The sequence below is a fragment of the Leuciscus leuciscus genome, assembly GCF_965113295.1.
Source record: "Leuciscus leuciscus genome assembly, chromosome: 22".
Taxonomy (NCBI): Eukaryota; Metazoa; Chordata; class Actinopteri; order Cypriniformes; family Leuciscidae; genus Leuciscus; species Leuciscus leuciscus.
Window position 1 is genome coordinate 16060954 of NC_138746.1, and position 281625 is coordinate 16342578.

The following is a 281625-nucleotide window of genomic DNA, read 5'->3' on the forward strand; positions in this document are numbered from 1 at the left end:
CTTTCTGTCCCTCCATTGAAAATGTATGGAGCGTGAGCAGTAAATAAAATTGCGCTGCATGCAAGGCAGCATGGGGAAACCCAGGCTAATTGGAAAGCAACATTTCTAAAATAACAAAATCTTTCAGCTACCCAGCCACACTGCTGCAACATGTGCATATGATAATAAATTTACAATTTATACTTAAATAGACAGTCAAATGTTGCAACTGTCCCCATTACAAGACGGTTTCAACAGTCCACAGGGGCAGTTGCAACAGTCATTAAAATGTAATTAAATCAATTTGAATTTTGATGTTAAAGAATTATCTTTTTTACTTGTGCACAGACAGGTTCTTCACTAGTTAAATTGGCTGTATGAAGACTTGTAAAAGGAAAAACATTTTCAAGTAACAGCCAGGTTTTGGTAAATTATTACAAAAGGCCTATTTGAAGTATACTATATATATACATCCTCTTACGACCTGGTGTACACATACGTGGACATCACATTTTTAGTTGTGTGCAGCATAATACTTATGGTGCGTTCAAGTCCTCCTGGGAATTTCGTACGTACGAGGTGGGAAGTCGTGTTGACGACGTGAGGTGCGTTCAAGTCAGTTTCGTCGGAGCAAGATGGTGGTGTACCTTCTTTTAATGAATAACACGAAAATATAGCAAGTTTTGTTAACTCTGCTTATAGAAAATGAAGAACAAAGAATGCGCATCGGGTGTGTTTTTCTTTTTATGTTTTTAATTAACTTATGAGGCCAATGTAAATTAACTGTACCATTATATAATTAGTTAATTGTTATATTACAAGTAGGCTATATCATATTTTGTGCAGAGAGCTTACTTTGTTATAAATGAAAAAGCCTTACAATGTCACTGCTAAACCTGTAAGTGATAGGCTATATTTTACTATCACTTTGCTCAACTACAGACGTTGCATTCATTGATTCCGCCATGCTTCTCACTGACACGCCCCCAACTCGTACAGATCGGGGCTTAAAGAAAATCCCGAGCTCCCCACTGGTATTTACGACATTGTGGTGGCGTTCATGTGCATTCAACTCGTAAATACGATCTATACGAGATGACTTGAACGCACCATTAATTCTGTGTAACTGGAACATGTTTTTCACAAACGCGGACACTTACACTGCCATCTGGTGGTGTCAGGAGAAAAAAAAACTTAACATAAATAATGTCAAGATGGCGGAGAACACAGGCGACGTGTCACGCAGCTACAGCAGACCAAAACGTCCACAAAGTAAAAAATCTAATAACATTTCATTGTTGATTCTCGTTAAGTTATGCATAATAGTGTTGTATGATTAAAATGGCATGCACATTTGACGAACTTTTGTAACAGTAAAGGTTTACTATGCTGCTAAATTTGATGTCCACATATGTGGACAATGGGACTTAGCATCGTTGAAACTGTATAAGAATGTTAGCAAAAAAATGAAAATTTGTACTTGCACTGAGCTTCGTGACGCACACAGGCTCACTCACTCGAGCGCACGCACACACACACACACACACACACACACACACACACACACACACACACACACACACACACACACACACACACACACACACACACACACACACACACACACTGTGTGTGGGCAACTCCAGAGTGGTAAAGAGTCCATCCTCTCTCCAGGAGTGTGGTTCCAGAGCCCAAGCCGTGCGTGGAGGTGATCCCGACTATCTCTAGTCGGTACCTCTCAACCTCACGCACAATCTCAGGCTCCTTCCCCACCAGCGAGGTGACATTTCATGTCCCTAGAGCTAGTTTCCGTGTCCAGGGATCAGGTCGTCGGGGCCCCCGCCTTCGACTGCCGCCCGATCCTCTAAGCACTTTGCATTGACTTAAAATTTAAATCACTCGCACCTGACGCGCTATTCGTGTCCGGTGTGAACGCACCATGTGTCCAAAGAACAGTGAGAAAGGGAACTTGGTCGAAAAGTAATGATTTTTATAATGTTTAAAGTGTTAAATCATTACACTTAGGGCACATTTACACGACAATGATTTCCTTACACAAAAGTTTTTCCTTTGCATTTTTTTGCATGTATTAAAAACGCTGTATTATGCTGCTAGGCCAGTAGTTGGCGATGTCATGTTTAAAAAAACAATACGTGCCTATAGGCTGAACATGTAATACGCATGTGCGTGGCGTCACCATTTTCACAAATTCTTGTCTTTGTACAATAACGTTTTCAAAAAACTCCACTTTGAAACCCATTTTCAGGAAGCCAAAATGCCGTTGTCATGTAAATAAACGGCAAAAACGCATAAATAGGTTAACGTTTTTAGTTGAAAACTCTGTCGTGTAAATGGCCCCTTAAACACCAGAAGAAAACGATGCCTTTATTCCAATTGGTAGCAATACAGGTGAGACTGAAAGTTCAAAGGTTCTCACCAAAAGCTTAATCTTCTCCTGTAGGTTAGAAAGTTCTGCTTCGTGTCTCTGCGTGAGGACTTTGGCTTCCTTCTCAGCCTTGACTTGTGCTTGGGAACGACTCTCCTCAGCCTGAGCTGCCTTCTCCCGCTCCTCTGCAAGCTGGTTCTGCAGCTCCTCTAGTGTCCTGAAATTAGATATGATTTGTAAATTAGGTACGATTTCCTCAAATAGACCAATTTCGAGCTGACGTCACAGTTACGTCACAACGTTAGCTGGACGCAAAACAAAGGGAAAACTGGAGGCGGCCAATACAAACCAGCACAGATTCGGCTAGAAGGACCACTGTCTTCACAAAAGGCAAAGGGGTTATTTAACCATAAATAAAAACCTTTGACCTCACAACTGTGAGGACAGTAAAGCCCAGGGAAGGGGTTTAGAAGGACCACTGTATTTCTAAAAAAACAGCTAGATCTGGTTTACTGGGGAGTGGAAAATAACAGAAGAAGAGACTTTGAAAGGGGGTATAAAAAGGCTGTCTGTTTTCTGTGTGATTTAGGTTTTTGCTCCTCTCACTGGGTAGCTGCGGTGATTTTGTGACCAAGCCTCTTTTAAAAGAATAAATATCTTTTAAAATACAATTTGAATCCTGATGTCTCTTATGCCGTGATGCTGTTTGTTTAATTATTGTTTTTGCCACAACAATTGGTGTCAGAAGTCGGGATCTCGCGGAAATCTCTTCTGGTCCTGAGACAGCGGATTTGACGAATTGATCATCTCAAAGCACCAGGCTTTGATCTTACCTCGAATATTGAGAGAGAAGAGCCAAACTGCTTTCAGGGCCAGGAGTGACTCGACTGAGATCAGAAAGAACCCGGTGGCAGTAAAAGCATCTCGAGTAAGAGACAGTAAAATTATTTTATTTTGTGTGGTGTAATTTGATATGACTGTGAGTGAACCATAGTGGCTGGAACTATCTCTTTGGTACGGGCAGAGAAGGTTTTCGAGGGGGAGATTGTAACCTGAGGAAGTCAAGTCAATTTTATGCCGAAAACTAACTCGTAAAAGTGGACGGAAGAGCCACACCTGATTAATACAGAGCATATTTGCTACCCATGCCGATTTGAGGTGACAAAATCGGATCTGTTGAAGACGTTTGACAGATTATTAGACGCGCGTCGAAGGAAAATCCAGGAGAGATAGAAATCAGCCAATATGGGGTCATCTCAAAGCAAGCTTGAAAAAAAAAAAAAAAAAATTTTATACACCGTTTTTTTCTGTAAAATGGGGAAAAATTACGGCCAGAAATGTATGCAAGAAATTGGGAAACGGATAATTGTTTAATAAAGGGGTTGTTGTAGTCGTGTTCAGCATGTGTGTAAAACGTACTCGGTTACTAACGTAACCTCGGTTCTCTCTAGAAGAGGGAACGAGTACTGCGTAAGATATCTTATGCTCGGGGAAAATCCTTTTTCCGCGAGATATTGAAGCCAAAAATTATCCTTAATTTTGTAATAATGCAAAACGCGTTGCGGCAGCATGCAGACATAGGCGAGGCAGCTCGCGCGCCTATTGGCTGCTCTGCGGCAACTGCAGCAGCCTATCGAGCGAGGCCTGGCGTGACGCCAGACCCAATCAGGGCACTTCACGCCCGCTGCGTCACGTCCCGCCGAAATGGGCGTGGTCTAGGCCTATAAATACCGCTCGCAGGCAGCTATTATCTGGTTTTTCATCATCGAAGCAACCAGAGCGTGTGCATGCACGGCAAGATACGCAGTACTCGTTCCCTCTTCTAGAGAGAACCGAGGTTACGTTAGTAACCGAGTACGTTCTCTTACGAGAGGTCTCTCGTACTGCGTAAGATATCTTACGCTAGGGGACCCAATGCAAAACGCCGTGCATGCTGAGATCTGACACCAAAGACCCAAGGGCGAAAGCCCGGGGTACATATAGTGCACAATCACCCAGGGAACTCACAGGGAGTCCGGGAAGAGGGAGGGGCGGAGCCGCACTCTTCCACATATGGCAGCGTCGCTTAGACGTGAATTTCATCATACAGACAGGGCGGGGTACGGCCTGAACTGATTGGGAAATGTGGGTCTTACACAGTTTGCCCAGGCACATCTCGTGCTGCTGCTTTTCACTGTCGATCATCGAGCTGTGCTCAGTAGACGCAGCATTCTGAGCTGATAGCATCAGGTCAGATAATACTGGTTAACTTAGACCGACAGCAGCCTGGCCTGCAGGGCGGGAACCTCTAGGTTGTAGAACCTTATAAATGTAGACGGGGAGGCCCAGCCTGCCGCCGTACAAATATCTTGCAAGGCAATCCCACTCGACCAGGCCCACGAAGAGGCCACGCCTCTCTTGGAGTGCGCTCTGACACCCAACGGGCACTGCATGCCCTTGGAGGCGTATGCCAGCGCTATAGCATCAACTATCCATCTGGATAGGCTCTGTTTCGACGCGGCTAGTCCCTTAGAACGCCCGCTAAAGAAACAAAGAGCTGCTACGTCTGTCTGAAAACAGACGAGCGAGACACAAAAGCTCGTAATACCCTGAATGGGCAAAGGAGGCCCGCGTCTCTTTCCTCATCAGGGACCGGTAGGGCTGACAGGGAGATAACCTGCGCCCTAAACGGTGTGTTGAGGGATTTAGGAACATAACCGTGCTTAGGTTTGAGTATAACTTTTGAGTCATTAGGCCCAAACTCCATGCACGTCGCGCTCACAGAGAGCGCGTGTAAGTCCCCTATGCGCTTCACTGAAGCGAGAGCCAGCAGAAACACAGTCTTGAAAGACAGATGTTTCAAATCAATTGACTGTAAAGGCTCGAATGGCGCACCTTTCATGGCTTCCAGAACCGTAGAAAGGTCCCATACGGGGACTGCGGGAGGTCTGGGAGGATTCAGTCTCTTAGCCCCTCTAAGGAAGCGGATGACTAAATCGTTCCTTCCTATTGACTGACCAAGCGTTGTTCCTGAGAACGCTGCTATAGCCGCCACATAAACTTTGAGCGTGGAGGGGCCCTGCCCTTGTCCAACAGCTCTTGTAGGAAGGAAAGCACCTCCGTCACTCCACAGTCTGTGGGTGACACGCCACGGGCTGTGCACCAGCCCGAAAACACTGACCATTTCGAGGAGTAGAGCCGTCTCGTAGACGGAGCTCTAGCCTGCGTGATCGTGTTTAATACTCCTTTAGGGAGTCCAACATGTACCCGTTGATGGCCCAGACATGAAGGGACCACAATTTCGGGTGAGGATGCCAGATCGAGCCGTGGGCCTGTGAGAGGAGGTCTCTCCTCACTGGTACTGGCCACAGGGCAGTACTTGCTAACTGCATCACGACTGGGAACCAAGGTTGGTTCTCCCAGAACGGTGCTACCAGCAATACTGAGCATCCTTCTTCCCTGATCCGCTCTATCACCTGAGGCAGGAGAGAGACGGGGGGAAAAGCATAGAGCGGGCGGCGGGGCCACACATGGGCCAGCGCGTCCCTGCTCTTGGAGAAAAATTCCGGACAGTGAGCGTTTTCTTGAGACGCGAACAGGTCTACTTCCGCTCTGCCGAATTTCTTCCACAGCAGTTGGACTGTCTGTGGGTGTAGAGACCATTCGCCTGCCGGAACATTATTCCTGGACAGTCTGTCTGGTCCTATATTCAGGAGCCCTGGCACGTGTGCTGCTCTGAGCGAGCGCAGGTTGCGCTGAGCCCATACCAGGAGGCGTTCTGCTAGCCTGTACAGGTTCCTGGACCTGAGGCCGCCCTGGCGATTTATGTAGGACACCACAGACATGTTGTCCGAACGGACCAGGACGTGGCGTCCTTTTATTTGGGGACAAAAACGCGTCAGCGCGTTGTTTACTGCCAGCATTTCGAGGCAGTTTATGTGCAGGAGCTTCTCCCGTTCCGACCACTGGCCGAAGAACGGTCTGCCCTCGAGCAGCGCTCCCCATCCCGAGGTGGACGCGTCCGTGGACACCACTTTCACCCTCGAGGAAGTCCCCAGGCTTACACCTGATTGGTACCAGTCGTTCGCTCTCCAAGGTTTCAGAGCTGTGACGCACTTCTGATTGTGTGACAGGCTGTGCTTGTGTGTAGAGATGGGCACTGGGCAGTGGGCATTCTTACTACACATGAAACACCATCGGCCGTGGCCGGGACACCAGAAAATACACTCTTTTGGGGATTTATCTGGGTAGCCGTGAAAACGGCATTTGTGTGCAGGCAAGCGGGTGACAGAACCGGCTTGTTGGCTGCAGAAAACACTGGAACAGTCACATTTGCTGGAACTGGACGAGCGAACAGCTTTGGTGTGAGTCCGGCCGCAGCGGGACTTGAACACCGTCGTTTTCCTAGATGTGCTAGGACGACTTCGGGGCCTCAGGCTTTACCGCAATCCTAGATCGCGGACCACGCACGGCGGGGCGGCGACCGGATGAGCGGGAGCGCGGTCTCGCGCTTCGGGCCTGACGGCGCTGCGAAGTGGCGGCAGTGGACGGTGGCTGGGGCTGTGAGCTCTGTGCAGACGGTTTCGCACGGCCTGCTGCAGAACTGGAGCGCTTCGGGAGGAAGTGCTTCATAGCCTGTGACGCTTTTTGTACCTCTGCGAATCTCTCCGCAAAATCCTTGACGGAGGATCCAAAGAGGCCCGTGGCGGAAAGCGGGGCGTCGAGGAACGCGGTGTGCTCGGACTCGGCCATTTCCGAGAGCGTCAGCCAGAGATGTCTCTCGGTCACAGTGAGAGAGGCCATATTCCGTCCAATGGCCTGCGCTGCAGACTTAGTAGCACGGAGAGCGAGGTCCGTGGCACTCCTTAAGTCCGGCACGCAGATCGCGTCAGGTCCTTCCTCATCCAGCTTACGGAGGAGATCGGCCTGGAAGATCTGAAGCGTAGCCATGGTGTGCAGCGCTGACGCAGCTTGCCCGGCGGCGGAGAAAGCGCGGCAGAGCAGGCTTGACGTCGTGCGGCAAGCTTTAGAGGGTAGGGCCAGCTTAGCGCGCCGTCCAGCGGAGGGCGGACATAAGTGGGCCGCTATCGCCTCTTCGACCGGCGGCAGCGAAAGGTATCCCCTGTTCTTGGCATCGTCAACTGCAGAGAATGCCAAAGAAACAGCAGGACGCACTCTAGCTGAATAGGGGGCGTTCCAGGACTTAGGGACTTCTTCGTGTAGCTCAGGAAGAAAAGGCGCTGGTCTGGACGCAGGCGAAGCGCGCTCCCCAGGCAGGAAAAAGCCATCCAGCCGGTTGTGAGCGGGCTGCTCGGGCGAAGACCACTCGAGGCCGAGGCTCGCCGCGGCCTGTGCGAGTACTCGCATGAGCTCCGTCTCGATGGACGCTCTCTTGCCTGACGATGTGCGGGCAGGGGGCGCGGGATCCTCAGAGCCCGCCCAATCCTCACTGCCTCACGCCAGGATAGAGCAGGAATCATCCTCTCCCAGCAGGGCTTCCTCGTCAGCGATGTCGACGGAAGCGGCGGCAGACGGCGGCCGCTGTCCGTCAGGAAGAGAGGCTGACGAAGCCGGGGAAGCAAGCGGGCGAACCGGCGAGCTTTGGCGGCTGGGGGAAGGTTCCGGGACCCGCTGGGCACGGCGCTTTTTACGGCGCGACACCGCGGCGGGCGGGGGAGCAGTCTCAGCGAAGAAGGCCAGGCGAGTCCTCAGAGTCGCCATAGTCATCAGCTCGCAGTGAGGGCAGCCGCCGTCAGCGAGCGCGAGAACTGCATGTTCCTCACCCAGGCAGGAAACGCAAACCACGTGGCGGTCTGCACGAGCCGCAGGAAGGCATCTTGAAAAAGACGCTAGCTCTTTTAGAATGTGTGTCGCAGCGGCGACACACACACACAAACAGAGTACAAAGTAGTGGTAAAGGATATGAGCGCCGGAAAGCGCAGCAGGAAGGCAGGAAGGCGGCGCGGCCAGCGACTTCAGTGACTCGTCCCGCTGAAGGTGCTCTCTCTCAGACGGCGTGGCTTCTTCTCCAGCTCCAGCGATGCGTGTGCTTCGCTTGAAGGATGAAAAATCAGATAATAGCTGCCTGCGAGCGGTATTTATAGGCCTAGACCATGGCCATTTCGGCGGGACGTGACGCAGCGGGCGCGAAGTGCCCTGATTGGGTCTGGCGTCACGCCAGGCCTCGCTCGATAGGCTGCTGCAGTTGCCGCAGAGCAGCCAATAGGCGCGCGAGCTGCCTCGCCTATGTCTGCATGCTGCCGCAACGCGTTTTGCAGTATTACAAAATTAAGGATAATTTTTGGCTTCAATATCTCGCGGAAAAAGGATTTTCCCCGAGCGTAAGATATCTTACGCAGTACGAGAGACCTCTCGTAAGAGAACTGTGAACAGACAGTAGTTTGTTGAACTGAAGAAGATAGAAGAAAACGAGCATTTAGGGAGCATTTAGGGAAAGATAGTAGGAAGATAGAATATTTTTCTTGATAGAATTTACAAACAGTGAATTGTTGGATGGAAAAGAAGCAGATAAAAGAGAACAGAGTCAATGCAGAAGAAACTGGCATGTAGGGAAAGATAGAATTCATGGAACTATTTATGAACGCCTGTTAAGGCAAATTAAGTTGAAATGGTATGAAAAGTTTGATCAAGCAGAATGGGGAAAATTCTATATTTTAGAGATAAAATAATGATTGAAATGACGATGTGAATACATTTTATTTTATTAATGTTATGAAAACAAGGGTATTTAAGAATATATTGCCATATTTTTGTAACAAGAGTTGAAGGTGCAAGCGGCTAGGATAGCTGTCTGTGTAATTTAGGGACTGAGATATGAGTAATATAATCTTGTGGTTTCTGTGAAACAGTAGAGATAAGTGGGACTGAGGAATAATTATAATATTAAGTTGAATCTGCAGACTAACCATTTGATAGAAGAATAAGCTTTCAAACCAGTGTTGATGAAATTGATGACACGTTAAATTTTTTATACTGTATGAAGAGTAACTGAACAGTCCTGATACAAATAGTGAGATAAAAGAGAGCAAATGCTGTAAGCAGCTCTACTCAGCTCTGCTTAGCTCTGAAGAGATTTGCAGATGATGTTTTGTAAAAATTTTATTGTGATTAGAAAGATAAACAATAACTTGACTGGCTCCCAAAAAAAAAAAAAAAAGCCAAAACGATACAAATTTGAAGAAAATTCTGTGTTAATATGGGTTAGAAAGTAGATCGATGTTAATATGATGAAATTAAAGATTTAATTTAAGAAAGAACAGCAAATAAAATGAAGAAAATTCTGTGTTAACATGGGTTAGAAAGTAGATTGATGTTAATATGATGAAATTAAAGATTTAATTTGAGAAAGAACAGGAAATAAAAATAGGGTCATAAGATTGAAGACTTAAGAAATTATTTTTAAAGAAAAGAATTATAGAAGTACTGGTTAATGTAAAATTAAAGATAAGACTAAATGAGTTGCAAAATATTTTAAAAGTACCTAAAAGGATGATTGTGTTTTGAATGAAACACTTTGATAAGGTTTTAGATGATATAGAGAGACAAATCTAACGAATGATTTATAATGATACATTTTTTTTTTAAAAAGCATCACAAGCAGAGAGTGCAGCCTCAAAATTTAGTGTGAATCCTAGAAGCAGATTGATAACTCCTAGAGAAAACATTGAAGTCAGGTATTAAATTATGGTAATTGAGAACCTGACAACTAAAATTGAGATGAAATTTGAAACGTTATTAAGAACTAGAATAATTATTATTCTTTCTTTAAGATAAAATAAGCAGAAGCAGTGTTACAGGATTAACAGTTGCTAAATGTAAAATATATGAGAAAGGCATTTGATTAAACAAAAAGCTTGTTCTTGACTATGAAAAGAACTAAGAGCTGATGTTTTGGGTTCAAATGATAAGCTTGTGATTTGGCTGAAACAGGTTTGCTTATCTGAATTTGGTGTGTGCTTGGCTGAACTGCCAGTGCAACAGAGACTTAATCTGAGTATGGGCAAAAGACAACAACAAAAAAAATTATGTTTGTATTGAAAACGTATGTAATTTATGGCAAAGATGCCTTAAGTTGGGCTAGAATTAAAAGTTTTCTGTTTTTGAAGATGCAAAGTCCTGAATGCCTCTGAACAGTCTGTCTCTCTCATTCAATGTCAGCTAGAAGCTGTAATCTGAGCCTGTGTCATAAGTGATAATAAGCTATTTATAGTAAAGCACAGTGTTTCAGTTGAAAACCATAGAAATGTTAAAATAAATCATGCTACAGGCAGTTCAGGTCTGATACATTTAGAGGGCAATTTGTAAAACTGAATTATTTTAAAGAAGTGATTAAATACTGATGTTATTAACCTCTCTCCCTGTGAACACTATTAGGTCCGAATGGCTCTGTGTGACTCTTGAATGTGCCTTTCCTAAGCTCCAGAGAGAAAAAAAAAAGAAAAACAAATTCAAAGATTCGGTGTTGGGAAAGAGCGGTAACCGGTGTTGCACGAGGTGGCAACTCAACGACGGGTAAGATCCTCTTTGGCCAAGCTGAGGGCAACCTAAGGCAGGGGGTCACCGCCGCCACTGGGCATCTCCAAAAGGGGGGTGTTTTAGGTGAGATGGGCATGAGTTGAACAGATGCCTGTGTATGGCCAGCGGCATCCAGATATCATTGAGGGGGGATGAAGCTGTGTTACGGCAGTCTGCCCCAGAAATGTAAGTTCCTCTATACCACTCACGAGAAACCGCGTTGATTGTATCGCTTGTTTTTCATCGTGACAAGCGTCTACAACTATGCCAGGGGACAACACCCTGAAGAAAAGAAAATTATAGCTTAAGAGCTGATCTGAATGGGCTTTCAAGAGCCAGCAGAGACCATTGAACTAATCTAATTATCTGTTGTGGAGACAGTAACAAAAACTTTTGTAATGTTAGTTTCCTGATGGGCAAGGAAAATGCAGAGATTGTGTTGATGTTGAACTAATGTGTCAGTTCTGACTCCTGTAGGTCATTAGACATGACAATGGACCATTATAAGACATGGTGGTGGCTGAAAGTCTGGATAACAAAGGAAAGGTCAAAGGTTAGTATAATGAATTACATTCTGTCTAAATTTCAGTCTTAGGAGGCTGTTGAAAAATATGATTTGTTTACAGAGAGGGAGACTGTTTGGGACAAATGGTATTGTGTCTGTCTTTCTGCTATCTGTAAGCTGAAGTAATGAATAATGAACCAAAACAACCCAGCTAAAGTCAAATGAGTAATGAACAAACATGCTTTGAAACGGGTTAAAGGGATACTCCACCGTTTTTTCATATTAAACTATGTTATTCCCTTAACTAAGACGAGTTGATACATACCTCTCTCATCTCAGTGCATGCACTTAATCGCTCTGACGCGCGGTGACACTCTGATAGTACTTAGCTTAGCCCAGTATATTCAATGGTATCTAACAGCAATGAATTTAGAAGTGACCAAACACAACAACGTTTTCCCTATTTAAAAACAGTTACACGAGTAGTTATACGACCAAGTAGGGTGACACAAAATAAAACGTGGCGCTTTTCTAAGCGGGTTAAAAAGGATAACTATAATGTATGGCGGAATAGCACTTTTGGGAGTACTTCGACTCGGCGCAGTAAAAAGTCACGCCTGATCCTCTTCCTCTCACTTCTGTCAATAGTGGGAAGAGGATCAGGCGTGACTTTTTACTGCTTTTGTTATTTGGACCCCACTGACTTTCATTGTGAATGATGAAAGAATATTCATTTTTGGATGAACTATAACTTTGAGTACTTTTATTTTCAGTTACTTTAGTGCTTTTGATGAAATATTTTTCTCATGAGATACTTTCACTAGTCATTTTCCATGGAGTTACTTACCAGCACACTAACTTCTTGCTCCAAAGTGCTCTTTTCCTGCAACAGGCCATTCAACTCTTGCTGTTTAAACTCTAGTTCTGAGTTCAACCCAATGTCCTAAAATAAGGTGTATAACCATAATGAAGGGAAATGATAGGGGACAAAACATGAGTAATGTTACACACAAAAACTCACAAAGACCAGTGCCAGTCATACAAAGTGGAACTTAAAAGTGACTATTATGGAAAATAAAATCTCAGAACACTGGTAATGTTAACATGATGTATTATGCACGAGGGCTGCACAGTTTTGGGATTTTTTTGTGATAACAATTGTGTTGCAAACCCCGGAGGATAATGAGCTGCTCACGTGTAAATTAACAAAGTGCTGCGCTTCACTCTGAAACACACAGCGCGTATATTTACTTCCTTAAATTGCGGTCTTTGCGATTTAATCACACTCAACCATATTTCAGTTTTATTTTGTTTAATCATGCAGCCCTATTATGCACAATGCACACATGAAATGATCAAACAGTAAAAATGAATGAATGTATCGCACTTTTTACTACAGGACCAAGCAAAACCTGGTGTATTGCTAACCATGGAACTTTTTTTTTGTCATTTGACAGTACTGATGTCCATTCTGACTCAATGCACCTTGAATGTGTGCAAACTGAAATTAAAATTTAAGAATTATGGCGGATGGAAATATTTCTGACAGCCCTAGTTTCCATGCAAAGATTGAATGTGTCAAACGATAGAGAATTTGCTCTATTATTTATCTGTTGTTATTCTTTATAGCAAAGTTGTTCACACATTAGCGCAATAAAGAGACGATGAATGAAAAGCGAATGAATGAGAAAATGGAGAGCAGGAATGTGCTTGATAGTAGCTAGCTAACCAGAATAATGTCTAGAAAACTAGCAAACCGTTTGGTTGTGAATTCCACCTCGCACCCTGACCCCGTGAATGGAAGGTGAGAAGAGAATGACTTATCAAATGTATCCAATAACTGACCCTTAACTATTAGACAAGGTTGACAGAGGCAGATCGATTCCAAAGATATGTGAAGAGATCGGCCCCCCGGTGGGATCGGGGTGTAAATGATTGTATATTATGTGATGTTTCACTAATACACAATTTATTTTATATCTCCTCATTCTGAACACCTTTACCTCAAGAACCACTGCTGCCAATCAAATTGTTTGTTAAATATTTGAGATTACTTTAAAAAATACTTTTATAATCCAGTACTAGGTTTTTCGCACAAGTACAAATAGTACAAATCTCTGGACTCCCCAGACCAATAATTATCAAAACATGTTGAACTTAAGTATTTGAACGGCTATAACAGGGCCGTTTAAATTGTGGTCATGACCAAGTACCCAAAAACCTATCATTCCTAAATAAAATCCCAAACAAAAATTAACTTAAACAAAAATAGTTTAGGTGAGAAGTTCAGTGGTCAAATTTTGAATTCCTGTAGTGTATAGTATAAATGGACATGAAGGCCTACCTTTTCTTCCTGAGATCTGGCTTTACTTTTTGCCTTTTCTATATTGGTCAGTAACCTCTTGGTTTCCTTGACTGTGCTGTGACTGCAGAGTCTGAAGGGCTTACTGATGACTCTAACTTGCTGCATGATGTATCTGTGTTTGATCTAAATGCAAATAATAAGAAAGTGTCTGATACTTGGTCAAAGAAATTAACTCACAAAAAATCCAAAGATGTTCTGTAGGCTACTTTGGCTCTCAAAAGAGCCGTTGGGGTGTATTTTAGCTGCTGCAAGACAAAAAAAGACACAAAAAAAATTTATTCAGAGACATTACTGTTCAAAATTACACATGTTTTTCATTAGATCATTTATAAGCATCATGGCAAATCAGAGATGTATGATGACTATTAGATTGATCACTTATGACAGTCAGATGTCAGTTAACAACACTATAAAAAAAACATAGAATAATTCTTTTCATTAAGTTATTAATTTTGTGTTGTGTAAATATGTACAATAACATCTGAAATGTATTTTGTTATAAGTAAAAAATTACAAGCAAAAACACAAAGTCAATGGAGACTGATAATTTCCCCCCGGTGTGGGCGTGGCCTAAATGCGCTCTGTCTCTAGAGTCTAGACGGAGCTCGCGCACTTGAACTTGAACTTTAGCTCACACTGGCAGTGAAACCAGTGAGAGAACCGCGCTTTCCTTCTGAGTGAAAATATTGTTAATAATAATTGTAAAATTTATCATTTTTACTTACACCTTGACGGCGTAATTCTAAAACCAAAGAGGTTTTCTCAATTTGACCAGTGAGCCTATTCTCCATTAGCGCAAATGCCCAAATGACGTCACACAGATATAACGACATTAACGGTTATTGGCGGGGCTGAAGTGTAGACGGTAGCAAAACCCGTTCTAATGTTCTAATGAACATTAGAGTTGGTAAAAGGTAGTCCATCAATTGATAATTCATTGGGTTTTATATGTGAAAGGGGCTGATATTATTATTATTATTAATGTGTTTGAAACCGCATAGCCGAAAAAAACCCACATTTTTCCCTCAGACTGCCTGTCCTTTTTTAATAATTCAAGATTTGATTTTTTTTTTTCTGTATACTTTTAATTGTCATTGATATTTTTATTTGAGTTATAAGTTTTAAACGTTATTTGAATAAAATAATTTAAAAAGTACTTTACCTCAGGAAACCTCTCAGTCAGGATTTCCACAGATGGAGTCGTCGTGCTGTGCACGTGATTGAGAGCCTAAGTCCCTCCCCTTCCGGTGGACCACCATGGGACCTTATTTCGGAAATGGTAGTCAATAGCATATAGATAGATAGATAGATAGATAGATAGATAGAATAGTCTATTATTAAATTAATAAAAATACAAAATTAATAAAAATACAAAAAGACCTTGAGATATGTTTGGTAATTTTGAATTGTTTCGTTCAAAGACATTTCAAGCTTTCTATAGATTCTCATGTCTGTGACTGTGAGGCATATGCTGAGTTTCAGTTAATTTAGAGATGCGCTCCAGTTCACGTGCAATGCAAGTGACCGCGCCGGCGCCTCCATGTCATGATTATATTGTCTGCTATATTTGCTTCTTATTTATTAAATCCAGGCAATTGGTTGATGAAAAATTTATTAAAATGAAGATACAATTTATACAAAACGAAATTCACTTTAAAGAAAGACTTCCTACAAAACAAAATTTAATGAGGTGGTCAAAATCATGTCTGACCCACTCCATGTCTTTCGATTGCGCATCCTATCTTACTCACGCTGTTCACTTTTCATAATCAACATAGATGGAATAAAAAATAACATTCTAATATTTTAACAAATATGAAACTAAATGCGCTTATTTAATGGCTAGGCTACAACACGTATAGTAGGCCTACAGACTCTCTATTTGTACAAACTGTTGCACATTCATTTAATTCTGAATTTTGCACACATTAGTTGAAAGGCATTTGTTTGTGCATAGTAAAACATTTCTGCAACATTTATTCACGGATTCAAGTTCACGGATAATTGTGCATGCATTTATTAATCATTATGATACTCAAATCATAATAAATATGGCTATAGCCTACAATGTACAAAAAATCAGATGAGCCCAGAATATGAACGCAACGTGTTTAATTACACGTTAAGCATTTTCCTCCCATAGAAAACCATTAGAATGCTTAATGACGCTTAATGCATAGGCTATTAGAATGGTCCCTTATTATGTCGCAATAACGAGTCATTATGTCGAAATAACGAGATATTATTTCGAGATAACAGATATTATGTCGAAATAACGACTTATTATGTCGAAATAACGAGATATTATGTCGAAATAGCAGATATATTGTGTTGAAATAACGACTTAATATCTCGAAATAACAAGATACATTTTTTTTTTCTTCTTCACCATGCGGTTCAGGGCTTCCATAGAATACAGCCTGAATATAATTGCTTCCAGAAATAATTTTTGGGGGTGCTATTGGGGTGCTTTGGTCTTTCTTGGGGGTCTTCACCTGCTAGCCCCATGGGGACGTTATTGAGTGCAGAAATCTGTGGAAATCATGCACCTTCCCATGCACACTCATCACAGAAAAGATTGGATTGGAAGAGAAATATCGCCATCTACTGGTAGTCAACTTTAGTTGTCAGCCGTATTGCCAGATTTTTAAAACAAGGCTAGTTTTGATATGATTTGGACTATTCATATCAGGAATCAAGAGCTAAATGAAAAAAAACAAAACATTTTGTACACTTTTTTTTTATCCTAAAAATATATGTAAATGAGGTGTAAAATTTTATGAAATGTGTCATTTAATGTTATCCAATCATTCTTCCTTATTCAGTGGGGGAGGAATTCATGCAGGTGGAGGACTGAGGACAATATACATTGACATTTTTATTTTTTTTCATGAAATCATTTGTATAAACGTCTGAAAAATATTTCATAATATTCAAAATATTTCATAATATTCAAAATATTAAATCGCCTGATCTGTTTTGCTGGTCAAGACGGTTTCCCATCCTTGTCTCTTTGCTGGTTTTAGAAGGCTTCAGTCACTTTTGAATAAGCTACGGTGGAAGATTAGCTTAAGCTATCTAAAACCACTGGTTTAAGTTTAACAGAGTTAAGAGTAGTGTAATTGATGTTTACATTTTGGGTCAGACTAGGAGACCAACTAAAAATCCCCCCCTTATCAGCAGTTTTAAATATTGTAAAAGAGGTAACATTTTGTGTCTTAAAAGTACGTCTGGGTAAAGTGTTTTATTTGTAATGCACAGACTGAAATGACATGGCCATCCAAAACATTTAAGCCAAAAATAAAAACAAGATCTCAAATCAAGGGTAAATGGGTTTAACTGTTGAATTTCTGGTCCCTTCAGCACTGCGCAAACCTGGACAGTTCCATCGACACACACAGCTGTTTAAATGGCCAGACAATCATTTTCTTATGTGCAAATGTCAAACCTGTTGAAAACATAACTAAATTAATGTTTTAATGCTCTCGAAAAATGTTTATTTTCATCTTAACTGTCACCACCAGAGGGAACATGATAGGCTGTTGAATGGGACAGTCCGCCGGGTAGGCTATATAATGACAAGCACACCCATTTTAGACTCCTTTAGTTGTGACGAAGATGAGTTACGGATCAGATCACTACATGTCCTCGTCCTATAGAAAGATGTTCGGGGAAAACCCTCGTTTTACCGGTTCCACCTCTAGAATGAGCGCCATGTCTTCCAGCGGATTCAGGTCTCACTCTTTATCCCGCAGCAGCGCCTCTCCCGCGGGCTACTACAAGAGATCGGGCCGGTCATCTTCCTTCTCACCGGTCCATTTCGACAGCGTGGATTTCTCTCAAACATCAGTGTTAAATAACGAGTTTAAAATCGTCAGAACCAATGAAAAGGAACAACTTCAGGGTCTCAATGACCGTTTCGCGATGTTCATCGAGAAAGTGCGCAATCTGGAGCAGCACAATAGAGTGCTGGAGACCGAGCTCGTGAGTCTGCGCCAGAGGCAGAACGAGCCGTCCAGACTCGCAGACCTCTATCAGCAGGAGATCCGCGATCTGCGAGCTCAGGTGGACGAGATAAACAATGAAAAATCACATATTATCATTGAACGAGATAGTATCGAGGAAGAACTGCAGAAACTTCGAGGGAAGTTTGAGGATGAGATGCGAGCGCGCGAGGAGGCAGAGCAGACCCTCAGATCCTACAAGAAAGATGTGGATGATGCCACCATGGTGCGCGTGGACCTGGAGAGAAAGGTCGAGTCCCTCTTGGACGAGATCAATTTTCTCAGGAAGGTGCATGATGAAGAGGTGGTGGAGTTGACTAATATGATCCAGGCAGCCCAGATATCGGTGGAAGTGGAGTTATCCAAGCCTGATCTGACCTCGGCCCTCAAAGAGATCCGTGGGCAGTATGAAACCCTCGCGTCGAAGAACCTTCAGTCTGCTGAGGAATGGTACAAATCAAAGTTTACCAGTCTCAATGAACAGGCCACTAGAACCAACGAGGCCATGAGAGCCACGAGAGAGGAGATCAACGACTACCGGCGACAACTACAGTCCAAAACCATTGAAATTGAAACCTTGCGCGGCACAAATGAATCTCTTGAACGGCAGATCCGCGAGATGGAAGATGCGCACAATGCCGAGGTCGCAGGTTATCAGGTAAAAATTACATTTCATATTGAAGTTGAGCATGTATGAATAAACATATAGAAATGAAAAACTATTTTCTATCTATCTATCTATCTATCTATCTATCTATCTATCTATCTATCTATCTATCTATCTATCTGTCTGTCTGTCTGTCTGTCTGTCTGTCTGTCTGTATCTAAATATCAGAATATCTAAGTATTCAAACAACAATGTATTATTCTTAAGGAGTCCCCTTTAAGTTGTATTTTTACTTATTTTACAATTAAATGTAACTCATATTTGAAAAAGTGAGTCATGTAGACTAACTCACTGGTTTCTGGAGGTTTGTTGACACAATTCACTTTTTTTTAAACACAATATTGAGATTTTACATGCATTTTTTATAAATATATAAGGGACAGTGTATGTTTTAGGTGTTTTGCTAAATTTTTACAGGTAATAACCCATTTGTCTTCACTAGTTCATTTAAACGGTCCTGCTGTGTGACACATAAAGGTTTAAAAATATAATCATGTAATTTAATCACCCAATTATTATGAGCTCATGAAAAATGTAAGGAGTTCATTAAAAATGTTGTTTAAAATAGTTTGAGTGGAATTATACCACATGACACGGCTGAAACTGCTTGAAATATCATGTCAACTACCCAGAGTTCTCTGTCCATGGTGCTGAACTAATCGCACACAAGAGGTGGCCGAGGTTAATTCCACTAAGAAGAGTCTCTTGATAAAGAGGATTTTGCAAGGGAGATTTCTGCAAGGTCATGCTCACTTGCTGACAGAAACCTGAAAGATATATTTAGTTAATACGCTGCAACATAAATAATCCAATACATTTTGACGTGAGGTTTTTCCCAGACATGATCTATGACCTTTCATCTCTTAAGAGTGAAAGAAGTGCCACTGTAAATCAGATTAGCGTCTCTGAACTTTGTGCCGAGATGGCCAGTCATTGTCAAGAGATAAAGGTTCACATCAGCTTTTAGAAGCAGGACGGTCTAATTTCGGTGCTGAGCTAAATTTAATACTCAACAGTGAGATGGTTATGTAAATGTGAAAAGTGCAAGATGGTTTCATGTAATGCATTTCCTTATGTTTTTGTAATTTTATCACAATATTTTTGTGATAATGCTAATATCGCTGTATGTATTTTTTTCAATTCCATTAACCAGGAAACAATTGGGCAGCTGGACACTGACCTTAGAAATACTAAGAGTGAAATGGCCCGTCACCTCAGAGAGTATCAGGACCTTCTGAATGTCAAGATGGCTTTAGACATTGAAATTGCCGCGTACAGGTAAAGCACCAATGATTCAGTGTTATTGCACATGGAAAGAACTGATGCATGAGAATGAAAATGAATAATAACTGACCAGTCTTTGTCATTGTCCTCATAGAAAGTTACTGGAGGGTGAAGAAACCCACTTCAGTTCTGGGGTGACTTTCTCCAGCACACCCAGCATCACTTATGGGTATCAGAGCCGCTCTGCTTTCACCTCAACCCGCAATCCCAAAAAAGAGAAAGAGGAGGAGGTACACGGCAAATCCAAGGCAGCAGCCAAGCGGGAGGAAAACACGGAGGAATCCGCTGTGATTAAGAAGGCAGAAAAGAGTGATGCTGTTGATGTTAACTCTAACTAGAATATTACGGTTGTTAAATCTAGCTTCCATAGCAATTTTCCCAGCAGTCTTTTGTGTGTTTGGCACAGCAATCACTGCTATTAGCTGAAAACTGCCACTTGTTGTTTATGGTAATTGGTAACACGTTTAAGAAATTGTTATGGTGATATAATGTTTCAAAAACCATCTCTACAGTATGTTGGTTTAATACTCCAGAACATAGGCCTCAAATATTTACTGTGTGTTTCTTAATTGTAGTTTCAGAGAGTATTTTAGTCCTTTTGATGATGTTTGAACTATTAAAATGAGCCTCAGTATGGAAGGATGGCCAAGATATAGCCAGCATTAACACTGATCAAATAATTATGGATAAATTCACAATTATTTATGAAAGGTTTGTTGGGAAGCACTATGGCATATTACAAATAAGGGACCAAACCACTTAATTAACTGTAACACATGCCTTAACTACAATAAAGTCAGTAATTAAAATGTTTGTTCAGTTATGTCTTTTCATTCATAAATCACTCTCAACACCACTGATCGTTCCTGTCCCATTGAATACTTTACAGCTTTTAATGGATATTTATTCTTAAAACTCACTAAAGACTCAGATTTAGCACATTTACCTGCAACTCTTTTACTTTAGGCATAGTGATCTTGATTATTATCAAGACTTTATGGTTTGAGCCTTTTTAAACAATGTTCTGTTAGAGCTACGCTACCAGTCATAAGTTTGGGGTCGGTAAGATGTATAGTCAAAGAAGTCTCTCATGTTCATCAAGGCTGCATTTATTTAATCAAAAATATAGTAAAAACAGTAATATTGTGAAATATTATTAGAACCAAAAATAACTGTTCTATTTTAATATATTTCAAAGTGTTTTTTATTCCTATGATGGCAAAGCTTATTTTCAGCATCATTACTCCAGTCTGTCACACGATCCTTCAGAAATCATTATTAACATGCTGATTTGCTGCTCAAGGAACATTTCTTATTATTATCAATGTTGAAAAAAGTACTAGCCTGTTCGATAGCAGAAAACTGATGTCCTATTAAAGGCTCATGGATTCTTTCTCTCTCCACACATAACAGTAAGAGAATTTAAAGAAATGACTATATCCTCCACACGACACGGCTACTGCTTTGCATAGTTCTGAAGGACTGTCAATCAATGAAAAATATGGCAGATGCCTTTCATGAATCATTGTCCATTTAAAAAAGTCAGTAAATCCACATTATAATCATGCACCAAGACAGCCCTGGATCTAAAATTCACACAAGTAAGGTAAAAAGAGATATAGGGATGACCTTTATCAGATCTTCAAATCATGGTTAATGTTATATTCCCACTTGTAAAACATTAAAAAGCGATATCAGATAAACAGTTTTTGGACCTGCAATCCAACACACAGAGGTTGAGTAATTGTACTTGAGTACACTTTTTGATTATCTGTTCTTTACTTGAGTATTATTTTTTCTGGAAACTTTTTACTTTAACTTCACTACATTTGAAAGACAAATATCGTACTTTTTACTCCATTACATTTCTGTCAAGGTCCTTGAGTAGAAAGTAGTAACATCAGTCAGGGGATGATTTTGGTTGCAGGGGTTGCATTTTGGTTGGAAATGAAAGTCGGTTTGACGTCAGAACCCGACTGATGTTGGTTTCTCGTCAACCCGATTTTCATTTTCAACCACAATACAACGTTTGTCCAACGTTGAAGATCAACGTCAATCTGATGTTGGATTCTAACATTAACCTGATTTTCATTTTCAACTTTGGGTTTGGTCTTCTAAATATGAATTTTGCCATTGTTTTTGAGCACACTAGCTTATAGATAACAGTAAGGCTAACGTATTCATACTAAAAGCCAAAGAACTTTAAATAGGGCACTATTTGAGGGAACAGCCATTTGGTGCCCGAAACCATTGTGGGCGTTATTAAGTGCACTTATTAAATCTGATATTGATCTTAATCTTTGATATTGATATTAGGGTAGGTAGGCAGGCATAGATTCAAAGGCAAAAGGTACTATAAGTATTACATCCAACAATAACAAAACAATGCATTGACATTTACTTTTTACTTTTGATACTTAAGTACTTTTAAAAACGAGTAGGCAACTTCTGTACTTTTCCTTATAAAAATCGGTCTTTACAGCTTTTACTTGTAACGGAGTAATATTTGACCAGTAGTATCTGTACTTTCACTCATGTAAGGAAGTTGTGTACTTTCTCCACCTCTGCCTATACACTACAGTGATAAATGATGTCTGAACCGAAATCCTGGAGGCTGTTTGAGGAGGTTCTCTTGGAAACCATTTTCTACAGGGTTAATGAGCACTGAGCAGCGTCTTTCACTCTTGCACCAAGCCTCTGACTCTCCAGAGTATTTTCTGATAATGGTTTTAACAAAGAATCTCATACAGGTGACTAGCATTACATGAGGCGAAAGATGATTCATAACATTTAGGCTAATGCTCTATTTTAAGTGTAAATAAGAGTCTAGCAACTTGAAATCAGCAGCACACAAAGAGCAAATTAGAATTGGTCAAAATATTTTGCAAAACTACAAAGAAGACAGAATGAAAATGAGTGCATAATAGTTGCATAGTATTTATATGCAACAAGTTCTTGTCTGGCCATGCACAGATTTACATTTAGTTGTGAAGCTGGTTTAAAAACAAAAAAAGACTTCAATTTTAATATTGCAAAATATGAAAAAACATATTTGGAATTTTTCCTCAAAGGCCATGTTATTACACAATATGGCAAAAAAAAATAAAGTACCAAAAAATTTCCATCAGATATTAACAAAGAAAAAAGAACAACTAGAAACACTTGAACACCCATAGAACAGTTGAGAAGAAAAAAGACAAACCAAATGAATATCTTAGTTCTTGCAAAGAAAGAAATACTTAGAAATCTAACAATTTAGGTATTGTTCCAGGTACTTCAGTACCAATTTACTTTAATGCACAACACATTTAACCACAAAATGACATGCAAAAACCAAGCAATTAAATTCATGTCAATACATTCTCTGAGGTGTAAAAGGTGTAAAAAATGACTTTGTTTCCCCTAGCAAACATAAAAGAGCATCTACAGAAGCCTTACAGCTGTGGAAATAAGTATTTGCTGGAAATAACTCATCAGTGCTAATGTTTCTTAATGCATTTGGCAGAGAGAATGCTGGCATATTCTTAATCTTTTTTGAGCAGAAGGCATCCAGGAAGACTCATTGAAAAGAATCATTGCATAAGATAACTCTTGTATGTTAAAATTCAGTTTAGCCCTTGAAATAAAAGTTACTATGCATTGTAGTTTTCACAGTAGTTGGTCTTTCTGTATCTTGCCTCTTTTCTAAGCAGGTAGAACGAGTCCGAAGTGCAGAACCAGCATCCCATCCTAAAAAGGGAGAATAAGAAATGCGTGTATTAAGGAATACAACGTATACAGCAATGTTTTGGGTCAGTAAGAAATTGCTATTTCTATTCCACAAGTGCGCATTAAATTGATCAAAAAAGCCAGTAAAGACATTTAGATAATTACAAAAGATTTCTAGGTTTAGAAAAAAATATTAAGCAGCACAACTTTGAAAACAACAATAATAAGAAGAAATATAAAATACAAGAAATGTTTCTTGAACATCAATTCAGCATATAGAGTGGTGCATGTGTGACATCACTTTGTAGGCCAAAATGTCGCTCAGTTTTGTCGAGGGAACCAGTGTGATGCTAACTGCCGATTGGCCTACAAAGTGACGTACCTGCACCACTCTGTTAAAAGTGATTTCTGAAGGATCATGTGACACTGAAGACTAGAGTAATGATGCTGAAAATTCAGCTTTGCCATCACAAGAATAAATTACATTTTTAAATATATTAAAATAGAAAGTAGGTATTTTAAATTTCAATTATAGATTTTAAAATATAAAAAAATTATACTGTATTTTTGATGAAACAATATTTATATCGATAACCGATTAACCACAATGAATGATCACAGATGTTATTAAAAAAAAAAAAAAAAATGTTGTGTAAAGTCCGTGACTGTTAATGACGCCTCTACAACACATACAGAACTAAGTAAGATAGCCAAACATTTTCAATTTCCTGTATCAAAAGACAGTGGGCCTCATTCACCAATATCTAACTTTAACTAAATTCAGAAATACATTACAGTAAAATACTATCGATGTAAACGAGTGTAGAATTAAATAAAATGCAGTAACCAATTATTTGGAGCAAACTGTCATCACTCATTTGTGTGTAAGAGTGCTCTTGAGTGTGCGTAAGAACAAATCCAAGATAAGAAAACATTAGTGAATGTCAGAATCTTCGTAAAAAGTGCATAAGTGGGGTTTGAGAACACATTTCTTCGTAAGAACGGTTGGTGAATGAGGCCCAATGTTCTGATTCTGGCAAAAAATACCTTTTTGAAAAGCAGTTTACTGTAAAATGCTATTCTGAGAGGCCGCAGCACTTGAAGCTGCTGGTAAGACTTTAATGTAATTCTGTGTGAAGAGCAAGACAGGAACTGTGTAAGGCGCCTGTAGTTCACACTTATTAACAGCTTACTTCAGGCTCAATCTCTCTAAAAACATCTTAGTGAAACCGCTACTGACTTGAGCAATTCCCAGTAGCCTATGTGCCTATTGTATGTCTAGGCTATATTTAGCCACATTTAATTTTATGCAGTGATGATAGGCAAAAAAAGGCAAAAATAGCATGAAAAGCAAAAATATGAAAAAGGTATATATATCACACACTCACCTGCAATGCATTTTGTCCCATGGTGTTACAAACTTCTCTCAAAGACTGGTATTGCTTAAGAAGATGATCTCCACACACAACATCAACCTGCCAAATAAAGCACAATGCAAATTGTGATCCAAGTATGTTTTTATTTTATTTTTAAATCCGTTATATCATTCGTCATGCAAATACTTTTAATCAAAACAATTTGGAAAAGTAACAGCACACCTCTCCTCAAAACATTGCATGATTTGATGTATCGATTCAGATTATAGCACAATACCAAAGTTTAATCTTGAGAGTTCACAACATATCACATATCACAAGTAAAATGAGCAATAGCAAAGACCACTAATAAAACTATTTAGAGGAGTGCTTTTTCAGTGACCCTAAAATGCCAGATGGAAATGAACTTCAATTCACCATATACAACACAGCATCAGTCTAATCCCAAAATGATTAGACAATTTCAAGAGTGTATGTGGAGCAGAGCATAGCAGGCTGTCCTGGAGCAAAGCACACAAACGCTTGTGTTTCCTCTTTCACCTCTATCCCTGTAGATGTCCCTGGCACTATGAGGTGTTCAACACCGGGCCAGATCAGACTTAGCCAGGAAAAAACCTTAAGCCAGTAATCCAGATACAACTGTTAGCCTCGCAACATGCAAGCAGCCTTTACAAACAACTGCTGCATGTGACCATGCACAGGAATATTGCAATTAATTTTTATTACCAAAATATAAAACTTGAACTTATCCCTTTTTCAGAACTGACTTAAAAGAAATGGAAAGCTTATTTTATAATAGCACAATAATTTGTCTATTAAAACTTGTGTATTATTTGATCTGTAAATGGTTTAAATCAACAGTTTTAATCATTTTTAGGGTGTTAGGGTTTATGGCATTACACTGTCATGGCAGCAGTTGTAGGAGAATATATCTTTACAATGCCCCAAATCAACTGTATACATACTATGAACAACTGACAGTGAAAATAGTGTGAATACAGAAGTAGATTCCTGACTGTGAATCTACTATGTAGGATACATTGTAAATCATACAATGAATTAAAATTAATTAACATGTATTTCCTATATGGGGTAAGGGTTTGCTTTAGGGTTAGTTGCCATCATTTCCTATTATTATCATAGTAAGTACATATAACTTATAACAAGGACACTGTAAAATAGTGTTAACGTTTAAATATATGGATCTCAAACTGGAGACAGCTCTGTCAGTCTGCAGAAGTGACAGCTGAAAAATGAAAACACGGCTCTAGATTTTCTTTTCAAACAGAAACACTGTTATTCACAACTGCAAGACACTAATTTCTATGCTTGACTGAGCTGTGGTTCTTTTCAAGGACTCAAATCCTTATCCAGAATTGGGATTAGAAGAAAAGTAATTAAACAGCAATGTGGCAGGATTGTTAAGTGTGACAGAGAGTCACTGAAGTGTTGAGAGTGAAAAGGAACATCCTAATAACAATTTCTTTAATCACACTTTCATAAAATGACCTATGGTAGTAACCCTAAAGACGGCAAGCAATCATTTTGCTGAATTTAGTTAGATAAGGAGACAAAAAAGAACATTTTTGCATTAAATGACTCAGCACATCTTTGCTTGGTGTGAAGGGTAGTGCCAGTCAGTATGAATTACTGAGCGACTGGCACAGCTGGGGGGGGATGTTCACCCCACATATCTTTCAGACCTCTGACATTGCAGACTGTCTGAGGCAGGATTTATTGCGTCTGGTTTAATGAAAAGAAAGCTGTTTAAGACCCTGATACAGAGTGTGGTTTATAATTAAAAATATGCATTGCGTTCAAAATCTGTGGGTGAGATTAAAGATAAAGGGAAAAAAATAGCTGTTCCACCTTGCAGTTTTGACTCAGCTCCATCTTCCTCCTGATAAAAAGCTCCACATGACGGACAGTGGCTTCCCCTGACACACGCACGTACTTCCTCTCAAGGGGCTTGAGGGTGAAAATATAATCATGACAAATTCAGCAAGACCTTCAACATAATTTCAGCTCAATTATATACAATGATCCATCTGTTTATATTTTATAAGAACAAATAATATTGCAATGTGTTGCCTGAATATAAGATGCATTATCTCATGTGGATACAGAAAAAACATGACCACAAAAAATCCCCGTGTTAAATGCCACTCTTATTAGAAGCAAAACAGAATTGAAATAAAACATTACCTTATAGTTCTCAACACCCTCTTCCGCTCTATAAAATCAAAGATATGCAAAAAACATGTTAGCTGAAACATTTGCAAATCACATTTGTGTAATAACATAAATAATAATTTATAAATAATACATCATAGAACATTTGCAATTGTGTAAAATCAGATCAAGAAAAAAGCACATGGCTTCTCAACCATGGGGTTAAGAATAACTATTTTTTTTACTGAAGATCATACGGAATATTCTGGAATCACAAAATTAATCCCTGTTAATTAATTTAATACATCAATATTCTCTGTTAAAAAAGAAACAACTGAAAACATGTAGCACTGGCATAATCATATCAGAAATACCAGAGAAAATATCTTAGCCAATATACTTGGAATATTGTGTTGGACAATAGAGGGCCTTGGAGTCAAAAAGGTTGAGAACTGCTGCTCTTTTGATTTTTAACAGTTTAGCTCCATCTAGTGAACATAACCTACATGGCATTCAGAACATTTTAAATTAAACATGTAATCAAACTTTACTCCATTTACTTTCTTAATCCATGCTGCTGGTTTTATTGCACGATTCATCGGTGCATGTTATTCCAAACACATATAATTTGTCTGTTATCTTTTATCAAAATGCAATTTCTTGCTCTTTCTCTTAAGTTATTGCACTTAGATGCACTGACTGAAAGCACTAGAAACAGAATAACATCACTTATATAAGCATAATCACAATCAACATTACTGACCCCACAAACTCCAACATCAGAGACACATCTAGCTCTGAGGGAATAGTAAAAACAGACTGAGGCAGCAAGTCTTTCTTCTGTCTATGATGCAGCTTCAATGGGTATGTAGATGGAGCTGCCACTAGGCAAAAAAAATGAGAAAAATTCATCATAAGAACATTCAAATCTTAATATTTCTCAGCATCTCAAACACTAAAATGTGTATATATATATATATATTCAAAGAATACACTAGTAAAGTGATTGCACTGAACAAACCTGGCTTAGGAATGTCAAGCCCTCTTCGTTTATAAAATTCACATATACGCGACCTTTCATCTTGAGAGGAAAAACACAAACAACTTATTTTCTGTAAAATGTTTCTCACATATATCTGGGATGACAAACTGGGCCAACAAATGTGTAGCAGAAGAGAGTTCAAAACTAACGTCACTAACCTCCTTCCAAATATGGAACCATCTTAAAAACAATGTCTTGTAATTGTCGGTCAGGTCTAAAAGAAAAAGGGATGAAATTTGACTCTGAGCTTGGCAACCATGTTAAAACATGACCAGTAATTAAACACTAAAGCACATACGAATCCCTGGGACATATGTGAGGCTATTATTGCTAATTAGACACAAGGGATTGTCCTCAATATAACAGCTAGACTAAAACTCTAGGGATAGACCAAAACTGGTAAACAACACTACGCCCTAAACACATAGATCACCAAGGATGAAACTGACAAGAAAAATAATAAAGAAAGAAATCAATGAAACTAAATTTACCTGATACTGTACAGTGGCTGTGTCTGGTGTACGACAATAGAGCAGTTAGGACACCTGTTGCTGTAGAAAAAGTGCTTGACAATACAGCTCTTACAAACTGTTAAGGAGGAAAAGGGTGAAAGTTAAAGGGATAGTTCACTCAAAAATGAAAATTGTGTCATCACTTACTCAACATTGACTTCCATAGTGAAAAAAAAAAAAAATTCCTATGGAAGTCAATGGGGTCCATCAACTGTTTGGTTACCGACATTCTTCAAAATATCTTCTTTTGTGTTCAACAGAACAGAGAAACCCATACAGGTTTAGAACAACACGAGGTTGAGTAAGTGATGACACAATTTTCATTTTTGAGGGAACTATCCCTTTAAATAAGCAGGCGTGTTGCAAAACATTGTTGTAGATCATGGATTATATAAACAAAAAAACTATTTGATACCACTACGTTACATTGGTGGGTCAGTTGCAGGAAATGTGAACTTACAAGTGTGAAGACACTCTGTGATGGTGGTGGCATCAATGAAAAATCCATTGCAGAGGGCACAGCGAATATAGGGATAAAATTCCCTAAGAGGCACGAAACGCTAAAAACAAAACACATACACACACATACATATACTTATAATATTTGTGTAAACTATTATCCTTGTTATATACACATTTAGATGTAAGAATGTACATTATAAATAAGTGTTTGTATATATATTTGTTCATATATGCAATTTAAACGCTTATTGTGAAAAAGTATAAGTACAAGTATTATTTACATACATGTAAATAAACATATTTATTAGTTGAGTAGTTCATATATGCAATAACAGCTTACACACAAGTGAAAGCACTTTTATAATAAAAACTCGACTAATTTGCTGCTTTAGTATTGTACCTCGTCATCAGGATGTTGTTCATTAGCTCCCTGGCTCTCGTCCTCTTCGCAGAGGGAAGCGTCTGTCTGAAAGCACCCACGCGTGGATCCCCCCTCCTCCTCCAATACAACTCCGTCCACAGTTCCGTCCATAGAGCACGCAAAGTGTGAAGCCCCTAAAACAACTGCTGGAGAACTACTACGAACGCCTGCCTGGTCTATCTTGAGAAGCTGAGTGACTTCATTCGAGATGAACCGCGAATGGTTAATTTCAGGTAGAAGTTTAGAAACACTTAAATTCACTTGTGCACCTTCACGGTGTGCGCGCAATACTCCAGTGACGTAGTTTAATGGGGCTAGAATAAAAGTCCCCAAAGGAAAGACTAAATAAATTGATCAATTAATAAATATAAAAATGTATAAATAAATAAACAAATATATAATAAATTATTACTAAAAAATATTATTATATTTCCCTTCATAGTTCGCTTATCTACTTCACACATCCAGACCAGAACAATATGTTTATGAGATTGAGGGTCACTGACAAAGTCTTTACAAAAGATTCATTAAGTTTACGGTTGTTGTGTTACAAAAAACTGACTTAATTTGAAAAGCTTGAACGAAATCTACTCTGTGTTTTAATGAACTGCATCAACACACAATATTATAAAATATAATAAAAATTATATTTTTCGTCGTTGTCAAAATCTTTCTCTTTTTTTACAGTCTATGCAAAATACACACACGACCAAGTGGACAATGGTAAAACTTTAGGTAGATCTCGCATTCGCATATGTAGACAACTTGTAGAATTTGTGCAGTTTGTGTTAAATTAAAAAATGTATCAGTCTGTTGAAATATTGACGAGGTTTAAAGAACGCCAAAGCATAACCCTTTCTTAAAACCTATATATTATTTAGTTGTCTATTTTTGTAATTTATTTCTTATATTTGCTATGTGTATTGTTTTGTTAAATAAAGCATTTATAAAATGACTTCTTTTCGAATAGGGTGTTTGAATGGAAGTTTTCTACCCTCTATCGGCACAAGAGAGTAATGACAGCAAAGATGGCGGCGCCTATGAACAACGTGGATGAAATTCGGGAGAGAGTAATATTGGGTGAATTTGGCATAAAAAATGTAAGTTATGCACTCTACGGGATTTGTATTTATTAATATACTATTCACTGTGTGTTCATGTCTATATAACGTTAGGTTGTTTCATTCTCAGTTTAAGTATGTATAATTTATAAAACGTTGCACATGTCATGTAGGTTTCTTCGTGCATAAACTGCAGTGTTTTTTTGTTTATTTTATTTATATGATCATGCTTAATAGCTTATATTTCTGTAAGCTACATATATAACTACTATTTACTGTATTTATAGGTCCATACTACAGATTATCCAGGAAATTACCCAGGTTACGATGACACATGGGACTTTGAAAAATTCAAAAAGGTGTGAATTGTATAGGCTTTCCTTTTATTATAATGAATATCGTGCTGAGTCGGGCGTTTAATACGTGATTGATGCAAAATGTGTATATTACTCTTCCAGAACTTCAGGATCGATATAGTTAATTCTGATGAAAACACGTTGGAGTTTGATATGATTGGAATTGACGCTGCCATCGCCAATGCTTTTCGCCGTATTTTACTTGCTGAGGTATGACCTTATTGTCTGCTTGTGTACATGTTGTATTACCATCATCATCATCATCTGTTCTTAAATCAGGAGGTGACAGTCATCATGTTCTTTGAACTGTAGTGTTTATTTTCTTCCTCATCCATTTGACTATTCAGGTCCCAACAATGGCCATTGAGAAAGTCTTCATTTACAATAACACATCGATAATTCAGGATGAGATTTTATCTCATAGGCTTGGTCTTGTGCCCATTAAAGCAGATCCTCGTCTTTTTGAGTACAGGAATGCGGGTAAGTTAATTCTGGAAGCACATGTTTAAGTGACAATTAATAAGATGATCTTGAGGAAAAGTCATTTTTGTAATGGTGCCACAAATGCCAAAACTGACTGAAGTTGTTAAAGACTGTTGATTATTCTTTGTTTTCTCATAATGTAATTGATGATAGTTTGACAGCGTGTATTGTGTTTATCAGAGGATCAGGAAGGCACAGAAATTGACACAATTCAACTTCAGCTGAAGGTAAAATGCTCAAGGAATCCTAGAGCCTCAAAAGACTCTTCAGATCATAAGGAGTTATATCTCAATCACATGGGTGAGTAAAATGAGGTTTACTTTTTTTTAATAAATTTTTTTTTAAATGACAAAATATATATATATTTTTTTTCTCCTGATGTTTACTTTTTAATATACATTTTGTTTTCCATGATTAATTATCCACCCTCTCTCTGGACCTTTTATTTTTTTGTGCCTTATAAAACTAATTTAAACTTGTATCTCATCTCTATGTTTGTTAAATGTGTTGTTCCAAACCCATATGACTTTAATTCTTCTGTGCAACACAATTTGAGGAAACATTTAAATTGTTGGTTAAAAAAAAAAGCAATTAAAACAGTCTGCACGTTTGCTCTGCTTATTTGTACTGTTGCACAGTTTGCAAATGTTTTATTTCTCACTATAACATAATAATAATTATCATTATGAATTACTTATTATATGAAGAATTATTTTTCCTATATAAAAATGTTAAACAGAAAGAAATATTATTGTAATATTGCACTGTAAACAATAATATAATATTTTATCAAATAATTTTTTTAGTACTGCTGTAAAATGACAATTCTGATATGAATGGTTGTCTTTATTTCTTCATTTTCAAAACTTAAACTATTTAGCTTCTCTTTTGTTGGCAACAGCTGGTTTGTAAGCATTTCTCATTACAAGTTTGGAAGATGGTTGTTGTCTTCCTGAATACATGTTATAAGTAACCCAGACTCAGAGCACACACAGAGATGAGTTTGTGTGGATCAGCATTTACCGAGAACCAAGCCGCTCTGAGATGCTGAAAACTCTGGATCATGACATCAGCTGCTTGCATGTACAGTAAATGAACACGTGTTACACACTGAAACATGCAGTTCATATATTTATTTAAATGAATCGCAGCAGTTGCAATTTGATAATCGCATCGCAGTAAAACATATTTCAATTTAATCTGTTTTAATTTACATTATAATTGTACAGCCCTACATGCAACACAAAAGATGTTAGGCTGAATGTTTATGTCACTGTCACCTTTACTTATTTGGAAAAAATTATGTAATGAAATTTAGATTTAGACTTTCAAACACAAACATTCTGCCTCACATCTCATTTTGTGTTCCAGGAAAAAGAGTCCTACAGTTTTGGAACAACAGAGTGTGTAAATAATGAGGGTTTCACAAAGATATTAATTCCCAACCATGACAAAACATTCTAGTTATCACTGCACTGTTTTACAACATGTCACTGAACACTTGTGTTTTGTTTCAGTCTACTCAGGTGACATAAAATGGCTCCCAGTTGGAAATCAGGCCGATGTATTTGCAGATGCCAAGATTGGTCCTGTGCATGGGGACATTCTCCTGGCACAACTCCGACCAGGGCAGGAACTTGATATAGTCATGCACTGTGTCAAAGGAATAGGTGAGTAATATAAGAGGCCAAGAAGATGTTTGATTTCCAGGGAGGCATATATATATTTTTCTTTAATAAAGTTTTAGTTATTATCTAACTCGATTGTCCAATCCCTAGTTTCCTGTATATTGTTTATGAATTGTGTGATTAACTGGAGAGATTTGTTGCACCTCACAGGCAAGGATCATGCCAAGTTTTCTCCTGTGGCCACCGCAAGCTACAGACTCCTTCCTGATATCACATTATTACAGACCATTGAGGGAGAACAAGCGGAGAGGTTAAAGCGCTGCTTCTCACCTGGAGTTATTGAGCTAGAGAATGTGAACGGTAGGACTATTTCATTATATTTACATTAAGTCTTGATATTTGGTGCTTTTGTTGTTGTATTATAATCCAATAATTATGCATTTCAGGAAGGAAGGTAGCTAAGGTTGTCAACAGTCGTTTGGACACATGCAGCAGAGAAGTTCTTCGGCATGATGACTTGAAGAACTTGGTGAAACTGGGCAGAGTGCGGGATCATTTCATATGTATGTTCGCAACTAAAAGTGTTGCATTAGGTTTGTTTTGTGGTTATTTACCAAAGGTATTGTCACATTTTCTTCTGTGTTTTCTTTTTAGTCTCAGTGGAGTCCACAGGGATCCTCCCTCCTGATGTCCTGGTTACTGAGGCCATTAATGTCCTCATCTCGAAGTGCCAGAAGTTTCTCACAGAGCTTGATACGACAGAAATGGACTAGATGGAATAAAATAAGTCTAGCCACAATCATCCTATAGCTTTGAATGAAATCGTGTGATTGGTTTGCTGGCATTGTACATACATTTTTAAGCTTTAGCTAAAACAAAAACCCTCCCTTAAGTGTGAATTCATACAAATTCCAGTTCTTTATTCAACTTAAGGTTGTAACATAACAGCATTCTGGAGATTTAAGTTTATATAAAAAAAAAAGCAGTTTCTTTTTAGTCAAGTTAATCTGTTTGGTTTGAGATGTCCAGATATAACTCAACATAATTCTGTAAATCACATATTTGACAATACATTTTGTGACATATTTATGTTTTTCCAATGTATATTAAACTTTTGTTTTTGAAAAAATGATATTTTCTCTCAATCTTTGTAGTCAACATCTTAAAGCACTTAGCCCCTATATTATATTATATTTCTGAATTACTGGAATTAGGGGTGGGCGATAAGGCAAAAATATCATATCACGATTCTTTTTCATGTTGATTTTACTATTTTGCAAGTGACTAAGCATTATAGCCTATTATAGCCTAATGTCTCTATTTTAAAAACAAAGCCTTACAAGGTAACAACATATAAAATAATAAAGAACATTTAGGCCAAAGTCGCGAAGATAAAAATCTTTGTGATTATTTTCTTTATTAGTAAAAGATAAGAACAAAGATGCACAACATAATATACAAATGAAAAAACAGTGTTTTATTTGTTCAGCTACAGTAGGTGTATTTAACAAGCATTCAAGAAAGAAATGAAATGAACAAATATAAAAATAAAACACTAAATAGACTTCACTTTATATATTATACATTGATACTTATTAAAGCTACTATTAAAGTTCTCAGAGCAGTGAGTGATTTTCTCTTTGTTTTTTGTTGTTTTATTAACAGTAAAGGGATAGTTCCCCCAAAAATGAAAATTATCATCATTTACATACACTGACACACCGACACGACACAAAACATGAATTTGACTTGGTTACATGAGACTCATACAATACAATGTGACAATATTATATTGTTTTCTTTTTTAATATATTTATATAATGTAATTTTTTTTTTTTATTCCAGTGATGGAATAGCGGCGCAGACACGGACAAATGTTTTACCGGCAAGGGTTTAAAGCATATGCAAATAATGAACTTTTGCAGTATCCCGTGAGTGTAACCCGACCTCTGTATTAACGTGATGTGAATGTACGTCGCAATGTACAGTATGTTGGGAAGGAGGAGCCAGAATACGGACACGACATGACAAAAAAACCTGTTTTCTATTTTGATATATTTATTAGGGATGCACCGATACCACTTTTTCCAGAACGAGTCCGATACCGATACTCCCATTTTTGGTACTCACCGATTGATACCGAAAACCAATACCTGTATTTTCACTGCATTTCTTATTTTTAAATGTATTAGAAGATAAACCAAAAGAATATAAATCATATTAGTTGGCTTAATTTATTCATCAAATATATATTTCCTCAGTTATTTTCATGCTTAATTAAGCCTGCTAAAATTCATTGTATGAGAGCTTCTGTTACTTTCACTGTTAATTTTTTTGCTCTGTCATATTTGATCTTTCATTTAATAGCACATCACATATTTAGAGCAGCTCCAGAAGGGCTCAGTGCTGAGGATTGGGTCAGTGGTACAAATGTTTAGACACCAGTGAAATATCAATTCTTTATTCCAATTCTGATTGCACGGACACCGGCACGGACACATGGGCACCGGCACCCACAGGACAAACCGGCACGGACGCTGGCACAGACACCGGCACTGACACGGACAAACCGGCACGGACACCGGCAATGACACGGACAAACCGTCATGGACACCGACACGGACAAACCGGCAGGGACACCGGCATGGACATGGACAAACTGGCACAGACACCAGCACCGGCACGGATACATCAGCACTGACACGGACAAACCGGCATGAACACATCGGCACGGTGGTTACATGAGACTCATACAATACGATACAGATGTGTACCGGCACGGACACCGGTACAGACACGGACAAACCGGCAGGGCACACAGGACACGGACACATCCGCACGGACAAACCAGCACGGACACCGGTACCAACACAGACACACCGGACACAACGGCATGGACACATGGACACCGACATGGACCCCGGCACGGACACATGGGCACTGACATGGACAAACCGGCACTGACATGGACAAACCGGCACGGACACCGGCAATGACACGGACAAAGCGGCACGGACACCAGCAATGATACGGACAAAACGGCACGAACACATGGACACCGGCACGGACACCGGCAATGACACGGACAAACCGGCACGGACACCGGCATGGACACCACCATCGGCACGGACACGAGCACCGGCACGGACACATCGGCACGGACACCGGTATGGACACCGGCATGGACACCACCATCGGCACGGACACAAGCACCGGCATGAACACATCGGCACGGACACCGGCACGGTGGTTACATGAGACTCAAACAATACGATACAGATGTGTACCGGCACGGACACCGGTACAGACACGGACAAACCGGCAGGGCACACAGGACACGGACACATCTGCACGGACAAACCAGCACGGACACCGGTACCAACACAGACACACCGGACACAACGGCACGGACACCGGCATGGACACATGGACACCGACATGGACCCCGGCACGGACACATGGGCACTGACCTGGACAAACCGGCACGGACACCGGTAATGACACGGACACCAGCAATGACACGGACAAAACGGCATGAACACATGGACACCGGCGCGGACACTGGCAATGACATGGACAAACCGGCACGGACACCGGTATGGACACCGGCATGGACACCACCATCGGCACGGACACAAGCACCGGCAAGGACACACCGGCACGGACACCGGAACGGACAATGGCACGGACACAGACAAACTGGCAGGGACACCGGCACGGACACACCGGCACGGACACCGGCACGGACAATGGCACGGACATGGACAAACCAGCACAGACACCAGCACGGAAATGGACTAACCGGCATGGACACATCGGCACGAACACATCTGGCACGGACAAAGACACAGCGGTTACACAAACAAAACTAGACAAGATACAATGGAAACATGAGGGTTAATTATACACCAAGACTTATGACTAACAAGAAACACCTGTAAACAAACAAGACAGTCAAACAATAAGAATATGACACAGAAGACTAGGGAAGCAAAATACATAATTTCATGATGGCAATGAAAATACATGACAAACTGGAAACATGACTATGAGAATTAACATGAGGCATCAACATGAAACAAAACCCCAAACTAAATGTGACAATATTATTACAAATTAAAATAATTGTTCCCTTATCGAGTCGGTCTCTCGACATTACGTATGGGGAAATCCATTTTCCTCGAATTATGAAGTCTGATTTGAATAACTCTTTTGCTTGCAAATAGCCAATGGCGACCCCGCCCTCACCTGATTGGCTGACAACCCCCAATATAGGTGACGGCGGGCGCCAAAACCCTCAGAATCTTTTTTCTTCACTCGAGTCTGGTTTCACCGTTGATGTACGCATTAGAGCGGAATATAGTAAGGAGTTTTCCCCTCTCGCGTTCCGGTGGATTATATCATCATGTCTCTTTGCCGCATGTGTGGTGGACCCATCGAATTCCCAGACGCACACGAGCAGTGTGTGCAATGCCTGGGTCGGGCCAACACCCACGCCATCCTCACGTGGCAGAGCCCTTAACTTACTCTGAGGCCAGTTACCGCCCTCCTAAAGAAGCGTGGGAAATGGTCTCGTTTGGATACGACAGTGACGACGCCATGTCTACCAGTGCCTCCGACCCGGGAGCGTGGTCCTAGTCCCCGTCTGAAGGCGCCCCCGCCTCGTTGGATGCAGAGCTTATGGCCATTCTCACGGAGGCTGTGGCGGATATGGAGCTGGAGTGGACAGCTCCCAAGGAGCTGCCGTCTAAGAGATGGATGGACGGTTCCTTCCTCGGCGCGGGCCGTCAGGCTGAAGCCCTGAGGAGACCCGCGCCCTTTTTCTCGGAGGGCCACGAGGAGCTCACCAGGTCATGGCGCTCCCCTTACTCAGCCCGAGCCCATGCACAAGGTACCCAGCTGCTCACGACAGTAGAAGGGGCGGAGAAATTGGGATACACGCGATTGCCTCCCGTCGAGGATGCCATCGCGGCCCATCTGGCGTCTTCTCCCGGCTGGAAGACCGCCCAACTGCCTTCTAGGCCATGTCGGGCTACTGCCCACATCGCCGAGAAAGCATACACTTCAGCTGGACATGCAGCATCTGCCCTCCACACGATGGCAATCCTGCAGGTTTTCCAAACACGACTCCTAGGGTCCCTGGATCAGGAAACTGCGCACGGCGGCGGATCTCGCCCTGGCGGCGTCTAAAAAGGTCGCCCAGGGAATCGGCCGCAATATGGGCAGTCTTGTGGCCCTGTATCGCCATCTGTGGCTGACGCTGTCAGGGATGCGCGATGCTGATAAGAGGCAGTTCCTGGACGCGCCGGTGAGCCATACGGGTCTTTTCGGTGTTGCGGTGGAGTCGCTATCTGACAAGTACGCCGAGACCGTCAAGCAATCTAAGATGATGCCTCATCTCCTGCCGAAACGGTCTCAAGCCCCCCCTGCAGTGAGGTCCAGGTCTTCGTCAGCGCAGCGCCCGGCGGGACACACCAGGCGCGCGTCCCCGAGCGCGGCAGAGCGTCGCGAGCCGGAGCCTCCCCTCCGCCAGAGGCAGTTCAGGAAGCCCCGCTTTGGTGCGAAGCCAGCCTCTAGCAGCAAAGGGCGCCCGGCGGGCAAGAAAGAGCAGCGTTCCTGATGTGCGTGTCGGGGGGAAGAGAGCGCGGGACGTGTTCGTCGGACCCGCTGCGAAGAGGGCGTGTTCCCGCCCAGAGTTCGGCGTGAATGTTTTGATTTTGAAACCGCTGTGTTCTGTTTCAATAAACAAAGTGCATTACATGTCTCAGCAAAAGAGCTTTCTTCCTCCCTACACTATTACCCGCGTCATAAGCGAAACCTCTCCCCCGGGGGACGTTTCGCAGAGCGGAAGCTCGGGGAAACCCGAGGAGGTGGCTATTTATGTCCCCGTGCGAAAAGCCGCGGACGAGTCACCTATCATTTATGTAGCGGTCAATGCTTCCCCGATGGCTGGCGCTCAGCCCCCGCCGCAGCATGCGTTAAAGCCCCCCTTATCGAGCCACCTGAGCGCGTGGTCGACGCTCCCGACGGCATCATATTGAGTGTTAAACACAATAAAACGCGGCTATACACTCCAATTCGCTCGCAGACCACCCCGCTTTGGCGGTGTGATTATGACAGAGGTGTCAGAACAGAGCGCCCCGCTACTTCGGGCAGAAATCTCCTCTCTCCTGGCCAAACAAGCAGTAGAGATAGTACCCGAAGAGCGGAGAAATTCCGGTTTCTACAGCCGTTATTTTCTAGTACCGAAGAAGGACGGAGGCATGCGGACTGGGCTTGTTGCACATGAGACCGCTTCAACACTGGTTACAGAGCCGAGTACAGCCGCGGGCGTGGAGAGCGGGAACGGAACGCCTTATTATAACGCGTTCATGTCTGGAGACTCTAGCGCCTTGGTTCGATTCGACCATGTTCGAGCAGGGTGCTGCTTTGGGCAGAGTGGTCAGACGCGTAGTGGTCACTACGGATGCGTCACTGTCAGGCTGGGGAGCCATCTGGAGATGGAAGCGGTTCATCTAGTGCTGCGGGGTTTCCTTCCGTTTGTGAAAGACCGTCATGTTCTCATCAGAACGGACAGCACGGCGGTGGTGGCGTACATCAGTCGCCAGGGAGGTTTACGTTCGCGATCCCTGCAGGGGCTAGCGAGACGGCTGCTATTATGGACGGACAGAGTACTCCTGTTGATTCGAGCAGTGCACGTGCCGGGCAGTTTGAATTGCGGCGCGGACATGCTGTCCAGGGATGGCATCGTGCACGGGGAGTGGAGGCTTCACCCACAGACGATAAACATGATCTGGAATCTGTTTGGCAAAACGGAGATCGACCTCTTTGCATCGCAGGAGAACGCTCACTGCCCGCTGTACTTTGCATTGACAACAGCCCCTCTGGAGGGAGACGCACTGTCGAGCCGCTGGCCGAAGGGACGGAAGTATGCTTTTCCTCCGATCAAGTTAATGCCGCTGGTGCTGCAAAAGATCAGAGAGGAGAGATGTGCGTTGATTTTGGTAGCGCCCAAATGGCCCAACCAGCCGTGGTTCCCGGAGCTGGTGAACATGTCGCGGTTTCCCCCGTGGCGGATACCACCGAGAAGAGACCTCCTATCTCAGGCGAAGAGCACCATATGGCACCCCAACCCGGAGCTATGGGACCTGCATGTGTGGCAGATCAGCGCGTAGTATCACAGCGAGTGCTGCAGACAATAGCCGAGGCTAGAGCCCCTTCGACGAGGCACTTATACGCTCTGAAGTGGAAAGTGTTTGCTAACTGGTGTGATGACAAAAAGGAGGACCCCAAGAATTGCGATATTTCCATTATTCTGACCTTCCTACAGGAACGTCTGGATGTTGGTAGCTCGCCATCTACACTGAAAGTCTACGTGGCTGCTATTGCCGTTTTTCGTGATGTGCTGGATGGCCATTCAGTGGGGAAACATCCTTTGATAACGAGTTTTCTCCGGGGAGCTAGGCGGCTTAATCCCCCCCGCCTTCGTCAGATGCCGGTCTAGGACCTGTCGTTAGTACTTAGTTCACTGTCCGACCCACCTTTTGAACCAGCTGAGTCTAGCGACATTAAAGTGCTCTCATTCAAGACGGCGCTACTGCTCGCGCTAGCCTGCGGGAAACGGGTGGGGGACTTGCATGCCCTGTCGGTAAACAGCGCATGTATGCAGTTTGGACCGGACGATTGCATGGTCAGACTTTTACCCAAGCGAGGCTATTCGCCTAAAGTGCTCTCAACGCTGTTCAGAGCTCAGGTGGTTACAATTCGAGCATTTTGCCCCGATGAGGACAGTGATTCAGTGTCTCAGAAGTGCGCTTTGTGCCCCGTGCGTGCCCTGCGTGCTTATGTGAACAGAACTAGCCATTTTCGAACTTCAGAGCAGCTCTTCGTCTGCTACGCGGGTGCCAAGAAAGGCGACGCGCTGTCGAAACAGAGGCTATCACACTGGATAGTGGAGGCTGTGCAACTGGCTTGTGCTTCCCGGGGAGCCGCTTGCCCTATAGGGGTGCACGCCCACTCCACGAGGAGTTTGGCGTCATCGTGGGCATGGGCGAAAGGCATGTCTATTCAGGACATTTGTTTTGCAGCAGGCTGGTCCTCTCGCAACACATTTGCGAGATTCTATAACTTGGATATTCCTTCCTTCGCACCACATGTACTGTCAGTGAAGGGAGAGGGAGCTGAGCTGTCATTGGACTAGACTACAGACACGCCCCGTCTGGCGCGCGCTCTAGCCATGGTTTCGACCAGGTCGTGTAGGCAGTGCGAGTTATTTGGCAATAGCTGCATTATGTTCACTATATCTATGTGTCACCTTATTATGCCCGCATTCATAAGCCGGCAGTGTATTCCTAAGCACCAATCACATTGCTGCAATCCCCCATTCACTTCAGTTCAGCGTTGCTTAACTAGGTGAGCGGGGCTACGTTGGTGCGGGCGCCGACTTGGCTCTGTGCCAATAGGTGTTCAACCAGGTCCGGTGCCTGAACCTGAGCTGTTGTGAGGTAGGGATTAGTGCTTGTGCTCTACTTGGGCTCGTTGCGAGCTGGGCTGAGCTTTTTCCCACACGGCGGGGGTTTTATTGTTCCCCATACGTAATGTCGAGAGACCGACTCGATAAGGGAATGTCTCTGGTTACTCACGTAACCGTAGTTCCCTGAGAGGAGGGAACGAGACATTACGTAACCTGCCGTGTGGAAAAACTTCCAGTCTCCTTACTCTCGTTCAGCTAAGATTCTGAGGGTTTTGGCGCCCGCCGTCACCTATATTGGGGGTTGTCAGCCAATCAGGTGAGGGCGGGGTCGCCATTGGCTATTTGCAAGCAAAAGAGTTATTCAAATCAGACTTCATAATTCGAGGAAAATGGATTTCCCCATACGTAATGTCTCGTTCCCTCCTCTCAGGGAACTACGGTTACGTGAGTAACCAGAGACGTTTTCTATTTTAATATATTTATATAATGTAAATTTTTTATTTATTCCTGTGATGGACAAATGACAAATGTTTAACCGGCAAGGCTTTAAAGCATATGCAAATAATGAACTTTTGTAAATTACAGTATCCCGTGAGTGTAACTCGACCTCTGCGTTAACGTGATGTGAATGTACGTCGCATTGTACAGTATGTTGGGAAGGAGGAGCCAGAACTGCAAATGATAGAATGCACTGTAGCACAATACTACGATATTTCTTCAAAAGCAGATCGTGGAGACATTTTAATCGTCCATGATCAAAAATCGTGATATTCCACCCCTAACTGTAATTCTGGTAAGCCTGTGAAGAGTTTCTTGAAATTGCGACTTTCTCGTTTAGGGTCATGAACATGCCTGTAAAATGCATAAATAATGTCCACGAATTAAGAATTCGTTCTCTCATTTTAGTAAATTGTGGCCATGGTCCCGCATGTATAATACAGTCTTTCTCATGTTTTTTTTTTGTTTGTTTTTTTAACGTGTGAGAAGTATTAATGTTAAAGGCTTGCTGTTTTTACCTTTTTTTGTTAATTTTTCATAGTATTTTTGTGTGTCTGAATTGTATTGAATCCAATTAGGGTCAGTTTAACCCACAATAACGCTTGTACCTAATTGTAAACCTAATAAAAAATAGATTTAAACTTGTTAATATTCATAAAACAGCAATACCGTTAAAGGAATAGTTCAGTTGATGGGCCAAATTGACTTCCATAGTAATTTTTTTTCCTACTATGGAAGTCAATGTGGATCATCAACTATTTGGTTACTGATTCTTCAAAATATCTTCTTTTGTGTTCAGCAGAAGAAAGAAATTCATACAGGTTTGGAACAACTTGAGGGTGAGTAAATGATGACAGAATTAAAAAAAAATTTGTGAACCATCCCTTTAAGCTAGCAGCAAAATGTGAGTGACCCGGCCATCACTCTTTGCATGCATTTAGATTTTTGTTTCCGTTTCTTTTGGAACATTCATCTTCATAGTTTCCACATGAAAAAAAAAAACTAAGTGTTTTCCAGTTTTATTTTGCCTGCCAGTTCTGCTCTCTATCAATGAAATCAAATTATGTATCTTGGTGAATGGTGATGGATGCAATCAAGTCAGTCTTCTGAGATGTCCTTAGATTAATTACACGTATACCTCTTGACACTGTTTAAACATCTAATGCCAGTAGGACTAAGTAATGCAGTACTATCGGGACGTTTTCCTTTTTATCGTGGCAGTGACCTGAATATTTGACTTTGTGTTCAGTTCAGTGAACTTACTTAGAGGTATTTATGTAGTACTTGCTTGGAAAGTTTCCATCTTGAAAATGCCTATATTTTATATACAGATCATCCCCAATAAATATGCAATGATTATTTGCCATCAGTGCTTCTAAAGTGCACATGCTGAGGTTCCTGTCTGCTTTGAGTTACATACAAACATGCTGACTGAATTACTAGAGCTAATGTCCAGCATATGCTGCTATTGCCAGAGGCAGATGTGTCTAAAGTAGCTTTGCATTTGCACTGTAGGGCATTGTTTGGCACAATGAGGGCTGGAGTCAGCACAATGAAAGCATTATGCGTGAAATCCTGTTTTTTCTTGCCAGATGATACAAACACCAGAGCACCTGATGAAGTTCCTTCAGATTTATGCATGATCCAGATACTTCACTTTGCATCTAATTACTTTTGTTGACCTCAATGGGAGAAGTTCTTTGCCATTTCCACGCATTAATTCTGCATTTTCCAGGTGGCCTTAGTCACATTTTGGCTTATTATTATGGGTGGGCACAACATCTGCAGTAGATCATTTTGAGCTGTATTTTACCAAACACCCGCCCACCCATAATGCTCAAGCAAATAGCTACATAATCGCACACAATGTGTACAGGACTGCTGAAATTGGGCCAGGTTGTCTTCGGAGACGGCGAGTCACAGAGGGAAGCGGCACAATAAGTGGGTCACCTTCCATTGTGCGGCTCGCATCATTAGAATGGTTCTGCTGAGACTGGTTGAGACTGGAGTCGTTTGGCACTCTCCGTTCCTCTCCATCTTGTCTCATTACTCAGCTTTGCTCTTGGCAAGCAGCGGACACCACTCGAAGCATAAAAAGACAGAAGAAAAATCTCATATCCTTGTTGGCCAGAGCTGTTGTTTATAAAACATACTGTATTTTTCTAAGCAAGCAAATTATGGTGAAAGGATCACCCAGTTCCTCGGCCCACTTGGTGGAATTTTCTTTAAAACAGTTTGACAGCTCATTAAGATAAGGCTTATTATATTTTTTGACTGTCTGGATATTACAATTTTTCCTAACTACTTCAGTTTTCCATTGCTAATAAAACAAATTGCTTTTGATTTCATGCTTATTATATATTTTGACTGTCTGGATATTACCATTTTTCCTAATTACTTCAGTTTTCCATTGCTAATAAAACAAATTGCTTTTGATTTCAACTTGGGTCAAATAATTGTACAAATGTCTCAGTCTTGACATGAATGGCAGTGGAAGTTTAATGCAAGAATATGGGCTGATTCTTGCCACATTAAAGAATGACGTAGCGATAATAGCCTGCTTAAACCGAGCTAAACTTGTTTGCTCATCTTCCACATTGGTCAGGCAGGTGTGTTAGTTGGTATCAGAGGGGCTCGCTTTGGGCACTTTTCACCCAACCTGAGCCAGAAAAGTGCCCAACATCTTTTTAAAATCAGTCAACAGACCAGGCTGGGGGACCAGCAAACCAGACATGGCTGGTTTAAGAAGTTTTTATTGGCTGTTTTTCACGTTTCAGCTGGTCAGGCAGGGAGACCACCAAGCTTAAATAAGCTAAAGGGTTGATGATCTGTTTAAACCAGCTAAGACCAACAAACCAGCTTAGATTTTTTTCCAGCACTAATGAATCTCTCATTTGGCAATACTGCAAAAAAAAAAAAAAAAAAAACTACCTCAACTAAGCTGGTTTGCCAGGCTTAGCTTGTTTAGGTTGGTCTCCCAGTCTGGTCAACCTGTTTTTCAGCAAGTCTCCCAGCCTGACTAGCTGAAAAGTGACCAAAACCCCTATAAACAAGTCCAACAGACCAGACTGGGAGTCCAGCAAACCAAATAAGACTGATTTTAGATATTTGTATTGCAAGAGACCAGCTGTCCATCTGATAAAAACAGCTTAGCCAGGCTGGGGACCAGTTTAAACCAGCTAAGACCAGCAAAAAAACTTTTGTAGTTTTGCAGTAGACTAATGAATATACCATCTGAAAATAAAATAAAAAACACTTAAACTATCCTGAGCTGGTTTAAGCTGGTCTCCTAGCCTCGTCAAGCTGCTCTTCAACCAGACTGAAGAGAGCCCAATACCCTTTTAAAACCAGTCAACAGATCAGCTTGACCAAGCTAGGAGGAGACCAGATTAGGCTGGTTTAAGATGTATTATAAGGGCCAGGTGACCAGCTGGCATCCATCTAAAATTAGCTTAGCCAGTCTGGAAGTCCAGTTTAAACCAGCAAAGACAAATAAACCACGTTTTTTTCAGCAAGCTAATACACATTTCTCATTTGACAATGCCATATAAACTATTCCCATTCAACATAATTAGGCAAACTCTTTGTTTCGTTTAATATACAGTCTGTAAGGATCTGTCCCCGAATGCTGATTAATGACCCATTTGGAGTGTTCTCAGATAATCTTTGCATTAAGCGACGTCCTTCCTCGTCGCAGGTCACAGGTGGCTGGGCTCCTGGGGCCCAGAACGAGTAGAGATAATTGAACACGAGGCGCCCGTCCGCCTGCCTACGTGCTCGCCGCCTGAGTGGAACGGTGTATTTCCAGTGAGTGAGAGACAGAATAATGCCGTGCCTTGTGTGCCCCGGCGAGCTATCACTGCTCTGCCGTTGCCATGGTGACAGTGCCCTCGCTGGGTACAGCGGGCTGGAGAAGTTGCTCTGGCTCTGCGTCATATTTATTCCAGTGGATCAGTGCGCTCTCTCCCGCCTCCTCCTTTTGCTCTCCTCTATGCTCTCTCTCTCTCTCTGTCCATGCTTTTTAGGGCTAATTGACCCAGCTCCAGATCATCAATACACAGAGCTTCGACTACCACAAACAGCACAGACCCCGAAGAGGTAAATTGTGATGAGGCAAACAATGTGGAACATTGTTAACTTGATTAGATTCATTTATTTTTTTTATTCAAGTGGTGATAAATTGACTTGTTTTGTTGTTGTTGTTGTTGTTCTTTTCATGCACTTAATTGAATCAGGAGTTGATTATAGATCCTTCCTCTCTGTTTGTTTCTCGACAGCGCGGCAGCACCAGGAACACCGCCGTAACTGCGAGGGAAGGTGAGTGAGTGTCAGCGCATGCAGGTAAACATCTAGGCTTCAACAATGGTGGTGTCAGAGGAAAGACAGAGGAGGGATCATCTTTGTTTTCAGCAGAGCCGCGAGTTGGAGTGTGAGAGCGTGTGACTGAGGACGAAGGAGAGAGAGGGAGGGAGGGAGGGAGACCTGATTGTGCAGTCTGTGGTGAAGAGCATCTCCCGAGGCTCAGCGCTTCAAAGCCAATCTGGGGCTCTGAAAACAAAAAGCCATTTCCTACAGCGGCGCAAGGAAACCCCTCAATGTGAGATTATTCTCCATGGAGTGGCTCTCTTTGTTCTTCGATCACTGCGTTTTGGACCGCAGCTCCTCTCGGCTGAGGAAAGTAAATCAAATGAGATCATCAGAGGAATTTTAAGAGTAAATAATTGCAGGAATTGCAGAACACATCTGATTTTGTATGTGATTGGCAGGTTGTTTGTGTCTGTGTGGGATGGAGAGTGTTGTCTCGGTGTCGGCATATTGATTTTGAGTGACAGGTGACATGTAATAACAGCGGTACGATGAAAGCAGAGCACTGTTCCCTAGATACGCTGGATGAGAGTCTGTGAAATCAAGAGGTTGCTGAGTGCTCGCTCGCTCGCTCCCCCCCCCCTCTGGAGTTGTCAGGCGGCTTTGACAGGGGACGTAAAGGACCAGTGGTGTGTGAGATTCGGTAGTTAGAAGCACAGCCCACTGGAGGGAGAGGCTTTGAGAAGGGAGAAGCAGGGCAGAGCGGGGGAGGCGTCGGGTCGATCGCGGGGCTGACACAGAGTGGGTGCCATGTGGACAGGGACCTCTGTCTGTCCTTTGGGACTATGAGAAAGCCAATGAGTCTCTGAAATCGGGAGGGTTGAAGATGTGAGCGTGCAGTTAGAGACAAAGACAAATGCTGAGCTTTTTTTAATTACAAAGTGATTAACTTCTAAATTGTAGTGTTTTCAGTGAGTGCTCTGTCAGTTTTAAACACGGGCTCCTTGAAGAAATTAGACACCTTAGCACACTCCCTGGGCTGTTTCTCCAATGTCCCAGTACCCCAGGTACGTTCTGAATTTTTAATCTGGAAAATGGTTCAGCCATTAACTGAACCATTTTCTTGCTGGTGTGAATAAATGACAGTTGCTACATTTATAAAACAAGGTATTTCTATGTTTTTGTTTTTTGACATGTACCATAGAAATACCATGCTATTCCTAAAAGTAATTTTGATTGTTGATATCATGCATTATGAATGCATAACCATTAACAAAATCATTCTGTTGTCAATAAGAGTAAATCATACTACTATATTTGCAGAAAAGGGTATTACTATGATTCTGGACATTGAATTACCATGGTATTCTTAGAAGTACCATGTAAATACCATGCTATAAAATGTAAGCATTAACAGTACCATTTGCCTAACAATTCTATCACTACTCTCACAGTTACAATACTTACAGAAAGTTACCATGTTTTGGACATTTATAATGGAAATACCAGGGTATTCTTAAAAGTATCTTGATGCACAAGGTATATATCACGGCACGCTATATGAATATGGTAACTATTAACAGTCCCATTTCTCCCAATAAATCACAGTTACTATATTTACTAAAAAGTTAGTTTAATGATTCTGGGCATAGAAATACCATGCTACTCTTAAATAGTAGAAGTACCACATTAATGCCATGCTATGTACATTTGCTCTATCTATCTATCTATCATAGATATCTTTACCCTAAATAAATAAAAAACACTAAAAACTACAATTGTTTAAATGCTTATTATGCATATTCAATTATTAGTTTTATATTAATATTTACTATACTAATATTACTTATATATTTACTAATAACATTTATATTTACATATATTGTATTAACCATACATGCATAATAATATTTATTATACAAATATTAACATTTGTTAGACGACGACAAAAGTAACTTAAATGAAAAAAATGGGAAATGAGCATGAACCACTAAATATTGACTGATACAGATAAAAAAAAAAAAGTACATTTATTATACATATTGGCTAATAACTGATATGATACTAATATATTGTGCATACCCCACAGTACTTTTCTGTGAAGGTATCAAAGAGAGAATAATGCATTGCAATGCATAGGTTACTAAAAGGCACAGAACATGCAGATGGGAGAAGGACAGCTGTATGATTAGAAGGGAGATCAGTCATGCAGCATATAGAGAGAGAGAGAGTGTGTGTGTGTGTGTGTGTGTGTGTTTCACTCTGGCAGGGGTGAGCTGTGCAGCAGACCCCTGGGAGCATCAGGAGGGCAGGCTGTACGTGTGCATGTGTGTGTTTATGCTGTGTGTCGTAGCTCCACTAGGCGGTAATGACTCCGTGCCTCTGGGCTCTGGCTGCCTCTGTTTATCTCCGTTAGCAGCACAAGGCAAAAATAGGCAATACACAGAGAGAAAAAAAGAACAGCATCACATGGCCAGTGTGCTCTAAAATGTGCCTCACAGGTCACTTTGACAATGTTGGCTCTCGCTTCCCCTCTCCCCCCCTCTCCCTCTCTGTTCCTCTCCTGTGTCACACACACTCTCTGTCTCTCTCACTCTCATATTTTCTCCCTCCCACAAGTATTGCAATTTGCATATTAATGAACCTGGGCGCAGTGTCGAGCAGGAGTGTAATTCCTACTTCCTGTTTCTCGCTGAGCTCTTGTTTCTACATTTTGATTTTTTTGTGCCCTCCTCCTACTGACTCCCCACCCCTTTCTGCCTGTTTCTCTTTCTCAGAAGAAGCCCATGCTAGCAGTGCGTGGACTGAACAACACCATTTCATTAAGAGCAGTGCCAAACATGTGAGAAGATGTCTGTTGGAGGTTGTGCTTGCCCAGGTAAGAGCTCTAATTTCATCTCTTTTGCATGGACGGCTTCAGGCAGGAGTTGCGAAACAACATGGGGTTTTTGGGAATGAAAGGGAAAGGACTATACCTGGAAGACTTCACATCTCTTATGCCCCAATGTGAAGCCACTTAGGTCATGTGTTGCAGTCTGCACTGTATGGCCTGTTTATTTGAATGTTAAAGGAGCATTACATAAATCAGCATTCCTGTACGCCGACATTTGTTTTAGAAGTTCATTTGTGTATTCTATTTGTGCATGCAATGACATGCATTAGTTTGTGCAAGAAATTTGTATGTGATCTCAGAGCAGAGACTTCCTGGACATTGCTGTGACTTGAATAGTCTCCCTGACTGGTGTGTATAGTTGTGCGGGGTGCTTTCCTTTCTCATATGACGTCAGCTTTCGCTCGCATCTTAAAGTGCTTTGCATAGAAAAGCAAGTTAACGCTTTTGATTGAGCAGGACATTGTGGCAGTTTAACCTTCTGACGGTTATGAAAAACATATTCTCTTTGTTTTTCCTTCATGAATCATGTTCTGAAAACATTTTAGGCATTGGTTTGTCATTTGTGCCGATGGCAGGGAATAATATATGGATTGTTTCTGTAAAGGAAAAAAAAACATCCAACACAAATTCATTCATCTGCATTGCAAAATTTTTTCACATGTTGAAGGGGTTTGAAATTGAAGGCATTGACTTTTTGGCAGCTGTTCTTACTTTGAGACAGTTGAATAGAGACATCTGTCTTAATTAATTTGGAAATGAGGAAATGCACAATTAGTCACAGGCATCAATCACTGTGTTTAAAAAAAAATAAAAGTTAAAAAATATAAGTCTTAATTTATATTTATATTAATTTGAATAAATACGTGTTGTTTTGTATTATTACTTATGTATTATGCATTACAATAGGGCTTTATATTTATTAATATTTATAAATATTATATTTCTGTATATTCTGTTTATTATGCATTACAATAAACTCTGTTAATTTATATATGTATGAATTCATTCATTCATATTTTAAAATATATGTTATATAATTTATATTCAATTTTTTTTAAATGTATGCATTTATATAGTTTGTGTGTGTTATATACATATCTGTATTTAAAAATCTTATATTTTTATATTTTCATATTTATGCATATATATATATATATATATATATATATATATATATATATATATATATATATATATATATATATATATATATATATAATTTATCTTTAACATTAATAATTTACATATTTTTATCCAAAGCAATGTAATTGCATTTAAAGTATACATTTGATGAGTTTAAATCGAACCCATGACTTTGGTGTTGCTAGATCCACACTCTGAGAAGATGGGACAGAATCTTCATAAAAATGTTTGCACCACTGGCCTTGGCTGAGAATCAAGTGATGCTCTTGGAGACATGGCTCCATGCTGGTGATCTAACAGCAAGTATCCTATAGGGAATCTCTAAACCAGATTCAACGGAACTGTGTGGTCCAATCAATGGCAACATGAAACTTCATGAGACTTGCTTAGTTTGACCATACACCTTGTGAAAAACCTTTAAGAGTGACACATTGATGATATAAAGCTGCTTTCCTCATTCTTTTGCCATCTTTAACCTTTTGGAATCTTAGCGTCTTAAGTCCAAAGGTTACCTGTGAATGAATGTGCGCAGCTTGTTTGAGTGTGGTCAAGCATGCTGGAAGCAGTGATGTAGCATATGTTGACTTTGCGGTGAAGCCCAGTGTGCGCCGTCACCTAAATAGAGAGAACACATTTAGACACATTAGACACAAGGCACCCTTGTTTCTGACCAAGTCTTTCTCTCTCACAAGTTATAGTCTCTGGATCACTTAAATACATTTTTAATAGGGTCCATATGTTCAGTCTATAGGAGTTTCAAATTCCAAGTACCAAACTTCATGTTCTTGAGATCTGTGGCATCATGGAAAGATAATCACAATTACAAGGAACATAGTGCTTGTCCTCTCCCTCACTGTGATAAAGATTAAAAACAGGGTGAATGGCATCAAGGCAAGTTTGGACCGGTGTGGGGATTGTTTCGGTGCCATAAACACAAGGCAAGCAGTTTCTTCAGACGCTCTCAAGTCAGATTTTTATCTCAGTGCAAGAGCCAACCACAAAAGCCTCTCTGGCAACCTCATTGATAAACAAGCCAAAATTTGGCACATAACATTTGTTTAAAATCAAGTCACAAGGGTACATTTTTACAAGCGTAGTCATGGAAATTTCCACAGACATGTGTCCTGTCTGATTGCTTTCCTTTTTTGTGAAGAGGGAGGCGGGAAAGAGGGTGAAGAGAAGAAAGAATGAGACGGGGCGAGACTGAAACGGAGGCTTGGAGCGCGAAAGACGGCTCTTTCTTGCTTTTGTGTGGGGTCCCACTGCGCCATTTCATAAAAGGCAGAGGAGCACCATAAAAGCCTGCTTGTGATGTTCACCTCAGTCAGAAACACGATGCAATCTGTGCTTACAGCGCACGTCCCTCCCCTCGACACAGGTTTCGTTTGAAGTCTGGTTTGTTTACATTCCTATGCTCGTGTGGGCTGCACGTACAGTGGGCTGCCGTGATCCTCCTGTCTGGATTTGCAGATATATTGCTGAGCACGGATTGCACGCTTTTAATGGCCTCTTTTATAGCTTTGTTTGAGCTAGATAACAACCCATACCGACGCTTTTAAATGTGAGCTACTAAGCTCCATCCAGCTGCTCTCTGCCACTCGACTCTCTACCTCTCACCTACAAGTACTCGATATCAGCATGTGTCCTGTTACCTCATGCAAAAAAGTCACATGGACCCCTGATTAGAAGGAAATGACTTTAAGCGAAGCTAAAACAGTCACAAAAGCGAGCCTGTTTCAAGTTGCACAACGGCAACATGGTTAGGGTGTGCCTGTCAAGTTAAGAAGCTGCGCTGATTTACCATCTCCCTGCTGGACTGGTGATGCCTGTGCAATGCATGGTGCGTTTAGCGTGCATTTGTGTGCGCGTGTGCAACATCTCCCCCTCTCTAGCCCGTGGCTCACAGATCAGTCTCATTACACAGTGCTAGAACAAAATGGCTTCCTGTGCAGAAAATCAGCTCCCCTCAACTTGTCAGCATTAGACGGGGATGTTAGAACTCGTTATGTCACGTGTCAACAATGGTGAGGAAATATTAGATGAGAACTGGCATTTGCCAGCTGCACAAATCCGCCACTGTAAGAATCAATGCGTTGTCTGAACAAAATGACACATGATTTTACCGACTGAATGAAGATTAATTAGTGACGCTTGGTAGGATAAGCATTACTTTTGCTATTGTACCTCTATTATTATTAAACTTTGGCATGTGAGTCACTGTTTGTGCTGTGGAAATGAATGATACCTTAAATTGTGCGGCTTTATGATGAGAGCTGTGCTGTTACTTTTCCAGGATTTTTTCAAACTGGGGTTCTTCTGGGGACCACGGTCCACACAAGGGTGCTGGGGATTCTGCACAACATTTGAAAGAAAATGTATTTATTTATTTTATAAATAAATAATTATATAAAACATTTTTTAACAATCTTTTTTCTTTTCTTTTTTTTTTTACACATTTACAGATTTTGAAATTATTTTAATTTTAGGGCAGTCAAAGTCAGCATATTAACGTAAGATATTTTTGGACATTTTGTTTTAAGGTGTCTCATTTTTGACCACATTCGAAGAATTTAACATCATTAATGTTTCATTATGCTGTCTAAAGAATTCACAATAATTGTATTCTATTGACAGCTTTAATTCTAAAATGCATACATGCCACTTTCAAGAATAGTTTGCAGGGTCCTTGTGTTGTTTCTCCGTAAAAACAGTCAGTAATTACATATGGAAATAATATCTTATACTCACCTATAAATGGGTGGGTCACAGTAACGGTATTTAAATTCGGTCGCAGCTACGTAATCACAACCGTACTGAAATGTGACATTGCTATTATGTTGGCAACTAGTTCAATGAACAAGGAGTTAATATTGAGTGACTCAGGCTACATTTCAAGGACAACACAGTTGGTTTATCTGCTTTTTCGCCGCCATTGAAAATACCATAGTTCCAAAGCCAGCAACAACATAGGTGGCGTTTCCTTCCTGAATGAATCAATGTTTTTGAGCGAATCGGTTGAGTGAATGAATCAATGAATCACTCATAAAAACACGTGGGCTGAATTCGAAAAGTACTCCCATCCTACTCGTATGTATGTTTTCCATATGAAAATATGATAGAAAAAGAGTAGAATTATTAAGGATGTGATTAGGCATCCGAATTCACCATAGTTTTGTTCTTGATTGAATGGTGATTCATTACAGACAGTCACTTGTCGCCACCTATTGGTTTAATTTAGTTGCAGTAAAAGTCATTGATATGTAAAAATGTAAAAAAAAATTGTTTTGTAATCACAATAAAGAGCAGTGCTGTAGTTGAGCCCAAATAATTATAGATAAGCAATTGTAAATATAAGAAACAAAATGTAAGAAGAAAAAAATCAGAACTGCGGCAATAAAAGGAAAAGTAAGCAAAGGCATCTGTATTTCATAGTGAAGAGGATCAGCTGTTTGCTTCTCTATGATTTCCAACTCAGTGGTTCCTGAGACCTCAATAAACTCCCATGACCTGTCCCTGAGGCTGCTGTTGCCAAGGGAAACACACTGAGTCGGAACCGGTCTGAACACAACAGACCCCTCACACTCTCTCTATACCTGAAGTGTGTGTTTTATGTAGGGAACACCTAAAGTGCCTGAACGGATTTATTCCCAATGACAGCAAATGTGTTTTCCTCAGTGTGTTTTACTGCTCATTGATTTTTCTCTGCATTCTCATCAAGTATTTCTCCCGCTGCTTTTTGAGGTCTGACACTTATGTTTGATAGCATAGAGTCTTTGCCAACAAAGTCAACAAACACCACAGTTACTTATTAGTCATTTATCAGACACTTTCATATCCAAAGTGACTTACAGTATATTTATTGCATGTTCAGTCCCCATGGAGTGACCTAAGGTTAAGTGCTTTGCCCACATCTTTAACCAGAAACCACTGCAGTGCAGCAGCAGGCAGAATATTCATTCACTGTATATTTGTTAAGCGTGGGTATTTCAGAGCCCTCATCATATTTCCTCTCACAGCAGTGTAACGCATGTTTCCAAGTGATTTAACGGCTTAAAGAGATGCTTGCAACAAAAAAATCCAGTCAATTTAATCCACCAGTGGGTTCACTTAGCTTTGCATATGTCTCTGGCAATCAAATGCCTGTAAGAATTTTAGGTGGTAATGAGTGGTTTGTGATGAAAAGAAAGGAATCTGAAGAGGCAGTTGGATCCCTGCTGGGCCAGAGCATCATCATCTGTAGAAACAGAGGCATTGCTTCAGTCGAGGCGAGTCATGTTTGGGGTCAGAAAGACTTTATTGTTTTGTTTTAAAAGAAAGTATACTGTTATTCAGCAAAGATGCATTCAATTAATCAAAAATGACAGTAAAGACACTTATAATTTTACAAAAGATTACTATTTCAAATAAATGCTGTTCATTTGAACTTTCCATTCATCAAATAATCCTCAGTCACAGTTTCCACATAAATATTAAGCAGCACAACTTATTTCAATATTGATAATAATCAGAAATGAAGGATCATGTGACACTGAAGACTGGAGTTATGATGCTGAAAATTCAGTTTTGCCATCACAGGACTAAATTACATTTAAAATAGAAAACAATTATTTTAAATTGTAATAATATTTCACAATATTACCATTTTCATTGTATTATTGATTAAATGAAAGCCTTTTTCAATAATAATAATAATAATCTTACCAAACCTATTTTGTTTAAAAGTTTGGGGATGGTAAGATTTAAAAAAAAAGTTTTTTAAAGAAGTCTCTTGAAAGAACAGTTTAAGAATAGCTGCTTTATGATTAACTATATGACAATATATTTAATAATGAATATAACTTATAATAAAATTATGATAACTTATAAAACTTGATACTCAAATTTCATTTTTTTTTTTTTTTCTTGTGTAATTTTATACTAAAATGTTTTTAATAACAAAAAATGTTTTGGGCCAAAATATCAGCATGTAGAGTATGAGGGTTTCACTTTTCACCAATGATTTTCTTCGATTTTACCATGACTTTTCCATAATTTTTCCTGTTTGTAATGACTGGATAACAATTCAGTGTGAGATCTCACAAAAAAAGTTAAACACTTCAGAATATAAAATATTTCAATTGACTATAGAAACACTTTAGAAATGTTCAAAACTTTTTAAGATTCTATTCATTTCCATGGGAACCCCAAACAAAATATTCACACATGCGGTAATATAAATGCTTAATTGGGATTTAGGAATTGATTACACAGATTTCATTAAAAATTCTAAAGTGTTGACTGTCTTTTGTAAACAGCACATCATGAGATTTTTCCCCTGCACATTCCTCTGAGTGGAGGATAGACATTAGAAATGATTTGTACTGCAGTCAGTCCCCCACAGTAGTTAGTATGGCCCTCACATATGTCGTCTGTCGCCAGAGCATTATCGCGCTCTGCCAGCCGTGTAGCTGTGAGCAGCCTGGGTGAGCGTGAGGCACATGGCTCTCCCTGTGCTTGTGTTTGGGAGAGATGAGGCAGTGGCATAACAAAGAGCCCCTGGAGCACTGTGAGGGAAGCAGAGGCCTCATCAGGGAGAGAGATTTTGTCAGCCATGGCGGTGAAGGATGGAGTTTTCTCCACAGAGGCAATCCTTCATTCAAACCAGAGTTAAAATGAGAACAGCTTCACTGCTGCACATGAAGGACGTTCATAAAGCTTCATAAATGAATTCACCAAGAGCCCCTAGTGGAAGTTTAGCTATTATCGTTTTCCTGTCTGAATCTGCCATATAATCAAGCTGCTTATTAGATCCATAAGTCTTCAGCCTTTTCAAATACACCCATGTTGAGGTAGGCTACCTGTCATACCAATAACACACGCTAATTTATATAAGCATTGGTTCCCTAAACACTCGTGTATTATTGTGATGTTGGCTCATTACTTCCTCGCTAAATTTGTGCTGCAGTCCTGTGAAGTCATAAGATATAGAGCTTATGCAATTTCGTGACACTAGGGAGCGATGTTGTTCTATCTGAGGAAGTGGATGGGTCTGAAAGACTGTTAAAAAAATGGTCTGGTGCCTACACGTGACCCACAACAATTCATTATGAATTCATTATGCTGATTTGACCCACAGCCAAAGAGACAGTTAAACCAAAAATGAATTTTATGTCATTATCTACTCACCATCATGTTGTTCCAAAATTGTATGACTTTCTTTTATTTGTGGAACAAAAAATAAGATATTATTTTGTGTTCCAAGCAGAAGAAAAAAAATATATAATAATATTCTGGATTTGAAATAACAACAGGGTGAATAAACTTTTACCAAGTGTTTATTTAATTGTATTTAAACTGGCATTTTCCTAGTGAGTGACATACTTTTCATAATTAACAGGAAAAAAAGAAAAAAAAAACGATGTGATTGATTTAGTGTGTAATGCAAAGACATTTTAAAACATTTTCTCTTTTTGATAACAAAACATGCTGACCTTTCTCTGTGAAATTAGTATTAAAGCAATAATATCACAAGGAAAGAGTTCAGCATGATAGAATTTGCATATTTATTTATTGCCTTTGAACACTTGACAGCATTTGGTTTTCGTGACATTGCCACAATGTCAAATTACAGGCACAGTCTCTTTGCAGCAGAATGCTGTTCCTGGAGATCCCTTGTTGCAGAGTTTATTTCCATAACTACTCAAACTCCTGCCTTTAATTTTGAATTATTTTTTATTAGAGTTGTAACTGGATCTTCACAAGTAGGACTGAGCCAGCAGCCTTTCAGCCAGTTACCAGCTTAAAGGGATATAGTTCACCCAAAAATTACAATTCTGTCATCATTTACTCACCCTCAAGTTGTTCCAAACCTGTATTTTATGAATATGAGTAACCAAACAGTTGATGGACCCCACTGAGTTCCATATGGAAGAGAAAATACTTTGGAAGTCAATGGGGTTCATCAACTGTTTGGTTACGTATATTCTTCAAAATATCTTCTTTTGTGTTCAGCAGAACAATTAAATGCTGGTTTGGAACAACTTGAGGGTGAGTAAATGATGACAAATTTTCATTTTTGGGTGAACTATCCCTTTGACATCTTTTGGAGGCAACACCACCATCACTCTATGATATTGTAGTATAAGTTATGATCAAAAATCAGTCATAAACTTTTGCTTATTTTCCATGTAACTCCTAAAATAATCTAATTAGACTGAAAATAGCCAAAGGTCTTAGATCTGACTAATCACATAATGGTGCCTTTAAAGAAAACCCAACAAAAAACAACATCATAAACCTCTATTAATTCTAAATAAGTTTTCTATACACGTCAACCAAATAACACTATCAAAGTGTCTATAGTAAGCTCCACTAACTAACTTGTTGCACAGAAATAACTAGACAGACCTCAGCAAATGCCCTTTAAATGCTTTAATCACAGCCGGGAGAGTTCTCAAGCATTTCTCAGAGAATCTCTTCCAAAAAGAAGTTTACATCAGGTTTTTATTCATGGATTTCATCCGGTCCCTTTCCAGGATTAATCAAGCACAATGCAGTCTGCATTCATAATCTAGGTGCTTGATTTTATACACCTGTGGAAAGGGACCGGATGAAACCCATGAATAGGATATAAACATATACAACAGTAAGATTAACGTGATTTATTACTCATGGGCACCTCCCTTCAATATGATTGGTTTAATCTATGCAAAACAAGCCCCCACTGCCACTTCACCCTACTGGCAAATTTACAGAGCAAATTTAGATCTCAAATCATTGAAAAAATGGAAGAGGTTAGAAGTTCATTTGATTACTCAATATGTCATGAGACGATATTGTCTAACCAGCATCGAGTTTCCACTGGTTTCGACCCTTTGGTTTCAGCACACCAACAATCTTCAGAGTAGGCCTACATTTTGTTCAAGTATGGTAGGCCTGTAGGAGAAGTAAGGTTAGATGTTAGAATTATGATTTGTTTAAAATACAGTTTACTATTTTATTTATTTAAAAAATCCATCACAGTAGCAAATCAGTTAAACCTTAAATATGCTGGCAATTCTAGGTTTTATTGACAGGTTCACAGCTTTGCATGTTGTTAAAACGTCCTAAGTGACTTCAATTATAACATTATTCATGAAATTAAAACAGCCAATTAAAAAATATAGCCTAAATATAACAATTATAAATAAATATAGATTCAGGTGTTTTTTTTAAATCTATCAAGTTGCCAATTATTTAAGCGAGATAAACTAACTTAAAAATGATTTTTGGCAGGGTGTTCAGAAGATGCGTAGGTGGTGTAAACACAGCATGCTCTCTGCTCTCGTTCAAGTCCCGTTACGAATTCTAAAAGTTTAGGCAACTAGAGTTTTAGTCGATAGTCTTTTGACCACATTTTTACAGTAGGCTTTCGACGTGTAACGTTAGCCTACTGTAGTGAATACAGGCAGTAGTAGCTTGTGTTTGGGGGAGGGGTAGTTTTGATGGGATGGGATTGCGAGGGGTTGATGCTCCACCAGAGCAGGGAGTGTTGAGGGGGGTTGCACGGAGAGAAAGAAGGGCCTGTGCCATTGTTCATGATCAAGAACAAAGGGTTGCACGGGCACTTTTCCTCGTTACCCCGTGAGTCCGGTTCTTGTTTAACACAGGCTACAACTACCAGCGCTGCAACTGCATTTTGAACCTGCTTTTTTGCACACCACGATGGTTTGAAGGGGCTGATGTTTCAGCTCACCTCGCTTTAAAAACAGCGACCGACAGACCGGGATTATAATCAAGGAGCACCGGGGAGAGAGAGCGTCGAATTCCTGCAGGTGTGCTTGAGCTTCAGTGTCAACGTAAATTCATAGCAACGTTTAGTTTTAAAGCTTGTAAGCGCGGAAATAAATGCTTTGAATTGCGTCGCCATGGTGATGCAGTTTACGCTGTTCGGATAATCGGCTAACCTGTGCAGGGCCTCGCCTGTGCTCGGACTCGGAGCCAGGCCTGGCTAAGCTAGGCTACCAAGTTTGACGTTGTGGTAGACAAATTCCGAGACTTGTTTGGAATAAGTTGCTACAGATACACCAGTGATAAATGTTTGAAATAACAGCAGCATCTTTTAATCGTAGTTAAATGCACTTTATTATGAAATGTTTTGAGTAGTATGGCTAACGTTGCACCTTATTACTAGCTTAGCACAAGTGTTCACCAACAACAGAGGGGAATTAAGTGGTTAACGTACTATTAATATGTGGGAATATACAAAAAATGCAGTATTTAATCATGTGCAACATCAGGATCTCTTTATTGCTTTAAATGATGTTTAGGAGTCAAATGTACTCTTTATTACTTTGTTTGTAGATGGCATTATAAAACGTTAAATGCAGTGCCAGCGTCAGTTAAACTGTGTGTGTAACGTAATTGTCAATGACATAAAATATTTATACTAATTATTAAATTTCTCAAATGCACTTTAAAAAGCACCTCTGATATTTCCAAAAGAGGCTAGCTGGCATAGAGTGAATAGTATCTTAGTTTATTCAAATTATGTTGATTACTAAAACTCACAGAGCCACAATATTGACAGAATTGGTGTATCAGACTAGAAAAATGGCAGATCTGTGTGTGACCTTGCTTTCTTTTTATGCCAAACCTGGAAATATCAGGGATATGTAAAATTGCCATTTCCAGGCCACGCTCTATATTGAATATTTAATGTTTCTTCTTGTGCTAAGTTTGAACAATGTAATTGGCTGCTAAAATATCCATAAGATGTTTTTAATAATTACTTATTCAGATATCATAAGCGACCAAAATAGTAATGGAAATGTATTAGTCAAAAAGTGTGATGAGGTCACCCTGACCTAGTAATTACATTCCAGTTTAATTTCATTGTGTGGCTATTATATATTGTGAATAAAATATGCAAGAAACATGTAGCACTGCACAAATGTTGCATTTAATAATTGCGAATTGAAATGTGGATTGTATTAGATTAGTCCTTGTGCAAGCCGGCTTGTTTTTGGGTTTAACTTGCTGTCATGAATTACATGAATGGGGGATGGGCTGTGCATAAGCTACAGAGAAATAATCACAATGTCATGTGATCACATGGTGTTTGCTTATCAGGGTGTGGGGGAATTATCATGGAAGTCTTTCAAAATAAAAATATTCATCATATTTATTATTTTAGAGAAATAATGAAATATTTAAAGATGTGATTTTCTTCAGTCACAGATTAACATGCATGTTAACTGCACTGCTAGTCAGTGAACAAGAATAACTTGTGGTTGTCTTGTCTTGTATTTATATAAATATATATATATATATATATATATATATATATATAATATAAATAAAGATTGCTGTTGTGAAAAAGTCAGGACAAAAATAGACATCTCTTGTTTACCTACAGCTGGACTAAATGCATAATGATTGATGTCTTTGTAGGCATGTCTGTATATTCTGTAAATTGAATAAAGATAAAAATGTACAGTCTTTTATGTTTGAATGGACTGTGTTCTCTTTCTCATTGTCTTTGTGTTTACTTCAATAGGCTGTTCGTCCAAGTCATTCAAGCTGTACTCCCCAAAGGAGCCTCCCAACGGCAGTGCCTTCCCTCCATTTCACCCAGGTGCAATGCTGGATAGAGATGTGGGGTGAGACTCATGTTGTGATTGTTGTTTTACATGGTGAAAACTACATGTGTATCTAGTAATTGGCCATTTTTCTAGTTTATAGTAAAAAGTGGACATCTAGCTAATATATATCCCAAGTAAACTGATTATACATTTCAAATTAAATTAACTTATTATTAAAGTCTGAATAATGCTCCTTATTTCAGTCCGACACCGATGTATCCCCCATCTTACATGGAACCTGGAATAGGGTAAGCTCTTATTTGGCAGTTAATATCGTTGTTCATGGCAGTATATTTTCAAGAGACAGATAGCAGGCTGATTTTCAGCAGTCATTAATCCAGTCTTCAGTGTAACATGATCCAGAAATAATTCTAATATGCTGAATTGCTGCTTAAGAAACATTGTTTATGTTCAATGTTGAAAACAGTTGTGCTGCTTAATATTTTTGTAGAAATTGTGATTCTTTGAACAGAAAGTTCAGCATTTATTAGAATTTTTTTTCTCCGTAATAATATTGCATGCCATGTTACAGGAGGCACACACCGTATGGAAATCAAACAGACTACAGAATATTTGAGCTCAACAAAAGACTACAGAATTGGACAGAGGTAAGAGAAACCACTTTATCAATATTCATGGTACACATTTAAATAGGGGGCAACTGAATTTTTTATTTCAGGAAAGGAAACAGTAGTTTGTTTACATGCATGTAAATCATGGAAAAGCATGCAATGTAAATGTTGTTTGTTTTGCCCATTTAAACCTTTTTTTTTTTATATTATAGTTGAGTTGTGTGGGTTTTTTTGTGTTTTTTTCAGCAGGATTGTGACAATTTGTGGTGGGATGCGTTCACTACAGAGTTTTTCGAAGATGATGCAATGCTGACTATCACTTTCTGTCTGGAAGATGGACCCAAAAGATATAGTAATATTCTGTTTTATAAAGTCACTTAAGTGATTTTAATTTGTTTGTATTTGTATTTGACTTTAATGATCAAATATAGATGTAAACATAAGGAAACCCATTCATAGTCTGCTTTTTCCCCAGTAACTGAATCCAAATTTTTCCTGTTTTCAGCTATTGGTAGGACATTGATCCCTCGGTACTTCAGGAGTATTTTTGAGGGAGGGGCCACTGAACTTTTCTATGTGCTAAAACATCCCAAGGAGTCGTTCCACAATAACTTTGTGTCCCTGGACTGTGATCAGTGCACCATGGTTACACAGAATGGCAAACCCATGTTCACACAGGTATAATTGTTTTCTGCGTTTATGGTCAAAGTTTTAAAACTAATGCTAACTAAGCATATCCTTTGGTATGACCACCATTGCACAATGCACTTCTTATAAAGTTTATTGTCAGAAATAAATCCTAAAAATAGCCTTTATGTGTTGCCCGTTCATTTCTTTTCAAAATGAATGCGGTGTCAGAAAAGGCTTACATTAACTCTTGTTGTGATCTTAACTGGAAATAAAAGTATTTCCATTAAATAAGCTCTACTATAAGAACATCATTTTAGGCCACCCCCACCATTGCCATTCAAAGTACACAAGTCCTTTCATCTCCTCAGGTGTGTGTGGAGGGAAGACTGTACCTGGAGTTTATGTTCGATGACATGATGCGTATAAAGACATGGCACTTCAGCATCAGACAGCACAGAGAGGTTGTGCCGAGAAGCATCCTGGCAATGCATGTGAGTTTTGGATAATTATTCATGCTGTTTTCTATTCACATCATTACAGTACTTGCAAGTCTGCAATATATTGAGATTATTAGAACAATACTTTTGTCCTAAACCCCTCTTTCAATAAGTATTTACACTACTGTTCAAAAGTTTTGGGTCAGTCTGATTTTAAAAAAAGAAGAAAGAAATTAATTAATACTTTTATACAGCAAGGATGCATTAAATTGACAGTAAAGCCATTTATAATGTTAAAATAGATTTGTTTTAAATAAACTTTTAAACTTTCAATTCATCAAAGAATCCTGCAACAAACGTATCATGGTTTCTACAAAAATATTAAGCAGCACAACTGTTTGCATTGATAATAATAATAAGAAGAAAAATAAATGTTTATTGAGCACCAAATCAGCATATTATATTGATTGCTGAAGAATCATATGAAACTGGAGTAATGATGCTGAAAATTCTGCTTTGCCATCACAAGATAAAAAATTAAAAAAAAAATTAAAATAGAATATAATTTTTTTAATTCTTATAATATTTCACAATATTACTGTTGTGTAATATCTGCCATTAAAGGGTTTGTTCACCAGAAAATAAAAATGATCCCATAATTGACTTAGCCTCAAGCATCCTAGGTGTATATAACTTTCTTCTTTCAGCCAAACTCAATCGTAGTTATATTAAAAAATATCTTGGCTCTTCCAAGCTTTATAATGGGAGTGAATGGTACCTTCAATTTGGAAGCCCCCCCAAAAAACCGCATCCATCCATCATAAAAGTTATCCATACGGCTCCAGGGGGTAAATAAAGGCCTATGCGCAACGCAATGCGTTTTTTAAAAGAAATATATCCATATTTATAACTTCATAAACTATAATTACTGGCTTCCAGTAACGGCCATACGAGAGTCTAGTTCCTGCTGAAGAATGACCTATAATTCAGACCATTTTCCCCCCTATAAGTTGTAATGCTTTTAGCTGTAGATGTGGCATTTATTTATTTACTTTTTTTAGACATTAAAAATGTAATGTTTCCCATATTATGCAGCATTTCAACACTTGAATGTCTTTCTTTTTTCTTAATATGTCATGTTTTGTTTAAAAAGGTTTCAATAGATGTTTTTCAAGATTTGTGTTTTTCTTTGGGAAAGCATAAGCAAAAACCTACACTACTCTACTATTTATGTTGATTTACTAAACTTTTTCCACAACAGGCACAAGACCCTCAAATGCTTGACCAGCTATCAAAAAACATCACAAGATGTGGTTTATCTAACTCTACGCTGAACTACCTCCGAGTAAGTACAGAACGGTAGATGTGAATTAAAAACCATCTCCAGCTACAGTGGCTTCACTTCTTCTCCATTGCCATCTAACAGGTTTTTCCTCTTCCACAGCTTTGTGTAATCCTAGAGCCCATGCAGGAGCTGATGTCCAGACACAAGACCTACAGTCTCAGCCCACGAGACTGCCTCAAAACCTGTCTGTTTCAGAAATGGCAGAGGATGGTGGCCCCACCAGGTGCGAATCGAGCAACTTTCATCTGAAAGACAAACAAACAGCTGGGGTTTTGAAAGTAAACTAAAACCATAAAAAGATTTGTTATTTGAAATAAATATATTTTTATGAAAAACTAAAACTAACATGTAAATGAAAAACTAATAGTATCTCAATGATACTAAAATAACTGCATCCTGCGTGAGTTTCAAATATTGTCCTCTGCTCTATCTCCAGCCGAGCCTGCGAGACAAGCTCCCAACAAGCGAAGGAAACGAAAAATGTCCGGCGGCAGCACGATGAGTACCGGAGGAGGCAACAACAACAACAGCAACAGTAAAAAGAAAAGTCCAGCCAGCAGTTTTGCGCTCTCCAGCCAGGTACCTGTAAGCATCTCATTTTGATGTCCATTTTGAGCTGTGTGAGATGGGTAGCGGGAGGAGGGTGGACCAATGCTTGTATTCAAGTTATGCATAATAATAGGAAGACAGACCCAACATAGCGACAAGTGGACATGATCCAATGCTGGGCAGTCCCTGGTCCTTTAGGGCCGCAGGTCTGTGGGTTTTTTTTTTTTGGTGCTTTTTGTCAGTCTGTTGGGTGTTTTGAGCTCCAGAGACGCAGCCAACACTAGAGACCCGAGGTGGAATGAAACCCGTGCAGCACTCAAGGATCCGGGATGCCCACCATGGCAGAGCTATTTAGTGTTCAGCATGGTGAACGTAGCCTTTTTCACATACAGCACTGCTGATTTAAGTTCCTGTGGCTGGTGCACCGTGCTGATTTGGGCTTGTAGTGGGCAGGATAGTGGAGGTCTAGTTCCTCAGTGCCTTCTGCAGTTGCTATGTGGTGTAGAAAGCCACCGCGTCCCCCTACGGAGCACCCCCGGGTTGCGGGGATAATGTTTGCGCCCCTTCCTGTCCCCTGCAGGATGTGATGGTGGTGGGAGAGCCCACTCTGATGGGAGGGGAGTTCGGGGACGAGGATGAGCGGCTCATCACGCGGCTGGAGAACACACAGTTTGATGCGGCCAATGGCATCGACGACGAGGACAGTTTCAACAGTTCCCCCGCCCTGGGCACCAACAGCCCCTGGAACAGCAAAGCTCCCTCCAGCCAGGAGAGCAAAAATGACAACCCCACCTCACAGTCATCACAGTAGAAGTATTAGGGGCTAGCGAAAGGCTCGAGAAGCCACTCGAGGACACAACCCGGTCCTAGTCTTCTGCGTTGACGATTCCTCAATTGGTCACTCGTGAAATTGGCCCTCCTCATCCTCCGTCGCCATCAGACATGCCGTTTTGTTGGTTCTTTTTTTTCTTTTTTCTTTTCTTTGAGAGTCGTTTTCCAACACCATCCGTTTCTGTGTCTCGATCAGGCTTAGCGATCAGGCTGTGGGTTATTGTTCCAACCTCGGGTCTCTCTGTGCGTGCTGTGCTTTGACACGCATGGCCGTTTCTGTTGTGCTCACTTGACAGGAAAGGATCACTTTTTATCTAACCGTTTAGTGATATGACCATTGTGTGCACCTCAGATTCAAACCCAACACTCCATTTTTAAAAACTCAATTATTTGTTTTGTAGGACCTGGTTGGAACAAAAACCTGTACAGTTCCGGAGCTTGAGGACCGGAGTTGAGAACCACTACGTAAAGTCCTTTAAGTAAAACTAAATAAAGTGTAAAGCATCGAGGTTCTTGAGTTTGGTCATACCCAAAATGGTCACAGAGAGCTTGCCTGACCGTTATGCCAGACTCAAAGAAGTGTTTGATTTCTTTCTTTTTTTCCCTTTTTTGAAAAAAAATTGTTTGCATTCTGTTTGGTTTCTTGTTCTTTTTTATTTTTTATAACGATTTCTAAAGAGAAAAAATAAGCAAGCAAACAAAAACTCTAAATATCCTTTGCACTCTTGTCACTGTATTTTGGATCTATTTTTCTTAATAAAACGATTATGATGAATTTTGTTCTTATTAAAACAAAAAAATTGATAATCTTTAACTGGAAAACGCTGTCAATCTCAAATGTAAAATAACAAATTTTGTATTGTTACTGTTATCAATATTATTGTAAGTAGATGCTACTTTGCTCTAAGCTTTACACCTATCTGTCTTTCTGTTTCTTCTGTTTCAATCGTCATTGAAAATGAGATTACATGATCATAGCATGTACGTCTGGGAACTGCATGTGTCAGACGATAGCTATTGCAGCTGTAACAGTCTCATTGTTTGCAGGATCTAAATCCTACACTGTTAGTCCAACGGCTGGTGGCACATTTTGTCCTGAGACCGTAGCTATGAACTTTTGTTTCTTGGAGATTTTTAACCTATTGAAAAGAACAGACCAAGCTCAATGCCTTTGTGTAAACCCAGTCATTCATAGCAATTGCTAAAAGCTTAATTTTAGTATTACCAGCCATTGTTTTGTTTGTTTTTTCTTCCCTGATGCTACAGACCAAGAAGCAAAATCCTTTAATTTACACATTTATATTATGATTTTGTTTTTTCATCATTTTGTTTGTGTATTTGTGATTGTATATTTAAAATTGTAGCCAAGTTCTGTATAAGTGTGATTCTATTTACTCTTCTTTAGGACCCCTGTCTGTGCCCTTGACCCATTCATTTGTCAAAAGTAAAGCTCAACCTCTCATTTCAAATTGTTTCTAGATGCATTAAAGGTACAACTACCTTTCACCTATAAAGGTAGATTATAGTTTTTAAGTCAATGTACAATGTATTTATTTTTTTAAAGTCTTTGCCATTGCATTATATATCGAGACGAAACATGTTGCTGTGTATGTGATGTTGCCTTTTTACATTATTTTTTATTTTTTATGTTATTTCATTAACCTAAGATGATATATAAGTTCTTGAATGAATCCATAAGAGTTCTTATTAAACCTTGGATAATGTAAAAAATAATCCAGACCATTAATTCCTATAAGCCCCTTTGAGGTTACAGTGTATTGTTTTTTTAAAACACCAGAGGGCACTCCATTGTAAGGCTTCCATTGACCTATAAAAATGGTCTGAGACTAAACTATAGCTACATGTAACCAATTTATGGCATACAAATCTTAAATTCATTGTTCACATATTTGTCACTATAACCCAGTGTTTTGGTTAGTTTCTCAAGTCGGCTATAAAACAGCTGTGCACTTTCCTGAGTTTTCAGAGACCATTTGTTTGTGGTTGTTTTACAAATATATTTTTGCCTAGCGTCTCCCATTGGCAGTTGATGTGTGGTACCAATAAAACACATTTTCACAGCTATCATGCCTGGTGTGTGGTTAACTCACATCGACAGTACATTCAAAATGTGAGGCTTCCTTATCACCAAATTTCTGATAAGAAACTAATTAATAGCTCTAATAGTCAATTGTAGAGAGTTCTTGACACTTTATATTCCAAGGAAGATCATCTGCAAATAACTCCGGTTTTTGTTGTAGGCTACTTTATGGCTGGAGCTGTGTTTACCAACCTGGTTTGTCATAGTAGTGATCAAAGGCCACCAGGAAATGTCCTACTTTTTACAGAAATCGGGCAACAGGAACAATATGAATTTTTTTTAAATGTCTCTTCACACAAATATTTTTGTCCTTTGAATAATTACAAACAGGAACATGAGAATTAAACATTTAAAATGCTTAGGCCTGGTTTCACAGACAGGGTTTAGATTAAGCCAGGATTACGCCTTAGTTTAATTAGGACATTTAAGTAGTTTTATAAATGTGCCTTGAAAAAAAAACATTACTGATGTGCTCTGACATGTTTTAATGTCAGTGTAAGTTGCTTTTCAGGTCAAACATGCATTTTAGTCTATTATTAAGAATAATATTAAGAATATTATTAGTCTTATAATTTCTTGGAGTTTCATTTACTAACTCGCCTCTTGTTCCAGAACTATGTGGGACATAAAAGAAGATATCTTGACAAATGCCTTAGTGTTTTTTGTTTGTTTGTTTTTTGTCCATACAATGGAAGTCAATGGTCACCAGAACTCCATGGTTACCAACATTCTTCAAAATATATTTGGTGTTCCACGGAAGAAAGTAAGTAATTTGATGAGGGTGAGTAAATGATGACGGAATTAAAAAATTTTTTGGTGAACATGTCTAGAATGTGTAACTGTCTAATAATAATAGTAATAATAATAATTGAAATATAACTGTATTCAAGGTGGAAGGAAAGTACTTGAACTTATATTATTTTATATTATTTTTGTCATCTTGGACATATAACATTTTGTCTTTGATCACCCACTTTTTTTTTATGCAAAACGGAATTTTTTTTTAACTACAACAAAAAGTTTTTGATTAAATAACTAAAAACAAAAATGCAGTTGCCCTCATTTTTATTTTGATCACTTCCTTTTTGAAAACTGACCAGTCTTTAAATACTCAGAGCTCCCCCCCCCCCTCTCTCTGTCTCTCTCGCTCGGTCCCTCCTATTTCAGTCTTTCATTCATTTACTGCTTCACTCAATGCAGTTAAACTTCAGTGTTGACATCAGGTTTCTCTCAGAGGGATAAAGACATTGGATCTTAGACTACACACTACAGACTCAATTAAACTGAACTAAGAGGAACACACTCAACAAAAGGTAACTTTTGGTAACTTTAAAGGTAAAACAGGTACTAATATAAACGTTTTTTGTGTGTTACCTGAACAATATAAGTTCTCTCTATCTCTATCTAGCTTCCTCTATCTTTACTTAGTTCTCAGTTTACCGTTTTTAGGTAAACAGTTTAGTTTCAATTCAGTTACACTGATCCGTTTAACCTGTCTATATACTAAATTGGTGAGAGTGAAAGAGTGAGTTCTGCTTCTGTTTGTATTAATATGTAAGAAATTGTACAACAAACAAGTTTGAAGGTGATTTTATTTATCTAAAAATAATTCTGTGCTGCCTACAGAGCATTCCTAACAATGGTTTTGTTTTTATACTTTAGCAAGGAGGATGTGTTTTAGGATGTAAGTACAGCTGGCAGATGCTTCCGTTCATCTTTCTCTAATTTTTGCAATTATTGCTGTAATTATAAGACAGTGGTCATGCTTATGATGACTTATGTTCTAAAGAAGCTTTTAGTGAATAGACTAATTATTAATTGAGCTTTATCATCTCATAGGTGATGTCTGATGTCCATAAGAATCGATGACCTAAAAACTCACTGACTAGTGATTGAAAACATGAGGTCCAGAATGATAGGAGGTTTTTGGAGTGGCGTTTTGCTGTTTCTCTGCACATTTGTAAGCGGACAACCATCCTGTCCTGTAGAGACGATAAGAACAGAGCTACAAAATCCAAATGAGAAACCTTCCCAGCTGACCTTCAACAGTGCCTTTATGTCTCCAATTGTACATTCATTCCTGGGTTCTGTCCAGCCCAAGCCATTCCCTAAAGGTGAGTTCATGTAATGTAGTTTTGATCTACGTGTTTGACTAAGGCGTATTCAGGACACACAGCAAATGGTTTTTTTTTTATGTTGAGTAGTCTGTCATCAAAAGTTTGGTTATATATACGCAAACAAGATGGGTGGCCCAGATGAATCAGACTTGATCTTCTGAGAGTCTAATGGCTGTATTAGACTCATTAGAGGAGGTTTATAGGCTGGCTTGATGCACATGGTTAGATGGTGCTCATTCAGGTGGGATAAATGCACTCAGTTAATTGTCAGAAACAAAAACCACTGTGCAAATAACCATGCAAATGTTCACGAGATTTGAATCAACACCCCTCCCCATTCCAAATACTTTGTTTACCTCAAAAATACGTTATTGCTGTGTACCTTTCAGGTAGAATGTATAGTAACAGTCTGGTTCACAAATGAAAAGGCAAACTTTTAGGTTAATTATTTCCTGTAAACTCATTGTATGCTGAAAAATATTGCATGACCTCATAAAGTTCAAAACTGTTCATAAAATGATAACAATGTCTCTTTGATCTATAATTATAGGATCAAACACGCACTAACATATCCCTTCCACAGTAAATTATTTTTTATTCTAACAACAGAATTAAGCATTACTTCTTAGGAATGCTGTTGAATGAAATATTACTCCATAGAAACCTCATTGAAAGTTCATGTTACAATGACAAATGCCTATTCATCATCACGCATCAATATAATTTTATTGTGCCAAGTCTAATTTTCTACTTTGACTCAAATTAAGTATTTTATTATAATACCTAGTAGCTGACATCAATAGCTATTTAGGAAAAGAAGTCGTGAAATTAAGTATGCAAAATTGTGTTAGTAGAGAGTTGCTAGAGCTTTAACATTGGCCACTTCATCACTGTTGGCCTCTGAGACTCTCAAAGCACAATCAAAATGCTGGAACACTGATTATGTGTTGTGTAAATGAGTATTAAAAAGAAATGTACAATGTTTTGACATTTTTTTCCCTGTAGATCTGCTGGTTGGATTGGTAAAAGGCAGCGGAACCACACAAACGGATATGATTAAAGAGGTATGTAATAGAATTCACCTGCATGTAAATAAACAGTTTGATCATAAATGACGTCTTAATCAGATTTATGCAATAGATATTTTAAATTGCCTATGTAGAAGAATATGTACTTCTGGGCTTTTTTTATTTTTTTTATTAAAGGTGATCAGACCACATAACTAATAACTAATCCAGGTGAGAGAAGCCCTTAAGTAGCATTGTTCGGGGTGTAATACCTACAAAATATATTTTTTTATGTATCTTATATAATATATTCTGTTGGTTTAAGTGGAGATCAAAATGTGTAACTTGTTAGTCTTCGGCTTAATAATAATAAAAAAAAATAATAATGAAAAATTCTCAGTAAATCTGTATAAGGATCTCGGACAGGTTTCTCAGGATTTTTTTTTATTACCTTAAGTAAATGACGTCAACAGCTTTATTTTGTTGTGTAAACACTCACTATTTGCCAGTTTCGATGGCTGATTTGATCTTACCATCAGACATGTTTTGTGTACACACTTGAGCACAGCACATGAGCCTATTTGATGTAATCAAGAGTTTTTACTGCTTTACTGAGTCATATACCCACACTAACCAACCTGTCTAACCTCTTTCAATTGTGGCAAGGTTTTGCTGTACGAGGTAGGCTTCCTGGTCTGTGTAGCCATTGGGATCCTCTACATTGTCCTGATGCCTCTAATTGGCCTATTCTTCGCCTGCTGTCGTTGCTGTGGTAACTGCGGGGGCCGCATGCACCAGAAGCAGAAAACGAACATCCACTGCAAGCGAAGAAGCTTTTACTTCTCCACATTGATCATAACTGCACTAATTCTGTGAGCACCAGTTTGAGTTTAACATTTAGTGATCTTAAGAAAAAAGCTTAATGTTTTTTTGATATAACTGGTATATATTATCATGTATTTTATGTAATATACACTTACCGGCCACTTTAGTATGGTACACCTGTTCAACTGCTTGTTAACCCTAATATCTAATCAGCCAATCACATGGCAGCAACTCAATGCAACTCAATGCATTTAGGCATGTAGACATGGTTGAGACGATCTGCTGGGGCCAGTTGTCCAAAACATTTAATCTGGATCAAAATGATCCGGATTTGGAAATCCCATTTCTTCCTATTCAGGATCAGGTCTTACTTTTATGCCGTTTTTTCAAAGCAACATTGGACAGGATCACCCTGATCCAGATACACAGTTTTCAAGATTACCAGTGCTCTTAATGGAACAACATATCACAATGTGGGCTACCATCTATGTAAAGAACGGGTAGAAGAGACAACATGGGGTCACTGTTAGTGTTTCTTATTTTGAGACAGAACACAAAAATAACATAAACATCCACTTCCATTCATAATTTCTTTTATGACCCCTCATCTGAGCCACAACAAATACAAAACAAATATACATTAACAAATGCATTGTGGAATATAAAAATGGAATATATTATTGAAATCTGTTTGGGGGATTATTTCATGGGGACAAGATCATTTTTATTTTTATTTTATTTTTACTCTACTATACTGAATAGCTTAATTGGTAGCCTATGTCTACTTGATCTACTTTATCACTGTTACAACGGTTACAAGTGCAAAATATAAATAAAAGTATATACGCTAAATGATACAAATTTATTATTTGACCAATTTTAAAGTTTTACTACATTTTCTTCCGGGAATCCACCTTGAAATCCTACAGTTGGGATCAGGATAATCCTGTTTTTTTTTTTTTGGATCAGAGTTATCCAAATCTTACTGACAAGTTTTGAACAACACAAACTGAAGGTTTGTTCCAGATTAAAACTAGGATTGGATTCCGTGATCTAATCTGATTTCAGATACCTTCTTTCCCTTTTGAACAACCCATTTTCAAGATCTGACCCAATCCGATAACCAAAATCCGATCAGCTTACCTTTGAACAACTGTCCCCTGAAGTTGACACTGAGCATCAGAATGAGGAAGAAAAGTGATTTAAGTGACTAAACGTAGCATTGTTGTTGGTGCTAGACAGGCTGGCCTCAGTTTTTCAGAAACTGCTGATCTACTAGGATTATCATGCACAACCATCTCTAGGGTTTACAGAGAATGGTCAGAAAAAGAGAAAATATCCAGTGAGTGGCAGTTCTGTGGGCGAAAATGCCTTGTTGAGGCCAGAGGAGAATAGGCAGACCGTTGGAGCTGATAGAAAGGCAACAGTAACTCAAATAACCACTCATTACAACCCGAGTATCGTTTAAACGCAGTGGTGTAGCGTCTGGATATGCAGGGTATGCACGTGCATATGGGCCCCCCCGGAAGGTGATTTTAAATCATGTCAATATGGACTAAAATCTCTGAGGAATGTTTCCAGCCCCCTGTTGAATCTGACACAAAGAATTAAGGCAGTTCTGAAGGAAAAAAATGGGTTACAACCCGGTACTAGTAAGGTGTACCTAATAAAGTGGCTGGTGAGTGTATATCAGTATGCTAAATTACTATGAATTGCTGTGCAGGGCAGGGAACGTTTGCATGTTCCTGAGCAGTACATACACTTCAGAGACTGTGATGGGCAGCTCCAGAGAACTCAAAGACATCTTGGAGAATGTCAAAAGCTATATTACAACTGTTCCTGAGGTACATCATTCAGAAGGGAGAAGTGAAATGTTGTATGAAATACCATGTTATATGTCACACATTACCCTTTTACACTACCTTTCAAAAAAACTGTAATATAGTGAAATATTATTACATTTTAAAATAAGTATTTTCTATTTGAATATATTTAAAAATGTAATTTATTCCTGTGATGGCAAAGCTGAATTTTCAGCAGCCATCAATCCATTCTTCAGTGTCACATGATCATTCAGAAATGATTTATGCTGATTTGGTGAAACATTTAACAAGTAACTTTTCTTATTATTATAAATGTTGAAAACAGTTATGCTGCTTAATATTTTTATGGAAACAGTGATGCATTTTTTTAGGATTCTTTGGTTGATAGAAAGTTCAAAAGTAATTATCTTTACTTTAACTTTTGATCAATTTAATGTATTCTTGCTGAATAAAAAAGCCTTAATTTTTTCCATTTCTAGAATAGACACTGTTTAGGGTGATTTATCTTAACAATTTAAATTAAATTATTTCAATACTGAATTGAACTTAATGCAACTAATACATAATGGAAATTTTATACTTTTATTTCCTCAACAGCAAATCCGACAAGTGACGAATGAGAGCTCTACGACTGTGAATAAGGTTGAATACAACTTAAATGGTACGTCCTGTATCTCTCAAGACCAGAGTCAGAGCTTAGGGCAATGTAAAAATTGTGGCTGTATTGCCAATTATTAAAAAAGTTATGTCTCACACAGAATTCCTACATTTTTTATTTCTATAGAAACAGGGCCTTTGCTTGGCAAATCGATCCAGAATGGTCTTAAAGGTGCCCTCGACCCAGCATTCACATCAATTAACGAAATAGCTAAAGGTATGTACAGTATGCATATAAACATCAAATGATACAGCAGTCCACCCACCACAGTCCCTTTCTTTGGGAAACTCGCTCCATGAACAAGCCTGTGCTTCTTGACTCAACTTTGCAGCATTAATGAATCCATTGATTTTAAAATATATTTTGTTCATGTATATGTGTGTTACAGTGATAAATAGCACCAGCACTGGACTGCTTCAGCTTAATAAAACCTTGGATCTGTTGAAACCGAAGGTGGATGCACTGCAAGCTAATTTATCAGCAGTGAGGCAGCGGATTAACAACACTCTGCATATGTCAGACTGTGTAAACTGCACTTCTTTTCAGCCAGAACTGGACAAACTGTCATTGGATGGAAGTCTTGATGTAAGCTAAACCAGAGGTTCCATGGGAACAAACCAGTGACAAGTTCAGTGGGAAATTCTGTTATGGCTGTTCAGTGGAGCATCCTGCTTATATCCTGATTCCACGTCAGGCTTCGTGGTAGTTTCAGGTTTAGCATTAAGAGCATATAAATGCACAAACTTGGATGGATCATTACACAATAATTCTCCCTTTCTTTGAAGCTCTAGATATTTAATGATTGTGGTCGCAGGTCAATGATTGAAGCAGAGCGAGTTCTGCGTCAATCTTCTGGGGAAAACATAAGCACTACTAGAAAACCCAAACAATATTTTGGCTTAGATTACTTGACTACTATATAGCATTCTTCTAGAAGTACAGAGGACCAAATAGTATTACCAGTCATCTATGCACACAAAGGCACAAACGCTCTCATGGAAGGGAACCAAGGACAGGAACAAAGAAACAAACAATAAGGAGTAACTCGAGACGTCATTGTTAACACATCAATGTTTACAAGCTCTTTCTCTTGGAAACCTAACTCTTACCTGGTCAAAATACATTTCCATAAATACAGGTTTTCTGTTGTAGAGAAAAATAAGAATGTGTCACTGTGAATGTGGATGTCAGCATAGTAGTGTGTGTATGTTCACAGCTTTTACTGCCCTCTAGTGTTTAATGTGGTGCTATACTTGATCCTTCTTTTTTGCAATGCTTGACAGTGACAGTCTTTTTTGAGACAACATTGAAAATATAGGACTATATTATAAGTATAATTTATATTATTTTATATTATAAATCATGTACATTCAGAATACAGTCATATCAGTAGTTTAATAAAAGCTGATTTATTTTACATGGAGCAAGGTGATGTCATGTTTTACAGCAGCACTCAAGCTAGCATGAACACACACTGAAGTCAATTGAGATATGAGTAGTTTTCATAGTCATGTGATCATGTCGAGATCACATGACTTTATAAAAAACTACTCATATATCATTTTCTTCAGTATGTGGAGGAGTTCATGCTAGCTTGAGTGCTGCTGTAAAAGCAAAAGGGGACATTCTGACATGTATTTTTTTTCTTCACACCAGTTGTTATGCTGATGTTGTTGTGCAATTTATAATGAGATAATCTAATGACTTTGAATGTGTTTTGTCTTGCATAGTTTTCTGATCGTAATGATTTGAGGTCTGCTGTAGACAAGGCTATAAATTCTAATGTCACTGGACAGGCAGAAAAGGTTAGTGCCTTTTTTTCACAGGTATAAATTTTCACTTTGGTGCATTTTTACACACACACACACACACACACACACACACACACACACACACACACACACACACACACACACACACACACACACACACACACACACACACACACACACACACACACACACACACAGGTACCGTTCAGAAGTTTAGAGTCGATATGATTTTTTTTTTATGTTACAAAAGTCTCTTATGCTCACCAAGGCTGCATTTATTCATTTAAAAAATAAAGTACAAACTTTAATATTGTAAAATATTGTTACAGTTTAAAATGAAGAAAATCATTCTATAAATCTAATATGCTGATTTGCTAGTCAAGAATAATCAGTTAAAAACAGTTGTGCTGCTTATTATTTTGTAGAAACTGATTTTTTTCTAATTTTTCTTTTAAAACTGGAATCTTTTGTAATATTCTAGTAATAGTCTTGATCAGTGTAATGTGTTCTTGCTTAATATATGTTTTTTCTTACTGACTTTAAACTTTTAAAGTATTTAACAGTTATAATGATTTTTTACTAACTATTGTTCAATGTCTACACATGTTTGTTTCCCAGGGGAGAGACTTTTTTGATAGTATTCCTCAAAAGGTGAAATCTCAGACGACAACAAGTGTGATGTGTAAGTGTGTGTTGTTAATTGACCTTAAAGAGTTTGTTGCTTCTTTCTGGAAAATCATTTGATCTGACTATCTACTTCCACAAATGTTTGTTCACTGAAGGTTTAAGTAGTGTAATGTACTTGAAGTTGCTGATCCGTCTATTTGTTAAAGTGATCTTTTGTCTTGTGTCCTTTAAAGTGGCTAAGTACGAGCTTGACAAGTTAAAAAAACAGATCTCAGGTGTGACTAAAGATCTTCCCCTTGATGTATTGGATAATATTTCAAGACCATTAACTGACGTGCAGGATTACATCTCAAAATATTCTCCAGAGATAGAGAAATCAAGTCAAATCAGGTACTTTCACAAAACTAAATTCCTATTTCACATGATTCACTTTGTTTTCAAATACATTTTATTCAAATATATTTCAATTTTAACATTTATAAATAATATCAAAATGAAGAATAAGCTGTGTGTGTGTGTGTGTGTATAGCCAGGCTATTGGATTGACCCTGAGCTGTCTGATTTTGCTGGTGGTGATCTGTAATGTTCTGGGTCTGCTGCTGGGTACAGCTGGACTAAATGCTAAAGACAATCCCACTGAACGCTCCGGCACATCCAACTGTGGAGGAATATTCTTCATGGCGTGAGTACGATGTCAATGACTCCCCGGATTTGTGTTTGCGAAACAGGAAACTGTTGTCAGTGTGCATTTGTTCTATTGTTATATATAGTACAATAAAATCACACGGTACACATACAAATACTTCCTCTTGTCTCATTTTAGAGGAGTAGGTTTTAGCTTCCTGTTCTCCTGGATCTTCATGTTAGTGGTGTTGATACTTTTCATAGTGGGAGGAAATACCTACACCTTGGTCTGTAAACCGTGGGAGAACAAGGAACTCATCCAGGTATTTCCAGAAACATTAACTCATTGTGTTTAAACATATGACTTTGACTAGTTGCTAGGAGTTAACCGTCTCTGGTAGTTTCCAGTAAATGTAAATTTTGCAGTAAAATGATATGTATGCCAGCATTTTTGGTAATCAATCATATTGTGTTTCATAGGTTATTGACACTCCAGGGTTGATTCAAGGGTTCGATTTGTCCAAGATTCTGAATTTGAAAACAAACCTGAGCATTGTTAATGTGTACAGGTACATCTCACAAGGCAGTATGACTGATGGCTGACATATTTGCATAATTTGCCCAATATAAATAAATAAATCTTTTTTATTTTATTTCTAGTGATTGTCAAAATAATAAGCCCCTGTGGACCACATTACATCTGAGTGAGGTCTTCGACCTAAATAATATGTTAAATGTTTCAAAGGTGAGAATTTATTACCTCTACTTGTCTATATGCCAGTGCATTACTTATTGGACACTAATAGCTCAGCCTTCTGATTTTCTCAACAGTATGAAAAGCAGATTTATCAGACCTTTGAGGATGCAAACATCAACATTGCAACCATCACTGTCCTCAGTCCGGAGGTAAAGTCCCAGCTATACAACTTCTCTAGCAGTGCCAGCACTATGAACTTCAGCAACATTATACTGCAGGTAATACAGTTCATTCTCAAATAGACTAGCGCATACTGTTTGTGAAATTAAATAAAGAATTATTTAATAAAGGGTACATAAAGGCCTTTCTTTTTACTAAGCATTATCCGGGAAATCAAAATCTGGCCAAAATATATGTATGATTATTTATTTTATATACATGTATATACTTACTAAATGGACTTCAAGTTGCAAGAAAATACTGATAATCTTTTAATTTAATCTTAAAATCTTTTTGAGGAAAGCAAAATAATATATATATATAAAAAATTATAATAATAATAATAAAAAAAAAAATATATAAAAAAAATAATATATATATATATATATATATATATATATATATATATATATATATATATAAAATGGTTAAAAATATATGAGAAAATAATATATAATGTAAAATAATGTATATTAGTGATATATTTTTGGCCATTTTATTGTGCATTTTGAAATCTATTTAAAATCTGAAAATATATACTTGTAAAGTGAGGCTGGTAATTATTTTATTCTTTCATATTTTAGATTAATGATGTGTCAGGGACAAATCTGAGCTCAGCAGCAGAAAGTCTGGATGACTTGGCTGGTAAACAGGTGACTTTTAATGTCTTGTTAACAACCTCCTGGTCTGGAGTAAGACTGATGTGAATCTCATAGACTTATTTGTGTCTTTCAGACAAACAAAAATATCAGTGAGCAACTGCGTGGGGAAGCTAAAGATCTGCGAGACATCCAGACTGACATCACGTCCAACATTATGCCTTTGCTGGTGTGTTAACAGAATTTAAAATCCAACTAATTGTGACGTTATCATTAGGAAAAAGTGAATATTAATATCAAAGTGTTCTTCACTAGTTTGCATCAGTTTGGTTTACTGTGACCTTCATCCTTTTCCTCTTTGCAGCTGGAGCTGAATGCTACCATTAAGTATCTCAGCGCAGTAGCATCACAAATCAATGTAAGTAAACACTAGAGTCATCATATCTGTTTGACTCACTGCCTAGAATACAGTATATTAGTATTCAAAACAATTTCATTAAAGACTCCATGAAATATGATGATTTGGTAATTTTATCACTGTTCGCTAGCATATACAGTACAGTTTGAAAGTCAATTCTTTTTTAAATTAAATTAATACTTTTATTCAGCAAGAATGCATGAAATTGATCAAAGGTGACAGTTACTAAAATTACTATTTCAAATAAATGCTGTAATTTTCTATCCATCAAAGAATATCGAAAAAAACTGTATCACGCACGGTTTCCACAAAAAATTAAAAACTTTTTTCAACATTGATAATAATAAGAAATGTCATCACAGGTATAAATTAGAATTTAAAATATTGACATAAAAAAATTGTTATAATATATTACAATTTTACAGTTTTACTATATTTTTGTTCAAATAAATGTTGTATGAGTATAATAAGTACTAAACAAAACTCTTTGTTCTGACTTTAACCATGCAGATATATATATATATATATATATATATATATATATATACATACATACAGACCCTTTCCAAAAAATTTGAATATCATGGAAAAGTTTATTTATTTCCATAATTCCATTCAAAACGTAAATCTTCATAGATTATAGATTCAGGGCCCACAACTTAAACGATTTCAAGTATTTAGTTGTTTATTTGTACATAATTTGGGCTTCCAGCTCATAAAACCCATGAAAACAGGATTCCAAAAATTAGAATATTACATGAAATCACACAGTAATTACACAGTAATACCATGGTCATTGAACCAGGTTTTGGTTCTTTTGGCAGTGTGGGCAGGTGTAAATCCTGCTGGAAAATGAAGGAAGCATGAAGTGCTCTGAAAATGTCCTGGTAGACGGCTGCGTTGACTCTGGATTTAATAAAGCACAGTGGACCAAAGTCCTCTTTTCTGATAAGAGCAAATTTTGCATCTCATTTGGAAACCAAGGTCCCAGAGTCTGGAGGAAGAATGGAGAGGCACACAATCCAAGATGCTTGAAGTCCAGTGTGAAGTTTCCACAGTCTGTGTTGGTTTGGGGAGCCATGTCATCGGCTGGTGTTGGTCCACTGTGCTGTCCACTCAACGCAGCTGTCTACCAGGACATTTTCAGAGCACTTCATGCTTCCTTCAGCAGACAAGCTTTATGGAGATGCTGACTTCATTTTCCAGCAGGATTTGCACCTGCCCACACTGCCAAAATAACCAAAACCTGGTTCAATGACCATGGTATTACTGTGTAATTACTGTGTGATTTCATGTAATATTCAAATTTTTTTAAATCCTGTTTTCGTGGGTTTTATGAGCTCGAAGCCCAAATTATGTACAAATAAACAACTAAATACTTGAAATCGTTTAAGTTGTGGGCCCTGAATCTATAATCTATGGAAGTTTAATGTTTTGAATGGAATTATGGAAATAAATAAACTTTTCCATGATATTCAAATTTTTTGGAAAGGGTCTGTGTGTATATATATATATATATATATATATATATATATATATATATATATATATATATATATTTATGTTTATCTTTATAGCCATAATTTAAAAATGCATTTCATTTTGTAGGCAACTGTGGAGGATGTTCTTAAAAATGTTGGTTATGCTCAGGACGTCCTGAACTACAACATATCACAAATAGTGAAAAATGTGAGTGCAAAATCAATGCTATATTTACCTAATCATCTGTCAGGATGTTTACTGTATGTAAAATGATGAAGCAATCTACGGGGTGTCTTAAAATAATAATTGCCGCTTCTTTCCTGCAGGAGAGCATGTCATTCATAGACTGTCAGCTGAAAATCTTTCAGGCATATATTAGCTGGGCAAATCAAACGGTATATATTTGTCTTTATTAATATTCAAGTTGCCAACTATTTGAATGATTATTAATAGTTATTAATATTATTGTGTTGTATTCTGTGTCAGATCACAGAGAGGATGGGTCGCTGTGGGCCTGTAGCTGCGGCATTAGACAGATCAGTGGATCTTCTTTGTAAACACCTGGTGGGATCTTTGGTAAGAATCTTTTGGCCTCTTTTTCTTTTTTATAGTGCTGATGAATTTGTAAGTGCCCATGCAGTTGCCATCTAAAAAACCCTAAACAAACGATGTCCTGTCTGTTCCCCAGAATGCCTTTTGGTTCAGTTTGGGCTGGTGTATGATATTCCTGATCCCCAGCATCATTTTCTCAGTTAAACTGGCCAAGTACTACCGCAGGATGAAGTATTCAGATGTTTATGAGTAAGATATCGTATTTGTTTTCTAAATGTAAGGCAGATAATTTTTTACGTATGGATTAATTCAGTGTCTCCTTATTTCTCTTTTTAAAGGAACAATAACATCAGGATGCATTCTTTCCCAAAGGCCCACCTAAAACCTGAATTATTGGAAAATAAGAAATAACCACCTTTTACATACTTGCATAAATAAAAACGACAGTAAAAGTTTGATTTACACACGCCGACCCACATATCAATGAATTTACAATGGTGGACAAATTATGCAGCCCTTAAAGGGACATGGTGAAATGAGATAGGAGAAAAAATTATGTCAATGCTTTTGCATTCCCTTGCAAATATTTTGCGTTCCCCCGAGAAATGTGCGTTACCTCACAAAACGTTTGCTTTCCTTGAGAAACTATGCATTCACTCGCAAAGAACAGAAAAGTTTTGCGGGCGAACGCCAAGTTTCTCGGGGGAACGCTAAAGCATAAAAAAAAAAAAAAAATCCATCACTATGTTCCATTAGGGGCTCTGCAATAAAGAATGTAGAAAATGTAGTAGGCTACTTTTAAGTGCTGTAGAGACTGTATCATAATTATAATTCCTTGTGTCAAATGATTTCAGCACTTAATATTTAAATGAAAAGAACAACTTTACTGTTACAACTGTGATTTTTTTATTATAAGGGATTAATGGGAGGTCAAGTTTTAGAAAGCACTTTATGAGGTCCTGCAGGCATTGAGATTTATTTATGCCATTTTTTTTCAATAAGAAATGATCTGTTACATATATACTGATGACATTGTACAGTAGTTTATTTAAAAAAAAACACATTTCTTTCAGACTGTTCTAATGAGGAATTAGCCAGACAATGACTGTTTAAACCATCTGACAATGGCTTTGTTTTGAAGAGGTGGCCTGTTAAATATTTCTTTCATGTCATGTGTTAATCATAATAGTAATAAAAGATGCTCGCACTACCCTGCTGAACTTGTTTGTTTGGTGTAAACTAAAGCATCACTTGCCACTCTCTGTCTTGCCAACCCGTCTAGAAACCCTTCCCCCAGTCCACCCTACATCACGTGAATGAGGCCTTACGGTATGGTGCAGCTGCCATTACAAAAGTGTGCCAATCAGAGTGAAGTACTAGAGCAGTGAAACATGCATTCCACGCATATTTGTGCTGCTTAGGGGGGGGAAACCAGCAATCATGGGATTAAATATTTAATAAAGTGATAGTATACTACCTTTCAAAAGCATTTATGTCATATAAAAGGGTATAATTTAAAAGCATACCATTGCTCGATATTATGGCTAGTGATTAGCATTTGGATTAGCAAGTGCCAGAGATCCTTAATAGACATGCGCTACGAGAGGACATGAAACTGATCTTAAAATATTTTAAATCTAATCCACATGCACTCTCATGCTACGTCTATGTAGGGCGTGAGAAAAATTATTACAAGGCCGCTAAATTATTACAGTGATTCTTGAGACATGTTAAAGGTTACAGAACAGAAAAATTGTTTATGTACAGAGAAATCATTTTGAATTAATCTGCAGAATATGTCCAGATGTGTCTATTTACATTCCACACAAAAAATACACTACCTTTCAAAGTTTTGGGTCAGTTCTTAATGTTTTTGAAGAAGTCTCATGATCACCAAGGCAATTTATTTGATCAAAAATACAGTAAGAACTGTAATAATGTGAAATATAATTACGATTTAAAATATCTGTTTTCTATTTTAATATATTTTAAAATGTAATTTATTCTTGTGATGGCAAAGCTGAATTTTTAAGCAGTCATTACTGTGTCACATGATCCTTCAGAAATCCTTATAATATGCTGATTTTGTGAAAACAGTTATGTTATTTTTATGGAAACTATGCAGATTTTTTTTCAAGATACTTTCATTAATATAACATTTATTTCAAACATAAATATTTTTAATTTCAAATGTCTTTACTGTTACTGTTTCTTTTACTTTGGCTTTTGCACGATGGCTCAGAAAACTCAAGTCAACCCAATATTAGTAAACACTTTAAAGAGAAAAATAGAAGTGTTTCAGCTCTCCAAATATAACTAGCTATGCCACATCAATTCAGGGAAGCACAAGCCTGTCCAATGTGACTGAGTTTGAAGCTGGTCACTGTATAATAGAATTTAGTTCAATTGAATTTAAAGCAGTGCCGTGAATGCTGCTGCTGAGCCCAGAAGGAATGCAGAGGGTGGGGCTGTACAGACCTAGCAAGTTTACAAAGCTTTTCATTGGAAACACATCAGAATTCCCCCCTCCGATAACACAACCATAACATACTAAGGACAGCAGAAGTCTGAGACACTTTAGTTCAGAAAGAGACCTGAAAATGAGTGGCAGCAATACATGAGTCATATTTAATTGCTTCCTACAATGATAAAATCCCTGTGGTAGCACTAAATACAAGAGCAATCCGGAAAACACGTAAGGCATTTAACATGAAATTTCCAAATCTAAATAGTCAGATGCATCAGCATGCACATTACATTTTATATTACTGTACATTTTTATTAATGACTACAACAATTCTTAGCTTAGGTCTTCCACATGTGATTTTCATAAAATGATAATTACACTAGCATATGATGACAAACTGTAGTGTCAGTAGGAAAAAATAATTGTTATGCTAGGGGTTTATAAAATAAATTATCTAGAGCATGAAATGTGAATAATGCTTAGTCATCTCCAAAAGGATCAGGGTAACAGTAACAGCATGCCTTCATGTGATGACTCATTAAAACGACACATCTGAAGGTTATGAAAAACAAAAATACTGTTTAAAAAACACCAAAGACATATAAGATGAAATGCAGCATACAAAGTAAACATAAAAACAACATATATTACTTTAAATATCAGGAATAATTAAAGCAGTAGTTAAACATCTGTGAATTGCAGTAAATACTGTACAATAATTAAGGAAATGTTATCTGATCCGAAGAAGCGCTATAATTCTGTTTAGACCATGCAAGGTACATAATAATTCTTAAACGTACAGTTCACCCAAAATATGATAATTTTGTCATAATTTACTCACCCTCATGTCTATCCAAACCTGTTGAACTTTTTATCTTCTGTAAAATACAAAAAGATAAAAAAAATGTGTCAATACAGAGAAAGTGAATAGGGTTTGTTTTGGACCCCATTGACTTTCATTGTATGGACAAAAAGTTCTTCAAAATATATTTTCTTATCTACAGAAGATAGAAAGTCATACATGTTTAGATACAACATGAGGGCGAGTTCATCTTTGGGTGATCTTTAATAACAGTCTATAGAAAGGTTTTAGACATGATTTGTGAGTGGGAAAGTCAGACCAGGCTGGCTCTAGACGTCACTTGAGATCAAGAGGAAGTCCTCAGCTTGGTTTCCTTGTGTTCAGCATCTCTGGAGAGTCCCTTTGGCTGGCGTGGAGGCGTGAGTGGAGGAACTGTGGGTGACTGAAGAATATCTGCGTACCTGTGGCTAGGTTTGGTCTCCCTTTGGAGAACTTTTCTGAGAAGCGGTTTCAAAAGCCCAATGGTGACCTGGCTGCCATGAGCTTCGAACGGTCCCGAGTTCTGCGTCGAATCCGGCAGGTTTTTCAGTACAATATTAAGTATGCTCGTCACAGTCATGTCCTCTGGACAAAGAGTCCACAGCAGGTCCAAATAAGGGTCCAGGTCTCTATGCTGCGACACTTCGCACAGCAGAGCGCTGAAAATCTCTTTGTTCAGAAGCGGGCTCTTCCGGCAGAACTTCTCAGCTACTTGTGTCACCCGTTCCCACTGGCTTTGTTCGATGAGAATCCGCAATGCTTGCATTATCGCTTTAGGCCTCTCGCTGCACAAAAGCAGCTCCACTTCCAGGTGTTGGTTGGACCCTTTGCAAGGGAGCACAGTCAAGGCCCGTTTATAGAGCGGCAAACTCTCAGAGCTCTCCTTCGCACCATAACTCCACGAAGATGTGGAGGTCGTGCCCATCTGCTGTTGTGCCAATTCCAGAAACCTGGGGAGCCAGCTGGGCTGGAATTTGAAGATGGAGTGGCACAAGAGCTCAAAAACAGGCAGGTTCACCGTAGTGTGTTTCTGCTGACCGTTGCAGTGAGCAAAGTTCGCTGTGGGTTGCACAGGGCTGAGGATGATTTTCCACAATTCAGCGGGAGCTTTAGAAGACAATGATCCCTCACCGTTGCACCTCAGATGCAGAACCGCTTGCACGGCGTGCCAGGAATAAGTGGGAAAGAGTTGGAAGATGCTGTTCAGGTATTGAAGATTCTCCCTCTCAAGCTCTCCGCCAAGCAGCCGGCAGATCTCCTGCTGCACCAAGGTTTCACAATAGTTCGCTAGATCTTTCTCAGAAGCCTTCACCATTGACGTTTTGATGTCCTCTAGCAAAACGAGACTCCTAAGTTCTGATTCGAGCGAGCTCATGAGCCTTTCTTGACCCGAGGAATGTTTCTCACCAGTTTTGGTCTTCTGGTTGCTGAGGTAATCCCTGAGGATGGCAGCCAGCGATATGGGAGCTTGAAACATCCCACCTTTTTTGAGCTTCTCCACCGTGAGCTGTGTGCTGCTTAGACTTCTTTGCTGATAGTATTTGCACGCCTCCTCGAAAACAGCCTCAACCAAGAGTGCACTTGAGTCTTCTGAATGTGTCGGAGAAGGCTTCTGTGTTTGCGTGACCACAAACAACCCGGTCTCTGACAGCATTTGCGGAGAGTGACTGTCCAAAGAGTTTACGAAGAGAAGACCTTCTGTTTTCAGACTTATTCTCTCTAATTCCAGGCCACATTTGGTGTCAATTAAGAAGAGGGTCCTGCCTACCGTTAGTGCCAGGACTTCACTATACATATTCAGGCTGTTTTGGGTCCCACTAGCACTTAGGCAATTATCAGGAAGTTTGTATATGTTGCGAAGACAGCCATCCCTCTTCATAATGCATACCCAACCAGTGCTAAGGAGGAGGAGGAGGTCTCCACATCCAGTGGGAGAGAATCCACAGATATCTGGAGGATTTAGTGTGGGTAGAAGGCCAATGAAGTCTGTAACAAGCCTTTTGAAGTCTGATTCTTTGCTTGAGCTTTTCATAAGTGTGCAACTACAGGCACTATGCACTTTAAAGGTGTCATGTTCAGGTGACCATACAAGAAACACTTTTGAAACACCCACTGAAGAGTTTTCCCGCATGTCTGGGAGCAGATAGACCAAATCCCCAGAAGTGATGGTCGTATATCGGGGATTATTATGCAATGCAATTTTCACATTTCCCAAACTGACACCTCCCTCATTAACTTCTACAGTCTTTTTGCAGATACAGAACCTGAAGTTGCTGCACACACTACTGGAGTTCTCAGATGGTGGTCGCTCCTCACACCATATGATGAAATTCTGACACATAGACACAGAAACTACTTTTGCACGAGGGCTGTTACACAGATCCACAGTCTGGAGTAGATGCCAGCCTGATCTGCTCTCAAGGAATTTCCAGAATTCCACTTTTCCATTCTCAAAAATCACTCCCAACACAGAGGCTGCATCATCTGGTTTGCTTTGAGGGATATAAATAACATCTACTATAGGAACATTTCGAGTTAGCACTAAATCAACGTGCTTTTGGCATTGCATTAGATGGGCTCGCTGATATTTGTCATATGTCATAAGACCACTCTTGGGCTGACGTACAATGACATGAATGTGACGCCCATCTGGACTCAGACGCACATCGGACAGGCAGTTTTGAGTAGAGATGTTGGAGTATTCTCGTTTAAAAAACTCCTTTAGATCCTTTCCTTTCGTAAAATCGCCGAAATCAGTCACTTGTTCCAATGCGAGTAGCGTCATGTTTGCTGAAATGTCGATCTGTAATAGGAAGCACACGATGCGCGTGAAAACACTTTCAGTTTGGACCAGCGATCATCCACAATCTCCTTGAAACATGTCCAGCGCTTATTTCACGCGTTAACTCCATCATATGACGATGTCATATCTATACAGTCCATAAATCCTGCGAAATACACGTATATTTCCCTTGTGCTGTCTGTTTCTCTCCCACTCCTCCTGACATCACGAGTTTGTTAATTTCCGGAATCTAATGGCTGTGTCTCAAAACCTAGTAAGCCCACTATCCAGGCAACATTATTGAGCAACAACGATCGCGACTATGATAGCCAGAAATCATGTCTAGGTAGGCAGCTTACTACATTTTTAAAAACGTCCTATGCGTTGTTTTAATTTTTTATTTTTGCTCTGTTGAAGGGAGGAGTTTCATTCATCACTCTGCATCTATATAATTACCTACATCATTTTTTTTTTTAAATCTACCGACTGTGTATGTGTGTAAAATCATAATCTCAGTTCACGTCTGCACAATCACATTTTTATTCAAGGATCAATATAGCCTGACCAATTTGCTAAAAAAATACAAACTCGCAACTAGTGTCTTTCATTCTGTAAAAATGTGTATCCTGAAAATCTATCAACTGAATTGCTCAGTAATGACGTGATTGTAGGCAAACAAGGGAGGCTAATTCACCACAGAAAATTACTGTGGGTTTTTAGATTGGTTTATGGTTTTCGATACGAGTAAATTAATGTTTGTGGTTAACAATACTCGAGGACATTTAGGTTTTGTTCAACAACATATTTTACATACTGTGTGTGAGCTAAGTGGCTGACAAGTTGCTTTATAAAGACAACTAGGCTACAAAAAGGGGTGTGAGCTTATGGACAAATCAGACAACAATTGCAGTTCGTAAATAGCATATTTTTAATGCTTAAACAATATTTTACACATAGTATAAAAAGCCAAAGGAAGACCTAATAAATTAAATGATATAAAATACTATTATAATACGATGGTCACAAGCAGAGCCATATCATATTGCATCAAATATATGTACATGTAGATACCACATTCGACCGCTCTAGATACGTTGGCGCGGACGCCATCTTGGAACGGTCAGAGTGTCGTCACTCACAGTAAGAATCAATGATGCCACAACATTGCGGAGCTTCTGATTGTGAAACTGACGAGATTTAAATTCCTGAAGAAATGGGATAACTTTTTACAGGTGAGAATGTGTTGGAATGTATTAACTCAATATCACAGGTTTTTATACTATTTATACTATTACTACTGGTAACTTTTTAATGTCATGTTAGCTGACATCTTCGTTTTGTTGTATTGAGTTTATTTAAGCAGAATTATCTGATGAAGTCTATTGCAGAAATAGATGGTTACGCACAGTCAACTCGACTTGCTCTCAGGTGTTTACGGCCCCGTGTTTTGACCGTTCCAATATGGCGGCCCATAGAAAAATAGCCACTAATGCGGATTCTTGTGTGTAAATCTATGCATTGGCTCTGGTCACAATAAGTCGGAAATGACGCGGTGGCGAACACACTTCCTTCTCTTCGCGCGAAGTTTTCATCGTTGATGCTAATGACAGACATGAATCCTGCAGTTTTTAAAGTTTGTAAGTTTTCAAAATACGTGCTAATTTGTGTAAATCAGTGTTTATCGTTTCTTCTCTGGCTTCATTTTCCGATGTCTAGTTGCATATTTAGGCCAACTGCAGTGAATCGCAAAAATAATCACTGTCAAGAAATATTTATGTAAAATATAATATATATATTTTCATGGATTGCACGCACACATGCTGTAACGTTAATTGTTTTATAAACATTCTTTTAAAAAGTCTTACTAAAATCTGTTGGTGTATCGGTGTATCAGTAAAATACTGTTTACTCGTCATGTGATTAGCTGCCTACTATATTAATACACTAGTATGCTATGCTTTACTAAATAATGCTGCATATTATGCATTTATGTTATATCATATCATATCATATATTATGTTATGCTTTTATACTTGAGTGAAACCTACTTAATTTAGTAAAACATGCCAGCGTACAACTGTCATTTTGGATGTGTAAAACTGTCATTTTAAGTCTTATTTCATGTTTATTGTAATATAATCTTTTATCAACTTTATAGCTGTAGGAATTTTAAGTTTCTGTTTTATTAGTATGCTGACATATGTGTCTCTCTGAACAGAAAATCAAGCAGAAACACTGAAGATGTCTGATTCGAGGAGAAGGTCTAGAGGGAGTCAAGAGGAGCCAGCAGGACCGTCCAATGGAGTGGGAGGTCGGAACAGGTCAGAGAGAGCGAGTGATATGGGTGATGAAGATGATATTGTTGGCGGACCATCAGGTATTAGCGAGGAAGATGATGATCCAACACGCAGGAGAGAGATCAGGAGCAAGTACAGGGATCTGATCAATCAAGTCCAGCGTGAGTATTAATACTGTTAAAATTAGTTTCAATGATACAGTTCGATGTTTCATTTATGAAGTGCATTTGTTGAGAATTTTTTTTTGTTCTGTTCACAGAAAATCGTGAGGACATGTTGAACCCAGCTAACAATAAACTCACTGATGTTTTAGAAGAAGCCAACAAACTTTTTGTCAATGGTATTATTTCTATACAGTGTTATTTTTTGTATAATTGAGATACTATTATAGTTTTTTAAAATATATATTTTTATTTTTGTACTTTCAATTTAAGTTTTAGTAATTTTGTTGTGTGTTTTTGTCATTGTATTTTTTTATTTATTTTTTTATGTCTATATAGTTTTTTATTTCAGTTTAAGTTTGAGTTATTTTAGTACATCATGGTAAACTAAATAAAAATGTGAAATTTTGCCTGGGCAATAGCTAAAATAAAATAAGTTGAAAAAATACAAAAAAGTTTTAGATTTTTACTTCATTTCAGTTAATGTTTATTTTAATTAACAAAAATGTTTTTTCATTATTCTAGTTTTAGTTAACCATCTATAATAGCCCTGTTTCTATACACTCCATATCCTACTAATGGAATGCACACCTTGTCTTCATGATGTTCTCCTGCTTGTTTGTTAATTGTGTGTGTCTGTTTTCAGTGAGACAGGCTCGTGAAGCAGCGCTGGATGCTCAACTCCTGGTACTAGCCACTGATCTAGGGAAGGAGAAGGCCAGCCAGCTACATGCTGAAGGCTCTGCATTTGACCCGTCTGCATTTGCAGAACATTTGGTAAGTTACTGTGAGAGGAAAGCCAGATCTTATATTTTGCAATGTGCAAATTCACTCTGAAAGTATTTTTTCTTCTTGGTTGATTTTTCATATTGATCTCTCTAGTTGTCCTTCATGGGTCTGAATCGTTTGGAGGATGAAAGTGGTCAGGATGGAAACTTGGAGGGATATTTACCTCAAGGAGCCTGGCAGAAGCTTGCAAATAGAACTGAGTCCTGCTTCAAAACAGCCCCTTCATTCCACTACATGTAAGTATAGCTGTAGTAAGGGAAGTGGCTGATTGATGAGCGATCAGGTAACTGTATCTAAGTATGTAAGGCTAGGGTATATATTGAAAATTCACATTAACTTTGAAATTATTTAAAAAAAAAATAGCTTAATATTTTTAGCTCTTAAAGGAGAAGTTCACTTTTAAAAAAACTTTTGCTGATAATTTACTCACCCCCATGTCATCCAAGATGTCCATGTCTTTCTTTCTTCAGTCGAAAAGAAATTAAGGTTTTTGATGAAAACATTCCAGGATTTTTTCACATATTATGGATTCCATTGGGACCCAAACGGTTCAAGGTCCAAATGACAGTTTCATTGCCGCTTCAAAGGGCTTTAAACGATACCAGACGATGAATAAGGGTCTTATCTAGCGAAACGATCGGTCATTTCAAAAATAAAATAAAAAGTTGACGTTTTATAAGCACAAATGTTCGGCTTGCTCTGTTCTGTGATGCGCGTTCGTGACGTCACGTAATACGCAATTACGTTGAAAAGGTCACGCTTGAAAAATTGAAGAAAATGTTCTTTTTGGCTTTTTAATATTAAAACACTCAGGATGCGCACACGAAATGGGCATTTTAAACGATAAACTGACACAAATACATTTGAAAATGTTTATATGGTCCTCCTTCCGCACATTTGTAAACACATCAAACTTGACCTTTTCAACGTAATTGCGTATTACGTGACGTCACGAACGCGCATCACAGAACAGAGCAAGGCGAACATTTGTGCTTATAAAACGTCAACTTTTTATTTTATTTTTGAAATGACCGATCGTTTCGCTAGATAAGACCCTTATTCATCGTCTGGTATCGTTTAAAGCCCTTTGAAGCGGCAATGAAACTGTCATTTGGACCTTGAACCGTTTGGGTCCCAATGGAATCCATAATATGTGGAAAAATCCTGGAATGTTTTCATCAAAAACCTTAATTTCTTTTCGACTGAAGAAAGAAAGACATGGACATCTTGGATGACATGGGGGTGAGTAAATTATCAGCAAAAGTTTTTTCAAAAGTGAACTTCTCCTTTAAGTTTACCTGTTTTTCCGATTCCCATCTTGCCCCATGACTTGTGAGTATGAGCGTGTCAAGATAAAAATGTTATAGTGTCTCACTGTCTCTGTGGGCAAACTACAGTAGCAAAAATTGTGTTATAATTGGTAAGTTAAATTTTTGTGAAGCAGAAACTCAATCTAAGTAAATAAGTTCACTTGCATTAAAATTAGTTTGCATCATCCCTCAGAAATGTTCATAGATGTCCCCATGTGGTATTTTATATATTAAAATGGTTTAGTAAGCAAGCATACACTACTATTTAAAAATTTAGCAAATTAGTTACCTTGAAAATCAGTAAGGATGCATTAAACTGATCGACAGTAACAGTGAAGACATTTAAAATTACTGTATGCAAAAGATTTCTATTTCAAATTAATGCTATACTTTTGAACTTTGTATTCATCAAGTAATCCTGAAAAAATGTATTCTGATTTCCACAAAAATAATAAACAGCACTACTGTTTTCAACATTGATACATAATAATAAATTATCATTGAGCACCAAATCAGCATATTAGAGTGATTTCTGAAGGATCATGTGACACTGAAGACTGGAGTAATGATGCTGAAAATTCAGTAATTCCATTATAGGAATGAATTGTATTTAGTTACAAAATTGTGTTTTAAATTGTAATAATATTTAAGAAGTACAAATAAGTACAGCCTTGGTGAGCATAAGAGAGATTTCTTGCAGGGTAGTAACAAAGTCATATTTAACTACTTGCACTAAGTAATGTTATATTGGTGCAAATAACTAAAATGATTAAACATTTTCCATGATAAGTAGTGTATAAAATGTTGTTATTTTATTAATTTTTTTTAATTCACACTAAACATTGGATTATTTTTTTATTACAATGGCTATACAGTTTACAAAAACAAAACCTCCGCTGACACCTCTTCGTTTAAGTTTAAGTTTACAAACACAATGTGCACTAACCTTTATTTATTTTTTCTTTTCAATTCAAGGTTGGGTTCATTTTTGGCAGAGCCTCCTCCACCACGGCAGAGAGTTGAAAGGCAAAGAAAACTACCCAGCAAAGAGGCTAAACGAATTATGCCCATCCAGGTGTGCTCATCATTTTAATAATGCAAACCCTGACTGTCTTTCCAAATATCCCTCAGAATCTGTCTGACTTATACTTATGTCGTCACAGCTGAAAAAAATGGAAGAATCACACCAGGAGGCAACAGAGAAAGAGGTTGAAAGGATTCTTGGATGTCTGCAAAGTTACTTTGCTGATGATTGTAAGCATACTAAAATAAGTTAGTGTCAGAGTTTGGAGACACAGACGATTTCAAAACCTATAATAAATGACTATTTTCGGAACAGCTGGGGAACCCATTTCATACTATGAGTTCGTCATCGACCCCAACTCCTTCTCCCGGACTGTGGAGAATATCTTCCACACGTCATTTCTCATAAGGGTGAGTCAAGACGCTACAATAGCTGTGGAAATTCAACATAGGTCCCACAATAAAATAATTAAATCAATTTTTTTTAACCCTCAGGATGGTCTGGTGAGGATGTTCTTGGACAATGATGAGCTTCCTTGTATTGGTAAGTAGGGATGGGCATTTCAAGCTAAAATAATATTCGATGATTGCTTGGAATTATTTGATTATTATTCGAAAATCGCACCTCTCCCCAACATGCTCATTGGTTTAACGGCGTTCACTCAAATCCTGCTCCGACATTAAATTTCTCTGTAGTGCTAGTCTGTACTAGTGATGGGAAGTCCGGATCATTTTACTGACTCTCTTGTTCGAAATGGAACGAATCAAAATGAACAAATCTTTTTTCGAGTCATTTCGTTCTTTCAAGTGGCTTTAAATGTTATACTTTTAACTGCCAAATTCCTCGAACACATCCACCTACGCAATCTTGATCATATTCTGAATTAAGAAATCATTATAATGCAGTCAAAAATAATTTACAGGGAACATAAATAATTACTTTACCTTCCGAGTCTTTCGTTCATTTGTCACGTGACAGGACGGATCGTTCATGAATGACCCATCACTAGTCTGTACTGTATGTGTTGTAGCCATGAAAGAAAGCGTATTTAGTTTGATATTTATGTTTAAATTAATATAATGTTATTTTTTAATTTCATCTATGTTGATTATATGAAAAGTGAACAGCATGAAATTTTGATTGACAGCTTTTAGGTTCGTTATTACCATCGCCATCTGGTTACATGAACATGTCATGGTCACCACCGCATCAGCACAGAAAACATGGGGATTTTTTAAAGTTTTTTTACAGGAATCGCACAACCTATTCGATATTCTATAATTAAATCAACTAGTCGAATATAAGTCATATCCATAAGTCATTATTGTGTTTGTATTTGGTTGAATGTACTGGCAGCTGATATTATTATCTGTGTGTTGTAGCTCCAGTAGAGGAAGGTGAGATAGAGCCTGGTGGAACTTCCATCCGACATCAGTGTGTCATCTCCATCAACCAGGAATCCTGGAGGGTGAGCACAATATGACTGTGTTTGGTGATTATTTTCAATAGTGATGCACCAAAATTAGAAAACAAAAAATGTTTACCCATCCCGAAATTAAAGTTTTCATTTAGCCACAAGCTGAAACTGAAATGAAAGTTTATTTAATATTCCATGAAACTGAAGTTTTGATTTTTCTTTTCTTCTCTATCGTGATGTATATCAAACTGAAACAGCTTCTCAAACAAGAAAAAATTTACTCGTTGTGGTTTGCTGTTGCTCGGATCTCATGTGAGTGACAGGTTGTCTCGCCCTCGCTTCAGTAAACACGTCATCAGAGAAGTGAAGAGTTGCTAGAGGGAGGGGTTATTTATTTCAAGATTAAATTATGATTATATATATAAAAAAAAAAGAGATAAATTGTCTATGGTAAATACTACAATATTAAAAATAAAAATAGGAATTGTTCATTTGGATTTCAGGGTGACTTTAATAATCAATTAATTAATTAAATTTACTTAATAATTAACTGTCAAATAAATATATATATATATATTTGTCGCCAAACCCCCTCATGGAAAAAGAACACGTAGTGTTTACAACTGTGACAATAAGCGCTTAACAGGATCAACTAAACACTGGATTTTATGTATGTGAATTTCTCGGCTCCATTGTTGCAGTAAACTTGCACAACGATCTTGAATGAATAATTTATTAGATGCATGCCGGTCTATTATTGTAGGGACATCGACTTTAGATTTTCAATCCCCTAAACATGATGCGGAACAAAACGAACTGTGATTGGTTGCGTTACGCGTCAGTCAAAGGTCCTCTTGGGCGGTCCTTGGCCAATGAAGGCTGCGATAGAGTCCAGACCTTCTGCTGTTTAGTTCTTAGTAATTAAAACCCACACCTTCACTATTAGTAGGAAGACTCTGCCAGGTAGAATTAATTCACACACAGTCGCTTGCTATAATGCATTCATATAAATGTAATCTTTACTGTTCTACTTTATCTGTATCTGATTTAGAACAACAGAAATCTGTGTGAAATATAATGACCCAAAGACAAAAGAACTGATTAAAAATAAGCTGTTATGTAGGAGTGCTGTTTTATATGCCATAGCTGTGCACAAAGCAACCCTCGTTTGAGTCTCAGCTTGGGATTCGGGCTTATTTATTAGTTAATTACATCATCAGCGACTAATCGACATCAACTCGACTTTAATCACATAAATGTCAACTTAAAGGGACACTGTGTAGGAATTTCTCCCATCTAGTGGTGAAATTGTATTTTGCATTCAAATGAATAATGCTCTCCAGCGCCTCACTTTTTAAAATGCGCGTTGCATCTACGGTAGCTGTTATGTACCAAAAAGCTATGACAGGATGTCTTATAATAGCACTTCGAGTTTTTCTTGGTGAAACTGAAACTTGAAACAACGAAAAAAAGATTGTTAGTTATCAATTACTGACTGTGAAAAACATTAACTATGGTAATTAGTAGTAATGCCTTCTTTACTCGTTATATTTTTTGAAGTACGTGCATTGTTAGATATCATCATCATCAGAGCCTTCTCTATCGTTACTTTACTCAATAGCTGCTATTCATCAAAGAGTCTGTTTAACTTTTAACTATAAATGTTCTACTGTCTATATAACATAGCTGCCAACTTTTGAGTTTTGCTTGGAGTGAGATTTATGGAGGAGCGGGGGGTGGGGGGGATATCTACACAAGATAGGCATTAATTTTTCTCAAGAAAAAAACAACTCACCTAATGCTGTAAACATACAGAAAGATACATAATGCGTTTTTTTATTATTATAATAACTTTATTTAATGATATAAATACAAATATAATAAATATGTAATATAGTACACATATTTAGCAAAATACTCTTTATAGCTCTTTTTTTCTAGCCAACTAACTGCTAGCCTTTATTATGGTCATTAAATGGCTTTCCTGAGGTAAATGTTGTGACATACATAATTGTTCTCCAGCTGTTTACCATTTGTTTGATTGATTGGTCGATATAATGTATGAGGAATATACATTTCGGTAAGTTGTACTGTATCTTTCAACATTGTTCATTTGTGTTTATTTACTAGCTAGAGATGATCGGTTCACGTGCCGCTAGGGATCCGTCGTGACTCGCGTCACATTTACAAGCGCCAAAAACAGTAGGCCTATATATTGTTTGAATTTCGTAATAAAAGTGACAGAATCTGAGAGCTGAGATTTTTTTATATCATAAGTAACCTGCTCTGTCTATTCTGTCAGTCTCCATGTCCTCTTTGCTTCGCGATAAAGTACACAACCAAGCAATGAAAAAAAAGCTTGTAATTAAGGCCGTAACATTGACTTACCTGTCGAGAAGAAAGCAGGCAACTTCAGCGTCTCTTTTGAAAGCTTTCTCCTGCGTTAGCCATCCCGACATTAACCCTTGTTTTTGTAATCTCCGGTCACGTTTCCTTTTACGGTCTATTTTGAACTTTTTCGACGACGAGGACTCCTTATCCTGTGACTCAGCATATGTATGAATGAACGGTGTATAAATAACCGTGCAGTGCAGCCTTTTAAACTTGCCGGTGCAGTGACAAGCGCCTCTCACTGCTCTGCTCCTCCGCTTCTGCTGGCTTCAGTCACGTGACGCTGGTTCTGAACGAAAACGCGTTGTGGAAACGCGTTGGCCTAGTACTTTTTGTCCCCCTCTGCTATTATAGTTTTTCAAGATGGCGGAACTACATGGAAGCCTCCGTGGACCTACCCGTCCCATGTATATAAAGATAATAAATTCTTCGTTTACGAGGATTAGTCTGATCATTGGCATAGGTATTTGTACACCATTGAGGGCATATTTATGAATAAAAATACTGATTTTCGATAATAAAATACCTAAAAAGCTACACATAGTCCCTTTAAAAAAACAACATTCAGACAGGAATGTTGTTCCGGGATCAACAAAGTATGTTTTTTTTATTTTAAAGGCTCAGACTTTTTTTTTTGTATCAAAATTAACAAAGTACAAAGTTTATTGCAATTATTGGATGGTAGGCAAATTAAAAACCGCATGGACTAATAGACCTCGGTTCATCAAAATGAAGATTGATTAAAGGGATAGTTGACTTTGAAATTAAATTTTGGTATGTTTTAGCTTACCTCAAGGGCATCCAAGATGTAGGTGTCTTTGTTTCCACAGTAGTTTCAATTTTGATATTTTTAGGTCAAACCGTTCTTGTCTGTCAGTCATATAATGCAGGTCTATGGTCACCACCTCAAAGAGCATGCACAGAGAAGTCCAAATTAAACAATTCCCCATCGTAAGTACACATTGATGGCCTAAGACACGAAACGAGCGGTTTGTGTGAGAAAACGAACAGTATTTATATCGTTTTTACCTCTTGCACACAACCACGTCCAAGTGATCTGAGGACGCGTACGCTTCCTGGTGTGTGACATCTGCGCGCGTTCTGGCTTAGTCTGCGCAAGCGCTGGAAAGCAGATCACTTGGACGTGGTTGTGTGCAAGAGGTAAAAACAATATAAATACTGTTCGTTTTCTCACACAAACCGCTCGTTTCGTGTCTTAGGCCATCAATGTGTACTTACGATGGGGAATTGTTTAATTTGGACGATGGGGAATTGTTTAATTTGGACTCTGTGCATGCTCTTTGAGGTGGTGACCATAGACCTGCATTATATGACTGACAGACAAGAACGGTTTGACCTAAAAATAACAAAATTGAAACTACTGCGGAAACAAAGACACCTACATCTTGGATGCCCTTGAGGTAAGCTAAAACATACCAAAATTTAATTTCAAAGTGAACTATCCCTTTAAAATCGAGAAATCTAAAACCGCTTCGGCTGAATATTTTCAGTTGCTGGAATTTTGGTGCATCACTAAATTCAAGCAGATATACATTTAGCATGGTATAGGTTGTTTTTTACGTTAAATAATCTCTCATTTGTGTGTTTCAGGAAATCATTGATGCCTTTGATATTAAGGATGCTCTGATTCCAGTTCCAGAGGTTTTGTCTCAAGAAAGCTAAGTTGGAGGATAGCTAACAACAGCTACCAAAACGTTTATAAAATAAAAACAAACACTTTTTATATTTTTAATGTTTGGAATCTCAATTTTAAGAGTTATATCTTTGGATTTTGTACAAAGTGTAATAATTTGTGTTTAATACAATAAATGTAAAGTGAACTTGCAGTCAACATTATATTAGGTGGCGGATTCCAAGTAAAACCAAGGAATATTTTCATTTCATGGACACAAACAAGGTTCATAACTCTCCACTGTCTATAGGTTTAAATCTCTCTTCTCTTTCTCTGAATCTCAAATATTCAGAGCAGCAGATCTTTTTTGCGCACAAATGGACCATCGCATGGGACCATTATTTCATAAAACAAGTTTTCTTTGTAAACCATTATGCAAAGATATAATCCTATTTGCAAGTCAAAACTCCATTCACACAGCCATTGCATTACAGAGTGCGAGTTTATGTTTACAGGACATTTCCTCGAAATCTATGATTTTTTTGAATAAATAACAGACTGCATCCTTGCAGATTAACTAAAGTTGCTTGTAATGTAGATGACAGGTTTATTTTTGGATTCCCCAATACTAATCATTAATCTTGTCACAAGTGTAGAAACTAAGATGAACCTTTTCAAAATGGGCCACATTCTGACTTCCTTGTCAGTAATTACTTTTAGATTACAGTTGAACTCCACCATCTAGTGGTGAAGTAGCTCTGGTTAAACAAAAAATTGTTATTGAATACATTATCTGGACTGATGTCTCTAGCCGAGGATATTTGCACGGTCATATGGGAATATCTGTATTCTCTTGCACTTTGTTGTCTGTTACAGATTCATATCATATAAAATGCTTATGTAGGGCAGTGATAGAGAGCTGTCCATGTGTGCGCTAGTGTGGCCCTCCATCTGGACATAGATTGGTCCAAGCTTGGATTAACTGCCCTGTAGTTTAAACCCACTGATACCTGAAACCTTTTGGAGGGATATGCCTGCTGTCTGAGCAACACTTACGTCCACAAGATGCTTCTCTCGGCAGCAGGGACTTTTTGGACGGTGTAGTGGTGTAAATCTGTTTTCAGGTCAGTGTTGTGATTTTATTTTATTTTTTTATTTTTTTCGGCAGGATTGTTTTTGTTGATTTCTTACAGTAATTGTTTTTGTGTGTTTTTTTCCCCCAATGACATTTTTGATTTTCACCTCAGATTTGTTTATAAGCTTATTAGTTGCTTGTTGGTGTGCTCTGTTTAAACAGGGTAGACGCTTTATATGCTTCTTTTTTTTTTTTTTTTTGGTGGCTCACTGGTTTAAGTTAGTACTTGTATTTCAAAGTGGCAGAGATCCTGTCTTACTTTTAAGAAAATGGCAGCATATAAAAAGAATGGAAAATTATTTATTTAGCTTTTAATTGCCATACACCAAAGTAGTTATTGTCAGATTTCCTTGAATGTTCTTACTTTTTCCTAGTCTTTAATGAGCTGTTGTGTAGTTTGTCTGTATTAAACACTTTAAAATGTAAATGTCTGCAGTATCTTTGCCTGCTGTCCATTTTTAGTTAATATAATTTAGAATAAGTTATGCATCTAAACACATGATGTGTTTATTTGAACTCTTGAGAATTTTTCCTTCCATTTCAAAGTAAAGGTTGCTTTTTCGCTGAAAGCTCATTTTCCATAGGGATGCACAAACTCTGTCCAATACTGTTCATTCTTTTCATGTAATGACTGATATAAAAATTCAGTACTATTTAGTCTTAGATAAATGTGCTAAACTAAAATCAGTAGTTTTTGTCATTGTCAGTTCAATGTTGTCATGCTTATTCTAGGCATCAAACACTTAAATATTCAAATTTGACCAATATTGCTATATTAAATTCATTAATATTGATAACAAATATGATTCTGATAAACTGTGCTTTTAATGAGGGTCCAGATGTGATTTTTAATGTATTTTATTTTGGTTCTGGTTCTTTTTTTCTTGAAGTTGACATGAAATGGAAATTTACCTCCACGTTGTGACATATATGTCCAAGTCTAACGGCTTATTGAACAAGACATTTTTTTTTGGGGGGGTGGGACTTTATTTTATCCTCCAGTTGTTGATTGGATTGTGAAACGTAAGCGTTGGCTGCTGGATTGGAGGCAAATCTGAATATAATTGACTGAACTGCAGCCTGGCCTTGCAAATGTTAAGTGATGACATTTTTATACTTTTTAAAAATATATTTTTTTTATAAATGCTTAGAGAAATTGTTCAAAATTTGACCAGTAACATGCATTAAGAAAATAACAAGGGACAATTATGATTTCATGCTGACTTTAATGCCAGTTAGAGAATACATATTTTCAATTTAGTCTGTGAATCTTCGTACGGCTTTATCTGTGTCATCATGACTTTTCTTTATTTTGTGAAATCCCTTTATTTTCTGCCACTGTCCCATTTCACTTGAGTGGCTCCATTTCCTCTGGCGAATGTCTTTGATGCTCAGCACCGTGTCATCATGCCGGCTGCTGTTGCTCTTATAAACTCGCAGATGCTCTGTTCTTTTATTTTTCTCGTTCTCATTCCCCTTTTCTGTCCTCCCCCTCCTCTCCCTGCTTGTGTGACGGTCGCTGTCGATAACAGAGGGGCTTTTTAGCTTCTTGCAGAGCAGCATCTCTCAGCATCACTGCAAACCCCGACGAAGGAAGGGGAAACAAATTTCAAGACTTTTTTTTTTTTTGAATCCTCAACTGTGCTATTTATATAATTGCATTATTATATAAGAGAATGAGCATGTATGTCATACTTGTACCTCGGGCATTGCAGTAGATGATGCTTATTCTCACACACACATACACATGAGGGTACCCTTGCACGCTTGCACTCACTTGCTCACACCCTGCTTGCATTGCTCAGCGATGCCATTTCTTTGGAGTGGGGATGCAGTCCTGGAGAGACTATTTTTGCAAGCCTTGTAGTGCTTCTGTCACCTCTCCTCAGGAGGACATGGAATACAGGATGGGAAGCTGCATCGGAGTCGCACGCAGCCAGGTAACACCGCATCTCTCAGATACTGCAGACAGAATGGCAAAACGAAACGAGAATGAGTGGGAAGACATCGCTGGCTGTTTGGTGGTGGTTAGTGCAGGAAGAAAAGGGGATGAGGGGGAGTATTTGTGTCGGACTGGGCTGACGTCAGGGGGATATGAAAGAAAAAGCCGTGTATTTTTGGCTGTCTCTTCTCATACTGGCCTGTAGTGGTCGGAGCTCTGGAGATGAAGAGAGTGAAAGGAGACGGGAATGGAAGGGAAAAAAGAGGGGGAGGTGCAAAGAGATGCCTGACAATATCTGTACAGTGTGAGCGGGGAAAGGAATGACAGACATGGATAAATGGAAGGCACTAGACACTTTGCATTTTAGGCAAGATTGCAACAAGTAAATGATGTCTTGTGCTGAAAATAGACATAGTTTGAGAGAATTAAATAAAGAACTGATTCCCATGACAACAAGCAATATTTGTGCATTCAGTGTCTATTAAGTGAATGCTTAATTATACATAACTGAACAGTAAATAAGCAATGATTGTTTATATAGACAATAAATGCTGTCTTTATGATTTATTAATAACTTGTTATTCAGCCTCTCTTAAGTGATGAGATGCACTACAGTCATATTATACTTGTTTTAATAGGCATTTAGAATAGGAATGTTTGGTTAGTGACTTTATTTTAATACTTGTATAATAATCTTAATCTTTTAATTAATACTGTAATGATATCAGGGAGGAGAAGGGGTGTGTTGCGTGACTGCCAGCAATTAAAAAAATATTTATTATATACACTTTAATTCATGTTTTCTTTATGCTTTTAAAAGGTCAGGGTATGGCTTTGTAATTTTATGTATCAAAAGGTGAGAATGATTATTTAGTGAATAAGTGAAATGGAGGGTATGTTGTTGTGTAAACGGGTGAGGTTAACAGGTTGCAGATAATGGATAATACATAAATAATGCATTTATGTATGCACTGTATGGTTTGCAATGGGAAACAGCTGTGTGGTTGAATTTAAGTTTGAATTCAAAGGAAAGATCACAATCTACTGTAGGGAGTTTAGCAAGAACGACTGGAAATAGTAATTGAATGGAGGGTCTTGGAGAATGGCGGAAAGAACTGAAAACACTAGTTTGGTAAGTTATATTCCTGTGCCCTATTAACATTTTTCACTAATTTACTGTACAAGGCAAAAATGTGCTTTATTAAATTATATTAGTTATTTAACATCACTGGATCAATTTGACACTATACTTTTGGTTACACAAATAAAATGGCTAGTTTTATGCATTATGTTAACACTTAGTGTGAATGTAGCATTTCTCAATGACAAGTTTTCAGTTGTTGATGCCATTGTATAAATTCTTTATTCACAATCAACTATGATTAATGTATTCTGTGAGCAAAATATCTGTTAATATAAAGGTTGCTGAGAAAGCAAGATAGCAATTTGAGGTGACCTGCTCTATGTAAAATTAAACTTATTTTAGGCTACTGATATGACTGGACTATTCCAGTCTTTTAATTAATTTATCCGAAATTACTGTGTGCACCTTTAAGAAAGAGATGGAGGATACAGCTCAGAGAAAAGTGCTGTGTAATTGCTTTGGGGCCCTGTTGACAGGCTAAGAGGGTTATGGGAAGGGTAAAATCCTTTCTGCTTAGTTTATGGCATTGTGTTTGTTTACAAGTGTTACCAAGGGCCATGTACCGTCCAGCTGACTCTGTCATCTCTACCCCGTCAGAAACAGGGCACCCCCCCACTCCCCACTGCTTACCCCCTCTTGCCTGCTCATACTCTATGCAGATATAGCAACCCGATGTGCCAGTTGTCTCAAGTTTGTTTACTGTGTTGTAGCTGCAATGAACACAACCTAAAGCTCTACATTAACTCTGTGACAGTGTGGATAAATGCTTCTGCCTTTGTGAGCTGGGTGAGTGAATTTGACTTGACTGTGCTGTTATTACTTTTGAATTTAACACACTGACCATAACTAGTTCAAATGAGCTGATTTACTGAACTGACATACATCTTTAGTATCACTTTAGATTTCCTTTCGTTCACTTTAGGTTTTGGTGCATTTTTACACTTAGACTTCATAAACAAATGCCCATATAAATTAATCATATTTCTTTTGTTTTAAGGTTGTATTATGTAACATTGTGACACAACAAATTTGGTCACACTTTATGTTAGGTGTCTTTAATACTACTATGTACTTGTCAACAAAAAAAAAGGTTAAGTACAATGTTCTTATTGTGTTCATGTTGTATTGCAAAACACTTTTGCAGCTGTTGAAGTGGGATAAGGGTAAGGCAGGCACAGGTTTATTGGTAAGGTTAAGTGGTAAGGAAAGGGTCAGTGTAATTATAGATGTAATTACATAATTAATTACAGTCGTAATAAAATGCAGGTAATTTTTAAATTGCAAAAATATAAGTACAGTGTAAAAACATGCATGCACACAATATGTGCATTGTAGCAAATTATTAAAGGGTCAGTTCACCCAAAAATAAAAATTCTGTCTGTAATTATACTCCCCCTCATGTTGTTCCAACCCCGTAAGACTTTCGTTCATCTTCGGGAAAACAAATTAAGATATTTTTGATTAAATCTGAGCGCTGTCTCACTCCTTCATAGGCTGCTTGGTAATTGCATCTACCGGCCCAGAAAAGTTAGTAAAGACATCGTTAAAATAGTCCAAGTGACGACAGTGGCTCAACCTTAAGTTTATTAAGCGACTAGAATATGTTTTGTGCGCAAAAAAAATATTATTCAACTATTCATTTTCTTCTGTGTGGGCCTCTGATGTGAGTTCATGAGAGCGCCACGACGCATGCGTGAGAACTGAAAAGAATTACGAAATCTAGAAGTCTGTATTTGTATCGGTTTATATTACGTTGGATGACACAAACATAATCAGGGATGGAATTACCCTCCATTTACTCAAATAGCTCAAAACACTGCCGTCATTTGTCTTCTCTCTTGTTTATCTTCTTGATCGGTTGTTTCTGAAAGCCCAGCCAAATCTAAACTTGACTCTTCAGACATTATTTGCATTGAAATCATTGTATAGGCCTATTTATTACATAGCACAGTTTGTTTGGAAGGGAAACTTACTCATGGCTGGATGGGAAGACTTAAATAACGAGTGACAGACAGGAACAGCATCTATTTATAACAAGTTTCGTATTCAGGTTTCCAGGATTTTGAGCAGGCACTGATCACCCAGCAGAGACGCACGGACACACAAACGCAGTCTTTATCAACTCTTTGAGATGATCTGGAACATTGTGTGACAATAGTTTTGTGTTTTGAAGGTGTTACACAAAAAGTATTTGATATTGTATTTTACATTACATTTTAAAGCTAAATCTCCAGTAGTTATATAATTCTATCGACTTCCTTCCAAGCACTTCCCACTCTACACCTGTATTGGTGATCATGGACCTTCAGTTAGGATAGACACCATATTTAATTTGGCATAACCGAAAATGGGTTTGGTAAAGGTCTTAAGGTCTCAAATGTCTAATTTCCAAGATTTGTAAAGTAATGACTCTCAGCAGGGGGAGACAGAGGGCAGCTTCTTTTGACTAGTTGATTTTGGCAGTAATCTCCAAGCCCTCTCATTCACACGCATCCACTAGCACAATCTGTCAAATGATGAGCTTACTGCACCAGATTAACCCACTAACACAGCCAATGGGTCAAAAACAGACTCCTACTCAGAGCTAAAACTGTGCCACTGTGCCATGCAACATGTTGCTTAAGTTCTCTTGTACCCATATGAAAGAACTATCTGACCTTGTTTAATATTATACACCTAGGACTAGTATTTCTGAATTTAACATCATGCCTTCAATCTTCAGTGAATGCTCATGGAGATTAATACACAGCACTAGGGATATGGTGTTTTACAGAAGGTTTAGATAGATGGGAACCCGTCTACTGAGTTTAGAGCATGCTGTAGTTGTGGTTGTTTGAGGGGGCGACAGCTTGACTGATGGGCCCTGTAGCTTTCTGCAGAGTGCTGGCCGCGGGTCAACAGTGTGTGCGAAATGCTCCAGGAAGCTGATTTATGTTTATAATGAGCTTGTGGTGTTCTTAAAAGAGATTCTGGCCAGAGCTCTGTTAGACCCATCTAGAAGAGTTTTTTTTTTATGGGCTAAAAGACGCACTCCTCCACTCACTCTCACTAACCTTCACACAGTGAGCAACTTCTCAAGCCAGATGTGCAATGGGCCTGAAAATATCACTCGCTTAATGTGGCACGGTGAAAAACGGACAGTTTGAAATTATTTATGGATATTAATCGAACATACCTTTTTTTTTTTGATAATGAACTTAGATCAAAGATGCTATTAAAACGTCATTCTCATAATTGCAAGTTGGCAGACAAGTAAGGATCATAAAAACTACACACATTTTTTATTGAATGGACTTAATGGTCAAAGAAAAAGTGCGTTCAAATTATTGTGAATATATAATGTACATTTTTCTTATATTTCACCAGGAAAATTGTTGTGATTATATATGTACACTACAATTCAAATGTTCGGGGTCAGTGCGATTTTTGAGAGAAGTCTCTCATGCTCACAGCCTGCATTTATTTGATCAAAAATACAGTAAAAACTGTGATATTGGGAAATACTGTTACAATTTAAAAGAACTGAAAAGCGGAATTTTCAGCATCCATTACTCAAGACTTTTAATATTTTTGTGGAAACCATGACACAATTTTCCCTATAGGATTTTTTGATGAATAGAACGTTTTTTTATTATTTTTTTACCGCATTTATTTGAAATATAAATCTTTACTTTCACTTTTTAACAATTTAATGCATCCTTGCTGAATTAAAGTACCGGTATTCATTTTACTGATGCCAAACTTTTGAACAGTAGTGTGTATTCGACATATAACATATTGCCCACCCAGCATAATCACATTTAAAAATGTTCTCTTTTATTACACAGTCTATTGATTTAAAATGATCATTATTTAGAATATGACACTATGGCACCAGCAACAAGAACTTTACTGTGAACCGGCCCCTGTGCAGTTTGAGTGATAAATATAGTGCGATGTGTATAATACTCCTCTGTTGGCTATACTGTCCCTCTTTTTTGAGAGTCAGATTGTCACAGTTTCTTCTGGGTTTCTGTTTTCGGATTATTCGGTTTCAATCTGGTTTATCTTTTCTGTGTTCTGGATTTTCACATTTAAAGATTCAAAACCTGCACTTGAAATCTGAACTTCTGTGAAGAGTTTGGATTTTCTAACAGGTTAATTCATTCATTCAGGCCTTTACGTAATAGTTATTGTACAAATTATTGTATAAATGTTGCCTGAAAGCCATGACTATATTAATATTCTTAAGTTTTTCTACTGGACAGCATCTCTGCACTTTGTTCTGCTTTCATCAGAGCCTCTTAATCTCAACACATGACACATACTTGCACACATATTTCACTCCCTGATCGCTCATAGCTCAGTGTTTCACTGGATGTCTGATGAGGAAATAGTGTTTGTAATTCCTTGACAGCGTCTGCTTTCTTCACATTGGTCTCGGTCTGATGTGAAGGGGTCCCCTGCCAACCCCACTCAACAAGATGGGCAATGAGAACAGCACTTCAGAGCTTCCGGTAAGAGGGTTTCTGTTTGGGACATACCTGGCTCAGCACCGCAGTGTTATTCATCTTTTCTGAAATGCTACCCAGGCTTGAACTACAACGCTTTGTGTGCCTTGAATGAAACTACACTTGCTGTTTAGAGCTGTTATGACTTTTTTGGTGACATCTGTTTGCATTCCCACACAACTGACATACTGCCTGTGACAAGCTGTGCTAGAGATAACAGCACATATATAGACAGAGAGAGTGCTGTGGTAAAAATAATGTGCTGCTGTTTTCATTGTGTTGTCAAACATTCTGACTGCATTTAGTTTTGAAAGAGTGCAGATGGTCAGTGTAGGCTATTCATTCTGTGTGGGATTTTTTTCCCCAGTATTAACCACTATGCTGTTTCCATCACTAAAAGTAGAGACGATACTAGCCTAACCACATTTTCTCAGTAGCATGACAGACATTTGCCTGCTTTCAACGTGCAGCTTTTCCAGTAGCCTAATAATAACATTTTTCAACAAGTAGGTTGGTTGTCATGTGACCAACCGCTACATCATGTTTTTTTTTAAATGTTTATTTTTATTTTTATGTCTGAGCAGATAAAATAATCAAACGCGCTCACCTCAATGGTCCTCTCTCTTAGCGTTGGAAAGTTCAATTAATTAAAGTGAATTGTTTCATTCTAAACAGTTCTATCTCACATATGAATCATTATAATGCCTGATTCATTCTAGTGAATCGGTTTGTTATAAACGCTGCCCGATTCATTCTAGTGAATCGGTTTGTTATAAACGCTGCCCTCATTTGTAGCCCTGGGATCTGTTTCATTCTACTGATTTGGTTCTTTCAGGTTCTTTGTTTTTTACCAAGTTATGCAAACTAGGATTTTGTTGTTGCTGTTGTTAGGCTATAGTTAATATAGATTTACCTGTAGACTACTTGTGATAGGCTACTGTAGGCTAACTGTCACCATTATTGTAGTCCCTTACTGAATACAAATTACTTGATTTTTTTGTTTTGTTATAACATTGTCATTACACTTTTGGTAATAGGCCTATAATCTGACTACTATTAGCCTAGTTAATTATTTATTCAAAACAGTATCTTAAAATTATTAGTTTATAGCCTACTGTTTCAAAGTAGCTTCTCCAACAATGATCCCCATAATTTAAATCTTTCGCACATATCTTTTTCTGCTGATGTGATATTAACTCTTTCCCCGCCATTGACAGAAATTTCCGGCTTTCCGTGTTTTCACTGTTACACGGTAAAAGATTCTCTAGGCTAATTCTGAAAGAGTAGAGAATATTCTGTTCAAAACACAGGCGACAACGCGACCATCAACCTTAAACAGCATCAAAACCGCTTAATAATGTTACTGAATGAAATGTCGACCCAGGACTGTGTATGCGTTGGGGGTGTTGATGGACTCTTATCTACTCCATCTATGTTTGATCATCGTTCTGAATCCGATCTGGATATAGTCTTTGACAAAAACATGATTTTCTCAGTTTTTTGCTCACAATGTTGCTTTTTTTAAATGAAACTTCACACATTCAAGTGTTGATAAAAAGGGAATGCATGAAGCTAGAATAAAAGTTTTAAATTTTTTTAATTTTTTTAAAGGAGAGGGTCTATTCTTTCTTTTGATATGTTGCATATTCAGATATTCATAAACCTTTGTGAAAGTGATAAAAAAATAAATACTGGCGGTGGCTGGCAACTTTTTCAAAAAAGCTGGCGGGGAAAGAGCTACAATTAATTTATGAATTCGGACATGTGGTTTGATCTTAAATGGACCCAGAAAGGAATATTTGGGCGATGTTATGCTTCATTGAAAGGCTACTCAACTTGGAATTCAGGGTTTATCCTAATAGGATCAACCTATTTGGCTCTGTGCTTTTTCACGGATGACTCCAACTAGTTTGGTAGGTTTCCAGAACACGTTAAGTAGGCTACTCTCGGTAAACTTCCAACAACAACAGCACCGTAGACTGCCTGAGGTATATGATGACTCAAATCTGCCATGCATTTCTCCCAAGACTGTTCCTAAATCTCCAAAACTTGTATCCATCTCTCCTTTTGCATTACACTTATATGTCTCTGCCACAGGAGGGCGCTCCAGACAACGTGGTGCTATTTCCTCCAGAAGAAACACAGTCTGCCATGGTAAATGAGGTGCTGGAGGGGTTCAGCATGTGTGTGTGAAGTTGCACTGGCAGTGTGCATGGTATTTCTACGTTAACTTTGGTTCAGAAACAGCCCAGGATAACAAAATATTTAGTGAGAACATATAGGAGCAGTTAACATGTGGATTTAGTTTAATATCTTGCTTAACCCACTGAAATCAGCTTAAATGTCTCTCAGCATAGCCAAGCTAGTTTTCAGCTTGTCTAGCTGGTGTTTAGTTGGATGGCCAACTTGTCTCCCATAGATGACCAGCTGAATAGTGCCCTAAAACAATTATAAAACCAGACAAACCTTGGATGTCAGCAAACCTGCTTAGGCTGTTTTTTTCTAGTAGAGAAATGAGCTTTGCTTTGCAAAAATGACTTTATCATAAGTTTTTAATTAGTTTCTTTTCACTTGTTAAGAATCTAAAAAATGTTTTTTAACATCTTTAAAAAATTAAAAAAGTTTTACTACGAAATACACTTGTATTAGAAAAATACATTCTCTACATTCTCTTTCACTGTGACATTGTAGAACTATCTGTCACTTTTACTATCACTTTTTGCAGTGTAAAATGCCACTAAAAAAAGAAGCCACTAAAGAAGCAGGGTTAAAATATTCATTTTTTTAGTTATGCCAAGCTCTAAAATATTTTATCAGGTAGCCTAAATTGTGAGTAAAGAATACTACAAAAAAATGATTATGCAGTAATTCATGAACAACTGGAAAGGTCTGGGGCCTTTGAATATTGTTGTGGACAAAGGGGGACCTTGCAGTCAAAAAGGGAGAGAACCACTGCAGGGTGTTTAAAATTCGGCATTATAATGGGGACCCTAGTAATTGAGTGCCTATAGGGAGTGCCTATTTATTATTATTATTCAACAAGTCTGTATTCTGTTTAAAATCATAGAGTTTAAGTGTAAATATATGTTTCTAGTTCACAAAAGCCTCAAAAGTTAGTCTATATCATGTTCCCCCCATGCTAGCTATTTTGAGACTGATCTTTGGCTCATTTCCCAGTGTACACCTGCATCGTGTGCATCAGAGTGCAGTCCTCACTCACTCAGTCCCCCAGCAGGAAGTGACAGAACAGCAGCAGAGCACACATTAGAAGCAGGAGAGAGAGAGAGAGAGAGGGAGGGATCAGAGGGCAGAAGCGTCATGCTGAACGAGTTACCCGGAGAAGGGGGAGGGATCACTACTCAAGTTGCTCTGTGAGTGTCCTAGACTAGTCTGAGATTTCCTAGTACTGCTTCTCAGGAGGAACAGTCTGTCTCACACTTTCAGGGACTAGCAGAGTTCTCTTCTGAAGGGCATGGATCTGTAGCAGGAGAGGCGAAGGGAGCTGAGTCAGGAGTCTGTGGATGAGACAGGAACATAGGCAGCATGTGTTGCAGCATGTTTATGTCTTTACCCGGCTGAACCAAAACACGCACACGCGCACACACACGTCTCTGCTCGCGCTCCCTGGGACCGCACCGTTCTCGTGCAAGTGTGTGTTCCTCCTTACCTAGAGAAGGTGAGTTTGGCAGTTATTTAGTGTCTGCTTTAGTGGCGTTTTACACTAATAATCTGTCAAATCCTTAAAGCAAGATAGTTTTACAATGTTGCAGTGAGTGCTGCATGAGATATCAGGACTTATTTTCAGAGAATGTATTTTTTCGTAGTAAAACGTTTATTTTTATTTTTATTTTTTATGTTAACATATTTAAAAAGTGAAAAAATACTAATTTAAAGCTCATTATTAAAGTCATTTTTTGCAGTGTAGGCCTAATAGTTGTATTGCTTCTGTATTGATTTGGATTGTTACATGTGTTAGCTGAGTACAGTAATGTGTACTTCCTGAAGAGGGATAATATTTTGGTCTATTTTATATACTAATTCAAAACTGGACTGCATTTCATATAATTTATGGGTAGTGTGTGTATCCCACAACTATGTAGAGGTCAGGCTGTTGTGTTGGGCTTATATGATTGCCATGACAACCAGTAGCCCTGCACAGCCAGGACGCATGTTAACAGCAGGGATTTACTGTAGTGGTGGACAATGTGGGCTGTTAAAGAGGCAGGGCAAAAGAGACCATATGGGGTCCACTTTTCAGGACCACTCATGCTGTAGGTCAAAGGACAATGATAGACTGGCTCTTTTTTTAAAGGTTGCCTATTTCGTATCTGGGAAAGAGATGCCCACATACAGCTTTAACATTGTAAGCACACAGACAAATGTAACTCATCGAGAGTGACTTATTTTAGTTACTGTGTGCTCAATTGAGTTTTTTGGTTAGATACAAGTTAACAGCGTATACAGGAAACAGGAAGCTGTGGAACTTGAAACCAACCATGAGAAACAAGATCATAAACCGATTAAGTGTTGTATTATTCTATTAAAGTCAAGTGGAGGTGTGAATGAATGTGGCTTTATGCAGCATGAACAAAACGTCAATGATTCAATGAGGTAAAGTAATTATTTTATGATTCAAGTTTTTGTATTATGTATTTGGCTCATGATTTAACTTGTTATATAATATATAAAGCATTATTGCTCAACAAAATGTGTTATAAAATTTAATTTGTATGATTCAAAATCTAGTGTATTACTCAATAACTAATTTAAAACTGGAAAAACAAGTTTTAGGATTTTGTTATTTACAATTTCTGTGAACTTTTCAGTTTAACTTTTCACTCAAATAATAAATCAAAATAAAATAAACAGTGACGTGTATTTTTACTCTCAGTGGTCCCAGACTTATGTTCCCCAATTGCATAAATAAAAATGTAGCTTGATTTGTTGATTAAAAAAGAGACACCATAATGCCTTGTTTTGTTGTCTGAGGGAGTGTAAACAGATTCTCAACTTGATGACAGGGGTTTTGGAATAGTCTAGCACTGGGTCCACACAGGGGGCTGAGGGAGACTGATTTAGGTATACAATGATACAGTACAGTGATTGTTCACCGGTGTGTGAAGTGCATCCTGTTCTTCAGAGATTTTGCTGTTTTCTGTTGAAAACCCAGCCATCTGTCACTACAAAATCTTACTGATATTTGAAACCCTTGTGTTTATTCCAGGTTTGGCAAACAAATTAAAATTCTGAATAAGCTAATGGAAACCGAACACTTGAGTTTGTCTGGACTTCTGGGAGTTTCATTTGATACTCTGACCTGATTCAAACTGAGTGGTGTTTGTGCTCACAAAGGCCTGGGAATGTAGATCAATGTATGAATTCACTCATGTCTTAAAGCTCAGAGAGAGTATAACACGTAACCTACAGCAGAGGTGGGAATGCATGCGTATATCGAGTGTGCTGATAAAAACAATGGGTAATGGATGTGGGGCTTCTGTGTAATGCATCTCTAATGTGACCTGTGTTCCAGAGAGCCTGCAACATAATCTTCTTTTGCTGCACAAAGACTTGTCTGTGAATCATACTGTCGATCAATGAGTGAAATGAGTGAAATGAGTGTGTGTCTGTTTTGAAGGGATAAGATTCTCTTTTACTCTAAATAAGAGTTTTTATTATGCAAAGGAGATACTGAAAATTAAATAAATAGGCCTATCTCTAATTGTCATGTCACTAACATCATATCCTAACATAAGGATTTTAGTTAAATTTTTTAGAATGTATAATCGCCATAAAAGTTATACCAAATAAATATGCGGATGATCCGCTATTTCGACCCCTAACGGGAACAGCCAAACGTCAGAAAAGGAGATTTCTTTGAACGTATAAAGGGAAGTATTTTAAGTAACCACATCATTTAGTAATTTAAGTAATTTCTTAAATAAGTATGATTTCTTTTTTGTAGTTCAATCGTCTTGCAGTATGAAAAATGCATTCTAAATTTAAACACTATGTAAATAAATTCTGCATATAGAAATTCTACATTTATTTATTTATTTTTTGGTCTGGCCTGGCCCTTTACAAAATGCTTCAGAATGCATTTAATCTTGTAGTTCAGTTGAATGAAGCCATCTTTTTTCATTTGGAAATCACAATCGCTTATTTTGCCTCATTTGGAAAGAAACAGTAAGCAAAGCAATTCTGTGGAAGTTCACTACGAACCTTGAATTATCTTTTTAGTTTACAAGCATATGTTGTGTATGAGCACGTCTGAACTGAGGGCAAATTAGCATGTCTGAACTTATCCTTAAGGCCTTGCTGATATGTTGGATTCCTTGAAAACAACATGTTTATTTTTTAAGATTTGTCTAAAAGTACAGATGGGACACTGATAAATGATCATGGTTTGTAGTCTAATCGCCTCAGTGTTTTATTGACATGGTGGGTGTGTTTTCTTTTTATGTTAAAAGTCAAGCCCTGTACATGTAAAGAAACATAATCTCGGTTTGAACGACTAACTTGTTCACTAAGTGGCAAGTAGGCCATTTTAAGTGTGTGCAGCTGGTCTGAGTGATTTACGGATCTCAGATTAAAAACAGATTGCGCCAGTCAGTGCTCTAACTACTTTTATTGCGATTCTCAGGCCGCAGTACACACTGACAAGGTGAGCCAACTGAAGGAAAAGTCTGTCCACACTGATTCAGTCACCGGGGAACCACAGGTGCCTGCTGACGAAGAAGAAAAGCCACAAAAACAGGAAGAGGAGGATAAAGAGGAGCTAGAGTTTCCCCATGATCTGCTGCCCAGCATAGACCTTGACCTCAGCACTGAGTTCAATCTCACCTGGGGAGCCTCACTTGGGTAAGTCTCAACTCATTTACTCAAGATAGTTTTGTTGAGGAGTAGACCTGTCATCAGACAATTATCAAGGGGCAAGTTTCAACAGGATGGCTGATTCTGTTGAAAAGTTGGTCACACATCTGATGCAAATTTATCTGCCTTTCAGTTATGTTTTGCATACACGTCTGGTAAACAAAAAACTTTTTTTGTGTGCTTTTTTGTACTCTATATACAAAGATAAAGAGATTAAAGAAGTGATAATTGTTAATGTGTCTAGAGTAATTAAAGGGATAATTCATCCAAAAATCGTTTACTCACCCTCATATCGTTCTAAATTTGAATGACTTTCAAGGGAAGATATTTTGAAAAATGTCACATGCAGGAATGAAATGACATTAGGGTGAGTAAATGATGACATCATTTTCATTTTTAGGATTTTTTAAGATGCCATTAAATTGTGAGCTCACCTGGGAATTGAGGATGCAAAGAATAATGCAAGTTCATATCTGTCTTGAAACTGGAAGCCACAGATTGGATCGGACTCTGACCCTCGCCCACATTTTTACAATCATACTCTTTCACAATAAGAGCAAAACAAAACACTGGACTTATTCTATAAATATCCTTTCTTATACTCACTTGGCTGTGTGAATTCTATTAATCTCTGACTCATTCCTATGGAAAACTTGACTGAATGGATAATTGGCAGGCCTACAAAAGAGCCACAAACCTCACCAGCTGTTAATATTGTACAGCCAAGGCACACTCCAGTGACTTTTATTTTTACATGATTTTATGGATGTAATGCTAATGAAAATGAAAGGCTTGTTTGCAGACATCATTATTTTACATTATGAATTATATTATTTATACATATATTTTCTATTAAATATGCGCTGTATTAGTATGTAGTGTATTAGTGGGATTTTAACAACAATTCATATTGATGAATCTTTTTCTACAGTACTTAAATATTTATTTTATGACCTGAATCACTTTAAAGGTCTGTAGTCAATTCTAAGACTAAAATGGCAAAAATTGGAAATGTTTTGAATTTCACGCATGTTGTGCATCACACAGTCTGTTCGTATAATGTTTTGTAATTTGATAAAACCTGGCTTCTTTTGATTTCTTTTAAAACTCTATTAGTCATTTATTCTTTTAAATAATGAGCCCAGTGTTATGAGGCTCATATATTAAAGGGCATTTATTTGTGTATGTGTGTGTATAGTTGTGAGCAGGTGGGCTTGGGTGAAATGAAGAATGAGACTGTGGCACTGGGTGGCACTGCCAACCCTCTGCTGGCAGGCCTAGAGCACTACATGGAGGCCAATCCACCAGTAGTGGGCCTCATGAAGAGGTAACAGAGTAATAATGAAAATGGAGACAGAGAGATACCAGTCTGCTACGGCATAATAGATGGACATTTTTAATTGGGCCAACGTTTATTCATGTTTTCATTGATGTAATAGATTTTGGTGAGATCTCTTTTGCTCCATTTTGTGTTCTGGCTGTGGCAATTGATATGTGCTGTGTAAATGGAGTTTCCTCCCAGTAAGCACAAAACTTGCTTATATTTCATTGCATTTTAGTTAATTTAGTTAGTTATTGTTTAAAAAATGTTCGACAAACAGCATAAAGACATGAAAAAATGGCATAATGAAAACATGACATGTATTTTGGATTTGGATTAAAAAAAGATCAATACCCAAACAACGACTTTGAGAAAAGAAAAGGAATATATTCCTTATTTAGGTTGATCAAATATCTATATTTGCAATCAGCACATTTGAATGAAAAAGGCTTAAATTTTTTGTTTTGTTTATAAAATGCATATTTATGAGCAAAATACAACCAGAAAGAGCTGACTTTTTAAGGGTAAACACATTTAAAATGTAAGTGTTAAAAACAGGTCAGATGTGGTAATGGCAATTATAAAATGTTTCTGAAACTTTGAGAAAATATATATATATTTTTTTATAAATAAACATTTTATTTACACTTACATTGAAGTATTTTGTAAAAAACATCAACCTTTTCACAACTTAAAAAACCTTTACATCAACATAGCTGTGCTTACTGTGTTGGTGGTCTGTTGAATATGTTTGGCTTTACAGTTGGTTGAGCTGAGTTTGCTGTGAACTAAACTAGTGTTGTTTTTGGTTGAATTTTTTGATTGGCCAGCTGAAATGACACTTTAACACGCTTGCATGGTGAAAATGTATGGTTTACCACGCTAGATCAATGTACGGCGTGAGAGATGTCCTCCTTAACCGAAAGCTATGTTTGAGTGTGGTGTGTGTATATTTACGGTCGTTTCGTGTGTGTGTTCATTTTATTTCCTGTTGAGAGAATTATCAACACATTAACAAATCTGGTTGCTATTGCATACACAGATGGGATCTCCATTCATACTTGACATGTTTAAGGGTATACTTCATGTTAGTTTCTCTTTTAGCTAAATATGGTGTATTATGTCAGAGTAAACTGTTTATGTTTAGATTTGTATTCATATTTTTTTCTGCATTATGTTTTTCTGCTGAAAGGATTATTAGGCGAAGGGCAGAGGATTGTGGGTATTGAAATGCGTCCTGACAGTGCAGTAGGGAGTGGCTGCAGTTCTGTAATTCATGCAGACATGCAGTATGCCAAAATGCCTCAGGATTTTAGCATATACAAGCATAAATGCCGTAACTTAAACTGCAGTACAGCTGTCTGACTTTCCAGTTATGCCAGAGAAGAGTTAGAAACTTTTTTTTTTGCTGGCTTCCTCTGAATGGGAGTGTCAGCTTCCAGTCATAATCATTTACTGAAAAAAGAAAAAGGCTGTGTGGTTGAGCCTGTTGTCATCAGCAAGCCAAGCTGGCTGATCACATGACCACTCTGTGGTCCAATAGAAAAACACATGAGGATCTGCTCCCTCATTTGTTTCCATTTGAGGTGAAGGTGATTGATAGATTTTTAGTGTGAAATGACAGGCATAAATGTGTTAGCTATGGTGTCTCTGTTCTGTTAATGCCCCTGGAGGCACAGAGAGAGAAGAACACTAGGTGAGACAGGCAGTGTGGAGGAAGCATGGATGTCATACTTTATTGGGATGTTAGTCACTGACTGTGTTTCAGCTCTGGAAACGTGATATAGTCACAGAGATTCACCAGGTTGTATAATGTCTGCCGTAATAATTATTATTTTATTTTTTTTGGCTGGTGCTCTTCTATCATACATATAGGTAGCCACTCACACTAATTACACTACACTAAAAGCACTGATGCATTAACCTTCATCTAAAACAGGATTTTTCTGCCAAGACTTGAGGCTATGAATTCTATGAAGGCTTTTACTTGGCAAACACTCTTATTTCAGTTTTTCAAAATTACAGTATTTCAGCATCTTGATTATAATCTCAATAAAAATTGCACATGATTGCAAGTGATTTATAAAGTTGAAATGAGGAATTTAAGTGGTTTATCCAATGTAAAAATCATGTAGTGTATACTAGTCAAACCTTTTTGATGTGTGCACTGGTAAAAAGCCTTTTATTAAGCAATAATTTTTATAATCAGTTTTTATAAGCGTTGTTTTCCAATAAAATTATCTAAACATCCTTAAAATAAGATACATTTACTTGAGAAGCAAAATTGCATGATAAAAATACTTTTTCCAAAAATTAATTCACTATATTTTGTACAAAAAAAGCTATTGAGATAAGAAATATAAGCTTAATTCAAGTCATATTCTTATGATCTTATGCACTTTTGCTTCTCAAGAAATGTTTTCCTAGTTTTAAGACAACAAACATGTTTTGCAGTGTGTGTGTCTTTAGTTTCTTTTGCTTTTAAAGCACTAAGTTGTGCCCATGCATGAACTCTCATCCTGTCTCTGGCATGAGGTGAAGTGGAGTGCTTCGGCTTGGTGTGGAATAAACAACTGAATGTATCCCAGAGCAGATTTATTCTAATGTCTCTTTTTTGGTGAACGCTGTCAGCTGTGATGGTGACCAAGTTTCTACTGAGACCGCATCGCTGACCCAGAACCACTTGTCTAGCACACCTCAGCAAGATGCTCCATCCCTCAATCCTTTGGCTGCCCAGGTGGATTATGAATTCCAGGAAGCTTTAAAGGAATGTGAGGACGAAATGACTGCTCTTGGCATAACCTCCCATGCAGACACATGGACTGCAGGTGATCTGGACAGGTGTTTCTCTTTAGCCCTGCCTGAAAATGATGAGAAAAATATCAAATTTCATGGAGATTGCCATGAAAATGGAGCACACAAAAATGACTCCTCAGCAGGTGAAGAGGGGGTGTTCAGCTTCAGAGATTATGTTCTAGGAAAAAAGCTAACTAATACTTGTACAGCTGGAGCTAAGGATGTCAAAAACATCAAGGATATAACAGAAAACCACAGTGAGGAAGCTAGCCAGCTGTCAGAGGCAGAACAGCAAAGAAATTCAGAGATAGAGACAAAAATAGACACAGCTGAGAACGTAGCTGGCCAACAAAAAACACATAGCATATGGACAGGTACACAAACAACATCAGAGATGGATACAGCAAAGGAAACACTTACCCAGGATCAATCAATACAAGACATATGCTCTTCGAAATACATCCTGGAGGGTGAGAGCGCAAAAGATGAAAATAAAATAAATTTTATAGCACACACAACCCAGAGAGAAACCGGAGTACTTCAAGAGTTAAATCCTGTGATCGAAGAAGTCAGTTCTGCAAAAGCTACACAGATGAAAATAGAGATAAATAGTCAGTTAATTAGTGATTTACTGGCATGCCAATCCCCACATATGGATAAACATGCTGGTCATACGTTACACTTAGAAGCTAAAATAAGCGTACAACCAAACACACAAAAACAGGTGGAGTCAAGGACACAGCAGCAGATAAGTGGACAGATAGAAACAAACACAAAAGTAGGATCAAGCCTGGAGCATCAAAGACCGGAATTAGGACTCTCAGAACAGCTGAGTCCTGAGGGTAAACAATTGATCTGCTCCCCACCTCCAGAACCCAAGGCTCACCAAGCTAATTTTTCACTGGCTGAGGCTCCACCTGCCCTGATACTGCACTCTCCACAGGGGCCTGAGCAACATGATGACCAGGATCAGACAGATGGACCCTACAAATCAATATCAGAAGGTGAAACCATACACCACAACCACTGTACGACAGGGGAAGTAAAACATGAGAAAAATGTGTCTGATGCATCTGCTGTTGTGATTGATTTCGGCCAAGCTAAAACAGCCTCAGAACATGAGCCTGAAGGGAGATATGACTTAGAGACATGTCCACTGGAGCCGGAGAATGGACCTTCTTTAAGCAGTGGAGCTGACGCAAATGCAGCACTGTGGGGGAATTCACACTCCCTGAACCGAACCGGTGCAGAAGAAGAGGAAAAGAGCGCTCTTGAACAGGCTTCAGCAGAGTCCGCTGCCTCCACATTGCTACAAACACCCACGATGCCAGAAATGATAGAAAGTGAGGGAGAGAAGAAGAGAGATGATGCGTTCCAAAGTGTCGCAATAATAGTACAAGCAGCAGAGAGAGAATTGACAGTGCTGGAAGCAGATGAGTCTCCAAGCTCACAGGGAACATTAACTGAAATTACGGCTGAACAGGGACGGCAATGCACCTCAGTAATCTTTCCAAAGATTAAGTGCTCACCTGTTTCGAAAGAGGAGGCGACTGAGGAGAGCTGTGGCAACAAAATGCCACACAACTCGACAGAGAGCGAGGGGAAGGGAGGGGGTCTGCCGATCGCACTCTCCCCAGCTGGAAACAAAGATACAGGCACGGTCGACACAGAGGACAAAGCTCTGGTCACATATTCCTCTCCAGGCGTCCTTGGAACATGTGACTGGAAGGTGGGGAGTTCCCGATCAAAGAAGAGAAAAGGAGAGAGTGAAGAGGAGGGGAAAGAGACAAGCGAAGGAGGAGCACAGAACGTAGCACATGCCGGCAGGGTGTCACAGACAGAGACAGCAACCGAGACGTGTCCATCCCACGGCATCACAGCATCACTAGCGGCGACACAAGACGAGAGTGACCTCATCCTTCCTGTCACAGCAGGCACAGCCCTGTTTCCTCTGACCATCAACAGAATAAACGACTGCGTCTCCATCAGCCCACCCCCTCCTCTTTCACACATAAATTCTACAGAGACAGAAACGCAGAGAGAGGAAGAGGCTAATCTGAATCCAAGCCCAAGTGCATCAGGAGCAGAATTGCTTGGCAGTGATAGATCATTTCCGCCAGCATCTTCTTTGGAAAACGAATGCCTCGCTGCGCAAGTCAACAATCAACAGGTACAGAGCTCTTCACAAACTAGAACCACAAGCTGTGATACATCCATCAAGACAGAAGAAACAACTCCTACAAGTGAAGACACATCTCAATCAACTAAGCTACAAGTGAACATGAGGGATATCGCTGGAAGTTGTACCAAGGTGGAAGGGCGTATGTCTCCAAAAGGTATGCAGAGCTCTTTTGATGACCAAAAGGATACAGCGCTGAAAGGCCAAATGACTGAATGTGCCTCTCTGCCTCCACTCATGGTATTTGAAAATCTACGACACCCGGTAAAAGAAACTAGTTTTAACTTTAAAGGTTTTCTCACCATCAACAAACCAGAAATAGAAAAGGAAAAATCCAGTGCATTAAAAGAACCTACTGCTTTTGAGGAAGGAGGTAAAGAGGAAAGAAATTGGAAGCAAAAAGTGGAGGTGGAAACGACATATAAAGGGTCAAAGGACTGCAGAGAAACGACCAGCACATCTCAAGAGCAGGGTGAGACTACTGTAAAACTTGAAGAAAATGTTAATGTAAATATGGGTGCTTGTGAAGAAAGTAGAAAAGTGACAGATGAAACTGATGTTAACAATACAAATTCTGTTATATTTTCATCACTGTCAGCTGCAGATGAGACCACCAGTGTTACTGAAACAAAGGATGTGGTTAATGAAATTCTGGGAGAAACCGAAGCAATTAAACCGAACCAAGAATATAAAGAGTCTTTGAATGTTACTCCGATCAGTCCAAATTATACAGATGAGTCAGCATCCACTGAGAAGAATAGTGTTTTACTACAGGACGTTTCTCTACAAGAGGGTCGTAAAAGCAGTCCCGCTGTGGATGGTGAGCGGGCTGATATTGCTGTGTCTGAAGGAGTTGAACAGAGACATATAGAAATGCTATTTGGCAGAAAGGAAAAGCTGAATGAAGAGACTGACAAAACAAAGGGATGTGGGTTACCTGAAGCAGATGATATAGAAGTAATATGTCCAGGTAATTCAGAGAATTTTGTGAATGACAGTCAAGAGCATGAGTTATGCATAGAAAAATACACACATGAAGAGGAGTCACAGGTAAAAACCAGCTCCATGTCTCCAGCAGCAGCCCCAGACACAGACAGCATGTGTCCTTGCACTCAACCAGAAAACAAATTCAACCCAGAGCATCCTACTACAACCTTAGAGGTGCCACTCCTGTCAAAAGCTGTTAAGTGTGCAGACATGCTGACCTATCAGACAGAATCACAGTTTAGTGGTGAAATAATGAAAAGTGATGCAGTGGATGCTGGAGACACAACAGTCCCCTCTCTTCCTGCAGCGGAAACTATAGTACCAGCACAAAGTGATCTTTCCTCAACCACCAAACAAAGCACTAACAGTGATGCCAGAGATGTGTCTGTCATTGTACTAAAGGCTCCAGGCCCAATGCTGAGTCACTCTGAGTCCATTAATGACTGTGATATTGCTGTAGCAGGAACCTGGGAGCATTGCAGTGTGAACCCTGTGTTTAAGTCTGATACAGAGATTGTAAATAATGTTGCAGACCAAACGAATCAACAGTCAGATGTAAATGAAGACATGTTAAGAAAACCAAATGCAGATGATCCGCCCTTCACTGTTGGTGTCTCCGTACAGGAAATTGCAGCATCATCTGGGTCCCTTCTGCTCACTACTGACAGACCAGAACAGGCAGGTTGTTCACCGCTAGTTTCAAAAAACCCAGATCTTGTTGTAAATGCAAAGATGAAAGAGAATGAAGCATCTAAGGGCACTGTAGAATTTGATATTGGTCAAAAAGGGAAGACAGAAGGACATGTAAATTCTAAACATGAAAATGATTTATGCAGTGTACCTACAAATGTTACAACAGACAATGAGTTAAATAATGAAGACAAATCTGAAAAGTTCAAGCAGGTGAAAGGAGAAGATCACAACAAGGAGAGTGTGAAGGAAACTGAAGAAGAATCCAGTGCAAAAAATGAAACTAGTGCCTCTCAGGAAGAAGGAAAGGAACAGAAAAATGTGAAGCAGGATGAAGACAAATCTGAAAGATTCAAGCAGTTGAAAGGAGAAGATCACAACAAGGAGAGTGTGAAGGAAACTGAAGAAGAATCCAGTGCAAAAAATGAAACTAGTGCCTCTCAGGAAGAAGGAAATGAACAGAAAAATGTGAAGCAGGATGAGGACAAATCTGAAATATTCCAGCAGGTGAAAGGAGAAGATCACAACAAGGAGAGTGTAAAGAAAACTGAAGAAGAATCCAGTGCAAAAAATGAAACTAGTGCCTCTCAGGAAGAAGGAAAGGAACAGAAAAATGTGAAGCAGGATGAAGACAAATCTGAAAGATTCAAGCAGTTGAAAGGAGAAGATCACAACAAGGAGAGTGTGAAGGAAACTGAAGAAGAATCCAGTGCAAAAAATGAAACTAGTGCCTCTCAGGAAGAAGGAAATGAACAGAAAAATGTGAAGCAGGATGAGGACAAATCTGAAATATTCCAGCAGGTGAAAGGAGAAGATCACAACAAGGAGAGTGTAAAGAAAACTGAAGAAGAATCCAGTGCAAAAAATGAAACTAGTGCCTCTCAGGAAGAAGGAAATGAACAGAAAAATGTGAAGCAGGATGAAAGAAAGGAAAGGGAAGAAATGGCTTTTAGGGAGCAGAAGGACAGCAAAGTGGAAACTAACTCTGAAGCATCTTGTACTGATTCTCAATCTGCTTTGACAACACAGACTCCTAATGATGATATCAAATGTGATTCGCTCCTGATGCACTTACAGGGTGATACACTTCTGACTGAAGAACCTGTTCAACATGTGTCTGTAGACAATGTAAGAATTAATAAAGATGTATCCGAAGGGTTCAGCCAGGTGATGCTGCAGGAGTGTGTGAGGCAGGAGTGTGTGAAAGAAAATGAGAGACATAATGTAAAATCTGTCACAGAAAAGGACAGCAAAAAAAGGGCAAATACTTCTGAAGAACAGTATAAGACTGCTGCAAAAGAAGATTTTGATCAAACACAAGGAGAGAACCAGACATTAATAAATCACTTCAAGTTATCAGGAGAAGAAAAACTATTAAATGAAACCATTCCAAGAGGAAAATTGCAGTCTAGTTTTGTGCCTGATCCTGATTTAACCTCTAAAGGGATTATAGAAGAGGCTCTGGGTTGTAGAGGGGCACCAACTGAAAAATCTCCTCCAATCATTGATCAGACCCTGTCTGCAGTGGTGAATGCTTTTCCTGAGAGAGACCACACGCAAGATCCGTGGGCCTTGAGCCAGTCAGATTTGGTATTTTCACAATCCCAAGAGCTTCAGCAGCAGTTTATAAGTGCCCCAGAAACAGTGTTAAGTGTGGGTAAAAGCAATGGTTTAGAAAATGCTGAGACCAATAATCATGCAGATGCTGAGGCAAGTGAAACGCAAGAGAAAGTGATGGTGTATTGTAGTGCAGAGACTCAAGGTTCCCTAAACAGCACATCAGAGAGTGCCATACTGGTAGGGGGCAATGGCAAAGATGTTGCTGTGTACAATGTATGTCCACAGAATGAAGAGCAGAGTATGCAAAAAATAGATCTTAGTGGTGGGAATTTTCCTGTTTGTGTCGAAAGTATTTCAAGTGAAATTCAAACACAGCCGGCTCCCAACTCGTCTGTCACAGCATTGTCAGCTTCTGAAACTTCAGTAGTCAAAAAGGTTATAGAGGCTACAGAGGCAAAAGAGCCTTCAATCTCAGCATCACAGGAAAGTGTGAGTAAACATGCAGAATGTCCCAAATCACAGACTAGTGTGGACGAGCATGGACATGTGTTGGATGAAATCCTTGATACCAAGAAAAGCTCAGAACTTCCTATAAATTACTCAAGTGAATTCTCTGTGCTTCCCAGCCTCTCACACCATGTAGCAGGACTACAAATAAATGATAAATATTTCGGTTCTGTTACCCCTGGAGACATTGGAAACACTGAGATCCGACCTGATTCAATGAGTGATTTTGCACAGATGTCTCCTGCAGGAACTTCCCAACTTCAGCAAGCGAAAGAATTTGTTTTTCAGCCCTCTGATGAGCAGCTCTCCACCACATCCACTTTATCTGCTTCTGTGCTCCAGGAAAGTATTAAAGAGGAAAAAGAGATAAGTGTGGATCATGCTTCTAAAGATTCAGTAGAGTCCAATACTCCCAATTCCTCTCAGCAATCTGAGACAGCCGCCTGGAGGATGGAGCAGCTTAATAAGCATTTGTCAGAGCAATTCCCAGTCCGTACCCAAAACACAGAGGAGCAGGAGACACAGTGTTCTGAACAGCAGCTCTTGCAGTCACAACTTGTAAGAACTTGTTCAGGCTCTGAAAACACAATCAGTACTATGAAAGCAGAAGACACCGTTTCAAATGACAGACAACAGCCAGAAGGAATTCAAGAAAAGATAAGTAAACAGATAGAGGATGAAGAAGAGAATGAGACAGTTGAAAAAGATTGCATGGAGATGTCCAAAAGGGCTGAACCTAAGTCTTCAGAGTCTGTAGTGAAAGAAAGCATTTCCAAAGAAAACCGAAGGAAGCTGGAGGAGCACTCTTTATCTTCCCCTGATGAAGCAATAGTCAGTAATGTAGACCAGCAAATAGAGGAAGTCACTGATGGGACACTGATTGAAATGAAAAAGGTTGTGTCATTGTCATATCCTGAGACCGCTGTCTACTTGGTGACTGACCCCCAGGATTCCCTCCAGCCCCCTCTCACCGTCAATCAACAGTCTAGTCAGCAGCCCACCAAGTCTTTTATTCAAACTTTATGTGAAACTGTCACAGATACATCTAAAAGTAGCAGCAAGCAAAATCCTGACATAGCAGATAGCTATTGTGGAGACATAGAATCGCTTCTTACTGAAAAAGCAATACTGAAAGATTACAGTGAAGTTAGTGAAGAGGAAGTCAGCAAGGTTTCAGAATCGGCAGACGTGTTGCTGGGTTCAGACCCAGGAACCGTTCAGGTATCACCGATTAAAGACCGTTCAGATAGACAAGACCTAAGTGTAGTCTTTGTACCTGAGAGGTCAGTCAACTCTTCTGAAAGTTCTGATTGGCTCAGAGCTCTGAAGGAAGCAGCCTCCATGTCTCAGATCATTCCAGAGAACAGAGATGAGACTACCTGTGGAGCTACAGAAAACAGGTACTTTTCACATCGATGTGGTTGTTTTTTTAAATGAGAGACAGTGAGGGAAAGTGACTTTGTTGCACTCACAGAAATGTCAGAATAAATGTAGTGGTTTTCATTGACACACACAGATACATATTACATTATTTATTAAGAACAGTGTATCAAAGAACCTGGAATATAATTTCATCATAGATGTAAACAAGTGTTTTATGATTGTGTGATGTTTTGTGTGAAAAGCCCATTATCTCCTGAGAGTGACCTCAACAGTGACATCAACTCGTGCCCTTTAGGGCAAGAAAGAATCCTTTCATACCCACGCACAAACACACACTGGGCTTCTCATATTTGAGCGCAACACATACGCTTGCATGCATACAGGCTATAAGACGTTTGCATTGAGACAAACAGTAAGCATGATTTATTCATCTGCTCTTTCTGTTTATTTTTCTTTCCAGACCATTTGAGACCCTCGGTTCGCCTCAGGCTGAACTAGACTTCCAAACCCCAACTGAGGAATATTTCCCCCCTGCTCCTGATGAGAGTTTGCCCTTTGCTACTGAGGACAGTTTTCCCGCTGTGCCTGAGGAGAGTTTTCTCCCTGTTACTGAGCAGCCAGAAGAACAAGAAGACTGCAGGTGAGACTTTATAAATACCGCTTATGCACTTGCATTGGTTTGTTATTGAATCTACTGCTACAAACCACACAGGAATGTGAATGACTATTTTAGGACACAGGATGTAAAAATAATGCTGTTTTGGTCCAGGGAATACCATTATTGATAGAAGGCTCATGCAGTGCAGTTGGGAGCATCACTGTTGATTTTAGTTTATTTGTTTTATAAATGTCTGTGTTTGATGTTTGTCTGGATGGTCTAAATTGGATATCTGTGATGGATTCTGTCTATTTCATTGCTTAAATTAACCATATTGCTATGTGGGTGTTCAAAGATCTATTTGTTGAATTGTCTTTAAAGAACAGGTTTAACACATCGCACTTGGCTTCCTTTGGGTGACTATTCTTGTTCTCTCTCATTTTGATAGTACCCCTCACTCCCTCTCTTCATTCTATATCTGCTCTGTTGCAACAGCCACAACAGATGAAAGTGGAGCACCTGGTGCTTGTCAGTCAAAGATTTTAGCCTCATTTAGAAAGACACGTGGGAGCCAGAGAGACAGAAAGATAAAAGGAAAGAGAGAGAGTGGTGGACAAAATGATAAAGAATGAAAATGAGGGGAAAGAAGAGAGACAAACTTTGACTGTGTGCATTTGACCCAGTATCCATGAGCGCCCCACACTTTGTTACTTGACACAGATGTGGACTAAAGGAATTTTGCCTGTATCTGTTAGTATGTGTGTGCATGCACATGTCTTGCTAAAGCATGCATATGTGTTTGCTATTTGCACCAACGCCCTGACATGAGGTCATACCAAGAGGTCTGTCAGTCTGGAACAAAAGCCATCGTTCAGGGCAGCTCCAGTTGAGAATATTAGCCTACTCAGTGTGGATAGATAGATAGATAGATAGATAGATAGATAGATAGATACTCACAAGAGACTGAGAGAAAGGGAGAGAGATAGGGAGAAGTAAAAGAGAGAGCGAGTGTAAAGTGGCTGCCTGAGGAATTTTGAGTGGCTTGCCTAAAAGAATAGTCGCACACTTTACTTTGGGTGCTGATCTCGGGTGAGTTCTATACCATCCTTCGCTGTTTAAAATGATGTTTTTCTCTTTTGATTTGACTAATAGTGGAAGTTGCTGAAGAATACAGGCTTATGGGTATTTGGAGAGATGCTAATTACAGATGGTTTGTGATGATCTCACTGAATAGATGGGGGGGAGGGTCAGTAGGAAGACAGGGAGGAAATAAGGAAGTGTGTTGTGAAGTCTCTCTTTATGTCTTTCAAATTTGCTGGCTTGCATCAGACAACTGATGATAATGATTTGCTTAGTGTTGACAGAAGGTTAAATTCCGTTATTGTAAGGAATGAAGTAGATTACACAGGACTTTATGGTTGCAGTCAAGAGACCTTTGCTCTTGGTAATGTAAGATAAACATTTGTAAAATCCTTGTGTCACTGCTAGACCTGTTTTTAGACTTGAACCGATAAAATGCTAATACATATAGTTTGTGGCATGTGAATTTACTCGAATTTTGGAATAATCAGAGATGGTGTTTTGAACTATACGTGGCTTTTGAGGGTTTGTACAGTAAATAAAGGAATTACAGTGCACAACTATTGCCTGAAGTTTATAGTCAGATGTTTTAGGCTAACTACCAACTTCCCACATCTATGAGCTAATATTATCTTGTTAAGGTAACTGTGCCAATTTTAATAAAAGCTTGAGCCAGCTACCTTTTTGTTAAAGCTCTTAAGTTTCCCTTCAGAGGAAACCAGAGAGCTTATTTTCTGTATTATTTAGGAAGCTGCAAATTTTTCTTATACTAGATCCTCAACAGCTGAATGGAAACACAGCAATGTTATAAAATTACTATAATATCCAGCTGACTGCATTTGTATTGAATTAAAATGTAAGGTTAAGTTTATTTGAGAGCTCATGCTAATTTTTATAGTGCCTACCACACAGTTTCCATTATAAGTCGCATACAACAGTATTCTGTGTTTCCAACTTTCACACATTTTTATATAGGGCAGCTGAATATGTAATTTCTAAACTGTTCCATGTAATTTGGATGGATTGTTCCTTATTCCACATTTGAGGGTTCAATTCAATCTATTTTGAATCCACTTGTAATTTTACATCTAAAGTGAATGAATGTTTCTGTGTGGATGCAAAAGCTCCCGAGAGAGAGAGAGGTGGGGGTTGGCTTGGAAACTTTATGATGCGTGACTAGAGCTAAGCAACAGTTACCATGGCAACAAGTGTTATCCATAGCAATTATTTTTATTTAATGAAACAATTATTTTAGGGAAGCTTTTTAAAGAGGTGCTTAGTCAAAATGTTTTACAATTGTTCATTACAAAACAAGACAATAGGCCCTAATAATACTTGTCTAATTATGCTTTAAATATTGCTGTCAGTAAGTTTGATGGAGTGTGTCTGTGAAAAGGCTGTATGGTGGCTACACTAACAGTAGTGACGTTGTTATTTTTTATGGCTAGTAAAACAGCAGCTCCCTCCTGCTGCCTTTATTTTCTGCAGTCTGTTTGCTATTAAAAACCCTGTTTGGACTTATTCCTATGGACACAGCTGCTCCTGGGAGATCAGATTGTGTGTTTGGGCTCTTTCTATTAACTATGGTGCATTATAAACCTTGTTGTGTACATTAAAGTTGTGTTTTGTGGTTATGTCTAGCATGCAATCTCCCACTATTCGGCTAAAGCAAAATAAGGAGAGGATCATAAGAGTAGGCCTGATTAGAGGGCAATTCTGCTAACTGTCTACAGCTGTTACTGAAAGGATAGCGCAGTGCTATGTGCAGTTGTTTAAGCAGTGTGGTGGAGTGAGTTGTATTTTTAGGATGTGACATGAGGCACACCCCTTGATAGGAGCAGCTGAAGGGCTGTCTGCTGCTCTGTCTGTTGGATTAGGTTTTGTTTGTGATATTGCTCAGCTATTGCCATTTTTCCCTGCATGCCAAGAGTGTATAGGGTGATTTAGTAGGAGTGATATAACGTTATGTGATTTATTATTGTATGAACAATTATACAATGTAAATATACAAGTATGAATCAATCAGTGGTCTTGGGGTCGGTAAGATTTAAAAAATGTTTTTTAAACATCTTATGCTCACCAAGGCTGCATTTAAAAAAAAACTAGAAATACAGTAAAAATAGTAATATTGTCAAATATTATTCCAGCTTAAAATAACTGTTTTCTATTTTATTATGTTTTAAAATGTAACTTATCCCCAATGATGACACAGCTGAATTTTCAGTTGCCATTACTCGAGTCTTTAGTGTCACACTGAATGAAACCTTGATATATTTTTTCTAGGATTATTTGATGAATAGAAAGTTCATCAAGATAAAGATATTCAAATAAACAGATTTGAAATAGAAACATTTTGTATCATTAAAAATGTCTTTACTATTACTTTTGATTAAATTAATGCATCTTTATTTAATAAAAGTACTAATTTCTTAAAAAAAAAACTTAAAAAAAAACTGATCCCAAACTTTTTGTAGATTTAATTTTATTATTTATTTTTTGTTGTTCGAATTTTGTTACATTTTTGGAGTCATTGTTTAAAAATTCTGAAATTTTAATAACAATAATAATATATAATATAATTAATATATATATATATATATATATATATATGAAGAGTTCAGATGCAAATGCCTCTAAGTGCCATCTGAAATTTTCTTCTAGAATGATCATTTTTATCAAGCTTGTATATTTAAGTTCAGTAATTTCATTTAAATGGCAATGCAAATGACCTATTAATTGCCATTTAAGTGAAATTACTGAACTTAAATATACAAGCTTGATAAATATATATATATGTATATACTGTGTATATATATATATATATATATATACTGTATATATATATATATGTGAAGAGTTCACATATGTATATGTATGTGTATATATATATATATATATATATATATATATATGTATATATATGTATATATGTGTGCGTGATGTGAGATCAGATTCTAATTGCTGCTATTATACTATAATAATGGTTTTTACATGAACCATTTTATAGGTGACACTGCTTCTCTCCTTACCCTACCCTGTGTGCGTGTGTGTTGTTCAGGCCCCCTCTGATAAAAGCTGCTGAGAGGAGTGAGCCTGTGCCCTCTCCCTCATCACCCCCACCACAGCACAGCCTTGCTCCTGCCCTCCCTGCCCACCTGCTGCAGGACACAGTCGAGTTCCCCACACCACCCCCTACCCCTCCGGACAGGGCTGCCCCTGAGCCTCAGACCCTTCCTCCTGCTACTTCTGATGTACCTGAGACTCCCCCTCTGCCTCCTCAAATCCAACAGCTTCAGCACTCTGAACCTTCAGCAAGGTAGGATATAATAATTTACCCAGTGTGCTGTTTAACAGTATACTTTTCTTCTTTAAATGATTGTTAGAATGCCACAATTTCAGAGAGTGTTGAGCATTTCACTCAAATTCAGTTTCTGTTATTTTTGCTTCGTGTTTATTGTAAAGTACCTTCATGGTTTGAGACAATGAGGACAAATGTTTTTACCAGTTACAGTATTCCCTTCCTGTTTGGGCATGACTATTCACGTTTGGTGAGAAGTTATGAACATTGATTTAGATTAATCTGACTTTTAAGATCAGTAACGTCACTTTACGCCTGGAGGACTTTGTTGATTGTGCTGATAATAATAGCAGTGATGATCCTGAGGGATTTGTGCCACACACGGGATGTACAGTATGTACAGTACTGTACACTGAGTAGTACCTCGCGCTGCGTTTCCCCTGTGTCTGTATTCATTTTATGTAGCACCCAGAAAGGAATTTACCATAAAGACTATTGGCACCAGGCTTTTTATGCATCTTCACTGCACTGTGTATGCAGAATACAGTGGTTTCAAAAACGATTTGGACACTTTTGTCACAATTAAATTGTATTGAAGTTATTACAGTAGTAAACAAAATGTAAAACCAAGTGGCTTCTAGACCTTAGGACTAAATTCACTTGTAGACATATTTACTGTTAACCAACTGCCCTCAAGGTGATTTTTAGTGGATGAAGTCACTTCCCCTCAAGTTTACACAGATGTCTTAGCAGAGTAAATACAGGTGTAGTTCAGCACATATGATACATGGATAAGTTCCACTAACATTTGAAAGTCAGAAAGTGTTCAAATACTAGTTGACAGGTTCGAAGAACTAGCTTTAAAATCATAAGATCCCATCGTCACTTCGGAGCGTCTCCAAAGCCACGCCTCCTCCAAAACACATGAACGCGTATAGCAGGGAGCAAACAAAAGCATCACAAGAGACGGCGTTAAACTACCTCATGTCTCACGCACATAACATTACAGCAATAATGAACAAAAAACAACTTAGAGCACTGACTTGTACCACCTGACTGCTGCAGATTCATTTCGCCATTGATGGTATTGGGTTTCCATCTCTTCCAAATTGTGTCGTGAACGCAGCATAAGCTTGTTGTTTTTGTTCAGGAGGAACTGTAAAAGGTGGCTGTTTTGGTTGCGGTGCTCAGTGATTTTGAATAGCATGAAACGCGCTGATGACGTGTGACGTCTGCTTGAGCAGGGTGTGCGGAGGTATGGAAATAGACATGTTGACAAGCAGGTAGGACATTGTATCGTTGCATTTGGACCGAATTCATTGACTGGACGAACATTTTATGGTCTTACGCCTTCCACAGACGATATATATATACATATAAATACATTTTGACCACTTAATTTAGTGATTGCAATCAGGGTGTGAAAAGACTTTCAACCAGCATAACAAAAAATGTTTCTGGATAAATCACCTCTCCTGTCTTTAATTTTGAGGAGAATATCTATTATTTTAGTACCTAAAAAAAATATTTTTAAACTGAAATGTTTTGCTTGAAAAGGGTGCTTATTTGCCACATTTTTATTTTAATGCAATGACATTCATAAAATGTACAGCTTGGCTTAAGTGTCCAAATACTTTTTGGGGCCAGTGTATTTATGCCATAATTTCATTCTAACATATGCATAAAAATCTGTTGCTTTAAGATACAGTTGTTGCAATTAAGTGCTTTGCTACTATTGTAGGTGACTCATTTCCATTTGTGTACATTGTTGTAAAAGTTTATACATCTATCTGAAACTATGCAGTGTTTGGATAAAGAGCAGGATGACTCAGCCACGTTGACAGGCGATGAGCTCAGCTTGCATTTCTTTTATCAGACAGCAGAGGGCGATCATGTATGTGCATGTGTTTCTTTCTGCACTGGACCTGAGCTCTGCTGCCCACTGCAGCACAGTTTGAAAAACACACATCAGAACAGGCATATAGCGTGCCGTTTTGATATAAACTGTTCTACACTGTAACTATGGCAAATGTACACCTTTGTATCTTATCTACCCATAAAGGAAACAGAATACATATTACTACTAACATGCACCCTTTAGCGATATATAAGGCACAGAGGTGGACCTTCGAGTGGCAAGCTATTGTATCAATATTTGTAATTTTTTTTACAGTGTACAGTTCGATCAAATGACCTGTCTAATTCACACTTGACCCCTGGTGAATCAAACTGTTAAAATAAAACAGATCTATGTTATATAAAGAGAGTGTAAATATGCACAAACAAAGAACCTGGTTTTCACACTTCTCCGCACTGAGAACCAAATCTTAAAATCATATGTATAAAAAATAAAAGCAGCATTTGCATAATGAGATTTCTTTCAGAAGTCCCCCACCATCCAGCCACATTGAAACTGGTGTCCTGAGGCGCCAGCTTGATGCATCTCAACATAAAACTTCCATTAGGGGAATGAAACTGCTACCAAGGGCATTCCTCCTTTATCTTTTCAGCCTTTTCTCTTTCTATCTCCTTGGAAGGGCATTTGTAGTATGTATGATTTAGTGTATGTGTTTCCAGTATTTAAACACACAGTAGTTCTGGTTTGTAAGACATGTTCAGGTAAACATTTACACATTTGTCATGGCAAAATGTAGCTCAATATATCACACTCAATATAGTTCAATATATCAAGCTTAATATATTCAATATATTACACTGGTGGCAGATTTAAGGGTTTGAGAGTCAAATATGAATATTTTTCCCAGACCAAAAATATATAACTGAATTTGCTCTCTTTACTCCTGTACTATACTTGATGCTATAAATAAGTTCAACCTAGATACTAAAAGCCCATGTTATGAATCTTTAAAAAAAAAAACTGCCTTTGCAATATCTTTCAGTGGCTGCACCACTTAAAAATTTAATTTTCAATTTCCTGTGACTGAGCATAGGATGAACTTGTGAGTACACACTACAGACTCTCTCTGTATGACAGCATTGCTGTAAATGTCTTTCATTGTAAAATAATGAGTAATTTAATGCCATTCTGTCTTCTAGTTGACAAGTCTTTAAAAACCCCTCTGCTGTTGCTGTAATTTATCATCTACTTGGCTGTATTTTCTTTCCATCATTCTTGCTCTTGAAAATCAGAGCGAGAGAAAAGTAGCCCCTGGTTTCTGCTGAGATGAAAACAAATGCTGCATATAAAAGACGCTGTTGAACACCTTCAAGCCATTCGCACCAGTTTGTTCCCTGGTGAAGGTTTTTGCTTTCTGTGATCATTTTATATTTTTTGAAAATGTTTTGGTAGTGGTTTGTCATGCAGTGGATTTGAAGAGAATGCCATTTACCTTGTTACCTGTACCTGATATTTGAATATACTTTTTTTTTTTTTTAAATAACATCAAATAATGCAGAAATACATAAAAATAAATAGATCTTAATGACTTTTGAATTTTACTTGTTACTATAATTTGTTGTTTGACACACTGTTGGACAGTCTTTCTTTAGAAAAAGAAATGCTTTATGCACTCTTTAATCTCTTATTTTATAATATTTGTTTTATTTTTTGTACAGTTGATTTATTTCTTCCTTTTTTCCTTGAAGAGTCACTGCCCACCTTTTTCTTCTTTCTCTTCAGAAAAAAGGCCCCAAGCTCAGAGTTTCAGGTTCATCTTAATTTTGCTAATAATTGTTTCTTCAGAGGTTCATAATCATGTCGTATACAAACACAGGAGGACAACAAAGCTTCGGTTAACTTTGGGGCATGAAACCCTTCCCTACTCTGTGTCCAGTCCTCAGGCTCTATAAGTGAATGGGCAGATCTGTTCGAAAATCTCTTTGTTCTGCTTTCTCATGAGTGAACAATAGATTTGTAATCCTCATGTTTCAGATCCCCCCACCAATGTCCCAATTTCCCACAACTGCCACTGTCTCATGCTGTAAATCAATATGGATTAGCTCGACCTGTATGAATTGCTGCTACTCCCCTTCAGGCTGATAAACTCTTTTCTCTGAGTTGTCTCTCATTTTCATGCTCATTGTCGTTTTCGTTCTCATTTCATTTTCCAGATCACACCAACAATCCCTTTCACAACATATCAATTGAATTTGTGAATGTATCTGTTTGAGAACATCAGGACTGATGGCTGCTTTCTGTCATTACCCGTTCCTTTTCTCAGATCGGGGTCGATAAATCATGACTTTGACCTGAGCAAATAGAAAGATCTGAAACCTTTGAGAGAGCAGTAGTAAATCAAGTCTGTTGTACATGCAGTTAATTTATGCTTTATGATTTTATTGGATGTTGCTATTAGATACATACTCTGTTGAATTTTTGATAGGCAAGTATTTTTTAATATGTTTCATTTACCCCATCAGAACCCATTTGACAAACATTTTCAAGCTTTCAAGCTTTAACCCTCACAAAGTAGAAATGCACTTTGTAGACATGTCATGGTTTTCGAGAATCTGTTGAATTCCTTGAATGTTTATGTACAGAAGTAATGTAACATTTTTAATGTGTGATGCATGTTATCATGCTGAAATTTTATTTATACTGTAATTAATTTTCATCAGATGATTAAAAATCAGGAAGAATGAAACAAATACATCTGTATTAAAGCGATAGTTCTCCCAAAAATGAAATTTCTGTCATCAGTTATGCCGTTCAAAACATGTATTACTTTCTTTCTTCTGTGGAACAGAAGATGATGTCTTAAGAAATGCCACAGTGTTTTGTGACTGATACTTTGAAAGTCAATGGGCTCCCAAGTTGTTTGGACCCAACATTATTTTAAATATCTTCTTTTATGTTCCAGAGAAGAAATACAGTCATACAGGTTTGGAAGACCCTAAAGAGACCCTCAGGGTTAAGTTTATGATCCAATTAAGTTTCTTTAGAGAAATCTACTTTGACAGGGGATGGATAGTAATGTGATTTAAGGGAATCACGAAATAATAGGAACACAGACAAACAGAGAAAGGTGTTGCATAACAAAAGACAGGAGTGACCACATGCCTCTGTGTCTTTCTGTGTCTCATTGTGTGAAAAAGAGACTGTGTATTTTGGCTTTGCATGGGGTCGGCTATTGTTTGCGTTCACTGTGCTGATCGGCCACAAGAGAGCTCAGATCGACAGGGAAAAGCTGCTCATCTTTTAAAGCACTCCGTTCCCTGGGGAGGTATAGCGAGAGAGAGAGAGAGTTAGAGTGGGAGGGGTTATGGAGGAAAGCAGCAGCCACTTTGCCAAACGCCACAACAATCCAATGAGAAGACGGAGTTGCTAGAGAGCAGGAGCATCGCTTATACCCTCCGTTCTCTCTAGCTCACTCGTCTTTGCATCCTTCCACATCTCTACCCATAAGGCTTAGCAGTTCTGTTCTATTGTTGTCAAGGATACACCGAGAGATACAGCCTCCCCCTGATGCAATGTAGACAGGGACGGAGAAGGAGTCAGAGAGAGCGAAAGGAAGTGATGCTGAGGGCTGAGTGTGGGTCACTCGTATGCCCCTGATGCCATCTGCTCCGGCTCTACTGCAGCGAAGAAGCGCGAGTCTGTCGCCAGCCCAAGGGCCCTCAGGACGAGAGACGTGGAGGAACAGGAGGCGCAGGTTGGGGGGAGGAGGAGACGGGTGCCAGTGGAGATCATATAGCAGAGGATGGGAGCAGTGGAGTCCGCTGAGAACGGACAGCCCCTCTGTCCATCTCAGGAGCGTCCCGAGAGCATGTGAGTAAGAACCAGAGGAGAAGAGAAGGGGGTTCTTGATGACCTCATTGTCGTCGCTGGTGTTGTTGTTGTTGTTCTAGTACCTGGTTTGCTCACCTGGTTTGAGTCTCAGTTGAATGCATGTGAGTATTCTTTCAGCTTGTGAAAGAGAAGAAAAATAACCATTCAGAAATATTTGTCAGAGAAACGCCAATCACAAAGGAGGAGGGGATTGTTTTCGTGATGTCACAATAGGACATGCAGTTTATTTACATTTGCCGTTTGATGGTGGTAGTAAGGCTCTGATGTATGTGTTTCTACATATTGATGTGTGCGTTCCAGTCTGGCGGGCTTTGCAGACGTCTAGATGGGGGAGTAATGGCTGTATAATAAGCTTAATAAGGGAGAGATGTGTGTTTTTGTGGGGGATGGAGGCTAATGCTGCACCACCGAGAGAATGAGAGAGATGGTGCTGAAATAGAACACTGAAATGTGTTGGAGAAAAGGGGGTGGGGAAAGAGAGAGAGAGCGAGAGAGAGAGAGAGAGAGAGAGAGAGGGGGGCTATTTATGTTGTAGACATTCAGAAGAGCAGAATGGCAGTGACCATGAAAAATATACAATTTTGTGTAGGTGGAGCGGGTTGTTGGTTTGTGGTAAAAGCTTGCTGTAAATCTAGGAATAATGCACTCAAAAATGAACATTCTGTCATCGTTTACAAAAACACATTTCTTTCTTTCTTTTGTGGAACATAAAACAAGATTTAGATTTAGATTAGATTTAGTAGATTGTCTAAGCTGCTCTTTTCCATAAAATGAAAGTAAATGTTGACCACAGCTGTCAAACAAGTTTTTCAAGGCCAAATTGAAAAAAACTAGTGACAATAATTACTTAAATTTCAGTCTGCCTACATAAAGCCTTCATTTCGCTTTAGTATAGACTTTTAAAAAATTATATGGACTATAGTGTTATGATGCTTTTATTGTGCTTTTTCAGTCCTTTTTGTAGCTTGACAGCCTCTGGTCCCCATCCACTTTTATTGTACGGAAAAGAGTTCAGGTATTCTGTTCATTTTGTGTCCCAAAGAAGAAATTACATAAGGTTTAGAACAACATTAGGGTGAGTAAATTGTGAGACAAATTTAATTTGTAAAGCAAACTACTCCTTTAAAAGTGTATATAAACCAAATGTGTCTTTTGTTTATAAAGCATATTGTTATAAGACATTATACTACATTTTATCCTCATCCCTTTGGCCACAATGGTTATTTTATTGTTGAAACTGACCCAGCCTGGAATTAGTTGCTCTAGGCAACACAGCTGGGGATGATGAGAAAGTTTGAACCTGCTCTGATGTCTGTGCTGTGAGTACAAGTATTGTAGCACCTACAGTGCTGCTCATTCAGCCATGACTAACAGATTTTAGCGTTTAAAGTTGCTTATGCAACCCCCTTTTGAGAATTCTTACATAACAGTACCTGCATAGTTTATATGGTAGTTTGAACCTCAACTCTAAAAGCTTTATATTAGATTTATCATTTAATTCACTTACCAGTAGCTCATCAGGAGTGCAATCTGATGGAAAAACAAGCATGAGTTTGAAGGTCATTTATAAAATCTTACATTCATAATTGGAAATTTATATAGTATATTATTATTATTTATATATTAAAAACAATAAAACTGGATATAAATAATAAATCTGAAAGTTTAGTGCTTATACACTAGAGTCAAATGTTTTACAGTTAAAATGTTTTTGAAATAAGGGTTTTGTGCTGACCAAGGGTGCATTTATAATACTTTTATAATAAAAGTATATAATAATTATATAGTATATAATACAAAATATAATGCATTTATAATACAGTAGTATTGTGAAATATTACAATTTAAAAACTGTTTTCTATTTTTATTATTTCTATTGTTGTAATATAAATATTGTAAGTAATATTCCTGTGATGCAAAGCTGAATTTTCAGCAGTCACACTGAAGCCATACCATGAGCTCTGACATTCAGTTCTCCTGGGAAACATGTAGACTGCAGGAGATTTCATGCACTGCTAAGCATTCAACTCTGAAGGTTGAAACCATGTGACCTGCACTTTCTTTCACGAACAGGATAAAAGCTCAAGTAGCTTGCTTTAACTTTTCTATGCACAACTGTTTGACTGGCACACACTGTACCTGTTTGGGCATGTAATGTACTATTGGCCAACCACCTCTTCTGGGACTTCCTAGTTATCTGGAGTGTGCTGTTGTGTAAGGATCATTTTGTCATCCATGCAGTATCATGCATGTTAAAATGGGGCTGTCACAAGGGCATCCGGCGATCATGTATCCTTCTCTTCCAACAGTATGTGATATCACCATGTGTCCATTAGAAATTCACCCTGTAATTTGATGGCCTAGTGTCAAAATGAGCAACATGTGGTGATTCAGCTTTGAGACGTCCCATTTGGTGATGCGTATGACCAGTACTATCTCTCCCTGTATCTCACCACTCCTTAAACCCTGAAATAAGCTTAGTGCTGCTGGAGATCTAGCACACATAAAATATTGAGAATATGCCTGAATTATTTGATAGTTCTGGTGGTGAAAGCTGGTACATCACTGCATCCCACTGAGGAACCTTGGTCCTGTAGTTTTTATGAACTGTTTCATGGTACTGCACGATTCCTGACTTGAAATATGAATCATAATTAATATCTAATATAGTCTTTGTTTGCATGATTTAAAGGGATAGTTCACCCAAAAATGAAAATTGTCATCATTAACTCTCCCTCGAGTTGTTCAAAACCTGAATGAAATTCTTTCTTCTGCTAAACACAATGGAACTATGGAATATGGAAGTCAATGGGGCCCATCAACTGTTTGGTTACCCATATTCTTTAAAATATTTTATTTGTGTTAAAGGACAAGTTCGGTATTTTACACTTAAAGCCCTGTTTTCAGATAGTTTCTGATGAAATACAATGGTTAAGATTGAAATTTGGACAAATGCTGCTGTCCCGAGAATTTTAGGTTTTTGTGGTAGCACCCCCCACCTATACAACGGTTGCATAGGTGCACTGGAAAAATCGTTCGTTTACAAAGACGTGAAACTCACCGAGTGGTCAGGGGTGTTCACTGATATGCTCACACAAAAATCGCTGCAAAAGATGCTTTCAAACAGGTGTTTTACCATTCGTTGTAAAACTGTGGACCTATTTTTCCAAACGCCTCACACCCGTACTTTCTTCCGTTGAGAGCTTGAATAATAGACACTCCAGCCCAGTTGGTGGTGATAATGCACCTTTGCCAATTGCAAGCAAACCACTGGCATTTCATTGAACACACAGAAGAAGCAGAAGAAGAAGCGGCGGAGTAATACCGTAAAGGTGCTGCGGTCTCACAGCACGTCCTATACAAGTCAATGGAGTTGGACAAAAACTACGATAAAACCTGTTGGAAAGCATCTTTTGCAGCGATTTTTGTGTGAGCATATCAGTGAACACCCCTGACCACTCGGTGAGTTTCACGTCTTTGTAAACGAAAGTTTAATGCGTTTTAGGAAGGATTATTCCAGTGCACCTATGCAGCCATTGTTAAGGTGGGGGGTGCTAACACAAAAACCTAAAATTCTTGGGACAGCAGCATTTGTCCAAAGTTCAATCTTAACCATTGTATTTCATCAGAAACGATCTGAAAACAGGGCTTTAAGTGTAAAATACCGAACTTGTCCTTTAAGAAGAAGAAAGAAATTCATATAGGTTTGAAACAACTTGAGGGTGAGTAAATGATGACATCATTTTAATTTATAGGTACCTTTAAGCATCATATCTCATTTGGAACTGAATCAATGATTTATCAAGACTGAGAGAGTAACTGAAAATTGAGCTGCCAGGGATTATGACTCTAATGCCTGTATTAAATCGCTATGATTAAACTGCTTAATCAGTTCATATAGTAATGAATAAAGTTTTTTATAAAATCTAGGTGTTAAACTGCCAAAGAAAGGAGTGATCTACGCGTAAAACACTGTGATAGCCATTGGTAATGCATGTAATGCATGTAAAGTACTCTGTCCATCACTGTGTATTATATGAAATGTTTGGTTGGCCCTCACTTAACACAAGAAAGCTCAATCATCAATAGCTGGACACACTCCTTCCTATTTAACTACACTCTTAGCACCTAGTAGATCTGAATACAATCTAAGATAAAGTAAATACATACTGTATGATGTTCCTCAAACTAAAACAGAGTTTGGCAAAACTGCTTTTAGTTACAGTGGTCCAACTTCATGGAATGAGTTGCAAAATCAGCTAAAACTGCAGGTTTTTATTTCACATACTGAATTCAAGTCCTACCTAAATCAAAATTATCAACGTTTGCGATAGTTTTAAAATGTGATTTTCTGTTTTTATTTTTAATATTCATGTGCATCCCTGTCTGTTTGTTGTTGTCTGTTAAAGTGTATCCTCTATGTGCTGCCTTCTTGGCCAGGGCTCACTTGTAAAAGAGATTGTAATCTCAATGTGATTTTTCCCCCTGGTAAAATAAAGGTAAAATAAAATAATTGTGAGATATGTAGATATACATTCCTGACTTTGAAAGAAAATATATTGAAGTTTACTGAAGGGACTTCTAAGGGTTGGAAGCAGCAGGGCCTATGTTCAGCATGTATACACCAGCACACAGTGACAGTGTGCTAGTATTCTATTTGGAGCACAGCCAGTCTCTTAATTTGTCTCCCTCTTTTGGTCAACCTGTGTCAATACCTCAATCTCTAGTACATTTTGTACCCTCTGGTATAAAAATGAGCACATCACAACCTTTTTTAACCAGTTGCCTAGATTATTTTCTTTTCTTCCCAAGATCATTTTAATTATGGTTACGTTTATAATGTGGATTTTAGATGCACATAATATGATTTAATGCAGGTCTATTGTTAGTGATGTGTTAATATCTTTTAGCAGTTGTGTCTGTAGAGCAATTTCTTGATCACTCTCCTCTCTGTCACACTATAGCTGTCCTTTCATTCAGGTTTGCTTTGTTTGAACAGCATTGTGGGTTGTCGTGCTCACAGCAGTGTCTGTTGCTGAACCCAGCAGTGCTGTTCTGTGCCAGACAAGCCTGACTGTCTCCAAGCAGACAAACTCACTCACTGAAATGACTTGCCTCTTCTGTCTGTAAGGGCCTCTTCTGTTTAGCTTTTCATATTATATTCAAACCTAATGGTTATTGCAGATGTTTACCTGTTTAGTAGATATTTGGTCCTGAAGATTTGCAGATTTTGATTATTTTAACTTACTGTATTTACTGTTCTCCTGTCTGAGTGGCTTTAATAAAAATGTTCAACAATATATATATATACATATATACACTGTATGTATTAATACTGTGTGTGTGTATGTGTATATATGAAGAGTTCAGATGCAAAAGCCTCTAAGTGCCATCTGAAATTTTCTTCTAGAATTATAATTTTTATAAAGCTTGTATATTTAAGTTAAGTAATTTTACTTAAATGACAATTAATAGGTAATTTGCATTGCCATTTAAGTGAAATTATTGAACTTAAATATACGAGCTTGATAAAAATTATCATTCTAGAAGAAAATTTCAAATGACACTTAGAGGCTTTTGCATCTGAACTCTTCATATATGTGTGTGTGTGTGTGTGTGTGTATATATATATATATATATATATATATATATATATATGTGTATATATATATATATATATATATATATATATATATATATATATGTATGTATGTGTGTGTGTGTGTGTGTGTGTGTGTGTGTGTGTGTGTGTGTGTGTGTGTGTGTGTGTGTGTGTATTTATTCATTTTCCCCCCCATCATCTAGAGGAGAGTTTCAAGTAGGATGTGGAAAACCCTTTTTTTTAAAAGCCACTAGAGGAACATAAGTTTGATGAGACAGTGCTCCATATAATTCCCCCCAGCAGACGTTTCAGAAATAAATCAGTGTTTTATTTTCCCATACCAGGAAATAAATGGATTTTATGTGCTCTTATAGACTTCCTGTGCATGTGTGGATCTATGCGAAAGAGAAGGAAATTGGAGGCTTTGTCCAGGATTCCATTTTATGGAAGTTGCCAGTGTGCGCGTTGTCTAGCACATGGGAGCATATGTCTAGAGAGCACTGTCACCATGGCAACAGTGTGCTTGCCAGATATGTCTTGTGGAAACATCACTACATGGGCTGAAATGCTCATTAACTGATAATTATCTCATCGAATGTCATTAACACACTGAAAGCTGCAAAATTAGACAGGAAGACTTTTAAAATGCACTCCATCTGTCTTTTAATGATATTGAATGTAATATTAATGATATTATCTTTGAATACAAATCTCTATAATAATCTAAACTTTACATTGCAACACTTAGAGCATTACACATTGCAATCATTTTGGGTTTGATCTGTACTTAGAGATGAATATTAAAGGGGTCCTAATATGCCCTTTTACGAAGTCTTGATTTTGTTTTTGGGGTGTACTAGCTTATGTTTTCATGCTTGATTGTTTAAAAAAAAATATATATATATATTTTTCACATATTTTACATTATTACAGCACCTCTCTCCCCAGTCTCGGAGGTGCCGTTTATTTCCTGTTTCGATGAAGCCTCTCCTTCCGAAATATGAAATGTGCTGTGATTGGTTAGCTTGCCCAGTGTGTTGTGATTGGCAGCGCTTAGCCCGTGTTTGGGAAATGTCACTCTCCTTACTATTACTGCAAGCTCTACTCACATGTAAATACTAAGGATGGCATCAATTTCAAACCAATTCAAGCCTGATTCAGACTTAAGAATGTTAACAGACAAGAGGATTGTCCAGAACGGATTTCACAGGACGTTTCAGAGTGGTATTTTTTTTCTTCTTTTTTTTTTCTTATACATTTTAGATACAATGTTATACACCATTTAATCATAATACTTGTCGGAAAACTATGGTAATACAAACAGTAATCGATCAACGAAGCATGGTTAATTTTCCTAAGGGGCGGTGAAGAGTCTTACAAAAGCGAGAGCTTACAAAAGCTACAGTAAACAATATATCAATACTGTAATATTAGTTAGCAGGCTAGCGGAGGCAAAGCTTTGCCCTTCGTTTACATCATAGCTATCATAGTTACAACATAAAACTTATCATTGGAACTGTTAATAGAAAACGCAACTAGAAATAATAAGACATACTTATAAGTTGTGATCCACAAACAACAGATTGTTCCGACAAAGTGAGAACTGCTCCATTTCAAGAGAAGCTTTTGTGTGTAGCCTGCATTGTGGTTCTGGAAGTGTAAAAGGTGTAGCACACAGATAAACGTGGGGGTTTTAATGTTCAGGAACAGTGTTTAAAATTGAAATGAAATGAAGTTCATCAGCCTTAGGAAGGTCAAACAAATGAGTTTTGGAAACAGGGTGGGAAAAAACAGTGTCTCTTTGACGACAACACTGTCTTCTCTAATGCTGCTCAACCAGGCCTCGACCCCTTTTTTTTTTTTGCGTATTCCGTGGTCGGAGATGATTTAAATGAGTAACATTATGACTTCACAAGATCCGGAAAAAAACGCGTTGTAGTCCAAATGAGTAGTTCGTTGTAGTTCTTGGATGTATGTTTGAGCATTAAATTATATGACCAGCATGTACGTGTCATCATCTTTTGTTGACATTGTGTTTCTTGATCAGGTCAGGTAAAGGGAATGAGTTCTTTACAGTCATTCTTCTGAGGTCATGAAGAGTAAATCTCTTATTTTGCTAATAAACTGCTGGATGCGTATCATTAGAATTTGGATCCAAATGTCACATTAGAGGGCATATGTGGTCTAATATTTGGCATGTGTTGTAATTTAAATTGACTCTAAAATTATTGTGAAGATGGACTGTGAAAATATGATTTGGCATCATGGAAGAACACTACCATTTTGACATGCTCAAATGTGATTCATGTTTGTAAGTATGCACTGGTTCTTGTCAGATGCAGAATCACTCCAACTGAAAAGAAAGAAAATTCTCTAGGCTAGTTTATGCTGATTTGCTGCTGGTCTACATTGTCTTGCTGGTTAAGATCTCTGATTATTAGCATCCCATGGACCAGCATCCAAAACACGTGTTGGTCTTTTCAGCAGGGAATGGGTGTGTTCACTGCACTGAAGTAAAGGCGTCAATACATTCATCAGTGTTTGATGCAGTGAAACTGAGTGTATGACTGCAGCCAAAGTCTTTGCTGTGGATACTAATAATTAGTACAGACAGAAACCAATCGAGAAACCCCCAGTTTTTCCTCTCTCTGAGTGTCTAATACACTTTACAGTAACTACAGTAATTACAGAAGAGTAGGAGAGACTGACTGAGAATTTCAGCTCGGGTAGTAGAAAGAAAGAAACAGAAATTAGGAATAATGAAAAATGATCAGGATATAGTAAAAAAAAAAATCTTTATACTACAGGAACCATAGTGAGAAGTCTGCTTCTCTCCTAAACGTGGGGGAGGGAGAACATGTCTTAGGATCTTAGAGAGAGAGAGAGAGAGAGAGAGAGAGAGAGAGAGAGAGAGAAAGAGCGAGTCAGCCAGCCAAGTAGTGAGTCTGCAAGTGGCGAGTATCTGCAACGGGTTTCATTTGGATAAAGCCCACCTTCAGCAAGATACCGGAGAGAGAGAACATATACGATATTTAAAAAAAAAGGGAGGGAAGGGTAAAAGGGAGAAGGGAACATAGCACACAAAGCCATAGAACCGTGATGCGCCAGATTTTCGGAATCTGCATTAGGTATGAGGAACGTGTGAGAGTGACCGTGAGCCTGTGATCGGTGGCAGATATGGCAGTGAGCGCGTGGCAGGCTCTGTCTCCGCTGCAGTGGGCTCGCTGGGGCTGGGACACGCTGCTGGGAGGGACATCCGGAGAGGATGAGGCAGACCCAGCCCTAGGGCTCCTCCGGCGCCTCAGCTGGACCTCCAGACACGATTACATGATCCACGGCAGGCAGAGGTGAGCGTGGGGTAACAGCAGGGAGAGGACAGGGACTACTGCGGTGAGACTGGGTGGGGGTCTGCACATCTGTCTGAGGCTGCGCCTTTGTTGCCGTATTTGGACTATTGATTTATTTATACCGATGTGTTCCCCTATGCCATCACATACTATGTCAGTTTTGTGTATTATACACTGATGCCAAGACCAAAAACGTTCACAAACCGACATTTTGTTGCATCGACTAAATAAGCAATCATTGGTCTTTACTGACATGGCAATAAAATGTGTTAATTTGAAAATAACACCTTCACTGTGAAACTTAGTAGGTTAAAATCAAATAATGAGTGAATATAGTGAATGAGAGAGAAAATGGACACCATGGCTGAGTGTAATTTGTGTTTGAGCTGCTGTTATTGGTCTCCAAGCTTCACGTTCAGATTTCCATCTGTAATAATCCACCAGGGCCTACTAGACATATGCTGAGGCAAGCGTTTGTTTACAAGGTTTGGCACACAATGATTGATTGTTTAATACACTGTAGGTGTATCTGAATGTATTTGATCCTGTAATGTAAGTGTAAGCTGTGATACGTTGCCTCGTAAATGGATGTTGCTTGTTTGCTGTATCAGTGCTGGATTGGATATGCAGCTTCTTTGTATGGAAACAAAACAGACCTGATGTTTATACTTCAATGAGATTATTAAATCAACTCTTAATTCAATATATTCAGAATCTCTTCTATCTCGTTGTCTCTTGTGTAGGAGCTCAGACTCAGACGGAGCGTTCGAAACCCCTGAGTCCACCACCCCTGTGAAGTCTGCTTCCCCACCACTGCCCCCAACAGAAAACCCCTGCACCAGCTCAGAGGCATTGTCCCCAGAACACACAGGTACGTTTAAGATCTTCATTCCATCACAATTCACACTACAATGATCTCATGTCGAGTCAAATAGTTTTATTTGTTGTCTGAATAGCTTCAGCAGGGTTTACTAGGCATTGAAATGCTTAAGGCAAGGCTTAGATTGTAGGACATTGAAAATGTAGTTTGTTTCTTGTTTTGAACAAATTTTGTCGTTTTTGTATATAAATTAAAAAGGAAAGTATTAATTAGCAGAGAGTGTAGAGCAAAATAATAAATGATTCTTAACTTGGAACCCAAGAAATGTTATGGAAAACACAGAAGATTATCTAAGTAACTATAGCTAGAAATATAAACTAGATCTAGAATATTTTATATGCTAATTGTTGGTGTCAGTTTGTGCTTTTTTGGAAACAAAGAGATGGAGGTCCAATTAAATTTTTTATTCTATATTCATTGCTTCAATTCAGTTTATTTTTCCCAGTGTTTTCATGTTTTTTTTCTTGCTCAGATTTATTTTCCAAAAAATTTTTTAAATCAAGAAACAAAATGCCTTTTTTACCTCCATTAATCTCTGACTTGGAGGACTGTAGTCTTTGTTATCAAGCACTGCACTCGTACTCCCTCTAATGGAAATGCAGTGTATTGCTGTTAAAGGTATTTAAAAAAAAAGAAGATAAATAAGAAAAGAAAAACTAACAAGCAAACTTCTTTTGTATTCTATACTTCTGCATTCTTCATCTCTTTAACTTAAAATAATGTCATTACATCTGTGAGTACTATTCTGTGATGTGTTTCAAATCTATTTTTAAAAATGTATAGTAACATGTCATTCTCCATCTTCACAGCTTCCACTGCTGACATCTCTGCCAGTGAAGCTCAAGACCCAGTACTTCAACCTGCCAGTCGCTCTCAATCTATAGTCTTTGATGAGGACAAACCAATAGCTGCTAGCGGTGCCTACAACCTAGAGCACTTAATCGCTAATGACCCCTTGCCAGAATCAAATTTTGGGTCTGGACCATCAAGCCGAGCGCCTCTCACCCGCTCTCTAAGCCTACAGTCTGGTGAGTTAGAGAGCCCAGGAGACAAATCCTCAGGAGGAACCTCCGACAAACCCATTCACCCACAAACAGAGTCCTTCAGCATAGGAACAGAGAGCGCTCCGGGAACCCTTCGTAGAGTGAAGAAGCCCCGTCCAGGTTCACTAAAGAAGAAGCCTCTTTCCAGGCAGAACTCAAACCCAGAGCGTTCCTCTCCTAAAACTGTGTCCTCTAGCAGCACACCAGAAGAGAAAAAGAGAGGGAAACCCCAACCCGAAAGCCCTTTGCAAACCCAAGAGAGGCCTAGTTCTTCTCCCAGCCCTAGTCCTAGTCCTGCTGGTACCCTACGGAGAAACAGAATAAAGTCTCGAGTTGAGAGTCCTCCACCTTTGGCTGAGGAGATCACTACCGCCTCAATATTAACTCAAATCCAGCCGGAGCTTCCTATTCCAGTACCTGAGGCTCCCACTGTCCCAGACGAGGAGTCTCCTATCCCTCCCAGTGCCTCCTACAAATGGGATCCGGACAACTTTGAGAACATTGACCCATTCCGTACAGGAGGCAGTAAAGTGGCCAACTCGCCGGTCTTAGGCAGGAAAGCTGACTTTACATTGGTTTCAGGCACCCCTGTTGCTGTAGAGGAGCCCTGTGCCCCTTCCCCTGCTAAAGAGCAACCCTTAAACATTGAGGAACAACCAATCGCCAAGCGTCAACCAGTCAGACTGGAGTTTGACTATTCAGAAGACAGTGGAGAGGCGTCGCGCAGTGCTCCTCCTCCCAAAATCCTGGGCAAGAAACCAGGTGCCAAGATGCCCATCCGAAAGCCAAAACTGGGGATTAAGAAGGCCCCTCCTCCCCAGAAAGAACAGCTAGACAATTCACCTGTTCCAGCACTTTCAAATGACAATGATGATATCCCAATTCCCAAGGCGTCATATAACTTTGACCCCAGCAAGTGGGATGACCCTAACTTTAATCCATTTTCTTCAAGCAGTGGTGTCCCGAACTCTCCTCATCTGAATAAAGGATCCTACAGCTTTGATCCTGACTCCTTTGATGATTCAATCGATCCCTTCAAATCATCTAACAATATAGGGAACCCCCCAACGAAAGCTGCCTCTTTTGACCAGTCCAACAATGAGAATGACAATGAGAATGATAACATTGAGTTAGAGGATCACAACCAGAACAAACCTGCCAAAATCAAAAAGAAGCCTCTTAAATCGTAAGTCTGCACTTATAATGAATCCATTTTCATTTCAAGTCATAATGTGTGCCATTCATCCAGTGTAGACCAGTAAATCTGAGTACATTTTCTTGTGTATATTTCTGAACATGTGTGTATGTGAGTGGAGTGGGTGTTAGTAGTACTTGTTGTTTGTCAGCCTCTGTCACATGTCTGTCTGTTGATCTCATGTATCACAGGAAGTCCAGCAATGTCTCTTCTCTGTGTTGTTTCGTGTAAGTAGAGAGATGTAGGAAAATCAACATCAGTAATAATATAGATTAACATAAAATGTCATTTTAACATGTTTTAACTCATGAGTTCACCATCAATTGTTTTAATCATTCATTTCGATACATATGACTGATTTCACATCATTCTTAGTCAGTTCTTCCTCTGCTCCATGCCTGATATTATCCAATGAGAACGTGTTGCCATCTAGTGGACCCCCCCAATAAGTGCAGTCGATTCCAGGAACATGGGCCGAGGACAAGTTCTGATGTGCACTTAATCTAGAAAACATTGTCTGATTTTGCTTACAATGTACACATGATCTGATTTGAGCTTTGTTGACTACACTTCTTCCAATGAATTAGATGTGAAGGTTGACATCTCTTAATCTCTGAACGAATTCCAGATAGAGACTCAATTCAGAGATCTTCCCTCCTTAGTAGTGGTTAACACACTGGTGAATAATAAACATTGCAAGTTTTATTACGTGTAAGTAGAAACTGTGACCTGAAAAGTTGACAAGTGAATCTGTTTGCGCTCTTGAACGAGACATTCTTTTCTTGTGTAAGACCCCCTGCACACCCTGATTCATTAATGCAGATATTTGGGAGCAGTTTTAAGTTTCAGATTAATTCATCTAATATATATTGCTCAGCTGCAGACTTTCCCTCCGTAGTTCTTACACAATTCAAGGTTGTTTTCAACTTTGTTTTTCAACACAGATGTCTTTTCAGATTTTACAGGAGGAGTTTCAACAATACTGCTGAAATTAAATATTTACATCACACTTACACTATGAAATGTGAACAAGGTCAACAACAGCAATATAATAGGATCTGATATGAGTCTGTTATGTTGTTATATTTGTCATATTCTTAGGCCATTGAGCAATTTATCAGGGGCAACAGGGATTAATATTATCTGTGAATGTGTTAAGGCAGAGTATCTATTTTTGTATATATTTCCTAATTCGAAAGCACACATTTTTACTGCATAATCATCACGCTTCTGCAAGAAATATTTCCAATTCATCACTAATAGGTGTATGTCTTCAGCTAATTTCCTGCCATGGTTCAATTTGTGTGTAGAAAAAAAACATGGCATAAAAATTGCATTATAGCAAAAGAGAACGTTTACTGTTAAAAACACAATTCACAATTTAAAATAAAAAATAAAATAACTGCACAATATAACATTCATATACAACACTAATAGAAGAGTAAATCATAATGTAAGCCCTGAATAATCCATTTCATTGTGAACTGGTAAGATCTTAACTGATGAGATTTAATCCTTAATAATAAGCACCATCATTTACTGGTTGAATTACAGTATACTTGCATTGTCAAAAAGTTTTCTAAAACATTTATCAGAACAACACAACAGGTATGTATTATTTAACTAAACTTTTACTCAATAGAACATTATCTGTACAGTATCTGTCAAAAAAGTGACCCCAGTGGTGTGCACACAGTTTGGTTTTTAAAATATTTATATTCTGATTGGTTGGACAGCACACAGTAAATGGACACATGAAAAATGATGTCTTTTATTCCAAATTTATATTTTAATAACTAACAACATAACTTCTGTCTTGTTTTCTTAAACAGTAGTACTTTTAGAGTGAAGAAGTCTCCAAAGAGGACTCAGATTACCGAGCCATCTACACAAGTAAGTTAAGACATGAGCGCACATTCACCTACAGGACACTCACACAGTCATACAGTCTGAAGATTATCTGTTTCTTTTTTTTGCTGTCACCTCATATCATAACAGTGTTGTCCTGTGTGTTCTCCACTCTCGCCCTCCACTTCACACACACATCATCACCTGCAGGAGCACTCGCCCGATGCCAATCCTGACCCTTCACAAGATCACGCCACAGATGAGGAGAAACTGGCTTCCTCCACCAATCAGAAATGGACTAGACATGATGTAGAGGTGGAGCTGACCTCTGACCTCCAAGACTTCCCTCAGCCAACAGACTTCACAGCTTTTGTCAACGAGAACAGTTTGCCTGCACCGAGTGACGGTGAGAGAGGGGAAGAGTCACTACTTTATTTCTAATCATGAGTCAAGAATTGTGTCCATGGTCCTACATTACTTTACATAGATATTTTTGAAGAGTAAGAATGAGACTGTCAGTACAGTACTGATTTCAAAACAATATCTGAGTAAATCTCACAAAACCAGTCAAGTTTGTTATTTTAGATTTGATCAATTATATGATGTTATTATTATATTATTGTTATTATATTTTATCAATTATATTAAGTTTATTATTATCAATTATATTATGCTCAAAGTTTTTTTTGTGTAGTGACATCCCAATTCTACACACACACACACACACACACACACACACACACACACACACACACACACACACACACACACACACAGAGTATATTTATAATGTGAATTATTAGAAAAATAATGCACATCCGAGGTGTTAATGTGGCCACGACACAAACATTTTAGATACTTTTAATACAGTAATATTGCAGTAATTACAATTTAATAAGAATTAACGTTGAAAATGTCTGGATGCATTTTACTAATGAGAATCTGGTGGGAAAATGTTTTCAATTTCAAAAACAATGTCAAAATGCAAAATAATAAAAATGAAGATTTTTATAAAAATTTCAAAAGTATTTATTTTCTTTTGATTTTGGGGTAAAATGTTTTTGTGATATTCACCCATCAGATTATTTTCCACGTGATCCAAGTTTGGCTGGAACCCCAAATGACCACACACTGACCCGTTTTATTAGCCTTTGACCTACAGGGAACCATCTGGGCCCTGAGGCACTCTGCCTGAATATAACTGGGTCGTTGGTACAGTAGCAGATTAATTATAGTGCCACTCTCATGTTGGTTCTGTCAGTCTGTTAACTGATGATCAACATAGAAAGAATATTCTTTGGAAGCCTTATATTATTTTCAATTCCTAATATAACCTTTATAAAACATTTAACCTGTTTTATATCACTCATTTTTCGGTGTCTTCTCTGCAGTTACAGACTATGAGATTGAATACATGGAAAAGATTGGCACCTCTGCACCTGTGAGTATCTACCTGACCTATAGATGTACTAAACTTAAGGCAGTTGCCAAAGAAACAAGTGTGTCACAAACACCAAACTAATGTTAGATTACAGACCTTTGTATTTATGTGAGTGCATATATGTATTTATTTACAGCCTCTCTCAGTGAAGAAACCATCACTTTATCTGAAACTGGACTCCGTGACAGACAGTCCAAAGAAGACCCCCAACATGCACGATTCAGAGCCCAACTCCCCCTGCACCGGGTAAACTAAACGCACGAACACACACAGACACACACACACTTTGGGTTTTCATGTTTTATGGGAACATTCTGTTGACATAATTATTTTTATACAGTACAAAGTGTATATTCTATTCCCTAACATTTCCCCAAAAACCTACCAATCACAGAAAACTCTGCATTTTCAGAAAACAACACTTAATGATTTATCTGCTGTTTTCCTCATTGGGACAAAAAAATTACTTGAATAGGCATAGTTTTCTTTTCTGTGTTGACATATTTTCTTTTCAAACAGGAAGTCAGCATCTGCTGTTAGATGACAACTGCATCATTTTGTTGACAAAAAGTCACAGCCATTTAGTCTATTATTGAGCAACTGCTATAGAGATTATTTTCATGGCATATATTTATTAATATCTATCTCTGTTTTTTGCTAAAGGTGAAGTTTGTCAGTTTTTTACAAGTGCACTTTCATATAGATGGCCTCAGAGCCATCATCCATAAACTGAGAGCCACAAAACTCAATTCTCATGGGGTGAGAACAATGTATCCTCTTTGACTGTATTTCATGTGTTTAATTGTATTGGTCTGACACTTTACAGGAGCTTTGAGGAGATGGAGGCTCAGATTTCGCAGGGGAAATCACCTGTGCTTCCACCTCGTGGCGCTCGTGACCCCATGGCCTCAGAGAAAAGCAGAAAGAGGGACAGTCAGTCTCAGAGTCGAACGCAGAGCAACGAGAGAGATGGAGTGGTAAGTGTAAACCAACCAAGCACTGAAAGATAGAATCAGCACCTTCAAGAGTGTGTTTATTTCATTAGTTCAGATAATTTGTTTTATTACAATCAAAATGCATGAATTACACCACAAATGTGTGAAGATGGGTTTATTTTTATTTTGTTACTTTTCAGTCTTAAAGGGACAGTGCATCCTATATAAAGAAATAAACCAATTCTTACATTATTTACTCAACCTCGTTTCCAAACTCATTATTTTTTCAGTAGAACACAAAAGGAGACAATGTGAAGAATGTACACTGTCCTCTTTTCTATATAATCATTTGTTTTCCATTTAGAACAATAGTAAATAACTTTTTATTTTTGTGTGAACTATCCCTTTAAGATAACATTATTTTGCTAAGCATGTAGCTTATTTTATTGAGGATCTCCCCACCGGAATCAGTACTGCAGATTGTTTATTCATAGGCTTCATAAACCCATCATAGATGTGTTATGATGCACTAGGCTAACTACAAGCTTGCAATGCCTCACTGACACCCAGGCACCTCCTACTCCTCTTGTCCCTCTTCTGCTCTCACTCCCAATGCAGTCCCCCATCCAGGGCCCCATGGACCCCTCAGATCTGCCCCTCTTAGACAGGCTGTCTGATTCACCCACCCCTCTCAGCTACCTGGAGCCCGATCTGGCAGAGACCAACCCCACTGCCTTCGCTCAAAAACTGCAGGTGTGTAGAGAGAAGCCTACCTGCCCACTACCTCTTCTTCCCCGGACCTTTGCTTCTATGTGTGTGTGTGAGTGTGTGTGTCTTCACTCAGCTTTGTTTCACTGTGTTTGTTTGTCCCTCCAGTTTTTCATGTACCTTGTCTGCCCCTAGTGCTGGGGTCAGGAGTTGTTAAAGGAATAGTTCAACCAAAAATTCATGTTTATTCATCCTCATGTTGTTCCAAACCTGTATTACTTAGGCCCTGTTTACACCTGGTATTAAAATGCGTTTTGGTCGATCGGATCACAAGTGGACGACGCTAAATACAGGTGTAAACGGGGTCTAAAACTTTTTTAGCTTGTCCACTTTCGACCACTTCCAGAGGTAGGTCGCATTCGACCGGATCGCTTTCATAGTGTAAACGCTCATGTGGTCGAATGTGTTCGAATAGCCACAAAAGACCGTCAGCTACTCCGCCTACTGACCTAATGCGTAAATATTACGGGAAGCGCGCTAGCCAGGCGGATTTAAAATTTGTTGGCTGGAGACCCAAGTTTGGTTTGAAGATGAAAAACGTACCAAGCACAAAATATTCTCTCACCATTCCTGATTTCTAACACTCACTCATGGCGTTCGGCGTGGTCTTGCGGCTGTCAGCACAGAAACGAAAGCTGCAGCTCTCAGTGTGTTAAATTGCGTGAGCTTATTTTTCCATTAGATTAAAAGATCTAAATAAGGCCATACATTTACCCACCCATAGACCCTCCCCTCAAAGAAATCAGGACAGAAGTGGTTGAAAGTGGACAAAAGAGACGAAACACCTGGTGTAAACGGGTATGCGTCTCCCTCGTCTACTTGTAATCCGATCGACCAAAACGCATCTTAATAACAGGTGTAAACAGGACCTTACTTTCTTATGTAAATGGGAACTGGGGCTGTTAAGCTCCAAAATGATAAAAATGGACCATAAAGTACACTACTGTTCAAAACTTTGGGTCAGTATGATTTTTATTTTTATTATATTTTCAATTACTTTTATTCAGCAAAGATGCTTTCAATTTATAAAAAGTGACAGTAAAGACTTTTACATCATTACACAAAATATTCTATTTTATAATTGCTTTATTTAAACTTGCCATTCATCAAAAAAAAGTATCATGGTTTCAACAAAAATACTATACAAGAATATAATAATAATATAAGAAGAAGAAATGTTTGTTGAACACCAAATCAGATTCTGATTTAGAATGATTTCTGAAGGATTATGTGACACTGAATGACTGCTGACTATTCAGTTTTTCCATCACAGGAACAAATTAAATTTTAAATATATAAAAATAGAAAATATTTATTTTAAATTGTATAAATATTTCACAATATTACTGTTTTTACTGTATTTTTTGGTCAAATAAACGCTGCCTTGGTGAGCATAAGAGACTTTCAAAAACATAAAAAAAATACTTACTGACCAAATATTTGAATGGTAGCTTCAAGTCTTCTAAAGTATAGACTACCCTTTTGTTGCTGTTATGTTTTTTGTTTATGCCGGTTGAAGCCTCTGGTCCCCATTCACTATTATTATATGGAAGTGAGCAGCTCTTTAGACATTCTGCTGACTAGCTTTTGTGTTTATTTTGGGTGAACTATCCCTTTAAAAATACACACTTGAAATAAACTTGGAAAGGATGAATGGATCTCACCACATTCACAGTAAAATGTGTATGAGTGTCTGTGTGTACGTACAGTATATGTATGTTTTCCCCCTTCAGGTTTAGTATTTGAGTGAGGCTAGTACAACTCTAACCCCTCTTCTCCTCCTTACCCTTGCCCCCACTCCATGGGTCACTCCCCCTTTCCTCCCCTCACCCTCCCTTGTGGCCCAGGAGGAGCTGGTGCTCGCAGCCCTGAGGATAGAGGCTCTACAGGTAGCCAAAAGCATCTCTCAGAGCCCTACTTTGTCCACTGTGTCCCCTCAGGTACTGCGCTGAACCAGCCCGCACCTGTGTGTGTGAGCGCGTGTGTGTGTGCAAGCACGTGTGTGTGTGTGTGTATGCAATATACTCCCTGAACTGAGCCCCCTGACTGCACCCTTGGGTATGAGTGTGAGTACCTACCCATAAACTACCTCACCATACTGTGGACGTGACATCTCACCCCCCCCCCCCGGTTTTCTAACCCCAGCTCCTGTCCCTCGATTGGTGCTCCTTTTTCCCAATCCAGCACCCTTTTGCACAAAAAGAGGTGTGTTTCTCCCAGGGCTTTGTGACAATCCTGCATGTTCGCCTGGACAGGAGATCCATAGAAACAAAGGTCAATGTGACTTGGAAATTAATGCTGTATTTAAACTATGTATTATTACTTCAAATATGAATGATTTCTAGATTTCATCATTTTTATGCTCTTCCTAAGCAAAACATTGTAAGCTGAATTCCTTGTCACATTCATGCTGGTTCCTGGTTTCGATTGTTACTAATTTACACTAACTCATTGGAATACAATGGGCATACGGATCACCTGTATGCCTGGTCTGAGGCCGCTGGCGTGGCTTCACATAAAGCTTAGCTCAGATCTGCTTTCAGTCATGTTGGATGAGCGACTGTCACCACAGTCTCAGCATTTGTACAGGAAATGGAATGAACAGACTAATCTGGTATACACAAACATGCACACATACATACATACTACAACCCCTAACACGACGCCTTATATTCTTCCCGCTCCATTCTCATGATGTTGTCTTGCACGCTTCACAGTCTCGCCTCAAGAAGCCCAGCTCACGCCGCTGGAATCTCAACGGTTCCCACATGGCTAAAGTAAGAAGGACAGAAAACAATCCCTCTAAAAGTCTAACTAGGTCTAGTCCGTATATTCTAATCCCATTGTCCCTGTACCACCATTAGACTTAACCACCATTAGTCAGAAAAATAGGTCTACAGACAGAAAGCATCTCATCCTTCTCCTGTCCTCTCTGTTCACTACAAAAATCATTTTCTTGGTCAGTATTTTTGTTGTTTTATCTAAATATTATTAAAACCAAATACCCTGTTTTAAGTGTGTTTAGATTTTTTTCCTGCAAAAAACTGATTAAGAATTTTTGTATATACACTACTTTTATTCAGCAACTATGCATTGAATTGATTAAATGTGACAGTAAAACTTTTACATTGTTACAAATTTATATTTGTAAAATAAATTTGGTGCTTTTGAAATTTCTGTTCATCACAGAATCCTGAAAAAATTGTTTTCCACAAATATATTAAGCAACACTTAATATTTTCAACATTGAAAATAATAAGAAATGTGAGCAGCAAATCTGCATTTTTGAAAGGATTTCTGAAGGATCGTGTGAGACAAGGAATGGCTGCTGAAAATTCAGCTTTGCCATCAAAGGAATAAATTAAAAATGTAAATATATTAAAGTAGACAACAGTTATTTTAAATTGTAATCACATTTCATAATATTACCGTTTTACTATATTTTAATCAAATGAATGCAGCCTTGTTGAGCATCATTTTAAAACATTAAACAACTTTGACCAAACAGTAGTGTACAAACCAAGATATCATGAGTGTGCTGCTCTTGCCCATTCAGAGTTCTTTTTTTTTTTTAAAAGGAACAGCAAAATCTAACCTCAAATTAGAATCTAAAAAAGTCAGTCACCCACATATTAAAAACACATCAACTCTAACTCATTTTCCAGACACATTTAAAATGACTCTCCAGTATCCACATAACATTGTATAGACCTCATAGCTTTTTTCTAAATAATAGTTGGTTTTGTCTCACTCTGTCAAACCTAGTGTGGTTATTTTTGTAGAAAGCTGCAGGAAAATCCACACAGACAGATAGCAAACTCTGTCACAGGACGTCCCGCATTCCACAGGTATAGTTTCTGCCCCTGAATAACCTCTGGACTTCATTTCCAAAAAAAGAATTGAGCTTTAATGCATCAAAAGTATTTTTGGCGTAGTACTGATACATTTGAGGATTATGGAGTACTTTCATATATAAAAAGAGTGACACTGTATTATATAGCTGAATTATGGAGTAATGAGGTTTAGTGATGGCTAGCCTGAATTGATGATATTCTTAAAATATTCAGTATTTTAACATACATTTTTAGATAACGCTCTTCCTGAAATAGTCCCACAGACACATTTCACATGCTGCCTCAGCACATTCTCCATAATGTCCTTTTTTTAATACCTTTTCTTGTCGTTAGTGATAATTTATCATTCATGCAAATACATGTACAGCTGCTCTGAAGATGACAGGATTACATCACAACCCCACTGCTCTACTGAACTCTGTTTTGTCAATATTCAATTAGAACGATTTTGTTTCTCATTTACATTTAGAGTTATTCCTCTGCCTCATTTCTCACCCTCTGCTGACTGTGTTTATGATTGGTTATGACCAACATGCTTTTCTCTTGGGCTGGATCACACATTTAAGGAGTTGCTAGATAAGATTATGCAGTGCAGAATTTGATTGTTGGGAAAATCGATGAGTTTGAGTCAATACCAAAACTAGGCCCCTCCAGACCCATGTTTAATTCATTCCACAAGATCAACGCTCCAACTTTGATTTTGATAGAGTATCATTTAAAAATTTCGTTTCAGGTTTGTAATCTCAATTTGTGTGTTGTACCGTATTTACCGTACTATGTGCCCCCCCCATAGAATGAAGCGCAGCCCAGTAAATGGTATTAGACATAAATGCTTCTTTCAGACCAAACATTATGTGATGGGCATTCTGTATTTGTACCCTAACACACGGCCCCCTACCTCGTATAAGAGTCAAACTCAATTAATCTCCTAATCCAGCTCTGCTAGGAAGAATTAATCAGCTTTAATCAGCAAGTGGGTTTAAGGGCTAAACATGATGATTATTCAGGAACAACACCCCTTCACTGGCTATAAAGAGATACAATTACCATTTAAAAATGGTACATTTATAAACATTTTATTGTAATATTTAAATTTAATTACAGTATATTTATATTTGAAAGTGGAAATTGATATAACATGTCTGTCTTTTCCTGTAGGACATAATAATAAAAAAATAGCGTTTTTTGAAAAAAAATGTATTGTCCAATACAGACTTGTGCTTGTAGTGGCTGTTTGCATGAACTACCCGGATACATGCTTTTTTATTTTATTTTTAAGGATATTTATTTGTCTTTGATTAAAAATGGATCATCAACTTTTATCTCCAATTACCAAACAACCTGTACTCCTGCAGTCCTCATCTGACAGCATTCACTTCCTGACCCGGATTCGGTCAAAGCCGCAAACTTTTCATGACAAACAGCTTTTCACACCCATCTCACATTGGGGATTGTCAATCATAACATCCCAGCTGAATGCAGCAGGCCTTTCGCAAACTGCTGGAGGCTTTTGAAACCCAAACAAAGAGCCTGCTCTCCATGGCATTATGGCTTTGCTGAGTAGAACCTGTAGCTGATGCACTGCTTCCCTCCAGGATGTGTGAAATTAACATTCTTGTACAGAAATAAACTCACAGGTTTTTAACGGTTTCTTCACAACTCTCTCCTTGGCATCAGAGAGAAATGGCCTCGCCGGGGGACAGTGGCGTTTCGAAGAGCTCCCTCTATTCCCGAGCATCATACATTGAAGGGGAAAGCCCTCATCTGCCACGTGACTTGGACCACTCTCTGGGCATCGCCCGAGAAGAGGTATATGCTCACCCATTGCATGACGTCAAACCACAATAAATAGACTATTGTGGGAGGAAAATCTTAGTGTTTTCATTTCACATTGTATAAAAAAATCTGAATTGTTAAAGTTAAAAAGTGTGAAATTGTGCTGTGCTAAGATGACAACAAATCATACTGTTTGAATGCATACCTCATGTTATTGAATATTCATAAGTCTGAGGGAAGTTCATGTATATTAACTGGAGTGATGAGAGAGTATTTTAGATTTAAAGATTTAAAGGCAGCATTAAATGAAAATTACTTGATTTCTCATAACTCGATTTTCTGGTGAAACCACTGTTTCTCTTAGTCGACTGAAAGCTCTCATTCATTTTTGAACACCTAATCTGAAATCTGAAATCACAAACGATGGATAGAACCAAGTCCCTGCTAAACCATTACACTCAGCTGTACTTCACAACAAGGACGAAAAGATCTGTCACTACTTCCATTTTTATTTCTACTTTAAGAGCATTTAGATGATTTATGTGGTTACATTTCCATTTTTTTTTTTTTAAAACCGGTTTCATTCTCATCACTTGCCGAACTTCACCAATCAGTGTTTATTAACCTGATAAATATGCAAATAAGAATATTATTATTTAATATAAGAAGATTTTTAGTTTGAAACATCAGAATGACGCTGGTTTTACCATTTCAATTGTGAAAGGCTCATTTGTGTGAAGTGATGCTATTCTTATTTCAGGTTGTTTTGAAAGAGAAAGAAGCCATGGAATGGAAGAGAAAATATGAGGAGAGTAGACGGGAGGTGGAGGAGATGAGGTGGGTGTTCTCAAATATTCCTCTGCCCTTGTGAGCTGTGACGAGTGAAGCTTGCGTCATTTCCCCTCTTCTCCTGCGTCAGATGTGGTGGCAGGAGAAGAGGGGGAACAGATGAAAGATAATTTTGTTTTCAACCATCTGGAAAACACATGTAACTGTCTTGTCACTCAATTAACCACCATTTTAAGGTCACATTACACAGCTTTTTATCACCTCACTGCACTATTAAAGAAAATTCAGTGTTGTCTAATTCACAAGACAGCTGAAAGAACAGAACATGTTTTAAAGCTGCCCTTTTGTTTTCAAGGAGTAAAGTGAACAAGGTAATCGGGGAGGGTTGAGGATTCCAGCCAGCTGGACTGGGCCTTGTTAGTGTGGATAAGAATGGAGCTTAGTGCATTAGCCTGATTGGGCTCAGGATAAGGAAGGCCTAAGAGGCTAAGGAAAGACGTAGCTAATCCATCTGCTTACTGTGCCGGCAACCTGCTTTTCTCCAAGCAAGCCTTTCTGCCAGCCGAACTCTAGTAGTCAAACACATGAGATAACAAAGGCCAATTTCCTGACCTTTCATGTAATCAACTTTGTTTAGAAGTATTTAAAGTCATTGTCACCTCAGCATGTATTGTTGTCAGTGCTGATAAGTTGCATTTACATTTACGTATCTGGGAAAGAGCGGATCTTTCTGCATGCATGCAAACAGAAAAACACTAACTAGGATTGTTTGACATCCAATTTGGGACACTTTCAAATGCACTTCTAAATCCTGTTTACATCTGGTATTAACATCCGTCTGGGGTGATCCGATCACAAGTGGTCAGCCAAGATAGATCTGGTTGTAATGTGTCTCAGACTGTGAGCACTCGTGATCGGATTTTGAGGGGAGGGTCTCTGACTTCGTGAATACATGTGTCACTCACTACGTCAGTGTGTTACTGCATGTTGGTAAATCACTAAGAGAACAGAAAGAAAGTGCAAAAAATGCCACACATTTCCCCCTTCTATACATTTTGAGTTATTTTAGCGAAAATACCTGTATGAAGCCCAACCCCATTTTCTGTCTCTATATGTACTGTAGTTTCAGTGATCAGATCACAAAACATTTGGGATCCTGCTTACACTTGTATTTAATGCTATCCACTTGTGATTGGATCATCTGAAACAGATCCCGGTTTAATTGGAGTCTAGGACATATGGTTTCTTGACTACACTATACAGTTCAAAAGTCTGGGGTCAATTTTCTTTACATTAATTTAAAAGAAGTCTCTTATGCTAACAAGTTGCATTTATTTGATCAAAAAACAATACACAGTAATATTGTGTACCATTATTACAATTTAAAACTATATTCTAAAATGTAAAGTATTCCTATGATGGCAAAGCTGAATTTAAAGCATCATTACTCCAGTCTTCAGTGTCACATGATCCCTCTGAAATCATTAAGATACGTTTCTTCTTCTTATCAATGTTGAAAACAGTTGCTGCTTAATATTTTTATGCAAACCAAGAGACTAGATTATTAAAAATAATCTTACTGACCCCAAACGTTTGAATGGTGGAGTATATCAGTCCTATTTTATTCCTCTGAATACAGGATTTTTAAAAGGATTTTTACACTACAGATACATACATGTAAAAATATATATGCATTAATACATTTATTTGTGAAAAGTCACACAGCTTATTTTATTTATTTAGAGCTTTTTATGGGAAACAATATTCTTAAAAGGATCTGATCAGATCTTGCAGTATAAATGCATATTATTTGAATATTAACTAGATTCTTGCTTATTCTTCACAGGAGAATAGTTATGGAGTATGAAAAGACCATTGCAGAGATGATCGGTGAGTCTTGCTAAATACAATTTCATCTTCTCCTGGGGATTTCTTATTTGTCCTTTTCGGTTCTATTTATCTGTGCTTTACTTGTGCTACAATGCTACAAATGAACAGGCACAGCCCTTTTCCAGTCATGCCACACCAACACACATATCCAACACATTTTTGTTAATATCTCATTTAATTTGCAGACAAATCTTTCGTGCCTACGGACCCAAACACTGGTCAGTTACAAGCACAAACCTTCATGTCTCCTTGTATATTCCACTTGACTTAGAAAACTTAAACATGCTTCTGCTTAAACAGGCCTCACCCACTCACTGACAAATTAATCCAATTTCTTTGCCTCTTCGGTATTTACGTCCATGTAAATACTGCAGGCCGTGTGCATTCTTACACATTCAGATTGTGATCTTGGTTTAACCTTGACATGCTTTTCTCTCTTTGCACAAAGGAAAAAATATTTTCATTGCCTTTTTTTCATTCTTCGTGATAAAACACCATCCTTAATATTCCACTTGATTTTATTTTCACTATTTTCTTTTATGTACCTTCTGCATAATTTTATTTTTCCTTGGTTCAGTTTTCTTGGCCACTTTTCTGGCTTTCATCACCTTTCTTCCATGACACTTTCATTAATTTCTAAATCCTCCCATGTTTGAGACGCGCTTTTCTCTCTCTCACGTGTCCCACCCTGCTGGCTTGACTTAATGCCTTCCCTTCTTTCTGTTTTGCTCCCTCTGTCCCCCATAAATATTTGATAAATCACTCAGGCATGCCTGGTAAGTAACAGCAGCTCTTTATTTTCTTTGTTTGTGTTGAATCCACCACATCTGATAGTGACGGACAAGGAGAGTTTTCTCTTTCTGTAGCCTGATATTGTGTCTCTCCTTTTAGCATCATCTGTTTTTGCTCTTCAGGTCTTTTTGTTGGCCTATTCTCAAACATCTTCCATCGTCAGCTCATCAGTGTTGGGGAAGCTACTTTGATACTGTACTTTTCTAAAGTACATAATATACTTTTACATAAACACAATCAATAAAGTACAATCAAGCTACCATTTGTTACAACAGTAACATGTCATTATTATCACAGTTGAATTTTTTTTTTTTTTTTTGTAGAAAGTTCAAAAGAAAAGCATTTATTTGAAATAGAAATCTTTTGAATCTATTGTATTTGATCAATTTATTTGTCCTTGCTGAATAAAGGTTCAGTATTCATTTATTTTATAAAAAATCAATACTCACCCTAAACTTTTAAATGGTAGCGTACATTCAAACTAAACGAATAAAAATAGAATAAGTTTTATATAATTGATTAGAAACATGTGATAGACTAATATATATTTAACTCCAATAAAAGTTCGGGAATTTAGTTCCAGACACACAACTGAGCAATGAATCAATTTAAAGGGATAGTTCACCCAAAAATGAAAATTGTGTCATCATTTACTTACCCTCATGTTGTTCCAAACCTATATGAGTTTCTTTTCTTCTGTTGAACACAAAAGAAGATTACAAACATTCTTTAAAATATAGTATTTTGTGTTCAACAGAATAAAGAAACTCATACAGGTTTGGAACAACTTGGGTGAGTAACTGATGACAAAATGTTCATTTTTGGGTGAACTATCCCTTTAAACAGTGAATCAGTTTAAAAAAAAAAAAACAGTTCATTCAAATCAACCATTCAGTAGTTCTGTGAATGTAAGACTTTGAAGGTCTTCTCATCTCTCACCGTGTTTCAGTGGTTTGCCCATCATTGAGTGTGTGTGTGTGTGTGTGTGTGTGTGTGTGTGTGTGTGTGTGTGTGTGTGTGTGTGTGCGCGTGTGTGTTGTCTGCATGCATCACAAAGATGCAGGGTCGAAATCTGCATTTTCATTTGTCATTATCAAAGATGTAGACATACTGGTGTAGAGTATAACATCACATCTGAAATACTCAGAGGACCGTAAAATTAACCTCTGCCTCATCCAAAAGCAGATTTGCACATCTGTTTGAGTGTATTGTGTGCTTTAGTATCGTATAATATAAACCTAAAATAGATTTTTGTGTGTTTGTGTGTATGTCTCAGAGGGTGAACAGAGGGAGAAGACTTTGTCTCATCACACTATCCAACAGTTGATCCTGGAGAAAGACCAGGCTTTAGCTGATCTCAACTCTGTGGAGAAATCTCTTGCTGACTTGTTCCGGCGCTACGAGAAGATGAAAGATGTTTTGGAAGGCTTCCGCAAAGTAAGTCATTTTGCACTTAGATTGTTAATGGTTAAAGACGTTGTGCATTTCTATTTGCAATTCTGTATTGTGATGTATTTCCGAGAAAAACAGAATATTCAATGAGAAAAATGTAGGTCGGGACTTGATTTTATAATAGATTGTGGTCATTACATTACCAAAAATGGAGCCAAACTGAATGCAAGCTATCTAAAACAATGCCTACGTTACTATGGTTGTTGGTTAACATTATTAATCATTATTATAAGTCATTTACACACTACAATTCTTTGTTTTTCCATCAGAATGAGGATGTGCTGAAGAAATGTGCGCAGGAGTACCTGTCTCGTGTCCGTAAGGAGGAGCAGCGCTACCAGGCCTTGAAGATCCACGCTGAGGAGAAACTGGATAAGTAAGTAGAGATCTTTCACAGGTAGTCCATCCGTGCATATGTTTTTAACATGCTTTGCTTTGTTCAGGAATTCTGTTGCCTGGAACAACAACTGTTAGGCTAATTATGGGTTAAACCTAAACTGTGCACTCAGTGTTTTTTAAGAGTCCTTAGAAATATGAAATGACGGCATGTCTTTGACCGTGTGCAGGGCGAACTCTGACATCTCTCAGGTGAGAGCCAAAGCCAAGCAGGAGCAGGCAGCGTATCAGGCTAGTCTGAGGAAAGAACAGATGAAGGTGGACTCACTGGAGCGCACACTGGAACAAAAGGTTTGCTCACACTCACAAATCCACATCCAGTCATACCTTGCAAGCCTAAAAATGACCTTACATTTATTTTTTTTATTTTTTTTAAACATTGTTGATTTTTTTAAATAATGTTATTTATTTAATTTTATACAGTATATACAGTATATACACTGCCATTCAAAAGTTTGGGATCTGTAAGATTTTTTGTTTTTAAAATAAATCTCTTATGCTCACCAAGGCTGCATTTACTTGGTAAAAAAAACAGTAATATTGTTAAATATTATGACAATTTAAAATAACTGTTTTCTATGGTAATATATTTTAAAATGTAATTTATTCCTGTTGTGCATATCTGCATTTTCAACATTATAACTCCAGTCTTCAGTGTCACATGATCCTTCAGAAATCATTCTAATATGCAGATTTGATGCTCAAAAAACATTCATTATTATTATCAATGTTGAAATGTTTCTTGAGCAGCAAAATCAGCATATTAGAATGATTTCTGAAGGATCATGTGACACTGAAGACTGGAGTAATGATTCTGGAAATTCAGCTTTGCCATCACAGGAATAAATTATATTTTAATAAGAAAATAAGGAAATAAGAGACTTTTTTTTATTTTATTTTTTTACCAACATTCAGATGTTGACATGATGTTTTATCTTTTTACAGAACAAAGAGATCGAGGAACTGACCAAAATTTGTGATGAATTGATTGCCAAGATGGGGAAGAGCTAGCCGTCCATTCGACAGAGTTCTGTCCAAACCACAAAGAGACACAAGAACAATGACTGGACAACAGTGTAAAGACAGAGGAGCAAGACTAAAGGGTTCGTTATTGTTTTTCCTCTTTTTAACGGACAGAACAATGAACCAATTAAACAAAAGGATCTCACACTACTGACGTCTTCACATAAACTGGAGTCCCAGCGACTGGGAGGACACACTAGATTCTGGCTGTAATTATTTTCTCTTTATTTTGATGTATTAATGTACACCAACTTACCTGTGTTGAGGGTCTTGTGAAAGTACTCCCTATTAGTAGAGACTTTTTTGAGAGTCTGTATAGCTCACACACACAAACAAACACACAGAGAGTATGTGTTTATAGTGAGTCTGAAGTTATGAGTGTCGATGCCATGACAACCGCTGATGGAGTCGACTGTTAAACTGATTCCTGTTGTACCCTCTTCTTAACTTGAAAACAGAATGACGAGAGAATATATATAATATAAAACAGATGAATTAATCATTCAGTTGTCACAAAGTGGTATTCATGATCATGATTATAAAATGCATGTTGTAGGCCTTGACGTTTTTGTAAATATGAAATGACTTGAATAGAGTAAAGGAAAACAACTGCAGATTTTGATACTGTTAGCTTGATCAGCTTCCTTGTGTATCTTTGTAGATACTTGATGTTCATTTGTTTCGTTGTCTTCTAGCAACACTGATGTTTGATTTTATTTTTGGATTTTATTTTGATATATAAATGAACCCACTTGTTACTGTCAGTGGTTCTGAGCTAATTTAATCTGAATGGTTTTGTCTCAGTCCTGCTATAGCTGATGTTTCACAAAGCAGAAGCTCTGTCATTTATACAGGACATGCTTACAAAGTGCAATAAAAGATGGCAATACAGCTCTTCTGTTTATCTGACCCAAATTGCATAGACATAAAGTAATTATACAAAATGTAAAGGCATGATGTTTGATGCAGTAATAATTACATTTACATTTATTCATTTAGCAGACGTTTTTAGCCTCCCACTAGGGCATTTTAAGAAAGCAATAATGTTCTTAATTAACAAACAATGAATCTTGCTGACATGAACCTACGTATGTGCATAAAAAGATGCATTAGTTAGCTGGCAGATGGGTCTTAAAATCACACCAGACAGGCTATATTAGTGGCAATTACATGCTGGCACAGAACCAGACTGTCTGTGAGTGAGGGAAAAAAATAGTAGAAGTAGAATTTATTAAAAATCAAGGAAGAAGAAAAAATTAAACAATAAATAACTTTGGAACATGGAAAGATACCGATGCTTAATGGTATAGGTGATGTCGTAAACATATATAGCCTCTATATGAAGAGTTCAGATGCAAAAGCCTCTAAGCTTCTCTATTTTTATGAAGCTTGTATATTTAAGTTCAGTAATTTCACTTAAATGGCAATGGAAATTACCTATTAATTGCCATTTAAGTGAAATTACTGAACTTAAATAAACGAGCTTGATAAAAATGATCATTCTAGAAGAAAATTTCAGATGGCACTTAGAGGTTTTTCCATCTGAACTCTATATGTTTACAACATCACCTTTACCATTTTAATTTCAGTGAACTAAAAATTTTAAGGCAACCAGGTAACTTACTTGAAGTTATGCCAACAATAATTTTTTACAGTGTAGTAATAAAATAAGTAATCGAAAATATGAAGAAGTTGTAGGAAGAACAACTAAGAAAAATAGAAGTTATAAAAATAGAAGGTTATATAATTATAAGCTGATCTATTCATTAATTTGGTGTAAAGTTTTGATTTTGGTTACCCTTCACATGCATGTATTCAAATAGCCTTTGCATCAACTGTTTGATTGGCTGTGATCACTGTTCTGCTATGTCACAAAGGGAAAAGATTTGAGTTTGGTCACTGATAAACGCACTGTGCATGGAGGCATTAGCTGAATGAAATCTGGAGGGAGTATCAGACCCCTGGCTCGCATACTGTATGGGTGGAGCACAGTCACCGATCCCTCATCTCTGATTAGTCAAGATGGTGAGAATCCATTCAGATCTTAAGACAGAAGCACAGGCCTCAGTGGACAAGGTTGGTAATCTGCGTCCTCACTGCTGTTGAGTATTAGCTCTCCAAAAGAAGGGCTTAAGCTTTTAAGGTTTTAAGAGCAAACAACCTGCTTTTCATCGTGCTAACCTGACAGCCATAGACCACCGGCAACATGAGAGCGGTCCACTTCTCCCTTCTGCTGGGCCTGGGCTTCATCCTCCTCGCTGCTCACAGTGAGTACTTCTCTGTTCTTGCCTTTTCTACTTTGTAAGATTTTTTTGCTCTTGTCTTCTCAGTTCCTATACGTGTGCCACACTCACAAATCCTAATTAGCTTTTTAGTCTAGACTTCTCTGTCTAGACTACTTTTCTGTCGTTTTTATCATTTTTAATGATTATCCAATTTCCTCATTTTGAAGTGTCCTTTTGCTTGAGGATATCTTGTTGGCCTTGAGGATGGTGTTAAAGGACTAACAGAAAATAATTGGTGCAAATCAATCCCTTAAACAGATTGAGGGCTAAAAAGAGTTTGTAAGTCTGGTGGCGTAATTTTACTTAGATTGCTCGACCCAAAAAGAGTGAATATATCACGTTAGCATTTAGAAGTGTCCAAAACAGCAGTGCATTCAGTAGTAATGGTGTAAAACACAATTCTTCAGTGAAACTTTACATGCATCTGCTGTGAAATATTGAGACCTAAGTGTTAATTGAGCTGCTTTTTTATGGAAACTAAAATTACACATTGAAGCTAATTTTAAATGTATATGGAGGTAATTTGGCACAGATACTGTATAATTGGATATTTTCTTGCACTTCATTTTATAATTGTTTTATTGTAGTCCAAAACTATCCCGGTATATTTGAGAAATGACAGCTGAAATATTCCCAACATACTGCAAGTATGTGCTGTAATATGAAACTGTCTGGATACATTTGACAAGTGACAGCTGAGGTGAGACATACAGTATATACTGCTTGTTCTTTCTTGTTATGGATTTTGTGTGCAGATGATATGTAAGAACTTTATTCTTAACCTCTGTCGGAAGGTTTTCGGTGTAGGCAAATAAAGGAGACAGCAGCATTAGTTCCAAACCAGTGATTTATCTCATATGTTCATATGTATTCAACAGGGGGTTTTGTACATTTCTTATATAAATGTTACTCTAGAACATTCTGAAATATCTGCAATTATTACAATTTAAAATGACATTATGGCAAAGATGAATTTTCAGCAGTCATTACTCCAATCTTCATTGTCACATGAACCTTCAGAAATCATTCAATCATTATCAATGTTGAAAAGAGTAATGATTGGTGAAAAGTGGTATATAACTCTGAGACTAACTCAACAAGAAGCACTTTAAAAGTTCATCCCAAACAGCCTGAATAACCTGCCAGTAAATAAGTTTGAGTCTATCCTGTGAACTGAAGGTTTTGCTATCAAAGAGAGTGACTCAGATGCAGCAGAAGGATGTCTTTAGGGTGAACTAACAGTGCTAAAACACACATAGCAGATTTTAAAAGCAATGTCTGTTTTTGAAGGTGTTACAGTCATGCTGGCATAGAGCTTACGTGTCTGATGTTGTTGGTTTGAACTTCAAAGGATGTTTGTTAAAAAAAAAAGAAGCACTTTTAGGAGATAAGAAAGAAGCACGCGAAAAAATGCTTAGCCATAACATATACTGTTGGGCATTTACAAGACAGTTAAAAACACTGTGATATGTTTCTCTGCTGTGACTTCTGTTGACTTCCCTTGGGTTTGCAAAAGCAAAGATCTGTCTAGGATGAAATGTCAATGTTCTGTTTATAGACTTCATGGAGCAGGGATTTTAGATTACATTTTTTTTTTTATCTCTTTTTATTGATCTCATGTTGATGCCATATTTGCTTCAGTCTTAAAGTTGTTTCATGGTGGAAATTGAGATGTGTGTATGTCATTGTAAAGTAGTGTAATTTTCCCTTCTCCACACTAACAAATAAAAATGTCATCAAATATATAAAGCTTTAGTCAAATGCAAATTATTATGGCACCTGGGAGATTGAAATTTGCCTTGATTGTTGGAGCCGTGGCCTATAGGCATTCGTGTACATGGATGCATTGCACTGAGCCATAGTTCACATGTGGACAATCTTGACATGACTTGCAACATCATTAAAGTGTCGGAAAAGAAATAGAAAAAGTAGTGTTACAAAGAGAAAAAAAAAACTGTGTGGAGGTATCTAATCATTTTTATTCTTTTTATTGTAATTTATTCTTTTTATTTTAAATAAATTATTTAAAATTTTTATATAAAACCTTTAATACAAAATAAATGTATTTGTGATAAAACTGCATAAAATATTAAGACTTGTTTTCAGAGAATGTATCTTGAATAATTTGTATTACCCTATTAACAAATAAATAAACATAGGCTAAATAAAGTAAGCAATACAAAATAAATAAAAAAATGTGTTAATAATAATAATACATTTTATTTTCAAGTAAAAAATGCTATTTCCTTTTTACTGGAAAACAAGACAAAAAATACTGATTAAGAAAAGTAATAAATATTGATATACCAGCACTTACACTTTCTGGCTTTTTTTTGGTGAGGAAAATTCCTATTCAGCTTGCATTCCTCCCCTTTGTCTCTCTTTTAGGTGAGGCGCTGAGGTGCTACACCTGCATGGGCTCTACAGATGAAGACTGTAATCGCCAGGGCTCCAAAACGTGTCCGAGCTACTCAGATGCATGTGCTGTTGTTCGGGGACATGGGAGTAAGTTTAATGGGTACATTGTTAATAGTTAATCTTCCTGCATGGATGAATGAGAGGAAACTGGGCGAGAACATTTTTTTATTTCCTTGGATGTAGGTGATGAATCACAGCGGGATAAATCTTTAGAAAAATCATTAACGACTGTGTGTGTGTGTGTTTTAAGGGGAGGCACTGGATCAGGTTGGTGTTTAAGGAAGACAGACTGCTCTGTCTGGGCACAAGCTTAGAAATAGCAGGAGGTCTACAGCTTCCTTATGAGGAGGATCAAAGCACATTAATATGTAATCACGCTCTCATACCGGTCTTGTCTTTGTTAGGTGGCGTAATGAAGTCGTGCTCGTACAAATCCTTCTGCAGCCAGGCTAACAGCCAGGGCTACAGAGCTCCAGGGGTCAAAGTTCACTGCTGCTACTCCGATGACTGCAATGTGGCAGGACACGCCACCAGAAACACCACAGGCTTCAGCTTCCTTCTGGGCCTTCTGTTATTTGTCTGGCATCTGCTGTCAAACTAATGTTACCCTAGACGAACTGACCTGACTATTAAAGTCTAATTGCCATTATGGAACTTGACGGAACTCTGTATACTCTGTGATTGTTGAAATGTCAGCATGTGTACTGCCATGGGATCGTGACTGCAATGCATATAAGGTTGAGCATATAAAGCACTCACGCACAGAACTTCACATACACAGATATTGTCACATTTCGACTCTGCATAAAGCAAATGTATTTATTATTGTTTCAGACTTACTAGGAATTCAATAAAGCTGAAAGCCTTGATTAATTAGGTAGAATGAATCTAAATGAACTCTATTAAAGGGATGGTTTACACAAACATGAAACTCCTGCCATCATTTTCTCACCCTCATGCCATTCCAAACTCCTCTTTTTTTTTTTTTTATGCAAAAGAAGCTATTTACCTGAATGTTAAATGCTGTTTTTGAGCAGCTGTCCCTGGTCAACATCCATTTTCATTGTTTTGTAAGCAACAGAACTGCTTGAACATTCTAGTAGATAACTCTAATTGAGCAAATGATGACAGAATTTTTATATTTGGGTGAACTTTTGGGTGAAGCCGCTTTAGTATTATGAACAAAGAGAGCGAGAAGAGATGTCTTAAGATGAGTCTCAAACCTGTTGTAAATTAATGTGTGTAATTTTATTTTCATGTCTCTCCATACATGGAAATGAACATGAAGATAACATGCAAGAATGCACAACTCTGGTCTGTTCTGCTTTTGTGCTTGATTGTAAATAAACACTGCTTTTTCCTTATAGTTTAAGTTTTTTATACATTTTTTTTTATAAATAAGCCTACTATCAGGAAGGTGAAATGCGTTTATTTTCAGATTATTATTATTTTAAATATATTAAAAATGAAGCGTTTCCTTCGACGCCCTTAAGTGCTTTACCTCTATTTAACACAAGGTGCCGCTGTAAATTAACAAATCAACAATCATCAAGCAGTTAACGACAAGGACGCTGTTGGAATTAAAATTATATCCAACTAATTTCCAGCCCACCCTGAACACCTGACCCGGCCAAGGTAGGCACGTCTGGCGGAGGGATTGTTTTAAAGCCACACCGTGGACTTTGTGACCTAAAGAGTTGACGCATACAAGTTATTTCAAATGATTCCTCAGGCCAATATACAGCGTTTGACACTATTAATGCTCCGAGCGGGGCTGCCCTCTTGAAATACCGCCTATGTAAGTTTGGAGAAGACGGACCGTCGTTGGCCAGGTCATGTGACCTGGAGAACGTATCGCTTTACGGCCATCACGTGACCATAGGCTCTGATATACTCATGGAGCAGACTTTTGCGACAGTGCTGCGGCGCTTGTGGCCTCTAGGGGCGCTAGACGTGAAAGTTACAGGTCTAGCGCCCCTAGCGCCCGCAAAAGTTCCGCGGTGTGGCTTTAAGGTTTTCATCTGCATAACCTCACGCAAACTTTTTGAAGTATTTGAATAATCGGCTATTAATCGTCACCACTGTGGCGGCGTGAGGAGTTAACGTTAGGCCTTACACGTTGCATGTGTTGTGAATTTGAGAGTTGTTGGTTCATGATTAACGTTAATCCTGGTTTATTTTTGTTGATCCATCAATTTGATGAAACATATTTCATTTTAAGCATGTAAAAAGTATTTAGAAAACTAATTTCTCAAATATTTAGCCCAGTCGGCTAGCCATTACGCCAAATAGTTGCTATTATTGTCATTTTTGCTGATTAAATTATGTGCTGTCGTTCAAACTGTGTAAGAAGCTTTCAGAATCTTTCTGACATTTTAATTAATTCATTATTATATAAAAAAGACGTGGTATGATATCTAATGCAAATTTATCCCTTAATGTTTGTATAGTCCATATGTCTATGGTTTAGTCAGTACACTCGTTTTTCTTCTGGAGATGTGATTTAAGCAAATTAATTTGCCAGTTGTGTGAAGAAAAAGCTTTGGTTCCTTGGAGGTTTTAGTTCAGTCTTTAAAATCATGTTGGTTATGAAGTCAAAGCAGGACATGAGGTTAAACCTAGCCATTTCTGCCTGATGTCCATTGCATAGCTAAACCTTCTGTCTTCTCTTGTTCGCTTTGCTGAGGCTTATAAGTCTTTCTTTTGACAGACAGGTGTGATAGTGTGAACGAGCTGCCCCAGAGGGGGATAAAGAATGACCCCAAACTGTGATGCTCCAGGGCCGTTCCAGTGGGTGCTCTGCTTTGCTTGTGTCAGGCCTCATCAGAACTCATCAGCTTTATTTGGAGGTTTCATACACTTTCAACAAGGCCTTAGCATGGGGAGTAAAGCTGCAGATTGCAAGGCTAGAAAGGTTAGGTAAAGTGCGTCTTACAATTATTCTGCAATGTAATTTTTAAGGTTCCTGGAATGGCAGTGTGGGACTTTTGCTTCATGAAAAATTCTTCGAATGTCTATTGACTAATATTTTCAGAGCTTGCACTAAATTTTATCATGGTAAACCAGAGAGGTGCCTTTAAGCTTATAGGGAAAATGATATCCCCAAAAAATTATTGTCATTTGTATTAAAATATGCTGTACTTGCTACCATCGGTGGTATGTGTAAAGGTCATTGCTATGGTGACCATCTATAGAAGAAATTGCTCATTTGATCATCCCTAGGTAGCTGTTCAAGTCTAATCCATTTCCACCTGGGGACACTATTACTGTAAATCCCATTTTCACTATGGCAAGCCTTAAGCCAAGTGCCATTTATTGGGATGCTGGAAACCAGGCGATGGTCGTTTTGATCTTCTAGAAAGTCTTGCCAGCACACGTTGTATTTTGGTCCCCATATGAACTATGTGATGTTAGGTTCTCATAATTGCTTTTTGCAGGCTACCAGAATCTTAAAAAGATGATGAATAACTTATTTTGTTAATCTCATTTGGGTTTGGGTTTCATTGTGTTTTTCTCAGAGGAGGACACATTTTTGGTCCAATAAGGTGCAACGTACAATTTTTTAAAATATTTTTGTGACAAAGTAAATCTGTTTTTTTGGTTATTAAAATACCAATTTTTTTTTTTTTCTGGCAATTCAAGGTTAGGTCAGATGTTAGGTGTGCTGCAACTTCTACAAAAATGTATTATGTTTTTTGAATTGAGTTTTTAAAAATATGAATAATGATTAATTGTACCCATTCATGGTTGCACCACATGACATTTTAAGAATTTAAACTGAAAATGCTATAAAAGCTTTTCAAAACCATTTAAAACCAAAGTGAATACAAAAAGTACATTTCTAAGAATTTGCCACATCTGTTTTCAACTTTATTTGGTCCTTTACTTTATTGTTGACAAACTTGTATGTCATTGACCTATTTACAGCTCAGTGATTTGAAGAAAGAGCCCCTTGAGCTTGTCTAGTGAAAGCCGGGTATTACATCAGAACATAAAGAATTTGGTCAATTATTTGCCAGTTTTTCCTCTTCTCTCCATGAATTCACCATATAGGCTAGGTACTGAACGGCAGCACGGGTCAAGTGTGTCATTCAGCTATTCGGGGGCACGTATTTTAGTGAGCCACATCAAATACTCTCTGAGCCCGATTGGGAGGGAACAAAAGTGTGGTGTGGAAAAGGGAGCATGTGAGATGATGGCTGTGTTTACGAGTGCGCGGAGCCCGGCTGGCTGGTCTGGGTTCAGCCCGCGGTCACTGGTTTTGGGGTCTCCGGGTCTCAGGTCCTTTTTGAAAAAGATCCATGAAGCAGAATTAAAGTGATCTACCTCCGGACTGCGGACCCAGGGCTTTGGTTCCAGGGAGGGAGGGAGGGAGGGAGGGAGGGAGGAGGGCACAGAGGCTTGATAGAAGAGGGGCAGAGAGGGTAAGCTCAGAAACCGGGATTGGGAAAGGGAGGGAGAGTAATTGGAGAGTTATGCATAATCAGTCTGGCCTCAGCTACTTTGAAATGAACCTAAATTGTTTGTTCTGTGAGCTAATACAGCTAGCAAGTGAGCAAACACAGAAGAGACAAGGTTATAAACTTTATACAACGTTTTTTTTTTAAATGATTGTTTTAAGAGGACATTTTGCACCTGGCAAACAAGCCATCTGCAAAGTTTGTGTGAATAAATTTTTAATGAATGTCACATTTTGATCTAGTTGTGAATAGCAAAGCGTACAAGGCCTCTTTTTTTTTTTATCTAACATGAAATCTATAGATTCGTTTACCATGGTGAAATGGGAATCTAATTAAATTTTCTCACATTTCACACTTTAGACTGTGATTAATCATTTGTCACTGCAGTCGACTTACTCTGTATCCACAATTGACTGCTCGCTTCCCTGTCAGAGCAGGTTTTTTCAGTTTAGGACATTTTGACTGAAGATTTAGACCAGTGACTCTGAAAGACTTAATTATATGGATTTACTCGTGATAATTATTTCAGATTAGTGTTCTATGCAGGATGGTACATCTGATGCTGTGTTTCAGAGATTTCACAAGAAAGCTGATTAAACTGTTTCATTTCCTAATCCAGAGAAAATCATAAATAAACGCGAGTAAAAAAGTGCTTATTTTCCTTAAAATAACAAATATGATTCCTCATCAGCATAAATGAAAGGTTTATTTCCTCATCCCCCTCTGGGCCACACTGAATGTTGATGGTAAATGTGCCCATACATAAATATTCCACACTGTGAGATTGTGTCAGTGATTATACTTCATTCAGACATTTAGACTGTTGTATTGAATAGAAATCCTGTAAAATACCAGAAATTAAATACAATTATTATAACAAGTTCCATTGTCCGTGATTTAGTCAAGTGAACAGCTCTTCTATTTTTGTTTTACAGTTTAGTTTTTGTAGTTAACATTTTTTGTTTACTTTTAAATTTGTAATAGTCTTCAGGGCTACCAAGTTAATACACTGACAAATTAATGAACATTTTAAGATTTTTGAAACCCAATGTAATTGTGGCGAAGGGGGCGTGGTTCAGGGCGGTCTGTAACGAGAGAGAAAGGAGGCGAGTACGGAGGCGAGTACGTAAGTAGGTCAAGTGCAAATGATGAACACCTGTGTCTCATTGCTGTAATTGGCGTGGAGAGACCGTTTATAAGCCGTGCTGGAACGAGAGAGATGGACTGAGGACTCGTACGAGAGACTAGAGAGAAAGCTGAAGAAAACCGGTGGAACCGAGCTCTCATTATTGAACTGTTTTGTGCCGTCGCGGTTGCCACGGTCAATGGCCGTTGTGTGTGCCTTTGTTTGTTTTTTATTTTGTTTTGTTTTATTTTTAATAAAGTACGAGTCCCAGTCACGCCGGCCCTTGTCTTCCTTCCAAACCCTTGAACCTCATCACAGTAATAGTTATTATAAAATAAATGTATGGTCATTTTTATGTTATTTTAGTTATGTTGAGAGATGTGTTATGTTTTGATGAGATATGTTTTTTTGCCTTTTTTATGTATAAGGCATACATGGACTATACATATAAGGCAATGTTAGTTCTCACCGGTCTAATCATGTTTTTTAGCTTAGTTTAATAAAAAATCAAATATATATATACTGTATATATATTTTTTAGGGCTCCCAAGGTACAGTAATTCACTAAATACTACAATTTATGCTAATTTTTATTCAATTTTAATTAGTTTAGGACACATGAAAATGCTTAAGTTTTAATTTTAGTTTAGTTTGTTTTTCACAGATATTAGTTTGTATTTAAAAAAAAGTAATTTACTTTTCGATAATCACGAACACAATAACACTGGTGTTCAAAAGAATGAAAACGACTACATAAGTGCCAAGCAATTACCTGCCAATCAGAGTCTGCTAATATGCTTGTATGTGTTTTTGCCAGCCTAAACCCGCAAAAAAGTGAGAATTAAATGTAGAGGATGTATTCAGCCACTTCAGAGTAGAAAAGGCACGGATGGAGAGCAGCCAAACTCCAAACCGAAGCCATGTCACATCAGTAACCGCTGCGCCCTGGGGCAGGGGCAGGCTCAGTCAGCCATGCCATGCAACTGGGATAATTAGTTTTGGAAACGAATATCAACTGATATAATTGAGCATTCTCCTCTAATGAAGATCCTCCATGTTGTCACTGGTGAAACGTTAATTGAAGGGAGGCGGAAGGGGAGGCCATGAAAGGGTGACAGAGATGTGCTTCCATCATAGCTTGTCAAGTATATTATGTTCCCTTTGCTTTTATGGAGGTTCAGTGTGTTTCCCTAGACTCTGCATTTTGCTGTTTTCCTCTTCCTTTGTTTTTGTGTTCCAGAGTAGGATTTGAAGGATAAAGGACTGTAGAGTAAAGCCAGATAAAAGGAGTTTAGTGAGGGAGGAAGACGGACACTGTGCAGGTAAAGCTCAAGTCAGGAAGGGTGGGTTGAGTTGATGGGAAGGGGGATTGTGTTCGGTTTAGTTGGAGCACAGGTCGTGTTGGGGTTTCAGTTGAGCGATGCAGTGAGTTGAGGAGAAAGGGGTGAGCAAGTGGGGGGAGCAAGTGGGGGGTGAGCAAGTGGGGGGAGAGAGAGGAGGTCACTGCGAAATCAGTTCAGGGGATAATAGGGGAGCAAATTGGTTTTGACAAGTTTGTGGAGGTGGAAGTAATGCAGTCCTTTAAAGAGAAGAGTGCAAATACAGGAATACCATGAGATAATAAAGGGAACCGGCAGGGAGGGTGGGGAGAGACGGGCCTCGGGCCAGGATTCTCAGGCCTGTGCAGTCTGTACCCCGTAGCAATGGGCGAGAAGAGAAGAGGGAGCCTGGCGCTACCAACAGACGGAGGCATGGCACAGCGGCTGCCAGGTGCCATAATGGAGGAGGCACAGCTGGCTATGTTCTTAAACGTCCAACTCACTAGCCAACTTCTACATGACTCATCACTTGGACTAGAAATGAACTTGATTAACCTGACAGTGTGCTTTTACCTGTCAAACATTGCACTTAGGAGGTCATATCCTTTTTCTTTTTCTTATCTTTTTCAATTGCAGATTTTCGAGAACAGGCAGGGGTGTATTTGAGTCCAAACTCGGATTAGAAGAGGGCAACGAAAACTGCAGGACATAAGGGAGCATTAGACTGCTGGCATTTACAGTACTGAAGGAGCTCTGCCTGAATCAGCCTCCATTGGCTGAAAACTGCAGAGAGTGGAGCATAAGCCTCTCTGAACTATTTATAGGGCTTTCAGAAAAGTATTTTGCATGAAAACATTCACATTCCGAGGCCTTTGTTAGCAAACTGATTCAAACTTATTTCAAGCAAGCTCTCAGGCATTTTAAACTAATAGTGCAGGCATGATAAGTTGTGATACTAATTCACACAAGTTGTTGCCCTTCATACTGGCTAAATGGAAAAGAGACTTTGTGTTTCTTTTCTTATAATGATGGAAGAGGAAGTAGAATGTCTTATTTGCACTCAATTGGCCGTCATTATCATCAAACTCTTTATCAAACCTTGGAACACTAAAGAAGATATTCTAAAGAATATTCATTGTGCTCCAAACAACTCTGGACCCCTTTGTTATTGTATCACACTGAGTCATTTTTCTAAATATCTTCTTCAAGAAAGAAGGCCAAACTGGTTTGAAACAACATGAGTGACTAAATGATTATTTTATCCATCCTTTTAAATCAATCTCTACAGGTTCCCCCATCCCCCTCTTGAAAGACCTGAGTGCTGTTGCATTTAAACCCTCATTAAAAGTTTTTCTGACAGATGCGGTTTCACCCTGGGTTCCGCTCCTGCATGTTTACACTCTGTCTCCTTCCTACTCAGTTCATCCAGTGACTGCAGTGGGCTGGTAGATCCTGCAGGGCTGGTAGACAATGACAGACCTTGGCAGACAGTTACGAGATGATATATTCAGACTCCTGTCATTAGTACTGTATGTATCCCTCTATGATATGCTCCTATTCTTGGCTCTTATTCCTGCACAGGAAATCCTGCCATTCTGTTGGACTCATCTTATGTTTGCACGCCTGTTGAGTGGGCTGACATTACACTTAATGAGAAACTGCCAATTTATAAGGACTCTCCTCACGTAACCTTGATAAAGTGCGGCTGTTGCTCAAATGGCAGTTTGGATGGTTCATATCGACTGTTACAAGAACTTGTTCTGTAATTATTCACGATATCTTTTTTAACTGGAAACTACGCCATTATTCAGGGCTTACACTAAAACTCTGGATTTTGTTGTTGTTGTGATTTTAATATTCTTTTTGTCATTTCTGCCTTTGTTGACCATGATAATAGAAACAGAAAAATACTCTCGACTTCTCTGCATTTCACTTTTATAGTCCCATCTATTAATATAGTTCACACTTGAAACATGTAACTTGTATTTTACTTGAGTAATTTTGGATAAAAGCATTGGGGATATGAATGTGAAGTATATGGATGCATTGATATTAAAGTTTTGGCCAAAACTGATTTGATAAAGATTCAACAGTGTTAATAAATGATATTTTTCCAAATAATTCTCATATTAAGTACATTGAAGTGGCTGAATAGATTGACATTTTCAAATGTTATCAGAAAGATGGTGATCAGAAAGAAATCAGAAAACATGACAAACCGTTCCGCTTATATGTGGAAATCTAAAGATCAGTAATAGATCTTAGTCTCCTACGGACGAATGGACGAAGACTTGTTGTAGTAATGTTGTAGTAAATTGTTTGAACACTCATGAAAGTTCCACTTTTTATCAAGTTGAAACTTTAAAAAAAGTTTAAGTTCTGGATAGCAACATTAGCTATGATGAAATGCTTAAAACTATTATGTCTATGAGCAATGGAAAAGCCCCTGGTCCAGATGGAATTATTATTGAGATGATGAAAGCAGCATCACACACGTTAGTCTCCTAATCATAATCATATAAATATTCTCCTATCTTTCTTACATTTTTTGATGCAGAATGGCCAGTCCTGCCAATATCATGCATTCATAAAAGAAAGGATGGGAAGAAGAAGGGAATCGAATTGTGGAAACGAGGCAGATTGTATTTTAGTTATGTTGGAGCTTGTGCTAATCACTAGGCCATAGCTCTCACATTTTGAGTGTTTTATAAAAAACAAAATGCATTTGAGGTTTTTCAAAACATAAACAAGATGGGATGTTTTGGAAATCATTACAAGATTGCTGTAGTTGCTAAATCCGGATCCTGACCGGTTGTCCGTATCCGGGCGTTCCGTGTACCCCTATACCCTTTGCCTTAAAGGATTAGTTAACTTTCAAAAAAAATGTTGCTGATAATTTACTCACCCCGATGTCATCCGAGATATCCATGTCTTTCTTTCTTCAGTCGAAAAGAAATTAAGGTTTTCTACACAGAATGTCCATCTCAATGTAGCTTCAAATAAGGGTCTTATCTAGTGAAACGATCAGTCATTTTAACCACAAATGCCCATCTTGTACCATCTCTGAGATGCGCCACGTATTACGTCATCATGTTGGAAAGGTCACGAAAAATATATATATAATAACAATAAATTAAAACAAAGATGTCGGACGATTTTGTAGTTGGAGGAGAAAATGAGATGGAATTTTTCACCCTTTCCTACCTTTTTGAACCGGAGTACACAGACAAATAACTAAGATAGATGATGTGACGCGTGACCTTTCCAACGTAATGACGCAATGCGTGGCACATCTCAGAGATGGTACACAACGAGCATTTGTGGTAAAAAAATATATATTTTAGAAAATGACCAATCCTTTTGCTAGATAAGACCCTTATTTCTCGACTGGGAACGTGTAGAGACTTTTGAACCTTCTTTGAACATTGGTATAGTTGGATGCCATTGAAGTCCATTATAAGGAGAAAAATCCTGGAATGTTTTCCTCAAAAACCTTAATTTCTTTTCGACTAATGAAAGAAAAACATGGATATCTTGGATGTAGACATGTGCCGGTATTCGGTAATGCGATAAATCGCGGTAATGAATATGCACGATATTGTTATCGCGGGCACTTCAAAATACCGTGAAAAATAATAGATCCGAATTTAGATTTTTAGAACGCGCATTATAGCTTATTTTCCATCAACCGCTTAAACAAACACTGCGTATGCTGCGCGAAACACGTGCGCACTCTGATATAAACAATCGCCACGTGTATAAGCATGCGGCCGGTGCGCACTTCTAGTCTAATGTAAACAGTCCTCACATGGAGAAGCAGCATGGCGGAAGGAGGAACGCCGCCGCCTACGGTCTATGGCCGCCGCCGATCTATCCGGATCCATCCCGCTTCTAAAAGCAGAGCTGCCAACTCGACGCATTCAGCGCGAGACTCCTCACACGCTCACGCCACACATCCGTTTTCTCACGCAGAGAAAAATCGCGGAGCAAAGAGGACACGAAGACCGTCAAACAAGACAGAGCAGGTTACTTTTGATATGAAACAGGAGAACAATTGTCACAGAACGTTACATTTAAACTATTTAATGACCAGCAGCATGTTAGATGACTAAAACATATAGATAAAGAGGAGTATTATGCTGAATATGTGCACTGCACTTTTTTACATATTTATTATATTTTTACTTGTCATTACATAATTGTTATTATAATGAAAACCACATTATATTTGATTTAATTAGTTATTTGTAACCTTTAATAATACCAGCTGATAGGGCTCTATATGGTTACATAGCATTATGTGAGATATTTTTTTTCATGAGAAAAAAATAACATGTGGGCTATCTACTGTAGCCTGCCTAATATTTATCCAAAATAAGTCAATATTGAATCAAGATTTAAATCAAATCCCAAGTATTGAATTGAAATCGTTAAATTTGTGTTAAGCAATACAAACAGTAGCCTACCAGTCATTGTACCATGTAATCATTGTAACATGATGTTGTCACTAAACTTAATAAAATTCAGTTTAGTTACCAAATGTTTTGACAATCACAATTACACCTTGTGATGCAAGTTTTATTTATTTTTTTACATCCCCCCCCCCAAATCCATCTGTTTCTCATGTGCAATTAAAATATCGTGATAATACCGTATACCGTGATAAAAGATCACTCAATTAATCGCAGCATGAAAATGTGATACCGGCACATGCCTACTTGGATGACATCGGGGTGAGTAAATTATCAGCAAAAACTTTTTTGAAAGTGAACTAATCCTTTAATGGAACCCACTGTGAAAGTAGCTACAGGTCAACTTTGGGAGGCGGAATGAAGACTGTGCTTCTCTTACCCTTATACCTCTGATGCAGAGCAGTCACAGGTTTGGACAGCACACTGTAATGACCTAAGCTACTCTCTGTGGGGGACGCAAGAGGGATTGTAAGAGCCATATGAGAAGAGAGGGGAGGAAGGCATGTAGCCTGGTTGAAAGGGGTCACAGGAGTCAGGGAAAGCATTCAGGGATTGTTCTCTCTAGTTTTGGGTGTTATTCCTTAGAGTGCCAACAGGGGTAGCAGCCACACACATTTGGCGTGACAGCTCAAATCATCCCATGTGGTGACTTCCTACCTTCTGTACAGCTTCTGCATCATAAACTGTATGACTCATTCAAGTAATGGCACATGTGTAATTTTAATTAAAATAACACTACATCTTGGTTCAGTGTTTTTAGTTTCTTTTTTTCTTGTGAAAAGTCCATCCTGCCTTCTCAGGATGTGGTGTCATTTTTTTCAAGACTTTTTTTTTAATGTGCTCAATTTTAGTAGTCTCACTTCCCCCAGTCAGTGGACAAAGCTGATGTGTGTAACCAAGGCGACGGGGTGCGTTCAATGCGTGTTTTTAAAACGGTCTCGATGTTGACGACAGCTCTGTAAAATCACAGACACTTTAGTGCGTTTGTGCGCCCTATGTTTCACACAACAACTGTTTCACACATAGAAATAGGCCTACTCCTGAGTCATATAACGTTTCGAGATGAAATCATTCGAGACATAATGAAAATAAGTGGATGAAGCTGAAGCACATTCAGTAAAAAGGGGGTTTAGACACAGGCAGTTTTTGCAGTTAATTTGAGTCATTAAATTACTTTTTTAAATAATAATAATAATAATAATAATTTTTATTAATTATAAAACAAAATACATGTTAAACGTGTGTATTCAACTTTTTTAAGGTTTGGCTCTCAAAAACTAGCTATTTTACAATAACTCAGTGTTACAGCTTGTTGACTTAATTTTGATTTGTAATTTTCATAATATATGCTGATTGTGTTTTTGGATCACTTGCTTTCAATTATTAAAAATGTCTATTTGTATTCTATAATCTATTATATATATAATAATATAAAAGAGCTGTTGTTCCAAATATCTGATAATGAAATTTCTTGTGTTCAGAGCAACGGAGTTTGCGAGTCTGATTATAAGCTTTTTGTAGCAATTCATTAAACATGTTAATATGGAGAAAATAGCATTTTAGGCTTAGTATGGCTAGTTCCATTATCTTTTTTTTTGCGTTTGCAACAAAAGTAGTACCAAACTAAGTCAAAGCAGAATATTGTGCATTCTCAGAATGAATTAGTTGAATGAATCAGTTGAGTAAATGATTTAACGACTCATACTTAAAGACACTTGCTTAGTTTATGAATGAATCTGTGTTGCTGAAAGACTTAAAGGTGCCCTAGAATTTGAAATTGAATTTATCTTGGCATAGTTAAATAACAAGAGTTCAGTACATGGACATGACATACAGTGAGTCTCAAACACCATTGTTTTCTCCTTCTTATTTACAGTAAATCTAGTTTTTGAAAACCCCCCCTGAAAAATAGGCGAATCTCCACATAACACCGACTGTGACGCAACAGTCAGGATCATTAATATGTACGCCTCCAAAAATGTGCATATGCCAGCCCATGTTCAATGCCAGGCGGAACTGCGCAGTCAACTGTCAAATGTCAACAGGCGTGGACGTGGTTGATGTTTATCTATAATCGGATACCGCAACAGTTTAATTCGAAGTTGTTAGTTTGCTCTGCCCATTTCACCACGGACAGTTTTTCTAACCTGGGACAATATCAAGCAGGCTTCTCTCAGCGTCTCATACTGAAGAATCTGGGATATTTTGGGGATATTTAATTTAATTTTATCAATCAATAAATTCCTCTTGAAACAAACTTTGTTGTATTATTTTAATTTAATACTGTGAAGCTGCTTTGATACAATCTGTGTTGTGAAAAGCGCTATACAAATATACTTGACTTGACTTGAAGAAGGGGGCAATTCCAACTATATTCCAGCAAGCGGTAAGTAGTGATTTACTACGGAAGTAGCGATCAACTTCACATCGTTTCTCTTAGTAGGATGAAAATAATCTTACTTAAACTGTGATTAATATATATATAGAAAGCGATCAAAGAACAATCCCTTTCCAATCGCCCAAGCTGTCAATCACACAGCGCAAGTTTATCTGGACACTTGCCAAAACTCATTGTGAAATCAATGACGCTGTTACACTGCACAACGAAGCTCTTACTGTACTTTCCTCATGTTTGCATTGGTGAAAGCATTAATGAGAGTACAGAAACTGCGTTGCAATGATAAGATCTTTTTTCACGCGATCAACAGACTGTTAACTGCTCAATGCTCATCACTGCAACCTTTTATGTGATGGGAATAGATCTAAATACTTAAACTTCTCACGATTCGTTAATCTCGATAACTGTAATAGTAAAAACGTATAATAGCTGTAATAGTAAACGTTTTCCAGATAGTTCCACATGTAATGCTAGATATTTCATATGCAAGCATGTCAGCCAATCACAGCAGTTTACACAATCAGTTTACACACAATCAGTTTACAGTTGTGAAGTCTCACAGCAGACACGCCCCTTCAAACAGAGCGTTCAAATCAGAGGATGAAATCAGGCTAGGAAATATGCCTTTTATTTCTAAATTATAACAACTTTTCATCTAAAAAACATACTAACATTATAAGGGCACCCCAGGAAACATTCTAAAATAATAAAATAATCCATGCAATGGGACCTTTAAGTTGAATTATTCAATCAATCACTCATAAAGAAAAGTAATGTGTCGCCACCTACTGGTAAATTGATGTAACCTGCAAAAGAATTAAAAAAATCCCTACCGTTTTCAAAAATCAACTAACCGTTGTATAAAATATATATTATATATAATTTAATACTTCATCTGAATTAATTATTTTAAGCAGAAATCACTACTTCTATCATTCAAATATTTTGTATGCTTCCTGTTTCTTGTATGTACAGTTAAAGTAAGTCATCTAAAACCGTTATAACATAGTCTCTGAGGTCTCTTTAAAATTCTGCTCTTCAATAATGGCTTCTCCATTAGTGTTTTTCCTAATGAACTCTGCACAGGCATTAACCTGGGAAAGCTCACTGGGAAAAGCCTGTCAAAACCTTTATTTCAATCCCACACTCCTCATATGTGAGTATAAACAGTGAGCATTTGTGTTCAAAAGCGTATTTGACTTTTTCTAGCAGTTTAAGTCGACAGTTTAAGACTCATGATTTCCCACCCAGTGCTAAACAGGCAGAAAACTGTTCTCATATATATATTTAAGGTCAGGACAGGAGGGATGATTCATCACCCTGAAGACAGGTGAGAGTGGAGGAGCAGGGTGCTGTTGAGTGCCATATTTGTGACTAATTGGACAGCATGAAGCATGTCCTAAAATTGTAATGTATGTAATATGGGACACCATCTAATTATTTAACCACCAATCTTGATGTGTTTGACGCCTGAGGCTTATGCATTAAAAATTGTAATGAAAAAGTTTGTGAGTTAAAGAACAAAATGAAGGCTTATAATTGTAAAAAAAAAAAAAAAAAAAAAAAAGCATTCTAAATAAATGATTTAATTACATTCTGCTTTATCACACTCCAAACAGCAAGACAGACTCAAAGGTGAGGCCACACTGTCTGTGCAGTGGAAATTAATTTCCACACTTTTATCAATAAACAAAAGCTGGGGTGTGCAAGTCTAGCACACACATGAAGGATCTGTGAACTCGCTCACCGAATAAGTGGCTCTCCTCCACAGAATCTCATGTTTGAGCCAGCCTTCAATCCAGAGATGAGATGTTTATTATTTAGAGAATCTGTGTATGTGACTGGTTTTATTTATTTATTTATTTTTATTATTTATGCGAATAGCGGAGAGAAGTAGTAAAAGACAGCTTGTCAGTGGAAGATTCCTGGGGAATGGCATGGCACGGCACATATAATTACTCAACAACACGTCAACATGGGGATTGTAATCATATCACTGGCCTTGTATTCAGTCAGAGGTCAAAGGCCAGTTATGCATGGTTAAAAAGTGTGTAAACTTCACATCCCATTGCCAGCCATTGTCACTATTACTTTTCTGCTAACTTGAGCACTTGTTTGAATTAATAACCTCTTCTGTGACTTTTTAGGATGTTATTATTTTTGTCACTGGTCTTGTACCATGTGTTTACCATGCCAGTCTTTCTGTATTGAGCACATTGTAAAATGTATGTGTTTGTTTAGAGTAAAAAAAAAAAAAAGTTTAACATTTTATATCTGTTGTGAAACACAAATATTATTGTGTATTATAATATTGTAAATATTGTAGATTTTGAGTCTTCCTTTTGAAAAATTGTGTTATGGTTTAGGATTTGTGGCAAATAGAATTAATTTTAGTCTGGCCATTGAGGAAAAACTGTATTTGTTATCATTTATACCTCATGTAAAGTAAATGCAGTGCTGTCAATCAGATTTGGAGTAAGACTATTTGATTCAGCTCAGTTTAATCCTTTTTGACTCTTGCTGAATCTTGTGTTTTAATTTGTGTCTAGGAGAGATGAGAAATAATGGCCATTCAGGAAGTTCTTTGCTAGGACAAAACCATGACAACCCAGGTCTCCATGGCAAGTTTGTTGTGTTTTTGGAGAAACATTTCATGCATTCTTGCTGTTCATTGCACAAACAAATAGCAAAGTCTCAGTCACAGTCAAAGAATGTCTTTCTAAAGAGTAAAAAAGGAAGCTTTCAGAGGTTGGAGTTCAGTTCTGAATGTCACAGATTTTACACTGGCAAGCTTTTAAGTGCTTCCTACAGTGCCATTAGTGGCACAAAACATATTGGTGAAATCATTCAAAGACGATAATAAGACTGAAAAGTGGCCTTAACAGCAGCAGTTTTCACCACTGGGCTTTGTGTGTCTAGGGAAGCTTATGGCAACGTGTCATTTTGGCTGAATCACTCCTGCTATATTGCCATGACTGAAAGTAGTGTGTGACTCAGAAACTTGTGATAAAGTGAAAGCCGTTGAACTTATTCCAGTGTCACACTGTAATGCCTCCAAGAGAAATGGAGAGGTACCACAAAGTGAAAGATGAGAAAAGTTGACGAGTTCTATATGGCTCTGAAGGGCAGTGTTTGTGTGAATATGCTTTAAATGAACTGACTGAGAGAGGAAGAATTGGCGCTTGTTGTGATCTTTTCAGGGAAAAAGTGAGACTGTGGTAACTTGTAAGTCTTCATACGGTCTGTGTTAGAACCAAATTTAAGTTTTTCCACTGATCTTCTCCTCCAGTAAGCTGTTAGCCACTGTGACCAGGTTGTTAAATTGAACTCAAAAAATGAATAGCCTACCAGAATTGAGAACTAATCTTTCAGACAGTTTTTAAGAATTGATTCAATTGATTCATTGAAAAGATTTAATTTAAAAGAGAGATTCATTTTCTGTTTCTCCTATGAGCAACTGTATCATGAACGTGCCAAGTTGAGCTAGGGCGGATTGCTTAAATTTTGGTCTGTTTATTAAAATTAGTAAACTATTGTAATACAATGTTATGAATTCTTTATGCTTTAATTATTAATGGTTTTAGACATGTTTTATAGGTTGTTGTTACGGAAAGAGCACATTCACAACGTGACCCGTTTTGACTAGCATGTAACTTTGTAAGTTGACTTCAGTGACAGATTTGTTATTTTGTGACATGACTATATTTAAATAATCTCAAATATATATATAGATAGATTTGTGTGTGTGAGTTAATTAATCTGCAAGCAAAGCGCTTCAGTTTAGCGGTTTTCATATTCTTCAGAAATGAGTTGTAGTATTTAATTATCTTGTTATCTTTTCATATTTTGCTCAGTAGCATGTTTTCATTCAGTTTATCATCATGATGATGTGTTTTTCGTCTCATCTCCGTTATTGTTGACAAAATCATGAAAACCCTTTGTTAATGAACATTTTCATCCTTCTATTTGTTAAAATTATAAACACTATTTGCAATATAGGGGCACGACACCGTTTTCAACTAAAACGTAAAACTTTTTATGCGTTTTGGCCATTCATTTACACGACAACAGTGTTTTGGGTGCCTGAAAATGCTAACTTTTGGAAACGGTCTTCATGTAAACAACAAAAAACGTGTTGTTTACATGTTAAAAACGTGTTACATGTTAAGTCTATTGTGTTTCATCGCCATCTAATGGCCTAGCAGAAGAATACAGGTTTTTTTTCTCATTTTCGCGGATCCTTGTGAATAGGGATCGTTTTGACATTTGTGTCGTCTCGTCTGTACGCAGAAAACTCAAAGGAAAAACGTCTCCGTTTTAAGCGTATCGTTGTCACGTAAACGTACCCAAAGATTTATGATGCTGTAGAAGAAAGAAAGTCATTTGAATGAAGTTGAATGATATGAGGGTGATTAAATGATGACAGAATTAAATGGTTGGGTGAACTATCCCTTTAAATGAAGATCGAGAAAGAGGAAGGGAGAAAGCGAGCGGCCTTTATGGCCTTAGCCTGGGGTGAACATGGTCTAGTACGTGTCTCTGTGTCCCTACCTCCCGTTTCGGCCCCTAGAGATGCGGTTAGGTCCCCCCCTCTCGATCCAACGCTCAGCGCCCCTGGCCATAGCTGACTTTACAAGCAGCTGGCTGTGATGTGGAACAAAACACTGTGGAAAAGAAAGGGAAAAAGTTCTGCTCTTATCTCCGTTTTTCTCTGATGTCCCTTCCGAGATGGGGAAAGGGAGGGGCTGACCGATTTAGCAGCTCCTGGGTAATGCACTTAGAAAGTCATTTGTTAAAATCTAATTGATGGCTATACCTGCACCTTCACTCATGGTGTCTGGGCAGGGCGGTGTTGAGCCGCAGCAGATGCTGGCGGTCTGCTATAGACCTCCACCTTAGGCAAGGTGCTTCAGCAGCACAGCACATCCACAAACAGACCAGAACATAAGCACATCGCACATATGCTCACACACCTGGGTGACTTGACCATATAATTAGTTAGAAAATTAGCTACTGGCTTGCCTTCATCAGTATTGAAATGCTCCTGTGAATCATTAAGCCTGTGATCACCTTTTTTGTATGCTTTATTAAAGGGGTTTTCAGTAACAAAGGGAATAGAGCCAACTAAATTGAGCAAACTAAAGATGAAGAAAAACAATAATATATATAAATAATATAAACCTCTCTCTTTCTTTGCAGTATATATGTATGCGTAATATACATATATATTTATATATAGGCTATATGTCGATTTATTATCATCATGATGTGTTTGATGTGGCAGATGCTTTATTCCTCCCAATTATAAATAAATAAAATTCATCATTATAGTCAATAAATTATCTCATGTGAAAACTACAATTTTGTGGAAACTGTAAATATATATGTATATTTTTTGGATTCTTTGATTAATAAAACGCTCAAAAGAACAGCATTTTTGAAATACATTTGCTTTTTTAAAATCAAAATAGAATTTTTGTATGTCATCACTTTTGATCAAGTCTATTTTGTTTTTTATTTTATATTATTGCTGAAATTTGGGCCTTTTGGCCTACTAGGTGTTCCTAGACCCCGTTCCTGGATCTCAACAATGAATACTTTTACAGAAATCTAGGTTAAGGTTAATGTTAATTTCTACTTACAACACATTTCAAGTTAATTTAATATATTAACAAACATTAATTAACAATGAACAACAATAGAATTTGTTATAAATGAACATTATCCAGGTTGAATAAGTGCTGTAAAAATGGTTCATTGTTAATGCTATTGCATTAACTAATGTTTTCGAAATCGAACCTTGTTAAGTGTTACCGATTTGTATTTTTTTCATTTTGTTGTTGTTGTTGTTTTATAAAGCGTTACCAGCTAAATCTAGCTTTAAAAAATCTAGTTTTATGTCGGTTGATAGTTAGCCTGGAAATCCAGACCTAAGTCTGAAAGATTAATGGTCTGGCATCGACTAATGAAAATCGGCCAGCTCGAGGGGCGGCACCAAGCATGCATTTGAAAATCTCACTGCATGCAATTGGATAACACTACTACGACCAATCACAACAAGCCTCATACGCTTAGCTACCAGCGGAGCTAACTGGTAGATTAGACTCTTGCCGTATCCGGTCGGCAAAACAGCAAAAACGTCCTTCTTGCAAAGGAATGATTCGAGCGCCGTCTTCTGTTCCTCTTTTAGATAAAAGGCAAGTCTAACTCGTTCATTGTAGCGGCCAAAGCCGTTTCAAACAACTGGTGTTCATCCATAGGCATCTTGCAATGTTTACTAATGACTTCGACGTCACAGCGCTGTCGTCATCTGTTTAGCTCGCCTCTGGCCCGCCTATATCAGATAACCCGATGTGATTGGTGCAGCTCGGATACAAGGGCATATTTAATGAGCCTCATTACTCGACACCAGAGTAACTCGCTGAGCAAATTCAACTTGTGCTCTCGCGAGAACTCTGGATTTCCAGGGTAGTTGATAGTCTTGGTAAATGTACATTTAAGTAAAAAAATCCCTTAGCAACGGACTGCGGATATGACCGTTAGTATCTTTTAGAAGACTGTGCCATTGAGCTCATAGCCTGTGTATGTGTCTCCCACCCTTCATGGCCGTCATCCTTGGTTTGTTTCATTTGCACCTCTCAAGTTGATGGCCCGGGTCTGTCCTAAGGAGGCATTACCTTATGATCAGAACAGCAGCTGGATTCTCACTTAGCTCAGTTTGTGTTATAGAGGTGTGCGTGTCGGGTGTGTGAGTTAACATTAGCAAGCCCATTTAAGCGAGGGCCTGGCGGCATCAAAATGCGCCCACGGTCTGCGAACTCCACCGGCGGGTACAGTGAAATCATTTCACATCAAAGCAATCACCAGCAGAGCCCGAGGCGCCGTTCTCACCAACCGAACTGTGACCAGGCACCATCGCAGCGCACTCAATCTCTCCTCTCGCCTCCCAAAACCAGGCTGTCACCCGCGGTCACACATGCCTAGCATTAAACACATGCTCTAACACATACACACTCATGCTAGCGAACCCTCCCGTCTCTCCTCTATCAGCCCCACGGAGCAAGTGGCTAATTACAAACCTTACTCCAGGCACTCTGGAGGCTTGCGCCCACCTCAGAAGCCTCCGTGGCCTGATGCACCATGAGCCCGACCGGAGGGAGATGGAGAAATGGAACTGTCAGCCTGGGTGCTATGCTGACACTCTGGGTGCAAATAGGATGAAACTCTGCGTCTTCTCATGGGAGGCTGTACACATAGGTGTGTGTTGTGATGCGTGATTGCTACGTTTCAAGGGAAAATTAGTTATACGTACCATCGCCAGCTTCTGTGACCCTCCCGCCACGTGACTAACTCTTACACTGATGGGTACACGCAAACCGTGTAGGGTAACTAACTAAACTAAATTGTTTAGCAGCATGACTTCTGCTTACTGTAGTTATTCCAGCCTTGAATTAGCAGTGTAGCACTGAATGTTCCATTCATTTTTGGTGAATCAGTTCATCCTAAATGGGTCCAGGATGTAGTGTATGTATTCAGATGTTTTTTTGTAAATGTACAGATTAAAAACGAGTCCTACGTGGAATTTAGATCCTTTTTTTTATAGCAGAATATTGACTTCTTCATCTATTAATTGATTTTAGTTTGGGCTGCACAATTAGTCATAATAAACCCAAAATTGCAATATGGCTTAGTGCAAATATCAAAGCACAAAGTTTGCAGTTGAATTAAATAAATGTATGTACTGCATGATTAATAATAATAATAATAATAATAATAATTATTATTATTATAGTCATATTGATATATAATCATTACATTTTTGTTAAAATTGTGCAGCCCTACAATCAAGCACCGCAAACAAAAATCACAATTTGTATCAAAATCTCAATTAAACTTTTCCCAAGTTGTTAATCTTTATTTCAGTTAAAATGTTATGTTACTACCCTAATTTGCATTATTTATTCAAAAACACGGTAACACTTTATTTTAGGGTCCAATTCTCCCTATTGACTTGTAGCTTATTAGCATGTATATTACTAGAATATTGGGTGTTTATTAGTACTTTTAAAGCACATATTAATGCCTTATTCTGCAGGATTATATTCTACATCCCTAATCCTACCCGATACCTAAACAACTACCTTATAAAGCAGTTATTATGAGTTTGAGGTAAAGGTCGTGGTTAATAGTTAGTTATAATAGTGAGAATTGTACCCTAATCTAAAGTGTGACCATAAATTGTATTTGTGCCAGAAAACTATGGCTGTGAAATCAGTTCTAAAAAATATCATTGGAAAGTTAAATATTAAAATATATATTTCGGTGTAGTTATCTACTTTTTGTTAGTATGAGTCTGTAGTATAGCTAGCTAACAACGTTTTTTTTATTATTTTTTTTGTAGATATAGCTTGCAGTTTTACAGTTTCAAGGTAGCTTTCCCACCAGCTACGCTACTTCTGTCTGCCATCAATCATGTACAACTGGGCTTCAGGAACCTCATTTTTGAACAAGTGACCAATGGGACTCATTTAAATAGCTTTTACCAGAGGGAGACCAGCGGCAGAAGAGGATGATGATGAGACTCGGATGTAATAAACTGGCTTTGAATTAGCGCAGTTGCAAGCAGGTCAACTAGCATTCGTTTGTAAATGGCTAGAAGCGGAAGAGTCATGCCCATTCAAACAGAGCCACCTCAAAAAATAAAAAAAGGTTCATGATGCCCTTGGCTGGAATTGGAGCTAAATGCAATCTTTTTAATAGTGGTTTAAATGACTAGAGGCTCTTATTTACCTCTGGACAGCAGACAGCTGGTTTGACAGGTGCTGGCAGCAGTGCTACGCCTGCATAATCAGTGTCCGACTGGTTCAGTCACACTTTGGGTTTGCAGAGAGTCCTGTCAGACAGTGCTATGGGCTGTCACCATGATTGCTTTTGTCAAACCAGACATCGCTAAGATTCCTGGGTAATGATAAGCTCTTTGAAATCTCAGCGTGCCTGTGTTGTCTGACAGGATGACGGTACGGTCACTGCTGATTTTGTACAGTCAAACGCATTTGTTAGCCTATATTTTGCAGATGGGGGCTGGTGGGACAGACATCAATGATGTTATTTTCAGTGGTGGAAAGAGTACAAAAAATTGTACTTAAGTAAAAGTATTGCTACTTAAGTAATAATTTACTTGAGTACAAGTAGAAGTACTGAAAAAATAATATGACTCAAGTAAGAGTAAATAAGTAGTTTGCTTAAAAACTACTCAAGTAACTACGTTACAAAGTACTTTAGTATTATTTTTTCTATTTTTACCCAAAATGGGGAGATGATGGCGATATGGAGCGCTAAACATTCACATGTCATTGTGTCATTCATACTGGAAGCCCAGTACATACTGATTCATCCCTCGTGCAGAAAGTCCACAAGTGAGATTCATAGAAGTATTAAACTTAGACATTTCAGGAAATGCTTTATATGGTTATAATAACATGCAAATAGAGATGTTTTGACTGAAACATGAAGACAAACAGATGATAGCGATAATATATCTGTGTTCATCAAGCTATCTCAGGTATTTTCATAAGAATGATGTATGTCTTTAACCCACTGGAGCCGTGTGGAGCAATTTTTCCTCCCAATTTTTTTTCCAGCCATTCACTCCCATTATAAAGCTTGGAAGAGCCAGGACATTTTTTATATAACTCTTATTGTATTCATCTGAAAGAAGAATGTCATGTACACTTAGAAGGAATTGAGGTTGAGTAAATCATGGCCTAATTTTCATTTCTGGGTGAACTAACCCTTTAATGCAATGCTAATCAACATAGCTTGTATCATAGAATTTATTAAATAATATATTCTCACTCTGTGTTAAGAAGCAACATGAAACCACAGTAGTAATTTCAAACACGACTGACATGTATTGTGATTTTGGAGCAAAACATGATATTAAACTCATAAATTGTAGTGTTTGACGGTATGCTAAGCAAACATACTAGCTTTCCCTGTTGTCAAGAGCAATTGTTTTATTACAAATTTTGAAAAATAAGTCCAGGTAAGATCATTTGAATGTTTTCATTTGAATCATTTCATAATTGAAAGCAAAGAAGGTTAAGTGAGGGGTCCGATTAAAAAAAGAGAGATTAACAAATAAAAAAGTGCCAGTAAAAAAAAATTAAGTGGGGTATGGTTTACATGTTAAATTAAATTATTTTTTATTTTTTTCGTTTTACCGAAAATGTGCTGGGAGGCCAAATCATGCGCTCTTATTTCACTGTTGTTGAGGTTTTTTCGGCTTTGTACAAAGTTTGCTTGGTACATTTCGTTTAACTGTATTGTTAAAGAGGGCGAGCTTTACCATTTAATTGAACTGTGTGCATGTATTTTAGACACTTAACTGTTACATTGTTCTTGCTCCGTCTATGCAATAACTGCGTCCATGTTATGAGCTGAGTTTTTTATTTACTTTAATTTTTTTATCAACTGCTCAGTGCTCTGGTATTATCAAGGGGATGACCCATTTCAGGAGTTGCCATAATTAAAATTTAAAATCAGAATATGAGCATAGCTCACTTACATTCACTGAAATATTGAAATAGTTTATTCAACTCAAGTAAAAAAAGTACCACAATTTAATTATACTCAAGAAAGTAGAAAAAAATAGCAAAATCTACTCAAGTACTAACGAAAGTAGTTGTTATTAGTTACTTTCCACCTCTGGTTATTTTAAACCATTAGTGTGAGTTTTTGAAATGGGCAGTAAGTTTCTAATATAATGAGAGAGAAATTAGACAGTGGAGGTTGTCTTACAGCACCCTGGTCTCTTGCCCTGGGCGCCGACTGTCATTAGGAGTCCAAAGAGCCAGTGGTATCTTTGGTCACCCTGCTATTAGCGCTCGTCTGATTACGTATCTTTCCTGTAGTTTTACCTCACGACTCCTGTCTTTGCTCCGTCGCTTTGGTGAGGTATCATTAGCCATGCTGAACTACTGACTTCAGTTCTGTGATTGACAGCCGGGTCGAGTCGTCTGGAGGTTTTCGTATTTCACGTCGGCGTACTACCTGGCGCTAATGGCAACGTTCCCCAGACGAGAGCTCCTGAATTAGCATCTTCCATTCTGGGAGCGGGTTTGCGCTAATCAGCCTTGGATGGGGAGGAGAAGGATAGGAAGATTTAAATTACATCGTTTGCAGTCAACAGGAGGAGCACATAAAAGCAGGGTGTCCTGCCATCTTATCAAAAGACTGGAAGACTGGAGATCAGTTCTGACAGAACCGCGCACACCTCTGAGACTTGGCTAGCACATCACCAATTAGGATTCTTTAATGATTTCTTGTATTAATAATAAATGGCCCGGGTTTGGGGAGGGTGTGTGTTGGATATGTGTGTGCGCGCACACTGAACGTGTCTGCTATGTGTGTATTACTTCATGCATATGGGGCTGAGTTTCATAATGGTGTCAATGACAGTTTGTGGCGTTTGTGGTTACCCCTCTGTCCTAATGCAAAAAGCTGTTAGAGGTCTCTAAGGAAACTGACTCCACATTGGGTTTCAGCTGGAAATCTGAAGAGTGGACGCTCGTGAACTGCTGAGGTGGATGCCGGGAAGCTGGGGTGCTTCAGTAAGACATTTTCCTGGAAAAAGGTGCCACAGCTGAAACTAGCTTTTGTATAGAAAACATTAATCACTTCTACTGAACACCTGGTTGGCACCATTGCTGGCGCATTGTTCTACTGTATTATTATTATTATTATCATGATTAAAGACAAACACAGAGGCCCTAAATTAGAATAACGCCATAGAGATGAGGAAAAGAATATATTAAATACTTGTATGTGTTGTTGGGCTATATAAAAGGAAAATCTTCTTTTAGAGTGCAATCTGTAAAAAAGTAGGTCGCCTTAGATTAGTAGATAAATTTATTGTGCAATAGTTACCTTCAGAAAAAACAATGGACCGGTCCGGGAAAAAATGCAGTTGGAAGTATCCCTCAGAAGACCAGAAGACAGTATGTTGGTCATTTTAGCTCTTCCATTGTCATCTTTTCTCTTTAATTCTCTTTCCTGCTTGATTAATATATATTAATCAAGGGAGATATTCATTTCTACCTATACTAATAAATTAACACTTCAAGTTAAATAGTACCAGCAGCCATATCACCCTGTAGCCCAACAAGACTGGTTACCCACTGAAGCTAAGCAGGGTTGAGCCCTGGTCAGTTCCAGGATGGGAGACCTCCTGGGGAAAAACTAGGTTGCTGCTGGAAGACGTGTTAGTGAGGCTCACCCTGTTGTCTGTGTGGATCCTAATGCCCCAGGACACTATACTGTAACAAGCACCGTCTTTAGGATGAGATGTTAAACCAAGGTAACTTCTGACTCTCTGTGGTCATTAAATATCCCAGGATGTCCTTCGAAAAAAAGAGTAGGGGTGTAACCCTGGCATCCTGGCCAAATTTGCCCAGTGGCCTCTGTCCATCATGGCCTCCTAATCATCCCCGCCCATATATACTGATTGTCTCCTCTCCACCAATAAGCTGGTGTGTGGTGGGCGTTCTGGTGCAAATTATGGCTGCCGTCGCATCATCCAGGTGGATGCTGCACAATCGTGGTGGTTGAGGAGATTCCCCTTCTATGTAAAGCGCTTTGAGTGCTGAGAAAAGCGCTATAAAAATGGAACAAATTATTATTATTGTAAATTGTATGATGCTCAAACAGAATCTAACAATGAAAAATAGTGTAATTTACCTATCCATTAAAGGCACATGTAAGATTTTTGCATTAAAATATCCAAAAACCACTAGCACAGTGTTGTATATTTTGATCACTTCTGTGCTTACATTATCCCAAATGTTTCCAACAATGTTTAAATCCAGAGAAATTAGCAATTTTTTACCAGTGTAACTGGTCTGCGTTATCCTCTGCTTTCTTTTCTTTCCTTCCATAGAAACCATGGCAACACAGCAAGTTGCATGAAAAAAATGCAGAAGTAGTAGTTGTAGAGTCTAGCACGGCACTCTGTTGTTGTTTCGGACAGTTATTATTGGACCACAGTTATTCATTATTATTTGCAGAAGGTTCTGTTGCCTAAGATTACTCCAAGAAATGTAAATATACTGGTGAATCAAATGAGCCCAGAAAAGTTTTGAACGAGGAGAAATAAAACCAGGATCAATATCGGTGTGGCATTTCCTAACACTGTTTAAGTCGAGTGAACAAGTCTATGGCAGTGTAATTAAATACAGTATGTGTTACTATAAGACAGCCTTTTTGTAAATGCTGTGGGTATCCCATTGAATTGATTTCCATCTGCGTTGGAGGTGAAGACGACAACTCCCATCATTCCACGCTTCTTCAGAGCGTCATCAAGCTACGCCTTTGTTAATGTTTTGAATATGCGACCTCTAGCGGAGAAACTTACATACTGTGCCTTTAATACATTTTGTAAAAAAAAAATCATAATACTAATGTATTGAACCTTATTGTAAAGTGTCACCAATTTAAACTTTTAATTTTCATACTTTCATTTTATAAGTCCTTATAATTTAAATTCCTTTGGAAGAAAATCAAGTGACAGTCTCAGCAAGTCATTCATAAGAAAACATTGATCTATTCTAGGCATTCTGAAATGCCATAGCCAAAGCCTGTCATCAAAATGATTGGCTGCTATGACCTCCCAGAAATGTGTGACATTCTGTGTTGCTCCCAGACATTTGCGGCTGATCACTAGCAAACATTGCCCAGTTTGTCAATTTCATTGCGTTTTGTCTGCATACACTAAATCATAACCATAATTTATTGCATTTAATAAATGAACCACAGTGGCATTTGCGCCAGTTTCCCCCGGAAGTGACAGATTTGTCAACACACTGGATGGTGCTTTATAGTACATTTTATTTGCGATATTCCAACTGTACCAACAAAGAAAACACATATGTTAATTTACGGTATTCCGTCAATTTGCATAACTGAAAGATGATCACGTGAAGTGCCTGAGCTGAGAGGAATGATCTGGTTGGGGTGTCCTCTGGGTGATTTGTTTTGGCAAGAAGTGCTTCAATGATGCGTGTATGTGGCCGTGGTGTGTCGGCTTGCGGAGGCCACAGAAGTGAGGTGGTGTGATGTATTGTGCAAGACTGACCTTGGGAAGGGTCTGGCTCTCACTCCACAATGCTTTGACCCTGCTCTCTCCCCAATGTTGGCTGCCATCATTACGAGTCTACTGAAAAATGACTGCATGGTGCTCTACTCTTTTGTCTCTGTGGATTCACGTTGCTTCGAGGTCTGCTGCATCCTTGCCATGTTTTGTTTGGTTGTGCAAACCTAGCTACTAGTTCTGTCAGGAACTGTAGTCAGCAGGTCATAAACAGCAGCTGATAAACTGACACACAAATTAAGTTCTTCCAAAATTCTCTGACTCCATCTGACATTTTATTTTCGTTCTATTTTGGGCACGACAGTGTCATCCTATTTTCTCAGACTCGTATCCGGTCGGCTTTGCAGTGTCAGAGGAGCAGGCCTCCCCCGAAGCGGCGCTGAGCATGGAAGCCTGCTTGGCAAGTGGAGATAGTGGTGGTGTTACAGCATGGGGTTCACAAAGTCAGCGGTCTGGAGGTTACTTTCATTATCAGTCTCTGTTTGAACATCCTTGGCTCCAACTTAATCTGAGCTGTCACAAATGCTGTTTTTTTTTTAACACTGCCACAGAGAACAAAGCCCCATGCCTTGAATTCTGTGACCTGCCTGGTTACAGCAGATGTTTGTGCAGTCCCTGCTCAACCGTAAACTAAAACTGGCACAAAGGATATTTCTTATTGTTAAGCCTACTAGTAAGGTGGAATTCATTCATTACAATTTTGTAAGAGTAGCCTACTGATTTAGAAATATTCCTGTTCGTGTTAAACATACTGAGCATGAATATTATAGTATGTGAGGCTTTAGTGTGAATGATCATCAGTATAGCCAACTTCGGTTGAATGACACTGATTGAAACATGCACTGAACGTGTTGGGGAAAGGCCAATACACATTACTAATAGCATATTTACTAATAAAGAATATTTTCTCTTGATATTCACAGCACGATCATGCTAAATTTGGTATAATAAGTTTAATTGATGGGTTACTTTGATAAAGAAAAAAAATCTTCCCTATAATATCTATCCAATATAATAATTTATATGAAAATGCAAATGTAATTTAAAAAAAACATTGATTAGCATGGGAGTAAAAATGACAACCTTGTCTGGACAAGCAAGTGACACTTTCAAAATAACTTTTGAAATGTCTAACCTCAAAAAGTCTCTTTCTACCATTGTGACAAATGATACCTGCCCTGCCTGTCAGGTTTCACTAATTGAGCCTTTTTTAAAATCATTAGCTTGCAAAGCGAGCTTGAAATCCCCATGGTTCAGAACAAATTAGTTGAGGTGTCTCTTCTCTTCAACTTATATTACCATTATGAATTCTTTCCATCATTGGTTTTTGCTTCCACAACGAACACATACAGTACCTGCGGTATTCTTAAAGGGGTGCCCTTATAATGTTAGTATGATTTTAACATAAAAAATTGTCATAATTTATTTTTAAAAAAGGCATTTTTCCAAGCCTGATTTTAGCCTCTGATTTGAATGCTCTGTTTGAAGGGGCGTGTCTGCTGTGATACTTCAGTGTAAACGCCCACTGCTGTGATTGGCTGACATGTTTGCATATGAAATAGCTAGTATTACATCATGTGGAACTCTCTAAAACTTTTACTAAGTTTTTTCTATTACAGCTATCGAGATTAAAGAATCGTGAAAAGTATTGATCATAATGATCTCTTCTCATCACATGAAAGGTTGCAGTGATGAGCATTGAGCAGATGACAGACAGTCTGTTGATCGCGTATGAAAAGATCTTATCATTGCAACGCAATTTCGGCACTCTCACGAATGCTTTCATCAGAGGTGTAAAGTCCAGAGGTCAGAAAGTAAAAGTCCTGCCATATATTTATTCCACCCAACTCAGCCAGCTGATTTCACTAATTAATTCTATCTCCTGGCTGAAAAACGCAACTAGCTATTAGCTACTGAGGAGGACTTTTTACTTTCTGAACCTGGACTTTACACCTCGGGGCTTTCTCCAAATAACAATGCAAACACGATGTAAATACAGTAAGAGCTTCGTTGTACTGTACATTGTAACAGCGTCATGATTTTGTGATTATTGATATCAACAAGTTTTGGCAAGTGTCCAGATAAACGCGCACTGTTTGATTGACAGCTTTGGCAATTGGAAAGGGAGCGTTCTTTGATCGCTTTCTTTATATAATTTAATCACAGTTTAAATACGATTATTTTTATCCTACTAAGAAATGACGTGAAGTTGATTGTTTAGTCACTAGCTTGATTTACTGATGCTCAAGTCAAGTCATCTTAAAGGACAAGTTCGGTATTTTACACTTAAAGCCCTGTTTACAGATCGTATCTGATGAAATAGAATGGTTAAGATTAAAATTTGGACACATGCTGCTGTCCTGAGAATGCATTCCAACAGGTTTTATCGTAGTTTTTGTCCAACTCCATTGACTTAATAGGACGTGCTGTGAGACCGCAGCACCTTTACGGTGTTACTCCGCTGCTTCTTCTTCTGCTTCTTCTGTGTATTCAATGAAATGCCCGTGGTTTGCTTGCAATTGGCAAAGGTGCATTATCGCCACCAACTGGGCTGGATTGTCTATTATTCAAGCTCTCAACGGAAGAATCACGGGTGTGACGCGTTTGGCAAAATAGGTCCACAAAAGCTAAATAAACCTAAAATTCTCGGGACAGGAGCATGTGTCCAAATTTTTATCTTAACCGTTCTATTTCATCAGATACGATCTGTAAACAGGGCTTTAAGTGTAAAATACCGAACTTGTCCTTTAATTTATATAGCACTTTTAACAATGTAGATTGTTCCAAAGCGGCTTTACATTGATAATAGGAAAATAAAGTAACAGAGATTGTTTTGGCTTTATAGCAGCTCTAGAATAAAGTTATTGTCCAGCTAAAGTTAGTTTTGACTGATTCACTTCCGTCGTAACGATCATTAGTTATTAACTTAGGGGACGCTAACACGACACCGTTTTAACGTTTTAAGTTCATTTTGCGCAAACTTTCAAAAACGCGAACCTGTGAGAACGCTGATGGCGTGCACATGTGTATTACGAGTTCAGTCTATAGGTATGCGTGTTTGAATATATGTGCGCAGGCGTGTAGTCCTTCCCTACTAACCAACCCTCAACAAACTACTTGTCTGGCCTTAAAATTTATAATACAGAATTTGTATCGATATATTCAATAGAAACCGTATTGAACGATATTTTGAGAGATAATCTGTCTGAACTTGAATAATTACATCAGAAATCACTGATCACAGATCAGGCATTAGAATAAACATGACTACTCACATGTTCGTGGCAATGCTGGCAGATCCATATCATAAAAGTCTGTTTGCAAAGCCTGCACTGAAATTTACCAAATAATCCACAGTGAAATACACCGAATACAAACAAATAATGCTCTGCAGAGACATTCATATTGTTGGGAAAACCCCCCACTATCCTAGCATTAGGATCGTTTGGAAGGTTATGGTATTATTGATCCTGTATCGATCTTTTCTCGTTCTCATGTCACTGTTCACTAACGCTCCAGTGGGCGGGGCCAAAGCTGCCCTGTGACGTCACAAGTCTCCACTTTTTAGATCCTGTCGTTTGCTGGCCTTGGTTTCAATAAAAGCAGTTTTTGGAATAACAAGAAAGTTTTGAGTTTTGAAACTTACATGATATTTTTTATAGTATAACGAACTCTTAACTGTCAAAGGATCAAGGAACATTTGAATTCTCAGTCTATGACCCCTTTAAGATAGCCATAATGATTAGCTGCATGCATCTCATTTTTCAAACTTAAACTGAGCATTTTTGTGATCTAAACAGCACACACTGACTTTTGGCTTCAGGCTGAGAGTCTCTGCTTTACTGTCTGATGGATTCAGACATTGTTTCATCTTGACTGTCTTCTATATAAATGTTTTAAGACATACTGTTTTACAAAAAAAGCTCTACAACTGAGCTTAGGGTTTAGGTGTATTGTCATATGATGGTTTTAAATGTGTCATAGTGATTTTTTTTCTTTTCTTTTTGTGAAATGATACTGATACTGATAGATGTGGATAAAGAAAACCCCTCAAGACTGTATGCTAAGAAAAATAACCTAATTTTCTCTATTAAGTCAAATCTAAGTATGCTTTTCTGGCAGGAATGCTATTGTTGTTGCCATGATGAATACAGCAGAGAACAGAGTGAATGTACTCCATAGAGACACAGGTGTCAGATAATGGCTCCTAGGCTGGGAATCACAGAGATGTTTCTTTTGTTGATTTGGACATGTTCCCTGCATGTAGAGCCATTTTCACATTTTGTATCATTCTCCCTTAAAATAATAGTAGCATACACTGTGTTTTTATCATAGGTAGAGGGTGAACCTTTCAAGATTAAAGCTATGAGGTCAAGAAGGTAGAAGTGTGTCCATCCAGTCAAGTCACCTTTTATTTATATAGCACTTTATACAATACAGATCGTTTCAAAGCAGCTTTACAGTGATAAACAGTAAAATAACGATTCAAAGATGCAAACAAAATGTTCATTATTCAGTTGAAATCAGTTAAGTGTTGATTCGTTTCGGTTCAATAAATGTAAAGTTCATCAATTATGAAATTAGTTCAATTCAGCTATAAAGCAGCTCTGCAGAAAACCGTGATGTCATCCAGCTAAGTTGAGTTCTTGTCCAATAGTGTCAGTGCAGTCAAATCAGTAATATTGCTGAATATTAATATCCATGCCTTAGAGATTTTTCTAAACTCATCAAAAATACATTTCCTGTCATCTGGAACATACTGTACGTTTTCATAGAAACAAAATATGTAACGATAAAATGATTTTTTTTTTAACAATTAAAATAAAATGTTCATAGTCTTCCAAACTCAAACAAAATACTTTTTTTTTTATTATTGTAAATAATTAAATAGTGTGATAATATCAGCACATTTTTTAAATAAAAAAATAATTAAAATATATTAATAAAGTATAACATTAATACAAAAAATCTTAAATATTTTTTTTGCATATTCCTTCCCATATCCAATCTATGCCATTATTCCACACTTTGAGTGTTATTTTTCACAACTTGATTATTGAAACTTGCTTCTTGGACCAACCTTGACATCCTCAATGCTGCTGCGTGACTTGTTTCTTCATCTTAAGAATTTCATGTACAGTAACTCAATTGGCAGTAGAAGTAAGGTACCCAGTGTCACCTGTAGAGATTTTATGTGCAGTAATTTAGCAAGTATGTTGTTCATGTTGTTCCCTGGAGGTTTTTGTTTTTACTATCGTGATTCTCTTATGTTGCCTTTGACGTTTTATGGCTTTTTTGGTAATAAGAAGCAAATGTACTGCTACGATGACAAGAGAGTATGGGCACAGCATCCAAAAATACATCATTCTCAGTATACCTTTTTTGTACACCCTAATTATTATCATAAGCATGCGTCTATTAAAACACAATTTTATATCACTACTCTACCAGAACAACGACTGATCAAATACTCTTGTTCTACTGTTTTCATGTAAACTACTTTTCCTGAGAGATTTCTGGCCAGTAATTCTTCTTGGTGATATATTCTCTGATGTTTTTCTCTATAAAAAGTTTTTTGTTTTGTTGAGATGCTTAATGGAAAGAATGAGTGGAACTTGTTTATGATAAACTTTCTTTAACTGTCCAGATTCTTGTGCTGAGGATTTAACGGAGCTGTGTGAGAAGAGTCAGGTCAGCAACTTTATTTAAATGAAAAATAGAAATGGAAAAAAGACAAAATAATTTAAAGCCCAGACTCCATGGTGTTGCTATGGTAATAAAGATATCATGAGAGCATAAGGGAATTCTGTGTTCAGTCCTTTGTGTTGTTTTAATATTTCCCATAATGCCACTTCATTTGGTTCACTAATCCACAGCAATCTGGTCTCTCTCCTGCCACAATCATTTATTAACCCTTGTTTATTTTTCAGAATTAAAAGGAGTTATTAGTTTGTGTTTGGTATTTTTGCTAATTAGCTCTAAATGTCAAAGTTTACTTATCACAGTCAGTTTATATAATCAACTGAATGGCTTTAAGGCAGTATGTCTGTATATACAGACAAATTAATAAGGCATAAATTGAAGTAATACAGTTAGACAAAAGTAAGTTTTGATTTGATATTCAATAACATACTGTTTAAAATAAATGTGCAAATGTAATATTCAGAGTTTATAAGAACATTAAAGTTCTTATTAACAGTAGTTGAACACATGCATGCATGCATGCATACATACTGTACATACATACATACATGCATGCACCCTTTTTGTCAGAAGAGTGTTTGTTGGCATTTCTCGAGGTCTTGGAAGATCGCAGGGTTTCAGTTAAGTTTGAATTTGCAAATTTGGGTTTCTTGACCAGATTTGAAGATTAGTGACCCTTGTCTTGGAAACAAAAACTCAAAAACGTTCTCTGTAATATCAGTATTTATGTCTTGCTTTCCAGTTTTTTTTTCTTACGCCAGTGGGATAAAATAAACTTTATAATAAAGTATATTCAACAAGATTATATAAAACGTTTTTTTTTTATATTTTTGCTGGAAACAAGACAAACATATTGAATAATATTCACAATATGAATCCATAATGTAACTTTCACTCATCTGCTACCCTGGAGAGTGTTTTATGTACTTTACATAAGTACATAAATCACTCTCCAATTGTTTCTTTACTGATTCCATACAATTCTTACACTCAGTCAATTAAAAGTTTTGTGTGTGGATCTTATCTGTGGAACCAGTGTAAGTAAAGTGCAAATCAGCCAGAAAACGCCTCGGTTACGACTGTAACCTCGGTTCCCTGAAGAGGGAACTCGCGTTGCGTCGAAATGACGCTATGGGGAACGCTTTGCGTGATGACGTCTTGAAGCACATGTAAAATCAGTCCAATGGTGTGGCGGAACGTCAGAGGCGGGTGACGTCACGTACCAGGAAGCTATAAAAGCCGGCCCGAAACAGAAAACGAAAGCTTCGTAGAGTCTGAAGTCGTGCTGACAGGCATGAAGGAGATATGGCAAGGCGACGCAACGCTCGTTCCCTCTTCAGGGAACCGAGGTTACAGTCGTAACCGAGGCGTTCCCTTTCAAGGGAACTCGCGTTGCGTCGAAATGACGCTATGGGGAACGTCTATACCAACGCCACCATAGCTACAAATGTCTGTCCTGTGTGAAATCAAATGCGCAGCACTAGGAAGACAAAACCTGAGACCCTGGAGTAGAGTCTAGGTCTAAAGAGTAGAACCTGACGAAGGTGTGCGGTAAGGACCAGCCTGCCGCATCACAAACGTCCTGTAAAGATACTCCTGATATAAGGGCCTTAGAGGCCGCCATACTCCTAGTAGAGTGCGACCGGACAGCCCAAGGAGAAGGCTGCCCAGCCGCCTCATAAGCAAGTGAGATAGTCTCAACCACCCACTTGCTCATCCTTTGCTTAGACACTGGACCTCCCTTGTTAGGGGAGCAATTGATCACTTTTACGCCACAGGGCAGCTCTGTGGACATACGCGTCTAACGCCCGAACAGGGCAAAGCAAATTATTCGCCTCCTGGTCCGATTTCGAAAGGGAGGAGGACCTCCAAGTGCCACGAGGGAAACGAGATACCAAAGGGGTCTTTCCCCACAGACATTCCACCCAAAGGACTGTGGTAAGCACCTACGGCCGCCACATAAACCTTTAAAGTGGACGGGGTCAGACCTGCAGTGAACCGGTCCTGCAGGAACTCCAGAACTGTACCAATTGGACAGTTGACTGGATCCAACCGACGGTCACTACACAAAGAGGTGAATACTCTCCAGTTCAGGGCATAAAGTTTCCTCGTGGAGGGAGCTCTGGACTGTAGAATGGTCTCAACAACCTCAGTTGAGAGACCTGACTCTATGAGCTGGGCCCCCTCAGAGGCCAAGCCCACAGGTTCCACAGTTCTGGTCGGGGGTGAAAAATCGAGCCACCTGCTTGGGACAGAAGGTCCCTCCTGACGGGTAGCTCCAGAGGAGGCCCGTCGAGGAGGGACACAAGATCGGGAAACCATACTCTGCCCGGCCAGAAGCAGGCAAACCCGGTCCCTGCGAACTCTTTCCAGAACTCCCGGGAGCAGAGCAACTGGGGGAAAGGCGTACAGACGTAGCCTCGGCCACGTCTGTACCATAGCATCCAGTCCCAGAGGAGCTGGATGCGTGAGGGAGAACCAAAGTGGACAGTGAGACGTCTCTCGAGACGCAAACAGATCCACTTATAATTGGCCAACTCCGTCCATATCAGCTCCACCACCTCGGGGGTGGAGCCTCCATTCCCCGGGCCTCGGCCCCTGTCTCGACAGAGTGTCTGCTCCTATATTCTGGACCCCGGGGATGTAGGCTGCCTTGAGTGACAGCAACTTCCCCTGGGACCACAAGAGGATATGGCGTGCCAGATTGGATAATGGGCGCGAGCGCAAACCCCCTTGGTGGTTGATATAGGCGACTACCGACGTGTTGTCCGTATGCACTAACACATGGTGTCCCCTGAGATCTGTGATAAAGCTCCTCAGAGCCCGGAAGACAACTAACATCTCTAGGCGATAGATATGCCAGGAACGATGATGGTCTTCCCACAGACCTTGAGATGAGCGACCCCTAGGATCGCTCCCCAACCCGTGAGGGAAGCATCCGTCGTTAGCAGTTTGCGACGACAAGGAGCTCCCAGCACTGGGCCCTGGGACAGGAACCAAAGGTTTCTTCCACATAACCAAGGCACGTAGGCATCGCCGCGTGACCTTGATTGTGCGAAATGGGTTGCCCCTCGGGGAAAACCCCTCTGGTCCTGAGCCACCACTGCAGGGGCCTCATGTGCAGCAGTCCAAAAGGTATCCCGTTGGAAGCTGCTGCCATGAGACCCAACAGTCTCTGGAACTGTTTGACAGTGAGTAGCTGGCCTAGCTTTACACTTCTCACAGCTGCCAGGATGGAATCGAAGCGTGGCGATGACAGGCGCGCCTGCATCGACACTGAATCCCAAACCACGCCTAAAAAAGTGGTCCTCTAAAATGGAGAAAGCACACTCTTCTTGGCGTTCAGCCGTAACCCCAACTCTTTCATATGGGCGAGAACAACATCTCGATGTTGAACCGCCATCTAATGCGACTGAGCTAAAATCAACCAATCGTCGATGTAGTTCGTGATGCGAATACCCCGGAGGCGCAGAGGCGCCAGAGCTGCATCCACGCATTTGGTGAAAGTGCGGGGTGATAAAGCCAGGCCGAATGGAAGAACTCGATATTGGTATGCTTTGCCCCCGAAAGCAAACCTCAGGAACTTCCAATGACACGGACGGATAGAAATATGCGTCCTTGAGGTCTATCGTGACAAACCAGTCCTCGGACCTGATCTGTGGCACGATTTGTCTCAAGGTTAACATTTTGAACTTGAGCTGCATGGCTGACTCGTACAGAACTCGAAGATCTAAAATGGGACGCAATCCCTCGTCCTTCTTTGGAACTATGAAGTACCGGCTGTAAAACCCGGTTTCCCTGTTGGAGGGGGGTACATATTCTATGGCCCCTTTCTCTAACAGAGTGTTTACTTCCTGTTCCATAACCAGAACCTGCTCGGGGCCCACCACTGTGGGCAGGACCCCCATAAACCGCGGTGGGCGTTACTAGAATTGTATCTAATACCCTTTTTCCACGGTCTGCAGGACCCAACGAGAAACATTTGACAGTAGCTTCCACGCTGTCACAGATTCTACTAGAGGTACCAGCCTCTCGAGACTGGTTTCTGGATTTTGTTGCTGTTGAGTAGTCGGTTCGTCGCCCTGTAACACCGGAGGCGGCAGGGTTGGCAGAACGGTCCCCTGAGGGCACCGAAGAGAGACGGGCACCGTGAAAAGAGGTGTTAACCGCTCCGCTTCGGGGGGGGGGACTACCCTCATGTGTCCTGAGCCCTCAGACATCAGGACTTTTTCCCAGCAGCCTTCTTGGCGGTAATAACGGTCCGCAGATCCGTTTTACCCCTCGAAGACTGCTGGGTTTGAGAGCGCCCTCCGTGTCCCCGAGATTTTTGTGGGGGAGCACGGGAGGAAACGCTCTGTTTCTGAGTGGCACGGTGCTCAGCGCTCTTTTTAGATGAGTGAGGCTGCTCCCGCTCAGCAGCCTCAATGAAAGAACGGCGGGGGAGAAGTTTCTGAAGTGCAGCTGCCTGTTTTGAAGCTTCTTGTGATTTAGCTACAGCACTGTAAACTGCATCTCCAAATAATCCTTGAGTGGACACTGGTGCATCTAAAAGAACATGTTTTTCTTTGTCCTTTATGTCACTTAAGTTGAGCCACAGATGCCTCTCAGTGGCCACCAGGGCTGCCATAGAGCGGCCGATGGATTTAGCCATCTCCTTGAGGGCCCTGAGAGACAAATCTGTGGCTCCACGCAGTTCAGACACAGTATCAGCACTAATACCCCTGCCCTCTTCAAAATCACCCAATAATTCAGCCTGGTAAGCTTGCATTATAGACATTGTATGTAAACACGCTGCAGCTTGGCCGGCGGCGGCATAAGCTTTATGAACCAGACAAGACAACACAAAGAGTGTGAGTATCACCTCCCGTTAAATAACGCGGGCAGGGATGGACACACACTCTAAACTGCTGCTTGCTCGCCATACTGAATATATATATATATATATATGATATAGACAGACAACACCAAATATACAGACAGATTTCACACAGAGCGCAACTGAAGACTCAGAAAGCTTTCGTTTTCTGTTTCGGGCTGGCTTTTATAGCTTCCTGGTACGTGACGTCACCCGCCTCTGACGTTCCGCCACACCATTGGACTGATTTTACATGTGCTTCAAGACGTCATCATGCAAAGCGTTCCCCATAGCGTCATTTCGACGCAACGCGAGTTCCCTTGAAAGGGAACCATATATTTTCTATTATCTTAGAGCTGCTAATTAACAGTTATGAAAACTTATGAAAAGTACATTTTTCCGCCTTCCCTTGGGTGACATGAAATTGCAGTTTGTTTGCATGACAGCAAGTCAAACCGTGACCTAGAGCCGTGAGTTCTGAAGTGACACATATCAACCAGGTGTAAATTAATGAACTTTAAGACAGAAAGTACCTGATGAGTTCTATATTAAGAGTCTCTTATGATTTGATTATTTTAGTTTGGTGAATGTGTGAGTTGTCCTGTCATAGAAACTTATGAGACGTAGACAAACATAGTGTTTGCTAATTTACACTAAGAGTTAAGGTTTATGTTAATTTAGAAATGTTTTCTATGCCAGAATTCTGTATGTGGAGATTGAATATTCTTAAAGATTCAGTTAATTGAAAAATAAAGGTTTAGTCAGGATGACTTTAGTGGAGGAAAATCATCAAACTCCAGTCTATACTTTGGATATTTTATTTAGAATGCAAAAGGTAGTGGATACTCTAGTCTAAGCAATAACTTGCTGCATTTACACACTGTAAAAAAAAATTACATCCCCAAGTAAAAAATTTCTAGTGACTGATAACATCTACATTTTTCAATTATTCTAACGTATTATTTCTCATTGAGCCAATGTTAACAGACTATTGCAACAAGAATTGCACTTGGGCCAATTTAAAAATTTAGATGTGACCAGTCACTAGAAAATTTTGACTTGGAGAGGTTAGAATTTTTTTACAGTGCATACTGTGTACTTTGATTGATGTCAAAATGTCCTTATCAATGTTAAAACTAAACGTTTTTATGCCTTTTAATCTTTATGTGTTCAGCTTCATTTCAGCCTCCTGAAACTCAAAATGAGTTATTTAGCAAAATCAAGTTCTTTGCCATATAAAAGGAATACTAATCTGGGTTGTTAAGGCCAAAAATACAATTATTCCATGTGACTATATACTCTGAATCTTTTAAAGCCATATATTTGTGAGAGGAATGGTACATACAGTAACTTAGGTATAGTTATTCACTGAAAATGCCTTTCTGTTCAGATTGTGATGCACATGAGACCTTTTATTTCCATTCAGCTCATTACCATCGAAAAAGAAGGAAGAGAAGAATAATCTGTGCATAACTTAACTGGTTTTGTATGCAACGTGAACACACCAGGTATCTAAGTGTGAAAGTAATACGTTTGAGAACTATTGGGCACATTCTTTAACTGTGATTCTCATAACGAAACAGTAGCTTACTCTTTTCATATTTTTTTCAGATTTGTGGTGCTTCAATAATGACAGCAATTTGTGTGGAGTGCCAAAAACAAACCATAAATTTTGAATATTCACATGAACAAAAACTATTTAATCTTGTAAAAAACAAAACAATTTTGTGCACTTAAAAGCCCGTTGACATCATTAGTGATTTTAACATTGCACAACACTGAAAGGAAGTGGCCTTTCATGTCAGCAACAGAATTCCCGCATGTGTGTTCATATTTTTTCTTGTTTTAGACTGAAATTTTAAACTGAAAAGTCAATTCTATTTTTGGTCATAAATCAATGTTTCATTATACTGTTTTTAAGCGACAGCAATGTGAACACCTGTTAAATTTGATAGTCAATTTATTTTAAGAAAACGGAAAAGAGACAGCAAGGCAAAGGAAGATGCTAATGAGGTAAAAATATCACTATAAATTGTGAGCTTTTTTAAAACCCCAGTTAAATCCATTTTAAATTGGAGCAACTTATAAATAGTCATTGAATCTTCAAAGTTAATTTGTGGATCTCCCACACAAGCTCTATAGAGGATGTGTACTATATAATTCTAATCCCACAAAACATATAGCATGAAATAATATATTTTATAATTATGAGATTGTGGTAAGACACATGTTCATGTGAGCTCATTTAAATGACAAACTACTGTCATTTTGTAAGTGATGAAATCGCATGTTTGATCAGGCAGTGTAGATGTTACAATGTAAAGGAAATTTTACTCCTGTGTTACACTGCTGTGAGAAAGTACAATAATGAATTACCATTGCAGATCTTTGTAGGTGGAGCTGGGGAAGGTGGAGGGTTTCTGAAAGGGCAGTGCAACTGCTACAGGTTGAGTAGCTCATTGGCTACTAATACAGCAGGAACCAATCAGCTGTGCCCTATAGAGAACGTGATGTGATTGCAAGCAGATTGAGTTAAGGACCTAGAGTTTCACAATCTAAAGTTTCGTGACATAACTTTGTATTAACAATAACAACATTGTTCTGCTGTATATCGTGGCATTTTGTCACAGTCCAGAACTGTAGGCACTTGAAAGATCAATATCAGCAGCTGTTTTACTCATTCTTACTTTGTTCCAAAGCTGCTTTCTCGTTCACTATATGAGGAACGAGTAGTGAAGAGTGAATGTAATCGGAAATAGCTCCAGATAAGATTGCACTTTGTATGATGTTACATATGTCACCCCTCAAATGACAGATTAAAACCAAGTATAAAAAGGGCATAAAAGTTCTCTCAGAGATCAGTGTCAAGCAGTTTATCATCAAAAGGAAGTAAAAACGGCTCGATTTGAAATGGACACAGACAAAATGATAATAAAAGCTTTTGCTTTCCGTACTATCTTTAAAGGTAAGCAAACCATTGGTAGAAAAAAGAGGCGCGCCCTTGTTGCAGCCAGGGCATTGAAAATAGTCATGTGATCGTGGTTTGTCTCCACCTGAGTTGATGTCATTCGCCACCGTCGCTTTTTCAATGATGTATGACTCGCACTGACAGGACAATACCCGATCTGACCACTTACATGGCAGACGCAAATGCACATATTCAATTCATATCAGATTTATTTCCACGCATGAATGAGGCCTGACACCGATCTCATAATGTCGGAACCCATGTGCCGTTTTCCTGCCTACGTGTGCATTGGTCATATCCGAGCTGTGCCACATGGGAGGAAGAAATCAGAATTGGGGCACTGTAATGTAAATGCGGCCATAGAGACTTCAACATGTCAAGTTTGTAGTTGTAAAGTTATATTGGACAACAGAAGGCTTTGTCTATAAAGTGAAACACAATTCCGTATGTATATTCTTTTAACAAATGTGCTTAACATAGATGATGACTTTTCATGATCTATAAAGCAGGCAGCTTTTATACTGTAAAAATAGCATTTGACAAATAAAAAGCCATAGCAACTCTAAAGGACTTGCTCTTGTGGATGTCATTGTTCTTGTATTGGTCTGAATCACAGGGCCACAGAATAAGAGATGGTGACACAAAAGATAAACATGCACATCAATGTTTATGTACTTGTTATTAAAGGAGCATGTAGCCATAGGCTCTATGCACTCTTGTCATTCTAGAAAGGACATGGGGATACTGAGAATAGAGAAAGAGACAGAGAGAGCTAGAGGCTGAGAAAAAGGAAGCAATCAGAATAAGAGTCACTGGAAACTGTGCCAGCAGGGATATATTATAATAAGGACCCAGGGTCATGAGCGCTGTCCATGTGTGGATGTGAGCACTGAGCATGACTGTAAACATTTGCTCTGAGTGTTTTTACGTGCATTTCAGTATTCTGGTTTTGTAAGGACACAAGGCTTAATGTATATAAATAATAGGGTTTTGCGCTATTTAGAATTGAATCGAGACTATACTTTTTAAAATCAACTTCTTGATTTTGAATTGTAGTACCTTAGTTCCTTAACATTAAAATGAATTTGAATCAAAAGAGATTAATATAACCCCAATAAGCATAATTTAATTAAATGCATATTTTTAATTATAAACCTAACAGAAAAAAAGTTGAAACGATAATTAAATTATGATTTTTGCCCAGTACGTTAAATGATTGTTTTTTTTGTTGTTGGGTGAACTACTTCTTTAATTATTCCATCTTCTTTGGCACACCATATGTTGCAGCCCCTGCACAGGAAATATCCCTAATGCAAGATATAATCCTCACCGATGAATGGAAGAACTTCGAGGCAGGGTGTCCACTTTATAATGAATCAGACCCTGAGTGTATGAACCATGTGTGGGGATTTATTGTGCATGTAAGGTAAATGTATTCACTGAGAAATCCAGTGGTGCCACTGCTGTCTGAGCTGTTAAATAGATAATTGCCAGTTATTTAATGCAACTGGTTTTTAAGTCCAATTTGAATTAAGCAGCATTTGTCACCAGAGCTTAATGCTATAACTTAAATGGTGCTTCCATTGCTGGGATGGATTTTTTTATTTTCTTCACATGCCTATTTAAGCATGATTGTGAAATGACTGTTAAGATATTCTAGGTGTGTTTAAAACATTTTGGCCTGGTTTCACAGACAGGGCTTAGATTAAGCCAGGATATGGCCTTAGTTCAATTAGGACATTTAAGTTTAAACGTGCCTTATAAAAAAAATAAAAAATAAATCATTACTGGTGTGCATCTTGAGACAAAATAATGGCACTGACATCTTTTAACACGTTGGAGGTTTGTCAGTGCAAGTTGACAATTAGGTTGACTGAAAAGATTTTTCAGTTAAAACAGCTCAAGCATGCATTTTAGTCTGGGACTAGGTTTAAGCTTTTTCTGTGAAACCTGGGGTCAATATACATAATTAAATTTCAATGCATGACAAAATACTGAAACATGTCTGTCAGCCAAATCACTTGTGTATAGTAAGAGGGTAAAAAACAAAAAAAACAAGGACAAGAAAATGTGATCCTCACTCAGTGGCCGTCTCTTTAAACTGCTGAATCACTCAATATTGGACTGACTGCAATGGTGCTTCTGCTTGAAAGCGTGACTACTGTATTATGGGTTTCTTTGAACCTCATTTTCTATTACTTAATTAAGCAGCATGTAGTACTTTCAGTGGTGATTTTTCAGGCTGAAACAACATTCATTTTTTAAAGACACAGGAAGGACATTTACTCTTGTTTGATTGATTGCAGCTTTCAGTTTTTGCTCTCAGATCAGTGGCAATATCTTTGTCTCTGGCCTCAGACGTGACATGCATGAGGCATTTAGCATGTGCTGAGATTTTATTTGGGGTTTTACCAACAAATTGTCACATACATTTTTTAAATTTCATTTTTTATTATTTAATTAAATGTTTGTTAATTTTTTATTTATTTATTTAGGCTTCCATTGGCTCCCTCTTTTTGTAACTATGAACGTGATGTTGCTGATAAATATTTGAGTTGATATTTAGGTATTTATTTGTATGCTATTTTGAATGATATTATTAATGATATCAATGGTATATTGGCTAACCATAATTTATTTATTTATTTATTTATTTATTTATTTTACCTAAACAAATCCAATTGTGCTTTTGTGTAGAAATTTGTCTGCAAACACATGATTCATATCTTATTAGCATTACAGAGAGAAAGCAGGCAGCTCTTGAGATTATGTTGTCTCACAAGGCTTTTGCAGAGCAGGTGCAGTTTCAAGCACCCCATCCAAATCCATAAAGAAAATCTCGAACCGCTCAGGTGTTCATAACGTTAGGGAGAGCTGTGGGGGGACCTACTCTTTGATATAACCTAAAATCACACTTCAGTTATTTTTAATATCCCAATCACACCCTACCCAGATGGACATAATTACAGACTGGTTTATTTTAACTGAACCTTGCCTGGCGTTTTCGCTGTGTGTAGCTCTGAGATAAAGGATAAAGGATTGCCCCTCGCGCTGTGTCAGCCCAGTGACCCGTCAGCAATTTCAGATTGCCTTAATGTGAAAATCTCCTCATCTGCTTTAATTACCACCTTACAGTGGGACGTCTACAATTACTCCTGTAATCATAGAGGGGTCCGCTGGAGCTTAGACCCTGCTGCTCGACTCTGCTGTGTCGCTTACCTGGTTTAAGCATATATAAAGCCTAATTAGCTTACTGTTTGCCTTGAGAATATAAAATTATGCTCTTGAAATTTAACAGTGTTTTCCTTTAAATGTTTATCAGTGCTACAATGATTTATATAAACTAAGGTGGTTTTCAAGTGTAAATTTCATGCTGTCACTCTAGATTGTCACATTTGGCTTCATATGTTTCAAACAATCATAACGGTCACCCTCAATAAACTCCTAGTTACGGCTTATTAGTTAGTAAGGTAGTTAAGTTTAGGTATTGGGTAGGTTTAAGGGATGTACTGTAGAATATGGTCATGCAGAATAAGTCATTAATATGTGCTTTATAAGTACTAATAAACAGCCAATATCCTTGAAATACTGTATGCATGCTAATAAAGCAATTAGTTAATAGTGAGAATTAGACCCTAAACTGAAGTGTTACCATAATATCGGTTTTGAATTCTTTATTAACTTATTAAAGAAAACAGTATTAATTGAAAAAAAAATGCCATTGTACTGTACTGTATCTCTTTTGGCATGTCATATTAACAACCTGTCAAATAGTTAGTCTGATGTACAGTAAGTCTCACGACACAAACCTTAAATAAAGTATCACGAAAATGGTAAACGGTTCCTTTCAAATCATGCACGACAAACTAAATGCCAGCTGTGGAACGATTCACTGACTTGATTCAAACCTTAAATTCACAAATGAGTTTGAAAATGTTTCATAAATCTTTTTGACTAATTAAAAATAACTGTTTTGTAAGAGTCATTTGTTTGCTAATTGGACATTCATGGCTTGTGCTGTGTTTGTTTGCTACGTTTAAGAGCTTTAAAGAGATTATAGCTGACAATGCACACAAAAGTTTCCCAACCAGGATTTAAATGATTGTTGCATATTTTTTTCTTCTTCATACTTTAGTTGTAGTCTAGGGGCCTTTTTATAGTCATTTGGATAATATGTAAGTGTGTATCCAAAATGTATTGACCAAATCTGGGCACAGACATAATGTATAACAGCTGGGTATGGGTTTATACCACATCATCTTCTAAGTATTCAAGCTACAAATGGCCACACAGAGACTTTTAGAGCTTATTTAATAGTGCAGTTTTTGCCAGAGAGCCACTGAAATTTCTCAGCACAAGGTAGAAAAACTGTGTTTTTTTGTTGTTGTTTTTGCCATCAAACAAAGAAACACTTAACTTTTTTTGCCCCCCACTGACTGTGGACACACCCACCAGCCAACCAAAAAGCATAGCTCCTTTCTGTGCCTTTATTTAATTGGAGTTTTGAAAAAGCCCAGCTTGTGTTAGAATTGGCATGCAAGATCTGATCTGGTTACAAATTACACGCATACAAAAGCAATGAATTTCAATCACCTTTCCTGTCTGCTTTCCAGATTGGCCGCGTGTCAGACCACCGCAACGGCCGTCCATATATGTCAAATGATGTGGATGTTCACGGAAGAACATTATTCACTAGTCCTTCATTACTCAATCATTAAATAAATAATAAAATAAAAACCAAGCCAAAGAACAGCGTTTCTTCTGACAGAAAGAGAATGTGTAAAACTCAGTTCAGCAAAATCATTGGCACACCAGGTGTCACTTTGAATGTTTTTTTGACTTTTTTGTGTGTTATTTGGTGCACGCGTGTTTTAGTCCGTTCAAGGTGACTGACGCACAATGTGAGCGGTCACAGTGTGCCGAAACATCTAATAGGTAAGAGAGAGCCATTAATCCCATAGTTCAGTGCGCTGTAGCTAATTGTCATAGTATAATTACCTCCATGGACAGGAATACAATTTTGTAGATATGCAGGATATAATGGGGTGGTTATTGAGGATATGAAACATTTATTCTGCTTGCTTCCTCACTACTTTTACACATTTTAAATAGCAATAGGGGTCTGGAAACAAATGAAAAAGAACTTAAAAGATGACATTCACAGTGTGTGATCCACACCATAAATCACAGACGAAGTAACTCGCATGAAATGAGATATTATGTAGCGCAAACAAACCACCCACGCTTCCTTCAACCACACACATTTCCCTCAGCCAAATGTCCATTATGTGGGCCTTATTAGCTTTGATTAGCTCCAATGATTCAGGACAAATGATCGAATATCGAAGGTCTGTTACATTAATGTCAGCTAAATCAAAGTGTCAGCTGCAGCTGGACGTCAGGCAAATGGGTGAGAAATTGTGTATGTCTTGATCATTATTGAGTTTTTGCTGCTGAAAAGTCACTCAAATATTAGCGTAACATTATGCATTCCAGTTCTCATTAATGCTTCATGCAAACAAAGGCTTTAAAATCAAAACAGGCTTGTGATGAAGACAATTTGCTGTCAGGAAACTGTATTCCACAGAATCCGCCTAATGTGTGTGTACTTAGGAGCCATCAGCTGCGGATTGTTTACAGGAGGAATGTTTATGGGTTTTGGTGAAATCCCAGAGGCAGTGTATTTTGACATTTTCCACAGAAAATGAAAATGAGAGACGATATCAAAATTCAATTCGAAATGTGCTTAGATTTGATTGTAGTTTACCATTTTTTGTTACTTTTCTTATTTGATGGCGGTAGACAGTTTAATAGGTCTAGAGGAAAAAAAATCCTTCTGAATTAAATGTGAACCTTGAAATTTATTTAGTTTTTCTTCCCACTTTAGTCAACCCAATATTATAAAACAAATGCCTTTTAAGCTGACTACAATCATTACACAGTCTTCTGTATAAAACCAAGGCAGGCAATTTTATTTTATTTTTGTTATTAAAAATTTGAACAAGCAAATGACAAATAATAGGACACATACAATAGAAAAAATATACTAATTAAATAAACTTTAAGTTTGTCAGGTACAATAGCATAGGTTTATTTAACATGTAGTAAGAAATACTACCGAAATTGAATAATCATATCTAAAAATAAAAAATCTGTATACTCTTCACTGTATGAATTAAATATAAACTGATTCATATTAAAGATAAAAAAGTGATTCCGTCAAAAGCATTGAGTGTTTTTTATTTATTTAGTAACATTAATAAAATGGATGGCAACAGTTTATGAGCCGGTTTACACTGAATACTCCACAGTCCACACGATGTGCATCTTGACATAATTGTGTGTATAGCTTTGAAAGAGAACTGAATTCGAGATCGAATGATGTGAGAGGTGGCGGAGTGGGTATTTGTTCCCCATAAGCGTCCTAGGATGCAGTGCGAGTTCCCATTCGAAAGAGAATGTCTTGGGCTACGAATGCAACCATGGTTCCCTGAGAAGAAGAAACGAGACGCTGTCTCTCGTTGCAATATTTCGGAAATGCTTGTCCACGTCTCTTTCATACAAAAGACGTTGTTGACATGTACTACAGGCACCCTTTTATACTATGGTCGCACCGGTAGTGACGTCATAGGCTGTCACCAACCAATGTTATTGTTGCGTTTAGACACATGTTTTAGACACCGGTCATGCTGGAGGCGTTCCCCAAAGCATCCTAAGATGCAGTGTCTCATTCCCCTTCTCAGGGAACCATGGTTACATTTGTAACCCAAGATGGTTTTTATTTTCCCTATTCTTTTCTTTTAAAATGTTCTTTGGCAACGCTTACTCTGTGAGCCAGCCCTCATCTTACATGTGGAAACACTGTTTTTATTTATTCATGTCATGATGAGTGGATTTTGCAGTTTGTGCCACTTTGCATTTCTCACACCGTTTCATGCTGATGCGCCTCTGCAAACATGAGCCCCAAAATGAGGCTTAATGCTGCTTTTCTCTCCTTGTCAGCCCCCCTAGTACCTCAGCTCGGCCAGTTCCCACTGTGTTAAAGCTGCCTGAAAGCTTTTAATATTTCTCCCTCTGTTTGCAGCTTCGCCTCTAATGGCTGAATGACTGTAGGGACCAAAGCTCAGGAAATCTGCCGCTCTGCTTATAATGAGAGCGGATCAGATCAATCGCCTCTGCTTTTCTCTGTCAGCTTGACAACGGGCCTCAATAGAGATTAGCTTCTCAGTGGTGTCACCAGAAATATGTGAGGACGTCTTGTTTACCCTGGCTGTGTTTTTTTTTTCCTTTTCCCTCCCGTAATTTCCGGCATTTTCTCACTGTATTGTCTGATTTTTGTCTCTTCGCAGACATATCGAATGGGCCTGCTTTTCTTTGGTCTCACTTTGGATGAGGCTGTCGATTGGGAATGTGTAAAGTGAAACTTTTTTTTGTTTGTTTTTGTGGTTGCAATGGTAAAATCCATTCTTAAGTGGCTCTGCTATTTCGGTCTTGTATTTTTGTCAATGCTTAATTTTAAAGGGACATTTCACCCAAAAATGTATGTTCTGTCATTATTTAGTCATACTCACGTTATCTGGGACATTATTTAATTTGAGTGACGAATAAGTGAAAATGCTTGTTATTTAATGATATTTTTATTTATTAATTAATTTACCATATGTATTTAATAATTTTTGTATGGCTATGCATTTAAAATACTTTATAATGCTAGGTAAAAAAAAAAGTGAATTTAAAGTCACCATGAAACAGAAATATTTTCTTTCATATTATAACGTACATCTGGGTGAAACAGATTATGCAAAGAAAAAAGTAAAAATATAGGGTTGGTTCCATCCATTGGTTGCTGATTGGATGGAGGCAGATCTGAATGCTATTGTAAGAAAAGGGCAGGGTATATAAGGATGAAATGATTGAAGAAGTCTTGCATACATGTTGTTTCACTGGACAATGAAACTAAACTAAACCAAAAAGAAAAAAAAAAAGAAAAAGAGAAACATGGATGAATAAAATCAATAACATGCATTTAGAAAATAGTGAGTTTCCATTTCATGTGGACTTTGACAAACTTTTTATAAAAAGCACTTTAAATGCCAATAAATCATATTGTTAAACGATTCTTCTTCAAAAGCTGAATGTACAAGCTACTCTTTTCCATACAATAAAAGTGAATGGTGATTATGGGGGTCATAACATTTTTAGTGTCTAGGATAAAAAAAAGAACCCAAAGAAATTCCATACATACATTTATTGAATGGCTTCAGAAAACTTGGGATGTACTTTAAGAGTCATATGGACAACTTTTCTGACATTTTGTATGGTGCCTTTTGGGATCATGACTGTCCCTGGCCCCCATTTACTTTAATTGTATGGAGGAGAACAGATTGAAAACTACTACTTTTTTCACAGAAGAAAGAAAGAAAGAAAGGCATACAGGTCTGGAACAACATTAAGGTGATAAAATGACATGATTTTAATTTTTGGGTGACCTGTCCCTTTTAAGTAGGAACATCTCTTGAGTATCGCCATGATTTAAGTGATTGCATTTTACTTGTGGTTGATCACATTCTCTTTCTCTACCTCTTTTCGCCACCTTAATCCTAATATCAATCCTCTCTTCTAACTTTCTCCCTTGGTGTTAGCAGACTAAATCAATGAATCATTCAAAGAGGTCAATCCTATAAAGGGTGGGCTGTAAAGGTTGTCTCTGAGGTCCATGTCTTAACTTGAATCTATGACAAACCTTGTGTGAAGAGAGCACGTATCAAGCAAGAAACTGTGTCAGTTAAGAAAATCACTTAATTTTATTACTAAATCCCTTGTATGTTCCTTGGTGCCTGCAAAACCCGTTTGCTTCGGAGTCTTTTAAATTGGAAGCACATTTACCCCAGCTGCTGTCGGATGTTAACTATAGGCATCCAGCCACCAACCTGCAACCTACGTACGATTTTAGCAATTTGGCTCATTAGCAAGTGTATTTTAGCTGCATTTGAATTTAGAGACTTTGTGTGTGTGATATCTTACCCAGAATAGGCAAAGGTGACATAACCATAACACATTCCATTTCAGTTCCCAACTTCAAAATACATCACACACATGCAGGATAACTTCATTAAACTCTGAATTTACAAAGTGCAAACATTCTGATAAACAATCTGTACCTTATCTCATTAAATTAAAGTAATTGATTTTTGTGTGTGTATGTTCTCTGTCCTAAGGGAACTGAATTTAAGTAGACTGAATTAATTTGCAATTACAGGGAAGTCTGTGCACTTCAGGACTCAATTATGTCCTCTTTTTCAAACCATCAAAGGCATGGCAAGTCTAACTTTTTGTGTAGAGTTATGCCGTTGCCTCTTTAGACATGAGTGGTGGGAGTCTTCAAAGAGAAACATGGATGTTTTTTAATATCTTTCTCGTTTGAAACCACTGTGTCATCATTACATTGATTTGTCACGATTTAAATGAGTTCTGTTTTTTATGTTGTTTTTGGCAGCTTTATGCTGCGGTGTTCCTTCACTACGGCGTTTTCTCCGAAATTGTATTTTTATTAAAGGTCACACCTACATGCACACAATATGGCCAAGTAATTAGATGACATTAGAACATTCATTCTACAACTGCCATTAACCTTCATTGTGATTGACACTTACCTATGGTAAACAGAATCAGTCTTGTGTTAATTATTCATCAATGTTTTCAATTAAAAAGCTGTTTAACTGCAAATTAAAGGAGAACTTGGTAACTTTTTTAACTTAATAAAACTGTCTAGAAATCATTTGGATGGTTAAACAACCTGTTCTGGTGATATTGGTGACTTTCCCCGCTCCCCCCAGCGTTCCCAGGCGGAAAACCAACCTTGCAACTTGCGCACTGCCGTCCCGGCAAAGTGAAATTGGAAGTCTCGTGAGAAGCGAGAACTAGAACGAGAACGAGCGCGAAACACAAATTGCTTTACGGCAATTCGACATAAACACACACGCATGTATGATGTATTACCAGATTACTCACCTCGGTAGACATAGTTCCACACGATACAGTTGGCTTGCTCCGATCAAAACAAACGCACATGAGCAGCGGTAGCGAGGGGGAGGAGGCCGCCGCAAGTGAGTTTTTTACGACTGTGTTGTGAAATATACGCCCCCCCACAGCTGTAGGGGGAGCACGTGGGGAAAACATGTGACAACAAAAGGGAAAATCAGCGAAGAAGTGACTAGAGTTCGCTAGAGTTACAGAGTTCTCCTTTAAGGAGAAGCAAGATTTTTTTTTTTGTCCTTGTTGCATAACACCTGTATTATGGATAATCATGAAAAGACATTTTATACAAAATTGCTAGATTAAATCAACTGTCATATTCTTAATGGGATAAAAACAAAAAACAACAGTCCATATGGTTGTTTAACAAGCACACTGTGAAGGATTTAGTCTTATTGTTATTTACTGTCCTTATCTAAACTTTTCATCTCTATGTTTGGCAGAAAAGAGCTGGAAAATGACTTCGGGGAAACAATAATACAGGCTTTGAGTGGGGTCTTTTTTTTGCATTTCGGATGATGAAAGTATGGCTGAGCGAGTGCTGTGCTCAAGAGAGGATTACAGGACGTGTAGTAGCAGGCCGTGTAGAAAGGGTTTCAACCAAGAAGATGCATATTACAGAACGCTGGGCAGTCATTCTGATAGTGGTCGTCTCATTTAATCTCATACATGGCTAATTTCATACATTGCTTGGAAAATCACTTTAAAAAGTGTGCCTGAGTGTACAGTTGTGCTGAATATGCAGAAATACTTGTACAGTTTGTGCTCAGTGGACTCAGCTGAACCTTTTACATTCTGTTTTATTCAGTCACTTATTAAAATATTTTGTTAGCTTTTAATAATTCAATTCAATAATTCAGATGACCTTGATTCAGTTGTGGACAGTGATTCCACACTTGGGATATTTAAAAAACTGGTTTGGTCCATAAAATGAAAGTTGTTTGGAATGACATAAGGGTGAGTAAATTATGACAGAATTTTCATTTTTGGATTAACCATCCCTTTAATGTTGAATTAAACATTTAAAATTCAAATACTTTGTGTATAGTGTAAAAAACCTAGCTGAAGTAAGTAAATATGCTGAAGTAAGTAAGATTCCCATTTTCCATCTTGCTTTCACATCTAGTCCATGCAAAGCATACTGGGAACTGAAAATTAACTGAAGTTTTAGCAGAGTTACTCAATTGCAACTAAACAAATATTCATGTAGTCTCAACACAAATGGATTAAGTACATTTGTATTTTAGAAATAGGTTATGCACAATAAAATTATGACATTGTTCAAGAATCGTTTTGCATTAGCTCATTTTAATTAAAGGGATAGGCTAGTTCACCTAAAAATGAAAAAAAGTTTGTTCAACTGATCAGTTGCTCATCCTCATGTCATTCCAAACCCACAATACTTCTGTTCATCTTCGAAACCTAAATAAATATATTTTTAATGAAACCTGAGAGATTTCTGTCTCCCCAATGAAAATCCATTCCACCAAAACTGACTGGTTTTTGCAGTGGCAGGAAAATGACAAAAAATAAACTTCATAACCATGCTGCTATAAATAGTGTGTGTGTGTGTGTGTGTGTGTGTGTGTGTGTGTGTGTGTGTGTGTGTGTGTGTGCATGTGTTAGTGACCGCTGAGGCTCTTGTAGTGTCACTGTAGTCTGTGTGGCTCTGAGTCTACTTTATTTACCGGTACTGACCCGCCTTTCCTCCGACACACAGCTCTTTAATTACCCTGTCCCATCGATTGCCACTATCTGCTCTGCCCTCCTCCCTGTGTTGTGCTTTCTGCCCTAATGAACAGTCCTCATCCCCTCCTCCAGCCCCATGGGGGGCGGAGTGGCAGAACGTAGGGACAAGGCATTACACTGTGTCCCCAGCATGCGACATTCGACTGTCCAAATGTAGACTGTGTAGCTCTTCCACAAATATTGTTTCCTTTAGATACACGATGCTGCTGATTCTCATTCCAATAGAGTATTTGATTTGGATTTTAGCAGTCTTGATTTAACGCGTTAATTTAATTAAGTATTTATGGAAAAATAACTCTTTAAAATGATTTAACGCACCCGCCCCAGAACTAGTTAATCTTACATTTCATAAAGTTGATAGGTGACGTGATTCAGGGCAAAAACTCACCGTGTGATGTAGCCTATAAAATTTGAATTTGAATTTATTTATTTTAAAAGGGACAATGCACATTAATTAACATGAGCACTCAAGTCCATCATGTAAATGTGCCAGATTTAACCAAACAGGCTATTTATCATCTGTAGTTCATGCTAAAATGTTAGCATGCCCTTAAAATGTAAAATATCAGGGCAAAAATGCCCCTGCATGAGTTTTTATCTATAGATATTTATATATTATATATTAATATTTATTTTAGGCCAATATGATATGAAATAGTTAAGCAATATAATATATAGTGCAATATCACACGAGTGCTGTTTTATCCTGAATAGTACAAGTGCAAATGTGATATTGATTTTATACAAAAATTCTGTAAATAAGAAGTTAATATTGTATATTAATATTTTACACACAATATTGTCTGTTTTTGCTAAATTTTCCAAAGAAAATGTTACGTATTTCGTTTCTGAATGAATCTGCGTTTTTAACGAATCAATCGGGTGAACCAATGATATATAATACTCGATGCATAATAGTAGTGAACAGCAATATTTAACAACAAATATTTTTTACTAAAATACAATTTTGATATATGAAAAATGCTACGTGGAGACTTTGAACAGGTTTGAATGATACAAAACGAGTCATTGAATCCCAGTTTTGAATCACTTGACTGAAACTGAATCAACTCAACAATTTGCCAACTCTAAAACCAACTTGGTTAAAAAAAAGTTAATTAAACTAATCACGATATTCGTTGCTTTTTGCTTTTCGAATATATCATGAATATTAAAACATTTCAACTTGTAAGTCAGTTCAAGAAATTAATACTCGGTTCATATTTAATTTAATTTTGACTATTCTTAAAGGAGAATTTTAACATTGAGCTCATTTTTTTGTAAATTTGGAGTGCTGTCAGTACAGAGAACAACGACAAAAATCGGTGTTGCCTACACCGTGTTATCCTCTTTTTAAAATTTGCACCCTGGCCTGTTGACTTCAATGGGGCACGTTTTAAATCTGCTTTTAGCCTCTTAACATCCTTCACGCGCATAGGTTTAGTGTCTATAATCTCGACAATCTCGACAATCGACTACTGTGGACTTCGACCGAAAACAGGAAGAAAATACAGGTATGTGCGCTGGCTGAATTAACTTCATTTTTATTCATATCTTTCACATCTACTGCAGTCAGATTCACCGTGTTCACTCTGAAGGAATCACTCACAATGGCTGGGCACTTGTAATGACACATCAAGGATGTTAAGAGGCTAAAAGCAGATTTAAAACGTGCCCCATTGAAGTCAACAGGGTGCAAATTTTAAAAAGAGGATAACACGGTGTAGGCAACACCGATTTTTGTCATTGTTCTCTGTACTGACAGCACTCCAAATTTACCAAAAAATGAGTTCTCCTTTAAGAGTAATTGTCTTTTGTGCTAAACTTTGGGATGTCAGACATCACAATCTTATTTTTGTTCTCTTTGCATATTATTATTTCAGCATGACGAATATTCCCTGCCCTCGTTTGCACTTAGAAGCTGGTGGTCTACTCAGACATGAACACTCTTTTCAACATTAATGTGACATCGCTGAGCAGTATTTTTTGGACCTCCACCCCACCAAGTTTCTGTGATTGAAATCATAAATTCATCATGTCACATCACAGAGTGAAATATAAGTGAGTGAGCGAGCGAAAGAGGAGGACAGAATGAAAAAAGAAGAGAGTCTGCTGCTTTTAATAAGCACATCTGATGAAGGAAAGGGCTTCAGCCTCTTTGAAGCAGCGTGGGGGTGAAGAAGAGGGCAGGCAAGTTTGTAGTGTGTGTGTGTGTGAACAAAAATTTTAAATGTTTTCATTTGTGTCATGCCGTTCTGACTCGTATTATGTTCTTTCTTCCATGAAACACAAAAAGAAATAGATATGAGCTTCTGTTTACTATAAAGTTTACTATAAAAGTGGATGGTCTTAAACTTGTGGTCTGTCACATGAAACATGAAAACCATTGGTGTTTGACATCAGTGACATAGCTCTCAAATCTCATTTGAGCTGGTTTGATTCAGAAATGATTCCTTCTGAAACACTGCAGTGGATTTGAACTCTCTTACAGCAAATTTGTTCTCATGGGTCATGTAACCGGTTTCAAAAAGTCTGAAGAGCACTTTTGTGAGCTTCCATCATCACAATATTTCTGCAAGCTGAGGTAAATGATACTAATATAAAGGTGTCATATCCACAAATACAAAACGTTATTTAACACACAACACTAAAATAATGCAATAAACATTAATTTAACAACATTAAAAAAAGACAAGAAACTAAGAAACCGTTATTGCAATGAAAATCCATAATATGTGAGCTGTCAAACAAATGTCAATTTATGGTTTTTCACTGTAAATTATGAGATGACTTGTCATGAAATGTCCCACCTGTTTTTCCTTGTGTAAAGGAATTTACCATTAACAAATTAACACTTTTTTTTTCTTTTTTTTTTTTTTACTGTATTTTACGATGATTTTGTAGATTAAGAAGAACTTACTATTGAACGACATGGCAGGTAATGACAATGACATTTTTGGGTGAACCGTTCTGTTAATATTCCTTTCTTGTTCAATACTTGTCGATTGCTTACCATCTATTCCTTACCTTTATCTGCGCTCTGTTCTCTGGCTGTTCTTTCTTTCTTGGACAGCAAGGGAGAAATAAGGAAGCATTTATGTGAAGTGATCTTTACCCATCCATCCTGAGGGGCCAGTGCTGTGATGAAGGAATGAATAATGAATATATCAGATGAGAAAAAAGATGAGGGAAAGAAGGCAAAAATGATAAAGGGATATCCCAGACTGAATAATTATCTTCATACCCTCGCGTTAGTCAGATAGCCAAATATAGCTTCTCTCAGACGTATTATAACAGGGAGCAATCTCTAAGAACATGCTTCACTTTTACTATTGTTGTTGTTTACGGTTGTATATCTAACATTAGCATTTCTAACATTTGTTTTAAGCATAAACAGCATGAACACAGCACTGTACCTGGCTGCATAATTTATTGTATGAAGAAAAAACTGATGCCAGTAATACACTGCAGGCAAAAGTTTGGACACACTTGACTGAATTGTTTTCATCTTAAAGATCTTTAAAATTAGTTGTTAGGTCTTTAAAATTAGTATTAGACAAAAAATGTATGATTTAGACCAGATAGTGAAGACAAAGCAGATGACAAGTGCTCATACCCAAGATGCACCTAATGAAGTTAACTGAGTAAATATTGAATTAGAGTCATAGTTTTGATTACTTTGATGAAAATTATTTGCCTGTGTAAATGTATAATGGAAAAATGAGTAGGTGTGTCTAAACGTTAGTGTAAGTATTGTGGACTTTCTTATTAACTTTACTGGGTTAGTAAAACTACTTGCTTATATCTGCTCTCTTTCTCTTGCTCATGTTGTTTTAAATGAGATCTGAGAGGAAAAATAACTTTATATTAGGCTACTATTCAGTTCCCAACAGAACTCCATTTTCTTATGGATGAATAATATTGCATTTATGAGTATGGTGTTCTTTCTTGCTGGCATCAGAATATATACATATATTTATAAAGGAACTTGAATGAATGTTTTAGTTTTATTCCTATATAAAATTCGGTTTAACATAACATTCAGTTTGACAATTGTATGTGGATGGCCTATAATGAAAAATAAAATAAAATAAATTGCATTATGTTCTGCACCTTAATATACACATTCTTTTTTCTTTCTTTTTTTTTGTCAATAATATGACATTTTTAGTATGATCGACATCATACTTTATCTTAATGAGAAAAATGTAAGCTTCCTAGTGTGACCTTTTAAGGCCCCCACCCCACAATGTTTGATGTTGTTTTGGGGATTTAAACTTTAATTAGGAGGGTTTAAGCTTTATTTAGGTGGGTCAGAACCACCCCCCTCCACAAACCCTTCTGTAATTCGCAGCCTTCTAACAGCCACACACGAACACTTACTCACAGAGTGACCCCATGATCGATCTGAAGTAATTGTGTCAATAACGAGTGCCTTTACCACCCTGTCTCTCCATGTCCTTTATATTGCTGTGATGGATGTCGCTGTAGTGCTTCTTTGTTAGTTTCTGGCAGCATGGCAGCAGCAGTCCTCAAGAAACGGCACTTTTAGCCAACAAATGCATATGATTAATGCGGCTACAGATGCAATCCATCCTTGCCACCAACTCTTCTATGCTACATTACCAGGAATCCTGACAGGGCCATGTGCTAAGATGAATCTGTGCCATTCTTTCCATTGGGAATGAAAGTAATAGCTCAAAACAAATCATACATGAACTATAATGAAATCTAACAATCTGGAATATATTAATCACTTTTTCGCTCAAACCATGGACATTTTTCCCATTACATACAGTTACATCAGCGCTGACGTGCCTTCTGGTTTTATGGCCAGGTTTCCGGCATTCAGATTTCTTGTGCTCTCTCACACTCAATCTTTGTTTCTTCATTTTCGCTCTGTCTTTCTCATGCAAAGCGTGATCTAGTTCTCCAGGGAGATGATGCATCCAAAGTCCAGTCACACTGATGGCATTTTAATTATGTTCCTCAGCCCATTAACACAAAAGTCATTGGCTACCACCATCTATTGCACTGAAGTAAACAGACATATCCATAAGTGAAAGAATTCAAGTAATTAAAACATGTTCTAATCAAAATACAAAGGCGAGAACACACACTAATTGAATTTATTGAACTGCTAGCAGCTAGGAGCAACTGTAGTTCGATTAGCAGGATGTTTATCTGACTCTGCCTTTACTCTTTAGATAGGTTTTACTTTAAACTTGCATTGCAAGTCAAAGTGTATTAGTCACCTTCACCGTGATATAAATGCTGATGTCTACAGGTTAGAGAGGATCCGTTACCAATTAAGTTGTGCCTAGATATTCAAGGACCCCCAGAAAGTTCTTCTGTTGCTGACAGTTGAAGTAACAAGGCTTTTTCTTGGTAAGGTTACTGTATTTGCGGCTGCTTAGGGCTCCTGAGCCACCAGGGGACCCTGCAACGGCAAGGTTGTTTTTTTGGCAATAACAAGTGTAAGTGTTATAATATATATATATATATGTAAATAATATGTACATAAAATTAAATTGCTGTTGTAAAAGATTATTCATCTTGTTCACCCAGTGTTAGATTAGATACTAATTTTCATTGTTTCTGGGAGAAAACAAAAGTAAATGCTTCTTTCTCAGCTTTCTCAAGCTGCAAATGACTTCTCATCCTGACAGAAAGAGGGAAATGATAATTACACAATATAATTTATTGTTTATCATTTCCAGAGCGTCTGGTTAATTGGTGTGTTAGCATGAAGTCTTCAACCTCCTTGTATATAAATAGCTTTTAAAGTGTTTTAATGCTGATAAATATGCGTAAATGCACTTTAAATGTATATAAATGATCAAAAACATTAATTCTAGTGAGTTTGATTGATGCTTGTCCCATACTTCTGTATGAAGACTATAAAGGTTGACCAGCCTTGTTCCTGAGATCAAGCGCTAAAGTCTGGCAGGGGATATGAGATCTGTGATTTCTGAAGCCCCAGTTGGTTGTTGGTTCCACATTATGCCAAAGTGTGCCTGACAGACTCATGTCATTCTAAACCTGTTTGACTTTTTTACTGTGGAGCACATAAGAAGATATTTTGATTCTCAAATTCTGAATTTCTTTGAATGGGCAAAAACCCTTCTTCAAGATACAGGTTTGGAAAGTACCTTGTTCTTCATGACATAATTAAAAAATTTGTGGCAGGGAACTATCCCTTTAAGGGATACATGTCTGACCATTTTGTCAGGGGTTTGTTTAACGGGAGAGATAAGAGCGATTGCAATAATGTTGTACCTTCGTAAGAGGGCCTGTGGGGTTGTTTTAATTGAGATGTAAAAGTTTCCAATTGAGTTTCCAAGGACACTTCACAGTCAGAACTGACTCACAGTCATTGTCTAAAGTAAACAAGACTGACATGTTTCCTTATTTGCACTCTAAAGTTTAATTTTTTTTTTTTTATTCATTGGGGGTGATGATCATGGGTAGGAAAATTAGAGAATCTGATGAATAATGAATGCAAATATGAGCAAGACTATAGGAAATTTCCACTGACATGATTGTATTAACAAAAGCCGAAGTGGTTAGAAGATTTGACCGCTTACAGAATGGATAGCATGAACACATTTACCTATTGTATTGAAGCCAAACCGACAAATCGGTGTCATTCTAGCATTCATTTGTTTTTACAAAGTCACATGCGTTATAGAGAAGCCTGTAAATTTGCATGTGAAACATTATCTTAAAACATGGAAACACTTTAGGAGAACTATTATGTTCTTGCAGAAAAAGGTCAAAGCCCAGAACAGGTTGTGCTGGTCACCAATCTCTAGTAAGAGCCCATGGGATCATAGGGATCAGGTTCCAAACGATCATATGGATTTGCCTATACTGCTGCAATGCAAATGACCTGAGCAATTCAAATAATCTCTTGAATCCATTGCACTTGAAGTGCTGGTTTCCGATTTCATCGTGTTTAGGACATGGGACCAATAAACGATACAACTGCACTCTAAAAAATTGTGGGTTGTTTCAGCCCATGCTTGGGTCAAATATAGACAAACGTTGGTTTTAATTTTTAAATAACATTTTTAAACCCAATGGTTGGGTTTGTCCATATTTGACCCAAACATGAGTTGAAACATCCCAGCTTTTTTAGAGTGTGATTATTATCTGTTGCACAAAAACAGAAAATATTCATCTACTCTGTCAAATCACAGCTGTTAGAAGCATATGCACACTCATTAGTCCATAACGCCTGAAACCCACAGCACTAAATAACTTTTTTTCCCCACTTATTTGCATAGTTGTATCAAAAACATTAAAATGAATAGGAACTACACTTTACAGTACATCTGGTGTACCTAGTCCATAGTTAGCCCATAAGATTTCAGCAAAAGTGGAGAAGGGAGGAGTTCCCATATACGTCACAGCTGACGTAATGTTGAGTTACCGCCTCGAAAAGGGAACTAGTACAAATGCATTGGTAAACTAATAGACTTAATTACAAATAATCAGGGAAACACAAATACAGTCGAACATGAACTAATTTCACAGTCCAGCAGCTGTAGTGCATTCTGGGAAATGATATGCACCACCCTGGTCATCACTTTCATACATCATTTATTCTGTCTCTGAAGTTATTATTGTGTTTTGGAATGAATTGATCTCATTAGCCTCACAGGTAAATGTCCTTAACTGTTTTGAAGGTCTTAAATTATCACATTTTGTGTGGCTGAGTTGCAGTGTCCAGATGCTTGTAACCATCTTGCTGTGCCACATAGGTATGGAGCCTGAAAGCTGTTATCTTAACAAATGCCATCTGGAAGCATTTGGCAGCTCATGTGATTAAGTATCATATCACGGCTAGCAGCAGTAAAGATAAGCATTGAGTGACGCTGGTTCATGTTTGGTGTGACTAAACAATGCCAGTGTCTGAAACCTCAAAAATGCTTCCTGCACTGGCATTTGTAGGAATCAGTGTTATTTTATTTTTTATTTCTGTAGTATTTATTAATACTTTGAATTTTTATTTTTAAATGTAATTTTATAGTAGGCCTACTTTGTTTTAGTAATTTTGTGTTTATATTTCTATTTAGTTGTCATTCTTCTTCTTTTTGGACAGTACAATTTTTTTTTCTTTAATTATCTGTACTTAATCACAGTATTTTGATTTAGGGAAACTTAATATTTCCTTCACTACATTTAAAAGCATAATATATGACTTTTAACTTCACAGAAGTTAGTTTCACTTCACTGTTAGTTTGAAATTAATAAATCAAAACCCGCAATGTCCAATTCATGAACGAATGAGCCGATTCTTTTCAATAATCCATTTCAACCAATTCACAGTTTCAATTGAATGATTTATTTGTGAATTCTACTGATCTGATTGCAGCAGTTACATCTTAAACAGCATTATCATAGCAACTGGCTTTCTGTGTGCATATAAATGTAAAATTGAATTGGTCTTGCCAAAAATATAGCCAAGGACAGGGAGGAATATGATCCTCAGAGCTGTACTTACTCCTAATAATTCATAATAATGTCAGACTGAAGTCTAACCTATTTAAGTTCTATCCTATCTGTGTGACTGGGACATTAGACCCTCCTCTCTCTTTAAATAGGTATTTTAATAGGAGGATGGGGTCTATCAAATAGCTAAAATAGAATAAATGCTAGTCTTTATAGAACTGTGCTTTTATTTTTGACACTTAAGGCCCATCACACCAACAATTATAACTATAAAGATAACTATATTAGCGTCTACACTAGCGGATGATATCTTTCTGTTTATTCTAAGCAGGTGCTTGTCTGTTTCTTTAAATGCTCAAGCTTTTTATAGCAGGATTGATTCTGATTGGCTGTCAATATTTTTATCATACATCAGCTGGAAAAATTCGTTCTGAAAGGGATTCCAACGATATTGTTTCTCTGTGCTGTTATCATAATAGCTGTGGTGTGGACTCTGCTATTCTTTTATATTGAGAACGATGTTTAGAACTATATCTGTATCGTTATCTTTATAGTTATCATCCTTGGTGTGAATGGGCCTTTACTCTACCATTCAAAAGACTGGGGTTAGTACGATTTAGTTAGTAGAAGTCTCTTATGCTCACCAAGTCTGCATATATACAATAATAATGAACCTAAACAACTTAATGAGCACTGACCTGTACCACCTGACTGCTGCAGATTCATTTCAGCGTTGATAGCGTTGCCATTGAAACGCATAAATTCGAGACACGAACCGCTCCGAGTTTAACAATACGAGTTTCCATCTCTCCCAAATCACGGTAGTTATGGCGTGAACGCATCATGAGCTTGTTGTTTTGGTTCGGTTCAGGAGGAACTGTAAGAGGTGGCTGCTGTTTCAGTTGCGACCTCAGTTGTGGTCCTACGCCTTCCACAGACGATATATATATATAAATGAATTTGATGTATATATATTTTTTGCCACATGGTGTAGTTACGACAACTACAACGGGAGCTAACAGGGCTAACCAACCAAACCAAACACATGGACATACGTCCTTTTTCTCTTAGACCCTCTGATTCAGCACTTTGTAGCTTCATTGATTGAACAGTGGCTTTAATAGCTTTCAAATACCGCAACCTATCTGAAGAGGAGCTTTGAAGCATGAAGAGAGATGGACCTCTAAAGATTAACTCACAGTAATGCTCACCTAAAACAGCAGTTTTAGTGATGCTACTCTGCATCTGTCGATCGTCCTCACACTGGCAGTGACCGTAGAGCGGTAATGTGCACTACACACACATTTTAACGAACAGGTGTCCTCTGCTAGGCAAGTTCAAACTCTAAATATTTTACGTTTTTGACAATTAGTAGCTAATTTATATCAAATTGCACAATATAATTTTTTTCACATGTACTGCTTACGCATCACTAATGGTTAGGTATATGTGGAAAATTTTTTCTACAAATTGGGTGCTTATGCTTGTTTCTAAAAATCATACCATTCCATACAAATTCATAAGAAATTGCGACTATGCAAAATAGTTACGTTTTCTCATGAGATTGAGCTGGCTGGTTCACGTATGTCTTTCACAACCCACCATGGTGATTTGTGAGGTGTTTTGACACCTACCGCCATTGGCCCCAACGTCCCTTGATGACGATTTCACACCTAGTGTTCTATTTCTACATTGCAATAAAGGTGTTGACGGTGTGAAAATTGCATTGTGGTCAGTTACCTATGTTGACCTACACGTAGTCCCCTTGTCCCTGCCACTGCTTCACAAAACCCTGGTGGGCTGAAATAACAGACCTCGAAGTACAAATCAGACCTTAGGCATCGAGCTTGTGGGCTTTGCTGGTGTTTTTTGTGGCATTTTGTCTTCAGGGTTTTCCAGGGCAGGCTAGAGGTCTTTCCATGGCCAGAACCGCTACGGGACATTGGAGGGAGGGAACGATGCACTTCCCAGGGTCACTTTGGCTTGCCTTTTCAAAGACTCACACATTCAAAAACAGGAGTGAAATAAGGCAACCTTGGGAGCAGGAGAGCAGCATATGGTGTTTGAGTGCTCTCATTACACTCAGTTTCTCTCACTTTCTCTGGCATCCACAAGGGTCCTTCAATTTACCACACTTGCACTCTGAAACAAAGAGCCCTCCTTTTGTGTGGCCACCTAAAAGCAGTCTTTTACCCTCTAAATCCTATTTTATGTCACTCACCATTGAAACAAAAGACACAGGCGGTGCACACACTCAAGCACAACAAGCGCTCAAGCAGCAGGCTTCTCACAGCTATTAGATTTTGATTAGATTTTGTGTGATGCACTAAGCTTCCAGGCATGCCATGTTTATCTCCATGTGACAGGACACTGGACATGAGATGGACATGGGAAACAGCGGGGTTGACTTCATCCTCAGTCTGGTCTCTGGTCTCGCACAAGATCCCGTGAGACGGCAACTGATAATTGGTTGAAATCCCAGCAGGCGGAGGTGCTGGTTTAATCTTGTGTGTGTGTAATCCTAACGCCTTGTCTGGCACTGATAGGTCCACACCAAACCTGAAGCGCCCCCTGAGCTCCTGAGGCACACGGCTTCAAAGAATGCGGGGGAATAAATCCTGTGTGTCTGAGAGAGAGAGAAGGCAAAACAGTTTGTAATGGAGAACATGGACTACACATTTGAAATGTTGAATTTCTTAATTTTTTACAGTAGATTACAAGTAAAGGAGGAAAAGAAAGGGAGGTTTTTAGCTCTTTCTTGAATCTTTTGCCTTGAGGCATTATTGACTGTTCCAACATAGATGACTTTTTCTTTATTTCTGTAATTTTGCTTGTACTGATAAAACCGCTAGATTAGGCCTAGGGTTAGGGCTCTTAGCGCTAGGGTGTTGATTAGGTTAGTATTTAATTCTGTTTTATTAATGTTTGGCAAGAACACGTTCAAATGATCTATGAATCAGCACAAGAGGAGGCCCGTACATACATGGGGTTGACTGTGACCGACTCACCTCGACAGTTTTCTGCATCCCTCTGCCACCCGGAGTCCTCACTATTGGCTAGTTCCTATCCCAGCCGGGGATAAGGATGGAGTAATCTGGGTTTGGGCCAAATTCTGAACTCAGAGCCCTCCCTTCAAACAGCACATGCCAAATATGAATACTCTTTATCTGTCAACTATAGTGAATAACTAGCTGCATTTAAAAACAAGTCTGTGCTTATAAAAACAAGTCTATGCAATGTCCCCATTTAGATAGCTAAGTAAACATGTTTGTAGTGTGTGTGTATAAATGATAGGCCTATTCTTTAATTTGCAGTTGTGTGGAAGATGTCAGGAGGAGTGTAAAAATCTAAGTAGCTAAGGAGAAAAGCTAAGTAGCTAAGTTGTGTAACAGCTAAAGTGTTTTTGTTTGTGAAACTTGAAGAGGTTAGCACCTCAGTGTAGAGTTCAGCACATTGACATCCGACACAATGCTTTTTTAATGTTTGAGATTCACTATTTTGTTTGTAGCTTAGCTTATGTTATCTCTGTTGCTCTATGCCTGCATAGTGTAGCTACCTCTTTATGCTGTTTACCTGTTTTTGGGTAGAAAAAGTATAAAAGCCTAAATGAGCTCTACTGCCTCAAGTTATTTCCTTAAACTACCTAAACATCCCATGGATGGCATCTGTTTTGCTATCTCTGGGTTAAACGTGACCTTTCTGCTGAACTGTCACAGCACAGGCCTGTCACTGGTGTTGTTCAGGGCTGTCACTGTTCTAGAATGGAGTAGGAGTTTGCAGGATCCATTCCTGGATATAGCTTGGTAATGAGCGATAGCTGCATTTGGCTGGGTTTACTGGCAGCCCACGTTAGATAAATGGGGATCCTGACTGCCCGACGCAATCAGGCTCAGCCTACAAGCTGCCAATAGATATCAGGTTGCATTATGAAATTAAAAATATGCACACTATTATTGCTTGTATTTTAATACAAGGTGCCACTGGTTCTGCCCCTCCATATGCACTTGGAGACAATATTCACAACAGCATGACAACAGCACAGCTTTCTATATGGTTGTATTTCATGGGATATATCCATAAATTATGAGTTATAAGTACCTTTGGAAAGTTTTGACTCATTCTCAGGAAACTATGCTGTTTGTGTAAGTTACTTAAAAAAAAAAACACTTTCATTTTTAAAAGTTTTTCATTATATGTAACACACACACACACACACACACACACACACACACACACACACACACACACACACACACACACACACACACACACACACACACAGAGAATTTGTATTTGTCCATGCTGAACGATGATATTTGCTAATTAGGGCCATTATTACCACTTTTGTTATTAACGTTCAACCTCAAAATATTTTGAATATGACAGGGTTGCCACAAAGTGTTTTCAAAGAGAAATTTTGTTGGTTATCTGTCTTTTACTACAACACATACTAAAACTCATTGTTACAATCAGGATTTACCATATAGAATTATATGAATATATGAATTCATACTGTGACAGTTTGACTTTTGTATGGCCCCTATGGTATTTTCTTCATTTCTATAGCAGTTATGACATTGGTACTTTGTTAACAAATGTATTATTATTGTTATTATTATTACTATTACTGCTAGTACTACTGAAAATTGCTATTAATTATTAAAAAATTTAAATATATTTTTTTTAATCAATTTTTTCTTGTTGTTGTAGGGATCTACTTATTTTTTTTTATTTCATGCACAAGTTTAGCTGAGAACTTGCTTTTTGACCAATAGTTCATTCCTTATCGTTTCCCCCCCCCGAGTTAGTGTCTGTGCCAGTGGCACAACTTAATTTAATATTCAAGGAAATCACAGGGATTCAAATCAATCTCATTCTATGGTCTTGTAGCCCTTGAGCCTCACAATGATGGTGGAGCTTAACGACTCAATACATCAATATGAATCTTACAGCAAAGGGTACTTAACCCAAGCAAAGGGATAGTAGTATTTGAAGGAAAATCCACATGACACATTATAGAAGACATAAGGTCATGTGCAGAGGGCATGCGCATCTCAAACAGACAGTATGAGCCTCTTTAGGTCGTTGAAAGTAGCTGAGAGAGGAGTTAGTTTGATGTGCATGTCAGAAGAAGCGTGTGACATTTGGGCACAGTTTGACCCAAAATACCACAAAAAATGACTGGTCCCAAAAAAAATCCCCCCAACTCTTATACACACACATGCTCACACAGCCTGTTTGTACCTGTCCCTGTCCCTGTTCCCCAGACTCTGTTCCATGTTTTTGCAGAAAGCCTTTATCCTGCTCTCTGATTACACTATAGCTCTCTCACATAGCTTTCTCGCCACAATTGAATGTCTGTCACACACCCACACTCACACTGTACGCACACAGGACACACACTTAAGCCCCATCTACGACCCGACAGAGCTGCCGAGGCTGACATTTCGCCCACCCACTGGTCAATTAAAGGAGATATCCATGGCATTTATTCCTTTATCCCTAAACGTAGAGCTCTGTAATTTATAATGCTACCCCCTACAGACATGTATACAAACTCTCTTACACAAACAATCATACTTCTAAATTTGTCAGTATTTTTGCATTTATTCCCCTCTCTTTCCTTTGCTCTCTCTCCCCTCCCTTTTATTTCTGCACTTAAAGGTGGGGTAGGTAATCCTGTTCAGAAACACTTTTTTTTATACTGGGTGAAATGGTCCTTCCATCCTGATAGTAGTCAATACATTATGTGTTTAGAAAAAGGAATGAAAAAAATCAGACCTCTGTAGCAGCTGCAGGACAGTAAAAACTCTGACCAATCACTGCCATTCGGTGCGAATGTAAAGAACCAATCAGATGCCTTCATGTCTCGTGCCCGCCCCGAGCCCCACTGCGCGCGCTGCCCGGCGTGCACTCATCACATGTCACCGTTCCCGGAAATATTCAGCTCAAAGCACCTGCATATGCAGTCAGCGAAGGCAAACAAGGCAAAAACTACTTCCTCGGACCCTGCCCGCACTCTTGAACGACCTCCTCTGCTTCGCCCTCAACCCCGGACCTGTCCTCGAACCGACGATGCGGTACTTGTCTCCGGACTCGGAGTGTACGTTAGTCTTCATTAGAGTCAACAATGTTTTCATCATGGAAACTCTTACATGCAAAACACCGTATATGTTATGAATCTTACACGAAATTCATCTTCATCACAGTGTAACTGATGGTAATGGAAAAACGTGTATCAATGCAACCTGTTTTTAGTTTTGCCTTATAAATATAGCTCGTTACCGAATGAAACTTTACCATTATCGATATGCTAGCTTGATAGTGAGTACTAAAATAAATCTTATTTGTTTATATTCATAGTGATAAAGTTAGGTATTTTATTACATGTGATTCTGACATGATGTCACTGTATGTACTGCGCTCCTTCCTCTCCACTCGTCTCAGGTAATAAATGCGTCTTGTTCCAGCCTGAGCGTTTGGCGTCGCGCGTTCATGTGTTTTGGGGGCGTGGCTTTGGAAGGAGCTCAGAAGGGAGGGGGTGGAGTGAATGGAAATAATGAGCTGTGTTTATTGCAGATTAAAAGGTCTACAGTCACTCGATTTTTATATTTTCTTTTTCAGAGTACTTACATTTTAATTATGTATTGGTATATAAAGACAGTTTAAACAAATTTGGAATTTTTTTTTTTTTAGAAAAATGATTACCTACCCTACCTTTAAAGTAATATTTCAGCAAAACTGAAATTTCATTCATCATTTACTCACTTTCACGAGTTTCATCCTTATGAGGAACACAAAAGGTCTCTATTTTCCACATCTTCTGTATCCATATGAAAACTTTGTGTGATGAACAGATTTAAGTCATTATTCCCTGATAACCTTTTCCTTCAATGGGCTGTTAAAGGTATAGTTCACCATAAAATGATAATTTACTCACCCTCAAGCTGTTCTAAACCTGTATGAGGTTTATATTGTTTCTATACTTTCTACTGTTGAACACAAAAGAAGATATTTAGAAAAATTTCTGGTCCCCATTGACTTCCATAGTAGCCTATTAAAAAATACTATGGAAGTCAATGTGGACCAGAAACTAGCTACGTTTACATGGACACCTTTTTTCAGTCGGAATGAATTCATTCTGATTGAATCCGAAAGTAGTGTTTACATGGACGCTAAATAATGTGTTGTGTACGGGTTGATGTGCGTGTTTATGTTACAAGCATCAAATTCTAATAGATTTTTTGACATGCGAACACTGCACGGATATGTATATTTTCCCTTACGTTATTAATTTAACTATTTCGGATCCTAGGAGACAATGAGCACATGAGCCATTATTCTGTGCTGCTTATATTAATCTCAGTAAAAAAAAAATTATGATCCCAAAACAAGGTGTCTGTGAATGAGAGTCCGAAACAAAGACTGGTAGGACGTTGTCCTGCTCCACTTCACAGATGTTTAGTGGAAGGAAAATTGACACAACATTAATTTGACACTATTCGACAATAACAACAGAAAATACAACAGTTCCTTGCGTCATATACTGTACATCATTGTGCCGTTTCTACATCATTGCACATGCGTAGTACTTTCCAGTAACGGTTTTCAATCCAATCGAGTGTTTAGTCCATGTCCTCTCGATCGTATTAGAAATGGAATAAACTACCCCTTTCAATCTAACTGAAATTTTAATCGATTTTTGCCAATTCTTTCTGATTGACGTGGTAACACGTGACTTTTTTTACATTTTTATTCTGACTGTGCTAGTAGTCCGATTAGATTATCCATGTAAACGCAACTACTGTTTGGTTACCAACATTCTTCAAAAGATATTCTCTCAACAGAAGAGAGAAACTCATACAGGTTTAAGGGTGAGTAAATGATGACAGAATTTTCATTTTTGTGTGAACTAGAGCAGTTGAAACGTCAGGCTCAGTAAGTTGAACTCATGAACTGGATCAGTGAAAAAAAACTGTTCTTGTGAACCAATTCTTTTCAATAACCTTGTTGATCTTGCTTATAAAATTACACTAACTTTGCAATAACATTTTATCCCCAAAATAAAACCTAGAAGTTTGAAAAATAAGAGGACAGCTATTATTATAAGTACTGTAATTTTCCTGTAGTACCATACAATTGATACCATAAAATACCATATTTTTTGTCTAATATTTATATTTAATAATAATAATGACCATAATAAAATTACTATTATTATAATTTTATTATCACATTGATATTTAATCATAACATCAAACATGCACATCAAACCTGTAGCTTTAAAAAAAACAAAAAACATTTTAAATCATAATTTTTTTCTTACAATTTGACAACACAACCCCCACCAAAAATTGTGAAGCCCAACAAGTCATTCACTGATTTTACTGTTTTACGGTTCTCAAACAAAGTCATTGCTAAGGCCTCTGAAGACTTGGGATGCAGCATTTCAGGTGAATGAACTATTTTTATGGTGCATTTTTGATCAGATTACTGATCTCAATAACCAGTTTAATCGACATAAAGCGCTACACATTTATTAGGGTCTCTCACTTCAGCGAAATGAAAGCATCTTCCTTGTTAAAATGACAAAACCGGCAGTAATGTTGAGAGCGGATTGACGGTGGAAGAATGGAGATGAGCGGTGGTTTACTGTTCCTCTAGTCCTGGTTTTATTGGTCACTGTGCTGTGCATGTGGGTGGGCAGGTGCTTAAGGGGTCTTTCAAGTCGAGTGGCAGATGATAACCAAAGCTTCTAACAATACCATTGCTAATTCTGAAGTGTGGAGAAATGCAAGTCTTATTCTGCCTAATCTATTTTCAAAGAGGACGACTGCATAACCCATTAATGTAGATATATGAGCTCCATATGGTCTTTAATTCTTAAGGCATTTGCATAAAGTTAAAGCAAAAATACTTATCCTTATTCTTAGCGATATGCAAATCTCTGCCTTCATTTGCATAACTTCCACATTTACTTGCATCAATAAAAGGCATGACAGCTCCACTTTGTGTTCTCAAACGGATCCTGCTGGGAACACACGCGTAGGCCTGGGGAAACCGGGCAAATAAACATGTAAACACACGCAACACAACCCAGCTTATAACGTACTCCGTTAGGACACATCTCCGCTATGATGCGAACTCTTTGTTGATAAAGTGTGACTCTGTTGTATTACGCTGTGAAATATATGAGCTTGCTATGGCTTTGTTTCAACCTCGCTCATTTACCTAGCATTACGCCTTATCTGTTTTCAACTCTCTAAAAAGTAATTAACATTTGTCATGCCAGGGCATCATCATTTAGTATAGGTGACACTTTTGTTTGTGCATTTCATTGATATAAAGCACATTAATCAATGTGGTGCTGAAGATTATGGGAGTCTTTTACCATATGACATGAAAGGTTGCATATCTTATGCGAAGTGTTTCTTATTTACTCTCATTTACGCAAGAGCAGCGTCGCATTTAGCAAACAGCTGTCAGAAGTGAATAACACCCTTTATCTCAGTGTGAGATACTGTATTATGGTTGGCCCCAAGAGTAACAGGAACCATAACTGATGCTAGCAACATGCATAATCACATGCTAATATTATGGAGCGCATATAGCTCACTCAAAAAAAGGCCTCTGAATTTCTTTCAATTCCAGGGAATTTGTTGGATATTAGAAAAGGAAAAGTAGAGGACAAAGGCAGTGTAGGACAAGTCCTCATCTACAAACAGATCATTGTCCTTTCACTGCTCTCAGTAAATGTCCATGTCCTGCTCTATTAAAACGCATGAATTATGACTTCATCAACAAATGAAGCCTCTCGTCCTGTCTTTAAATGCTCACAGGGGTCTGATGTCTTTGGAAATTTGAAAATTCCTCTCTCAGGCAAATGTTGGATGCAAGTATGATGGGAATTTGTGTCCTATATATGTGTCTTTGTGTCTTTCGGGAGGGACAATTTGTTTGTCCTGGATATTATTACCTTATATGCAGTCCTGAGGGATAAACCCAATTGGAGACAGTGTCTTAATAGCATTTTACTTTATCAGGATAAACCAGTGTGCACTCAGCGTGTTTGCTTTTAGACGTCGAATCGCGACTCTGATGGAAGCAAACATCAAGTATCGGAGTAAATTGGAAAATCTTTCCCCCCCTTTGCTTTAAATTCCATGAAATCTCAAGGTCCCTTAAGTAATTAGCGTCTCAGGCGAGATGGTGGGCTCTGTGGGAAGCCCCTCTGAACCCCTTACCGCCACAGATTCAGTCCCTCAAGAACACACACAGTTAGTCCATTTCTCAAACCTTGCTCTCTGTTTGTCCCTTTCTCCAACTATAATGTTGAGTGTGATGCTTAAATGCTAAAACTTTGTCATGTGTGATATGCGGACTGTTCAACACTGCAAAACAGCTTTCATGTTCAGATCTTACTTGCATTATGTATCAGCTCTGGAGCGCTGGGGTGTCCTGTTCCAGTGTACGGTCTCATACACTTGCTTACCGCATTTCTTCTAAAACCGCATCTGCTGGAGGGGGTAGTTTTCGAACATTTTGAGATAAAACAACACAAAAAAATCTTAGTGACATGTGTCAGATAAATGTTTTTGTACACAATAGAAAGCTCTTATTTACTAGCAAAATGGTTTTACTGTCCTTCCTTGTCCAAAATATACACTGTGGGAATAAGGGTGTTTTCATGCCTCAGGGGGAATACGGCGTCTGTCTTAGATAAGGACAACATGTCTCCTCATCTCCATGCAGGTCTGGTGAAACATGGCTGTAGGCCAGGTCAGGGCACCTATTACCCATTAAAGGCATAAATCTTATCAAAAACTAAGCTGTCAAATGCCCATCAGCAGACATATCTGATGTTTTTGTAGCTGTTTGGTGAACCTGGTTGTCGGCAATCTGCATTCTGTCATGAGGTAATATGGCCTGCAGGTTTGAGGGAAAGCTTTATGCACTGGGTTGGTTTGTGTCTAGGTTTTTTTGTTTTTTGCATACGGAGATACTGTAGGAAGGCAACGAGGTTTACCTGATATGTCTTAATTTGGTTATTTTTGAACATAGATGTATCCTTCGCTGTCTATGATATCCCATATCCTTTGCCTGTGATCGGCAGTGGGTGGAAAGAAATAAACTGTAGTCTGATGAAACCATTGGTCAACTTTTCTAATTTAATTTCTACTGTGAATTTATCATTGTAGTCCTTAAATATTGTAATATGGTTATTTCTAAATTGGGTCTAGATCATAAAAGTAAGGTCATGTTTACCTTTTGTATGGCAAAATTTCATGGGTAAAATGCTGTCACCTAAATAGGAATCAATATACGCAATCTGGAATTTCGTGTGTTACACGTAAGGCAAAAAATTAGTTTGTGAGTTTTAAAAAACAACTTTTAACACTGAAATTCACTGCATTTACCAATATAAAGCTGCTTGGTTTGGAAGTGACCTCTGAGTAACCAGTGATTTATGCATATTGACGATGGAAAATGGACCTCCTATATGCTTGCAAAATTTCGCTGAAGTTTCACTAATGCAACCACTGCTTATTTCACAGATTAGCCGGTACTGATAAGATGATTTTTTTTATTTTGTTGTGATATGTCATGCATCTCTAGTTATTCTTTGGATAGACAAGGTGTCTTCATGCTCAACAGAGCAGTGCCTGAGGTTTTGGACGCAGCCTCAGTGTGCAGGTGGTGTGATTTTGACCTCTTGTTCATCCACCTGCATGTGTGCTTTGGCTCGTGTGAGTTCCATCTCATTCATGGTGCTATCATTTCCCATTCCTTGTACTTTTCCTTGACATGCCCTCGCTCTTTCTCCCCATATCCCCTTTTTATTAACTCTGTCACTTCCTGTCTGTTGTCCACATCCTTTCATCCCCATCAGTATTCTTTGCTCTCTTCTTCTCTGTTTCCATAGAGATGGTTCATTGTCCTTTTGAGCGCAAGACACAGAAAGTCCTAAAGATCTCCTGCACTATTATTTTCCTAGACTTTTTTTCATCCCTCTCTCCATCTATATCTCAGCACTCGCTCTCTTTTCTCTATTCTTCTACCTTCCCCAAGACTATCTCTCCTCTTCCCCACCCCTCTCGTAGTTTCTTTTTTCATATGCTCTTTTCTGTCAATGGACTGATTTCTTTTTATCCAGGAGCACAGCAAGATTAGGAGATATTGTATCATGGCCAAGACAGGCAAAGCCCTTTTCTGTCCCTGACATCTAATTAATGGTAATCCTTTAAGCTGCTGCTTGTAGAGCAGACCTCTTGGTCTCTGTCTCATTTGCAGTTACAGAAAAGAGAAAGGAGGAGTGTTTGGAAGTAGGGAGGGATGGTACCTTCTGCCTGCTCAGCATGTCCGGTCGCTCGACCTGTATTGAGAGAAGAAGGTGTTTGTGCTGGGCAAAGGTGTGTTCATAAATGTTGGGTGATAAGGATTTGTAATGCATTCATTCAGTAAAAGTCTCAACAAGCAATTTTGGACTCCATTCTTTCCATCTCTCTTTCTGTGTCCCAATATGCATATTTCAGTCTTACACAGTATGCAAAAAAAAAAAAAAGAAAAAAGGAAAAAGTGTGGATGGCCAAATATTCATTCTTCATGATAGCAGACATCTGTGCACTTTTTGCTAAGTTAAGGAGCCATAAGATTAGAGAAAGTTGGAAAAAATTGAGAAAATAACTCTTTTTTTTTTTCTTTTTTTTTATGCATTAGGCTACTGTAAAACAATTTGGGGGTCAGTAAGATTTCTTTTTAAATACATTTTTAAGAAGTTTCACCAAGGCTGCATTTATTTGATGAAAAATACAGTAAAAAGTTTTTTTTTTTTTTTTTTTTGGTGCTCAAGAAACATTCCTTATTATTATCAAAGTGGAAAACAGTTAATATTTTTGCTTAATCTTTTTGTGAAAACTGATTTTTTTTTTTTAGGATTCATTGATGATGAATTGAAAACTTTTTTTAACATTATAAATATTTTGACTGTCCCTTTTTAACAATTTAATGCATTCTTTCTGAATAAAATAATTAATTTCTTTAAAAAACAACAACAACTTCTTGACCCCTTTTGTACTGTAGTGTCAGAAAGTAAAGGAATGGTAAGCTGGCATTAGAAATTAGACCATTTGCATTGTAGACTTGGTCAATGGTCATAATCCTGCAACCAAGATCCACAAGTTCTGTCGCTGAAACAGTAGAGCATGGTGCTAACAACAACTTCAAGGTCATGTTTGATTCCCAGGTAAATCAAGCGCTGATAAAATGTTTACCTTAAATGCAAAGTAAGTCACTTTGGATAAAATATGTTTTTGCCTAATGCAAAAAGAAAACGTAAATGAAAACAATGAAAGAAACTGGGCAGAGGTTGCAAATCCTCCCATTTAAATGAATTTTAATTAAACAGACGTAAATAATCGCTTTCAGTCCACGTTCATTTGTAAAGCAGTAAAAATCAGCTATAAAACCCCTTCTCGCGTTTGTCATAAACATTGTGGATAACTCTCCTATTTTAGTTTCTCATTTAAAGATGATGAACATGGAAATAGTCACATTTACAACTGCAACATTTCAGCTGAGTCCTGAAGGAATATTTCCTCCTGCCGTCCTTGATATTATGTTGTTTTCTATTATTGCTCAAGCTTTGAAACCCTTGGCAACGTTGCTGTGAGTAATTGTCCTCTCGAAAGATATAACAGCAAAATAGATTCAATTAAAAATGAACAAAGAATGCCATTTGAATTGCATTTTTTTTTTCAAGCCAGCCGTCCTTATCTGGGCAGTCTGTTGTTCCCTGCACTGTTTCCATCAATGTGTCTGTCTTTACCAGGGCAAATCTATTAATGTTTGTTTGAGTCTGAGATGTCTGACCCGACTACATGCCACTTTCAGATGGAGGAAGACCATTGTGAGAGCCAATATTCACACCTGCTGATGTCAGTAGTGTGAAAAGCATGAATCTTTTTTTTTTTTTTTGCTTGGGCAAGACATGTTTTCACTCTTAAAAATAATTATAACACACCCACATGTTCAAACAAAAGCCAGACTGCACCTCCTACAGAGCAGTGATGAATGTTTGAATCACACATTTGTGTGTGTTATTAGCTCCCGACATGCTTGCTGATGAATGGGCACATCCCGCTTGTTCTGCATCGCCCTTCCCAGTCACTCCCACGCTGGTCCCGTGCCCAGCATATAGTGCCACACGGAGCACTCAAACCGTAGTGTGCAACAATCTGACACAGAGGTAGTCAGGTGTGGGTGTTTCTGTGTGAAGACAGAAAATATGATGACCACACCAGCTGACTGACAATGAATACATTAACCGACATTGGAAGCAGAGGACGGGAGCCATTCGTTGGCCATATGTGCTCTGCTTAGCTGGATGGGATCCACAGAGAGGATTTCAAGTTCATTGGGGACGTTGTCTTTTATTATGCAATGATACAAATGCATGTCCGTATCTGATCACACCATATGTTCCTAGCACCGTACTGTGGGTGTTTCAATTAGAATCCTCGGATGTGAATGCGTTTATGTGTTTAGTCGACAGCATTTGTTGAATTATGGTGATTTACCATAGAAAATAATTGTGAATAACTGAGAAAATAAGGCAAAAAATCCTACAGCACTTTCAAGTGGTAACTTCAACTGTTTTGTGTTGCCAATTTCAGAATGAACATTTGTCAAACTATACATTATGTTGTCAAAATTAAACAAATTTTTTTTAACAATTTTTTTAACAAAGTAATATTGGTCTATAAAATTGCCTAGTTACTGCCATAACATGAAAATATTTATCGGCTTATGAGCATTGGCTAGAAGTTCGATATGGGTGCATCTTTAACAATTTTTTTACTAATATTTAGATAAAGGGTGAAGATGTCAATTTTCCTAGGCCAGACAGCACTTTTTGCCACTACTGTACATATGGTAAACTGAAGCTCAACTGTACTTGCTTGATGGGTGAGAACAAACCCTTATTGGTTCTCGCAGAAGCTCAAACATGCTGGCATTACGTGAGAATGAAGCTCACTGGTTCTCGCATGTCAAGTAAGCATGCTTGAGCTTCCATTTACCAAATTTGAGTGCTCTATGTTGGCTACATCCGCTGGTCACTGTTGTGAATATGTGAATAAAAGCCTATATTAAATCTATTTATAATATAAAGCGATCGTGTCTATTCAGAAGACTTGGATTAAACCACTCTACTCAAATACTCAAACGTTTTTTATTATCTCTTTATTTGAACTGTCAGAGTTTTCAATCTCTCAGATTTCATTAAAAAAAAATTCATTTGTGTTTCAAAGATAAACGAAAGTCTTATGAATAACAGTAGAGTAAGCAATTGATGACAGAATTTAGTTTCACTTTATTTTGATGGTCCCTTTAATACATTCTGTTGACTAAGTAACATTGCACCTCCATGTCAACTAACTCTCATTAGAGTGTTAGTAAAGTATTAGTAAACTGTTAGGGTTAGAATAAGTTGACATGTAGTTGCAAAGTTACTTCTAGTCAGTAGAATTTCTGTTGAAGAACCATCACAATAAAGACTTAGCAGATATTAAGCAGACAGTCTACTAATACTCTAATGAGAGTTAGTTGACATGCAGTTGCAAAGTTACTTATAGTCATCAGAATGTTCAAAAGGGACCATCAAAATAAAGTGTTACCCAGAATTTTCATTTTTGGGTGAACTATCCATTTAAAGATTTATAGAAGTAGCAAGGTGAGTAGAAGTATGTGTTCCCAGGCACACATCAATAAAGCAGCATAGAAACTGACAGTTTGATGGTCCTCTCACAGTGTCCCTGTGGAGTTTTGTTACCTTAGAGCGATTATGAGGGGTTGGGGAGGGACTAGAGCGGCCAGCTGGAGTTAGGAAAAGCTTTTTTTGTGCACCGTTGCCCACGACACATTTCAAATTAACCTTGCTTGCTTCACAAGCCCTTCCGCCGGGAGCCCCATCAGAGCTACCCACCACTGGACAATGCTCTATTAGGGGCATATCTCGCCTTTCTTCTGTTCAATCACCCGATGGCTCCTCTGGTGTGATAGAGGTCTGGCAAGAAGCAGTGAGATTTGAGCTGTGACAGTTGGAGATGTACCTTTGTATTTATATTGTTAGAATCTAATTCAATAAGACTGAAAAGGCCCAATGAAAATAACTTTGAATATAAAGAAGGAGCAAATAAAACAAAGTTCTCTAAATCTGCTTTATTTTTACAGCCTTGATTTTGTTCCCTCTCCTCTTCGCTCCTCATCTCTCTAGGTACCTTCTTTTCTCCACCCTGTTTGTTGTCTTTTACACCAGGCAGTGTCGAAGAGACTAAAAATATATGTGTTTGCTAGTGAATGGTCCCAATAGAACCCCTAGCAATGGAACAGGATGTGTACACTGATCAAATAAAGCCCAAATCAGAGGCACTGGGTCTTTAAGCGCTTTGCTTGAGTGAATAATATAATCAGCGGATTATCGATTTATAACCTAGAATAAAATGGTACATAAATTGGACTAATCTCATTAAAGTTTAATCTAACACCCTTTATGAAAATTGACTTATCCAGAGTGATTACTTTAATGGATTGTTATGATCTGATGGCTGTAAGTGTTTAGGGAGCCTTTGAGGAAGGTTCTTCTGAGAGAAACATAAAGAATCAGTGGTGGAATGGATAGAAATGTCAGATGGGGTGTGCAGCTGTTATTTGTATTTTTATTGATCGGTTGCGTTGACATAAGTATTTGTTTTTGAATCTGAATTCAGATTGAATCGGTTATGGGCTGTTCTTAAACTAAGTGGAAAGCCCAACTCAGTTGCATTTACATATCATTTTATGAATTATACAAGGCATATATGCTATTTTCTTTTTTATTCAAAGCTAAGGTGCACTATCATTAAGTATAATTTTTTTTAATGAATACTTTTATTCAGCGAGATCAAAAGTGACAGTAAAGGTTTTTATTTCAAATAAATGCTGTTTGTTCAAGCTTTTATATTAATCAAAGAATACTGGAAGAAATAACTGTTTCCACAAAAATATTTGTGGAAAGACAAAAATAAAACATTGATGATAATAATAAGAAATGTCTCTGGAGCAGCAAATCAGCATATTAGAATGATTTCCGAAGAGTGGTGTGAGAGTGGTTACAATCACCTTAGAAACATCTAAGTATGTGATGTTCTCTCAATTAGAAACTTCTTCAAGCATTTGTTACATCTAGACTTTACATATTGCAGTGGGTTACCAAAGAGCTCTATTAACTCGCTCTAAAATGAGAAATCTCATTAAAACACACCATCACTGGCTACCTGTATCATTCAGAATAAATTCAAGACCCTCTTAATAGTTTTTAAATGTGTTCATGTTACTGCCCCAATATACTTTTCTAATTTGTTGAATAAATATACTCCAGCAAGATCGCTCTGAACATCCAATAGTAACTTGAACTTAAACACAGCTAAACAATATATTAGTGTCAATCTTTAGTAATTTCAGTCCCAAGCTATGGAACTCTCTTCCTGACAACCTATGAGAAATTGACTCACTGTGCACTTTTATTAAGTATCTCAAAACATGTTTGTTCACTGTAGGGCCTTTCTTTGATTTATTTTATTGTTTGAATTTTGTTCTATCAAAACAAAAGCACTTTGCAAACAGTGAGTCTCATTCACTAAGCATGCGTACACACAAAGTTATGCTTGAAATCTGCGTACGGACATTTTCACAAACAAATCATGATTCTCCAAAAACTTTCATACAATTCTTTTTTTTTTTATGTTTTGAAAATTACTTAAAAGCGATACTATTGAAATAGCTCTTTGGCCGTGGCTCGCCCACAAAGACTCACCTTACTGAAAGTTCTCCCGATACAACGTGTATAAATAGGAAACATTGGCTGTAAATTTCCAAATCATTTGTTATACATTATAACATTTTCAACTTCAAGCCTGCCGAGAAGAGGATTTACGTGCAATGGAAGAACCGCCCACCAAGCACCGTAGTGGATGAAGAAGAAGCCACACAAACTTCATTGGTTCTGCGAGCACATAAAAAAAAAAAAACAGTTTGCAAACTTCATTGGTTGTGCGAGTATAAATGTCAACGGCGACAGATTTGAATGTCTACAACTGTATACATCAGTAGGCTTCTGTAAATTTCAACAGCAACTGTAGTCCTGACTTGCAACGTGCATAGGCGAGCTCAAATCCGATACAATGCTGCTCGGATCAGTATTCATTTACAGAAATCAGGTAAATATTACCTGACTTCCACTAGAGGAGAAATAATATCACAAAGCTTTTCGCAGAGAGTGGCATATGTTTGACAAGAGTGACTGAAGGCTGTAAATAAAAGGTTGTGCGGAAAGCCCTTATATGGTTTGGGCTTGTTTTATGCAAACCACTAACCTCGTGCATACGGCCACTCATTTAGACAAATTCACTAAGGGCCCGTCTCAATCAGCTCCCTATTTCAGTACTCAGAGTCAGGTCACTGATCAGGGAGTCTGCCATTTTAAGGGCGGTCTCAATTGCAAAATCCTACCAGTGCACTGAAACGTTCGCTCCCTAAAAAGTCCCACAATGCACCATGAAAACCAGGGTGCATCGATGCTCACTATGTTCCCTCAATGGAAGTTAAGTAAATGCAACCTTGTTGAGCACAAGCGTATAGTGTTCTAGTGTACATGACTTTTAAATGATAATGTATAATAAATGCTTTAAATATATTAATTAAAATGTATGTAATGTATCTATTAAATGTATTATTGCATTTATTTAATTTTTTTTATTCATATTGAAGTCATAGTCAGCTGCCTATATGAATAAGGACTTTGGGCACATCCCTAGTGTCGGACCACAGAGTCGCTCTCTCTCAAATGTGAAGTATACACAGACGGAGAAGGAAATGACATTCGGGTGACATTTGGTGGCTTACTGGCATTTTACAAGATAGATGACAGCAAGCTTCACTTCAGCTGAGTTTAAGACCAGGCGCTCCACAAAACCGCTTTACCCGGGTCTCTTTCATCCTGAGGCACATGCACTAACCTCCAACGCATGTGCATACACACACATTCAGGCATTACTCTGTCATTCTCTCTCACACAAGCTGTCAAAATCTTCTGAGTTCTCATGTTTCTTTTCCACTTGCAGTGGAAAGGAGAAAACCATGTATCCCCTCTTGTCGCTGTGACCCTGATCATAAACTCATGTTCTCCGCTCTTGAAAGATTGAAATCCAGTGAGGCAAAGAAACATAAACTTTTCATCAAGTTTCGCTGGAGACTGTCTCTTTTCTGCTCCACCCTGCATGCTTCTCTCTTTCCCATTTCTTACATCTTTCCCCCATCTCTAGCTTTCTATCCATCAGGGAGGGCTCCGTTGGAGCGCGGCGGGCCTTGCAATTGTCCTCATAAATTGTGTGAGTGTCAGGGTGAGGAAAGGAACTAAGTGTGCAGTAAATAACAAAGGGCTCCGTCGACAGCGCCACATTCTGGTCAACGAAATTACCCGGCGTGCCCCGGGAGAAGAGAGGACGCACCCCTAACATGATGAATTACGTTGAAGGATGGCACGGAAGACCACCCGGCGTCCTCCTTACCTGTGCCGTGAATGAGCGTGGCCACCCCAAGAGCCCTTGATGATTTAAATGGATGAGTGTCTTTATTTCTCCGTAAAAGAAGCTGTTTGTCTCTCAGCTTGTGTAATAACCGATCTTTCACCAGACGTCGGTAACTGCTATCATTTTTCATTCCCCCTCTCCATGATGCGCATGGGCTTTTTTTTTTGCTTTAGCACTCTCTCCATTCTTTTTCGATCTCTTTCACTTTCTGTCTTGTATTGATCACACATTCATAACTGCCAGCACATTTTTGTTGCTCTTGATTTTCTCACTCTGGCTGTGTCATCCTCCCCCCCTGTTTGCATTATTATGGCCGGTCACTGAACACTAATGTGTTATTGCATTCATTTTTCTATGTTTCTATCACTTTGTCCAACAATCTTCAAGGTTTTATTTTGCATTTTCACAATCAAAGGACATTTTCTACAAAATAAAGCACAGGTTTTTTTTCTTTTTTTTCTCAAATGTGTTACTGCATGTTTTTCAACCGTTACCCACTGCAAAAAAAAAGTCTTTTTTTTAAACTTGTTTTCCAATGTCAATGAAGCAAACATAAGATATTAAGAGTTGTTTTCATATATTATATTATATTATATTATATATTATATTATATTATATTATATTATATTATATTATTATACAACAGTTCGTTGTGGTTCTTGATTCTGATTGGTTGAGTGCCTTTTCCATCAATGAGATATTCTATCAGAGCTGCGTTCAACCCCCGACAAAAAGTAGCAAAATGTTTTTTAAACGGAAATGGTGGTGCGCTGAACACCCTGTTCTGATGATGCAAGAGTTGCAACTATGGCAGCTGAGAAGGCCATTCTTTGTATTCTTAGAATTTTCCGAGCCTGATGAAATCGGTATACCTGTTTAATACTGCAAAATACGCTCGATGTTTTTGTGGCAACATTTTTTGGAAACTGTGTTGTGATCCAACATTTGCCTCGCATTTCAGGATGAAAAGACAAACATGTCTTCTAATGTCTTTAATTGACCCTTAGCAGGGAGTTTAATGGACAGGCGATCTGACCAATCATAATCCGCCATCCGCCCAATCTGGCATTTTTGTCAGATAAAGCAGTCAGGAGAGTTAGAAGATTAACTTGGTGGATTTGAACTTGAAAAACGGGACGTGTACTGACATCTTTCCGCTCTTAAAACAACATTCCTCCTTACGATTATTCATGTTTATTTGATTCTATAAATTAAGAAGGAAGAGATAATCAGTTCACGAGCAGCTTTAACTGAGGCTCTACAGCGATCTGTCAGACACATTAATTAAAGAGCCACAAAACGGTATTTATTGTTTAAATTTCTTTAAAAAATGACAAAATTTGAAAGTTGAGACTTTGTCTCATATCATAAGTAACCTGGTCTGTCCTGTCTGTCAGCACGTTGTCAGTGTCCTCTTTGCTCCGTGATGTATTTTTCACTGTGTGAAAACATGGTGTGGCGTGAGAGCGGCGTGGCTTGTCGGACATAGCAACAGTAACTAAAGGGGGCGGGTCTTCTGCGAACGGTCAATTGTTGCGTATACTGAGCTTTTTAATGATTTGTTTAATTTAATGACCCCTTAGCAGATTTGGACTCTTATCTTTAATTAGTTTAATTTTATTTAAATTTAGATCTGTTAATGTAATTTTATTGCTAAAATTAGTGTTTGTTTGTTTGTTTTTTAATCACAAAATGACAATCAGTATTTTAAACTGGGAACAGAGATACAAAAAAAATTTACATTTAAAAAATAAACATTTAAATTTTAATTCAGACACTGTCCATCAACATTTTTTAATATAGTTTAGCACCTCTTGACCAATTGTTGAAAAAACTGCAAAAATACATGCAGTTTATATATATATATATATAGAAGCATTTCTGGTCTTTTTTTGTACCTATTCATTTAAAGTACCAGATAACTATTCTCTCACATGCTGTTCCCTCTTCCCCTTCGTTTTTTCCTGCACATTTCAAAAACAACGTGCCGTTCACATCCTTTCCTAACTAACAGACATGTTTCTTCATTTCTATCATTCATCTCACTGTTTCTGGCATTCATTCTCTCTCACCTTCACTATCTCACATTCCCTTCTCACACTCCACCTTATAAACACTTTTACTCTTTCCTCCTCTATTTTTTCCTCTGCTCAGGAGCTTCATTATCTCGCATGTACCTAGAACCTATAATCTATTTAGTCAATCATAGCTCTCTTCCCTCCTTCCTGGCCCAATCAGATGTTTTGTTTTGGTCTTTCTCTCAGTGCTCTATTACCTGTGAGATATGGGCTTTTCTCGGCATGTTACATAAGCATTGTGTCTCTGCTGATAGTTGATTGACAGACCCTGATTTATGTTATGAGGTGATGTGGTTTGAACCACATGGAATCAAATTCCTTGACATGGTAGAGACGCCATCACACCGATATCCCAGTCTCCAGGCTGTACAATTTCTTTCGCAGCTTACACTGGTGACAGCCACTAGAAATAAGATGAATTGGTTTAAGAGAAATATTCCTTCTTTTTTTCCTGGAAATTTCCAAAAATAACCTTGCTGTAAGACCTTGTGAAAAACGGAGAGTAAATGGTTGCATTTTTGGCGTAACAGGCCGAACAATTGAGGCGAGTCCTTTTTATCTTTAATGCCTCGTTGTACAAAATACCCATTAAATGTTCTTTTAAATAGTCTTATTTTCTCCATGCACTTTTCAGTGCACCAAATAGACATGCAGTGCAATATATATTGGATTGGGTCAATAATATATTTAATAGTTTTATTGTATAATCTTTTTGAGATTATTGATTTCTGTTCCCGTTTTTTGCTTGCAGGATGAGGGCTCACTTTGGAGTGTATTGACTGTGGTAGTGTTATGATACAGTAAGACTTGCCCTCAGGCTCCACTCAGACGCGCGCTGGGCCGCAATTATTGACCCCACTGACCTTCCAACAGCTCTATTTCATACATGCTGCCTAATCTTCTCAATAATGATTTCTATGAAAGTGTAAAGAAGTGCATAGCAGTGCCATCCCTCCCAAATGCCTCATTTTTAATCTCAGACATCAGCGTTTATCTCATCTTGCTGTAGTTTTCCATGAACACTGAGGAATTTAGGAACAAATTGCACCCACTGATAGTGTTATTTATTTCCACATTCTGTTTGCATATTACTGTTTTCACTCTATATTTGATCAAATAAATGCAGCCTTACTGAGCATATGAGAAAGCATATACTTTCAAAATCATTTAAACAGTTCGTGTGTGTACATACATACATACATATACATACATACACACACACAACAGTTTAAATGTTTTTGAAAGAAGTCTCGTATGCTCAAGGCTGCATTTATTTGATAAAAAATACAGTGAAAAAGGTAATATTGTGAAATGTTATTACAATTTAAAACAACTGTTTTTTATTTTAAAATGTGTTTTATTCCTGTGCTGGCAAAGCTGATTTTTCAGGAGCCATTACTCCAGTCTTCAGTGTCACATGATCCTTCTTAAATCATTCTAATATGCTGATTTTCTGCTCAGAAAACATTTAATATTTCGCTCAATATTTTTGTGGAAACTGATATATGTTTTTCTGGATTCTTTGATGAGTAGAAAATTCTAAATAACGGCATTTATGTGAAATCTTTTGTAACATTATAAAGGTCATTACTGTCACTTTTGCTCATTTGAATGCATCCTTGCTGAATAAAAGTATGAATTTCTTTCAAAACAAAAAATCTTTATGACCCCTAATATATGTACAGTATATATTCATGCTGCATGGGTTGGAAGTATTTCACAGGGATTGCAGCACCAATGCCAGTTCTGTTCTGACCCTGTAGAACCCAGATGACTTCTTATCAGTTCCTTCATACATTCATCTTTCCTTTTATCATTTCATCTACAGTTACACGGGAAGTGGTCCCATTGCATCCTGAGGGCTTCTGTGGTGTGCAGGCAGAGACCCGCTGCAGTCCTCTCTTCATCCAAATCTACTCTTTCTTTCTCTCTCTCTCAGATGTTGGGCATGTGAATCAGTGGGCTAGAGGTGACCCCCCAGCCCTATTACCCAAACTCACCGTCAGCAGCCAGAGCACATTTCCCAAATGAAAAGCTTCTCCCCCTCAGTCTCAAAGCTCCATCACACTCCTCCCTCCATCAGATTGCTGCCTCTCTTCTTTTATAAGTCTCTTAATGGTTTATAAATTGCGCGTAATGATTCCTCCTCTCCCCTCTGCGCTTGGAGATTTTTTTATGGCCTTTCTGGTTTTGCGAGGCCAGTTTTTGTAAATGGGCAGTGATATCAAGGGCTGTGTGCTGAGCTGCAGAGAGGCAGGAGGTTAAACTGCATGAGATGTGTCTTATGCAGTGTTCACATTGGGAGGAGGGGTTGGCTGGGCTTAATTCTGTCGAATTATTGCCTTGACATAATGTGATTGTTTTTTTTTTATTTGTTCGGGCAACTTTTCTTCAGTAATCAGAAGTGGCTAAATACACCCTAAGTGTTGTGAAGTCTATATACTGTTTTAAACAGTCTGGGGGTGACTATATTTTTTATTTGTTTTTGAAAGAAGTCTCATATGCTCACCAAGACTGCATTATTTTGATCAAAAATACAGTAAAATTTTAAGATTCTGTAAGATTAGAAAATAAGAAATATATATATATATATATATATATATATATATATATATATATATATATATATATATATATATATATATATATATATATATATATACAGTATATATATATATTATTTTTTTTACAATTTAACATAACTGTTCTCAATTTTAAAATGTTATTTATTCCTGTGATGGCATAGCTGAATTTTCAGCATCATTATTTCAGTCTTTTTTAAAGAAATTATTAGAAATGATTCTAATATGCTGATTTGGTGCTCAAGAAACATTTCTAATTATTATCAATATTGAAAACTGTTGTGCTGCTTAATGTTTTGTGTGGAATCAGTGATGCACCTTTTCAGGATTCTTTAAAGAACAAAGTTTAAAAGAACAACATTTATTTGAAATGAATAAATTGAATAAATACTTTCACTTTACTGTCACATTTGCTCAATGTAATGCATCATTGCTGAATAAAAGTGATAATTTCTTCTTCTTCTTTTTTTATTACTGACCCCAAAACCTTTGAACAATAGTGTTAATATATTTGTTAACATATATACAAAAAATATACAAAATCAATATTATTTTAAAGTTAAATGAAGCAGGCTTTTGACAGTCTAGACCACTAGAAAGCCCACAATTCACTTGAGATAAAGAGTAAATGGTTCTGAGCTGTTTCATATTCATAACACATGTGAAGAAGTTCAAATAATCATCTTGTAACAGGATGACATGAATTCATAAAATAGGTCACAAACCTTTCTTTTAAAGGAATTGCAGATAACCGTGTCCTCGAGATCAGTTACAACAGTGACAATTTTGCTTAGACCATATTGAGTAATACTGAATCAAATTCATCATTATAAACAATACTGATGTGCTCACAGCAGTGGATGCATTTCTATGAATAAGAAAACAACATGCCTTAGATATGTAGGCAGAGTGTGCTGGAAGAGCTTTCAGATAATAAGAAATGATATTGTACGATCTGAACTTGGACAGTGCTAAATGTGTAAATGAGGTCCGGTGTGTCTTTACTTGACTTTCTTTTACTTGATGATACATTTTTTTTTTCTTCATATAAAACTCTAAACTGCCTTAAAATAAAATAAACCATACTTGACAAGTAAAACTGCATAAACTTGCAGACTTGTTTTCATAGAATATATCTTGAAGTTCATTTTTCTCATATGCCTTTGGCTTATTGTTTTTTTTTTCTTACACATAAGAAAAGACAATTTGCCAGTGGGATAAGAAAAATAAATCTAGTTCAAGACATATACACTGAAAACAAGTCTTAATGTTTTCTGCAATTTTGTTTCTTAAGAACATTTTTATTTTCTGTCTTATTTTTTTACACCAGCAGACTTGCAGACAATTTGGAAAACACTTCATTGAACATTTTCAGTATATCTCACATCTTTATGCAGTGTCACACTCAATGTGTTTACATGCACTTTAAAAGTTCAGTTGGATTCAAGTAATAATTTGCCTTTCTAAAATGTCAAATGCTTTAGTCCAGTTGAAATGGGACCAGCTCGTTTTTTTTTCTGTTTTTTTTTTTTTGAACTAACAGACCTATGGAATGAAATGTACATTTACACGTTAATCAAAACCAAATGGCAATAGAATACCTATAAAACTCACTTTGAGTCTCATCATATAAATATTAATTGCATTAAAACATGTTTTACACCTGAGTCTCTATACCTGGGGTCTATAAGACCCCAAATGCATGTAGAGGATGTTTGAAGTGTGTAATCAACTTTGTAATCATAGGAAAACTCAAGACGTATCATTCTTATACTTTAATAATAAGATTGTTTTGTTGAGATATTAAAAAAGAGCCTTGGGGTCTCTTCGACCCCTATAGCAGAACATGAGGGTTAAGAAAACAGCACTAAATTTCGTTGCAATAGAATTACTGACTCACTGGGTAATGCGTCTCTGCTCTCTCTCTCTCTCTCTCTTTCATTCTGTTTCCACTTGATCTCTCCCTCCAGCAGCATGAGGCTGGATGCAGGAGAGAAGAATGGAGGGAAAGATTGTGCTGAGTGCACATTAAGAACACATCTGGGGGGAGGAAGCTTAATAAAAAGACATTCTCTGTGCCTTGTCTTCTTCTGAGCCTCCATTTATTTCCACTCGTTCTTTCCTCGACTCCCTCTCTTTCTCTCGCTCTCCTCCCCGTCTCAATCCATCTACCTGCCTTCATCCATCCTCCCCATAGGTGGGTAATTACAGAGAGGAGAAAAGGGAGGATTTTAATTTTCAACTGGTTCATTGAAGGGTTGAGAGTAAGTACGGCTCTGCTTCTCCCTGTAGAAGTGCTGCTATTCTGACACCATATCATTTCCTGTCATTACGGTCCACGGCCCGGGAGGGAAGGCAATGCTTCTCGAGGCTTGGGTTTGTGGAAGTTACATAAATACACCTTTGAGACTCAGAGTTGTGTTGTTGAGCTGAAGTTAGGCTGTCTCTGGCACAATGTCAAATGTTTTATATCTGCATATATCTCTGTAGCGTTTACCTGTCTAACCCCTCGCAGACTTCCTGGCACCTTATTGCACCTCATGCCAAGGGTGCCAAAACTTTCACCTTTTGATTGTCAAAAAAGAATGGTTCTTTATTTGCATCTATGGTTCCTTTATAAAAAAATTAAAATAAAGATTCTTCAGATTAAAATGCTCTTCAAAGGACTGTTCACTGAAAACATACAAACCGGGCACTTTAATATTAGGAGTGAAGAAGTAGACTTTCTAGAAATGTTTGGGATTTTTCCTCCCTCACTAACATCCATTTTCCATTCCTTTTCTTCACCAAAAGCATTGGACACCCATCTTCAGGTTTACTAGCTCTATTCACGCCAATATCCACCCCTGGCCCACCATCAACCGCACACCTGTGTCCCATCCACCATTGCAGATTCTCATCCAATGCTTGCCTCTGCCTGTGTGTGTAATATACCACCTGCATCCCTCAAACTTGAATGGTGCATGAATTCATATTTTTTAGATGTCAATCATTAGATTGCAATCATTATATTTAATTAGGCAACAAATTAGTCAAAATTTTGTGATTAGTACTAGTCTATGTGTGGGGATCTGTTCAAATGAACACTGCTGAATGTTTGCAGATTAGCATACATTTGGGATTAGTTAGCTAGCCCCTGCTGGTAGATTCTGTACCTGCATCATCTGGCTGCACATTTCATCATTTGTTTTATTATTCAGGATAGGATGCATTAAATTGATCAAAAGTGACAGTAAAGACATTTAGGTTTCAAAAAGATTTCTATTAAAAAAATCCTGAAAAATTGTTTCACAAAGATATTAAGCAGCACAATTGCAGTCATCATTGATAAGAAATGTTTCTTGAGCAGCAAATCGGCACATTAGAATGATTTCTGAAGGACCATGTGACACTGAAGACTGGAGTAATGATGCTGAAAATTAAGCTTTGCCATTACATGAATAAATAACATTTAAAAAATGTATTAAACAGTTATTTTAAATCATAATACATGCAGCATTGCTGAGCGTAAGACACTTCTTTCAAAAATATCTTGATTGCTAGTGTATATTATAAATGTTTACGTATTTCATTATATTATAGCTTGCCAGTGACCAATTCTTTTTCCTGCTCATCATATTCAGTAGTAAACAGTTTCTTGTTGTGCCATTAGTGTTGTTGTCATGTCTTTTCATTTTGAGTAAAATTGGTCATGTAGCATTACGGCTCAGATGAATGTCTAAAATAAAACTTGTATCTATTGAGCTGCCGTGAGCAAGGCTGTCAGGTTTCAAGATTCATACCACCAGGGTGTTCTTCACCAGTCAAGCAACTGCTATTGAGATGAATGGTAATGTTAACAGCTACAGTAGCTTTCTCCAGCTATTACAGAGCTCTTTGGTAAGCAGCATCTAGAAAGTTTTGAAAGCCATTTGAGATTTGATGTTGGCATCAAAAGGAAGTGACACAAAACGCTGGTCTCAATTAAACGCAGTAGGGAAGGGAATGTTTTATGGCGATGGTCTTTTCCTGAGCTCTGATAATGAGAAGCTACAGCCTCATAAAGCGCTACCTGCAGGGCCGCAGGGAGCTGTCAGATCTGTGCTAGCCATGCATGTGCGCAGGTATGTGTGTATGTGTGTGTGTGTGTGTGTGCACTCCCATTGGATCTGGATGCCTTCATCGCAAACGTATTCCTAGACATCTGCCTTCTTTTTTTAAGGCTGCAGCTGAAGATGGGGAATAGCTTGTTTACAGTGTACAGAAATTGTCCTCAAATTTCTTTTGCAATCCAGAGATATGGTGTAACCGCCTCTTTCAACCTACCCTTGCACAAACATGGACAAGGCTGACCAAAGACCTTTAATGTTATTCTCGTTCTCAGTATGTGAGTCAGCGAGTAACATGAATTTATCTGTATGGTCCAACATTATAAGGGCAAAAAGGTTTTAAGATTCAAAATCCAGTGTTAATTGCCTCACAGTTGTTCTACTGCCTCAGGGATGCTTAACAAGATAACCATAATTACTTGCCTAGAGTACATTTTAAAAGGGAAATATACTTAACTAAATGAAGTTTTATTTGATAATCCAGTTGCCTGTTTTAGACCTAAAGTATATTTTCTTGACATAGATGCCTGCGGTTTAACCCTTAGCACGAGGACATGGCCGTCACCCTCAAGCACTCTCTCTGTTTACACACTTACACATGAAATATAATCTGACTGCACTGGAACAGTAAAAAACAAAACAAAACAGCTACACAAGGAAATGTGTGAATGTCATCTACTATCATATAAAACCAGTTAATTTCATATTTTAGAATACTTCAATATAGAATAATAGAACTGCTATAAAATATGTAACTTTAAAGTGCATGAAAGAAAAGCAGTTCTTATAATGTTACCAAAACAAAAGATTTAAAGATTTCTGTATCAAATGCATGCTCTTCTTTTGACCTTTCTATTAATCAAAGAATCCTATAAAAAGTCTATTGTGGTTTCCACAAAAATATTAAACAGCAAAACTGTTTTCAACATTGATGATGATAAGAAATGTTGCTTGAGCACCATATTAGAATGATTTAGTAATGACTGCTGAAAATTCAGCTTTGCCATCACAGGAATAAATTGCATTTTAAAATATATAAATAAATGCAACCTTGGTGAGCATAAGAGACTTCTTTCAAAAACATGAATATACATGTCTGCATGACACATTTCATGTTACTAAAGGCCACTGGGAGAAATTGTACACTTAATAAAAAAGTGCAAATATACTGATGAATAATTTCAGAGTGAAAACATTTGCGTACAGGTTTTATGCACAGATACGTACACACGGTTAGTGAATGAGCACCACTGTGAGCAGGATAGTCTGTTTGCTCTACATGAAAATAGATGAGGCTTTATCCTTTTGCCATAGATGGATTTGGCTTTTGCCCCAGTTTCTCCCACAGGCTCCAAATCGCTCGCAATTCCCTCTGCAGCATATCCAGACATGCCATGGTACTGAAACGGGCCAATCCAGGTTACGGAAACATTAAAGAAGAGAAGAGGAGACACCAGTGGGCAAAGGAGATGCAGAGGATCAGGGAATGAAGCTGTACGCCTCGTTCATCTCTGTTTACTCCAGCTGTCGCAGACTGAGAGAACAAGAAGGGGGTAGAGGAACAGGCTGGAGAGTTGCACACCAAGCAAGGAAAGCTGAAAGAGAGAGAATGATGAAGATATGCGGGTGGACACTGCGGTTTCGCAAGGGCAGGCAATGGGGAAAGGTTAGTGAAAACAAAGGAAGTGGACAAACACACACACACACATACAGGAAAGTGCTGATCCATGGTCCCCGTCTGGGAAGGAGGAGAAGGTGCATTGATTGTGCACAAGCCACAAATGAGAAATCCATTGGGGTTAGCTGCTCCTGGCTTGAATGAGAGAAGGGAGCAGAGGAGGTCAGCTGGGCGTCCATGTCTTTGCCAGGGCATGGCAGAGCTGGCAGCAGACACACAGAATCCATTAAACAGAACATGGCCAGGAGGGTCAACAGTTTGTACCAAGCCACGAGGTCATTCAAACACTAGGCGTTTAGCCAGCTGGACAACATGTTTAGTGTCAAGCCATGGGAAATGTTTCATTCATCAGCATGAGACGCACACTCACATCCATACACGTGTCTCACATACAGTCAAGTGCATACATTTAATCCTACAATACAAGGGACCCTAGTGTAAAAAAGATATTTGTAGAAAAATGAGAGGCGCATTTTTAAAAAATTGAATTAATAATGTGTAGGTATTTTAAATCCTATAGTGTAAAATATGTTTGTATTGTAACAGTTACTTATTTTTAAAGTTTCAACCTAAAACAGTTTTATCTATGCAATACTTTTAACTTTAATTTAGGTGGTTTAAAATGTTACGTTTTTTGAAACATCAAGTTTCATCTTATATTTCTACTTTTTATTGGTTTATTAAAAGTGACCCCTTATTTAATATGCATTTCGTGTACACAAAGGACAAATTACATAGCATTACCTGTTTTTCCCATGCTTAAGCCTAGTCAGTCCTTTTCAGAACTGAGCATATACACCGTATACCCAAGGTACTGTTTAGTAGCGTGACGTGCGTCCCAGTTAATCTTCACGCCATGGGTCTCTCCTTCGTGAGACTGTAAATCTCTGAACTCATACTTCATCCACCCACAAAAAGTAATTTAGAATCCCTTCATGCCCCTCTGCCACCACTCAGACCTAAAATAAAGAGCAGCCGTGGATGCCTGCTTGCTTTTCATCAAATCATTTACCGTTCCCCTGATGCTAGTGAATGGAGAGAGTCTTTTTTTTCTCATTACCTCCCACCTCTGTTCAACTCTATTCAAACACCACCAGAGTCAAACATAATCTCAGCTCCGATATGATAATCTCCCTGACCATTTCAGATGGAAACCCACCAAATGCAAAGAAGGGAGAGGATTCATTATCAATGCCCCAAGGGGGACCAGGGAACGAGGTTTTGGGCAGTAGGCAATGATGTGTTCAAGACAGGCGCGACTCTCCCACCTTGATCTTACTGCAGAGTCGGCCAAACCCATCTCCGCTGGGACATTGTAACCGGACAGATAAGCATTAGTGGCAGAGGGTGACAGGTGAAGGAGAGTGGGACGGGTGGGGCAGGAGCGGGTGTGGTGGATGCTGATTGGATTAAAAATGACCGCTTTGCTTTTATTCAGTTGTCACACTGTGTTAGTCACCTATTGAGCCCAATGAGGCGTGCCACACCTGTCATAAGGGCCTATCATGTCTATCGTATCTGGACATGTGTGTTTGTGTGGAGTTGGATTTGTGTTGCTATGGCTTATGAAAGATTTATGAAATTGATTCACCATGATTCTTTCGAGTATTAACAAATTCAGTTTTCTAGTCACAGTATCTGCAAGAATCATTGAGTGTCATATATTTTCAAATAAAAAATGTTGATGTATATCTGATGGTTTTATGGTCAAAAGTGTTCCTTTAGGAATCATTTATAATATTTTGATTCGGTACTCAATAAATATAAATTATTATTGGTGCTCAATTATTAATAACGTTTCTTTATATTATAGATTTTGGTCTTTTCTATTTTTGTAGAAACAGTGATACATATTTTTTCTTTTTTCTTTTATTAATAAGTTCAAAAGAACAGCATCTATTTTAATTTTACCGTAGCAAAATTATGAATCTTTTGCTACTGTAAATGTATGTATCCTTAAAACTATTAATTTCTCTCTTGTTTTAACATTGATAATAATAAATGTTTCTTGAGCACCAAATCAGCATATTATAATGGAGTAATGGCTTTATTGGAGTAAAGAGTTCTTTTAAATTGTAATAATATTTCACAATATGTGTGTTTTTACTTCAAATAAATGCCACCTTGGTGAGCATAAGAAACTTATTTTTAATTATTATTTTATTTTTTTAATAAAAATCTGTAGTGCATATATACTGTATGTATAAAGTGTGTTTTATATTATTAATTTCCCCTACACAATTAAACCCAAAAGCATGAAACAATCTTGTGTTCTGTGAAGGAAAGGGGAAAAAAATGTGATGTCATTGAGCTGCTTTAGAGAAAACCTTTAATTCACGTTTAAATCCTCTACAAATAGTTTTCCTGTTTGCTTCGGCTGGGTTCTGTAGGTGTGACAGCTCACACCATAACTGTCTGTACTGTTTTTGAAACTTTCTCCTGCAAATACGTGTCTGTGCGCAAGCTCCAAAAATGGTACCACCGTTGCATCAACTTGTCGGAAAAACATCTTCTTACCTCCTAGTGTGATCGGGCTAAAGAAGAATCAAGTGCAAATGGGGAATGAGAGACATCAGAAAATGAAGAAAGGGATCTGGCCAATGAAAGTGGCCTCTTCACAAAACCAGATGGCAGTTTGTAGCCCATTAAACACTAATCCTATGTTTTATTGCCTCAGTTAAGCTTCCCTATTTATCACAGGTCATAATCACACTGTTATGTGGCCCAAGAGAATGGAGAAAACTGGTGCAGTGATATCATCTCTTGTGAGTAGGACAATGTTTTTGAAGAACTGAAGAATGTACATGCAAAGTCTCTTCATTCTAAACATGTATAACTTATCAATAGATATTACAAAGTCTGATGTGAACAGTGTTATTTGAGTATTATTTATATACTATTATAATATTTACTTATTGTGAATTAACTTTTATTTTTATATTTTCAGTTTTAATTTTAGTTTCAGCAATTTTGTTATCTGCTTTTGTTGTTTTCAGGGCTACATCTGAAATCGCATACTCTCTTGAGTAGGTACTTATTTTGAATAAAAAAGCTAATGTATGTTCAATATAGTATGGATGTGTGTAGTATGAATGTAATCTGGACAAATACATTCGCCATGTTGTCATTATCATGTGACCTACCAGCGTCAGTTACGTCGGTTCACTGCCATTCATAAATCCTCTCCCATGGCCTCATGGCATAGTAAAGCGTCCTTCGAATTCACACTTCAGAATCTTGCAGGTCATCCGGGGACTTTTTGCCTACTCTTTTATGAGTAGGTCTACTGTGAATTCGGACATAGTTCTTTTGTCACATATTGTTTTTCGCCTACTATATAGTAGGAAAGTATGCGATTTCTGATGCAGCCCATTTTTGTTAACTGAATCAGCTGATTCACTGAAAAGATCTGAATCAAAAGAATGATTCTTTCACCAATCAGACATCTCTACTTATCTCATGAATGCACAAAGAGTAGTAAGATTAAGATTTTCAGTGAATCATTTTTTCTCTCTCACAAAACATACCTTTCAGAAGCTTAAAAGTGTCAGTCCCCAAAAAGGGTCATACAGTTTTGGAACAAGATGAGGATGACTATATTAAGACATATTTTATTTTGATCTCTTTGACTTACTCTGGAAATTCAGGATAGTTAATCAATGGGAGGAAAAACATTTTGTGCCCAGTTTAGTAATTCTGTACATTTTGTCCGTAACATTTGTTTGCAGTACAGTGAGCCATTAAAATACAGGCAGACGTTCTTATTTATCTGTTGTTTAATTAGCATAATAACATTGCTGCTCAACAGACCTTCTCCTTCAGTGTAGTGATTTTAATTTGAACAGCATAGAAGTGAAAACGCCGGAGGTGTAGACGAAATGTGAGAATACAGAGCTGTTAGTAACCGGCGGATGCGTTTTCTCTCTCCAGACGGAACAGAGAGGTGGAATCTCTGATAAAGAGGGAACGGGACAGGCAGGAAAAAAGAGTGAGTTAGGTTAAACGGAGACATGGATGGGACAGCGAGATTCTCATGAGTGAATGAGAGCGAGAGGAGATGGAGGGACTTTAAGAGAAAGTGAGAAGAGACAGAGAGGGAGCAATGTGTCCTCTACCGTTCCAGCCCCGAGGCGTATGGTCACCTCAGAGACTGCCCACTGAATTACCCACAACTCCTGGCGGCTCTCGGGAGTGTCTGGACAAGGGGAGCGGACGGGAGAAGTTAATGAGGGGAAGAGACGGAGCAGGTCTCCAGGGACCCCCGTGAGGTTTGGTGTGACAGGCTGAAGGAGTTTGCCCACTGTGATTGGGTAATTAGTAACATGGATTTGGCCCACAGAGTGGGAATTGATTGATTAGGTAGTGGAAGGATGTTTCTCTGTCATGTCTCTTGATGCTTGGGTACTGGGAGCCCAGAGGATGGAGGTGTGCACACACACTCTCCTACACTTTCATTAACACTTTCTTGTCTGGTTTGCCACATTTTTGACACCTCTGTGCATACGCTTTAGTAAAAAAGAATATTGCTTCTAGCTAAGGTTATAATTAATTCCATGCAACCTTAAATTAATTAATTATATTCAAAGAATAATGTTAATTACTGCTTTATATTTGTCAACACAATCCTCATTGGCAAGAGAGAAGAAGAGGTAAAGGTTAAGTAACTATTTCAAACAGAAGTTGCTGTTTACGTGAGTGATAAATATTACTTGCTTTTGCCTTAAGCAATTTTTTTTTTTTTTACCTCTTTGGTATTCGTAAATTTGTGTGTGTTGGATAAATGCTGAAACTTACTATATAGATGTACTGACAACAAAAACATGAATGTTATTCTCATGCAGTCCTTTTATTATGTTATAATTTATTTTAATATCTATCTATCTATCTATCTATCTATCTATCTATCTATCTATCTAGTATAGTATAGTTCCAATTATATTTGATTCAATAGACCCTAACCTCAACAGTTTGCATAACCTAATAGGCAGATAAATTAACATTGACAATTATTTTTGTTACATGTTTTTATTGATATTTTAGCCTCACATTTTCCCCAAAAAAAAGAAAAGATTAACTAATAATTACATTATTTTTTTTATTTTTTTTCTGCACTCACTAGCTGGCCTCCATTACACTCACCCCCCTAAACCTCACTCCAATCCGGGTCACGGCACCAATATAAACCCTCTGGTCCTAATCGCCCTGCTCCTAGCAGGATTCGAACCGCCATTTCCAGCATGGGGCGCATGCACACTAACAAGGACACTAAAGACTGTAGCCTCTGGCATCAGTCGCTAGTGCGCCTCTCTTGAGATCAGGGGAGTGAGGTTTACCGGCACAACTCTCACTTGCTGGCCTCCGTTACACTTTGATCCACCTCATCTCACCTTCCCTTGCCCCAGCGTTACAGAGAACATTTTTTAATAAATCAGCATATTAATTCCATTAAATGTTTTGATCCTATAAGCATTGTAAACATTTGTACATCTATCAAGTTGTACATATGCAAAATGTTTAAATTTAGTTGCTGTCAATGCTTTAATAGGATACGTTTCATGCGTGACTATGCACACATGAAATTGTATTTGTGCCAGAATCACACTTCGACATATCTTTGCTCACTCGCATTGTAATTCAAAGAAATTCACTCAAGCTTGTCAGTGTATTTATAAATTAACTAAATCCGCAAAAAAAATTAAGCGTCCCTTTTTCATGAAACAGATTTTTTTTTTTTTATCCAAATAAGCTTTACAAATCTTTTTTGGAAAGTGCATAAACAATCCTTTCATGTTTGTTCAAGTAATCATAAACAATTTTTGTACATGCACCGTGGAACAGTCTTTAAGATGCTAACAGTTTAAAGGTGGAAGAAAATGAATGTCACTACAATAACTAAGGACATTAAAGAGACTTTTCTACTGACTCACCTGTGTGAACATGCCATAGTCCGGCTGCAGGTGGCATGACGACTACAGATGTGGCCAGAGCAAAAAACTGCAATGTCCATAATGTAAGACGCCTTAGACAATGCTACAGGGAGACAGGAAGGACAGCTGATCGCCCTTGCAGTGCCAAACCACGTGTAACCATGTATATCCCCAGATGTGTTTGAGAATTTCGCCAGTGTCTTGGTGGAGGAGTATGGAGTAACGTCTCACAGCAAAAACTGGCAAATCTGCTGCATGCAAGATGAGATGCATTGTAGGACTTGAAGCAGCTTGTGGTGGACACACCAAATACTAACCGCCACTTTTGATATTGACCCCCCCCCCCCCGCTCTGTTCAGGGATTCATTATTCATTTAATCATTTAGCAGACGCTTTTATCCAAAGCGACTTACAAATGAGGAGAGCAATAGAAGCAATTAAACTAACAATAGGAAAACAATATGCAAGTGCTGTGACCCTTTCCCGTTGCCGAAAAAGATTTTCCATTTCTATTCGTCAAACGTTTGTGAAATTTGTTTCGATTATGTCTGAGTTGTTGAATATTTTTATGTTCATACAAATATTTACACCTAATAAGAAATTTGCTTGGGGAAAAAGCAGTTGAACGTGGGAGGACACTTCTTTTTTTTTTTACTACTAAGTATATTAACAAGGTCAGTTTGGGATACTGAAAAATTTGCTTTGGCCATCATAGAGTACTAACAGCAATGGATTAAGTATTCCAATTATTTGACAATAATCAGCTTGGCCAAATCTACAGAACAAGAATGTTTTCATCAAATTCAGCTTAAGCTTTTAGTTTTGGGATTTTTTTATAGCGTTTAATGTGACAGACTAATGCGGACCACAAGAAATCGCTTTCCCTTGGATATGAAAAGGCATTCTTGTGTGATTGAGACCTTTATTGAAAACCACCCGTCCTCTCATATCAATCATGTCTAATCTGTCTTCAGGGAAAACAGCGCAAATCCACCGTCACCCCGTGGCTCCTGAATGTGGTTCTGGGAATGGCACAGGGGATAAATCTTTCTGTTCGAGGCCCAGCTGAGAACATTATTGGATCGGTCAGATTATGGGGAAGAAAGCAAAGAAAAAAGGAGGTCCAAACAGGCCGGATTTAGCTCTATGGAGACTGTCAGTGACAGGGTGGGAGTCTGCAACGCTGAATGCTCATCAGGAGCTCCCACGGTGGAGGTTCACCCATCCCAAAGGGCACGCTGCTTGCTCTGGGATGGCATGGGATTACAGGCGGTCCTGTCTCAGTGGAGCCTCAGGTTGGCAGGATATTAATTAAGTAATTATCATGCCGTGAGGCACAGCTATGAATTATGCATGAGGTCTTGATTGGTACATTTTTGATTGTGTAATCTAATTTCAGCCATATGTCTGACGCCTTTAGCTGAGTGTCTAACATCCGACAGCCTGCAAGCACAAATACACACAAAGACATTTTCAGCTTTTCAATTATGTTTAAAATTCATATTTACTTACTTACACACGTCATTTGCACTGTGGAGACACTGTCATCATCATCATGGATATATATTCGGAAAGACTGGAATACCAATATATTATTGATATGTAGACTGGGACTAGTCAGACTTTTTATTGTTGTTTTTTTTAAGTGTTTTTTATTAAATATTTTTTTGAAAGTACTGTAACATTTTGTAACAACATTGAGGCCTACACTATAGCCATTTTATAGAGAAAACATTTCATCATTTTAAAATTGAAGACTCAAAATAAGATTTTGAGTCAAAAGTCCAATTATATTATGTTTCAACAATAGCTCCAGTCCAATCTCCCCTAATAGATTTATGCTGCAGTTATTCTAAAACATCATCAAACAATTATTCATATTGACTAATTTACATACCTCTGACCTGATTTGACATTTAACAGAACCAATTTGTCATTGGAACAAAAGAACAATTTCCTATTGTGGTCATTAGAGTGAAATTAATTCATCAATTTGGATTATTCTTCATGTTGATAAAGACTGAGGCCAGATTAACTCTCTTTATCCAGTTCACATAATGGTATTTGCTCAAGTGTAAGATTATGCTAATCTAAGAGCGCATAGCAATGATCAATAGACCAGATTACTGCATTATAGAAATAATGAAATAAAAACAAGCATTTAAACCTTTGTCCCTGAAAGACAGATCCCAAATCATGCAAAGATGTGAAATTGCTTAATACATACTATTAGCATATCAGATCAAATCTTAATCTATAACTTTTTATTTCCTCAATATGCCTGGGTATCTTTTTTATTTATTTTGTGATTGATTTAATTGAATTGATTTAATTATTGCTGCAACACTTCAGAAGACTTCAGGAAACAATTGCACATAAACTTTGCAGGATATTCATGATAATGATTTTTCTGATTAATAAACTTTCATTGGCCTAGTCGTTACTGTAATGATCCCTGTTAGATGACTGTAATGGCACTCGATCTGCAAGAAGGCAATAACAAAGTCAGCACAAATCAAAAGTGTTATACAGAATTATACTCCAGCAGCTGAAGATATATCTGTCGATTTTAGCACTGACGGCATGCTGTGCGCTTTAGGGGCCCTACTGTATCTGCTTCCGCTTCACATGTGTTACCACACTTTTGTTCTTGTTTTATTAATAAAAGAATGTCTGAATGGGGTGGGGTATCTTTCTGTTCTCTCACTTCATGATTCAGGAAGAAGCTTCACATTCACAAGTCAATAATGAGCAAAAAATCCATGCAACAACATGCACTGAAGGCTAAAAAAAGGGTTTGTGTTCTAGTATTTGAATTGTTTCAGCGCTCTTCGAAGGTCTGCATGCTCCCCTTGTCTGAAGTGGACCAGAAGCTGAAACACACACGTATACAATGAAATAAAGTTTGCTTTAATATAGCAAATAAAGTCAATCATAAAATTAGAACTTCACAAATATCCGACCCTGCTATTAGGAAATGATTAAGATAATGACGTGTAGAGGTCTATTCAAACCAAGAAGGAAAATTGTAGAGATAACTATATTAGCATCCGTACAATGAACAATAAAATTGTTTATTCTACAACGCTGCATGTTCACCGATGCAGAGATGAGTTACTTTGCAATTTATTCCATTTGGGAGCTGAGCTATACATTCGGACAGGGGACTATGGGATTGAAAGCATTGAGAGCACCTACAATTTGAGAAATGCTCAACTTTATGCAAATGTGAGACAGAAAAAAACGTCCTGTATCGCCTTGAGGTGCAAGTTGTGACGTCTGTCATGCATTTCAAAATATGCTGACTGAGCTGTTTCTGCTGGATTTAGTACGTAAATCATATTTTGTATGTATTACCATACAGTATTTCATTCAGGGTTAAAAAGCAGTTTGGATACTTTCATTGCAACTACAGGTTTGGTTAACAAAACTATATTAAAGCGATAGTCGATCTTTAGGCATATAAAAATCAAGCTTGCATCTTTCCAACTTTAATTATGTGTATATTTGATTTATATTGGTTGTGTACTGAAAAAAACTATACAGTAGACTATACAGTGCACTCTGTGTTTTTGAAGCAATGTTAACAAAACATTGCTGTGGTTTTAATAAAAATTGTGATCATAAATTGCTTTGTAAATGGCATTCCATATGCCTTAAAGAAACTAAACCACTAATGGAACATGAATTCATATTAGATGTTGCCTCCTCATATCAGAAATCCACCACAAAAAAGTATACACAGATATTTGCATACGGTGCAGTTCCACCCTATACTTATCATCAAGGAGCTCATCGATTCAGGTGTTCTTCTCTTACTTGTTTTTTTTTTTCTTCACTCCTTTCTTATTGATTTTGAACATCAGTGTAGTGGGCATTCGGTACGATGCTGAATGGATTGCATGGCGCCAGAATATCTCTCTGTCCGCCTGGTAATTTGTATCTGAATCATTTATCTTGTCCAGCGTGTTCTTGCTCGGGCAACCTCACAATCTGATTCTGATGCCTGACTCCAACAACTGTTTGTCTCTGTCCCCCTCCTTTTTAAACGTTGTTTTTCCATTTTCTTTTCTTTTTAGGTATCCGTTGTATTATATTTTGTTGGTAGCCATTTGGGATTTTCAGTCTAACCACAATCATGCAAAATCGCTGTGAAGTACATGAAAGATGTTGTAATTCAGCGTTTACAGTATAAACAACTGTTCAAAATGCATCTAAAAAAGTGAATGTAGCACCATTGACTCGCTGCAGATTTAAAGAGGTTGTGTTCTGTTACATCTGTGTACGATGCACATCCTCGGCTTAAAGAGCTCCCTAGTGCAACGCCTGCCCTGGAGAAGAGACATAAAACACACAAATAAGAAGGAAAGGAGAATAAAGAAAAGCGTTTCTCCTCTCCCGAGAGCGGCAGCCGTTCTCCCCTTCTGTGTTGGGTTTGAGAGCAGTTCTTTGTCTTCTGTGTTCCCTGGACTCCTGCTGTCTGAAAAGAGCCCACTGCAGGGGCCTGACTGAACTCGGACTCTGATTTCTGTGCTAAGGGTTCACACAGCGTAGAGCCCGTGCCTGAGTTAAAAGCACACAGTGAGTTTCTTCTAAATTGTTGATTTTTTTTTCTTCATCTGACACAGTCTTTACGATTGAATTATGCTTCATGGTTGAGCTTTGAAGACATTCGATTTTATTCCAAAGTAGGCTACACCACAATTTTTGCTAAGGAGAATGCATGATATTTTTGCATAAGCTGTGTGTGCCAAAAGTAAGTGAATTGCCTACTAACTAGGCAACAGCCTTATAAGAGAGCCTTCTAAATAGTACACTTAAATTTGAAAAGTTTGGGGCCAGTAAGATTTTATTTACATCAATCATTTTAGTCAGTGACAGTATACAGATCTTTATATTATCAATTTTTTTTTAAATACTGTTATTTTGAACTTTCCATAAAAAAAACAATTTGTTTCCACAAATTATTATTATTGTTTTTTTTTTTTATTAAGCAGCACAACCATTTTCAACTGTGACATTTTGAAAAACAAAAAGACATTTTGAGCACCAAATATGGATATTAGAGTGATTTCTGAAGGATCATGTGACACTGAAGACTGGAGTGATGACAGTATAAAATGTAGCTTTTCCATCACAGAAATAAATTACATTTTAAAATATATACATATAGAAACAGTTATTTTAAATTGTAATAATATTTCACAATATTGCTGTTTTTGCTGTATTTTCTTTTATAAAATAAATGCAACCTTTGTGAAAATGAAAAATACTTATTTTAAAAACATTAAAAGTCTTACCAACCTCATTCCAACCATTATTGGGTAAATAGTACATTTAAATTAACATTAAAACTATTTTTGTCAATAATTTTCAGTACTGCATGCCATGGACATTTATTTATTGCCATTTCTGCAATCTTGGATTTTTTTTTTTTTTTTGTAGATTCTTTTTTTTTTACTAAACTCATTGCAATGCACTATATAATTGTTTCCTCATAGTTTTTCCGTTAGGTGTCATAAGAAGCAGCATAATTAAGATGTTGCATTAGTTTTGGCATTTAAGCACTTTAGAGTCAGTTCACTAGGTTTTGGAACTGACCAAGTTTATACATTCTTTGGGAATCAAACCCATGATCTTGCTTGCACCATACTCTCCTCTTTGAGCTACATATATAACATAAATAAGTGTGTGTTTTGCGCTGAAACTTTCCTGCTATAGACAATATCTTAAAAGATATCTGAAATTATATATTTTTTGAAGTTTAAAGTCAGTAGGGAAACCGTAATGTGGGCACAGCCAAATTTTTAACATTTCATCTTAAATGATTAAAATCTTAATAAATCTATTTTTCATCCTTCCTGGTGTGACAGATGCCTGAGATGGTAGACACACATAGGCCTATGCTAGCGGTAAGGGTATGACACGTGTGTGTGTGTGTGTGTGTGTGTGTGTGTGTGTGTGTGTGTGTGTGTGTGTGAGCCAGAACAAGCGTGTGTCAGAGTTATATTTAGCTTGGCTTGTGTGCTCATTGTGTGAGGACCGTGGATAGCTGGAATCAGGTGTCCAGGTGTCTCTCTGCGTTTAAATTAGCACCTCTTTGAGCTGTCCTGCTCCCGTTTAGACTCAGGGAAATATGTGCTCTCCTCACACTTCACCAAGAAAAGCTAAAACACCGCAGGCTAAAAACCTTTTATTCTGCCACGTGTCTCTCCCCCCCACCCAATCCCCCATCTTTGCCTATTGAGCAATCTTTCATTTCTCCTTTTTATGGTTCTAACATTTGGATGTGTCGCTCCTGCGCATCTCCTCCTCGTCTTGCCTCTATTCACTGGCATCAAATGTCAGTTAATAACTCAGGACAGTGTCTGTAATAAGAGTGAGTAAGAGCTTACACAGGAAAATATTGATTGAGTCTTTTAAATTGACCTGTGCTAAAACATTATTACATTTTCCTAATAGTTCAATACATAACTTAATGCAGTTCTGCTTCTGTTATCACTGTTTGTTCAAACAGAAGAGTGTAAGACAGATTAGACTGGTGGATGATTCATGCGGTTTGAGATAGGAGTATCATCGGGTGGTTGGCGGATTTGATCACAGGATCAACAGGAGGTGGAATCGAACCTACAACTTGGGCTTACATGCTGCTGTTGATGTGCTCTTGGGGAGGATATTTAGTAAGTGAGAACTGTCCAATGAATAAAAAATCTAGTTTTAGAGCCTGCACAAGTGACTAGCCTGATGTGTGACATCAAAGGCAGCAGACAAGGAAAAATATATAAGTAATGTGTTTATGCTTTAAATAGCCCTCCAAGAATCAGACACTTTTAACACACTTGGTATAAAAAATAAATATTTATATACGCTACTGTTCAAATGTTTTGGGTCATTATGATTTAAAAAAAATTAATTATTATTTTTATTCAGATGTACTGAATTAATCACAAGTGCCATTTTGACTATATATATATATATATATATATATATATGTATGTATGTATGTGTATGTATATATATATATATATATATATATATATTATAAATAAAAGCTGTTCTTTTGAATTTTCTGTTCATAAAAAATAGTGGTAATATTTTTACAGTTTCCAAAAAAAATATTAAGCAACTGTTTTCAACATTAATAAAAATAATTCTTGAGCAGCAAATCATCATATTAGAATGATTTAGAAAAGGACCTTGTGACACTAAAGGCTGGAGTAATGTCAAAATTGTATAATATAACAATATTATTGTTTGTATGTAATGTTGTATTGAAAGAAATGCAGCCTTGGTGAGCAAGAAAATCTTACGACCCCAAACTTTTGAACAGTAGTGTATATATATATATATATATATATATATGTGACCCTGGACCACAAAATCAGTCTTATGTGTATTTTTTTTTAAATTGAGATTTATACATAATCTGAAAGCTGAATACATAATCTTTCCATTGATATTAGGTTTGTTAGGATATGACAATATTTGGCCAAGATACAACTATTTGAAAATCTGGAAACTGAGGGTGCAGAAAAATCGAAATATTGAGAAAATCGCCTTTAAAGTTGTCCATTTCTATAGGCGATTGTGCTGCATCCACTCACAAAAATATTTTTTTTATATATTTAAGGTGGGAAATTTACTAAATATCTTCATGGATCATGATCTTTACTTAATATCCTGATGATTTTTGGCATAAAAGAAAAATCGATAATTTTTACCCATACAATGTTTTGTTGGCTATTGCCACAAATATACCCGTGCTACTTAAGACTGGTTTTGTGATCCAGGGTCACATATATACACTCACCTAAAGGATTATTAGGAACACCTGTTCAATTTCTCATTAATGCAATTATCTAATCAACCAATCACATGGCAGTTGCTTCAATGCATTTAGGGGTGTGGTCCTGGTCAAGACAATCTCCTGAACTCCAAACTGAATGTCAGAATGGGAAAGAAAGGTGATTTAAGCAATTTTTAGCGTGGCATGGTTGTTGGTGCCAGACGGGCCGGTCTGAGTATTTCACAATCTGCTCAGTTACTGGGATTTTCACGCACAACCATTTCAAGGGTTTACAAAGAATGGTGTGAAAAGGGAAAAACATCCAGTATGCGGCAGTCCTGTGGTCGAAAATGCCTTGTTGATGCTAGAGGTCAGAGGAGAATGGGCCGACTGATTCAAGCTGATAGAAGAGCAACTTTGACTGAAATAACCACTCGTTACAACCGAGGTATGCAGCAAAGCATTTGTGAAGCCACAACACGCACAACCTTGAGGCGGATGGGCTACAACAGCAGAAGACCCCACCGGGTACCACTCATCTCCACTACAAATAGGAAAAAGAGGCTACAATTTGCACAAGCTCACCAAAATTGGACAGTTGAATACTGGAAAAAATTTTCCTGGTCTGATGAGTCTCGATTTCTGTTGAGACATTCAGATGGTAGAGTCAGAATTTGGCGTAAACAGAATTTTGAACATGGATCCATCATGCCTTGTTACCACTGTGCAGGCTGGTGGTGGTGGTGTAATGGTGTGGGGGATGTTTTCTTGGCACACTTTAGGCCCCTTAGTGCCAATTGGGCATCGTTTAAATGCCACGGCCTACCTGAGCATTGTTTCTGACCATGTCCATCCCTTTATGACCACCATGTACCCATCCTCTGATGGCTACTTCCAGCAGGATAATGCACCATGTCACAAAGCTCGAATCATTTAAAATTGGTTTCTTGAACATGACAATGAGTTCACTGTACTAAAATGGCCCCCACAGTCACCAGATCTCAACCCAATAGAGCATCTTTGGGATGTGGTGGAACGGGAGCTTCGTGCCCTGGATGTGCATCCCACAAATCTCCATCAACTGCAAGATGCTATCCTATCAATATGGGCCAACATTTCTAAAGAATGCTTTCAGCACCTTGTTGAATCAATGCCACGTAGAATTAAGGCAGTTCTGAAGGCGAAAGGAGGTCAAACACAGTATTAGTATGGTGTTCCTAATAATCCTTTAGGTGAGTGTGTATATGTATATATGTATATGTATATACATATACATTTCTTATTATTCTAAGTTTGCTTTTTAAATATTACCTCAATTTAAAGTGAAATACAGGAAAGTAAATGGTAAAAAGTTTCTAAATAGTTAGAAAAATTAATGATGCATCATATACTGTTAAATTATAATACATATCATGGTATATGATAATGTGGAGGAAAATATAGATATGCTTATTTATTTAAATGATCATTCAATCAAGTGTATTTATTTGTTTGTTTGTTTGCATGGCTGTAAATTGAGAAAGATGCTTCTCGTGGTCCAGATGAAGTTGAAATTTAATAAATTCATATGTATTGTAACTGATACGGATTTGTGTGAGAAAAATATTTAGTTGAAATGGTTACTTTTACAACAGCCGAAAGCAGCATAAAACACCTAGACATCCAAGCCATCTTTTGAAAACATTAAAAGAAACACATTGTTATATTGAAAACAGGCGAAAACATATATTGAAAACATTTCTTATTAGACAATTCATGCCTTATTGCTTGAGCGCAGCAGTAATGTAACATCTCACACTTCACAAATGACCACATAAAGAAACACGGTATTAAAGAAATCTTTCTTTTTATGTTCTCATTCCATCTTTCCTCCCCTGAGGAGGGGAGATTGGTGTGATGCAGGAGCTTGAAGGCAAACAGAGCATATACACACACCTGGACCTTTATATGGGCCTCTAATAAGGTGACCAACACAGCACGCAGATGTGGTCTAGAATAGAACATTCACACATTATTATTCTTGAGGTCATAAGACTAATCTAACAGTCTGCTCACAACCAAAGGTGACAGAAGGTGGCTTTAGGTGGTTATTAGATTTCTCAAATCCATTGTGATAGATAATTTACAAGCATTTTCCTATCATCTCTCTGTCTGACTTCAAATAAAAGGTTCGCTTTGTGTCTATTTGCTCCTTTTTTATAGCTTTTCCAAAGAGCTGCTGTTCCATAACTCTGTTCTACTTTATCCCTTGCTACCTAAAGCTAGTCTCCACTTGTCTCTTTTATAGAGTGGGGTTGAGCAGTGGGCCCATGGGGGTCTCTATGTAGCTGCAGTGAAGGCCAGCAGCAGCTTAGACCCATGGTTTGTTGCAGGAACAGCAGAACTTATTGTCACTCCATGGCACCCTCCATCAAAACCATGATTAATAGAATGGGCCTTTCTTTCATATAGCCTCTAGCGCTTTCTCACCTTCTCCATTTGTACTCTGTGCACAGCGCTCCTTCTCTCTCCTGTCCGATAACATTGGGAAGCTCTGCTCACGTGGCAGGCAGATGCTTTCTGCTATCCTTGACAATCGTTACATATACTTTCATTTTACTGTGATACTGCAGAACAGTCAATACACATCCAACTGCTCATAAAAGCAAGACATTTATGAGATCGACAACCCTTTAAACGCTTTATTGGGTGGATGTGTTTAGCTGTGGGTTTAATCTAAGTGTAAACCTTTGAGTCAAGATATTATTTACACTGCCAAACACAGAAATGTGAGTTTCCTTTCTAATTCCACAACATAGAAGGTGAGGTGTGATTACAGTTGAGCATTATTTAACATTTCCTCCAATTTGATTGTCCGAGGGGTGTTTCAAGAACGGTAGATGTTTCACTTTTTATGTAAGAGTTCTGCGTTTGCGTGTTTCGGTCTATATAGGGGGTTTTCAGTGACTTATTCTTAGTCTTAATAAGCGAGTCATTTGATCATTAATTCAATCAATTCATTCAAAAACACGGATTCATTCAGGAATATAAACGGGCAACTGTTTTTATTGAGTGGTGCAGGGATGACGTATTTTTGTTGGCCAAATTGGAAGTAAGCATCGCACTAATTCGCTCGACAAAAACCCAACCGGATTTTTCCATAGGCTTTTGAATAATATTTGCAAAAAATAAGCTCTGTGATTAACAAAAGTTTATAATACTTATGCGTATAGTTTTCTTCGTATAACTCCTTCAGTCTTCATCAAAAAATGTGTTTTTCCTGAAAGTGTGAATTAGAATAGTTTGCAAGAGCGTGATTATAAACACAATAAGGCTGTGAAAGTGGACTAGTGTTGTTAGGCGGCTGTTGCTAAATGGGACTACATAGGTAAACTCATCTACATGTTTGATGTGATGACGTTTAATGTCCCCAACAACAAAGAACCATTTAGCTACTTGTTAGCAACCGCCTATTTCAAGACACGTAAAAGCTTTAAAAAAGTCATGATTGGGGTATTTCTGGTGTGTTTTATATTGTAGAATAAGACATGGAATTAGCTTGAGTTTGTTAACCACAGACCTTATTTCAGGCTTTTAATCAAAATCCCATTCAAAAAACCCATTGACTTCGGGATGATGGAACTGGAAGTGCTAAATGCTAACTCGTTTCCAGGTTTAGGTCTACAAAAATGTCATCCCTGCGCCACTATTAGTAAATCACTGATTAATTTAATCAATCAATTCAATTAAAAACATGGATTCATTGAAACAGGTAATTGTATTTATGAGTGAGTCATTGATTAATCTACTCAATCGATTTGTTCAAAAAGACTGATGTATTCGGTAATTAAACACCAGTAGGCTTCATTTACAACTATTGTTGTACTGTAGGTGGAGCAAAAATAAATGAAACAACTGGCAATGTTGTGTTCAAATGTAAAAAAAAACAAAAAAAACTTTTATGCCATTGAACAAGCATTTCTATGCACCCTTCTTGATCAACTTTAGTCTTTGTTTTTGGTCGTTTGAATTTGAAGCAAAGTTTATCCCCATGGGTTTTATTGTTTCTTTAGTAGCAAAGCCATGACTTTGGGAGGTCAAAGACATTACAGATTTTATCAGCTGTTTCTGATCTCTCTGCCAATGAAATTAACACCAGCACACTGTCTTTCCATCACTCTCAATTCCACCGTCACCCCTCAATCCTTCTCTCTATCTCTGTGACTTTAATTCAGTTCCTTCATCTTGTTTTTCTTTCCCTCTTTCCACATGTCATGCTTCCTTTTTTCCAAATTATATTATCTCCAATCCCTTTAGGTCTTCCTCTTTCTTTAGTCTCTTGCCCTTTCTTTTTTTTCTTCCCATCTCTTCCCCTCTCCTTCTTTCCCGTTCTGTCTCCAGAGCTCCTAGTAAATGATGCATAGCTGGGTCCCAGACTCTGAGCGATCATTAGTGAGGTGGTCCAGGAGAGATGGAGTGAAGGATGATGGAGGGAATAAGAGAGAACAGCAAAAGACATGTTTCTGCCCTTGGGTGTTTCCCCGATTCGTCACCAAACTAGGTTGTTTGTGTAAAACGCCAGTAGGTGGCATTTCCTTGGCTCATGCTCATTAATTCTAGTACACACACACACACACACACACACACACACACACACACACACACATATAGGTTGCACAGTATAACACTTAAGCACAGTTTTTTTCCCTACAGTTGGTTCTGTATGGCTGCTTGTTGACTGTTGCAGTACTTTTGCAAAGCTGATGTTTGATTAAGTGGAGAGTTAAGACTCTAAATTCTGATTGGTTTATCACACCAATGAACATACATTCTGTGATATTAAAATTAGATTCAAAAATGAGCGCTTCATTCATAAATCCGTAAGAACTTACCTTCATGCTGAGGAAACACAAACCAGAACACAATGAACGGATCGCTGAAAAGGGGCGGGGCTGCATAAGAGGCTACACACAAGAGTCAATACCAAACAATATATAATATACAACAACATACAAACATTATGAATTGTTAACCCAATGATTATTAACAATGAATTTACCACACTGCTCTATAGGGAAACCAAGCATCTTACCATTGTCTCAAGTAGCCTTTGCAATTTACACCAAATCACTGACTGATATACATGACCCATGTTGACATTTGAACTTTAGTGTTCATAGTCAGTGTTCCCACAGGCCTTTCTGCAGACAAAGGCTATTTAATTAACCTTTTAGTCTCAAGCAATGTAACACACACATACGTGTATGTACACACCAAAATAGTGTAAATTTATTCTTGATTTGGATAAATCAACTAACATCTCCCCGATGAGACTCATTTGCTCTGCTCATTCTGTGTGCATTATGCGTGAGCTAAATGTGTGAGGAGGACAAACTAAATAAATGAGCAGAGAAAGAGAGGAGAGGATGCACAGATGTGAACTCAATACGCTGGGAAAAGAAACGCAGCCTCAATAGAGCATAATCTTGTATTGCCACTTAGTCCAAATCAGTTTTGTTGCATGTATAATGCATATAGAGTAATTGTGTGGATACTTCAATCAAGAATGTTTAATGGAACAAATATGTTTCATGGCGATCAATTGTGTGGATTCTTGAGGAATCAAGAATATTTAATTGCACTAATATCTTTCCATGGCAAATAGAGCACAACAGATAGCTAGTACTACTTGTAAAATCAAATATAATTCAAACAATATTTGCTTATTTGGAGGAAATATTGTAAGTAAGTCCTGCCAGGTGCAGAGGCCTTCTTCTCAGCAGACTGTTCCATCTTCTCAAATCTCACGTTTCGTGCTCAGGTATTTACCCAGGTGACAGTGAGATGTGAGGACTGGATCACTCAGATCTGCGCTGCTTTTATGTGCTCTAAATGCCACAATGTGTACGCATCAACCAGGACCCAGCTATTTCACAGAGCTCTGACCCATTCCTGTATGAATAGATCTGTTTACTTTGGAAAACAATTTAAGATGAATCTTTTCACATAAAAAATAACCTGCTATTTAGTGACAAACCTGCATTTTATGTGGAATACAGTAGGTGTGACAGCTCTGAAATGTATTGTGCTTCTCTCTGTCAGCATGTAATTACAGACAAAAACACGCATTTCCCATTCAATTCTGTTTACCTGTGCCATCCGTCGACAGGAATATGATATATGTCGGAGCCCTTTGTGAGAATTTATGGATTTGTCTTGTCTCTTTATAAAATTATGGTATACTCTTTTTAAGGTTTTTTTTTTTTTTTTTTTAGAACATGCTAGGTGTACAAAGTTTAGCAGATACCTTTAGCTGTTTTAATAGAACATTTCTTGGGCTCTTTATCACTAATAACTAATTCTTTTTTGTGCAAGTTTTGCACAACTTCTGATCTATTTCTCTCATTAAAGATGCTATAGCCATTCATGGTTCCACATATTCCAAGCTAGGACTTCTGAATTTGAAAAGTCAGAAGGCGAAGACTCTTGTAAACCTCTGTCTGACCTCTCTGCCATGCTCTTTTACTTTGCTAGCTTAAGGCCAACTCTTACATTTCAGCATGCAGCTGATGGAAGGGTTCAAAGGAGCATGTGGACAGAAAATTCTCATTTTTCCCAATTGTTGTGGCACCTTTAATTTCATTAGGTTTTCCCCATACCCCGCAGGAGAGCTGAGTTTCTAGGGCAACAATCAGATTAATAGTCTTGCCCATGCAATCTGCTAAAAGGCCCTGCAGCCCACAGGCCCAGGTGTACCTGGGGATTAGTACAAGGCGGGACAGGTGAACTCAGCATGGAATCACTCACAAGTCATACTGACAACCACGCACACATTTTTGCAGGGACTTTCCATTGTTGTCATATTGAACTTATTATTTTTATATGTTATAACCTTA

At 38.1% G+C, this 281625-nt stretch overlaps 9 protein-coding genes and 2 long non-coding RNA genes across 32 annotated transcripts; 7 read left to right on the forward strand and 4 right to left on the reverse strand.

Moving 5' to 3' along the window:
* Positions 1-17306: 17306 nt before the first annotated feature.
* Positions 17307-20501, forward strand: inaa (internexin neuronal intermediate filament protein, alpha a). Its single transcript, XM_082154917.1, has 3 exons — positions 17307-18411; positions 19574-19698; positions 19799-20501. The coding sequence occupies exons 1-3, from the start codon at positions 17368-17370 to the stop codon at positions 20040-20042; spliced, it is 1413 nt and encodes a 470-aa protein (XP_082011043.1). The 5' UTR covers positions 17307-17367; the 3' UTR covers positions 20043-20501.
* A 2127-nt stretch (positions 20502-22628) lies between these two features.
* Positions 22629-29511, reverse strand: pcgf6 (polycomb group ring finger 6). The gene is made up of 10 exons (XM_082153859.1): positions 29377-29511; positions 28975-29074; positions 28494-28590; positions 28161-28216; positions 27982-28041; positions 27724-27844; positions 26994-27021; positions 26658-26756; positions 24801-24887; positions 22629-23433 (listed from the first exon to the last, which is right to left on the reverse strand). The coding sequence occupies exons 1-10, from the start codon at positions 29506-29508 to the stop codon at positions 23389-23391; spliced, it is 825 nt and encodes a 274-aa protein (XP_082009985.1). The 5' UTR covers positions 29509-29511; the 3' UTR covers positions 22629-23388.
* Positions 29496-34057, forward strand: polr1c (RNA polymerase I and III subunit C). Of its 2 annotated transcripts, XM_082153857.1 has the most exons (11): positions 29560-29630; positions 30085-30120; positions 30368-30497; positions 30746-30817; positions 30917-31024; positions 31162-31294; positions 31478-31597; positions 32815-32967; positions 33136-33285; positions 33372-33488; positions 33580-34057. In XM_082153857.1, the coding sequence occupies exons 1-11, from the start codon at positions 29617-29619 to the stop codon at positions 33696-33698; spliced, it is 1152 nt and encodes a 383-aa protein (XP_082009983.1). In that variant the 5' UTR covers positions 29560-29616; the 3' UTR covers positions 33699-34057. The 2 variants fall into 2 exon arrangements, with proteins under 2 accessions (XP_082009984.1, XP_082009983.1); XM_082153858.1 differs by lacking the exon at positions 30085-30120 and having other exon boundaries at positions 29496-29630.
* A 12896-nt stretch (positions 34058-46953) lies between these two features.
* Positions 46954-67287, forward strand: ldb1a (LIM domain binding 1a). Of its 10 annotated transcripts, none has more exons than XM_082153547.1 (12): positions 46954-47268; positions 48979-49079; positions 60754-60856; positions 61042-61086; positions 61371-61446; positions 61657-61762; positions 61916-62088; positions 62409-62531; positions 63739-63822; positions 63922-64045; positions 64259-64407; positions 64952-67287. In XM_082153547.1, the coding sequence occupies exons 2-12, from the start codon at positions 49052-49054 to the stop codon at positions 65180-65182; spliced, it is 1242 nt and encodes a 413-aa protein (XP_082009673.1). In that variant the 5' UTR covers positions 46954-47268; positions 48979-49051; the 3' UTR covers positions 65183-67287. The 10 variants fall into 10 exon arrangements, with proteins under 10 accessions (XP_082009673.1, XP_082009674.1, XP_082009670.1 ...); XM_082153548.1 differs by having other exon boundaries at positions 48982-49079; XM_082153544.1 differs by lacking the exons at positions 46954-47268; positions 48979-49079 and adding an exon at positions 58684-58838 and having other exon boundaries at positions 61660-61762.
* A 1178-nt stretch (positions 67288-68465) lies between these two features.
* On the forward strand, positions 68466-81933 carry prom2 (prominin 2). 4 transcript variants are annotated; one of them, XM_082154795.1, is made up of 25 exons: positions 68466-68647; positions 68966-68987; positions 69143-69417; positions 70426-70484; positions 71094-71299; positions 72976-73096; positions 73673-73736; positions 73860-73949; positions 74122-74318; positions 75464-75538; positions 76124-76187; positions 76366-76522; positions 76662-76814; positions 76956-77079; positions 77237-77325; positions 77417-77501; positions 77588-77731; positions 78257-78325; positions 78408-78500; positions 78636-78689; positions 80298-80378; positions 80498-80566; positions 80658-80747; positions 80860-80972; positions 81062-81933. In XM_082154795.1, the coding sequence occupies exons 3-25, from the start codon at positions 69204-69206 to the stop codon at positions 81132-81134; spliced, it is 2484 nt and encodes an 827-aa protein (XP_082010921.1). In that variant the 5' UTR covers positions 68466-68647; positions 68966-68987; positions 69143-69203; the 3' UTR covers positions 81135-81933. The 4 variants fall into 4 exon arrangements, with proteins under 4 accessions (XP_082010921.1, XP_082010920.1, XP_082010922.1 ...); XM_082154794.1 differs by lacking the exon at positions 68966-68987; XM_082154796.1 differs by lacking the exon at positions 68966-68987 and having other exon boundaries at positions 68466-68638.
* Positions 81063-87068, reverse strand: hps6 (HPS6 biogenesis of lysosomal organelles complex 2 subunit 3). Its single transcript, XM_082154798.1, has one exon. The coding sequence runs from the start codon at positions 86814-86816 to the stop codon at positions 84339-84341; it is 2478 nt and encodes an 825-aa protein (XP_082010924.1). The 5' UTR covers positions 86817-87068; the 3' UTR covers positions 81063-84338.
* A 1243-nt stretch (positions 87069-88311) lies between these two features.
* On the forward strand, positions 88312-99397 carry nsmce4a (NSE4 homolog A, SMC5-SMC6 complex component). Its single transcript, XM_082154850.1, has 11 exons — positions 88312-88450; positions 89032-89271; positions 89370-89450; positions 89918-90048; positions 90154-90296; positions 92346-92445; positions 92534-92624; positions 92710-92804; positions 92889-92937; positions 93777-93862; positions 97814-99397. Exons 2-11 carry the CDS (start codon positions 89055-89057, stop codon positions 97883-97885), a joined length of 1065 nt encoding a protein of 354 aa, XP_082010976.1. The 5' UTR covers positions 88312-88450; positions 89032-89054; the 3' UTR covers positions 97886-99397.
* LOC309487282 lies at positions 93934-96856 on the reverse strand. Its single transcript, XR_014201816.1, has 2 exons — positions 96765-96856; positions 93934-95086 (listed from the first exon to the last, which is right to left on the reverse strand). It is a non-coding gene; the product is annotated as an uncharacterized lncRNA (long non-coding RNA).
* LOC309487280 lies at positions 99151-100857 on the reverse strand. Its single transcript, XR_014201814.1, has 2 exons — positions 100748-100857; positions 99151-100545 (listed from the first exon to the last, which is right to left on the reverse strand). It is a non-coding gene; the product is annotated as an uncharacterized lncRNA (long non-coding RNA).
* Positions 100539-165486, forward strand: tacc2 (transforming, acidic coiled-coil containing protein 2). 9 transcript variants are annotated; one of them, XM_082154758.1, is made up of 27 exons: positions 102716-102842; positions 106453-106552; positions 108644-108700; positions 113187-113404; positions 114615-114743; positions 117369-124856; positions 125300-125479; positions 129576-129833; positions 145257-145384; positions 146203-147622; positions 149464-149524; positions 149690-149885; positions 150871-150920; positions 151057-151166; positions 151747-151897; positions 152474-152608; positions 154471-154563; positions 155341-155400; positions 156406-156471; positions 158155-158286; positions 159014-159090; positions 160889-160932; positions 161118-161150; positions 163001-163161; positions 163446-163552; positions 163743-163863; positions 164518-165486. In XM_082154758.1, the coding sequence occupies exons 2-27, from the start codon at positions 106520-106522 to the stop codon at positions 164581-164583; spliced, it is 11574 nt and encodes a 3857-aa protein (XP_082010884.1). In that variant the 5' UTR covers positions 102716-102842; positions 106453-106519; the 3' UTR covers positions 164584-165486. The 9 variants fall into 9 exon arrangements, with proteins under 9 accessions (XP_082010883.1, XP_082010886.1, XP_082010887.1 ...); XM_082154759.1 differs by having other exon boundaries at positions 102746-102842; positions 106492-106552; XM_082154757.1 differs by lacking the exons at positions 102716-102842; positions 106453-106552; positions 108644-108700 and adding an exon at positions 100539-100910.
* A 156-nt stretch (positions 165487-165642) lies between these two features.
* On the forward strand, positions 165643-170664 carry ly6pge (lymphocyte antigen 6 family member pge). Its single transcript, XM_082154881.1, has 3 exons — positions 165643-166862; positions 169269-169385; positions 169703-170664. The coding sequence occupies exons 1-3, from the start codon at positions 166802-166804 to the stop codon at positions 169897-169899; spliced, it is 375 nt and encodes a 124-aa protein (XP_082011007.1). The 5' UTR covers positions 165643-166801; the 3' UTR covers positions 169900-170664.
* Positions 170665-281625: the final 110961 nt, after the last annotated feature.

Bases quoted from the DNA above. Each gene is read 5' to 3' on its own strand.
- ldb1a (XM_082153542.1), top strand. From the start codon at position 58,793: ATGATCAAGAACAAAGGGTTGCACGGGCACTTTTCCTCGTTACCCC. The intron at 60,857-61,041 runs GTGAGACTCATG...TCCTTATTTCAG, and splicing joins ATGCTGGATAGAGATGTGGG to TCCGACACCGATGTATCCCC. The intron at 64,046-64,258 runs GTGCGAATCGAG...CTCTATCTCCAG, and splicing joins GAGGATGGTGGCCCCACCAG to CCGAGCCTGCGAGACAAGCT.
- ly6pge (XM_082154881.1), top strand. From the start codon at position 166,802: ATGAGAGCGGTCCACTTCTCCCTTCTGCTGGGCCTGGGCTTCATCCTC. The intron at 166,863-169,268 runs GTGAGTACTTCT...TCTCTCTTTTAG, and splicing joins CATCCTCCTCGCTGCTCACA to GTGAGGCGCTGAGGTGCTAC. The intron at 169,386-169,702 runs GTAAGTTTAATG...TGTCTTTGTTAG, and splicing joins TGTTGTTCGGGGACATGGGA to GTGGCGTAATGAAGTCGTGC.
- nsmce4a (XM_082154850.1), top strand. From the start codon at position 89,055: ATGTCTGATTCGAGGAGAAGGTCTAGAGGGAGTCAAGAGGAGCCAGCA. The intron at 92,625-92,709 runs GTAAGCATACTA...TTTTCGGAACAG, and splicing joins AAGTTACTTTGCTGATGATT to CTGGGGAACCCATTTCATAC. The intron at 92,938-93,776 runs GTAAGTAGGGAT...TGTGTGTTGTAG, and splicing joins TGATGAGCTTCCTTGTATTG to CTCCAGTAGAGGAAGGTGAG.
- tacc2 (XM_082154757.1), top strand. From the start codon at position 100,800: ATGCAGTCCTGGAGAGACTATTTTTGCAAGCCTTGTAGTGCTTCTGTC. The intron at 129,834-145,256 runs GTAGGATATAAT...TCTCTTGTGTAG, and splicing joins CACTCTGAACCTTCAGCAAG to GAGCTCAGACTCAGACGGAG. The intron at 160,933-161,117 runs GTGAGTCTTGCT...TTTAATTTGCAG, and splicing joins GACCATTGCAGAGATGATCG to ACAAATCTTTCGTGCCTACG.
- inaa (XM_082154917.1), top strand. From the start codon at position 17,368: ATGAGTTACGGATCAGATCACTACATGTCCTCGTCCTATAGAAAGATG. The intron at 18,412-19,573 runs GTAAAAATTACA...TCCATTAACCAG, and splicing joins CCGAGGTCGCAGGTTATCAG to GAAACAATTGGGCAGCTGGA. The intron at 19,699-19,798 runs GTAAAGCACCAA...TTGTCCTCATAG, and splicing joins ATTGAAATTGCCGCGTACAG to AAAGTTACTGGAGGGTGAAG.
- prom2 (XM_082154795.1), top strand. From the start codon at position 69,204: ATGAGGTCCAGAATGATAGGAGGTTTTTGGAGTGGCGTTTTGCTGTTT. The intron at 70,485-71,093 runs GTATGTAATAGA...AATTGTGGCAAG, and splicing joins AAACGGATATGATTAAAGAG to GTTTTGCTGTACGAGGTAGG. The intron at 73,737-73,859 runs GTACGTCCTGTA...TTATTTCTATAG, and splicing joins GGTTGAATACAACTTAAATG to AAACAGGGCCTTTGCTTGGC.
- hps6 (XM_082154798.1), bottom strand. From the start codon at position 86,816: ATGACGCTACTCGCATTGGAACAAGTGACTGATTTCGGCGATTTTACG.
- polr1c (XM_082153857.1), top strand. The intron at 30,498-30,745 runs GTAAGTTATGCA...CTGTATTTATAG, and splicing joins GTGAATTTGGCATAAAAAAT to GTCCATACTACAGATTATCC. The intron at 31,598-32,814 runs GTGAGTAAAATG...GTTTTGTTTCAG, and splicing joins GTTATATCTCAATCACATGG to TCTACTCAGGTGACATAAAA.
- pcgf6 (XM_082153859.1), bottom strand. From the start codon at position 29,508: ATGGACGGAACTGTGGACGGAGTTGTATTGGAGGAGGAGGGGGGATCC. The intron at 28,042-28,160 runs GTTAGTGACGTT...TTTCCTCTCAAG, and splicing joins GGTTCCATATTTGGAAGGAG to ATGAAAGGTCGCGTATATGT. The intron at 27,022-27,723 runs GTCAGTAATGTT...TTGATTTTATAG, and splicing joins CTGATGTTGGAGTTTGTGGG to AGCGGAAGAGGGTGTTGAGA.